The 254,244-nt window shown below is 46.8% G+C and overlaps 1 protein-coding gene and 1 long non-coding RNA gene across 2 annotated transcripts; one reads left to right on the forward strand and one right to left on the reverse strand.

Moving 5' to 3' along the window:
* Nucleotides 1–17,551: 17,551 nt before the first annotated feature.
* aacs (acetoacetyl-CoA synthetase) lies at nucleotides 17,552–207,272 on the reverse strand. The gene is made up of 18 exons (XM_038790294.1): nucleotides 206,843–207,272; nucleotides 204,752–204,855; nucleotides 194,049–194,169; nucleotides 191,635–191,748; nucleotides 151,121–151,218; nucleotides 137,592–137,706; nucleotides 124,942–125,023; nucleotides 120,974–121,124; nucleotides 102,072–102,152; nucleotides 95,719–95,843; nucleotides 72,241–72,305; nucleotides 65,717–65,839; nucleotides 36,645–36,758; nucleotides 31,730–31,855; nucleotides 28,387–28,456; nucleotides 24,291–24,349; nucleotides 21,852–22,054; nucleotides 17,552–18,853 (listed from the first exon to the last, which is right to left on the reverse strand). Exons 1-18 carry the CDS (start codon nucleotides 206,970–206,972, stop codon nucleotides 18,716–18,718), a joined length of 2,019 nt encoding a protein of 672 aa, XP_038646222.1. The 5' UTR covers nucleotides 206,973–207,272; the 3' UTR covers nucleotides 17,552–18,715.
* A 168-nt stretch (nucleotides 207,273–207,440) lies between these two features.
* On the forward strand, nucleotides 207,441–208,372 carry LOC119977324. The gene is made up of 2 exons (XR_005463169.1): nucleotides 207,441–207,519; nucleotides 208,311–208,372. It is a non-coding gene; the product is annotated as an uncharacterized LOC119977324 (long non-coding RNA).
* Nucleotides 208,373–254,244: the final 45,872 nt, after the last annotated feature.

A 254,244-nucleotide genomic window follows, 5' to 3' on the forward strand; every position in this document is an offset into this window, starting at 1 on the left:
TTAAGAGATGGGATACATTACACCTGACCCTAGCAGGGAGGGCGCAGGTGGTAAAGATAAACATGCTGCCAAGGTTCCTGTTTGTTTTCCAGGCCTTCCCGATCTTTCTCCCTAAGGCCTTCTTCTGGAAATTGGAGAGTGATTTTGGAGTTTATATGGACAGGGAGGGTGCCGAGTTTAAAGAGTGCAGAGGCAGAAAGGGCAGGTTGGCACTCGCAAACCTGCTGCACTATTACTGGGTGGTGAATGTGGAGAAGTGACATGATAGTGGTGGTGGTGGTGGTGGTGGTGGGAGGGGGGGGGGGGGAGTGGGTCAAGATGAAGGAGGAGTCCTGTAGGTATTCCAAACTGAGGGCTATGGTGACCACTGCGCTGCCACTAGCTCTGGGGAATTATATGGGGAGCCCAGTATACAGTAAACGGTCAGGGTGTGGTATCAACTGCGGAGACACTTTAAGTTGGAGGAAGTGTCAGTGTTGACACTGCTGTATGGGAACCATAGGTTTATACAGGGGGTGATGGGTGGGAAGTGGAGGGAGGCGGGGCTGGTGAGGGCGTGGGACTTGTACTTGGAAGGGAAGTTTGCAGGTCTGGATGAGTTGCGGGAGAAATTTGGGGTGCTGAGGAGGAGTGAATTTAGTTATATGCTGGTGTGCGAAAGGGCTGAAGGACGTTTCCCAGGTTGCCAAGTACATCTTATTAGGGCAACTGCTGTTCTCAAATGACTTGGGGGAGTGTAAGATTGGGGATTTTTTACAGGTCGTTGGGGGAGCATGGAAGGGCGCAGGTGGTGAGGGTCAAGACAAATGGGAGGAGGTGTTGGAGGGGCAATAGGCTTGGGACAGTAGTGTGAGGCAATGCGTAGGGTGAATTTAACCTCCTCCTGCGCGAGGATGAGCTTATTCAGTTCAATGTGGTGTACAGAGTAAATAATGCCCGGCTGAGGATGAGTGGATTCTTCCAAGGGGTGGCCGATGAGTGTGAGAAGTGTGGGCGAGGGCCGGCAAATCATGCTCACGTGTTCTGGGATTACAAGGAGAAGGAGAGATGCTGGGAAGCGGTGTTTGGGAGGTTATCTAAGATAGTGGGGGTACAGTACAGGCCGGAAGTGTCAGAGCTACTGGAGGGGAAGGGGGCCAATGTTATAGCCTTCGCCTCTCTAATTGCCTGGTGAAGGATCTTGCTAAATTAGAGGTTGAATACCCCGCCGGGGGTGGCGGCCTGGCTGGGGGACTTGCACGATTTTCTCCAATTAGAAAAGATTAAATTTGAGTTGTGAGGATCAGTGGAGGGCTTTGAGACAAGGTGGGTGTTTTTCATGACCATATTTGAAGAACTGTGCATCGCGGAGGGTGGGGGGATAAAAAGAGGCAAAATTGTACAAACTGAGTTTATGGAACGTGTTTTTGTATACGTTACTGTTTTTTTACACATGCTTGGAATAAAATACATTTTTTTAAAAGACAAACCTAAAACGTAACAAGCTGCACCGCTTGAAAACCTTACACCAGCCATCAATCATAGCCTTCTCTTCCTTGCCAAATGCTAATCAATGCACAGTATTCTATATAGTCACGCAGAAGGCGATGCCGAAGCATTAGTTAAAGTAGATGGGAAGAGATTAATGCAGAACATAACCACTAACATAAGTCTACATTATTGTTATTCCACAATCTTATTACATTTTTCCTGCATGTTGTCTGTTCCAAAAGGAAGTTTAAAATGATACCTGCAGAAATGTTGAATGTGACTAAATAAGATAACACATCAGCCGGCAGAATCTGCCAATAAACACAGATTGTATCAAGTGAACTGGAAGACTTGGCACCAGCCGATTTCCATGTGATGTCAACTCCTTTTTTTTTCTGATCCAAAAACAGCTTTGTTCAATTCTCTCAGGTCAACACATGCCCTGAAACTACCATTCTTTCTTCTTACAAAAGCCACAGAGTTAACCATCTGCTTTGACAATTGCATCAAGTTCCTCGGGGCTCAAGTGCTGTAGTTTCTATTTGTCCCACACAATGCGCTAGTGCCCAGCTGAGAGGGGGCAGGCAGATGACCTGTGAACTGCACTTTGGTCATACAGCTCATCGACTATTCGCTCAGAGGAACCCGAGAGCAGCCTGGTTTCATTCACTCTCCAATTTTCTCTCTCAGTGAGGAAATAGATCACCTTTGCTCAGCCTGCTCCAGTCAAACAAAATTGTCAAATGCCATTTGCCAGATCCATGAGGCGTACTTTTCTTCTGGAAAAGAAAAGATGCTTAAAATTGCACCTTATAGTCCGAAAATTACCCCATTGCTATGATCATCAGTGTTTCGGAGTTGCGCACAGTAATGATGGTACTGTTACAAGCAAACTCGTCAATTTAAAGTGCAAACTGGAACATAAAAATGTGAAAACCAATAAAATCACTTAAAGGTACTGTTGCAAGTTACACCCCTTTGTTTTTGAAAATATGATTTTTCAACTTGCAACTGACTGGAACGTCCGTAATGTGAACTGAGAGAAAGCTGCAAGGCCACATTCCACGGTGAAGGTGAGATATCAACAAGTCACCCACAGGGAAGTGTGAAGAGAGAGACATTTCCTATAATGCAGACACAACACTGGGTCAAAATCCTGGAACTCTCTTCCTAACATTACCTATGTCACATGGACTGCAGTGTTTCAAGAAAGTGGCTCATCACCGCCTTCGCAAGGGCAATTAGGGATGGGCATTAAATGCTGACTGAGACAGCAACGCCCGCATTCTCTGAACGAATACCAAAAAGAGGAGGCGGGGCAGAGCTGTGTGATGTTATGGAGCTGAAAATAGGCGCTCTCAGTGATGGCACTTAGTGATCATGAAAGAGGGGGGAGTTGGAGGATGAAGTAGATGGCATAATCAAAGGCTGTGGAGAGGAAGATAAGGAGCAATAATGCGCCATCGTCACACGGAATCTCATTTGTGACTTTGGTTAGAGCCACTTGAGCACTGTGACCAGGGCAGAGACTTGACCGGAGGGTTTCGAGTAGAGTGTTGCGGGTAAGTTGGACAGAGAAATGTGCGGTGACAAAACGTATAAAGGGAAGGGGATATGTATAAAGAGAGGAAAGAGAAAGAGAAGTGCAGTGGTCAGCAATTTAATGTAAATATAATCAAGAGGGAAAACGGTAAGACATGTGAATGAAATAAACTTGGAGTGAACAGAGAGGGAGATTGGAGAGAAACAAGAGAGATGGGTTCCAAGATAGGGCAGGAGAGAAGTAGAAGCAGCAGGCAATTGAAGAAATGGTTGCTATAACTATTTCATTGTTTTTAAATTTTGAATACCCAATTCGTATTTTTTCTAATTAAGGGGCAATTTCACGTGGCTCCTACCCTGTGGGTGACTTATTGGTTTCTCACCTTCACCTTGGAACGTGGCCTTCCATTTTTAACTCCTGACTATCCCCCGACCTCCGTCAAAAACTTACCTCCCCGATTACCCCCCCACCCCTCCTGATTACCCTACCAACTCCCTGACCATGCGCTCCCCCCCCCCCCCCACCCCCACTCCCCCAACCATCCTAATCCCTCAGCGACTTACCTCACAAACTTACTTCTCTCGTGTCAAAATGGCTGGGATATGTTAGTGTATCTGCTTTACGGCAGCGAGTTCTGTAAAAGGGGGCCTTAGCTTGGCTTCACCCAACCCTGCTGGCCAGCACAGATGGTGTCCGGAGCTGCTGCGCTGCTTGTTTCTAAGCAGGTCCAAGACATAAGATCGGGAGAGAACTGCGCAGCTCTCAACTTGAATGTCCAAAAATATGCAGGTTAGGTGGATTAGCCACGATAAATTGCCCCTTTGTGCCCAAAGATGTGTAGGTCGGGTGGGGGAATGGGCTTGGTAGGGTGGTCTTTCAGAGGGCCGGTGCAGACGTGATAAGCCGAATGGCCTCCTTCTGCACTGAAGGGATTCTATAATGTGTAAAACGTGTTTCCTCATCAATTTTGGTTCTTTTGCCAATCACCTCAAACTTGTGTCCTCCAGTTACCAATATCTTTTTGCTTTTGCAAACATTTTCTCGTTATTTATCAAACCTGTTCAAGATTATGAACAAATCTCCTCTTTAAGTTCTTGCCTCTGTTGATGGGACCTCAGCTTTTCCAGTCTTTCCCACATAACTGAAGTCCTTCCTCCCTGGTACCATTCCAGTAAATCCCGTCCCTACCCTCCCGGAGGTGTTGACATTTTTGCTAAGGTATAGTGCCCAGAATTGAACGCAACACTTCAGCTGCACTTGCCCTTGGTTTTATAATTTTTTAATTTCCACATAGGAAAACAATGTCCTTTCAAATGGTTTACATTTGTGGGGGGGAAACCTCATTAACGTTGGAAGAATCTTTAACAACCTTTTACACTAATATGCCAGAATTAAATGTTGTCAGATCTAATAAAACTTAGAAAATGCATTGCTCTCATTTCCATAAAGATCACATTAAACCTGAATGAGTAATTAATTAAAATGTTGGTTCTGAGGTTTCAGCTATGAATCAACAGATGTTAACACATCTCAAAGTTTCAGAGGCTGCAAACTACTTTGCAAAAGGAGATGTGTTGTAGGTTGTGTGAATGGGCCGATGCCTGATGCTGAACTGGCATGACGCCACTGTAGAGGTACATTTGATTCATTTATTCACAATAAACTTGACAATTAACTGAACAATGGAAGATGGGATGAAATACTTTAAGTGATGTTTGCCCAACAAAACAGTATCGAAAAATTAGCATGGAAGAGAAATTGAATAGAAGTTCACACTTTTAAACGGCAGGGAGGCAGAGAGCCAGTGTAATTTCAGCAAACATTTTGATTCAACATTTGGAGTTACGGAATTGTCTGTAATGAGTGCCAGCCAGGGCTTGTTTATAGCATTTTCACTGAAGTTACAAGTGCGCTGTGATGTCCTTTGATTTCTTAATGAGGATGGCTTTGAAGTGTAATCTCACGGAGAACATCAAGCTATGGTTTGAACAAAGCTAATTTATTTACACTACAAAATAAATGGATTTGTCTTGCTTGCTAAGGTTTGTAAAAGATTACAGATTGACAAAAACCATGATACAAACAACAGAGCTCCTGATAACACGACTACTCACTATCTCGCCTAACAACCTACTCCCGAATCAAAAGTATTGTGATCCACGTGTACGCGCTTGATTGCCATTGGATGTATTGTTGGATGTTGGATGTAGCTACAGTAAATTGTTAACCCTTCATTATTCTTACAATACACATATTGTCACATCCCCCTTCCTTTAAGGTTGTTTGGATTTGCATTCAAACATATTTACAGTACTTGATGCTTATTGAGTCTATACATGGTTTCACAATATTATTGTCCAGGGGCTGGTTTAGCACAGGGCTAAAGAGCTGGCTTTTAAAGAAGACCAAGGCAGGCCAGCAGCACGGTTCAATTCCCATACCAGCCTCCCCGAACAGGCACCGGAATGTGGTGACTCGGGGCTTTTCACAGTAACTTCATTTGAAGCCTACTTGTGACAATAAGCGAATTTAATTTCATCAGTTAACAAATTTGTTTTAATAAATTAAGTCTGTTTTTTTCCTGAGAAGTGTAGATCTTCTCAATGCAATCTTGTCCTGCTGTTGTGTTTGGTTATTCTCCATTATTTCTTCATGGTGGTGTTCCAATGCTGCTGTTGCAGCTGTGTTTGTTGCTGGAATGATGTCTTCCTGATATGCTGTTGGAGTTGCTTTGAGTAGCTCTGTATCTATTGTGATGTTTGGAAATGTGGATTGAGTTGTCTTTACCTTAAGAAGTGCTCGGCGCTTTCTCCTCTAGATAGAACCTTCTTCTGTTATTACTTCATAGGAATGTGAAGCTGCCTTCTTGTTGTTTGGACATGACATTCTGGTAATGGCTGCTATCTTTCCATTGTCTGACTGAATCCCTTAAGCTGATAGTTGATCACACAAGAAATTTAGTCTGGAGATGCCAAATTGGCACTTGGCTCTGTTCAGTTTGAGATCAAACTTTTCAATGCACTTCATGACAGAAGTTGTGCATTATATTCCTCTTCATTTGATGACCAAATGATTATGTCATCTACGTACACTCATACGCCTGTGATACCTTCAACCATCTGTTCCGTAGCCCGATGTAACATTTCAGAAGCCAAAATAATCCCAAAAGTCATTCTGTTGAAACTGTATCTCCCATATGGTGTGTTGTCGCAGCGATTACACATAATGGCGTTCGCGAATTCATTCATAAAATGGTTGCCGTCATTCTTCAAATGGCTACCATCTGGAGCACATTTCTTTTTTAGGTGCATCATTGCATTAATGGCGTCAGCCACATCGACTGTTTTCATGCCACTTTCTCCGACTATCATTCCTGAAAATTGTTTTCTTGCAAGTTCGTTTGCTCTACAAATTCTGATTGTGCCTTCCAAAGCCAAATCAGACTCTTGGAATAATGTTTCTCGCAAATTTGTCACTTTTTACTCCATAGACTATCTAATCTCGCAAAAGTGAGTCGAGGAGAATCGAACAATTACACATCGGCACTTTTAGTCTCAGATCCGTTATGAAGCAGTCAAGCGTTTCACCTGCTTTTTGCACTCTTTGCCTGAGCACATACCGTTCAAACATTTAATTTCTTTGCAACTGGCAGTGCTTGTCAAATTTCTCGATCACTTTGTCGTACTGTTTTTTATCTGCCTCATCCTCAAACTGGAACGAGCTAAAGATTTCAATGGCTCGCGAGCCAGCAACTTTTTAAAAGACTGCTACTTTGCATTGGTCACTGGTCGCTTCCAGGTCTAGGGCAGAGGCATACAATTCAAACTATTGGTTGAAATTGCACCAATTAACGTCTACTTTACCCGAAGAACAAAATCGCTGTGGAGATTGCAGACCTTCCATTTTCCTTGGGACTTGCTGCGCCGTTGTCATTGAAGTCAGACTCTGGTGAGAAGTTTTTCTAAGTTTTTCTCACGGAAGTTTCTTGCAAACTTCTCTTTTCTTTCTGTACCTTTCTACTTATCTTTGGCATGCACACCTGGTACCTTATGATGTCCACTCCTGGTATCATGTGATGTTCTTTGGTTTCTTAATGAGGATGGCTTTGAAGTGTAGTGTCTCACAAAGAATATCAAGCTATGTTTCAGATAAAGCTAATTTATTTGCACTACAAAATAAATGGATTTGTCTTGCTTGCTAAGATATAAAAGATTACAGGTTGACTAAAACTACGATACTAACTACAGAGTTTATGATAACACGACTACTCAATATCTCGCCCAACAACCTACTCCCCGAATCAAGAGTATCACATGATCCATGTGTATGCGCTTGATTGCCATCTAGTGGTTGGATGTAGTTGCAGTAAATTGTTAACCCTTCATTGTTCTCACAATACACATATTGTCACATGCGCAAGTCCCAATCCAGAAGATCATATACAAAATTCTATGGTGCGATTCACCCACAAAATGATTAAGTGTAATTTTATGTGGGTTTTGTGTCGGCTGTAATGGAACGGTCGAGATCGCCATTCACCCACACTTAGTGCCAAAATGAGCCTCCTGGTAAAATCCATCATGGCTGACTCCCCAGGCGCCTGATTCTCTCGACTTGGGGCTCAGCAGTTCGCAGATAACAAAGGGGGAGCATCAATTAAACTGCCCCCCCCCCCAATCACTCTCACCCAGTGAGGCCGGGAGGATGGCAGCGAGGAAACCTGCTGCTCAATTTGTGGATTTGTCAACCTGGCCAGGCTTCTGGATGCGGTGGAGGTGAGGCGGGGCATCCTGTACTCCCGAGGGGGTAGGAGAATCCACAGCTCTGTGACAAATGCTGCCTGGGAGGCAGCATCAGTGAGTGAAGGCTGGAGGACCGCCATCCATTGTCAGAAGAAGATGAACAACCTCCTAGGAGCTGCAAGGGTGAGTTATCACCTCTCTCGTGCCACCATTCAATTCCCCGACCCCCCCTCAATCCACTGACACCTCAAACCCTCGCAACATCAAACCTCCAAGCGTATTCCTCAGAACCCCTGGCAATCACCATCTTAATGTCTAAGCGTGGCGCCCACACATGCTATCTGCTATAGACCACCTGACCTATCAAGCATGTGCCTCACAATGTACTCTCTTTATCCCAGCGGAGAAGATATCCCATAATAGGAAGGAAAGGGGGAAGACGGGGCCTTCACTCCCTATTAGGAAAGGGCCTTGGAGATCACGGGCTGCCCGAAGAACGAGCAATGACTGACAGCAAGGTTGCCCTGCGCCAGAGACGTGAGGATCCACTGTACCTTCAACCAGATGACCTGTCTCAAGTGAGTCCCAGACAACTATCCTTCCTTTTCACTGAACCCATGCCCATTGCAGGATCATCATCTGGTGAGGCCGAGCCATCCGGAGTCGCTGCCCCCCCCCCCCCTCCCCCACCTGCCATCATTGAGACCACCTCGGAAGAGAGCACCGAGGAGAATATCGGCAATGCATCACAATTATCATCCAAACGTTCCACCATCGCAGAGCCACAAACCTCGGTGGGCAAGATTAGCTGACAGGCTTCTGGGTCACTATCTGGTGAGCGCCACAAAGCCACTGAAATGAAATGACATGAAATGAAATGAAAATCGCTGATTGTCACAAGTAGGCTTCAAATGAAGTTACTGTGAAAAGCCCCTAGTCGCCACATTCCGGCACCTGTTCGGGGAGGCTGGTACGGGAATTGAGGTGGAGGCAGGAACATCCAAGTCAGATGTGTGCTGGGTCCCAGGACTCAGCTGGGCCCCAGCCAGATGCCGAGCCTCTGGTCAAGGTTCTTCCTGAGCTGCTACAGGTGGTAAGCCGGAGCCGTGAGATTCAGCAGGGGGTGTCAGCGACATTCCTGTGAGTGCAAGGCCAATTGGAGGAGGCCCAAAGACTTGAGGTGCAGGAAATGGTGCCAGCATTGTGCGGCACCCAGGCTAACACTGCAAGGGTGGTGACCACTGTGGAAACCTGGAGCATGATGGTGGTGTCCAAAGCATGGCTCAGTCTGTAATGACCATGTCTGAGGGCCTCTACATCATGTTCTATTCGCTGAGGGACATGCCCCAGACACTTTGCTGCGGCATTCCAGAGCTGGGCCCAGTCACTGAGAACCATCGCTGAGGGTGTCGACACCATGGCACAAACAATGAAGAACCTCCATGACTGACAATGCCAAGTGACTCAGAGGCTTCCAGCTGATTCCAGCTGCCCATCTGACCCATGGAGTCACGCAGGGCCCTATGGGCACCTCAAGGAGGAGGAAGCGCTGGAGGCCACCCCGGGGACTTCCACCAAGGAGACTTCCACCAAGCAGTCTCCAGTCCTTCTGAATCCCCCTCTCCTGACACCAACACATCTCAAGGGCAGCAGGCAGAACAAGGTGGAACAGCCATGATGTGGAGATGCCGGCATTGGACTGGGGTGAGCACAGTAAGAAGTCTTAAAACACCAGGTTAAAGTCCAACAGGTTTATTTCAAACACGAGCTTTCTGAGCGCAGCTCCTTCCTCAGGAGAATGGAGAGGTGGAACAGCGGCACCTGTGGCACTGATAGGTGGCCGGGGACTTCAGGCTCCAGCCCCTCCAGAGGACATCAACCAGTGGCATCAAAGGCCACAGTATGCGGAAGGCAGCAGGCTGCCTCCACCCCTGCCGTGCATCCTGAGGACAGACACACCTAGAATTAGCACTAGACCATGGTATGTTGAGAAGTTTCACGAGCATTGACTGGACACCGGGTAGGTCAGGATTCATCGTTCGGAGGAATGGATAATCATCACCTTAAAACGTTCACCAGTAAAGCATTTCACACCTGAAACATGTAAAGCCTCAGGGATTTTAAACTTCACAATATGGTGGGCCTCTCTCCCCATCGCATCCTGCTACAGGCCCCCCATAAAACAGCACCAGTGAGAGCAGAGGAAACCCACAGTGATGGACATCCTGGACCCATCACTTATTGGATGTCACCCCACCACAGTGGTCCAAAATTAATAGCCTAATGCAGACTCCATCATGAGGACGTGTGTGAACGTGCTGTCAGCAGGAAAATAAGAGTCAGACTTAATCAGAACCTGAGGAGTTAACATCACTCTACTGCCTTGAATGGTGCCCCACTGACAGCGCCATCATCCCGGTGACCCACTGACAGCGCCATCATCCCGGTGACCCACTGACAGCGCCATCATCCCGGTGACCCACTGACAGCGCCATCATCCTGGTGCCCCACTGACAGCGCCATCATCCTGGTGCCCCACTGACAGCGCCATCATCCTGGTGTCCCACTGACAGCGCCATCATCCCGGTGACCCACTGACAGCGCCATCATCCTGGTGACCCACTGACAGCGCCATCATCCTAGTGACCCACTGACAGCGCCATCATCCTAGTGACCCACTGACAGCGCCATCATCCTGGTGTCCCACTGACAGCGCCATCATCCCGGTGACCCACTGACAGCGCCATCATCCTGGTGCCCCACTGACAGCGCCATCATCCTGGTGTCCCACTGACAGCGCCATCATCCCGGTGACCCACTGACAGCGCCATCATCCCGGTGACCCACTGACAGCGCCATCATCCTGGTGCCCCACTGACAGCGCCATCATCCTGGTGCCCCACTGACAGCGCCATCATCCCGGTGACCCACTGACAGCGCCATCATCCTAGTGACCCACTGACAGCGCCATCATCCTGGTGCCCCACTGACAGCGCCATCATCCTGGTGTCCCACTGACAGCGCCATCATCCCGGTGACCCACTGACAGCGCCATCATCCTGGTGCCCCACTGACAGCGCCATCATCCCGGTGACCCACTGACAGCGCCATCATCCTGGTGACCCACTGACAGCGCCATCATCCTGGTGACCCACTGACAGCGCCATCATCCTGGTGCCCCACTGACAGCGCCATCATCCTGGTGACCCACTGGAGCTCCATACCAGCAAATGGAGAGGGCTACTTACCTCCTCCCTCCCCCTCGGTACCCATGTCACCAGGTCCCTACTTTTTGAGAGGAATACTAAACAATGCCCATGTGACTTCTCACTGCAGGGAGGGGGTGGGAGGGGGGGGGGGGGGGGGGGGGTAACTCCCAGGGTGGGGGGAGACTCCCGGATGGCTACCACATTCAATTTTAATCTTGCTAATGAGATCAAAACAAATGCAAATTACGTGGGGTCAGATTCTTGCCCTTTCTGGGCACAGTCCTAATCAGTGCATACGAAGCAGGCTGGGAGAATGGCAAACTGTTTGGCGTCTGGTGTCAATTCCGTTTTTGGCAGGGCAGCATGGTGGCGCAGTGGGTTAGCCCTGCTGCCTCACGGCGCCGAGGTCCCAGGTTCGATCCCGGCTCTGGTTCACTGTCCGTGTGGAGTTTGCACATTCTCCCCGTGTCTGCGTGGGTTTCGCCCCCACAACACAAAGATGTGCACGGTAGGTCAATTGGCCACATTAAATTGCCCCTTAATTGGAGAAAATGAATTGGGTATTCTAAATTTTTTTTTTTTTTTAATTCCGTTTTTGGCCTCTCCCACTACTCACCCGACGTAGCGGGAACCAGGCAGAACGTGGCCATAAAATCATGGCCCTAGGTTGACACTTCAGGGGAGCATTGAGGGGATTTGACACTGTTGGAACATTGCCACATTCCGGCACCTGTTCGGGTCCACTGAGGGAGAATTCAGAATATCCAATTCACCTAACGAGCACATCTTTCGGGACTTGAGGGAGGAAACCGGAGCGCCCAGAGGAAGCCCACGCAGATACGGGGAGAACGCGCAGACACCGCACAGTGACCCAAGCCGGGAATCAAACCTGGGACCCTGGCGCTGTGAAGCAACAGTGCTAGCCACTGTGCTACCGTGCCGCCCATTAAAGTCCATCTGCTCTCCTGGGTGTAAAATAGCCCTTACCATTATTTGGGCCCTTAACAGTCCAAAGATATGTAGGTTAGGTAGATTGGCTATGCTAAACTGCCCCAATGTGCCCAAAGGTTAGGTAGGGTACAGGGATAGGGCGGGAGAGTGAGCGTAGATAGTGTGCTCTTGCAGAGGGTTGGTGCAGATTTAATGGGCCGAAAGGCCTCCTTCTGCAGAGTAGGAATTCTATGATTCTATGAAAATGAACTTAATTGGCACATAACCAGGAATTCCTGCAATTTCCTACTTGATAGCAATTGCTCAACTTGTATCTGGTGAACCACTGTACACCTGTATTAGGGGGTGTAAGGTAGGACCTGTATTACAGGTTCGCCGGTAGCCCCTACCGGCCCGGCTCCGCCCAGTAGGAGGAGTATAAATATGCGTGTCCTCCATTGATCTGCCATTTCGCCAGCTGCAGCAGGAGGACACGCATCTGACTGTAATAAAGCCACAGTTGTACCAATCTGAGTCTTTGTGCAATTGATAGTGCACCATTGGAAAATGACTCAAGCATTTCAGTCTCAAAGATAACTATTGTCTGTTCCAAAAGGATTTAAACACTAAATATGTTTAACCAGTATAATGATGATATTTTACTATTAATGAGATGCATGAATTTGAAGTCTGTCACTGTGAATTGCTTAAACTGATGGTTGAGATTCAACTGACTGTCTTACTTCAAGTTTCCTCACAGTAATTAAAATGTGGATTCCAAAATGGCATACTTTGGTCACATATTTAACAATATCAACACTCCTGTTTGAGTTCTCAATCATGAAGGTCATTTTAACTTAATCCATGCATCAGAAATCTGATGGAACTGGGTCTAATATCAATTTTATGCCCTGTTCACTGTTGCATTCAACTGAAATGGAGTGAAATCAGCCAGCTGGATGAGGCGGTTTCCCAGCGGATGAAGAAGGTAAAAATTGTCTCGACTGATTTTGTAATATTGTTGTGACACATGTTGATTCATGGAAATACAAAGAGATAGAGGGTGCTCCCTCTCATACTCTGGTGATACGACCCCCGTGGAGGAACCATAAACTAAAATAATCAAATTTACCGAATGACAACCCCCCCCCCCCCCCCCCCACACACACACACACACACACACAATGACTAAATAACCAACAAGAGTTCACTTTTTGTAGCTTGCACTTGAATCAGAATCAATCCGAATTATACATCAAATAACACTTTAAAAAGGTAAACTTTAAATAGTTGATACAAGGACCTTATGTAATCACATGCATTTGCATCACTCGCCATACAAATGTGGTACTACATAGCTACACAGTTCCATAATATGTAGTTTTTTATTCAAGCTGGGTAGATCAGGGTTCCTATCCAACAATTACTTTTATCTTTGAGTTTCATGGCTATGATTATCATCAGCAAGGTGCACTTCTACAAATGCACTCTCCCTCAGGTCACAACAGACTGATGGGGTAGTTTTCAGAGTCCACTTTCAGCCAACCAACTATTAATACCCCAGTTCATGATTTGGTCACTTCTGGGAAAGCACCCAGCTCTTTAGCTACACGCACAACTTTCCAGATGTTAGACTTTTCTAACCAGCTCACACAATACCTTCAAGTGTGCCTGTATCCTTTTCTACCAAACAGAAAAACTGACCTCTACCTGAGTTTTTTGCTTCTTCTCCTCACAAGAATTTTCTGTGTTCCTCAATCTATCTCTGTCTGCTTTCTCTTTGTGTCCGCATCTGTGCACTGATTGCCTTCACCCTCCAGCTCCCCTGCTTGCGACCCTCCTTTGTGTCTGCAGTTCTTTTTATGTCTGCCAGAAGCCTACTTTTTCTTTTTGACGAGGTTCACAATATCCCTCGTTATCCAAGGCTCCCTAAACTTTCCATACATATCCATACATGGGGCCTCACGGTAGCATGGTGGTTAGCATCAATGCTTCACAGCTCCAGGGTCCCATGTTCGATTCCCGGCTGGGTCACTGTCTGTGTGGAGTCTGCACATCCTCCCTGTGTGTGCGTGGGTTTCCTCCGGGTGCTCCGGTTTCCTCCCACAGTCCAAAGATGTGCGGGTTAGGTGGATTGGCCATGCTAAATTGCCCATAGTGTAAGGTTAATGGGGGGATTGTTGGGTTACGGGTATACGGGTTACGTGGGTTTAAAGTAGGGTGATCATTGCTCGGCACAACATCGAGGGCCGAAGGGCCTGTTCTGTGCTGTACTGTTCTATGTTCTTATCCTTCATTCTCTCAGGAACATGACTTTCCTGAACTCTAATCAACTGTCACTTGAAAGACTTCCACGTGTCTGATGTTAATTTACCCTCCAGGTAACCCTCCAAATTCTTCAATTCCTGTCTACTGTTATCATAATTTGCCTTTCCACAGTTTAGCACCTTAATGCGAGGGTTATCCTCATCCCTATCCAAAAGTACCTAAAACTTAAATTGTGGTCACTACTCCCAAAATGTTCCACTACTGAAACCTCAACCACCTGTCCAAGCTCATTCCCCAATACCAGGTCCAGTACTGCCACTTCCCTAGTTGGACTATCTACATATTGCATTAAGAAGGCTTCCTGGATACACCTTACAAACTCTGCCCCGTCCAAACCCCGATCACTAAGGGAGTCCCAGTCAATATAGGGGAAGTTAAAATCCCCTACCATAACAACCCTGTTACTTTTGCACCTATCCGAAATCTCTCTACCTATCTGCTCCTCTATCTCTCGCTGGCAGTTGGGGGGCCAGTAATAAACCCCCAACATTTTGATTGTCTTCTTCCTGTTCCTGAGCTCTAGCCAGATTGCCTCATTGTACACACCCTCAGAGGTTTCCTCCCACTGTATGGCTATAATATTCTCCTTATGGCCGGCACGGTAGTACAGTGGGTTGCTTCACAGCTCCAGGGTCCCAGGTTCGATTCCCAACTTGGGTCACTGTCTGTGTGGATTCTACACATTCTCCCGGTATCTGCGTGGGTTTTCTCCGCGTACTCCGGTTTCCTCCCACAAGTCCTGAAAGACGTGCTGTTAGGTGAATTGGACATTCTGAATTCTCCCTCTGTGTACCTGAACAGGCTCCGGAATGTGGCAACTAGGGGCTTTTCACAATAACGTCATTGCAGCGTTAATTAACCAGTATTGCTACTCCCCCACTTCCTTCACATCCCCCTCTATCTCTCCTGAACATCTATATCCTCTAACATTCAGCTGCCAATCCTGCCTTCCCTTTAACCACATTTCTGTGATGACCACAACATCATAGTTCCAAGTACTAATTAGTGCTCTAAGTTCATCTGCCTTGCCTAATAACTTAAGAGATCAGGGCACCCTTTCAAAATAGCGGCCCAATCTCAGAGTTCAGTTCTCCAGTGCTTAAAAAAATTCTAAACGTGTACTAAACCGGTGAGAAACTCCCCAGGGCCCAAAAAAGTGGCTAAATGTCATTGGATATAGATGGGGACCGGTAGATTGCACCCCCTATGTCATTTCAGCTTTTTCCAGTTTCCTGTCCCTAATTTCCTCCCTCTTCACAATGGACGTTAGTTCCCTCTCCACCAGGACAGTTTGAGGGCTATCTTCTTCTTCCATGAGCAGAGACCCAGACAAACCCCATCCACAATCATCCTCCTCTGCCCAGCTGAACATCTTTTCCCATTAAACAATGTGTCCTTTAACTGGTCTTACTTCCTGGAAAAAAAGACGTGGTCGTGGGTACTCGCTTGGCCCCTGTTTATGCCTATGTTTTTGTGGGGTATGTGGTACATTCCTTGTTCCAGTCCTACACGGGCCCCATTCCACAACTGTCAACACTGATGATTGTATCAGTGAAATTTTCTACTCTCGCCCACAACTGGAAAATTAATCAATTTTGTTTCAGATTTCCACCCTTCTCTCATCGCCTTGTGGTCTATCTCCAACACTTCCCTGTCCTTCTCAGAAGCAGCAATTTACTTGTACTTCTTGTAGTTTAGTCTATTGTTTTCGCATCTCACAATGTGATTTCCTCTGCACTATGGAAGCAAAACGCAGACAGTGATCGCTTGACGGAACATATCCATTCCGTCCACAAATAAGTGTGGTACAATACAAATAAGTACAATACAAATAAATACAAATAAGTACACAAAATCCATTTGTGACCCCAACTTTCCGCTCGCTTGCCGTTTTAATGCACCACCGTGCTCACATTTCTGCCCTCAGCCTGCTGCAATGTTCTAGTGGAGCCCATCACAAGCTTCAGAAACAGCACCTCAACTTCCAATAACAGCCTTCTGGAGTCAACCTTGAGTTCAACAACTTCAGACCATGAACTCGGTTCATCATTGTATAGGTTGCCCCCCAATGCCAGTCTGTATCTTGTTCTTATGTTTTGCCTTCAGACAGCACTGGCCCGTATTCTGATATTACATTTTTTTTCCGGACCAATGCTTTGTTTCTTGACTACCACCATTACTACTCCCTTTGCCTTTGTTCCATTACATCATTGTCATTTAATCCCCCCACCCCCCTGCGCCTCCTGACCTATCCGTGATGGTGAAGATGGACGTCATTGGGAATATGGTGGTATTCTTTAAAGAAGGCTGTCTATTTACTGTTTTGATTAAGCTGGGGGAGGTTAATAGAGACAGCTTGTCTGTGAGAAGGTGCTAGTGCATGCATTTGTAATGAGGTGCGATGGTGAAGTGGATTAACAAGTAAATAGGTCGGGTTATAAAACTTTGCATTAGGTGTTAGAGACTTGGTCCAGAGGTGGAATATTTTTCTATTTCGGAAAAGTGTAGAGTTCAAAGAGTTGCGGAGGACAATGAAATTCGAGATGTAAAGAAAAAAAATGATATTTAAGTAAAGATGTTGACCTGAGTGGTGGTGGGTCCCGAGACTAGCTCTGCAGAGAGGTCTGAGATGTCCGCCCAGCCAAACCAGAAAAGTCATTGTTTCAGAAAGCAATTTTGTTTGAATTTTCTTTGATTTCCACAGCAAAGTGGAAATGTTTGAGGAGTTGCATGGTATATCGTTGCTAAGTAATATTGGGTAATATTACTGGATTTTTAGTTAAAATCTAAGGGAGTTGTTGCCAGTTATTGTGACCAAATGGGTTATTGGGGATGTTTTGTAAGACTGTTTTAACAGTGTATCTTTAATCTTGTGTGCTTAAATTACTTTTCTTCTTGTTAATAAGTCTTTAATTTATTTTTTAAGCCTAAAAAAGGTGAATGGAATTCTATGCTTCTTGAAGGGAAGAGAAAATAAAACCCCACTGATTCTAGTTTTCAAAATAAAAAAGGTTATGATGAGTAAAACTAGTTTCCCTCTGGGATTTATCTTGCTCAAAAAAACACTACCTGCTGTGGTCATAATAATGACCTTCCGTTTGCCCCTCACACTTTTTTAATTGCATAAAACCCACCACATTTTTTCCTCTGTTCAGTTCCGAAGATAAGTCACACTGGACTCAAAATGTCATTGTTTCTCCACAGGTGCTGGCAAACCTCCTGAATTTTTCCAACACTTGTGTTTTGGTAATAACCATTACATTCTATAATAATTATTTCTCATGTCTAACAAGCTGTTACCCAAATAAGCTCGAATCGTTTGGAAAAGCTTCTGGGTTTGCAATAAGAAATTTTATTCTCAAAGGAACGTACAATTTACAGGGATTCATACTTAAAACATATACAGTCAAGATAAAATGCATTATCTTTTACACCAATTCCTGGAGTTGTAACCATGGAAGTGGACAGTTTTGTCAATATTACACCCCCACATGTACAACAACAACAACATTTGCCACCCATGGCATTTTGAAAGGCAAGCTCACTTTTAACAAGATAATTAATGGATCTATTAAGCCCTATATATAAAACAAGCAGAGCCATTGCTACTGTGCATTAGAAAAATGTTTACTGAGATGCAGACAAGACAACATTTTTCAAACAAATTCTGAGCTTCCAACTGAGAAATGGGGACAACGCAAGACAAAGGAAACTACTGCTATGCCTTATTGTTATACTGTTTCCATTTTTTAATCCATTTAACATTGTATAATAGTAATTTTAGTCTACACTGATTTTTGTTGAGGTTAATGTCCATCTCAGGTTTAAACAGTCACATTTATTCCCAGATAAACAGCGCCTTCCAAACTAAAAGCGGTCTTGCATAAGAGCATCGGATCCATCCTGTCCAATTAAACAAACTGTATACATGTAACTGTGTAGTGAAAGTCCACTGTGTTTTACAGTACAAAATTATTTCCATAAAATGTCATAACACTGGTGCAGATTCAAAAAAAAAAAAACACCTTTGTCCATAATAATGTGCCAAGGTCTCCAGTCTTAATGCTCAATAAAAAATTAATCCACTAAATTCGAATGAATTTAAAAATTCAAATACAAGTTACAATATTTCAGGAAGTTTGTGTTCAAAGTAAATGTTTGCATCGACTGGGCGACTGTTTAACCTAACTACCCAGTTAGTGTAAAGTTATACTCGAACCAACATTATATTCCATTGATTCCAATGGAGAGTAAAATCAGAGTTGCACCAGATTCTGTCAGTATTCCAAAAATTGGGTTCAAATAAAGTTGCCCATATTCTACCTGCACCTTTGCCAGTCTAGGTTTAACAGTATATTCTATGTTGAGGGAGCATAGAAAAACACAATCAAACGCAAAACTGCCCCAACTGTCTTCCCAGTGACAGTTACTCTGTTAAATAAAATTTATTTTGCATATATATATATATACACACACACGCACACACATAAAACTCAGAATTTCTGAAGTTCAGGAATATTCTTGTAAAGATCGAGAGATCCTGGATTTGAGAAAGCGCTCCGCTGCTTCACATCCTTACCAGCGATAACCTGTTTCACTGCCACTTCTACTTTCTTTCCACTAATAGTGTACTAGAAGAAAAAAAAAAGGTATGTGAATATCCTAAATATACGAGGTGTTGGCCCACCTAGTATCAGGTCATTCATTATCTGTGTAAAACAGGATGCAGTATAAAATGAGTACCCTCTTATACCAAAAGCACTGGTTTTACATGATACATGTGACATGGACAACAGTGTTCCACAGTCAATTCCACATGATACTGGTGAGAACAGTACAAGACTAATCTTGCCAGCAATATAAAAGCAGATAAGAGTTTCTAGGAAAATAGAGCAACTAAAGCTAATGCTGATCCTCCGGCGAGCGCGTTTGGTGAATTGCTAATGGAAAACAAGGAATAGGTAGAGGCCTTGAACAGGTGTTTTATGTTTGCCTTCATTATAGAATATTTAGAAAGCTTCCCATAGGTGCTTGAAAATCAAGAGCTGAATGAGAGGGAGGAATTTAAAACAATAACCATCATTAGGGAAAAGGTGCTAGTGAAACTATCAGACCTAAAGGCTGACAAGTCCCCAGGACCAGATAGTCTGCATCCTCAGGTCTTAAAAGAAGTGGCTGCAGAGATAATAAATGCATTGGTCATAACCTTCCAAAATTTAAGATTCTGGAAAAGTCCCAGTGGATTAGAAATAGCTAATGTTGCACCTTAGCAGCACGGTAGCACACATGGCTACCACTGTGGCTTCACAGCACCAAGGTCCCAGGTTCAATTTCCCGCTGGATCACTGTCTGTGCGGAGTCTGCACGTTCTAATCGTGTCTGTGTGGGTTTCCTCCAGGTGCTCCAGTTTCCTCCCACAGTCCAAATACGTGCAGGTTAGGTGGATTGGTCATGCTAAATTGCCCTTAGTGTCCAAAAAGGTTAGGAGGGGTTATTGGGTTATGGGGATAGGGTGAAAGTGAGGGTTTAAGTGAGTCGGTGCAGAAACGATGGGCCGAATGGCCTCCTTCTGCACTGTATGTTTTATGTTCTATGTTTTATTCAAGAAAGGAGAGAGAGCATGAGCACCAAACTACAGGTCATTTAGCCTGTCATTGGGAAATTGCTAGAATCCATTTTTAAGGAAGTTATAGCAGGATATTTAGAAATCATAATTTGATCACAGTCAACATGGGTCAGTGAAAGGGAAATCATGTTTAACTAATTTACCAGTTTTTTGAGAAAGTAACAAGCAAGGTGGATAAAGGGGGACCTGTAGATGTGGTGTACTTGAATTTCCAGAAGGCATTGATAAGGTGCCACCATTAAAGGTTACTACACCACATATTACACTGTGTTGGTGGTTACATATTAGCATGGATAAAGGATTGGTTCGATAACAGTAAGCAGAGAGTAATGATAAATGGGTCTTTTTCAGGTTGAAAGGCCACATGGATCAATGTTGGTGTCTCAACTATTTACAATCTATATTAATGATTTAGGTGAAGATACCGAATGGTGGTAGCTAAATTTGCCAATGACACAAAGGTAGGGAGGAAAGTAAGTTGTCAAGAGGAGGTAGGGAGTCTGTAATGGGATTATAGACCGGCTAATTGAGTGGGAAAAAATAAGGCAGATGGGGTATAACGTGGGAAAATGTGAATTTGCCCACTTTGGCCGGAAGAATAGCAAAACAGGATTCTATTAATGAAGCGAGATTGTGGGGGACAGAGGGCAAAGTGTCATTGTGAGCGCACCTAGATCAGCCAAGATGGTATTGAATGGTGGAGCCTGGCTCGAAAGGCTAAAGGAACCTAGGAGCAGGAGTAGACCAGTATTCTATTTTCACAGTAGCGAACTGCAAAGTTTGCCTACGCACACATGCCGAGGTGCTCATCAAATCCCAGTTTACAAAAATGCCCCATAATCATCTGACACAGAAATAATATCATGCTTCCATGGGTTGGGAACAAGAATGAATCTTTCCAGATCATTATCGTACTTTTGTGATATTTATTGTGTGACATAGGCATACTCGAGCCAAAAGAAAAATCAGGCTATATACTTTTATCTGAATCATTATTCCTGCTCCTGTCAAAAGCTCAAGTTTTATTTGAATTACAGTCAAATATTTGTTTTTACAGAGAGATCATTTCAAACTGTTAAATATGAAGTTTTACATTTCAAATAAATGTATAACAATATAGAATGCACAACGCAAGAGATTTCAATTATGAATCCAAGGACCTCATAAAGTCAATGAACTGAAATAATGCCATATAAATTGATTGGAGAGAATTTTTTTTAACTGCTTGGTCAATTATAAATAAATTACAATAAAGTTAAAAGCAGATCAAATTTATTGAACTTATTGCTCCAAGTTACCCAGATGACTAGCACACCGAACTGAACGAAACCTTTTGAAAAAGTATTGAAGGTTAATTCCACAGAGTTCATCTCTGGGGAATTTATTGCAATTGAGAATATTCTTTACATTAGCATGAATTTATGGTTTGAAAGCGATCTACAAACCAGTGACAAGGGTCCAAGGAAACGGCCTCAATCTAGACAGACTGTCAAGCTCATTGTAACCACCACTAAATAGGATTTCCACTCTTCTTATTCAAGGAACATGTCGGCTCATTCAAAGTAAAATCTAAGTAAATTGAGGAAAATAAATATTAGGCACAAGCCCATCAATTTAGAGTTCTGACTAAAGGCCATTGAAGTACAATGGAGTTTCTCTCTCCACAGAAGCTGCCTCTGTTCTGCCGATGGATTTTCTGTTCACCATTTCAGGTTTCCAGCTTCTGCATTCTTCTGTTTTAATATGTACGCTATGTTTTGTGAACAGCACATACAGCACTTGTGGCTTTAATAAAACTGCTAACTTAACAAAAGAAGAAAACATGTATAGACCTTTGGTGGAATTAGTTCTTCTTCAGTGATTCAACCAGAATAAGATGGAGAAAACAAATCTCTACCTCAAACCATCCCACAAAGCCACGTGACAGCTCACATCTATAATCATAAATGTGAAGATATTTGAAGGAGAATTTGAAAAGCTATTCCAAAGATGTATGGACTTACCGGAATGTCTTTTGTCTCCAGGATGAAGGCAGGCACATGTCTAGCTGATAAAGCCAATCGAATGGCGTATTTTATCCTCTTTACCAGGTCTGCTGTGAAAACCTGCCTGGAAGCCATTTTTAAGAAAAGAATGACTCTTTCCTCGCCATCCTTGTTGTACTGTGGGACACAGAGACTGTCCATAACTTCCTCAAAGGCTTCAACTACAGGACAAAATGGCATAGATTTCTCTCAGACAGGGAAAAAAACTAGTTTCTCAACTAACAGGTTTCTCAGCTACTGCACAACAGATTTTATTAATAGTCCAGAATCGATAAGATGTCGCTATTTTGCCAGATTTCAATTCATTCTGCCGAGAAACAGATAAATCATACTGTGAATACGTAATGATTTTGAACCCGGCCCCCCCAATTCCCAAGAAAGGGAGCTTTGCAAACATCTTTTTAAAGTTTGGAGAACAGGGAGTGTTGGAAAATCATCCACCACAGCTTCCATATGAGAGACTTAAAATTTATAACTGGACTGATGTTGGGTTTGTAAACAAGTAAAAACACATCTCTATCACAAATGCAGTTCCGTTCACAATTTAGTGAATGTTCCAATTACCAAGAGGCCACCAGTTCAGCATTGCCATTTCAGGTACCACATTGGGTAATATAAAAGTAGAGTTCTCCAACCGTATGCCTGAACCTCAATCTCAGGAGAACAGGTAGAATTTCTGCAAACTTTTCCCAATCGCTCTCTGTAATTTCAGTGAACAATTGTCAGAAAGCCCAGATCTACGGTGCACAAAAACAGGTCGTTCAGCCCAACTGATCCACGTTAGTATTCATATTCCATGTTAGCCTCCTCTCACTTTTAAGGACCTCTTCCCACCCTGCCCACGTATATGGGCCATACCAACTTGCTGCTTCAACAATTTATGCATCTGTGCTCAAGATCTCTTTGCTCTGGTGCTCCATTCCGTTTCATATCTTGTAAGAAATGAGAAGCCTCATTGTTCCCAGTAAAAATGGATGATCTCACATTTTGCTATATTATATCTTTTATCTGCCCAAACTGCTAGCCTGTTTGTGTATTCTTGTATTTTGCTCCATATTCACAATCACCCCAATTTGCAGAATTAGACAGATCCCTGTCGGACTTCCCTCTTATCTCCTGCCTTTTGGCTTTTTGTACTTTCAATTCATTCTGCACTCTGGACCCTGAATCCATACTCTTTTACCTTTGTCATAATCCCTTACATGGTACCTTTACAAAGGCCTTCTGATGACCCATGTATTCCATCCACTGCCATGCCCATGCTTACTCCTTGGTACTTGTTCAGAGAATTCAATAATGTTGGTTCAACACTACTTTCCTTACAGAAAGTCATGGGCTTTTAAAAAATGTGTTCACCATCTTTAGATGCTTTCGTCAATAATAAGAAAGCTAGGGCAGCACGGTGGCCTAGTGGTTAGCACAACCGCCTCACGGCGCTGAGGTCCCAGGTTCGATCCCGGCTCTGGGTCACTGTCCGTGTGGAGTTTGCACGTTCTCCCCGTGTCTGCGTGGGTTTCGCCCCCACAACCCAAAAATGTGCAGAGTAGGTGGATTGGCCACGCTAAATTGCCCCTTAATTGGAAAAAAAATTGGCTAATCTAAATTTTAAAAAAAAGAAAAAAAAAAAAAAATAATAAGAAAGCTTCTGCTATCTTTCCTAACACTGACATTAAGCTTTGAAATAAATAGAAATGAAAATTGGGCAGTTTATATAATGCGCGACCAATCTACAGGACCAGTTTTATACCTGGCAGAACATAGACTCCATCACCGTGCCAAGGATTTCAAACCATTTCCCCTCCTGGACTACCTGTCTTAGTCCATTGCAGGTGACAAGGATAACAGCACTTTTAAACTGAAGTAGAATTTTAATGCCAAAGGGAAAAAATAAATCTTTACTTTTCAATCCCATTATTTCTAATCGCATGTGCAAAATCATGTGGTGGCACGGTAGCACAGTGGTTAGCACTGTTCAATCACAGCACCAGGGTCCCAGGTTTAATTCCCAGCTTCGGTCACTGTGCAGAGTCTGCACGTTCTCCCTGTGTCTACGTGGGTTTCCCCCGGGTGCTTCGGTTCAAGTCCCAAAAGAAGTGCTTTTAGGTGAATTGGACATTCTGAATTCTCCCTCTGTGTACGCGAACAGGTGCCGGAATGTGGCGACTAGGGGCTTTTCACAGTAACTTCACTGCAGTGTTAACGTAAGCCTACTTGTGACAATAAAGATTATTAAATAAAAGCAGCAAGCCGGAACTGAATAATGATGAAACTAACATGACCATTAAAATCTGGATTGGCAAAACACCTCCGTTTGTAAAAGGGAGACGTTAAAAAAAAAATTGCACAACGATAATTATAGAAAAACATTCCATCAGATCATCACACTTTAAACATTACCAATGTGGTAGATTTCAGAGCTTCCAAATCTCACTCCATTTGGATTCAAAGTGCCATCACTATAAAAAGGAGGAAACGGATTAGAGCAGTTCACCTTGAAAGTAAAATTATACACCAGATAAAAGCCACAGCAGTGGGGTTTGTGGGATGGGCAGGAATTACAAAATGACATATAATCACTGCATTTCTCGGGTATGTCAGTAGAACCTTTTCAGGGTCAAGGATCCATCAAAGGCAAGTGATGGAATCAGGTAAAAAGAAATGGTTTACTTTAAAGTGGATCAGGGATTCGGAAAATTTCAATCTATTACATCCACCAAATCTATTACATTGCAATTCTATATCCAGCTTATACTCAAGAGTCCAACAAATTAGTTCATTATCAACCAAACAGAATATACACCCTTAAGGTATTTTGTACAGTGCCGCATTTCTCAGTTCATTCACGTATCAGCGAGACTGCACTAAACTTGCCCAAGTCAGACCCATTCTTCGTCATTAAATGTTACATTCATGTAAGATTATGAATGTGTTCCAGATCAAGTCAATTCCACTTGTTTTGGTTGCGGTTCAATCAATTTGTAATTTCTTCACTGCCTCTGGTTCAAAATCCTGGAACTCCCTCCCCAACAGTGCTGTGGGTGTAACTACACCACATGGACTGCAGCGGTTCAAGGCGGCAGCTCAACACCATCTTCTCAAAGGAAATTAGGGATGGACAATAAATGCTGGCCTAGCCAGCGACTCCCACATTCCACGAATTCATTTTTAAAAACTGACTGCCAAGTCCAGGTAAGAATATAGAAGGTAACACAAATGTATTTTTGTGAGCGTGTGTGTGTGTAGAAAGAGGGACGGATGGAATCTGTAACCAGGAAAATATTCGCATTTATACAACTTGATATAACCAGACCATCCGCCCTGGCACCCAGGAAAGGATAAATCAGCTTTTACCCTGATATGCTACTAGCCCCAGACAGCTTGTACTGAATGGGTTAAAGTAGATTGGCTTTCAAATTGAAAATATAGATATTCTTTCACAAATTTTATGGAATAAATAGGAACAAAATGTTATCCTGAATAGTGTATATCGCCGTCTTCAGTCTTTTAGAGCATCATTCATATATTTATTCTGGAGAATATTATCCATAAACTGCGCAATAAGGCAACATTTTTATAAAAATCAACTGCCTATAACTGTTAACAAGTCATACAACTCTCCATTCCTAGGCGTTGCTGCCAGTTGTGAATGACAGTAACTGCGTGCTGCTGTTTTGAGCGCTGGCGAGGAGCAATTCATGTCATGCAAATTGGCCAGCACACACGAGTCCCAGGCTTGCCGGCATCTGATTCACTGGGGTCAGGCTTCGCGTTCAGAGCCTGACGAGATGGAGCAGCTTTCAGCACTCCACTCAGCACAGACCGACATTCCAGCCAAGAAAATGGCTGCACAAAGATCAGCAGCAAGGTTCCTGGATGCTGACATTGACCGAATGCTGAACGCCATTGAGGAGAGGAGGTACACCATCTTCTCCAGAAGACTTGAGCCCGTGATCCTAAATGAGGCCTGGGATGAGGTTGCAGAGACTATAAGTGCTGCCAACCTCACCAAGAAGGCTGGCATGCAATGCTGTGAGAAGATGAATAACCTCCTTCAAGCAGCTCGGGTGAGTAACCACCTCTGTGCCCGACATCACTCACGTCCCTCACTTCTCACATCTGCCCCAATCCCCTGGAGGCCAACAACACCCCCAGCTGCCTGCATCTCCCTTAGAAACCACCTCCCACAAACCCTCAACACATGTTGGTCAGGAGCCTTGCCCACAAATGCCACCAGCTACAAAAGCCCCATAAAATGTATTTCGTAGCATCTCACTGTGTCCTTTCTGTGCCCCCAAGGATAAAGTGGGCCATAATCGTTGAGAGTGCCGGAAGAGAGGAGTAGGCATCCAAGATATTTGGGTCCATATCCCTTCTGAGGAAAGGGTCCTGCAACTCGCGGGCAAGGCAGAGGAGAGGGCAGTGGCAGGAATGGTGTTCAGTATGCGCCAAACAGGTGCGAGTCCAATGCAATGCAATTTCCATATAGCAAGTGAGTCAATTCTCTTCCACAGACAAGTCCTTCCCAACATCTCAAGGTCTTTTCTCTTGCAGGATCCCCATCAGATGAGGCCAAGCCATTTGGGGTCGCTGGACCCAACTCCAGATGTTCAGAGAAGACACTCCGACGTCTCAGCTATGCTTTCACCTGCGCCATCCACTGTCGCAGAGGCTATCACCTCGGTGGGTAATGTTAGCGATCAGGCTCCGGAATCACCCTCACCTGTGACACCCGAATGTCAGCCAGGCCCATCCAGGCCCAAGCCCCCCAGAGGACGAACGGCAAGTGCATGACAGGACGAGGGGCAAGATAAGCAGCAGGCCACCTCCACTCCTGATGTGATGCCTGGGGAAACACTTAGAAGCAGCAGGGCATTGGGCAGTACAGCGGCACAGTGGTTAGCACTGCTGCCTCACGCTTCAAGGGTCCCAGGTTCAATTCCGGCTCTGGGTCACTGTCTGTGTGGAGTTTGCATATTCTCCCCGTGTCTGCTTGGGCTTTGCCCTCACAACCCAAAAGAAGTGAAGGGTAGGTGGATTGGCTAAATTGCTCCTTAATTGAAAAAAATGAATTGGGTACTCTAAATCTATATTTTTTTTTTAAAAAGCAGGGCTCCCATGTCCCACATGGTTACACCCTCATCGAGAAGTGGCAGAGCATGTGAGCAGCATTGCGAGCCCACCTTGTATGAGCATCCCCAGTGAGTGAGCCCTAATCATTCACCATCTCCCAACCTCTTGCCCTCGGCCTTCCGCGCCCTCCCTCACCCTCGCTCGCCATCTCCCAGAATTCCTCGCACCCAAACATATTTTGGCCCATGAGAAGGATTCGTCAGCACACATGCAGGAATCACTGGGGCGGACAGTGGTATGTATCTTAAAGACATGTCAGACTTCATCAAAACGATGAGGAGCAACAGAGCACATCTCACAGCGAGTCATCATCATCCTCTGTCCAATGAACAAGATCGCTGATCCTGCCAACTCACGCTTAACACTGTGGTGATGCTGGTTTGACCAGAGGGACGGGTGGGTGGGAAGACGTGGTAGGCTAGGGGGAGGGAGGAATTGACAGGCTCAGGGAAGGTGGAATGTGTATGTGATGTGTGAGAGATGGCGAGGGTGAGAGCGACAGGGGGCGAGGGCGACAGGGGGCGAGGGCGACAGGGGGCGGGCGAGGGCCCAGGCGACAGACAGAGGGCACGGGCGACAGACAGAGGGCACGGGCGACAGACAGAGGGCACGGGCGACAGACAGAGGGCACGGGCGACAGACTCTTGCTTCCTCTGCTGTGGGAGCTGTGCTTCGAAGGAGTGTACAGAGTGCCAACACCTGGTGGGCTGGCAATTGAGCATGGCCACACCCATCACCCTAATGATATTGTTGGGATTATGAAGGTATCCAGTTGGGTGGTTTGCCACATGACCAGAAACCCTCAGAGCATTTGTATGATACTGTCAGCAGTCACAACAGCCAGAAGCCTGTAGGTTATTGCTGGGGGGTGGGTTTACAGCAGCAATGGGGGCGGGGGTCTAAGCCAGGGCACCCCGTTCTCGAGAGCGATGCCCAGAGTTCCGCCTGTTAATTAGATTTAAATACATGCAAATTGTGGTTTTACATGGATCCGCCTACACGGGGAGGGTTACTCCATGCCACCGCTGGCACAGGATTAGAGCATCGCAACAGGTTTGGCAATGGAGAAATGTCCCAGAAAATTATTAAAAGACTGGGTAGAAGGAATTATTTTGCATTTGGTGCACATTTTGAAAGAAAAATCAGTGAACGTTCAACAACATACACAATGGAAAGATAAAACTCCAATTCTTGACAAAGGAACACAAAAGCCAGCATTCACAGGCAAACTTTGCTCCCCATAATAATTGGATGGAAGCTTTTTCTGATGCAGCCACATCTTGATGCAATTACTTTAAATGTGTTATAATAACATCAGAGGTTAAGGAAATCCTAACAACTGATTTTAATTTCTCAAACTCACCTTCGGCCAAGCATCACAATTCCTCCGGTTTTGGGGTTTATCTTAGCGTAGTCACCGTGGGCCCAAACACCTAAGTATGGGGACATTAGTAATGGTTATTGTGGCCTCTGTAGTATTTTTCATATAATCATCAAACGGCTGTGGCAACAAATTATTGAAATGTATTATTATCCCAAGTCTGACGTTATGTCCTTTCCCGTTTTTCTGGTCCAAACCCATGAAAAGAAAACAAATGAACAGTCCACATCTGCTATATTCATCTTTAAGAAAATATATGATCACACCTCCACATAGTTTTGAATATTGTTATGAATTCAATTCATTACGCTGGAGTGCCCCTGCGGACATTGTTACATTTTAAGGTATAGCATGTCCCAGTGTTGGTACTGTGGTTGCTGCCCAGTGACAAGGATGGGTCCTGCTAAGAGAGTGTTGAGTGGTTCCCAGCTCAGTTTGTAGGTTAGTGACGATCAGTTGAGCAGTCAGTTAGCTTTAGTCCGAAGAGAAGCACAGGACAAGGGAAGGGGACAGGGAGAGATCCCGAAGAAAATAGTCTACGAAGAGATGCCAAGCAGCAAGGGTGCTGGCAGCTGGCTGTGCAACTGGGACACAGGAGATGACCCGTGGGGCAGCACGATAGCACAGCTGCTTCACAGCTCCAGGGTCCTAGGTTCGAATCCCAGCTTGGTCACTGTCTGTGCGGAGTCTGTACTTCTCCCCATGTCTGCGTAGGTTTCCTCCGGGTGCTCCGGTTTCCTCCCACAGTCCAAAGATGTGCAGGTTAGGTGGATTGTTCATGCTAAATTGCCCTTCGTCTCCAAAACGGTTAGGTGGGGTTACTGGATTATGGGGATAGGGTGGAGGTGTGGGCTTAAGTGGGGTGCTCTTTCCAAAGGCTGGTGCAGACTCGATGGGCCAAACGGCCTCCTTCTGCACTGTAAATTCTATGACCCAGGAGCTGTTTGGTGGTTCCATGTTGTGGAAAAAGTTAGGGCTAGAAGAAACTCTGGGAGCCGCTGTAACAGTTAATGTGTGCAGGCCAGAAAGTGGAGGCAGAAGGTCTGATCTTTCCAACAAAACATCTTACAAAAGAAAATCTTTCCAACCTTTTTGTCTAATGTAACGTAGTTCATTTTTCATGTTTACCAAATGTTTCATTCTTTTGCGAAAAGTTCATCAGCAAATTCCTGTTAATCTGTTCAGTAACTGCCCTGCTCTCCACAGATGAAAAAAATAAAATTATGCGGCTGGATTCTCTGTTCCTGAGACTACGTGTTGACGCCGGGGCAAGATTCGTGGAGTTCCACAACAGCAAAACTGGCGCCGCACCTGGACCAATTCAGTGACTATTAAGGGACCAGCACCGGCGCCACATGGAACACAATCTATTCCAATGATAAACAGTGCGGCATTCGCCAGGACAGTGATTGACACTCGGGAGTCTGACAAGCTGCAGCCTCATACCCACATTGCAATCCCCACACATACTCATCCCAGCCAACAAGATGGCACTGGTAATGCTGGAGCGCACCTTCTCCACTGATGGGTCAACTGGAACCAGAGGGCGCTTAGAGAGGTGGCCTGGGGGAACCACCCATACGACCTTTGGCTCGAAGGTCACAGTGAGCAGTCAGCAGCACGGGCTGCCTTGCAGGCCGCGGCAATGGTGTTCCATGCCCATCCACCCCAACCACACAGCTCACCTCCTGGCCACCCCCAATCTACTCCCCCCAGCCCTGGCAGGCCCGCTGGCCAGCAGCACGACTGACAGCAAACTATGGCGATATTGGACACTTTCCGTACCCCCTCTCTCTCCCTCAGCAATCACGCCGCCTTATTCACGATTTTTCAAAGCACCAGTGAACCTCACGGTCGGGAACTCGCCCCAGTGGAGGCAGAGAATCGCAGAGGCCCCAGAGAATACCATTTATAAAATGCTACGGATGTTTATTGTACGTGAAAACTGGAATGGATTGGCATCACTGTCGTGGCAAATTGCAATATGGCGTGAAACCAGTGCCCACCACGGTTTTAGCGTTAAAACCGATTCTACGCCGAATCGTGTTTCCCGATTCCGGCTTCAGCCGACGGACAATCTCGCCCATGGTCTATCAAACCAGACCCACTCTGTGGTCTGATTTCTCCAGTGCTAACATCAGCTAGGATGAAAGCAATACAAATCTCTAAATGGTGTTGCATTATGCCACCGATTAAACCTGCCTGTGCGACCAAGAGTTTAAATTTGGTGAAAGCATCAATGATTTTTTCTTAGAACCTATGTAGATTACTGGCTGTCAAGGGTGTTAAATCTCATTTTGGGAAACAGTCTGTGCTGCGAGTGAGCAAAATGCCACACTAAGCATTCACCATGGTCTCAGTTTGATATTGTAAATTGATGGTGTTTCAACGAAGAGAGATGCCACAACTGTACTTGTGTAAAACAGCACGTTCGTATACATGAAATAACACTCCGACAGCTAATAAGTGATTTGCTGACTGCAGAGAGCTGTACGTCTTAATTTACATGTTAATAAAAATTGAAGTTTGTAATAAGATCACTAACACATGAAAAGCATCACTGCACAATGTCTGATTATATTGGTCCCATTTGTACCAAGAAAAATAGCACAAAGTATGCATTCCAATCATTATAAATACATATATAAAAATTGAGTGTGGGAAGGTATTAAATTTATAATTATTCAACTGGCCTTTTACAATCAACAATGGGACTGAATTCATATTTAGCAGAATGTCATCAAGCATGCTCCATCAATCCTAAACACTTGCAATTCTAATGACCCTTCTAATTGATTGCACTATTATCGGCATGGCAATAAGTGGTTGTTTCAGTCTTGTAGAAATGGATCAAAAAAGATGGTTCTCATTTAGCAGATAAAGAATTATCTTGCACTTGCAGCAAAAGTGACTCAGCAACTTGGAGAGACTGCAATGAAGAATTCAATAGCTGTGGCCATTGGATTGGAGCAAGGATGCACAAGATAGATGGCATAACAAAGATTTTAGCCATTTTATGTACATTAGAATTGGCCCGAGTCAAATGGACGTGTGGCTGACCCAAGCTAATTTGGTTTCCCTTGCGTGACTTTATAATTTGGCTAAAATGTCAGCATTATAAAGCCTCCAATTCAAAATCCAAGTTCGACATTAACTTGATCTTGAGGCATCAAGCGTTGAAGTAAGGTGCTCTAAACCCTGAAGTTATGTGAACCCACCAAATATAATAGGAAACCTGACACTTGAAATTGTTTCACAGACCAGTTATGTACTTTGGAAGTGTTGTCACTGTTGCAGTGTAGAGAAGGTTATATTCTGCTCTTACCTGGGAATTTGGAGAAGTATGCCTTGTGGTATTTGTTGCCACTCTCATCATTCCAGAAATGTGTCGGCTGACATGGAATGGGTTTGGTGCACACCAGCTCTCCACTTTCCCCCCACAGACATTGCCCTATGAACAAAAGTAAAGACAATGTATTTTTTCTGTAAAGTTTATCATTCTAACTCTTTTGTGGAAACCTTGTTCAAATGTATTCCAAGACCATATGTAAATATTCATTATCCTTAACTATAAAAGCAAAGAAATTGGGCGAGGGGGGCGGATAAAGATAGATTCTTCCAAATTAAGGAATTCTCACTCATGGTAGCATCTAAGAACTAAAATGCCAAAATCAATTGCAACAAGCTGCAGAGGTTAGGTCCAATGCTTGGGGTCAAGAGGAGAGGAGTTGCTGAACAGAACCTGGTGAGTGGAAGAAGTGGAAAATGAGAATACTGTTCTAGAATTTAAAAAGAGGAACAAAACGGGCAGCATGGTGGCACACATGGCTAGCACTGTGGCTTCACAGCGCCAGGGTCCCAGGTTTGATTCCCTGCTGGGTCACTGTCTGTGTGGAGTCTTAACATTCTCCTCGTGTCTGCGTGGGTTTCCTCTGGGTGCTCCAGTTTGCTCCCACAGTCCAAAGACATGCAGGTTAGGTGGATTGGCCATGCTAAATTGCCCTTAGTGTCCAAAAAGGTTAGGAGGGGTATTGGGTTATGGGGATAGGGTGGAAGTGAGGGCTTAAGTGGGTCGGTGCAGACTTTTTTTTTTTTTTAAATTTAGAGTACCCAATTCATTTTTTTTCCCCAATTAAGGGGCAATTTAGCATGGCCAATCCACCTACCCTGCACATATTTTGGATTGTGGGGGCGAAACCCACGCAAACCCATGAAAACTCCACACGGACAGTGACCCAGAGCCGGGATTGAACCTCGGCGCCGTGAGGCAGCAGGGCTAACCCACGGCGCCACCTTGCTGCCCTGGGTCGGTGCCGACTCGATGGGCCGAATGGCCTCCTTCTGCACTGTATGTTCTATGTATGTAAAGGGAGTATGGCAGCATTGAACCTGCGTTTGGAGGGGGGGGGGGGGGGGGCGCAGAGAGAACCAGCTTGAACTGAGGGAAGGACATTATCAAAGTTGATTGGGTCAAGTTCGGTGTGAATTTATTATCTAAACTCAAGACTGAACAGAATAATTTGGGGGGGGGGGGGGGTGGAAATTGTACATCAGCAAAAATGGAGTGAAGGTTCTTTGTAAAGAAGGAAGAATAATTATTGAGAGAGCTTTTGGGAAAAGTACTGTCCCTGGCCATCTGCTGAAAATCCAGGTGTCCAAGAGGCAAAAGAAAGGAACATGTGTGAGCCTTTGTGGACAACTGTGAGAGACAAATATCAAAAGGCTTCAAAGTTGTGTTTGGGAAGAATTGTAAAGGTAAGCAGAAAGGTTGAGATGAAAGAAGGCCTGGAGAAGGAGTTCCAGAGGGTAGAGCTCAAGTGGCCGATTTCTCTACAACCAAAAATGAGCAGAATGAGAGAAGATACACTGCAGGCCTGACACAGAGAAACAAAGGGAGGAGTCTGGACTGGAGATGGTTGAAATGATACATGGAGGAATGGTAGTGGAGGAATTTGTAGACTGGGCAGAGGAATTTAATTCAATCTATTGCGAGATGGTGAACCACCGTAAATCAGCGAGGAGTGATGCGACACGACGACTAGGTTGGAACAGGCAGTGTTGCAGAACTTTTGACTATTTGGAAGTTGTAGGGACAGCATTGGATGTTGGAGATCCTGGATCTAAAGAGGAAGACTGCATGGATAAGCATAATGTCCGCAGTGGGGTAAAGTAAGGTGCAGATGAGGCAAAGGTGAAATTCAAGTCTTACTGGTGGATAGAATATTTGCAACTCGGTTTTGGGTTTAACAGACAAAATATCAAGATTGTGTGCAATATGGTTCAAGAAATCAGGGAAGCAGATGGTATAGATAGTAAGGGTAAAGAGTTAGGTCGTAAACAAAAATTAAGGCTTTGGTTTCCCTACTACTTAGTTGACCAGGTCATCATTCATGACCTTGTCAGATAGGTGGTGGAATAGCATAGAAGTATCATAGAAAGGATGGAGATAGACATTAACAGCGTGCGTGCAGAACAAATCCTTCAGCTGTGGATGATGTCACCAAAGGCAGTATGTAGATAAGAGAATGATTGATTGTGGGTGATTAATCCTGCGGGAAATCTGGAGATGACCAAATTACAGGATTGGGGCATATGGATGCATGGGCCCTTCTTGTTGATTCCCTTCTATTCCCCTTTGTTTTTGCTGTTATCATTTTGATATGTATCTTTAAGTCAAGCAAGGCAAATGAGGAACTTGAAAGTTACGAAAGAGAACACTCTGCTAACTTTGGACAGAAAAACTCAGGACCTTTCGGCACCCAAGAGATGGAGTGGGACTCGGTTCAATTGACCGATGAATTGGCCAAAAAGCCAAATTCTGCCCGGTAACAGGTGGTGATTGGGTCTTAATGGAGTGGAATGATTTTCAGAGATCCAAGGAGCAGTTTGAATTCTGGACAGTCTGAAGAAGGACCTGCTCTCTTCTCTCTCCAGAAAGGCTGTGAGTTGCTGTATTTCTAAAACTGCAGAGACCTGAACGAATCTACAGAGAAATCATTACAGGCTGCAACAGAGACCTAGACATGAAAATGTACTTTGAATGAAGGTCTGCTTAAAAACAACCACCTGAAACAAATAGTCTTTTTCCTGTCACTTATTATTTTCATTCCTTTCCTTCTCTCTGTATATGTCTGAACTGTATGTATGTATGTATGTATGTCTGAACTGTATGTATGTATTTATATATTTTATTGTGTTGTGACTCTGGGTCAAGGGGGCTGGAATTGGCCGCAACCTGGCCCAGGGTGTCGTAACATGGAACATATTGATACATATCTAAAGAAAACCCTGATATTAATTCTAGAGGTGCAAAGGTTATTGCAGATGCACTCCATTGTCAACATCATGTTGTCAGTTCAGAACATCTGCAGAAGGCATCAACAAATTTCACACAGCACCACTTGCTGTAGAACTTTAGTCAAAACGATTTAATTGTTGTCCGGAACTGCTTGAAAGAAAGATTGCATTTATATATCACTTTTCATGACTGCCAGATGTCTCAAAGCATTTTACAGCTACGTTTTGAAGTCTGGTCACTGTTGAAATGTAGCAGTCAATATATGCCAGCAAACTCCCGCTAACAGGATTATTCTGTGAGAATGAACAAATAATCAGTTTGAGTGATGTTGGTTGAATGATAAATATTGGCCAGGACACTAGGGATAACTGTGCTGTTCTTCTTTGAAATAGCGCCATATGGGACCTTTTAGATCCACCCGAGTAAGCAGACAGTATCCTCCGACCATGCAGCACTCCATTGGTACTGCACTGGAGTGTATAAATAAATGATTTGGAGGAAAAGTTAACTGGTCTAATTAGTATGTTTGCGGACGACACAAAAGGTTGGTGGAATTGCAGATAGCGATGAGGACTGTCAGAGGATACAGCAGGATATAGATCGGTTGGAGACTTGGGCGGAGAGATGGCAGATGGAGTTCAATCCGGACAAACGTCAGGTAATGCATTTTGTAAGGTCTAATACAGGTGGGAAATATACAGTAAATGGCAGAACCCCTTAAAAGCAGTGACAGCAGAGGGATCTGGGTGTACAGGTCCATAGGTCACTGAAAGTGGCAACGCAAATGGAGAAGGTAGTCAAGAAGGCATACGGCATGCTTGCCTTCACCGGCAGGGCATAGAGTATAAAAATTGATAAGTCATGCTAAAGCTGAACAGAACCTTAGTTAGGTCACAATTAGAAATAGTGTTCAATTCTCGTCGTCACATTACCAGTACGTGGAAGCTTTGGAGAGGGTACAGAACAGGTTTACCAGAATGCTGCCTCGTATGGAGGGCATTAGGTATGAGGAGAGGTTTGATAAACTCAGTGATCTTACTGGAACAATGGAGATTGAGGGACGACTTGTTAGAAGTCTACAAAATTATGACGGGCTTGGACAGAAGGGATGGTCAGAAGCTTTTACCCCAGGGTGGAAGAGTCAATTACCAGGGGACACAGCAAGGGGAAAAGTTTAGAGGAGATGCGCGAGGGAAGTTTTTTTCAACATGGAGGGTAGTGGGTGCCTGGAACTCGTTGCTGGAAGCGGTGGAAGCAGATACAAAAGTGAAGTTTTCAGGGGTGTCTTGACAAATACATGAATAGGATGGGAATAGAGGGATACAGACCCTGAAAGTGTAGAAGGTTTTAGGTTAGACGGGCAGCATGGTTGGCGCAGGCTCGGAGGGCCGAAGGGCCTATTCCGGTGCTGTACTTTTCTTTGTTCTTTCAAAGCTTTGATTTCTGTAGTGGCATCCTTGTGAGTCAGAGGCAAGCTTTCTACGCACTGACCCATGGCTGACACTGTGGTTTTATGTAGAATTCGGTGTTGAGCCAATGTTACTTAAGGATACATTTTGGTACAAGACATCTGAGACTTCACCCAGTTGTGCCCTAGTGCAAATTCTTCAAATCTTTCTACGGTCCCAGCAACCATTGTGTCGACGAGAACTGAACACTATATTCCAAGTGTGATCAGGATTCAGGAGGCACTCGTTCGAGTTACAGACACTTCTGACAGAATTTCTATCCCAGCTGATATATGTGCTAGGACCTTCCATTCCCGCCAAAGTGAATGGAAGTTTGAATGGCCCGCTGGATCTGCTGTGGCAGGACCTGCTGAGCATGGACCTTGTCTCAGCTGTTTCCCCATCTTAATTGATAACTGCGTGTGCGCGCAGGGTATTGACGTGAAAGAAACAGATGATGGGAACAAAAGGTGGATTAAGTCATTTGCACTAACTTTCTTCGTTCCAAATTTCCATAGCCATCCCTAGGTTTCTCGCTTGTATCTCTCCTCTGTAGACTGGGATGGTAAAGTTCTGGCCCATGAAACATGAAATGATGTCTGTACCACCTGCAGGAAACAAGAAGATAATGACTTTATTATTTTCAGCTTTGTCCCTCTGTTGTAATAACTCAAACCACTTTGCTGTTTGCTCAATTCCCATTTGAAGAGGAGTCCCTGAACAAAAGCAAGTAATTAGGAATGCAAATGGAATGTTGCTGTTTATTGCAAGGGAAATGGAAGATATAAAAGTAGGGATATTTTGCCACAGTTGTGCAGGGCATTGGTGAGGCCACATCAAGAGCACTGTATACTGTTTTGGTCTCCTTATTTAAGGAAGGATATGAATGCATTGGAAGTAGTTCAGTGAAGGTTCACTCGACTGATAGCTGGAATGGAAGTGGGGGGGGGGATTATCTTACCAGGAAAGGCTGTACTGGCTGGGCCCATATCCATTGGACTTTAGAAGAATGAGAGCTGATCTTATTGAAGCACAAGTTCCTGAGGGGATTTGACAGGGTGAATGCTGAATGATGCTTCACCTGGTGGGTGAGACTAGAACTAGGGGGCACAGTTTAAAAATAAGGGGCCTCCCATTAAAGACCAAGATGAGAATAATTTTTTTTTCTCCGAAGGTTATGAATCTTTGGAACTCTTTTCCCCAGAGGGCAGTGGAGGCAGGGTCATTGAATACATTTAAGGGAAAGGTAGATAGATACTTGGCCAACAGGGAAGTTGAAGGTTATGGGCAGGATTCTCTAACCTCGCGGAGAATCCCGCAGAAGACTGTGCACGCTGTCGTAAACACCGTTGCGTTTTACGACGGCATGAATGGGCCATTCCCACGTCTAATTCTGGCCCCTACAGGGGACCAGCACGACGTTGGAGCGGTTCGCACAGCTCCAGCTGCAGATCCCGACGTGAACTTGGCACCGCAGGATCCACACATGCGCAGCCCCAACGAGGACATGCCGCGCCGGCACCAATGCGCGCATGCGCAATGGCCTCCTTCAACGTGCCGGCCTCGACACAACATGGCGCAGGCCTACAGGGGCCGGCGCATAGGAAAGGAGGCCCCCAGCCACAGAGGCCGGCCCGCTGATTGGCGGGTCCCGATCGCGGGCCGGGCCACATCGGAGGCCCCCCTCCAGGGTCGGAGGCCCCCCTCCGGGGTCGGAGGCCCCCCTCCGGGGTCGAATCCCCCCCTCCCCCCCCACAGGCCGCCACCCGACTCTTACACACCCAGGTCCCGCTGGGCCAGTGCAGGTTAGAACGGCGCCGGCGCGAATCGGCTCTTTACCTACAGCCACGCGGCCCATCTGGGCCAGAGAAGCGGCAGGCCGGCCGCGTACAGCGGCCCGTGACCGGCGCCGTGCCAACAGCACTAATTCTCTGCACTGCGGAGAATCACGTGCCGGCGTCGGGGCGGCGTGGCCCGTTCGCGGGGCTGGGAGAATCCCGCCCTGTGTGTGTGTGTGGAGGGAAGAGGTTAGAGGAGTAGATCAGCCTAGTCCTATTTCATATCCTCATATATACTTCTAAATCCCATATTCACAAACAAAAAACTGGAAATACTCCAAATTGCTCATACTTGTAGAAAATGGCTGCAAAGTTTTTTTTTTAAATCTACAGTGCCAAACAACATAGTTCCCACATGCTGCATGTTTAAACTGCATTGAGAAAAGCTACTCCACGTTTAACTGTATGCATACAAATGCTTGATACAAATATTAACAAGGATTCCAAAGCTCTACATCACATCAAGTTACTGGGGCTGGTTTAGCTCACTCGGCTAAATCGCTGGCTTTTAAAGCAGACCAAGCAGGCCAGCAGCACGGTTCGATTCCCATACCAGCCTCCCCGGACAGGCGCCAGAATGTGGCGACTAGGGGCTTTTCACAGTAACTTCGTTGAAGCCTACTCGTGACAATAAGCGATTTTCATTTAATTTCATTCAAGTTACTGAATGCAAATTGTAACAAGGTTTCTAGCATTGCAATGATTTGGGTTTAAGTGCTCTTAAATTTTTTTCATAAATGATTTTTTTATTGGGTTTTCGAACAAAGTATATTTACCGTTATGAACACAAAATAGAATACACACATATTATATATATATAAATATATATATATATATATATGTGTATATATATTATATATATATATATATATATATATATATATATATATATATATAGAGAGAGAGAGAGAGAGAGAGAGAAGGGAACACGCACAAAAACCAAAACAAATAACAACAAAAAAAAGTCAGAATAATTATGTGCTAGCTCAACAGCAGCAGCTCTGTACAATTGGCAATATTGTTTTTAGCACATAAGTAGGCACCTGTTTGTGGGGCGGGGGGGGAACTGGGGGGTATATATACATTTGGGTGCTGTGGAAACAGTTACAGAACAATTACAGAGGGCAATACGCAAATGGATCTGGTGTTGTCGCTTGCTTCTCCCGGACAGTTTTCGCTGCCGTTGTCGTCTCGCGATCACCTCCACTTCAGCTGTTCGTCCCGTCTTTTGCCAGGACTTGTTCTCTGCTCCTGTAGATGCCAAGTTTGTTATCGTTTCCCGTGCCCTCCTTCTGGCTGTCATTCCCTTGCCTCCGCCCCACCTCACTGGTTCCCCTGTATTGTCCCATGTCTCCTCCCTCTCCCCCCCTCCCTTCTGCCCCCTTTCCCACCCCCTCCACTTCCCTTGTGATTCGCCTTTCTTTTCTCTTAGGTTCAGCTGCTATGCACCCCCCCCCCCACCCCCAGGTCTATCCCTCCCTCCCCCGCCTCGGCTACTTTCCCCTGATTCTTGGCTACCTGGCTATTCTTCTGCTTGTTCGTTGGCCACAAACAGGTCCTGGAACAATTGGGCGAATGGCTCCCACGTTCTGTGGAAGCCGTCGTCAGACCCTCGGATGGCGAACTTGATTTTCTCCATTTGGAGAGATTCTGAGAGGTTGGAGAGATTCTGAGAGGTCAGACAGCCAGTCTGAAGCTTTGGGTGGTGCTGCTGACCACCAGCCGAACAGGATTCTACGGCGGGCGATCAGGGACGCAAAGGGAAGGGCATCCGCCCTCCTCCCCAGGAATAGATCTGGCTGGTCTGAAACCCCGAAGACCACCACTTTCAGGCATGGCTCCACCCTCATCTCCACCACTTTGAACATTGCATCGAAGAAGGCTGTTAGTGTCCTTAAATTTAAGGTAAAATGAATGGGGTCATAATACCTGCTCAGAAGTCTGTCTGACAGTAAGCGCGATTGCTTGGATTGCTAAAGATCAAAAGCAGGCTTAAGTTGTTTTACTGAAAAAAGGTGCAAGGTACTTGCACACGGAACACAATAGCAAAGTGGAGATGGAGAGTCTCCAAAGTTTGAGAAATTGCTAAGAATGTCAGTTTGTAAACAACTGTGCTTTAAAATGTTCCACTTAGATCCAAGTGGAAAGAGTTGGGCTCTGATGGAGAGCTAATTAGCATTTCTATCTAAATATGAGGCCCGTGTGATTCACATCACCATGGGGAGGAAAGCCACGGAAGCCATTGTAAAGATCAGGTTACAGGCTTCCCTACAGCCTTTTGGGGTTCTGCCCGAATGTGGAGAATGAGGGAGCAGCTAGAGGCCGAAGTAAAGCCTCTATGGTTCACTGCACAAGAATGTGGATGGAAGCTCGTGCTCAATTTAAAAAGACCAAATTCATGGGGAGGTAAAGCAAGCCGGGTTTAGGCTCTAGGGAGAGTCTCCAAGAAAAGACGATCTTATTGTGAAAGCAATTCTAAGATTTTACATTACCATGCTGAAATAAAAAACAGGGATACATCCACAGACATTAAGAACCACTTTGGATTGATTCTAGAAAATTGGAATGATTACGTAAAGGAGTGGTATGATCCTTGGACAGTCCCTAGGTTGTGGAGGGAGATCCAGTTAGGGACCAACAACGTTTTGTTTAAAGTAGATAAAAGTTTGAGATTCAAGACGCTCACTGGGTGAATAAAGACACCAGGATTCCACAGGTTTTGAACACACAAAAATAAACTTTACTACACAGCGCAGAAAGATGAGACAATTTAAATGATCTATCTTAGAACATAGAACAAACATAGAACAGTACAGCACAGAACAGGCCCTTCGGCCCTCAATGTTGTGCCGAGCCATGATCACCCTACTCAAACCCACGTATCCACCCTATACCCGTAACCCAACAACCCCCCCCCCCCCCAACCCTACTTTTTTTTTTTTTATTAGGACACTACGGGCAATTTAGCATGGCCAATCCACCTAACCCGCACATCTTTGGACTGTGGGAGAAAACCGGAGCACCCGGAGGAAACCCACGCACACAGGGGGAGGACGTGCAGACTCCACACAGACAGTGACTCAGCCGGGACTAATATTAGTAGACTAATATTCAAGGGACTCCCGGTGCGGTGACACGAAGTAGCGGCCGCATCTCGAATGGCTCCCGTGCAGGCTCCAGCACCTCTGGCTTATCTGCACAAAGGGAAACATCTTCTATTTTCAAAAAACCCACAAAAATCAGCAGAAAAACTTGAGGAATACAACTGTTCCTCGGTGTGTGTAAAAGAAAAGCTTACTTCCGGGGCGACCATGTGCTGAGCGGTCGCATCCAAGGTGGTTCCCATTTGAAAAAGTTGAAACCAACCTTTTAACTCCATCGAATGGGGACAATTATCCATGACCTACCCCCCACTGACCACAATAAAAAAAATTCCGAAAAAGTAAAATGACCATCTGCCCACAAGGGAAGTCAGCAAAGATGAGGGGAGGGAAACCTCAACCTTGGAGCCGGCAGCCATGTGAGGTGGCACAGAAACAGGAAGGGCCGTCACCACAGAGTTCTCAACGTAGACCTAACCCAGGTGCTGATGAACAAATTCATGGGCTTTAACACCACTGAACTCCAGAGACACAGAGGAGCAAAAAAGAGACCTCCTGGCAGCCGTAGAGATGGCAGTGGAAACGGCAACGGTCCTCATGAGGGAGGGGATGGTCAAAATGAAGTGGCGGCTGGAGGCCCAAGAACCAAAGACAAGAGACCTGGAAATGGCCGCCACAAACTAAGGAGACCGAATCACAGCACTGGATACCGAGGTGGTGAGCCTGATCAAGACCCAAGGGAAAATCGATGACCAGGAGAACAGGTCTCACTGCCAGAATTAAGAATCGTGGGGCTGCCGGAAGGGATGCAGGGGAAGAACCCCACGGAATATGTCTCAGATGTTCATGCAACTGGTCGGCAAAGAGGGCTTCCCCAAGCCCCTGTAGGTGGACTGCACCCACAAGCCGCTTCGGCAGTGGCCCAGAGGCGAGGAACCACCACCCTGTACAAAAGCAAGGTGTGGTTTGGCATGGTCTACCCTGCCAGGTTATGGGTCACATACCAGGCAAAGGAGTACTACCTTTTTGATGCCACTGACCATCCAGGATATCAGTCTGGATAAATAGTAAGAGCGTACATGGGCAAGAAGACGGAGTGCATAAAGCCAAGTGAAAGAAAGACAGGAACGAATGTGGGCAGAGAGTGTAGTCTCACTCTATGCAGATGACCTGTTCCTCTACGCATCGAACCCCCTAGCCAGCAGAGAAAAGATAACCAGACTCCTCAGGAGGTTCGCTGCCTTCTCAGGTTACAAACTCAACCTGGGGAAAAAGCAATATCTTCCCGGTAAACCCCCAAGAGTAGTGGAGCTGGAGGAACTATGATCAAAGTTACCCAAACCAATTTCAGGTTCCTGGGGATCCAAGTGGCCCACACCTGGAAGAGGACCCACAAATGGAAACCTCTCCATCTTGGTGGAGGCGTTGAAGAGGGACCTGTAAAGATCAGACTCGCTCCCTTTTTCGTGAGCGGGAATGGTACAGAAGATCAAAATGAACATGTTCCCTAGGTTCCTCCTTGTATTCATCAGATCGTTCCCGATCTTCATCCCCAAATCCTTCTTCACCAAGGTCAACAAATTAATCATGGGGGTGGGGAAAGAGTTCCTGGAATAGGGAAATCCATTCTACAAGGGCGGCAGCACGTGGATGGCCTGGCCCTGCCAAATCTTCTCTTCTACCACGAGGCAGCCAACATGGAGAGGACAAGGGGGTGGCTAAGGGGGCCAGAGGTTGACTGGGTCTGAATGGAGGAGGCCTCCTGCAGAAGACCTTTCTCCGAGCATTGGCCACCGCGCCACTCCCGGCCCCCCCACACACACACACACTCCAGGAGCCCAGTGGTAATAGATACCTTAAAGACGTGGAACTAATTCAGGTGCCATTTTGAACTGGGCGAGATGTCCACAGGGGCCCCATCTGTAACAACCGCAGCTCTGCCCTGAAAGGGTATGGCGCTACCTTTGGGATGTGGGGAGAGAAGAGAGACAGAGGACACTGACAGTTGAGGACATGTATATGGATGACAGACTGGCGGCTCTGGGGGAACTCAGAGGAGCTCCGACTCCTGAAAGGTATCAAGCTCAGTATTTGCAGGTGGGTAACGGCCTCCACAAGGAGACAAAACTTTCTTGGACACAATGGTAGGAACGGAGTGAATAAGTGCAGCAACATATACAGGAGACTCATAGGAAAGGTCAGGACTCCACTGAACGAGACCAGACAAAGGGGGGAGGGGGGGGGGGGGGGGGGGGGGGGAGGAACTGGGCATGGAGATAGGGGGAGGACTCTGGAATGAGGCGCAGTACAGAGTTATCTCCACCTGCTCCTGCACCAGGATAAGTCTGATGCAGCTCAAGGTAGTGTATGGAGCACTGTTTTTTATTTGGGAGATAACTTTTATTTTGACAAACTCCAAACAGCTATTCCACCAATAATCTAAACGGTCTCCTTAAGTCCATCCTGGTTTTTAGTTAGCCTCATGTCAAATTTAGTTTTTAACCTCAATCTTGGAAGTTATAGGGAGTGGATCTGATTGGAAGTGTATATTTGCGTCCACAGTGTGAACTGCATCGGGCAGGCCACAGTAGCCTCCATGGTTAAAGTACTCAACAATACTTATTATCGAGATACATTAAGATTTTTTTTAAGCATGATCTCTCAGACCATCGTGGAAGTTCCCTTACCCTTACAATGATAGCCCAAACATAGTTTGACACTTTTGGGAAAGGATAAGCAACGGGAGATTAAAAATTTACCCAAAATATGCAAAGTAACTCAATGGGTAGAATCAGTTGCTGGACGGATGTGTGTCAATGTTCCTTCCTTCAAAATGTCTGAGACATTGAAGATATTAATTCTTAGATTTCATCTTTACAGTAAATGGTGAGGAAGCAAAAGTTTACCATGGTAATCCACACTGGTGAGCATTCCCAACACTGAAACTGAGCGAGCAAACCGAATACTATGTGCACAATAGCACCACACAGTGGTATCCAGCTGCAGCAGCTATGCACGAGTCACCATTCTTCCCCAGCCACAAATTTTACGAGGGAAGGTGATGGCCTCCATGGGAGGGTAAAAAAATTATTCCCCATCTCAAGGCTGTATGCGAGTCATTATAAATTTTGCAACAATATAGTTTACTGAAAACCGTGAAGCAGCGTAGTCATTACCCTCAACAGAAACATCTACAATGGGCATAATGATGTCCCCAACCTGAAAATTAGAGAGGAGAAACGGCTGTTGGAAATTAACTTCTTGTTTTGAGGAAATAAACTTATTAAAACATATTATAGGTAATAATCTACGGTGACCTCATAGACGAATTGTCTGTACATGCAGCGATCAGCTAGTCAAGTTTCCTGCATATTTATACCTTTTGGGAGTAAGCCTTCAAGCTGTTATTTATTATGACTCAAAATCATTTAATTCCAACTCTGTTCAACCAAAGTACAACAATATTTTCAGCATATTACAATTTAGGTTTTATGTGCATCGTGTCCTTGACACTTTTAAATCTTATTGTGGAATGGAGGAAGATCGAAGGATGCTGCAATCAAGAAAACTGTTGAACTATCCATCACAGCAAGAACAAATCAAACGCTCTGCTACACACCACAAGGTAAAGTTAAGCAAATAAATAACCAGCGATGGTCTGATTTGGCCTGGCGATTAGTTTCCACCGCGACACAACTACCGGTATTCAAATATTTGAATCGACAGATAAGGTAGAATTTATTTTGTGCTGGAAATGGGACTGACGAGTCTTCCATCAGCTTTGTGCTATGAAGGTCTCATTTGGATTGTACAGTGACGCCCGAGGTTGCTGCAGCAGCACGATGCATTGAAAGAACTGCTGCTATCGGCAGCACATCTATTGTTGCATCTCTGCTGAATTTACTTAATTAATCTTGCTAAGCCCCAAGTAGGTTTCGGAAATATTACGCAGCAATAACCAGCTGATTGTGAAAACCAGCATAATAGTAGATGGCAATTGTCAGGGAGATCAAAATGATCAAATCGTAGACAAAGTGGCTTCAGCCTTCAATATGCCTTCAGATGAATTACGTTTCGCACGCCACAAATGTAAAAGCTAAATTAATTTTCCCTATACATCTACCATATTCACTGCAATGCTTGAACACCCATTTCCTAAGAAGGAAAAGTCATGCAGTAATTTTGAATACCATCATCCCTGGGGGAACTATTATTTCTCAGAGGTAAGAAAATGATTGCAAACACGATTAGCACAAATTATAAAAACAAATGTAAGCATGCCAAAAAAACAACCATTTATCAGTGTATTGAAAATGCATTAATTACCCCACAAAGGAATTCACTCGCTCACACAAGCTGGAAAGGCCACGCTTCGGTACAGCAACTCAAAACAACGCATTCCAAAATAGTCTATATGATTAATTTAATTTGCCTCAGAAAATCACATAAAGCAATGTTCCAGTACTGTTAGCTGCTTTGCATTCATTTAATTATAGAACATTGTCAAGTGATATCATAAATCATTTAAGTTTGAAAAAAAACCATTGATTTAGAAGTGTAATTTACTACTTTGAATTTATAAGGACCAACCTATTACTAGGAGGTGGAGATCAGCCATGACAGAAGGTGATTAAAGCTAACAGCAGAAAACGAAATGAGTTTTTAGGAGATTTAGCCATGTACCAGTTGATTCATCTTGCAGCTTTGAGGGGCCTGGCTTGTTTGAGCTATGAAGTAAGCTCTCGTAACTGATATAATTTTTTTTTTAAATTAATTTATTTATTTTTATAAACTTGTTTCACTTAAATCTCTTACCCCCTACATTTTTCACATTCCTTACCACATCCCTATTTGCGACTGTAAGGATCAACAAGACCTGGATTATTCTGCAGATTTTCAGTTCAGGATTCAACCTCGTCATGCAGGAGGTGCCATTTTGTAGGAATAGTAATGTTCCTCCAGGCAGTAAAAACAGTCCATTTTGCAGCCTTGTTAAAATTTACAAAGCCCACCTGATACATCTTGGCAGATTGGATTGCCAGCCACAGAGGGACTGAACCTATGACCCACATTTCTGTGGCTCAGGAATCCTTTACTCTTTTTCATTGACAAAACACAGCAATGCTTACTCTCAGTGTTAAGTGAATACTCTGATCCTGCAAACTGGGGGGGGGAATTGGTCAACATTTTACACACAATCACTTTGGCTCAGGAATAGTAAATGTTAAGTTACAATAAAAGCAAAATACCACAAATGCTGGAAACTAGAAATCGGAAAACCTCAGCAGGTCTGGCAGCATTTGTGGAGACCGAAACAGTTAACCTTTCAAATCTATATGACTCACCTTCAGAGTTCAAGACAAGTAGAAGTAGGATGGATTTTACACTGTTTAAGAAGGGGTGGTTTAAAGTTAAAGGCAGGAATAGGTGGGAACTCAGGAGAGATTTGACATAGATGTCAGGGACACAAGACAAAGGGAGTGTTACTGGTAGCATTAAAGGCTAAATAAGATGCTAATAGTGGCATAAAGGTAAGATAACATAACATATTGTAAGGACCCTTCCTGTTGATTCCCGTTTCTTTATTTTTTGTTGTTATCATTTTGATCCATGGACGCTTAATGGACATGTATCTTTTTAAGTGGAGCAACAGAGAGAATGAGATATTCAAAAAGTTGCAACATAGCATATGGTGTTAGTTTTGGAGCAGCAGAACGAAGACTTTGTGGCACCCAAGAGATCAGTGGGACTCTGTTCGATTGGTTGGCTGGTGGCCAAGGAATTGGTCAAAAGGCCATATTCTGCACTGTAACAAAAGGTGATTGGGTCCTACCCGAGTGGAATGATATCCAGTGACCTAAGGAAAGCAGAGTTGGAGACCTGGATGCTGAGTGACAAAGACCTGCTCTATCTCTCATGCATTCTCTAGAAAAGCTATATTTCTGAAACTGAAGAGCCCTGAATGAATCCACAGTAAAAACCATTGTAGACTGGAAACAGAAAACCTCAAACCGAAAGCCCTGAAGGAAAATGTACTAGAAGCAACTATCTAAAATAAAGACTTTTATCTCTTTAACTTCTCATTCTATCCCCCTCTTCTCCCCTGTGTTTGTCTGTCATGTGTGTCTGTGCATGTATTATATAGATAGAGGTGGGGTGTGTTTAAGTCGGATGGGGGGGGGGGGGGGGTTTCAGAATTAGATAACATCAAATTCAGGTGTGAATTATACAGTAAATAACAGATGGAGGGATCTGGGCGTTCAGGTCCATAGCTCCATGAAAGTGTCAATGCAGGTGGATAAAGTGGTCAAAGCAGTATACGGCATGCTTGTCTTCATTGGCTGGGGCATTCAGTACAAGAGTTGGCAGGTAATGTTACAGCTGTTTAAAACTTTAGTTAGGCCACATTTGGAGTATTATGTGCAGTTCTGGTTGTCACACTACCAGAAGGACGTGGATGCTTTGGAGAGAGTGCCTGGTCTGGAGAGCATTAGCCATGAGGAGAGGTTGAATAAACATGGATTGTTTTTGTTAGAAAGATGGAGGCTGAGGGAAAACCTGATTGAGGTCTACAAAATTACGAGTGGCATAGACAGGGTGAATAGTCAGAAGCTGTTTTCCAGGATGGAAGACTCAATTAAAAGGGGGCACAGGTTCAATGCGAGAGGTGGAAAGTTTAGGGGAGATGTGTGGCGAAAGCTTTCCATGCAGAGGGTAGTGGGTGCCTGGAACGCGTTGCCAGTGGAGATAGTGGAGGCAGGCATGATCAACACATGAATGGGCTGGGAATAGAGGGCTACAGGTCATTTGGACAATAAGTAGTCGGTGTAAATAAGGAATCTGGATCAGCGCTGCTTGGTGAGCTGAAGGGCCTGTTCTGTAATGTTCTTTGTTCCAATAGTTAACTTGTTGTAAACCATATTTAATTATAATTATTGTTATTAATAAACTTAATTGTGTTGAAATTTACAAATCTGGTGACTGTAGTTTTCGGGCAGCTAAGGGCCAAAGACTTTGGCTGTTTTCAAAGATTTATTTATTCATTTCAATTGTGTTGCAACCCCAGATCAAGGGGGGCTGGAATTGACCATGCACTAGCTAAGGGGGTCGCAACAGTATCAGGAACAGAAAAAAGATCAGTGCTCTGTGAAGGCAAAACACCCAAACAAGTTACAGATGGCCCTGTGGAGGGGGTGGGGTTATAAAGTTAAAGTAGGCAGATAAAACATTGAACAGGAAATCTTTATGATCAATGCATAACGTGTCAGAAACAGCGTGAAAAGTAACAGAAATTGCTGGAAGCTGATCAGGCATCATCTGTGGAGAGCAAAACCAGACTCAACAATTCAGGTTTAATGACCTTGTTTTAAAATCAGAACTGGAAAATTCGAGATGTCATAAGTTTTTAATCAGAGTGGGTGGGCCAAGGACAAAAGCAAGGTCCGTAACAGGCTGAAAGAAGGAAATGGTAGAAGAGTCTTACCAATCCCACAGGGAACAGTGATGGACCAAGAGGAGAAACAAGGAAGCAAAAAGGTGTGCAGAGAGCAGCCATGCTGTTGTCCTCTGTCAAGTGCACTCGTCCAGTGAAGCTCAGTGTAAGCTCGAGGACAACAACTCACTTTCCATTAGGCTCTCTACAGCCTTCTGGACTCAACCTCGAATTTAACAACTTCAGACCACAATCCCTGCCCCATTTTTATTTCCCTTTCTTTGCATGATTCAATTTTGCTTTCAGACAGTGGCACACCTGCTTTATACACATTTTTTTGTTCCTTTTCTTCCTCCATCACCCTTTAGCCCTGTAAGACTACTGTCGGTCAATCCCTCCTGTCAGTAACCCAATCACAGATCTCCCTTCAGTCCTTGTCCCACCTACCTCTTGCTCAAAACATTTCTAACTTTTCCCAGTTCTGATGAAAGGTCACAGACCTGAAACACTAACTCGGTTTCTCTCGCCACAGCTACTGCCTGACGAGCATTTTCTGTTTTTATTTCAGATTCCAGAAACAGCAGTATTCGGATTTTCAATTCATAAATAACATGACTTGGCCTGAGACAGTGGACGAGGAGGACAATGGAGTTGCGGGTGAGGCTACAGAGGTTTACTGGGGTGGAAGGGTGTAGAGAGTCAACAATTTCCCATTACTTAGGGGGATGAAATTATGGACTATCCAAAACTAGATGTCATTGGTCCCACAAAATGTCATTTGTGATTGGCTCATATAAGAAACAGAAAGTGTCTTGACATCAGTCCTCCTTTCCTGAAATCCATTTCAGTTTTTGATCTTGTGCAAAGAAACACTTCCAGAAATCAGCTCACAAATTGTCAGTCACAATCTTGAATCTATGCCTCTTTCACTGCTGCCTGCCTGGGCATATCTGAAAGTATAATTTCTGGCTCAGTTTCACTTATCTTGAGATATCTTCACCGATCTTAGAGATAGATCTCTAAAAGGCACGATTATTCTTTTTGAGGTTGACAAGCTCAGCTTAAATTGTTCACGTGGCTGTTCATTTGTACATTTCCAATCACCTCCTTTGCCTTGAGGGTTTAGGTAGCCCTCTAACAATGTTATGAGAAATGGATGTCTTCAGCACTCTTGGTATAGCCAGCTCAAAGCACTAGCAGCATGATCACTAGGAACCGGAGTTCATTGGATTAGGCAATAAAACCCTGCACCCTGTTTGCTCTATTAGGGACGCGCATGGTTTGGCAACAATGAGAAGCATGCCCATCAACTGCATTGTCTCTGCTTCCTCCTTGGCAGGTTCAGTACTGACCATTAGAGAACAAACATGTCCTCAATCTCCCTTTGGTTGTTCAATATCAAATATCGGTACACACAAGACTGCTTTATATTTGCCCGTATTCAACTTCAGGGAGGTCAGTTAGCTCAGTTTGCTGAACGGCTGGTTCATGATCCAGAGCGACGCTAGCAGCGTGGGTTAAATTCCCGTATCAGTTGAGTTTACCATGAAGGCCCAGCCTTCCCGACCTTGTACCTCACTTGAGATGTGGTGACCTTCAAATTAAATTACCATCAGTCAGTTCTCTCTCTCTCTCTCTCTCTCTCTCTCACACACACAAAGGGGAGAGCAGCCTCCGGTCCTCTGGGACTATGGCGACTGTCATTGAACTTAATCTGATATTGACCCACTCAATTGCAAACCCGTTACAAAATTTTGGTGGTCTCCAATGCACAGCCACCCCCACACAACCACATCAAATGTCCTGTGATGTTTGAATTGACCAACTTGCAAGAAGATGCCAGTTCATTTAAATATGTCAAGACCAGAGTCATAGTCTACATTTAAACTGTTTTCCACCCTGGAAATTTCAACCCAACAGCTTGCTTTGCTTCGAGAGTTCCGAATGCACATTAATGGATTACTTCCATACATGCTAACCATATTTGCAAAGGAGTCATGTATTGATACTTTACAGAAGATCTTTGGAAGTCTAGATATACGTCATGTGGCTCTTCCTGGGATGCTGACTTCTAAATAAATTGCAAAGTTAAATCAGATTAATCTTCTTATGCAACTATGCTGACTGCCTTTTATTCTTTTTTACATAAGGAAGGATCTTGCATTAATATGCTGCCTTTCATAGTCCGGAAATGTTTCAAATTCCTAGGGGGTAACACATCTCCAAAAATATGGCCTGGTCCACCCACGTCGACGCTACGACCAAGAAAACACAACAGCGCCTATACTTCCTCAGGAAACAAAGGAAATTTGGCATATCCACATTAACTCTTACCAACTTTTTACAGATGCACCATAGAAAGCCTCCTATCTGGCTGCATCATAGCCTGGTATGGCAACTGCTCGGCCCAAGACCGCAAGAAACTTCAGAGAGTCGTGAACACAGCCCAGTCCATTATGCGAACCTGCCTCCCATCCATTGACTCCACCTACACCCCTCGCTGCCTGGGGAAAGCTGGCAGCATAATCAAAGACCCTTCCCACCCGGCTTACTCACTCTTCCAACTTCTTCCATCGGGAAGGAGATACAAAAGTCTGAGAACACGCACGAACAGACTCAAAAACGGCTTCTTCTCTGCTGTTACCAGACTCTTAAACGACCCTCTCATGGACTGATCTCATTAACACTACACCCCTGTATGCTTCACCCGATGCCGGTGTTGTGTAGTTACCTTGTGTTGCCCTATTATGTATTTTCTTTTATTTCCTTTTCTTTTCACGTACTTAATTATCTGTTGAGCTGCTCGCAGAAAAATACTTTCACTGTACCTTGGTACATGTGACAATAAACAAAATCCTAATCCAAATGTAGTCACTATTGTAATGTAGGAAACACTGGCAATGAATTTGTGCAGGGTGTAATTCCACAAACACAGTAATGAGATATTGGCAAGATAATCTGATGTTGGTTGAGGGACAAACTTCGGCCAGGACACCAGAAGAACTCCACTGCGCTTCTTCAAATAGTGCCACGGGATCTTTTACATTAACACAACATGATCTCAGTTTAACATCCCATGTGCAAAGTTACACCTCCCACAGTGCAGCTGTCCCTCAGCAATACTTGGACTATGTGCTCAGGTTTCTGGAATGCAACTTAAACCCACAGCCTCCCAACTTCAATATTAGAGTGTTACCAGAGAGTTAAGGCAGACAATTCTAGTAACTTATTTTTTTAAAAATTAGCTTTGGTTTAATTCATTTTCTGATTAAGGTGAGGCTAACCACAGTATAATGTGGGCAGCACGGTAGCAGTGTGGATAGCACAATTGCTTCACAGCTCCAGGGTCCCAGGTTTGATTCCCGGCTTGGGTCAGGTCTGCACATCCTCCCCGTGTGTGCGTGGGTTTCCTTCGGGTGCTCCGGTTTCCTCCCACAGTCCAATGATGTGCAGGTTAGGTGGATTGGCCATGATAAATTGCCCTTAGTGTCCAAAATTGCCCTTAGTGTTGGGTGGGGTTACTGGGTTATGGGGATAGGGTGGAGGTGTTGACCTTGGGTAGGGTGCTCTTTCCAAGAACCGGTGCAGACTCGATGGGCCGAGTGGCCTCCTTCTGCACTGTAAATTCTATGATAATTGCAAGGTAGGAACAGAATCATTTTCGTTTTGGTGCACTACATTTGTCTAGTTTCAGTCTACAAGAACCTTAGTCAAAGTGATGATCAGTGCTTTATAAAGCTCCTATGTATTTTTTATATATCCTACATGAATTTCGACAGATTTATTGGTTTTCAGCTCATCTAAAACCTGTATTCACCAATACAAAACAAAGACACGTGATGACTGTTTGTTGGTATATTGTTAGCAACCTCCCTATTTAAATAAAAAACTTCAGAGAAACTGTCATTTAGTCCAGTAACTGGACTAAATGTTTTGGTTGTGAGCCCTTCATCTGAAAGGTCCACAACCAAAACATCCTCATGTTGAATTCTATACAAGCCCTTTGGTATTTAACTTTCTCCAGCTATTGTATTGGAAACATTTTTTATGTTAGCAGTTAATGTATATTCTTCGCCTGTTTCCCGTCAGCTTCACCCGAGTGTTCTCTTGGCCTGCTTTTTATCATTTTTGCATAGCTCACTGGTCACTCTCTGCTTTCCCTACACTACAAGCTTTCCAAATCTTGTTTCCTTCATTTTCCTTTCAATTTTTCAGTCTTGCAGCATTCAGATGTGCAATTGTCCTGGGTGTGCAGCCCATTGCTTTTGCTAGATCTCAATTTGTCCTGAACATTTCAATATTTGCATCAACTAGTAACATATACAATTCTTGCACGCTATAAAGCTGTCAGTATCTGAAGAGAGAAGATGGGTAACTTTTCAGTTGTGGGCGTTTTGACTGATCAGATGGCAGGAAGTGAGCCCTTCATCTGAAGGGTCCACAACCAAAACATTTATTTGATTTTGCCCTGTGCTCCCCTGTCCCATTCTGTTGTTTGACGTTGACGTGTGAGCCACACTTCTTTGAACACCTTAGTTGGATATCTCCCCACCATCCCCCTGCCCCCATTCCCCCACCCCACCAAGTCTTCTTACCGTCCAAAACATTTAAATAGCTATATGTACACATCACTCAAATCCATAGGACACAGGACAGGCAGGCAGCATTTGAGGTAGCCGTAAGTTAAGCTCTGAAGACAGAACAAATTCACAATAAAGCATCTTCTCCAACTTTGAGACTACGAGCTTTATTAAGACACTAGGAACAACACAATACTGTTTGCTTGGAATTCCTTCTTCTAAGTGTTTAAAAAAATAATATAAAATTAAAGAACATTATAGGTCTTCAACCAAGGAAACAAAAGTTGAGAATTTAACAAAGGGACCTGAATAGTTCAGGTTTCTGGAATACTCCGATTTATCAAATACTGTAGGAAAGGATTCACTTTACCATCTCTTTCCAACTGCAGCCTCTTTCCTGTCAACTCATAAATTAGTAGGACATCGAAGGACAGAAAAGGCTAAAATTGATTATTCTCTACATGACTTAATTTTACATTTGAGGATAATGCCAAATCCAAGTGCTTTAAGATGATTATTTTCAACTTCAAAATTGATGATAAAAAAAACAGGACTTTTTTTTCAGCAAAGAAAGACTGATTGTCAGAAATCCCAAAAACACGTCAAATTAAATCTAAATTGCGACTTCCGGTGACGGCAGGCAGAAGGCAGTCGCACATTAGAGGGCTCCTGTTCGGAAACAGCATTTTCAGGGTTTAGCGTCCGGTCCCAGGGGCAACAGAGGCGGCAAAAGCAGGGAGAAGGCACAGTGAAGGGAAATATCGAAAACAAGTTTAAAAACGGCCGTGAAAGCAGCTGAAAGTCCGTCGGGAAGTGGAAAGGTCACCGCGGGGACGGCAAGAAAAGTGGAGGCTGGGACATCAGGGGAGGCCGCATTGCCCACGGCTGAAGCAAGGACTAAGGTGATGGCCGCGGAACTCGAAAGGCAGTTCACAAAGCACATGGAGGCGATGAGGAAGGAGATGGCGGCAGTAATGAAAGTGCTGGTGGAGGAGGCGGTTTCCCCGGTGAGGGCGGTGGTATTGAGCGCAGTGGCGGAGGTGCAGGGGTAAGGCGAGGTGCTGAAGGAAGTGGAAGAGGCATGATTGCAGCACAGTGATCAAATTACCTCGAAGGGGAAGGAGATGCGGAAGGTGATAGAGATCAACGAGGGTCTGCGAGCCAAAATGGACGACTTGGAAAACAGATCCAGGTGACAGAATCTGAGGATTGTGGGTCTTCCCGAAGGAGTGGAAGGTCCGAGGCCGACTGAGTATTTTGCCACGATGTTGGCAAAGCTATTGGGGGAGGGGGATGATCCCTCCCGATGTGAACTGGATCGGGCTCATCGGTCGTGGAGGCCTATACCAAAGAAGAGTCAGCCGCCAAGAGTAGTAACTTTGTGTTTTCGGAGGCACATTGTGAAGAAGGTCCTGTGCTGGGCAAAGCAGAAGCGGGTGGTGCAGTGGGCTGGAGCTGGTATACGCGTATACCAGGACTTTACAGTGGAGCTGGCGAGGAGGCGGGCTGCCTTCAGCCAGGTGAAGAAGGCGCTCTACATCAGTAAGGTGTAGTGCAGCATAGTATACCCAGCTCAGTTGAGGGTGACCTACAAAGCCAAAGACTTTTATTTCGGGACGGCAGAAGCAGCGGAGGAGTTTGCGAGGGCAAAAGGAGTGCGGCTGAACTGAGAAGTGGTTATGTACCGATGTAGCCTCATGTAACTGTATTTTGTTCACTGCGGCTGGTGTATGTGCCAAATGAGCTAACGTTGTATATACTTGGACAAGGGAAGAGATGGGACATTCGCTTGCAATGATGGTTCTTTGGGGCTTGGGTGTGTATGCGGGGTTTGTGTGCTAAAGGGGATTTCTTGGTTTTCTGGGACTGGGCAAGGGGGTAAGAGACCCGGGCGGCGGCCTCCATGCTGGCCGGTTTAAGCCGGCCAGTGAACGGGAGTGAGGTGGAGGGGAGGGGCTGCGGCCATTGGAGCCCGGCAAAACAGGTTCCGATGAGTCTAGCTGGGGTGGAAAGTTGGGGGGGGAAGGAACAGAGGTTGGGGGGAGTTTTGTAAGAGGAGGTGGAGGGGACGAGTCGGTGGGTGGGGGGGGGGGGGGTAGCAATGCGTGGGTGTCATTTACAGTACTCTTTCGGGGAGTGGATGGCATTGAATGTTAGGGGGAGTGGGGGTGACTCTATAGGTTAACGGTGACCATAGGCGATTCCCGATTCCTTTTTTTTTCTCCTTTGTCCCATCGTGGGGGGTTTGTTGTATTTGATGCTTATATTGTCAGGTGGGTCGTTGTTTGGGGTGGTGGGAGAATGGGATCGTTGTTGTTGATAAGGAAATTGGCTTTGTATTTGTTACCGTTTACTTCTTGTTGGTGGGCTGTAAAATTTGAAGAAAATGTGAAAATGGAGAATAAAAATATTTTAGAAAAAGAAAAATTAAATCGAAATTGCATAAATAATACACAAAGACGAACCATAATTGGATTGGGAATACAGACGCAGATATTAGGACAACATGGTGGGCTAATACCATTTGACCTACTGAACAGAAAATAGAAAATAGCAATTACCATCATTATGGATCTAGATCCAGCCTTCAGATGTAACTTTTCAAGCTTCAGTACACTTTGATGATCTGGCAAAGGTTTGGGATGGTTTGATTAAGTACCAGCAATCCTGATGTGAATAACAACTGAAGTATAATTTCTTTTGTGTGGTTTCATTAAAAATATCTCATAAGTCAACCGTTTCCAAACTCGTGTTTTGCAGATGCTCCCTCTTTACATTATCATGATGTGGAGATGCCGGCGTTGGACTGGGGTGAGCACAGTAAGAAGTCTTACAACACCAGGTTAAAGTCCAACATGTTTATTTCAAACACTAGCTTTCGGATCATGTACCACAGCAGCAGGCTAAATGTATAAACACACAAAAAACTTTAGTTTTACTTTGTTAGCTGAAGTATGGAAAGATCTGAAACCCAAGCCAAAACCAAGGACTGAGAAATTTACTGTTCGCATTTCTGTTTGTAGCTGAAATGCACACTCTCTCCCCACAGCAACATTCTACACTTAATTCCACAGAATTTGCAAGTTGACTTGAATCAAGGCTTGGGGCGCATTCAAAAGTGCACAACAGATAATGTTGGAAATCAACCAGATGAAAATTACATTGTTTCAGGTAACTTTCCCAACAATTGCCCAATTATGACCTAAGACACTGGCCCAAGGGAGTAGAGTGGAAAGAATCTTTGCTTCCTGTTCTGTGAATTTGTATGACTTGGACACTGGACTACCAACTCTGGCACAGACAGTTGGCTCAGTTTCAATCTTCCATCACCAGTCATGTCACCTTGGAGCCAACTCAACCTTGGAGAGACCCGACTTAGTTCATTTCTCTCCTCCCTCAAGGTGATAGACACCAGTTGGTGATTAGCTGGCAACTGAGGTTGCACATTCTCTGGACAGACAACATGGCCAGGAACTCTATCAAGTGACATGAATGAGCAAAACAGCACACTGAAAAGGTCAGTGCATGGTGGAAAAAACCTCCAGACCACATTCTGGACACACCACAGGCCCAATAAATGCAGATTCCTCCAGATTTACAACTGCATGAGCTCTGTAATCCAATCATGCAAGGTATAAATCCTGAATGCAACGGCCTGTGGTTTAATGCCCATCCTCCGGGTAACAGCTGTCAGACAACAAGTTCAGTTTCCTCTTCAGCAACATGGCAGATATCTGCCTTCAGTTTGGTGGAAGTACTTGCACAAGACAACTTACGATATGTTAACCACTTACACTCTATATTCAATGTCAATGTACAGTACCTACTCATGAGAGCCTTTGGTGCAAGGAGATGTGCCCATATCAGGCTGCTCACTCCTTTCAATGTGCTGAGCAGGAGATCAGGGTAACCTGGAGCCTGGTATCTCTGCAACAATCACCGTTTTTTGCCACAAATCCATCGGTCAGTTTGGTTTGCTCATTGTCTGGAGGACGTCCTTGCATTGTATGCCTGCAAGTTCGAAACTGTGGGGCAGATCTTGAATGTCACATGCATACCCTGTAATCAAACTCCACTGTCATTAAAGAATATTTAGGAAGATTCAAACATGCACAACAGTCGAAATGATCAGAATGCACAGTCATCGTCTGAGAAAGGCAAATGGGTTTAGGAGACCTGGATTCAGAATTATACAGTGCTAACACGTCTTTCTATGGTCTGACATGCATTGCCATCAGTACAGGGCCAGTGAGGTGGTCTGCACTCCTGGGATCCACCTGCCTTTCTTCCAAATTTCCAGGTCACGGGAACCTACATTTCTGCCAGATGTTTTACGTTTATTTCCCCCTTTGCTATCATGCTGTAAATATCTGTACCTCCTCTGGACCCATCTTTTTTGTGCGTATTTATCTAACTTTCATCCCCTTTTGACTTGCCCCATCACCGCTTTTGTAATTTATTCCTGCTTTTCAGCTTATCACAGCTTATCCCTTTTGTTCCTTTTCTGTCCTCCTACGCCCTGGTGTTTGACTCTCTTAAAAGCTATTCGTGGCCAACATCTTTTAGTTTGGAGGAAAGTCAAAAGCTTCCAAAGGATGGCATCTGCATTGAACTATTAATGTTCAGCCATTAACAGTGCCCTGCAGACACAGTAAATGGCTTACTTGTAATCATTGGAAAAACATGCCCAGTAATCGAATTTGGGAACAATCTTGAGCCTTTTCTAGAAACAAGTCTAGCTGACAAGTTTGCAGAGATGTGGGGCAAATTTGATGACCACAGATGGTTCATGGGCCAAGCCATTTGGTCTGGCAGCAAAAATTTCAGGAACCTACTGACCCAATAAAAGTAACTATGATAACCCTATACATGTGGTCTGGACTTGGTGGCCAACAAGTATTTTGTAAAGCATTAAGAGATTGCTGTTGGTTGATATATAACAAAAGACAGGAGCGAATTCAGTACAATTTAAACCAGCGAATTGAGCTGGTTTAGCTCAGTGGGCTAGGCAGCTGATTTGCGATGCAGAACAAGGCCAGCTGCGCGGGTTCAAATCCCGTACCAGCTTACCTGAACAGGCACCGGAATGTGGAGACTAGGGGCTTTTCACAGTAACTTAATACTTGTGACAATAAAAGGTTATTGTTACAAGGGCAGCACGGTAGCACAAGTGGATAGCACTGTGGCTTCACAGCGCCAGGGTCCCAGGTTCGATTCCCCGCTGGGTCACTGTCTGTGCGGAGTCTGCACGTTCTCCCAGTGCCTGCGTGGGTTTCCTTCGGGTGCTCCAGTTTCCTCCCACAGTCCAAAGACATGCAGGTTGGGTGGATTGGCCATGATAAATTGCCCTTGGTGACCAAAAAAGGTTAGGAGGATTATTGGGTTCCAGGAATAGGGTGGAAGTGAGGGCTTAAGTGGGTCGGTGCAGACTCAATGGGCCGAATGTCATCTTTCTGCACTGTATGTTCTATGTACAAAGATGTGCAGGTTAGGTGGATTGGTCATGCTAAATTTCCCCTTAATGTCCAATGATGTGTAGGTTAAGTTAAGAGGTTATTGGGATAGAGTGGGAGAGTGGGCTTGGAGGAATGCTGTTTCAGAGGGTCGGTGCAGACCAGAGTGGCCTTCTTCTGCACTGTAGGGATTCTATGATACAAAGTAGTGGCTTCAACCTTAATTATCAGGTTTCTTCACCAAAACTCTAGCATCAAAGTAGTTGAGAATTCACCCGAACATTGAACTCCCTGGGAAAACGGGTCTGACCTTAAAAGAAAAAAAAAACCATCCATCTTGATTGTCCCAATTTACCTTCCACTCTTTACCAATTTGACCAATTGCATGGTGATGCTTTAAGGTCAAGAAATCAGTACACAACCACATTCAAACAACCTGCAACTTAAATGAAACTACAATCTTGGTGCTTTCTCCGTAAATGGGGGCCTTTTCTCTAATGAGGCCAATCTGGACATATCTTAATTTCTCCCAGTGATGTAGGCAGCTGACATCTCTTATCAAAGTGGTGTGCTGAGCACAAGCTCTTTTTCTGCCTCCCTAATCGCAACAACACACTGGATACATTCCTGTACAACACTGGCATCTGATCGTCATCACCAGGCAGAGACAGGCAGGACGTGCTTGTAACAAAAGCCATAGATACATACATAGATACATAGAAGATAGGAGCAGGAGGAGGCCTTTTGGCCCTTCGAGCCTGCTCCGCCTTTTATCCCAATCATGGCTGATCATCCAACTCAATAGCCTAATCCTGCTTTCTCCCCCTTTGATCCCATTCTCCCCAAGTGCTATATCTAGCCGCCTATTGAATATATTCAATGTTTTAGCATCAATTACTTCCTGCGGTAATGAATTCCACAGGCTCACCACTATTTTGGTGAAGAAATGTCTCCTCATCTCTATCCAAAATGGTTTACCCTGAATCCTCAGACTGTGACCCCTGGTTCTGGACACACCCATCATTGGAAACATCGTCCCTGCATTAACCCTGTCTAGTCCTGTAAATTCTAAGTCTCTATGAGATTCCCCCCCTCATTCTTTCAACTCCAGTGGGAACAATCCTAACCTAGTCAATCTCTCCTCATACGACAATCCGGCCAACCCTGGAATCAGTCTGGTAAACCTTCGCTGGAACATCCTTCCTCAGAAAAGGAGACCAAAACTGCACACAATATTCTAGGCGTGGCCTCACCAGGGCCCTGTATAACTACAGCAATACATCCCTGCTTCTGTACTCGAAACTCTCACAATGAAGGCCAACATACCATCAGCCTTCTTTACCGCCTGATGCACTTGCATGCTTACCTTCAGCAACTGGTGCACAAGGACACCCAGGTCACGCTGCACACTCCACTCTCACACTTTTCAACCATTCAGATAGTAATCTGCCTTCCTGTTTTTGCTTCCTTAACCTCGCACTTATCCAAATTATACTGCATCTGCCATTGATTTGCCAACTCGCTCAGCCTGCCCAGATCATGCTGTAGGATCCCTGCATTCTCATCACAGTTCACCCTCCCACCCAACTTGGTATCATCTGCAAACTTTGAGATGTTACATTTTGTTTCCTCATCCAAACCATTCATATATATTGTGAATAGCTGGGGTCCCAGCACTAAACCCTGTGGTACCCCACTGGTTACTGCCCGCCAATTTGAAAATGACCCATTAATCCCTACTCTTTGTTTCCTCTCTATCCACCTCAATACACTTTCCCTAATCCCATGCGCTTTAATTTTGCACAATAATGTCTTATGCAGGACTTTGTCAAACGCCTTCTGAAATTCCAAATATACCACATCGACAGCTCCCCCTTGTCAACTGTACTGGTTAGATCTTGAAAGAATTCCAACAGATTTGTGAAGCATGATTTTCCCTTCATAAATCCATGCTGACTCTGACTGATCCTGCCACTGCTTTCTAAATGTTCTGCTATAAAGTCCTTGATAATGGATTCAAGAATTTTCCCCACTACCAATGTTAGGCTTCCTAGTCTATAATTCCCTGCTTTCTCTCTACCTCCCTTTCTGAATATTGGAGGGACATGAGCTACCCTCCAATCTGGAGGGACTGTTCCAGAGTCCATAGACTCCCGGAAGATGACCACCAATGCATCCACTATTTCCAGAGCCACCTCCTTAAGCACTCTGGGATGCAGATTCTCAGGCCCTGGGGATTTATCCACCTTCAATCCCATCAATTTCCACAGCACCACTTCTCTAATGTTGATCTCCTCAGTTCTTCCCTCTCGCTACACCTTTCATTCTCCAACATTTGGTATCTAATTTGTGTCCTCTTTTGTGAAGAGAGAACCAAAGTATGTATTCAATTGCTCGGCCATTTCTTTGTCCCTTATTATGCATTCCCCTGTTTCTGACTGTAGGGGGCCTACATTTCTCTTTACCATGTGTGGCAGTGACTGTTAGATTGACAACCGTCACATCATTGCAAAGCTAAACATCAAAATCTATCCCTAGGGCATCAAGGTGCAGAAGCGTCTCAATGTCTCGAGGCACAAACAGGCAGTCATGAAGAAATCTCGCTCAGAGAAACTCAAAGTAATTTGTGTACGACGAAAAAGGACACATTGCATTGAGGGTGACTAGGCAACCTTCAGGGATATAGTGTGTACCACTGCTTGAGAAAGCCTTTTCCCTACCTCCCATTAAACATCAAGGCTGGGAGGTAATGTCAAAGTAAATCTGGTGAGGCATTACAGCACAGCAGATTGTACAAACTGCAGCCAAATTGCACTGTTAAGAATGGATATTGCGCTGAATGGCAAGGGTACTGGTCAGACAAAGTGTCATGTTTCTTGTGTTGCTGTGGCAACATCCAACCCAGGTGAGTGATGCACAAGGTGAATGATGCACATTCCATCACACTCCGAGGGATGAATCTGGAGAAGCTTCAAAACAAAAGGATTACATAGCTAGAGGATTACATAGGATATACGGCACAACCAGGTCTTTTGGCCCAATTAGTCAATGCTGGCGTTTATGCTCCACTTGAATATCCTCCTAGCTTTCCTCATCGTAGGTCTAACATAGAGGGGAAATATACCGTAAGTGGCAAACTCTTAGGAATATAGAAAATCAGAAAGATCTGGTCGTGCAGGTCCACAGATCTTTGAAAAAGGCAACACAAGTACACACGGTAGTGAGTATAAAAACTGGCAAGTCATGCTACAGCTGTACAGAAGTTTGGCACGCCCATACTTGGAATATTGCGCCCAATTCTGGTTGCCACACTACCAGAAGGATGTGGAGGCTTTGAAGAGCGTGCAGAGGTTTACCAGGATGTTGCCTGGTCTGGAGAGTGTTAGCTATACAGAGGGACTGAATGAACTCAGACTGTTTTCATTAGAACGACGGAGGTTGAGGGGTAACCTGATAGAGGTCTACAAGATTATGAGGGGCATGGATAGAGTAGATGGGCAGGCACTCTTCGCCATGGTGGAGGGGTAGTCACCGGGGGGCATAGGTTAAGGTCCGTGGGGCAATATTTAAAGGAGATGAGCGAGGCAGGTTTTTTTTTTTTTTAAACACAGCAGGTGGTAAGTGCTTAGAATTCGTTGCCATGGGAGGTTGTGGAAGTAGATATATTAACGGTGTTCAAAAGGCATCTCAACAAATAAATGGATAGGATGGGGAGAGAGGGATATGGCACTCAGAAGTGTTGAGGGTTTTGGCCAAGAGGATCATGACCAGTACAGGCTTGGAAGGCTGAAGGGCCTGTTCCTGTGCTGTATTGTTCTTTGTTCTTTATTAAAATCTATCATAACGCTCTATTCCCATTTTCCTAGCTTTCCCTTAAATGCATCAACACAAGTGCTTCAAACCATTCCCTGTAATATTTTTCACATTCTCATCACTCTTTGAATACAGAAGTTTCTTCTGATCTCCCTCTCCCTAGTGGGTCTACTGGTGACTATTTTATGGAGCTATTTGCAATGACTAAAATGATTGTTGCCACTGCAATATCACGCATGCTCTTTCCAACTCTCAGGGGTGTCTCTGAACTAACAGTTGACGATGAACATTGGATCGCTATTCTACGTCTGACTGGTTCTGCATCAGGTTGAGGCATTGTTATTGCGGGGGGGAAAAACAATGTTAAAGAGCGAGCAAACGGCGTTGAAAGCCAAGGCTGAAGAGACTATTCATTTTCCTTCAAAATAGCAAACATCTGAGCACGTCCACTGGATTTGGAGCAGTAATTTTCTATCAGTACCAGAATGGAATTAAAAACGTGAGTGCTTGCTAGCTGCTCATTGTAGTAATTCACTTGTTTGTGATACAGACAATCATTGGTGGCAATACTGCTCACTAAACTACCAAGCCAAATATGACAGTCTCTTCAAATTCTCTAAATGAGTCTGTATAAAACTGATTGTAGACGTGACCGCATCATCAAGTGTTTAATGCTATTAATTTATATTATTCTCTCATTAGAATGCATTGTTTGGGTGGCTTCCAACTAAATATGACATAAAGCCATACATCCTGTAATTGAAAATATGGAAAGATGTGTCATTTGAAACATGGAAGTCTGGCAATATCTGGTCTGAGAGAAACAAGAGAGGATACAGGGAAAGATCCCACAAAGGGTTAATAGCAGCTGCAAAGAGCAGGATTATAAAACGCAGGTTCCTTCTCCCAAAACAAACAAAACAGGATTTTTGTATGAAGCTAAAAACAATTGCTCACACTTTCTTTGAAATTAACCATCTTAGTAAGCATCTGGAAAAGCATGGATGAGGGTTTCAGTTGAGCTAAGTGATAAATGTAAACCATTCAAGTTATAACCAAGTGGATTTTAGCATACAACTAAAAGCAATGTTTCACACCTTCATTTAAATTAACTATTTTAGTAAGCAGCTGGAAAGGAAAGGATGAGGTTCAGTTGAATTCTAGGTGTGAAATTCTGCTAACACCAAGTAAATTAAAGAAAACTGGAGACTATCAGTCTACGAGAAACATAATTTAGAGCTAAAATCAAAGTCAAAATTATGAGCCGAGGACACAATTGGAAAATAAAACTATAGAAATGACAAGAATTAAAAGTAACACCTCTTGAAACCAAAGCATTTTTGAATATCACAAAGGAACTTTGAACATCACAAAGGAAACAATGTAATCAGAGACCCGAGAGGTGAGGTCATGTCAAAATGAATACTTAGTTGTATTAGAATGTTTGGATCAAAGGTACTTTTTACAATCAAAGTGAAATAATAGTTACTTTACAATAAGGTCATAAAAACTTACTAACTGTTTGAAAGAGAATATAAACCCAGAGACCAGAGCAGGAACTACCAGAACCAAAACTCAGAGAGAAGCAGAGAAGGAACAAGAGAAGCAAGCAGATTCAGCTTACAGCCAGCTCGGTCATGAGAAAGACAAGACATAGCAGCCGAGCTAAAACAGCTAATACATCTAAGGAAGACTAGAATTTAAAGAGGAGGCAGAGTCAGCTCAGAGATAGCCAGCAGGGCAGCACGGTGGCACAGTGGTTAGCATTGCTGCCTACGGCGCTGAGGACCCGGGTTCGAATCCCGGCCCTGGGTCACTGTTTGTGTGGAGTTTGCACATTCTCCTCGTGTCTACGTGGGTTTCGCCCCCACAACCCAAACATGTGCAGGTTAGGTGAATTGCCCACGCTAAATTGCCCCTTAATTGGAAAAAATAATTGGGTGCTCTAAATTTTTTTTAAAAGAGATAGCCAGCAGAGTCAGATCTCACAGCTCGGTACATGGGGAAGATAAGACATAGAAACCGAGCTCACCAGCGAATACATCTAAAGAAGACCAGATTGTAAAAAGATTGATTGTCAAGTTGGCCCTTCAACCAACCAGAAGGATCCAGAGGCAAGATCTTTTTTACCTTTCTGTAAAGAAAGTGATTGCAGCTTTTAAAAGAAAAAAATATAATAATAAAATAACTTAATTTAACCTGAAATAGTGGTTATTCCTAAGTCTACTTTACTTACTTAGCAATGCGGGACCGAGGATCGATGCTACTAAGTGGTAAGTAGATGAAATCTTCGGTGAAGGTATGGGTTTTACCGGGAGATAACTTGAAAATATAGTTTGACCTGAATAGCACCCACCGAAGCCTGCATCGGAGTCAGGGAGTGAGAATCCCTGTTCACCAGTTTGATATAGGGGGAATTCTAAGAATAGTGGTAAGTTTTCAACAACAATCCAAACAGAATCAGAACATACAAACCGAATGTCATAATTACACCAATCAGTGAAGCGCTTGCAAGTGGTTAACGTCCTCCGACTCACCACGAGAAATTCCTTAAGGTTTAAAACATTTCCTTTCAAAAATAAATTTACCTTTGCACATTGCACACAGCCATCACCATCAAGTGAAGTCCAAGGGCAGAATTTTACGACCCAGTCACGGCAGGGAAATGTAGTGAACTGTCCAAATGTCAATCGACTTCAGCGGGACCAGGGAATCCTGCCAGCAAGGTGGTGGGGCGGGGGGGGGGGGTTAAAATTGCGCCCCAAAGATGATGCTGCGTGCAAGTTATGGAGAAGACGGGAAAATTGCGTTCCCATCCAAAAGCTCCGAACTGGGACCTAGCTACTCCATAAACATTGCTTTTAATCGATAGGAGGCAAAATATTATTTAATTAAAAAGAACACAAGCCAATGTTCTCCTTATAAAGTATTTCCTGAAAATCCAATCCAGTTGGCAACGTACACGTGTTTGCTTTTTTAGGTTGCCTTCCCCCATCTCGCAGCAAATGAAACATTTCATTCCAGTTGGCAGAGCAGACAGGCAATCTTGCACTAAGACATCCCTTGATTTTCACTCAGTGCCTCTCTTTGTGCAGCTCAGATTGTGAACTCATTGTGAGGGGAAACTAGGTCATCAACCTGCACTCTATCAATCACTTTGCGATATAGGACAGAACGCCACATGGTATTAGTATTTTACCGACTAAGTTCTTTACCAGTGTGCTTGACTTGATGAGGATGTTACTTCAAGGATGAAGCACATTTGAGTCATGAACTGCATCACATAATTGTGCAGGGTTCTAAATGCACTGTCTAATGGAAATATGCCACCAATTCCCAGAAATCTCACCTGTGATTGAGCCTAACAGGATATTGTTCTTGATGTGCTTGTAGACATAATCATAAGTTAGAGGTTTGAGAGGAGACCCAGTTGACAGAATGGTATGCAGCGTCTGTAGACTGTGAGTCTCACCTGAAAAAGGAAAACAGGACTTAAGGTTTCAATTTCCAAGAGAACAGTTCATATTCACACCAAAATAGAACCTTTGAAAGTTTTATACATTTATATAACTTGTGTTTACTCATTACAATCTTAACTCCAGAGCAATCGTGTTTTTCTAACTAATTTCTTCCACACTGGTTTGCTCGATGTTAACTAATTTGTCTTATTAGAATGGTACACTTAAATGACATTGTATTTTCAGAATTCAGCTATGCCATCTGAACAAAAGTTGGTTAAGTATTTTGGAATGTTTTGGGGTCAGGAATTGTGGTAATTGTTGAATACTAAGTTCTAATAATACGTTATAGGAAAGTGGCATGATACAAATAAATCCATTCAGGTTCATCGTTGATCATACGCAATTGATGAGGCCTTAATCCATAGGTTAGGCAAACAAATACTTATGACAGTATAATGCTGCTGAATAGAATGGCTAAATTAACCATGTTCATAGCTGGGCATGGTGATTTTGGCAGTTATTCAAATTGGCACAAATAAATCTGGGTCACTTCTGAAGCATCGATGTTGCATGATTAGCTGCGGAGATCCTTTATTATCAAGAGTTAATCAAAACGGTTTTGACTTATGAAAAAGAATAGCCTCATTTGAACTGAAAGGCCTTTTCTCGTTGAAAAGATTGCTGCTCTAAAGTAGGCTTTTCTGCCAATTCTCTGGAATCCATCATATCAAATCTAACCACTAATCTTTGAAAGCAAACAGTTTAAAAAGAAAATAAATCCTAAGTAGTTGCACAAATAAAGCACTCAAATATCATTTGATTTCAGCAGACACCTTCTCAAGAATCTGTAGTGAAGTATTAGCTAAGAGACCAGAATAGACTTAAATGTGTAAAATGTAGGTGGCCTGAATGATAGAATTGCAGTAATTTAACAGGGGAAATATTACAACCTTTACAACACAATTTCTATGCACAAGAATAATAATCCTTTGCAGGTACATTTTCCAAGGGTTCACATAGCTGCACATGATTGACAATGAATCCATGCAAAATTAAATTGTTAGGACGTCTCATGTCAAAAGGAACTAAGCAGATCTGGGATGCACTCCTTTAAAGGATTAATGGGAGCCAATTCAGTAGCAATTTTCAAACGAGGATTGGATAAATACTCAGAATTTTTTTTAAATGTCCAGGGCTGTGGGGGAAAAGAACAAGAAGTGGGTCTAATTGGCTGGCTCTTTCTTTCTAAGAGCCATCACAGACACAATCAGGGGGACCGGGGGGGGGGGGGGGGGGGGGGGGGGGGGGGTCAGCTGGCAACTTTGTGCCACAGCACACTGCCAGCTGCCCACGCAACTCTGCCTCCAGCTTTGAGGAGGATGGACACCTGCCCACTAGCGGTGGCAATTGAGAGATTGTTTAATTACAGTTAAGATTTTTACCAAAGGTGCACTCTGTCTCAGCACCTTGTCCAAGAAGATGAGGAAAGTTGAGCAGCGGAAACCCCTTTGACTGAAGCAGTAGCCATTTAAAATGATGCACAAAAGGAAGCTCTTGCACACCCACTAAGCTGCCATTCTTGAAGCAGAACTGAAATACCAGAGTGAGTATTGGAGAGGAAGACCTTGGGAAAACATCTAATTCAGAAAGGTGTGAAGGGCATTTGGCAGCTGAGGTCCTGGTGCCTAACACTGTCTCTGATAATCAGGGCCACTCTCTCCAGGCCGGAGCAGTGCGAAGGAGCAACAGCAGCACCAGCAACTACTACAGTTACCTAATGCCAGTGGATACAGAGATGCTGGTCAAAGGGCAGGAGAGGCTAAAAGACAATCCCCAGAGAAACAAGAAGATCAGTTTCCTGAGCTTGTTAGGCAGCAATACTGCTTCAGACAGCTTTGTTTGTTGGTACAGATGATGGCCGAGCTACGTGCACTCCAGGAGAAAGACACATGGCTTGGGGTCCTCTGCCAGTAACTGTCAAGCTGACAGTGGCTTTGAACTTTGTTGCCTCGGGCTCCTTGCAGGAGTCAACAGGTGAACCACAGCTGCATATTTCAGGCGATGGAACTATTTTTTGATGAGGGCATCGGTCTTTTAGTGTAGTTGTGACCAGTCAGCACAGAGAGTTGAGGTTTTGCCTCAAAGGCAGAATTCTCTTAGGCACATGGTGTGATCGACTACACATGTTCACACCACAGCTTCAGCATCCTCGTCCAAAGAAATAATCAACTGTAACACTTTCCACTCATTCAATGTACAGCTCTCAGGTTTGCGAAAGATTTCATGACACCTGTCATGATCTATTCAAGCAGGCACAGGTGCAGCCTCTGTTTATTCCACCCGGCCTCTGGGTGGTTGTTGGTGGATAAGGAGTACCTGGTAAAGAAATGGCTGCTGATCCCTGTGCAAAGCCCCACAGCTGAAACACAGGAGAACTTACAAGGACCAGAGTGAGCAGACCATCACTTGCCTAAAGATGTGGTTCTGCAGTAAGCTCCATCAAGGGGTTTCTGCATTATGGTGGTCAATATAAATTCAGATAAGCCTCTTTATGATATCAACACCACTTTTTTGCTCTATTGCAAGAGCTACTATGTGACAGGCTCCCTGGTTGAAACAGATTTGGAGGCAGGATGCTCAAGAGGGTGTTCTGGTGTGACTGAGATGTATGTGGCACCCTTCCTTGGGGACACTGAGCATATTGGCAGCTTTATTCATGCAAGGACAGATTTCTTTCATGAAGGCGGGGTTATAAAGGCCCAGATTCTCCTTTTGGGAGACTGTGGGTTGGATTCTCCGATCGGCGACACCGAAATAGTGTTAGGCAGGAAAATGCGTTATTACGCTGGAAACGGCAAAAAATGACATACTCGAGGAGTACGCCTCATGCCGTCGGGACGGCATCGGGGGGGGTTCCGCTGGCAGGGGCTGAGGGTTTTTGGCAGGCTGGGTCCGCATGCAGCTGGTGCCACGTTGCACAGCGCAGCCGCCACAGACTGCGCCATGCGCGGCCACGGACCTGGCCATTCTGCGGCCATATCCGCAGGTAAAGCCGGAGCTTTACACAGCGCAGCTGCTTGCACCCCCCCCCCCCCCCCCCCCCACCCACCCCCACCCCCACCGGGTGGGGGCAGTGCCGACGTTTTGGTAAGAACAGATGGATCCTGCGGACATAACCGCAGAATTGGAAAATCCAGTCCTATGTTCTCCAGCCAGAGTTGAGTTGCACTAGCTTTATCTAAGGAAATAAGGGAGAGTATCAAATTGAAGGAAAAAGCATATAAAGTGGCAAAGATTGCTGGGAGATTAGAGGACTGGGAAATCTTTAGGGGGCAACAGAAAGCTACTAAAAAAGCTATAAAGAAGAGTAAGATAGAGTATGAGAGTAAACTTGCTCAGAATATAAAAACAGACAGTAAAAGTTTTTACAAATATATAAGACAAAAAAAAGAGTGGCTAAGGTAAATATTGGTCCTTTAGAGGATGATAAGGGAGTTTTAATAATGGGAAATGAGGAAATGGCTGAGGAACTGAACAGGTTTTTTGGGTCGGTCTTCACAGTGGAAGACACAAATAACATGCCAGCGACTGATAGAAATGAGGCTATGACAGGTGAGGACCTTGAGAGGATTGTTATCACTAAGGAGGGAGTGATGGGCAAGCTAATGGGGCTAAAGGTAGACAAGTCTCCTGACCCTGATGGAATGCATCCCAGAGTGCTAAAAGAGATGGCTAGGGAAATTGCAGATGCACTAGTGATAATTTACCGAAATTCACTAGACTCTGGGGTGGTCCCGGTGGATTGGAAATTAGCAAACGTGACGCCACTGTTTAAAAAAGGAGGTAGGCAGAAAGCAGGAAATTATAGGCCAGTGAGTTTAACATCGGTAATAGGGAAGATGCTGGAATCTATCATCAAGGAAGAAATTGCGAGGCATCTGGATAGAAATTGTCCCATTGGGCAGACGCAGCATGGGTTCGTTAAAGGCAGGTCATGCCTAACTAATTTAGTGGAATTTTTTGAGGACATTACCAGTGCAGTAGATAACGGGGAGCCGATGGATTTGGTATATCTGGATTTCCAGAAAGCCTTTGACAAGGTGCCACACAAAAGGTTGCTGCATAAGATAAAGATGTATGGCATTAAGGGTAAAGTAGTAGCATGGATAGAGGATTGGTTAATTAATAGAAAGCAAAGAGTTGGGATAAATGGGTGTTTCTCTGGTTGGCAATCAGTAGCTAGTGGTGTCCCTCAGGGATCCGTGTTGGGCCCACAATTGTTCACAATTTACATTGATGATTTGGAGTTGGGGACCAAGGGCAATGTGTCCAAGTTTGCAGATGACACTAAGATGAGTGGTAAAGCGAAAAGTGCAGAGGATACTGGAAGTCTGCAGAGGGATATGGATAGGTTAAGTGAATGGGCTCGGGTCTGGCAGATGGAATACAATGTTGACAAATGTGAGGTTATCCATTTTGGTAGGAATAACAGCAAACGGGATTATTATTTAAACGATAAAATATTAAAGCATGCCGCTGTTCAGAGAGACTTGGGTGTGCTAGTGCATGAGTCACAGAAGGTTGGTTTACAAGTGCAACAGGTGATTAAGAAGGCAAATGGAATTTTGTCCTTCATTGCTAGAGGGATGGAGTTTAAGACTAGGGAGGTTATGTTGCAATTGTATACGGTGTTAGTGCGGCCACACCTGGAGTATTGTGTTCAGTTTTGGTCTCCTTACTTGAGAAAGGACGTACTGGCGCTGGAGGGTGTGCAGAGGAGATTCACTAGGTTAATCCCAGAGCTGAAGGGGTTGGATTATGAGGAGAAGTTGAGTAGACTGGGACTGTACTCGTTGGAATTTAGAAGGATGAGGGGGGATCTTATAGAAACATTTAAAATTATGAAGGGAATAGATAGGATAGATGCGGGCAGGTTGTTTCCACTGGCGGGTGACAGCAGAACTAGGGGGCATAGCCTCAAAATAAGGGGAAGTAGATTTAGGACTGAGTTTAGGAGGAACTTCTTCACCCAAAGGGTTGTGAATCTATGGAATTCCTTGCCCAGTGAAGCAGTTGAGGCTCCTTCATTACATGTTTTTAAGGTAAAGATAGATAGTTTTTTGAAGAATAAAGGGATTAAGGGGTATGGTGTTCGGGCCAGAAAGTGGAGCTGAGTCCACAAAAGATCAGCCATGATCTAATTGAATGGCGGAGCAGGCTCGAGGGGCCAGATGGCCTACTCCTTCTCCTAGTTCTTATGTTCTTATGTTCTTATGATCCCCTTGCAGTCATGTTGCAGGATGCAATTCAGTGTTCCACGCCATTAAATTTATGCATGGAATACAAGGGATTCCCACTATTAGGCTGCCATCTTGTCAATAAACCATCACCCAATTTCTGCCACACACCAAACTCATCAACCGCCTGCAATGTCAAGTGCCTCCTCCTCAATGCGCTCAATATTGCTAGGTTGGCCCCCTTAATGGCTCCGCTCACAGGTGACGTGCGCTCATAATTCTCGTAATGCGAGGGTGGAGAGGTCAGCTACACTTAAACTTCCCATTAGTCCATCCTGATCCAGTGTCAGAATATGTTGCTCCTGTCACTGCATTTAGCCAGGGCTTAATTACCATACGCAAAAGCTTGCATCACTCTGCTCACATCTCTCATTGAAGGATGGGCAATGGGCATTTATCTCCTCGGTCTACCTATTCACTGCCTGCCTTGGGGCCCACCTGCTCAGAAGTGTGCCATTCATGTAAGAAACCCATGGCTGACAGCCTGGCTTTGCTTCACACTTGCATTTCCAGAAGGCAGAAGGCTGTTGAAGTGCGTTCTCCGCTGGTCCCAAATCCGGATACCGAAGATATGGCTACTAGCCTTCCTGGTGACCTTCATCCATGCCTCCTTTTTCTTTTGCCAGACAGGCCACCTCCTGCTGCTTTCCAAATATGCTCCTCCTGGTTTAGACTACCTCGATCATAACCTTCAGGAAGACAGCAGTGAACTCTGGGGCCACCCAACCACAACACACTGCCATGCCAATGCTCAGATAAAGCTGCCCCCTGAAGGCTGGTTGCCATGCTGAAGCCAGTTTGCTGCCTTTAAAAGTGAGTCTACTATTCTTAGCTCCCAATGTCTGTTGTGGACAGGCACAGTGGAGTCAATCCACTCCCCACAAAATGCTGACATTTGGCACGCTCAGACCTGCAGTGGGTTCAGAACCTGAAAATGGACCCAATATTAGGGTGCTGAGAAAATCCAGCCCCAGCCACAACACAGGTCTCAAGAAAAGTATCAATTTTGTGCAATAAAGTTGCAATATTCATTGAAACGAAATAACCTTTAAGAATCCACAACAAATGCCATAAAACAGAATTAAACGCATTTCTTAGATAAAGCGAGTTATTACCTGGTTTCAGGTGTTTTTCTTCGAGAACGGCTAACCATTTTGCACCAGTTCCAAGTATAGTAATTCTGGGGAAGGACAGGAGAGAGGAGAGGCATTGAATGTTAACATCTAATTTTCTCCCTCTTGTTGCGAGCTACATACTGCAGTTTATACTTTGACATTATTCCTATGTTGAGTTTCAACATTTTGAATGCTAACCTCCACACTATGTGGGTTAGATGTAATTAAAGTTTATTTCCTTTCAGACAAGGGTTTTAACTCCAGTGCCCATACAACAGACATTGAGCCACCATTACATTTCCTTTGCCCAGAACAAACATTGTTCGGGTTTCAACTAACAGGCTTGGTTTTAAGAAGTATCTTAAAAGGAGAAAATAAAAGTAAAGAAGTAGGGAGGGAATTCCAGAGATCAGGGCTGAGGCAGCTAAAGGGTCGTCACAAATTTGGGGGTGCTGACGTGGTCAGAACTGGTGAGGCATCAAAAATGCTCAACCAGGAATGAATGCAAGTCAGGAAGCACCGGAATGACGGATGATGGTTTGAGTTAGGGCAACAGAATTTGGAAGACCTCATGTTTAAGGTGAAGCGAACATAGAAGGCCGGTCAGGAATGCACTGGATTGAGTCAAGTCTGGACGTAAAGGCCTGGATGAGGGCTTGGAGTGGTGTTAATAAGGTAGAAGCAGAATGTCTTTGTCATTCGCCGACACATGGTTGGAAGCTCATCTCAGGGTGACAAATGACAAAAAGGACACAGACTGCTTCAGCCTTCGACAGTTGCCATGGAGAACGGTGGAGTAAGAAAGTCACATGTGTCAAGAGTTCCCACTGTGCCATACAATTCTAACATTGTGGTACAACTGGGGAGAAAACGATCATCTCAGTGTTCATTGTCAATCCAAGAGACAAACCAGTAGCAAACATGAAAGCCAAACTGTTGAAGCCATGAGGATTATTCTGAAAACATAAGCAAGATCATTTTCATTAGTCGAAAGAGGACCAATGTTAATGTGTGGAAAATCAGTTCAAGTTATATTTGCTATCTCTTCAATCCTGCATAAAATTAATTTATTAGCTGAAGCAGCTATAAACATTTTACTGCATTCCATTAAAAGTGTGAGATCTAGAAGGCTCTACTTGCAGAAAAGATAATAAATTCTATCCCCTAATCAATAGGGCCTCATCCCACATTCTTAATCCAAAGTGGTAGTTAACATTTTCATAGATAAGTACTCTGCACTTCATGAGTTTAACTAAAGCATCAACTACCTTCCATAATTTCACATTTTCCTCCAAAGCTTTACCTAGATATGCATTTATAATCCTGGAAGTTGCATTTTGGTAGTTTTTTTTTAAAGAATCTCTTTGGTAGCATAACAGCGTGAATTAGATGTTTAGTCAAACTGTTCTTCCATATAGCTGAAAGCTGGTCATAACTGTTGTATATAACTAAAGAGTATATAGTCGCTAGTACAAATGCATCAGAAAAATGCAAATATGCTTGCAAAAAGACAGCAAAAATAACATGCAAAGTGATGTTGCTTCAGTTATTGTATATTTTTCAACACCATTTTGCGAGCCTTTGTTAAATTCTGATTAACATACCATTTGTGGCAGATGTTATGTAGGTCGCTCAATCACAGAAAGGCCAAAATAAATGCCTATAAAAACCAGTGACCTGATTAGTTTTGATACGCTGTGTACAGTTACAGATTTTATAACCTTAGCTCGAAGCATAGCAGGATAGAAAGAGCCAACAAATAAAACTGTGCACATCCAGGGTCTTCCTTACTATTTACAGACTACAAAACAGATGGATAACTTGTAACTGGGTTGACTGAGAATTTGCCCAAAGAACGTGGTACTTAAATCTAAAAGAATATGGCAAATGAAAAGGAAAAGATGTACTGCAAATTCTGGAAATATGAAATAAAAACAGAAAATGCTGGAAATGTTCAGCAGGTCTGGCAGCATCTGTGAAGGTTTAACTTTTTGTACAAAGATAGGAAATAGGAGCAGAAATAGGCCATTCGATTCCTCGGGTCTGCTCTCCGATTCAATAAGATCATGGCTGATCTGAAATGAAAATAAAATGCTGGATAAACTCAGCAGGTCTGGCAGCAACTGGGAAGAGAAACGGGGTGGGGGAAGAAAAGAAGGCGAGGGAAGGTTTCTAACAAAAGTTTGCATGGTGCAAAGCCAAAGGGGGTGATAGTGGAACTATAAAGTTCCAAATAATCTGTCCAGAGGAGGAGAATGGCAGGGTCCTAATAGCTGCTCCCTGTGGGCAGAGGAAATAAGAGGAAAACCAACATAAAAGTGTTGAACTCAATGTTGAGTCCAGAAGACTGTAAAGTGTCAGCACAAAAATGAAGTACCTGCTTCTCTACCTTGCACTGAACGTCATTATAACATTGCAGCCAGCCGAGGGGTAGAATTATCAGATTGGGAGCAAGGTGAAGAACTAAAAAACCAAGTCATGCATGCAGGTTGAACAAAGGTGCGCTGCAAGGCATTTGGTCTCTCCAATGTAGAGAAGACCAGTTAGAAAATAGGTATAGCTGGTACAAACATTGCAGTGGCAAGCAGAAGCAGAGTTAAAGGGCCAGATTTTCTCAGGGTTGGGCCAGCTCTTGGGACCTTTAAAAAAAATGGGAGGAGCAACCCAAATGGCGCCTGCCGCCATTCCTGGTAGATCCCATCTTGCTGGCAGGTAGAAGGAGGTGGGGTGTGAATCATACAGGTGGGACACTCAAACTCAGCAGGGCCATTTCAAATTAGTGCGGAGTTCAAATAGACCTTATTTTCACTCTTCCAAGGATCTTAACCTGCATTGTGTGAGTCACAAATTTATGGAGGAGATGTAAACATTCTTGAAGAATGAATAACGTATGTTAAGTATCGTGATTTTCTACACGTGCTGTAAATATTCATTGGTCAACTATGTACGTACTGTGTACGTTCCCTTGGCCGAAGAAAAATACTTTTCACAGTACTTCGGTAGATGACAATAAATATCAATCAATATTAAACGTAAAATGTTACTGTGTATAAATTGAAAATACCAATAAAATATATATATTTTTTAAAAAGTATCATGATTTGTAATTACTTCAATCTCCAGCCTTTCAAAATAATAAAAGCCAAGCTGCAGCTGACAGAGAAACAAACACTCTTTACAAGAGAGTATATTGATTGATAGGCCATCTGGTGTAGCTTTGGAAAAAGCCATTACCATCTGTTCCTGCAGTTTCAATATAATTCATTGTGGACATCTCCCATGGGCTGTTATGACAGCTAAGCCCATTATGAATGTTTGGCAGCCTAACAGCTTTTTATTTCCAGAACAAAACTGGAATAAAGTCCAACAAAATGGAGAAGGGCCTTCTATTCAGTCAGCTTTGGTAATCGCCCGCCCTCTGTGGCCACCTTCAATCTGTTTCCAAGGTTGGCAGGGCACTCAATCCCAACCTCACTCCTCAAGAGAGAAGATTGGATGTGACAGGACACTTAATATATCGAAGCGAGTCTCTGCCATGTCAGTATATTTCCCCGACCCGAAATGCCCAAATCGGTGCTGAAAATCCAGACCAAAGTCTCAAATTACCAACTTGCCTAGTTACTGTTCATAACCACAAACGCAGAATGTGTGGGCGAAGGGTTTTAAACAAATAATCTAGGTTGATACTTTAGTATAGTGGCCCACGAGGGCTGTTATACTTCACCCGATGCCGGTGTTATGTAGTTACATTGTGTACCTTGTGTTGCCCTATTATGTATTTTCTTTGATTTCCTTTCCTTTGCATGTACTTCATGATCTGTTGAGCTGCTTGCAGAAAAATACTTTTCAATGTACCTTGGTACATGTGAAATAAACAAAATCCTAATCCACTTTAGAGGCTGCAGTGGCTGGAGGTTGATATCTGGTATTTAGCAGCAATCGGAGAGCGAAAGGGATTTTAACTGCATTTGTGGCAGTCAGGTACCCGGTTGGGGCCCAGGCATTGGTCTCAAAATTGTCAAAGCAGTTTAGTAAGTGTGTGCAATTCGACAAATGATATTGGCAGCTCAGCAGTTTTGGATAGAAAGAGAAAAATCCACTTGAGATAATGAACCAAAAAGGTGCTTAAGGAAACAGAGTAAATGTGCGGGGGGTTGCATTTACTTGGTTGTTGGAGGAATCGCTGGACATGGAAGTTCTGCAGGACTAGAAATACATTACAAAGAAATGTAAGGAAGCAATTAGAAGGGGTAAATCGTGCCTGACATTAATTTATTTAGGATTTCAGGAGGTTTTGTTTTTTAAATGCTCCACACAAAATACTTCTAATTAAATTTAAACTGCAGGGTCAAACAAGAGCTGGAGTAGTTGTAAATGAGGAAAAAGAAAAAGTGTTAAGCAGAGTTTCACAGTGATTAGCACTTGGACCCTTGTGGTTTTGAATCTACATTTACGACCTGACGCCCAGAAACAATTGTACGCTAGTGCAATGTGCTAACGACACTAAAGTTACTGCATCCCATTATCCACACATAAGCAAAGCCATGCTCTAAGATAACAAGGTTACCGGAGTAACAGGTTAGAAGAAATCTCCTAATACTGACAAGAATGAAAAACATATAATTAATAGACTTTCACCTTTTCTAATTGCATCTGACCTACTGTTTCTAGAGCAAGCAACTCATTAGTCTATCAGTTAAAACTGGAAGAGTAGCATATCTGGAGGAAGGCTCATATGTTATAGGCGCAAAAAAAAAGCAGAACCGATAAGCAATTACTCACAGAACAGAACAGGCCCTTCGGCCCTCGATGTTGTGCCAAGCCATGATCACCCTACTCAAACCCACGTATCCACCCTATACCCGTAACCCAACAACCCCCCACCCCTTAACCTTACTTTTTAGGACACTACGGGCAATTTAGCATGGCCAATCCACCTAACCCGCACATCTTTGGACTGTGGGAGGAAACCGGAGCACCCGGAGGAAACCCACGCACACACGGGGAGGACGTGCAGACTCCACACAGACAGTGACCCAGCCGGGAATCGAACCTGGGACCCTGGAGCTGTGAAGCATTTATGCTAACCACCATGCTACCGTGCTGCCCAAACTCGTTATGCATGTTTGATTACTCAAAACATCAAAATTGTCCAGTACAACATGATCAATCAACATCTAAAACAAATAATCTAATCATTCATTTTGTTGCTCTTTGTGGGATCTTCTGCTGTGTAAACTGACTGACATCTGTCCGCAATCGGTCAGGATAGGCAACACACCTCCTCCACAATAGTCCTCAACACCAGGGCCCCACAAAGATGTGTGCTCACTCCTCTACTGTACTTCCTATACACATGACGGTGTGGAAAGATTTAACACCAATTCAATCTACAACTTTGCGGATGATACAACTGTGGTGGGCCGTACCTCAAACAACGAAGAATCAGACTACAGAAGGGAGATGAATCATTTGGTTGCATGGTTTATCGAAAACAACCTCTCTCCAAATGTCTGAAAGACCAAGGAACTGGTCGTCGACTTCAGGAAGCGTAACACGACACACACTCCAGTCTGCATCAATGGCTCCAAAGTGGAAATGGTCTATAGCTTTAAATTCCTGGGGGGTGTCATCACCAACAGTCTGCCCTGGTCCACTCGCATTGATGCAATAGTCAAGAAAGCCCAACAACGTCTCTGCTTCCTATGCAAGCTAAAGAAATTTGGCAAACTTCTACAGATGTGCCATAGAGAGGATCCTATCCGGCCGCATCGCAGCCTGGTATGGCAACTGCTCGGTCCAAGATTTCAAGAAACTGCAGAGTGGGGTGAATTCAGCCCAACGCATCACTTAAGCTTGCCACTCTTACATTGATTCTGTATACATCTCCTGCTGCCTCAGGACGGCAGACAGCATTATCCGAGACCCCTCCCACCCAGCCATTGCCTTCTTCCAGACCATTCCATCAGGCAGAAGGTACAGAAGTCTGAAGACCCGCACATCCAGACATAGGAACAGCTTCTTCCCCACAGCTACAAGACTCCTCAACGACTCCCCCTCAGACTGATCCGTTCCCTGTAAGAACACTATTAACGACGTCCTATGCTGCTCTTGCTGATGTATTTGCTTTGTTTAGCCCCTTGTTTTGCACTGTAACCAATCACTGTTTGGCGATGTAGCATTTGTCAATGTACTCTATTGATTACTCTTTTTGTCTACTTTGTACATACAGTACGTTCCCACAGCCGCAGAAAAATGCTTTTCACTGTACTTTGGTACATGTGACAATAAATCAAATTTTAAAAAAGATATGCTTCCTACGACAATGACTGCACATCAAAAGTACTTGATTGTGAAGCAGTTTGGGATGTTCCGAGGTCTCGCAAGTTCTTCAATTATATCCCAACCTCTTCCAAGCAGCAAACTTGGAATTACCCCCTACTCCGTTACGAGCTTTCAATGTTTGTTTCCCATCAGGGCCAGCTTCCATCTGGGTTAATTAGGAATGCAGTTCAAATCAGTGCCTCAGGTGAACTCCAATTTTCATTACCCGCATTCTTATCCAAGTGGTTGGGTGCACTTCATGCCATAATTTATAAACTTCTCCACCATAGTTTGACTGACAGACACAGCATTCTACATAAAACCATCTCAAGCTCCACATATTGCAAAAAGTGAGGCCAAGTTTTCCTGGAACAAAATGCATACTATGCCACTAACACATGAAATAAGAATATGTGTCAGTAGCAGCCTGCTTCCTGCCGTACACTTTGACACCATTTTGTCACATCAGCTAGTTCCAAGAATTCCACAAACATTTAAAATGTATGTGCAGTAGAAAACAGAAAAGATCAGCACGAGCCATGCAAACTTCATCCATCTCCTGATGAGCCCCAGCTTTTTGCAATGTTTCCGTAGCGTGGCAGATATAAAGATGTTATCTTCTCATGATTGGTGTATTTTATATGGGAGGGAGGAATAATTTTCAGATTTCTTCTGTGACGACCCACGTGCTTTGGCATGTACACATTTTGTGCATTTTCCCTCAAAGAGCAAAGTGGGTTGGGGAGTATTCTGGAAGAAGGTTCATTTTCTTTTGATTATGAAATCATTAGATTCCAAGAAATGCTCATATAACTTGAGGCTGCCATGGGGATGAACATCTAAGAAGCAAAGTTTAAACAGAAAGTTAATTGCAGCATGGTTAGGTCAGCAAGCGTTTTTAAGTTTAGCAGCTCAAAACACAGAATCCATGTAAATAAGCAAGGTTCTGTCGGAATGGAACTTTCTGTTCCGCAGACTTTGAATAGATGCTGATGTTGAAGCAGGTCTCCGAATAAAGCAGAGACGGTGTATTGTGTATGTTGAACAGTTGGAAACAGCAGAGAACGAAGACAGGAAGGGAAAGGGATTGTAGATTGGACAAGATCCACTGCTGTTGTCTCAGTTGCCAGAGCCAACGAGACCCATTTGACAGAATCAGAGAAGGGAGTCTCTGTGAGATTCTGTGCCAGGACTGTCATGTCCTGAATGAGCAAACGGTTTGTAGATGTGTGCCCCGTCAGTGGTAACTGTGACAAGGGACTTCAGATGGAATATGGCTGCAGGTGAATGCGACTCAAGCACCAAATGATTGGATGGAAAATGAGAGATCCTACAAAACGACGGCCAAATTGGAAACACTGCGATTGCAAATGGTCCTACTCCTGTGGGCCGGGGTTTAGAAAACTACAAAGTATATTATGGAGTTCACTTGACCTATAACTGTTTATTGATTTTGGTTACGATAAGCACTATAACCTGCCTTTCAGGTGTTATTCAACAGCGTTCTTAGGTGCTTTTAATCAAAAAACAAGCTTTATTCTATGAATTTAGTTAACATTTGTATAAACACACGCAGTAAGAATTTTATCAACTACAAACACAAAGACCCCACACAGCTACAATAATTTATGTCTAACCCTTAATGAATTCCCCCTTAACTGTTCCAATTTAATAACAAAATTCAAGTAAAACCAGAAACTCCTTTTCAAAGTTGTGGCCCAGCACATGGCACTCTTACTGGTATATGACTTGTTCATGATACTCTGTTCCCCTTCTCAAATAGCAGGTTTGAATTCCTTCCAGAAAGCTCCAGAAATAATTATTTATTTTACGTTAGCAAGCAGTCTGGAAACAGCTTTTAAAATGAAGATAGAGAAACCCTTCTTTCAACCTGTGCAGTTCAAAACCAGTCCAAACTCAAAGTGAAAGTATAACTCAGAGCCACGGCCTAGCTCCACCCACACAATGACATCACTGAAGCCATGTGATAAGACAAAAAACATTCCTTAAAGGGACACTCCCATGACAGTCCATTTGCATGGGAAATAATTTGCATTTGTTACTATGGGAGGTATATTTAAAATATACTTTAAAATTAAATTTATCTTTTTAAATTTGAAATATCGTTCACCCTGTTAATTAATGCTTGAATTATGTTGATTTTAGATGGTTTGTTACAGCAAAAGTTTTAAAATAGGAAATCTTTTCCGGCGGTTTTCTTTCTGTTTGCCTCATAGGGAGTCTTTGGTTATCCATCTTAAAAGTTTTTTTAAAAGCATCAAGATGGATGATTATAAAGGCAAAGATAGATCGTTTTTTGAACAGTAAAGGAATTAAGGGTTATGGTGAGCAGGTGGGTAAATGGGGCTGAGTCTACAAAAAGATCAGCCATGATTTTATTGAATTGCCGAACAGACTCGAGGGGCCAGATGGCCTACTCCTGCTCCTAGTTCTTATGTTATGTTCTTATGCTTGGAAAAAGCAGTCAATTCTTTCAGTACTCAAATATTCATCTGGAATTATATTGCACACTACTGATCAAATTTGATCTAACTTGAAAGTTAGAAGTAACTAAAAATTGATACAATGGGAATCAGGTCATCTACCCTGCCATCGGGGGTTGGTTTAGCACAGGGCTAAATCGCTGGCTTTGAAAGCAGACCAAGGCAGGCCAGCAGCACGGTTCAATTCCCGTACCAGCCTCCCTGAACAGGCACCGGAATGTGGCGACTAGGGGCTTTTCACAGTAACTTCATTTGAAGCCTACTTGTGACAATAAGCGATTTTCATTCATTTTCATCACTGACATTCTATTCAAAAATAGGGGACAGGTTTAACTCCGTAGGTTCGACAGCTGGTTCATGATGCAGAATGAGGCCAGCAGCGCGAGTTCAGTTCCCGTACGGCTGAGGTTATTCATGAAGGCCCCACCTTCTCAATTTTGCCCCTCACCAGAGGTGTGTTGCTCCTCAAATTAAATCACCACCATGGGAAGCAGCCGATAGTGATCTGGGATTATGGCAAACCTTACCTTTTACCTTTATTCAAAAATAGCTTTTGTTACTTTATTTTAACAAAACCTTCAGAGTAATGGGTGGAAACCCAATCATTCTCCCTTTCTACTTTTTATATCATTAGCAAACAAAATTCTATTGAGAATTCACTGCAAAAAGGACAAATACAGATTGAAAGGAATAAGAAACCAACCTCTTCCCACTCATAAACTGACAACAGTCGCACCAAAGTACCATGCACGAATCAGATCTGTAACTTTGAAACATTCAGTCCAAAAGTTCAATTGTACAGGCTAAAAATCGTTGTGCTTTAGAACCTAGTTGAGGTCACAGCTCCCCAGTGAGGTCTTGCAGGTGTGCACACTAAATGAGCCATTGGGTTCATTTAAATATGCCGATCTGGATCATGTCCAGTGATTTGGGGCTCTCGCACGATTCATTTTGCTCGTGTACAGTCACACTTATTAACAGATAAAATCTCGTAAAATAAAAGGCTCACGAATGGTAGAGGCATATTGGGTTCATACTTTTTTGGTGCCCATCTTATCTGGTTGTCCAAAGCTAGAGAAGTTTTACTTGACTTCATATTAATATCACTCAGGCAATAAATTATAATCACAACGATGCATTTCAATTTTCAGGCACTGCACACTTCCCCTGTGCTGCAATGGAAATCATTCTGCTTTCTTTTTTTTTTTAATTTGGCTGCCAATGGTGTTAACACAAGTGAAAGTGATCTAAATTTACAAAATATGAACAAACCCAAATTTATGATTGAATCAGAGGTATGAGGTACGAGACTAAAATAAAAATGATTTACTGTTAAAGCAAACTATTTACAAGTCACAATCCACCAGGTCCCTGTCAGGACCCCTCTGCCCAGGCTTCTTTCTGGGCCGATTTTTATGTCTGTACTCAATTACCTCATGGGACCTGCCCCTCAGCGAGGGATTCCGAGGCTTACCGGGAGGTTAATCCCTCCCCATAGATCTCTTGGGGATTATAACATCACCACCCCCCCCAGATTTGCCCGAGGAAGGTGGGGCAGGCGAAGGGGGCCTGGTCTTCTTCGCCTGCAGCTGCACTTCCAGCACCTTCGCGGCAGAGAACACCATTTTCCTGCCGACCGCCTGGGAAGGATATCATCACCTGTGGCTGATCCCTGGCCTGCTCCACATCAGAAAGACCCAATGTCTGGTTCTCCATATGAGAGTCGGAGTCATTGATGTCTCTCATCTCTGTGTTGGGCCTCCCGGAGGAGACACCCCAAAGCTTGCCTGATGTAGGGGTGAAAGGTTTAGAAGTTGGTTTCTCCGGATGGGCGTGGCACAATGCTGATCTCCTGCTCTAGGTGGTCCAGATGTTTCTTCATTGTCCATTCTCACATCCGCACCTGGTAGGAGACAGGCCCTATTCACTGTCCCAGGAACGCACCTGGTCTCAGCTGCCAGATCAATGTTCGCCTGTCTAGGCTGCATCCTGCCACTCCTGATTCCGCCGCACCTCCTGCCAAAATTGGGGAATGCAAGGCTGAGGCAGGTCCTGAGCAGTCAGCCCATTAAAAATTCTGCCGGTGCTACACCAGTCGCAGCTTGCTGTATGGTGTGATAGCAAAATAGAAATCTAGCCAGCCCCGTGTCCAAGGACCGCAAGGTCAGATTCTGTCGGCCACTTTTAAAAGTTTGCACCGCCTTTTCAGCCAGCCCATTTCAGGACTGGCGATATGGGTTGATGTGTCACAACGCTTTGGCCTTCCATGAAACCCCCGAACTCTTTGCTGATAAATGGGGTGCCATCATCACATCTCCGGAATGCCACATGTGCTCTCGATTTCTCGATTTTCTCGATTGCCGCTCTTGATGCAGTGACATCTGGTGGACCGCCAGCCGCTTCAACTATAAGAAGTAACGTGGATCCCTGGAAAAGCCTGGCCTGGCCTTTCCTACAGATGAAGTGACGTGGTGAGCAGAAGTTTCTGCTGCTCTTGGCAGACGTTGCACTGTTGAGTCAGCTGTTCCATTTCTTCATCCAGGCCTAGCCACCACACAAAGCTACATTTCACTTTTGAAACACCCGGGTGTCTGTTGTGTAGATCCCATTGTATGGGGTCTCAGACCTGGTGCGGACCCACAACGCGGGCCCCACCACAGAAGAATGCTGTCCTCAACACGGAGCTCCAACGTCTTGATCACCAAGGCCTACAAGTCATCGGGCAGCTTTCGGTGTTAATCTCCCACGTGGCAGGCTTTTGACAATACGGGTCTTTCTGTGTCCAATCGTGGACCTGGGCAGAGGTGACTGGCAAAGCATCCATGAAATTCAGGGTGGAGATAACTTTGTCCATTCTGGGAAGAGGCAGAAGGGATGCATCGGCAGCGGGAGCCTGCTCAACACACCAGTGTTTGCAATCTACACCCCTAGATGATGCTCAAACGTACATTCGTCCACATACATACTTGTGGAATGGCTTGTGGTTGTCATGATAGTGAAGTCCCTATACATATTGGAGGAAATTTATCACCGAATATTACTGCTAAACTCTCCTGTTCAATCTGAGTGTAATTACGTTCTGCCGCGGCCAGAGACCTGGGCTCAAATGCAATTGGCCGCTCTCTACCATCGCCCATACGGTGACACAACACGGCACGAATGCCGTACGGCGAGGCATCGCATGGGACCAACAGCGGTTTGCTGGAGTCGTAATGTGTCAACAGGCCGGACAACATCAAGTGTCCTTTTACCCAGGTTACAACTTCCTCCCGAGGTGCTCTCCATGTTCACCCCTGGTGTTTTTTCAGCAAAGCATGTAAGGGTGGGGGGGAAAGAGAGAGAGAGCGTATGGTCACAAGGCCAGGAATAAACTTTGCCAATTTTGTGGTCACAGAGGTGTCAGGTACAAGAGTAAAACAAAAATGATTTGTTAAAGCAAACTATTGATTACAGGTCACAATCCAGGTCCCAGCTGGGACCTCTGCCCAGGCTCCTTTGTGGGCCAGCTTTTCCATCCATAGTCAGTTACCCGCTGATGGGCTGTCGCCCTTCAGCAGGGGAGATTGCATTCCATGGGGCCGACGGGGAGGCTATTCGGTCCCTCTCTATAGGTCTCGTGAGAGGTATAACAATCAATCAAAATAAAATCATAGTAACTAAACAATAGAACACAACTTGTGGTTGTGGCAGCATGGGTATAAAGCAGATTTAGCTAAACTTCTAAGCATTCGTAGTTGTATCCCAGTGAAAAAATAAAATGAACAATAATTGGCCACCAAGCTATTTTCAAAATTAAGCACACTGAAATCAAGTTTCAATATCAATCAGTTCGCCCTGCCACACACCAGTCTGCCTGCAAGCTGCAACAATTTCATGTTTTCCACTTGGCAAGGGTCCTGCTGAAGGATAATACTCCAGAGTCAGTGAAATGAAATTTTATTAGTTTCGTCAAAAATAGTGAGGTCAAGTGTCACATGTAACCTGCTTCCCTCTATCCTGCCCCACTTCCCATCCCATCAGTAGCATCACAGTCCATCTCACAAAAAAATGATACAGTTCTTGCCAATGTTTGTTCTACTGCAGTGTTATTTCACAAAATGTTAAAAACAATTTCAAAATACATTGGTCGATTTATTTCTTATGTAGCATGTCATTTGAACATGCCCTGCTTTATCAATGCCAACTTATCTTTGGTTTGAGACAGTTTAATAGTTATTTACAACTTTTACACCATTGCCATAGACCTTAAGATATAGAATAGTTATTGTGACCATACAAGTTCCTTCATAATCCTGTCAGCTCAAACAGCAGTGGCACTGTGGCACAATGGTTAGCACTGCTGCTTCACATGGCCAGGGATCCAGGTTCAATTCCAGCAGTGGGTGACTGTGTGGACTTTCTCCCAGTATCTGTTTGGGTTTCCTCCAGGTGCTGCAGTTTGCTCCCACAGTCCAAAGACGTGCAGATTAGATGATTGGCCATGCTAAAGTTAGCCCTTAGTGTCAGAACATGTGGCTAGGTGGGATTATGGGGATGGGGTGCTCTTTTAAAGGGTCAGTGCAGACTCGATGGGCAGAATGGCCTCCTTCAGCACTGCAGGGATTCTAACTGTTAGATTGTTACCAAGAATAGTGTAACTAATTCATTTATAGCAGAGCAGTACATTATAAAATTTTAAGCAGCAAAAACAGAATAATATTTATATCAGTGAATATTTAAAATAAATTTACAAACTGAGTTTGACAGTAGGGCTATGTTGCGTTTTTTTTTTAATGAGTATTTGTAGTGTACAATATTCATCATGAGAAGCCAGCGTTTCCAAAATATATATTCGAGCCGACATCACACTCACTTTAATTTGAAAAGGCATGTGTAACAGTTAAAGCGCTCACCAAAAAGGTATTTTCAAACCATCGTCCACAGAATAAATGGAAGCAAAAATCAGCAAAACACACTCAGGGATTTTCCGGTGCTGCCAGCAGCAGGCATCATCCTGGGCAGGATGGGAGAAATCCGAGAGCGGCCTAATTTCATCATCAATCCATGACAATGCCGGCCGCTGGAGGGACACGTAAATCCCTCCCGTACTGTTTGCCTCTATCAAAAGAGGGAACATTGTGTATTAACTAGAACATTTCCATTTTTATTAAAACAGAACACAAAATTCCAGCAATCACCATTTACAAAAGGTCAGGAAATAAAATGTTTTAGAAAGTATTCATTGCCTTGCTGCCGCCACTCAGGGGAACTATGGTCCTGTAAGTGGGGGAAGAGTTAAAACCTCACCCAATGCTTCCTCTGTCTAAGCAAAGGTTCGACAAATATACCAGAGAGTGTTTTGTAGTGGTTTACGCAGGTTTGTCAGGCACAAAACATGAGGAACAAATTGTCTTAAAACAATGGTTTCACAATTACTTTGTACTTTTGCTTTCTCTGAAATACTCCTCCCGGCTTCTGCCTTGGGTTCAAACATTTACACCAACATCAATTACGGAGGATTAAGGATACCCATCTCAAGAACAGCTCTGTGAATCTGCTGGCAGCTGTCGACTTCCAAGGCCAGTTGGAGCACAAGAATTTGGTTCAGAATATGAAATGCACTTATCGCATCACAGACAAAAATCATTTGAAGCCACAAGAGAGACGACGATGTATTCAATTTTCTTGAAAATACAGAAGGGATTTGGCTGGCAACAATCCACGTATCGGCATTACAATTAACATGCAAATTAGAAATTGTCATTATATTTCTTTAGATATACTTGGATAGAGAATATCAAGGTTAGAAGTGTGAGCTGCAAAATAAGTACATTTCTCTCTAATATAGCTCAGATCAGATGTATGCATGAACCACATCGGCCATTTACAGTTACCCTAGATGTTGGTGAGTTTTTGCCTTGGTACAAAATGGTTTGAGATAATATTTCATGGCAGTTTGCTTTGTGGTAACTTGGGGAAGGGAAGAGACTCGCATGGCATAACATGCTTGTTATGTGCTTGTTTGTGCACAGTCCTAGTTATTCAAATAGATTTAGAGGATATGGCTTTTGGACCCCCTCAACCTGAAGATTCATTCTCAATTAAAGGCTACAATTCAAGGACAAGAAACTTCCTTCCTTGTTTAAAATATGTACATCAAACACAACCAAAAAAAGAACAAACAGGAATTAAAATAACAAATAAATATCTAACACTCCAACGTCCACCCTCCCTGCCGCTACCGCCCCCGCTGACTATCTTAACTATTTTCAAAGTACTCGATGAACGGCTTCCATTGCGGGCAAACCCTTCCACAGTCCCTCTCAAAGCGAACTTTTTTTTTTTTTATAAATGTTTTTATTCAGTTTTCATATTTTATATTGAACAAATTACAAATTGTTAGGAGAAAAAAAACAACAAACAAACACGCAAAAATTAACATACATATTTACAGGTAAGCATCTTCGTAGTAGTAACTGCGCCCGCCCCCCCCCCCCCCCCCCCCAACATGTTTATTTAGTTTGGTTTTGGGCCTTAGCTAGCCATCGAACCCCCGTACCGAACCTGTAGCCCCTCCCGCTACCTTCCCCCGACTATTCTTCCTCTTGTACATTGGCCACAAATAGGTCCCGGAACAGTTGCATGAATGGCTCCCACGTTCTGTGGAAGGCGTCGTCCGACCCTCGGATGGCAAATTTGATTTTCTCCATTTGGAGAGATTCCGAGAGGTCGGACAGCCAATCCGCAGCTCTGGGCGGTGCTGCTGACCGCCAGCCAAACAGGATTCTACGGCGGGCGATCAGGGAGGCAAAGGCAAGGGCGTCCGCCCTCCTCCCCAGGAATAGATCTGGCTGTTCTGAAACCCCGAAGACCGCCACTATCGGGCATGGCTCCACCCTCACTCCCACCACTTTGGACATAACCTCGAAGAAGGCTGTCCAGTACTCCACGAGTCTGGGGCAAGACCAGAACATGTGGGCGTGGTTGGCCGGGCCTCTTTGGCACCGTTCACATCTGTCTTCCACCTCCGGGAAGAACCTACTCATACGGGTTCTTGTTAAGTGGGCTCTATGTACCACTTTTAGTTGCGTCAGGCTGAGCCTTGCGCACGTGGAGGTGGAGTTGACCCTATGCAGTGCTTCGCTCCAGAGTCCCCACCCTATCTCCATCCCCAGGTCGTCCTCCCATTTCCTTCTTGTTGCGTCCAGTACGGTGTCGTCCCTATCTACCAGTCGGTCATACATGTCACTACAGTTCCCTTTCTCTAGGATACTTGCGTCCAGTAGGTCTTCCAGTAGTGTCTGTCGTGGCGGTTGTGGGTACGTCCTTGTCTCCTTTCGTAGGAAGTTTTTGAGCTGCAGGTACCGTAGCTCGTTCCCCCCAGCTAGCTGAAACTTCTCTGTCAGTTCGTCCAGTGTTGCGATCCTGTCGTCCGTGTATAGGTCCCTGACTGTCAGTGTCCCCCCGTCCTGCCTCCACCTTTTGAAGGTGGCGTCAGTCAGTGCTGGTGTGAACCTATGGTTGTTGCAGATGGGAGCCCTGTTCGACATTTTGGTCAGGCCAAGTTGTTGCCGCAGTTGGTTCCAGGATTGGAGGGTGGCTGTCACCACTGGGCTGGTGGAGTGTTTTTTGGGTGGGGATGGGAGTGCTGCCGTGGCGAGGGCCCGGAGGGAGGTTCCCATGCAGGAGGCCTCCTCCGCACGCACCCACTCAGCCTCTGGCTCCTGGATCCATCCCCTTACTCGCTCGGCTGTTGCTGCCCAGTGGTAGAATTGTAGATTCGGGAGGGCTAGCCCTCCCCTGGTTTTTGTTTTTTGTAAGACCTTCTTTGGGATCCTAGCATTTTTACCCCCCCATACGAACGCCATGATGAGTTTGTCCAGCGCTTTGAAAAAGGCCTTGGGGATGTAGATCGGAATGGATCTAAACAGGAAGAGGAACCTGGGCAGTACGTTCATTTTGATCGTCTGAACTCTCCCCGCGAGGGAGAGCGGGAGTGTGTTCCATCTTTGCAGGTCCTTTTTAACTTCCTCCGTCAGGCTGGTGAGGTTCCATTTGTGGATCCCTTTCCAGTCATGGGCTATTTGGATCCCCAGGTAGCGGAATTTATGTCGGGCTTGATTGAACGGCAGCCCCTTTAGTGCTGCCCCCCCCCCCCCTTGCGGGTGTACTGGGAAGATCTCACTTTTGCTCATGTTGAGTTTGTAGCCCGAGAAGGCTCCAAACTCTTTCAGGAGCGCGATGATTCCGTCCATGCTGCTTTGTGGGTCCGAGATATAGAGGAGCAGATCATCCGCATAGAGTGAGACTCTGTGCTCTCTACCTCCCCTTCGGATCCCCCTCCAATTTTTTGCTGCCCTGAGCGCGATTGCTAGCGGTTCAATTGCTAGTGCGAACAGCAGCGGGGACAGTGGGCATCCTTGTCTGGTGCCCCTGTGCAGCTGGAAGTATTGGGAGTTGGTATTGTTGGTCTGTACACTCGCCATGGGTGCGTTGTACAGGAGCTTTACCCAAGCGGTGAACCCTGTTCCAAGCCCGAACCGCTCCAGTACCTCTATGAGGTATTTCCACTCGACTCTGTCGAAGGCCTTTTCTGCGTCCAGGGAGACGATCACCTCTTGTGTTCTCTCCCCGGAGGGGGTCATTATCACGTTCAGCAGGCGCCTGATGTTCGCGGTAAGCTGTCTACCTTTGACAAAGCCCGTCTGGTCCTCTGTGACCACCTCAGGTACACAGTCTTCTAGCCTCTTGGCTAGGATTTTGGCCAGTATTTTGGCGTCTGCATTCAGCAGAGATATGGGTCTGTATGACCCACATTCCGTTGGGTCTTTGCCTTTCTTAGGTATCAGCGAGATTGAGGCCTGTGCTAACGTGGGTGGCAATGTGCCCCTAGCTAGCGAGTCTGTGAACATCTCCCGCAGGTGCGGGGCCAGCGCTGTCGCAAATTTTTTGTAGAAGTCCGCCGGGAATCCGTCCGGTCCCGGCGCCTTCCCCGCCTGCATGGAGCTAATGCTGTCCATGATCTCTCCCAGTGCTAGTGGTGCTTCCAGATCCCGTTTTCTGCCCTCTCCCACAACTGGTATGTCCAGTCCGTCAAGAACTCTCAAAGCGAACTTGATCTTTTCCAACCTGAGGAATTCCACGAGGTCACTCACCCAAACCCCCGGTTTCGGCGGCCCCAACTCCCTCCATTCCAACAAGATCCACTTCCAGGCTACCAGGGAGACACAGGCCAGCACATCGGCCTCCCTCACCCCCTGGACTCCCGGGTCTTCCAACACTCCAAAAACTGCCACCTCTGGACTCAGGACCGCTTTCACCCTCAATACCTCAGACATAACGTCAGCAAACCCCCGGCAGAATCCCTCCAGCTTCGGACAGGCCCAAAACATGTGGTTTGCGGGCCCATCGCGCACCACCCACACCCATCCTCTACCCCCTCAAAATACCTACTCTTTCTGGCCACCTTTGTATGTGCGCTGTGGACTATCTTGAACCGAATACGGCTAAGCCTCGCACATGAGGAGGATGCGTTCACTCTCCTCAGAGCCTCCCCCCACAGCACAGCCTCCCTTCCCAGCTCGTCCTCCCACTTGCGCTTGACTTCTCCTATTGGGGCACCCTCACAGTCCATTAGCTCTTTGTAGATCTCACGAGACTCTACCCTCACCCACCCTTGTTTTCGACACCACCTTGTCCTGCAACCCCAGGGCGGCAGGACAGGAAAGGATGGCACTTGCTTCCTCACAGTCCCTCACCTGCAAATATCGGAACCCATTCCCGCTGGGCAGCTTATATTGCTCTACCAGCCCCTCTAAGCTCGAAAAGCTGGCCCCCAACGAATAGGTCCCCAAACCACTCAATCTCCACCCACTGCCGCCTCCGGAACCCTGTGTCTAAACCACCCAGAGCAAACCTATGATACCCGCAGATCGGTGCCCAAACCAAGGCCCCCTCCATCCTCAGGTGCTGCCGCCACAGTCCCCACATCCTCAGAGCTGCCACCACCATCGGGTCTGTGGAGTACCTGGCTGAATAGAATGGCAGAGGCACTGTTAACAGTACCCCTAAGCTGGAGTCCTTACAAGAGGCTGCCTCCATCCGCTCCCATACCGACCCCTGCCCCACTACCCAGTTCCTTACCATGGCTATATTTGCTGCCCAGTAATAATTCATCAAATTTGGCAGAGCCAGGCCGCTCACCTTGCCTCGCCCACGTTCTAGCAGCACATTCTTTATTCGTGGGGCTTTACCCACCCACACAAACCCCGAAATCAGTGCATTAACCTGCCTAAAAAAAGCCTTTGGAATAAAGAGCAGGAGGTTCTGGAACATAAATAAAAACCTCGTGAGAACCATCCATTTCACAGACTGCACCGCCCCATCAACGACAGAGGGAGCACGTCCCACCTCTTAAAATCCCCCTTAATTTGCTCCACCACCTGTGCCAGATTCAACTTGTGTAACAGATCTCACCCCTCCGCTACCTGGATGCCCAGATTCCAGAAACTCGCCCCACTACCTTAAATGGCAGAATGCCAGCCTCCTCTCCTGCCAGGATCGGTAAGACCTCACTCTTCCCCATGTTTACTTTGTACACGGAGAACTGGCCAAATTCCTCCAATATGCCCACGATCCCCCAAAACCTTTCAGTGGGTTCGATATACAGAGCAATAAATCGTCCGCATACAGTGAAACCGTATGCTCCACTGCTGCTCCCCCCCCCCCCCCCCCCCCCCAACTCCTTGACGCTCTAAGTGCCATTGCCAATGGTTCTATCGCCAAGGCAAAAAACAGCAGGGAGAGTGGACTTCTTGCCTCGTCCCACGATGCAACCTAAAATAGCCCAAACTCACCTGGTTCGTCCGCACACTCGCTGCCGTCGCCCGGTACAACAGCCGGACCCAATCCACAAACCCCTACCCAAACAAAAACTGCCCCAGTACCCCCCACAAGTAACCCACTCCACCCGGTCAAAAGCCTTCTCTGTGTCCATAGCGACCGCTACCTTCATTTCGTCCCACTGGAGGCATTATGACAATGTTTAACAAAATGCCTTTGTTGGCGAACAGATGCCTCCCCTTTACGAACCCCATCTGGTCTTCCCCCATCATGCTCGGCGCACAGTCCGCAATCCGTGAGGCCAAGATCTTAGCCAGCAACTTGGCATCCACATTCAGCAATGAAATTGGGCGGTAGGACCCACACTGCACTGGGTCCTTATCCTTCTTTAAAATTAAGGAAATCGAGGCCTGCGACAAGGTGGGGTGGCTGGGGGGGGGGGGGGGGGGGGCAGCTCCTCCTCCTTTGCCTCATTTAATGCCCATACCAGCAGAGGCCCCAAGTCCACAGAAAAGCTTTTATAAAATTCCACCAGGAAGCCATCCAGACCCGGGGCCTTCTCCGCCCCCATACCCACCACCACCTCCAACAATCTAATGGCCGCTCCCAGCCCCTCCACCGGGTGCTCCTCCACCTTGGGGAACTCCAACCCATCTTTAAAAAAAAACCTCAAACCCTCCAAACCAGCCAGGGTTTCCGAATCATACAGCCTCTTGTAAAGTCCTTAAATACCCCATTGACCCCCATCGGTTCCAAGACCATATTTCCCCTCCTCTCCTTCACCTCAAACATCCAACTCGCCTTTTCCCCATATTCATAGACTGCACCCCCCCGGCCTTCCTCAGCTATCCTACCGCCTTACCCGTAGGTATCAGTCCAAATTCCATCTGACCCAATGAGACGCATGGCCCAAGATCACAATCTGAGGCTACTCCGAACCAACCACCCCCGCCAACAAACTCCTATCCATCACAAAGTAGTCAATCCGGGAGTACACCCTATGTACATGGGAGAAGAATGAAAATTCCTTCACCCTCGGTCTCCCAAATCTCCACGGGTCCACTCCTCCAATGCGCTCCATAAACCCTTTCTGGCCACCGGCGATACCCTCCCTGACTTCAGACTCGACCGATCTAATTTCGGCTCAGTAACTGTATTAAAATCCCCCCCGCCATTATCAGTCAGTGCGAGTCCAGATCCAGGATCTTCCCCAGCACCAGCCGTTTGAATTCAACATCGCCCCAATTTGGGGAATAAACGTTCACTGGGACCACCGGCATCCCCTCCAATTTCCCACTCACCATTATGAACCTTCCCCGAGACTGCTACTATATTCCCCACCTCAAATGCTATCTGCGTATTTATTAGGACCGCCAACCCACGCGTCTTCATATGTAATCCTCAGTCAAAGACCTGACCTACCCACCCTTTCCTTAGTCTGGTCTGATCCCCGATCTTCAGGTCTGTTTCCTGAAAGAATGCCACATCCGCCTTTAAATTCCTCAAATACGCATGCAGGATCTCTTGACCGGCCCATTTAGCCCTCTCACATTCCATGTGATCAGCCTGGTCAGGGGATACCCCTTCCTCCCTCCCACCGATCAGCCATAGCCCCTCTTGGGGCACTCCCCGGCCCGCGTCATGCAACCCTCCAGGCCCGCCCTCTGATGTCCACCGCCATCAACCCCCCCCCCCATATCGTACTTCAACAGCTCCATCCCTGTCAGCTGTCTCCCCCCCCCCCCCACCCAATCACCTGAGTAATCATCTGCTCACCCCCTACTGCGCTCCCATGAACTAGCCCGCCCAGCTAGCCCGGCAGCACCCTCCCATGGGGCCTAACATCCTACCCCCACTGATTCTGCCCCCCAACCCCCCCCCAAGTTCACACACTCCCCCAGTGCAAACAACAATAACAATAAGAAAGGAAGAGAAAAAAGGAGAACACCACATGGGAGGGGAAAGAAAAGGGTGTACTCACCCAACATGGCGCTCCAGCATCTCATCAAATAACCCCGAGTGGAAAAAAGGTTTTCTCCACCGACCAACCCCACCCAGAGAAACAGGAAAATAACAACAAATAACAGCCAAAAGAAAAAGAAGAAAACCCCAAACTCCCAGCAAGGGGCGCAGAGACAACCAACATCCCCAAACACCTCCTCCAGAGTTCAATGTCCTCCTTCTCCTGCCAGTCTATGGTCTCTAACAAACTCCTCCAGTGCTCCAAAGTAATACGCACGACCATTGTGGGTCACCCAGAGGCCGGCCGGGTACAAGATCCTGAACTTCACCTCCTTCTTAAAGGCGGCAGATTTTACTTGTTGAAACCCGCTCTCCTCTTGGCAAGGTCAGCACCCAGGTCCTGATATACCCGGAGCTCATTACCTTCCAGGTACATCTCCTCGTCTGCCTGGCCCACTTCAAGATTCTTTCCTTATCAAGGAATTGGTGCAACCTCACCACCATCACCCTCGACGGCTCGTTCACCTGCGGCTTCCTGATCAGCGCCCGATCCACCTCCAGGGACCGGTCGAAGGCCCCCTCCCTCAGCAGCTTCTCCATAAAAGCCAGCGCCCACTCCCTCAATGCCCTCTGGCAACCCCACAATCCTCAAACTGTCTCCGGGAGCGGTTCTCCAGATCCTCCATTTTCTCCTTGAGACGCTTCTGGGTATCCTACAACAACCTGATTTCGGCCACAAATGAAGTTAAGCTGCTCCCCATGCTCCCCCACCTTCTGCATCACCTGACTTTGGGTCTCCAACCTCAGCTGCACATGATCATTCTCCGCTTTCAGCAGAGGTCTTCTGTCTTTGCCAGGTCCTCCAGAGCTTCTCTTCTCTGCTGACTGAACTTCTCATTCAGGAAGTCCACCCGCAGCTCCATCGACCATTGAGATGGGGCCGACCACATGCTCTCCGCCATCTTTCCCTGTGCCACAGGAAACGTTTATTGCTCTGCCAGCTCCTTTCTTCTAAAACCACTTCTGCACCAGGAATCCATTTGGTGGAGTATAGTCTTCCTCCACCACGCCTTCACCACTTTCCTTTACACCATCCGTCTGTTAATTGAGGAAAAGGACCAACAAAACCTCATTGCAAGATTATCACAGTCAGACTGTACAGTCAGACTGTGTTTGTGGTTTGGAAAACAAAATTTTTCTTGGAACTCACGTTTGATGCAATGTTGCCTATCGTAAATGTGAACTCTCGATGCCACCAAATATAAAACATGCTTACAGAATGCATTTCAATTAGATTCACATTTCGAATCATAAAATCTTAGAATTTATAGTGCAGAAGGAGATCATTCGGCCCATCGAGTCCACACGAACCCTTGGAAGGAGCACCCTACCCAAGCCCAGACCTCCACTCTACCCAGTAAACCCACCTACCCTTTTGGACACTAAGGGGCAATTTAGCAAGGCCAATCCACCTACATCTTTGGATTGTGGGAGGAAACCGGAGCACCCGGAGGAAACTCACGCATACACGGAGAGGAAGTGCAAACTCAACACAGGCAGTCACCCGAGGCTGGAATTGAACCCGGGGCCCTGGAACCGTGAAGCAGCAGTGCTAACCACTGTGCCGCCCCATTTAATTCCACATAGAACTCATGGCACTGCACCCAAAGCCCATCAGAAAGTACCTCCATCGTTTCCAAGAACACGTTGATGGAAATTGGCTGGCTTTGGGTATTTTCCACAATGTGTCCGGTAAAGGATTTTATAAACAATTTTAACCTCCATATTTTACCGGAACACTGTTCTGATCTATTTCATGCCATCCCTTTATATCGTTGCAAGCTGTCACAGCAAAACAAAATCTTACCCAAGCTTGTCGACCAAGTCCCATAATACGTTTGGAGAGGGAACAAGAGGAGATCCATCATATAGAACAACAGAGGCTCCTGTAGCTAGTGCTGATATGAGCCAGTTCCACATCATCCAGCCAATCTGGAAAATAGAACATGGATTTTGACTCAAATATTAGGTGACATTACTAGAAGGTGCAATTGAAAACTGAAAATTCCACAATTTGATCCTACTGGTTTCTCGGATCTATAAAATATCAGGCAGAATTGCAGAGGATTGCGTGTCATAAGCACCAACCAGCTATCACTTTGAACGATTTTGATAAATCTGCTCATTTTTAGAATGCAATATTGATGGATCTTATTCCATAACCACAGTTGAAATTAAATGGTTCAGTTTGACTTTCGGTTAGACGGTTCACAATAGTTGGGCAACAGGAAAGTAGCTCCTTGTGAAGAAACATTGTTTTATTACCTAGCTCCTTTGAGCCTGGGGTTGCAGCAGCTGTATGCTGTCTTCATGGCTGTCATATTACTTTGTGTAATATATATATTACTCTTTTAAACCAGCCAAGTTGTTGAAATGAGCAGTAGTCTTCTTGCAAGGATAAACTAATTTATTGAGCAATATAAATAAATATTGGGAGTTCTTTTTACTTAATACTCAACTAGCAAAACAAAGAAACAATTGTAGAGATAACTAATTAAATTATATAATACAGTACTTTGATAACTGATAACTTCTCTGTCGACCTTTCCTTTGTCTGTTCTCTCTGCACTCCTGATACACACTCCTTCAGAAAGAGCAGGAAAGTTATTTATATAGTTCCTGATAGTGAGACATCTAGTGTTCGATTGCCTGTACTAGCATTACACATATTGATCATGTATATTGATGTACAGGGATCACTACAATAGCCACAAGACAATCAGGTTTTTTTAGTTGAAGGAATGGCTAAAATATTGTGAACTTCAGATGATAGCTTGTGTTTAAACAGATTATTTATTGCTTTAATTGGTCCATGCCAGAGGGGAAGCTTTATTCTCTATTATGATAGGACGTGGTCTTAACTGTTGTTTTTAATAGCTTTAGTGAGGGGCTTGGATCAAAATTTGTGGACAAGAGAATGTGACTTTATTTATAGCTTCCCTGTGCCTGGAAAGAAAAATTGATTTGTTTGGGATGGAACGTAAACTTCCGGAGTCTGAAGCAGTAAGAAATCAGAAACTGTGTCTCGGTTTACGACCCATTAAGCAGGTGTTGCAAATGTGGGGTATCACAAGGTGACTTTCATCTTATAGCCGATAGGAGGGGTGAATTTGGACCATCTCCGAAAAAGGGAAATGCTGAATAATTAGAGTCTGGGGGATAAATGTTGAGAAATCTTAATCCTCCTTGGCACAGTGATACCACGGCTTCTGGGATATGACTGTTCTGGACACAGTTCAACATCATTTCAAAGACAATGGAGAAGAGACACTGCGCTGACAACAGCAAGATCCTGGGATCTTGAGAGATGAGAAACATCTTTGTTATCTTCACTGCTTCTTGTTAAGCACAAATTTTGCTAAATAAGTTTTGCTTGATTCATAAACACTAATTATTTGTACTTTGTAGGTCAAGCACAACGGAGGACCGTGGAAATTTAAAAAGTTGACCTTACAGGTTTTTTTAAATTAGCAGTGTTTTTTACATCGAAACCCTACATCTTACAATTTAGCACATAACTTGCATTTAAACTGACATAATAACAACACCTGATAAATGGCTCATCTTCTGTCTCACCGGCAGTACAGACCCAGCAGAGGCGGCGGCACAGTGGTGGTTTAGCTCAGTGGGCTAGACAACTGGTTTGTGATGCAGAACAAGGCCAGCAGCGCGGGTTCAATTCCCGTACCAGCTTACCCAAACAGGCACCGGAATGTGGAGACTAGGGACATTTCACAGTGACTTCATAATTGTGACAATAAAAGTTTATTATTATTATTATTACAGTCAGGAGAGAGTTGCCATGGGAGTCCCCAACATAGACTCTGGACCCCATGAAGTCTCATGGCTTCAGGTTAAACATGGGCAAGGAAACCACATATCAGCCACCGTTAGCTGATGAATCAGTACTCCTCAATGTTGAACACCACTTGGAGGAGGCACCGAGGGTGCCAAGGGCACAGAATATGCTCTGGGTGGGAGACTTCAATGTCCATCACCAAGAGTGGCTCGGTAGTACCACCGCAGACAGAGGTCCAGGTCCTAAAGGACATAGCTGCTAGACTGGGGCTGCAGAAGGTGGTGAGCGAACCAAGAGGCAAAAACATACTTAACCTCACCCTCACCAACCTGCCTGCTGCAGATGCATCTGTCCATGACAGTATCAGTAGAAGTGACCACGACACAGTCCTTGTAGAGACCAAGTCCCATCTTCACATTGAGGATACCCTCCATCATGTTGTGTGGCACTACCACCGTGCTAAACTTTTGAACATATCTAGAAACTCAAGACTGGGCATCCATGAGGCGCATGGAGCCATCAGCAGCAGCAGAATTGTATTCAACCACAATCTGCAACCTCATGGCCCGGCATATCCCCCACTCTACCAGGGATCAACCCTGGTTCAATGAAGAGTGCAGGAGAGCATGCCAGGAGCAACATCAGGCATGTTGAAAAATGAGGTGCTGATTTGGTGAAGCTACAACACAGGACTACTTGTGTGCCAAACAGCATAAGCATCAAGTAATAGACAGTGCTAAGCAATTCCACAACAAACGTATCAGATCTAAGCTCTGTAGTCCTACCTCATCCAGCTGTGAACGGTGGTGGTCAATTAAACAACTCACTGGAGGAGGAGGCTCCACAAATATCCCCATCCTCAATGATGGAGGAGCCCAGTACAAATGTGCAGAAGACAAGGCCGAGGCATTTGCAACAATCTTCAGCCAGAAGTGCTGAGTGGATGATCCATCTCAGTCTCCTCGGGAGATCCCCAGCATCACAGATGTCAGTCTTCAGCCAATACGATACGCTCCACGTGATATCACGAAACAGTTGAAGGCACTGGTTACTGCAAAGGCTATGGGCTCTGACAATACCCCAGCAATAGTACTGAAGACCTGTGCTCCAGAACTTGCAGCACCCTTAGCTAATTTGTTTCAGTACAGCTGCAACACTGGCATCTACCCGGCAATATGGAAAATTGCCCACGTGTGTCCTGTACACAAGAAACAGGACAAATCCAACCCAGCCAATTACCACCCTATCAGCGTACTTTCCATCATCAGCAAAGTGATGGAAGGGGTCATTAACAGTGATATCAAGCTGCACTTACTCAGCAATAACCTGCTCACGGACACTCAGTTTGGGTTCCGCCAAGGTCACTCAGCTCCTGACCTTATTACAGCCTTGGTTCAAACTTAGACAAAAGAGCTGAATGCCAGAGGTGAGGTGAGAGTGATTGCCCTTGACATCAAGGCAGCATTTGACGGAGTATGATGTAGCCACCTGGGGTGGCCACTGCCCAACACAAAATGGAAGATTGCAAGGAATGCAGGGAAAATGGACATGTTGGAAAGCAAGCAGCTTGCAAGGCGATTGTGTATTGGGACGACTGCAGAAACCGGTTTTCACTGCTGCAGAGACCAGACAGCACTGTGAAAGAAAACCCGTTAACATACTAATGAGGCAATACCGGGCGAGTCCCAGATACAATGGACACAAGTTAAGCACAAATCGATACATTCTATGGAAGGCCAGACCCAGTGGCGCCAGAGAAGCCCAAAACAATAGGTCCCAAGAACCGCCCCAGCAACCAAGGAACTGCCCTATGATTGGAGGATCAAACATATCGATTGGGAAGAGACCCAATCGATTCCAAGCAGGTAAGGGAGCCCGCCCAAAGGGGCGCGGACCCCCTGGGACCTATAAAAGAAAGGTCCCACACATGGTTCAGTCTCCTGTCTCCGGGCTCCTGTCTTCTACTCCAGCCGTCGAGCAGCAGCCACGAACAAGTAAGTGCCTAACGATGACCGCTACCAGAAATAGGCACTCCTGACACCCTTTGCAATTGATAACAATCCGAAGTCTGCAGACCAGAGCAGAGCAAGAGGCCTTGTTCCCTGACCCAGCAGTTCCTCCAAGGTAAGTATTAGTTGTTTAGCGGTAGGAGTAAGTTTAATCCTTTAGCATGTGCAAGGGTAGTTATTGTAATTGGATTATAATAAACTCTAGTTGTTTGGAATTACTAATTGGTGTACGGTTTTATTGCTTTGAACTTCACCTTGAAGCTTGTGGCGGTGTCTTAACGGCACCTGGCAACTCTAGAGCTTAGAACAAGAAACAGAGCCAAGGTGAGTGTTAAGCACACTCACCCAGAACGAGCAACAATGACATCATGGAGCCCTAGCTAAACTGGAATCAATGGGAATGTTTGTGTGTGTGTGTGGAGGGGGGGGGGAGGGGGGGGGGGAAGAGACTCTCTGCTGGTTGGAGTCATATCTGGTACAAAGGAAGATGGTTGTGATGGTTGGAGGTCAATCCTCTCAGCTGCAGGACATCACTGCAGGAGTTCCTCAGGGTAGTATCTTAGGCCCAACCATCTTCAGCTGCTTCATCAATGATCTGATTCACTCCCTGACTTGGAAAGATATTGCCGCTCCTTCACGGTCGCTGGAGCAACATCCTGGAACTCCATCCCTAACAGCACTGTGGGTGTACCCACACCTCAAGGACTGCAGCAGTTCAAGATGGCAGTTCACCACAATTTCCTGAAGGGCAACTAGGGATGGGCAATAAATGCTGGCCTGACCAGCGACGCCCAAATCCTGTAAATGAATTTTAAAAAACAGCAGTAATGATGCAGAGAGAGAGAGAGAGAGAAAATAATAAAGATGTTTTTTTAAATATATTTACTGAGAGATGGAAATGCTGAGGTAATTACATCGTCAACTGTGTCACTGGAATGATTTAAGTACATAAACAGAAACGTCCAAGAGGTTTCACCACATAATCAAGCAGCCAGGGAGAGGGGGTTCCGCAAACAAGCCTTTAGTGAAGTAAATCAAAATGATTAATTAGGTTCACTTACTCTGTCATTTTTATATGCTGCACTTTGTGCAAGAACAAGGCCAAAGATCATTTATAATAGGTTTTTAAAATACAGCAGTTTGGTTGCTCTAAAAAGACTGGATGAATTTGCAGCAAAGCCCATGTGTCTACTAGATGGAGTCAAAGACACAACACATTGCTCCATCTGGTATATCAGCCCTTTACATCCCTGCGTGAAACGTTCAACAGAACAATATTTTTAGATCATCCATGTCCCCATCCCTGTGGGGATTCACGAGTTCGATGCTGAACACAGCCATAAAAATGGCACGGTCCACTCGAGACTTTTGAAAGTGTTTCCAGCTCCTTTCAGAACTGAGATAAAACAATGTTGAGGGTGCAATTTTCCTTTGAGAAATTTGAAACTTGCTTTTCACGTAGGATGAAACAGTGCCCTCGGCGGGAGCTGAGAGACAAGATCTCAGAAACAAAAAATGCAGCTCAGCTGGTGAGAAGACCAAAAGAAAAAGGAACGAGGTGAAGCACACAGCGAGAAGCACAGAAGCAAAGGAGTCACAGTACCCCCAATACTGTAAAAACGTCTGGTTTTCAGAGGAGGAACAGAGGTGGGCAAATCTTTATCGGGGCCGTCCAGTTCACACGATTTCCCAGTTCCCAAAAGGAATTGGGCAAGTCAGCGCCAGAGCTCTCCGTGCTCACGCGTGAATGGACAATCAGATGTCAAGGTTCCGCAAAGGACGGTTCTCAAAGTTAGGGAATAACAAAGAACTAGGGACTGAGGAAAGGAAAGAAGGATTTTTTTTTAATGCAAGACGGTAAAGATCAAAAGAACGAGAGTAATAAAATCTGCCCAGACTAAGGTGGAGAAAAAAAAAATACATGGAATTAAGCATCATTATATAACCTCAGATTTACATGTGAGTGCATGAGCAAGAACAAAGAGCAAGGTCTGACAATTGATTGCACAGCTCTGTATAGAGTTAATGCAGGAGGAGGAAATGACATGCATTAACATGTACTGTACAGGAAGCATGGTCAAGCTATAATAGCATCGGGCCAGCTCGGTTTCACCTGGATATCCCACCCTTTTCATTTCATGGTCAATTAAACACCCCTCCCTCCAATGAAATGAAAACATATTTAAGCGCAATCATTTGTGTTTTACCGAAAGGGCCTCGCTGCCCTTGGCTATGCAAATGAAATGACAAAGCTTTGACAACTGCAAAGATTTATTTGTGCTCAAAGAACCGGGAAGACGATGAATCTTCCCATTCTGTGCATTATTTATGCACACAACAATCTGTACTTACTGTAGAGTAGTAGATAATGACATCACTGCTGCTCATGTTGCCATGGAGAATGTGCTCCTTCAGATGCTGGATGAGTGTGCCCTGTGAAGAGATAATACTTCTTGAGCAGTCTATAACTATGACTTGAAGCTGTAATACCAAGTTCTTCTGGTGCTCGGTGCCGTTACACTCCAGTTAAAAGGAAGTGTTAAGTCATCTTATATTTCAACGGTTCAGATTATTCATGCATCCATACAAAGGCCTGAGCAAGAGAACTCACGAGGCACCATCTGGGATGAGGAATTCTCACGCCACTTGTTTGACACCATATGTTGATGCATGCAGTGTCAAACAGGAACCGACAGTGCCCGAAAGCTCCTTGGACATCCTGGACATGCTTACATTACATGCATCTAAATTTGAAAGGTTTAAACAATATTAAGCTGCCTCACATATTGCCTAAACAATTAAAATTTAAATCGCTGGGTGAGGGTCCCCAAGCTACAGGTGGGTAGGGGTCACCCCTGCCCCGAGATGTGCAAGGATTGCTCTCCACCACTTGCAAGTGAGTAACGATTTCTGTGAATACCACTACCACCCTCCTCCCCCCTACACCTGCCCGCTGCAGGACTCTCCCATCGCCATAAAGCAGACATACGAGGCACACTGCCCGCCCATAGTGGACAAAGGCCTTCCCCACTCTCCAAAGACAGACAGGGAGGGGGGGGGGGTCTCATGCAGGTGGGATCAAGAAGCACGCTCCCGGAATGAAAGGTAGCTGGAATGAAAAGTTCACAACCAAAGTTTAATTAATGGAGGTATCTGACAAAATTCTCGAAATACATGAAAAGTCAGGTAACGGGTAGCAGCCCTGCCTTCGAGCCAGAATGCTCCAGATTCACGTTCCACTCCCAAGACTTGACGGCTAGTGTGCTCATAATGTGGCCAACGGTTGAGTAGCAACTTCCAAATACACCAATGGCAGGTGGTAAGAGCAGGAGGGATTTCTGGTCTGTCACATGACGGAATTAGATTGGAGCCTCTACCATCACCACTCATAGATCCAGGTTACATGTATGAAAATGTAAATTGCCACTGCAACCCAGACTCTGTGGTGGGGGTGGGGGAAATAGGGAGAGAGCGAGAGAAGGAGAAAGACAGAGAGATTCAGGGCCTGCCCTGAATGGAGTTTGTGACGCCGTGGGTTAGACCTGCCTTTGAGCAGAAAATTCAAGAAGAAACCTTCCGAACAGTAAATACTTATCTACTAATGCAACTGATCAAATTGGAGGAAGCTTGCACTAAATGGCGAAATCCCTTCCATTCACCAATAGGAAATAAGATGGTAGAAGAGCCATAAACATTAGCTACACCGTACTTCATAAAAATCAGCTAATAAACTCACGGGCTGCATCTTAATGGTTCTCAGCCTGCAGGTGGTTCTAGCAAGGGCAGGTTTATTGCTCATCTCCTGTTGTTCTGAAGTGGTGGCACACCTGGCATGTTGGACTGGAGTCACGTGTAGGCCAGAATAAGAGTTGCGTGCACTCTTCTCCTCCCAAGAGGTCACGGGCACCCACAAATTCTCAAACTTACTGAATTCACTCACTAATTGTCACAATAGAACTTGAACTTAAATCTCTAGGCTGTAGTCCTTGACTATAAATATTACAATACCTTTACTGTATGAATCTGATCTAAATAATTAGATTTGGGAAACAACTTCCCCCAACGATTTTGTAATATTATAGGTTAAAAAACAAAGACATGAAACAAAATGTTACCTTTTGATTGGAAACTGCAGTCATTTGTTTTTAAAAGGCAAACATCACAATAGACACAATATGAACATTATGTTTACCTCTAATTAAATGTGTTCAAACATCTTAGCATTAGCATTGTTTGAACGAACTGGGGATATTTTCTCTGCGCATTACATACAGTAAAATCATAACTGCTTCCGTTATGAATACTGGCACAGAGGCCATCACCCTCTATTCTATTCACTTACAGTTGGACATGGCGTGAGGATGCAACAAGTCTGCCCCCTAGTGATGCACCGTTTCTCTGCAAGGCCCAGCACCCTTTAAAGCTCCCCTCAGTCTGGGAAGTGCACTGACTGGCAAGTAATGATCGACAGCTCACTGTTCAGCAAGGTTGCAGCTAATGACCAATTCTCAAATTGACCTAATCTCTCACCTAAACGTAATCAGTGAATCAACTGGCTGGGAACAACAATAACAACAGAGCCGTGCTGTCAAAACAAATGCAGACTAAAGAGAATAATCACAAACTGCTCTTTTAGTACTCCTGAAATCTATGGATTTCAGCAAAAGCGTGTTTTTGGAAGTACAGTCAGTCCTTCAATAAATTTTTAGAAAAAATCCAAGTGTCAGCATCTCCAGGTTGAGTGTTTAAACTCATTAAACTGTATTAAGTCACACATTTGGTTCTTCCATGTTCTAAAGCCATTCAGAGTCATTTCCTCTATGGCTGCAGAATATTAGGGAGAAGGTGGTCTCGTCACTGAAATGAAATGAAAATCGCTTATTGTCACGAGTAGGCTTCAATGAAGTTACTGTGAAAAGCCCCTAGTCGCCACATTCCGGCGCCTGTTCAGGGAGGCTGTTACGGGAATCAAACCGTGCTGCTGGCCTGCCTTGGTCTGCTTTCAAAGCCAGAGATTTAGCCCAGTGTGCTAAACAGCTAAACACTGGACGGGTAAACAGGAGACCCAGGGAGATGCTCTAGGGACCTGGGTTCAAATCCTGCCACTGTAAATGGTGAAATTTGAATTCAATAAAAATCTGGAGTTTAAAGTCTAATTAGGACCTAGAAACCATTGTGATTGTTGCAAAAACCTATCGGGCTGACTAATGTCCTTTAAGGAAGGAAAGACCTGGTCTGGTCTGCAGGTCACTCCAGATCCACAGCAATGTGGTTGACTCTTAATTGCCCGCTCAAGGGCAATTAGGGATGGGCAATAAATGCTGGCCCAGCCTGCAATGCCCACATCCCATAAACGAATAAAACAAAAAGTTTTGCATCAAAGACCTCGTACTTTCCATCACCGATTGATTTCAATCAGAGATATATGCATTCTTCCTGGCCCCTGCGGGTTTTTAGAAACAAGCAAACATAAGTGATGTGATGTGAAGATGCCGGCGTTGGACTGGGCTGGGCACAATAAGAAGGCTTACGACACCAGGTTAAAGTCCAACAAGTGATGCAAGAATAGCTTTCTGGGAAATATTTGGTAGCACAGAAATGCATCTCAGACATGATATTCTGAAGATTTACTTATGTACTGAAGAGTAGACACTTGGCACCTGATGGTCATACAAAATTTTAGTTCCAACGATTCCATTGGAAATTAATGTACAAGGAAAAGTGAGTTATTTTATCAATCTACCTCCCAGATTGACAACCTCACACTGCAATGAATAGAAATGAAGGAATAGAAATTGAGGAAAAGCTACAAATGTCCTTTCTAGACGAGATTTTTTTTTTGAAAGTGGAGAGCACAAATTGAACCAGTGCAATCAGCAACTACTATTAATCATTACCAAAATTTATCTGCGTGTTATCATTTGAATCCTCAAGTTACAGTTGTCCACTACACAGCAAATTCAGACAAATAACTCCTGTATCCACCATTCCCTTGTGGGACTTTGACAAACTTTGAACACTCACCACACAAAGAAATGCCTGTTAATGTAAACACATCAACCCAGAAAGGCCATAGTCCCATTCTTCCGCCCTATTAATGACGTGGCAGCACTTCCCATCTGTTTGCCAGTTACAGCCCCGAGCCCGCGGAGATTGGCACAGGGTCGATAGTGTCTCCACTAGATAGGCCGCCACTCACAGGGAGACAGCGAGAAACGACAGTCTCTGCAGCCAAAGTAATGGGCGCTTTTCCAAGAAAGTCACTTTAATGCTAGTGCTATGGAAATAAGCCTTCAACGAAGTTTGCTGGTGGGAGCAGCAAAAACAAGATGCCCACTTTAGTCAGCTTGAAACGACTATATATCTGTGCTGCCCCACCCACTTAGAATCATCCTTAAACCTCATGTATCTCAGGACCAGCCACCCACCGTCTCCCGATTCAAAGTTGCTTAATTTAAATTAACAATTAATTCAAATTAAAATGCAATTTAAAAAGCCTTCTGGATAATAAGAATCTTTCTACAAAATAAAGTGATCAAAAAAAAACTGCAAGGGACTTACTGAAAAATCATTTACATTCAGATGACTTAAAACACAGTACAACTCCATTATCACTCAATGAGTATCTGCCCACGGCCCCAATGCCAGAATCAATAAAAGGAACATTGTCACTTCAATGCTAAAATAAAGCCAAGAGGAGTCATGGTGGTCTCGAAACGTTAACTATTTCTCTTTCCACAGATGCTGCCAGACCTGCCGAGTTTTCTGTCCCAACAACAAAGTAGAAGGAGGGCACAGGGTTTTTTGGGGGGGGGGGGTTATGTCACAGGAGGAAGACTGCCGTTTCAGTGTGCTGCCACTAAATGGCAAGTGTAACCACCTCATAAGGTGGCAAGACCTCATAAGGGTTACACAGTAGCAGTGATTAGCACTGTTGTTTCACAGCTCCACAGTCCTAGGTTTAATTCCCGGCTTGGGTCACTGTCTGTGCAGAGTCTGCACTTTCTCCCCGTGTCTGTGTGATTTCCTCCGGGTACTCCAGTTTCCTCCCACAGTCGTTGGATTGGCAGTGCTAAATTGCCCCTTAGTGTCCAAATGGTTAGATGGGGTTACTGGGTTATGGAAAGAGGGTGGAGGTGTGGGCTTAAGTAGGGTGTTCTTTCCAAGGTCTGGTGCAGGCTCGATGGATCGAATGGCCTCCTTCTGTACTGTAAATTCTATGATTCTATGAAGGTGTAAACATAAGATCATCAGATGCTCGGGTCGCTCTCCTTGGAATCAAGAAAGTTACGGGGGTGTGTGGGGGGTGGATTTAATTAAAATGTTGAAAATTATGAAGTGTTTGATAACGTAGATAAGGAGCAACTGTCCCTTCTATTTCCTCTACAACAAAATCCCAAAATTGCTTCATTCTGAACAGGAATTTGGAGAGGATACACAAGAGGTTTAGCAGGATGTTGCCTGGTGTGAAGGGCATTAGCTATGAGGAGGGGTTGGATAAACCCGGATTGTTCTCACAGTAATGACGGAGGTTGACGGACAACCTGAAAGAAGTCTACAAGATTATGAGGGACATGAACAGAGTGGATAGTCAGAAGCTTTTTCCCAGGGTGGAAGAGTCAATTACTAGAGAACATGGGTTTAAGGCACAAGGGGCAAAGTTTAGAGATGTGCAAAGAAAGTTTGTTTTCACACAGAGAGTAGTGGGTGCCTGGAACTCCCAGCCGGAGGAGGTGGTTGAAGCAGGTACAAGAGCGACATTTCAGGGGCTTCTTGCCAAATACACGAATAGGATGGGAATAGAGGGATACGGACCCGGGAACTGTAGATGATTTTAGGTTAGATGGGCAGCATGATTGGCGCAGGCTTGGAGGGCCGAAGGGCCTGTTCCGAGTGCTATACTTTTCTTTGTTCTGCCTATGCCATGTCAAATTCTGGATACTCTTGACCATCCACTTAATTTCACTATGATACATAATTGAAGGTTCTAACTCTAACTAATGATTCAATGTGCTTCAAGTTTGAATCTAACCACAACCACCTCCACATGTAATGTGGACCTAAGACGCCTTTTACAAAAATGACCCACTTTGCATAGTTCAAGGAATTTCATGAAGTCAAATGTGAAAATGTTGTAATTTAAGCAAGATAGCAACATTTTCTGGCCATGATTAAATCTTAGGCTGATATTTTTTAATAAGGCCTGCAGCAGTGAAACAGAAACGAAAAAAAATGAAAATCGCTTATTATCACAAGCAGGCTTCAATGAAGTTACTGTGAAAAGCCCCTAGTCGCCACATTCCGGCGCCTGTCCGGGGAGGCTGGTACGGTAATTGAACCGTGCTGCTGGCCTGCATTGGTCTGCTTTAAAAGCCAGCGATTTAGGCCAGTGTGCTAAACCAGAAGGCCACAAAAAAGAACAGAAAGGAAGGCCACAAAAAAGAATTTACTAAAGTGGTCAAACACAAAATTATTTGCAGCGTAATTGAATCTAACACCACTAAACTAAAATCACTGAATTGAAATGGAGTCTTAAATTTGAAATCCTTTTGAATTGAGATTTTGAATTAATCTATCATGCAGGCGATTCTCCGGGCCTGTCAGCTCTAGCCAAGATTCACACCGGCCTGTTGAATCGGGCATGAGGCTCAAAACAGGATTTTCACCCTGCGCCAAACCCATCACGAGTCTCCACACCCACTCCCCTTAGACAGATCAAGTTCTCACCCAGATACGGCGAGAAGCTGTCAGGACTCCTTAGCACCCATTTCAATCTCATTAGCGAGATTTTGGTGGAATGCTGCTGCCTCCTGAGATGTTCCCACCACCGCCAGCGCTGACATACCCCCCCAGTCCCAACTGTCCTGTGGCGCCAATCAGTCCTGGTCCTTAAAAGCAGGGACCAGGCATTGTGGACTCCGAGCGGGAGCAAGTATCCTCTCTGTACTTGCCACAAGGATGCCGAGGGGGATTCTTCCTTAGATGGGGGTCAGTCTTCCCGATGTAGCCTTGCAAACTTTTAAACTCTCTCCCAGCATGTCCATTTCAATTATTTATCAAAGGAAGGTAGAAGTCTCCCCATCATCGCCTTCAAACCTTTGATGTCTAAACCAGCATGTCCCGTTCAAAGACCTGTCAGATAACGGATAAAGTCTTCCCTTTGTTTTGTTGGAAACCTTTGAAGTGCTTTTTCACATTCAATTTCATTCTCCTTTAACTTTATCAAGCTTCTGGGCTTGCCGAGAAGCCCAGAAGCTTTGAACTGCATTGTTTACATTCAATTTCACAGTCCATTACCTTTTACAAGCCTCTTTTTTTTTTTTTAATAATTTTTATTGAAATTTTTCGATACAAACATTTACCCCTACTACATTTTAAATTATAACACAACAAATCCCCCCTCGAATATCCTCCCCACGCCCTCCCCCGCGCGCACCCCCCACCCTCCCCCCCCCCCCCCCCCCCCCCCCCCCCCCGCGCTACCAGTCTAGCAACCAAACCGTTTTTTCCCTTTCTGCCGATGGCCTCGGGCAGTCATTGCCCGCGACCCCCCGCTGACGTGCTCCCTTCGTTGCTATCCCCCCCCCCCCCTCCCTTCCCCCCCCCCCCCCCCCCTTTCTCCCCGGGTTGCTGCTGTTTCGGCCTCCAGTTCCTATCTCTGATCCAGAAAGTCAAGGAAGGGCTGCCACCGCCGGAAGAACCCCTGTACCGACCCTCTCAGGGCGAATTTGATTCTTTCCAATTGGATGAAGCTTGCCATGTCGTTTAACCAGGTGTTAACACTTGGTGGCCTTGTGTCCCTCCACTGAATCAAGATCCTTCTCCGAGCTACCAAGGACGCAAAGGCCAATATTCCGGCCTCCCCTGCCTCCTGTACTCCTGGCTCCACCCCAACCCCAAAAATCGCTAGCCCCCACCCTGGTTTGACCCTGGTTCCCACCACTCTCGATACCGTCCCCGCCACCCCCTCCCAGAACTCTTCCAGTGCCGGGCACATCCAGAACATATGTACATGGTTCGCAGGGCTTCCCGAACACCTAACACACCTGTCCTCCCCCCCGAAGAACCGACTCATCCTAGTCCCCGTCATATGGGCTCTGTGCAGCACCTTAAATTGGATGAGGCCCAACCTTGCGCACGACGACGATGAATTGACCCTCTCTAGGGCATCCGCCCATGTCCCATCTTCTATCTGCTCTCCCAGCTCCGCTTCCCACTTGTCTTTCAGCTCCTCTATCGGTACCTCCTCCACCTCCTGCATTATTTTGTAGATGTCCGAGACCTTCCCTTCTCCGACCCAGGCCCCTGACAGCACCCTATCACTCGCCCCTCCATCGGGAAGCAAGGGGAATCCTTCCACCTGTCGTCTGGCAAATGCCTTCACCTGCAGGTATCTAAACGTGTTCCCCGGGGGGAGCTCAAATTTCTCCTCCAGCTCTCCCAGGCTCGCAAACCTCCCCTCTATGAACATGTCCCTCAGTTGCCTGATGCCCGCCCTGTGCCAGCTCTGGAATCCCCCGCCAGTGTTCCCCGGGACAAATCTGTGGTTCCCTCTCAGTGGCGCCGCCATCAGACCCCCCACTTCCCCCCTGTGTCGCCTCCACTGCCCCCAGATTTTAAGGGTGGCCGCCACTACCGGACTCGTGGTATACCTTGTGGGGGGGAGCGGCCATGGTGCCGTTACTAGCGCCCCCAGGCTTGTATTGCCGCAGGACGCCCTCTCCATACGTTTCCAAGCTGCCCCCTCCATCACCCACTTGCGCACCATCGATGCGTTCGCCGCCCAGTAGTATCCGGAAAGATTGGGTAGCGCTAATCCTCCACTGTCCCTACTCCGTTCCAAGAAAATCCTTCTCACTCTAGGGGTGCCATGTGCCCACACATAGCCCATAATGCTGCTAGTTACCTTCTTGAAGAAGGCCCTGGGGAGAAAGATGGGCAAGCACTGGAACAGAAACAAGAACCTCGGGAGGACCGTCATTTTGACTGACTGCACCCTCCCTGCTAGCGACAGCGGTACCATGTCCCACCTCTTGAACTCCTCCTCCATCTGCTCCACCAGCCTTGAAAAGTTCAGCTTGTGGAGGGTCCCCCAGTTCCTTGCCACCTGCACCCCTAAGTACCTGAAGCTCTTTACTGCTCTCTTAAAGGGGAGCCGCCCAATTCCCTCCCCCTGATCTCCCGGGTGTATCACAAAGACCTCACTTTTACCCACATTTAATTTATATCCCGAAAAGTCCCCAAACTCCGCTAGTATTTCCATTACCTCCGGCATTCCCCCTTCCGGGTCTGCCACATACAACAACAAATCATCCGCATAGAGTGATACCCGATGTTCCTCCCCTCCCCTTGTCAGTCCTCTCCACCCCCCTGAACCCCTCAGTGCCATCGCCAACGGTTCGATCGCTAATGCAAATAGTAAGGGGGATAGGGGGCATCCCTGCCTGGTACCTCGATGGAGCCCAAAATACTCTGACCTCCTCCCGTTTGTAACCACACTCGCCATCGGGGCCGAATACAGCAGCTTCACCCACTTGATAAATCCCTCCCCAAACCCAAACCGTTCCAGCGTCTCCCACAGGTATTCCCACTCCACCCTATCGAATGCCTTCTCCGCATCCAGTGCTACCACTATCTCAGCCTCCCCCTCCACTGCTGGCATCATAATCACATTCACCAGTCTCCGGACATTTGTGTTAAGTTGTCGTCCCTTTACGAACCCCGTCTGGTCCTCATGGATTACCCCTGGCACACAATCCTCTATTCTGGTTGCCAGGACCTTTGCCAACAGTTTGGCATCTACATTCAAGAGGGAGATAGGCCTGTAGGACCCGCACTGTACAGGGTCTTTGTCCCGCTTCAGGATCAAGGAGATCAGGGCCTGTGACATTGTCGGGGGCAGAACCCCCCCCTCTCGCGCCTCATTGAAGGCTCGCACCAGCACTGGACCCACCAAGTCCACATACTTCTTATAAAATTCCACCGGGAACCCATCCGGCCCCGGCGCCTTCCCCGCCTGCATCTGGCCTATCCCTTTAACTAGCTCCTGCAGCTCTATCGGCGCCCCCAGCCCCTCCACCCGTTCCTCCTGGACCTTTGGGAACCTCAATCTATCGAGGAAGTTCTCCATTCCCCCCCTCCTCCTGGGCGGCTCAGACCGGTACAAATCCCTGTAGAAATCCCTGAAGACCCCGTTCACCTCTTGCCCCTTCTGCACTACGTTCCCTCCCTTCTCTCTCACTCCCCCAATCTCTCTGGCTGCATCTCGCTTGCGCAGCTGGTGTGCCAGCATCCTGCTCGCCTTTTCCCCGTACTCATAGACCGCGCCCTGTGCCCTTCTCCATTGCGTCTCCGCCTTCCTAGTGGTCAGTAGGTCAAACTGGGCCTGTAAACTGCGCCGCTCCCTCAACAGCCCCTCCTCTGGTGTCTCCGCATATCTCCTGTCCACTTCTATAAGTTCCCCCACCAGTCTCTCCCTCTCCTTCCTTTCTCTGTGTGCCCTTATGGAGATCAGCTCTCCTCTGATCACTGCTTTCAGGGCCTCCCAGACTATCCCCACCTTCACCTCGCCCGTGTCGTTCGTGCCCAGATATCTCTCAATGCCCTTCCGGACCCTTCCGCACACCTCATCGTCCGCCAGCAGCCCCACATCCAGGCGCCACAACGGGCGCTGGTCCCGTGCTTCCCCCAGTTCTACCTCTACCCAGTGTGGTGCATGGTCCGAAATCGCAATGGCCGAGTACTCCGTGTCCTGCACTCTCGAAATCAGCCCCCTGCTCAGTACAAAAAAGTCTATTCTGGAGTACACCCTGTGGACGTGGGAGAAAAAAGAATACTTCCTCGCCCTTGGCCTGCCAAATCTCCAAGGGTCTACCCCCCCCATCTGCTCCATGAACCCCCTTAGCACCTCTGCCGCTGCCGGCCTCCTATTCGTCCTGGAACTCGATCTGTCCAGCCCAGGGTCGAGCACTGTATTGAAGTCCCCCCCCCATGATCAGGCCCCCTGCCTCCAGACCCGGAATGAGGCCCAACAGGCGCCTCATAAAACCCGCGTCATCCCAATTCGGGGCATACACATTCACCAGCACCACATTCTCTCCCTGCAGCCTACCCTTCACCATCACGTACCTACCCTCCTTATCTGCTACCACCTGCGCCGCCACGAACGACACCCTCTTTCCCACCAAAATCGCCACCCCCCGGTTCTTTGCATCCAAGCCTGAGTGGAACACCTGTCCCACCCACCCCCTTCTCAGGCGTACCTGGTCTACTACTCTCAAGTGAGTCTCCTGCAACATTGCCACATCCGCCTGCAGTCCCTTTAGGTGTGAAAAAACCCTTGATCTCTTGACCGGCCCATTCAGCCCCCTCACGTTCCAAGTAATCAACCGGGTCGCGGAGCGACCCGTCCCTTTCCCCTGTCTATTAGCCATGTCCTGTCCCCTGTTCGCCCCGGGTCGACCCTCCCCTTCTGACCCGTTCCCCATGGCGATGGCCCCTCCCCCTCTCTCCTCCCGTTCTTCCCTTCCCGTCCTCGGCCTTTCCAGCAGCAACCCGGTATCCCCCCCTAACCCCCCTTCCCCCCCCCCCCGGCTAGGACCCCTCCTAGCCGCGGTGTATCCACCATCGTACTCCCGAGAGTCAGCTGGTTTTCGCTGACCCGGCTGCCCCTGCCACACTCCGACTCCTCCCGATGTGGGGGGGGGAGGGGCCTCCCCCCCCCCTTGCCATCCCTCTCTGACCCCGCTTCAGCGCGGGAAAAGCCGCCATTGCTGGCCACACCCCACTCTTCTCTCCTCCCCCTTCCTCCGTCCCGCGCGCGGGAAACAGGGGAAAGCCCGCGCTTTCGCCCGGCCACACCCTACCCCGCCATCTTCAATTCCACCCCCGTCCCCATCCAAGCCCATAAAAAAGCCCCCTTAAAACGAGAGGAAGAAAAAGAGAAAAAGAAAACACGCATAACCAACTTGCACCCCCCCCGTCCCGCCTCCCCAACTTAACAATATAACAATATAAATAACAAATCTCAAATAAATACATAAATACATAACTATGCCTGCATAACTAAATAACTACCCAATAATAACGTATTTAACCATCACCCTCCATCGAACAGAACAGTAACCATAACCCTTAAAGAACAGATCAAAAAACAGTAAAAAAAAGCCCCCCCTACAACAACAATAATTAAGGGAAGTTGGCAACGGGAAGAGACACACAAAAAGGAACAAAGAAACCCCCCATAACACAAGTTTCAAAGAAACCAAACGATCCATCAACTTTAACCAAGTTCCGACCTGGCCTAAGAAAGACATGGGCCACTTGATCAGTCAAGGGTACTCGGGCGGCCTCGACCGCCGGCGTTCCCAAGTTCTAGTTCAGGTCCAGCTTTTCCTCCCGAACAAAAGTCCATGCCTCCTCTGGGGTCTCAAAGTAATGGTGCTGGTCCTTGTAGGTGACCCACAAACGCGCTGGCTGCAGCATTCCGAACTTGATCCTCTTTGCGTGCAGCACCGCCTTCGTCCGGTTAAACCGGGCCCGCCGCTTTGCCACCTCCGCACTCCAGTCCTGATATATCCGCACCGTCGAATTCTCCCATTTGCTGCTTTTCTCCCTCTTGGCCCACCTCAGCACTTTCTCCCGATCACAGAACCGCTGGAATCGCACCAGCACCGCCCTCGGGGGCTCGTTCGCCCTAGCCATGACCCGATATGCTTCTTCCAGCTCCAGGGGCGATGGACCGGCCCCCTCTCCCATCAGGGAGCTCAGCATCTCCGCTACATATTTCGGGAGATCAGGCCCCTCCAGGCCTTCTGCTAGGCCCAGGATCCTCAAGTTCTTCCGCCTCATTCGAGTGTCCAGCTCCTCAAAGCGGCTCTGCCATTTCAGGTGGAGTGCCTCGTGCACCTCCACCTTTCCCACGAGGACCGTGGCCTCCTCCTCCCTTGCAGTCATCTCCTGCTGCAGCTCTCTTATCGACGCCTCTTGGGTCGCCTGGGCCCCCATCAGCCTTGTGGTCGTCGCGTTCATAGACTCTAAGAGTTCCACTTTCAGCTCCGTAAAACACCGGAGGAGAGCGGCCTGCTGCTCCTCCGCCCATTTTCTCCAATCTTCTAGTGCGCCACCGGCCGCCATTTTGGTCCTCTTCCCCCGCTTTTTTCGGGGAGCTGCTGCCGCTTTTTTTGTCGCCCCACTCCGAGTACCGACCATAAAGTTGGTCTCACTCTCCTCAGGGAGCCTTCCCCCACCGGGATTCGTCTTTACAGTACCGTCGGGGCCCTCCAATCGGCCCTTAAACACCTTTGTCGCAGGAGCTGCCAAATGTGCGACTTAGCTGGTCATAGCCGCAACCGGAAGTCCCCTTTTACAAGCCTCTTGATTGACAGGTACCAGCTATTTCAAAAGAGGATTTAGCTTAGTTTTTATAGCTCTTCATGGTTCATTAACTCGGAAGTGCTTTTTTTTGTGCAAGTTTATTTTCTAACCACAGTTTTTTTTTTAAAAAGAGGCTTCTGCTTTGTTCTGAAGTCCTTCCTTGAGAGCCCAGGTTCCCAGTCTGAGTGCCAATGTGGCACTGAAGCACGGTACTGAGGGGAGGGCGGGTGACCTGATAGCAGGGTATCGCTCACTTGAGTGTTATCTGTGACTAGGATCCAACCTTTGCCACTTTCTTCAGGCCCCAAGGCACAAATCTCCCTTGTGGGCGAATTGCGATCTGGATCGTGCTGATCCACCTGGTGGGAACTGCACCTCTTTTCCCACCGGAGCTCACACTAGAATTTTGGGGGGAGAGTTCGGCCCTATAAATTAATAGTTTTATAGCTATATTTTTTATAATTAATACCCTGCATTCCAAATGAAAGTATTTAAGATCATGTCAAAATGCGGCAATCAAAATTAAATACCAATTGAAACATCTATTGGGTTTAGAAAGAACCTGTTGCAGCAAAAAGGGTAGTTTCATTAAAACATTTTCTAATTGCTTCCAATGTAATTAGAGTTTTATTTCTGCATTATAATTATGGCTGTGCATGCTTGCAACAGACTCCATTAGTACAGAACCTTTAAGTGAATAAGCTTATATTGCTTCAAACATAGTTAAGTTATTAATTAACAGCAGGCGTCCTGTGGCATCTTTCACACACAGCCTTGGTTCTGGCGTGCAGCTGTTACCTTCAGTTGCTATCAGAGGTTCGAAACTCACTCCTCTAATAGGCAATACAAAAGTCAACATATTGCAGGTGCTGGAAATCGGAAATGAAAACAGAAAATGCCAGGAATACTCGGTAGATCGGACAGCATCTGTAGATTGAGAAACAGGACGAATGAAAGATAACAGAGCTGAAGTGTTGAGTTGCATTTTTTGTGCCCCCTCCGGGCATGTTTCCGGTGGACGGCACATTGAATAGGGCAGGTGCTCAGATCTGCTAAGTATGTCCAACATTGTATGTTCAAATAACTCCAAATAGGCAATCCTGGTGGTTTAGCTAATCATAAACAAAGGAGGTCAGTCAGAGAGAATGGGGTGGGAGAAAAAGAAAGGACAATGGGCCATGAAAGAAGGCAGAATGGACACCATGAGAAAAACACCCAGAGTGAATGGGGAAACTGGATGGACAGAATGGGTGAAGAGAAGGTTGGCACACCAACAGACAAATGAGGGAAATAGAGAGTCACTGAATGGGAAAAACTGGAAGACATGTATGAATGGAGCGGGCAGAAGAGGGAATTTTGGATGGAGTAGAAGAAGTAACACAAGATGAATCATGCAGAAATCCTGGATTTAAGGAGACATGAGAGGGAGTGAGTGCAGAAGGAAGGGTGGAAGGTACGGAAAAAGAAAGGGAAGACAAGTATGGTAGAAATTCAGAGAAGGGCAGAATGTAGTCCAGGAGACAGGACGCTCATCCACTGGCTGAACAGCTGGCAGGAGCCCACATTGCCTTTGGAGATAGCTGGCCATATTGAGTGCCGGTGAGACACTTGTGTCCAACCGCAGACCATCATTGCGATCAAATATCCTGAGGAAAGAGAGATCCCACACCACATCCCGATCACTGCTGGCCAATCTTCCTTGCAGACAGCGCCACCAGGGAGCTGGTGAGGGCTGAAATCAGCAAGGGCCCGATGCCCACAGCTGACCGAGCGTGGAATGGGGGCTGTAGAATGGGGCATTGATGCACAGAGGTAGGATGCCAGACACAAGGGCAAGGGGGTGGTTCTCAGCATCCACTCCCGTTTCCCAAAGTCAGGTCCCTTGATCAGCAACTTGGGGGCAGTAATTGCCCACTTTCAGCCTTCAAACAGCAGCAGCCTGGGAAGGTCATCCAGGATCCTGCACACCCAACTTATTCAGAGCAGAGACGGGAAGGCACCAATTAAATGCCCCCCTCACCTCCAAACTCACATCTGAGGAGTATAATAAATTCCACCCATAGAATTGTATTCTATACAATCTTTTATGGGGTCGGTGTGTAGTTGGATAGACTAACATTTATTGCCTATCCCTAATCACCCTTGAAAAGGTGGTGGTGAGCAGCCTCCTTAAACCGCTGCAGTCCATGTGCTGTAGATACACCTACAGTGCTGTTAGAAAAAGGTGTTCCACACTTCCGGTGGCGGTCATGAGCTGAGCGGTCGCACAAAAGGTGGCTCTTGTGTAAGATCTTTGACTATGGCCTTTTAACCCCAGCAAGCGGGCACCTTGCTACAATCCCCCAGCTGAATCCCGTCGACCACAGTGCCAAGTAAGATGGGGGAAGGTCAGCCACCCAGCTGAAAATTGTAAATTCTGTGATTCTAAATTCTGCACTGTAAATTCTATAATTCTCCATGATTCTATGAAAAGCCAGCAAAGTCGAGGGGAGGGAAATCTCTGACTCGGAACCAGCAGCCACACGTGGTAGCATGGAACCGGAGAGGGCCAGCCCCGCAGAGCTCCCAGTGCAGCCCCAGGCGCTTATGGACAAGCTGACGGGCTTCATCACCTCCGAGCTCCAGAAACACAGGGAGGAGATGAGAAGAGACCTCTTCGCAGATGCCGAAAAGGCAGTAGAAGCTGCGACAGCCCCCATGAGAGAAGCGATGGGCAATATGGAGCAGAGGCTAGAGGCCCAGGAGACGCGACAAGAGACCTCAAAAAGGCCGTCATGGACCAAGGGGACCAGATCGCAGTGTTCAAGGCAGAGGTGGTGAGCTGATCAGAACCCAGAAGGGGCTGAAAGACAAAGTTGGTGATCAGGAGAACATAACGCGTCAATAGAATTTGAGAATCGTGGGGCTGCCAGAAGGAACGGAGGGGAGGATCCCCACGGAGTATGTAGTAGCGATGCTCGGGAAGCTGGTTGGCAAGGAGGGCTTCGCCAGGCCCCTGGAGGTAGCACCCACAAGTCGCTTCCGGCAATGGCCCAAAGCAGGGGAACCACTGCCGGCGATAATCGCAAGGCTCCACAGGTACCATGATAAAGAACGGATCCGGAGGTGGGTGAAAAGCACAAGAGGATGCAAATGGGAAGGACATTCCATCGCTTGTACCAAAACATTGTGGCAGGCCTGGCCAAGCGTAGGGCCAAATCCGCCCTGTACAAAAGTGGGGTGCAATTTGGAATGCTCTACCCTGCCAAACTATGGGTTACATACCAAGGTAAGGAACCTTACTTTGACACCCCGAAGGAAGCCAACATGTTTGTCCAGAAAAATGGACTGGGCAACCAACGATAGAGGGCAATAGCCAGAACACAGGCTGCAAAAAGACAAGAGGGGCAGGAGCGAACACAGGCAAAGGGGTAGAGCAGGCAGGGTTTGTGGCAAATATATATGCCCCAAACTGAGACGCTGCAGAATTCATCAAGGTAACAATGGCGGAAATGAGCAGCACGTTGGCACAGTGTGTTAGCCCTGCTGCCTCAAGGCTCCGAGGTCCCAGGTTCGATCCCAGCTGTGGGTCACTGTCCGTGTGGAGTTTGCACATTCTCCCCGTGTTTGCGTGGGTTTCACCCCCACAACGCAAAGATGTGCAGGCTAGGTGGATTGGCCACGCTAAATTTCCCTTAATTGGAAAAATTAATTAGGTTCTCTAAATTATTTTTTAAAAACAATAGCGTGAATAGTGGCCCTGGATATCCACTGACTTCTCAGGAGCGGGGGGGTGGGGGAATCTTTAATTGCAACCAGAACGGGACATCGCATTCTCCAGTTTCTGAGAGGCACCGAAGGCGGTGGACAGGGGTGAAATCAGAGCCTATAGGGCGCTGAAGAGACAGGAAAGAAAGACAGCCAAGCTGCAGCTGGTCGACTCAATACTGGAAGTGGATCAGCAATACTCCACACGGCCCCAACCATGGAGCTGCTAGCGGAAAGGAAAAATCTGCAGTTGGAATTTGGCCTGCGCTCCACACGGAATGCAGTCCACCAGCTCCACCAGACACTGTGGACATGGAGATAAACATGGAGACAAGGCCAGTCGCATGCTGGCACACCAGTTGAGAAAACAGGCAGGTGTGAAAGAGATAGCACAAGTCAGGGGCAGAAATGGTAAGATGGTAGCGGATCCAAACAAAGGTAACAAGGTCTTTACAAACTTTTATCACGGGTTAGACACCTCTGAACCTCCGGAGAGGGACTCGCGGATTGAACAGTTCCTCGACAAACTGGATGGTGGTAGGGAAGGGCTAGAAGCACTGCTGGGGCTGTTCAAAATCGTGGAATGCATCAATTTCATGCAGTCAGGGAAAGAGCCGGGTCCAGATGGGTTCCCGGTAGACTTGTACAAAATATTCTCAGCAGCGCAGGCCACGAACCTGCGGGAGATGTTCAACGGCTCAATGTCAAAGAGGGCCCTGCCGCCCACTGGCGCATGCCTCAATCTCACCGATCCCAAAAAAGGACAAAGACACAAGAGTGTGGATTATACAGACCTATCGCTCTCCTAAATACTGATGCAAAAATCCTAGCAAAGGCACTGGCGAGGCGCCTGGAGAACTGCCTGCCAGAAGAGATTGCAGAAGATCAGACCAGGTTTGTAAAGGGCAGACAACTAACAGCGAACATCAGACACCTGCTAAATATAATAATGACCCCATCCGGGGAGAGGACACCAGAGCTGATCCATCTCCCTAGACATTGAGAAGGCCTTCGATCGAGTAGAATGGAGGTACCTCATGTAGGTGCTTGAACAGTTTCAAAAACTATATAATACACACAAACACTATGTAAATATTGTAAGATAGAATTGGGACCTCGATCTCAGACGTGGTGACGGCTTGGGACTCATGTGTTGTCGTTACTATTGTGCTAACTATTACTATTGTTGTTCCTGTATCTTTTTTATCTGCAAAGTCCTGTTTTTAAATGCAAAATGCCAATAACAATATTTTTAAAAAAGGAAGTTCCAGGATCTTGACCCAGCAACAGTGAAGGAACGGCGATATTGTTCCATATTATCATGGTGTGCAGCTTGGAGGGAACTTGCAGGTGGTGGTGTACCCATGCATCTGTTGCCCCTGTCCTTCAAGGTGGCAGAGGTCACTGGTTTGGAAGGTGCTGTTGAAGGAGCCTTGGTGTGTTGCTGCAATGCATCTCATAGATGGCATACACTGGGGACCAGTTTGGCTCAGTTAGCTGGAAGGCTAGTTTGTGATCCGTACAGAGCAAGGGCCAACATCGCGGGTTAAATTCCCGGACTGACTGAGGTTATCATGAAGGCCTCGCCTTCTCAACTCATGCTCCTAGTCTGAGGTATGGTGATCCTCAGGTTAGATCACCACCAGCCAGTTCTCCCCCTCAAAGGGGAAAGCAGCCTATGGTCATCTGGGATTACGGCAACTTTACTCACTTTACATACACATTGCTGCCACTGTGCTTAGGTAGTGGAAGAAATGAATGATTAAGGTGGTGGGTGGGGTGCCAATCAAACGAGTTGCTTTGTCCTGCATAGTGTTGAGCTTTGAGCATTGTTGGGGTTGCATTCATCTGGGCAAGTGGAGTATGTTGCATAACGCTCCTGACCTGTGCCCTGTAGACGACAGACAGGCTTTGGGGAGTCAGGAGCCACAGAATTCCCAGAATCTGACCAGGGAAAGGACAAAAGCATAAACAACTCCCCCAAGTCCCCCAAAGTAAAATGCTGATATATTTTGCCTTTCGGTCTTCCATTGAATGCAATTTCAAATACAACATTCAAAACTGCAAATTAGCACAGCTAAATGGAAAAAAACAAGCCTGCATCCTTTCTTAAAGCCTCAGGGTTTACCTACCCCAGCTGAATGCACCATGCATTTCGGTGCCCCTGTTGTACCAGAGGAATACATGATGAAAAGTGGGTGGCTAAAGGGCAGCTGCTCAAACTCCAGCTGTGGACCATGATCTCCTTCCTTTCCAGTGGCAAGGAAATCATCTAGAAACATGCTGTAAGAAAAATCATGTGGTTATAACATAGCTGCAAGGGGGTTTGGTAGTTGAAATAATGCAACTTAATCTAAAATTATTATTAGGGGAATCATTGACTGAAGATTTTAATGACTCAAGGTCAGTGCATACATTTTGTATATAAATCATTTCATCGAATTTTTTTTTTTTAAAAACACAAAATACAACACAAAAAAAAACACAAAATGCACAGCAAATTGATGCTTAATTCACTGAAATAAGGAAAAACACATGCAGCCTAACAACTCCAGATGACCAATATCATAGAATGATATTGCGTAAGGACCCTCCGAAAAAGCACCCTACCTAGGCCCACTCCCCTGCCCTATCCCCACAACCCCACCTAACCTGTACATCTTTGGACTGTGGGAGGAGACCGGAGCACCCGGAGGAAATCCACGCAGACTCAGGGAGAACTTGCAAACTCCACACAGACAAGGCCGGGATTGAACCCAGGTCGCTGGCGCTGTGAGGCAGCAGTGTTAACCACTGTGCAACCCGCTCGGTGATATATCACTTCATAAACTATGGCTTAGCTATGCAGATATAGATGGCTGGAAAGAAAATATCCAGACCAATTTCCACAGGATGTGGTATTTCAGTTGGTACCCAAATTTGAACAGCATTAGAAAGAAGGAATTATTTATGATCCATTACAGTTATATAAAGAAGGACCTATCCAAAAGGGCATGAAAAATATTAATCCGGCATTCAAACATCAAAGGCAGGGAAGGGACTGAGAGGAGAGAGGAAGGTGAGATTGGAAAAATAAAGGTGTTTCCTCCACATAAAATCTGTATGAGAGTGAATATTAAAATTAGCATTTTGGTAGCACTGGTTGAGAAAAATGTTGGTGAGGACACTGGGATAACTAACTCCCTTGCTCTCTTCCAAACTGTGCCACGACATCCATCTGAAAACAGACATCTCACTTAATTCTGACCAGAAAGGCAATGCAGCACCAGCCCAGGGGTTACGTATTCATGGTCTGGAGGAAAATTGAAACCCGCAATCTTTTAACTTTTTTATAATAACTTTTATCGTCACAAGTAGGCTTACATTAATACTGCAATGAAGCTTCTGTGAAAAGCCCCGAGTCGCCACACTCCAGCGCCTGTTCGGGTACGCAGAGGGAGAATTCAGAATGTCCAATTCACCAAACAGCACGTCTTTCAGGACTTGTGGGAGGAAATTGGAGCACCCGGAGGAAACCCACACAGACACGGGGGGAGAACTTTCAGACTCCTCACAGCCAGTGACCCACACCGGGAATCGAACCTGGGACCCTGGGACCACTATGCTACCGTGCGACAAGAATAGGCATCAGCGACAACTCATTAGTTACACCCTTATCTGGTTCAGATAACCTGGCACAACCAAAATGCGTGGGTTGCACTGCCAGGTGCCAGTGCCAAGATGGCATTCCAAGACCCAGGGCCCAAGGGGATGGGGTGAAGGGTGGGTATGAAGGCACCTCCAAAAGGTTGGGACGGGTTGAAGGGTGGGGGTTCTGAAAAAGCGTGCATGTGGAGGTCTGAAAAGGGGGGCCCTTAGCAACCCCATAGCGGGATATCCTCATTTTGGGAGAGGGGGGGTCAATGCTCATGTCTGTAGGGGGTGACATTGGCCATCGGTCGGGGGGGGGGGGGGGTCTGTAGGACCATCAAGCTCGCTTAGAGATCAGGGCATCCTTTCAAAACGGTGGCCCGATCTCGGAGGAGCCAGTCTAGCTGGCTAGTTAAGCTCCCCAGTGGTGAAAAAATTTCCAAGTGTGGGCTAGAACAGGAAGAAACTCCAAGGCCCAAAAACACCTAGCAAATCTTCAATGCAGTAAAATGTGAGGTGACGCACTTTGGTAGAAAAAAACATGGGGAGGACAATGGTACAATTTTGTGGGGGAGTACAGGCTCAATGGTACAATTTTGTGGGGGAGTACAGCAGCAGAGGGACCTCAGGGTTCAAGTGCATAAATCTCTGAAGGTGGCCAGGCAAGTTGAAACAATTAAGAATGCTTATGGGATCCTCGAGTCCAAAGATGTGCAGGTTGGGTGGATTGGCCATGATAAATTGCCCTTAATGAGCAAAAAGGTTAAGAGGGCTTATTGAGTTACAGGGATAGGGTGGAAGTGAGGGCTTAAGTGGATCAGTGCAGACTCGATGGGCCGAATGGCCTCCTTCTGCACTGTATGTTCTATGTTATATGTTGGGTTTATAATAGAAGCATGGAGTATAAAAGCAAGGAGGTGATTCCAAACCTCTACAAATCATTGGTCAGACCACATTTGGAGAATTGTGTTCAGTTCTGGGCACCTTATTTAAGGAAGGATGTTAAAGCCCTGGAGAGAGTGCAGAGGAGATTTACTAGAATGATACCAGGAATGAGTAATTTTAGATACAAGGAAAGATTGGAGAAATTGGACTTGTTCTCCATGGAGCAGAGAAGATTTAGAGGTGACCTTATTGAGGTGTTCAAAATTCTGAACAATTTTGACAGGGTAAAGAAGAATATTCTGTTTCCACTAGTTGGAATGTCAGTATCTAAGGGGTCACAATTTCAAGATGGCGAGAGCTGAGAGTGAGAGGAGGAGAAACTTCTTTACTCAAGGGTTGCTGGGGTTTGGAATGCACTGCCTGGGAGAGTGGTGGAGGTAGATTCCATAAGATGTTTCAAAAGACAGCTGGATATATATTTGAAAGTGATTAATTTAGAGTGCTATGGAGATAAGACAGGGGAATGGGACTAGCTAAGTTGCTCTTTTGGGAGCTGGTGCTGACACGGTGGGCTGAATGGCCACCTTCTTTTCATTTCATTTTCATTTTCAGTGATGTAAATAACAATAACAAAAAACTTTTCTTTGGGATACCAACTAACCCATTGTATTCCCACCATTTTCTATGTTTAAGATTTAAATTAATTTGCCTTGTGAGGTAAAGTTGCCATCTTCCCAGATCTGGGGTGGGAGGAGAGAAAGAAGAGGAAGAGAAGGAGAAGAAGGAGAAGAAGGGAGAGGGAGAGAGGGAGAGAGGGAGAGAGGGAGAGAGGGAGAGAGGGAGAGAGGGAGAGAGGGAGAGAGGGAGAGAGGGAGAGAGGGAGAGAGGGAGAGAGGGAGAGAGGGAGAGAGGGAGAGAGGGAGAGAGGGAGAGAGGGAGAGGGAGGGAGGGAGGGAGGGAGGGAGGGAGGGAGGGAGGGAGGGAGGGAGGGAGGGAGGGAGAGAGGGAGAGAGGGAGAGAGGGAGAGAGGGAGAGAGGGAGAGAGAGAGAGAGAGAGAGCTGACTAGTGGTGATTTAACTTGAGGATCACCTCAGCCAGCTGACCTTGCTCTGTATCATGAGCCAGTTGTCTAGCCAAGTGAGCTAAACCAACCCCTATACAGGTTTTATAAAAATAGTTCTTAAGAGTCCGCAAACGAAAAGCATCTCAATTCTAATTCTTGTCTCGTATACAAGATCTGGTGACAAAACCTTCTGCCATTTGGGCCTTAATGTTTGGAAACTTAATTTAAATAGCTTGACTTTGCAATTCCCCCCACTTGCCCAACCTTCCCTTCATTTACCCCTCTCTCTTTCTCTCTACCTCTCGCCCCTCGCCAATAAAGTTTTCTCCTCAAACCTCATTTTTTCAACTATGCCATTAGTCTACTCTTCTACTGCTCAGTGCCTATTTCCTTCTTTGAACCACAATGGGACATTTACTATGCTCAAAATAGCTGGCAGCAGCTGTCATATTACAATGCATAAGAGACATCAGTTGACATTGCAACAAATACTCCATAAAATATTATTCCTGAGTTTTCACCTGTTGGGTATCCTGGACAGTTCTATGGTCGCTCTTGATCGTACGTATGGAATTACTACTACCCTCTTCAAATCAGGCAAACCTAAAAGAGCAAATAAAAAAAGCCATGTCAATCAACCTTAAATTGCACCAAGATAACACAGACTTGGAGTTATCAGAAATATAACCCTAGGTTTCAGGTACAAATTAAAATTTGCCGAGAAACCATCACCGCAGCCCCGCCCCCTCACATTGACCATGAAAACCGTCTGTTATGATTGTTCTAGATTGTGAGTGCGTCCAAGAATGAACGACTTCATTTGAATATAACTAATTTTATACAGCCACCTCTAATGTAAGCAATGTTTTCTGAATCACCTGCAACACGCCATCTATAGGAAGAAATACTGTGTTTTTAAAATAGGCATCCTCAATTGCACCTGTGTTACAATCTAGGACCACGAGCCACATTTCATAGTGAAATAGGTCTTCCTGCTCGCCAAATGTACAAGAACATATTTTCCATAGAATTCCAACAGTGCAGGAGGCCATTCGGCCCCATCAAGTCTTCACCGACCCTCTGAAAGAGCAGCCTACCTAGTCCCGCTCCCCTGCCCCGTCCCCGTAACCTCACCTAACCTGCACATCTTCGGGCTTTACCAAACATATGTACCAGTTTGAGTCAAAAGATTTGTCAGTCGATCACAAAGAATTGCTGGTTTGAGGTTTAAGAATTATTCATGGATTATAAGGTATGGCTTGTGCGTGGGCTGTAATGTGAGAACCTTGAATAAAATATGCAATGCGGTCTATCTACTCTTAGAAAGAAAGAGTTTAGCATATATAAAGAGAGTTAATATATAATGCACTTTGTTGCACAATAGATGCACAGGATTTATTTTCATTTATCGGTTCAAACTTTGAGATCATACACCTGGAGCAACCAGAATGTATTAAGTATTAATCCTATCCTTGGGTGTGAACTATGCCTCAGTAATAAACCCATCAACACCAAGACAGCAGGAGGACTACAGACTTACTTCCACTCTGGAAACTTGAGGCCTTGAAAGACTCGATACAAATGCATTTTTTTTTCTTTTAACGGTGCTATCAAAATTGCAAATAAATTAAGAACTGGTGTAACAATTCACCTAAGTTGTTGAAGGAAGCTTTCCCTTTTCTCAAGTACCACAGGAATGCAACTGTGATGCTCCAGAATGTTGTTCCTATTGATTTGATAGATTTATCAACTCTTCTCTTGAGCTGACGCATCAAGTTTCCTAATGTGCCGAAGAGTAGAATTCTAGTAAACTTTGCACGGGATTCACCGACCACCCTGCCACGTGGTTTTTGGTGGCAGAGGTGGCCCGCCAGCGGGATCTACCGACCCAGTCACAGTCAATGGGATTTCCCGGTGACAGCACCCTTCGCTGGGGGTAACCCGTGCGCTGGCGTGGGGCCAGAATCTCCGACACAATACTGCAGTCAGATTGTATTTTAACGCCTTCGGAAACGTTGCTGTTTTTTTGGCACATCTGATTTAATAGCAGCATCTTGTATTGATATGGTGTCTGTAACATTGTAAAACCTCCCCGGGAGGCCTTGTTCATCGTGGCTGGGGTCTTCAACAAGGCCAATCTCAAGCGTGTACTGCCAAAATTCCACCAACTCATCTCCTGCCCCACCAAGGGCGACAACACTCTTGACCACTGCTACTCAAAAATCAAGGGCAAGGGACGTCCGGTTGCGGTAATGAGGAGCTAAGTCGCACGTTCGGTAGCTCCCGCTATTTTCGGTCTTTTGGGCTCTTTTAAGGGCCCGTAGCGGTGCTGGTTGGACTTTTCCCCGTGTGGGAACACTTCCTCTACGACTCTCCGCCGGTGGATGGCCTGGACCAGGAGTGGAGCGGTCAAAAGATCGGCTTTGGAGCAGAGAAAGGTGCGAGGCAGGAGAAGCAAGATGGCGGCGGGTGGGCAATCAGCAGCGTGGCAGCAGTGGGCACGGGAGCAGGAGCTGCTTCAGCGCTCCTTAAGGGAGCTGAAGGCAGAGATCCTGGAACCGCTTAAGGCCTCCCTGGACAAGCTCATGGCGACCCAGACGGCTCAAGGTGCAGAGATCCGAGAGCTTCGGCAAAAGGCCTCGGAGAGTGAGGACAAAATCTTGGGCCTGGTAGTGAAGGTGGAGTCGCACGAGGCGCTCCACAAGAAGTGGTAAGCGAGGATGGAGGAGATGGAGAACCGCGCCAGTCGGAAGAACCTGCGGATTCTAGGCCTCCCAGAGGGGCTGGAAGGTTCGGATTTGGGGGCCTATGTGTCTATGATGCTGAACTCGCTAATGGGCGCGGGGTCGTTCCAGGGACCCTTGGAGCTGGAGGGTGCCCACCGGGTGCTGCTAAGGAAACCTAAGCCAAACGAGCCGCCTTGGGCGGTGCTGGTCCATTTTCACCGCTTCGTCGACCACGAGTGTGTGCTGAGGTGGGCGAAGGAGAGTAGTAAGTGGGAGAATACGGAGATTAGGATCTACCAAGACTGGAGTGCGGAGGTGGCAAAGAGAAGGGCTGGCTTTAATCGGGCGAAGGCAGTGCTCCACAAGAAGGGGGTCAAGTTTGGCCTGTTACAGACCGCCAGCTCTACTTTGACTCTCCGGATGAGGCCTGGGCTTTCGTCCAGGCAGAGAAGCTGGACTTGAACTGAGGACTGGAGGCTGGGGAATGGTGTATACAGCCCGGAGGCTCTGTCCTCCTTGGTATCCTTTCGCTTTTATCGGTTCTATTTGATAATGTTTTTGTTTTTGCTATTCTGCCTTTTTTGCTTTGTTTTTTTTTTGGGGCTGTTATCTGTTTACTTGGACACTTTGGCACGTCTATTTGGTTTTTTTTCTCTTCCACTAGTTGAGAGTTTGGGAGTGGTGCGCGGCCCTGTTGGGTCATGTGCCCGTCTTTTCCCGCATGTTGGGTCAGGGGGAGGGCCTCGGGATGGAAGCGCGGGCTTCTTTCCCGCGCTGGAGGAGCAGTGGGCGGGGCCGGCACTGGGGGAGGAGAGGGGGCGCGGTGGTTGTGTTGCATTGGGAAGGGTCAATGGGATGGTGGGAGCAGCCGGCGTCAGCAGGAGTCGGCTGACTTACGCAAGTACAATGGAAGGGGTTACGCAGCTAGGGGGGGGCCTAGGGTAGAGGGGGGGGGGGGGGTACCAGGTTGCTGCTGGAATGGCCATGAAGGAGCTGGAGTATGTAGAGGGGGTCGAGATGGGGGTTTGCCACTGTGGGGAACGGGCTGAGCGGGGGAGCGTGGGTACGTGGCGGAGGGAGGAAGGGTTATGGCTAGTCGGTGGGGGATGGGGGCAGGTAGCCCCCTATCCGGCTGATAACCTGGAATGTGAGGGGACTGAATGGGCCGGTTAAACAGGCCCGCGTGTTTGCGCACCTGAAGGCGGATGTGGCCATGATTCAGGAGACGCACCTGAAGGTGGCGGACCAGGTTAGATTGAGGAAGGGATGGGTAGGCCAAGTGTTTCATTCGGGGATGGATGCAAAAAATCGGGGGGTGGCGATCCTGGTGGAGAAGAGGGTGTCACTTGAGGCGTCGAATGTGGTGGCAGACAACGGCGGGAGGTATGTGGTTGTAAGCGGCAAGCTGCAGGGGGAGCGGGTGGTGCTGGTCAACGTATACGCCCCGAGCTGGGACGATGCGGGTTTTATGGGGCGCATGTTGGGCCGGATTCCAGATTTGGAGGCGGGGGGCCTGATAATGGGGGGGAGGGGAGATTTCAACACGGTGCTGGATCCGCCATTGGACCGATCCAATTCCAGGACGGGTTGGAGACCAGCGGCGGCTAAGGTGTTGAGGGGGTTTATGGACCAGATGGGAGGGGTGGATCCTTGGAGGTTTGCGAGGCCGAGGGCCAGGGAATTTTCATACTTCTCCCATGTGCATAAGGCCTACTCCCGGATTGATTTCTTCATTATGAGTAGGGCGCTGATTCCAAGGGTGGAGGATGCTGATTATTCGGCGATAGCCATTTCGGACCACGCCCCGCACTGGGTGGACCCCGAGCTGGGGAAGGAGAGAGACCAGCGCCCACTTTGGCACTTGGAGGTGGGGCTACTGGCGGACGAGGAGGTGGGCGGGCGGGTTCGAGGATGTATCGAGAGCTACCTGGAGGCCAATGATAATGGGGAGGTCCGAGTGGGGACAGTCTGGGAGGTGTTGAAGGCGGTGGTCAGGGGGGAGTTGATCTCCATTCGAGCCCATAGGGAGAGGAGAGAGCAGAGAGAGAGCGAGAGACTGGTGGGGGAGATGGTGAGGGTGGACAGGAGATACGCAGAGGCTCCGGAGGAGGGATTTCTGAGGGAGCGGCGTAGTCTCCAGGCCGAGTTCGACCTGCTGACCACCAGGAAGGCAAAAGCTCAGTGGAGGAAGGCACAGGGAGCGGTGTATGATAATGGGGAGAAGGCGAGCAGGATGCTGGCGCATCAACTCCATAAGCGGGGTGCGGCCAGGGAGATTGGTGGAGTTAAGGATAGGGGAGGAAATGTGGTGCGAAGGGGGGTAGGCATCAATGGGGTCTTCAGGGACTTTTATGAGGAACTGTATCGGTCCGAACCCCCAGCGGAGGAGGGGGGATGAAGCGCTTCTTGGACCGGCTGAGATTCCCAAGGGTGGAGGAGGGACAGGTGGAGGGACTGGGGGCGCCGGTTGAGCTGGAGGAGCTGGTCAAAGGGATAGGGAGCATGCAGTCGGGGAAGGCGCCGGGGCCGGAGGGTTCCCGGTCGAATTCTATAAGAAGTATGCAGACCTGTTGGGCTCCCTGTTGGTTAGGACCTTCAACGAGGCACGGGAAGGAGGGGCTCTGCCTCCGACGATGTCTCGGGCGCTGATTTCCTTGATCCTTAAGCGGGACAAGGATCCCCTGCAGTGTGGGTCATACAGGCCGATCTCACTTTTAAATGTAGACGCCAAGCTGCTGGCGAAGATCTTAGCCATGAGGATAGAGGACTGTGTGCCGCAGGTTATCCACGAGGATCAGACGGGGTTCGTGAAGGGGAGACAGCTGAACACGAACATACGGAGGCTCTTGAACGTTAAAATGATGCCGGCGGTAACAGGGGAGGCGGAGATAGTGCTGGCGTTGGACGCGGAGAAGGCCTTTGATAGGGTTGAGTGGGGGTACTTGTGGGAGGTGTTGGAAAGGTTCGGGTTTGGGGAGGGGTTTGTCAGGTGGGTGAGACTGTTATATGAGGCCACGATGGCAAGCGTGGCCACGAATAGGAGGTGGTCGGGGTACTTTCGGCTATACCGAGGGACGAGGCAGGGGTGTCCCCTGCTTTTTGCTTTGGAAATCAAACCCCTGGCCATAGCGCTGAGGGAGTCGAGGAACTGGAGGGGGCTGGTGCGGGGTGGGGAGGAACTGGAGGGGGCTGGTGCGGGGTGGGGAGGAACACCAAGTGTCGCTCTATGCGGATGACTTGTTGTTATATGTGGCGGTGGGGGGGAATGCCAGAGGTGATGAAGATTCTCAGGGAATTTGGGGATTTCTCAGGGTACAAGCGCAAATTGGGGAAGAGCGAGCTATTTGTTGTGCACCCGGAGGACCAGGAGGGGGGGATTGGTAGGCACCCACTAAAAAGGGCGGAGAGGAGCTTTAGATACTTGGGGGTCCAGGTGGCCAGGGGCTGGGGGGCCCTGCACAAGCTTAACCTTACTAGGCTGGTGGAGCAAATGGAGGAGGAGTTTAAGAGATGGGACATGTTGCCGCTGTCGCTGGCGGGTAGGGTGCAATCAGTTAAGATGACGGTGCTCCCGAGGTTTCTGTTCCTGTTCCTGTTCCAGTGCCTCCCCATCCTTCTCCCGAAGGCCTTCTTCAGGCGGGTTAACAGGAGCATTACGGGGTTTGTGTGGGCGCATGGGACCCCAAGGGTGAGAAGGGTGTTCTTGGAGCGGGGCAGGGTAGGGGGGGGCTGGCACTGCCCAACCTCTGTGGGTATTATTGGGCTGCCAACGCAGCAATGGTGCATAAGTGGGTAATGGAAGGGGAAGGGGTGGCATGGAAAAGGATGGAGATGGTGTCCTGTGTGGGCACGAGCCTGGAGGTGCTGGTAACAGACCGCTGCCGCTCCCTCCAACGAGGTATACCACGAGCCCGGTGGTGGCGGCTACCCTCAAAATTTGGGGGCAATGGAGACAGCACAGGGGGGAGATGGGGGCCTCGATGGGGTCCTTGATACGGGGGAACCACCGATTTTGTCCCGGGGAGAATTGACGGCAGGTTCTTGAGTTGGCACAGGGCAGGTGTCAGGAGGCTGGGGGACCTGTTCATAGACGGGAAGTTTGCGAGCCTGGGTGAACTGGAAGGGAAGTTCCGGCTCCCCCCCGGGAACACCTTTAGGTACATGCAGGTAAGGGCGTTTGTCAGGCGGCAGGTGGCGGAGTTCCCTCTGTTACCGCCACGTGGGGTCCAGGACAGGGTGCTCTCGGGGGTGTGGGTTGGAGAGGGGAGGATCTCGGAAACGTACCACGTGATGCAGGAGGTAGACGAGGCCTCGGTGGAGGAGCTGAAGGGTAAATGGGAAGAGGAGCTGGGTGAGGAGATCGAGGAGGGGACGTGGGCGGACGCTCTAGGAAGGGTGAACTCCTCCTCTTCTTGTGCGAGGCTTAGCCTCATACAGTTTAAGGTGCTGCATGGGGCTCACATGACCGGGACAAGGATGAGCCGGTTTTTTGGGAGCGAGGACAGGTGTATTAGGTGCTCAAGGAGCCCAGCAAACCATGTCCACATGTTCTGGGCATGCCCAGCGCTGGGGGAATTTTGGAAGGGTGTAGCAAGGACGGTGTCGAGGGTGGTAGGATCCAGGGTCAATCCGGGCTGGGGGCTCGCATTATTTGGGGTTGCAGAGGAGCCGGGAGTGCAGGAGGCGAAAGAGACCGGCATTCTGGCCTTTGCGTCCCTAGTAGCCTGGCGGAGGATTCTTCTTCAGTGGAAGGATGCGAGGCCCCCAAGCGTGGAGGCCTGGATCAACGATTGGCAGGGTTTAATAAATTGGAGAGGGTGAAATTTGCCCTAAGGGGATCAGTGCAGGGGTTTTTCAGGAGGTGGCAACCATTCCTAGATTTCCTGGCAGAACGGTAGGAAAAAGGCCAGCAGCAGCTTGAGGGGGAGGGGGGGTCGTCTCTGTGTTTTGGGTTGAAGGGACATGTAGATGTGTTTTTTGTTAATGATGGGCGTTAATTTATCTCTTCCTTCTTGTATATGGGGGGGGGGGGGGGGGGGGGGGGTTTGTTGTTGTTACTTTTGTTCTTACCATTTTCTGTTATTGATATTTTGTGAAAATTTTTAAATCAAGGGCGCCTACCGTTCCATCCTCCAACTGCACATCGGAAAATCAGACCATAAGACAGTGCTCCTTCTTCCAGCATACAAGCAGACACTCGAGCAGGAAAATCCAGCCAAGAAGGTCGTGCAGTTCTGGTCCGAAGAAATAGAAGAGTTCTACGAGGCTGTTTAGAGACAGTGGACTGGTCCATATTTAAGAACTCAGCGACTAACTTAAATGAGTATGCCACCACCGTCACAGACTTCATCAGCAAATGTGTGGACAACTGCGTGCCAAAGAAAGCACTACGTACGTTTCCCAACCGGAAACCATAGCTCAATCACGAAATTGAATCCCTACTTAAGGACAGGTCTGAGGCGTTCAAATCAGACGACCCTGGCCTATACAAGAAATCCAGGTACGGCCTCCGTAAAGTCATCCGAGATGCCAAGAGAGGATATCAAACCAAGCTGGAGTCAGAAACTAGAGTTTCAGACTCTCCGCGGTTGTGACAAGGCATAAAGAACATAACAGGCTACAAAGCGAAGCCGAGCAGTATCTCCAGCAGCAGTGCACCCCTCCCCGATGAACTCAATGCATTCTATGCTCGGGTCGAGCAGGAAACCAACGATCCGCTGTCGAGTGACCCAGCAGCCCATAACACACCCATACCCACCATCACAGCTTCCGAAGTTAGATTGGCCTTCCTGAAAGTGAACCCTCGGAAAGCAACGGGTCCGGACAGGATCCCTGGTCGTGCACTCAGAGCCTGTGCGGACCAGGTGGCAGGTGTGTTCGGGAACATCTTTAACCTGCCCCTACTCCACTCCGAGGTCCCTACCTGCTTCAAGAAGACCACCATGATACTGGTGCCAAAGAAGAACCAGGCAATGTGCCTCAATGACCACCGTCCAGTGCCCTGACTTCAGGCATAGTGAAGTGCTTCGAGAGGTTGGACATGAAGTGCGTCACCATCATGCTCCCAGAACGCCTTGATCCACTACAATTCGCACACCGCCACAACCGGTCCACAGCAGACGCCATTTCTCTGGCCCTACACTCATCCCTCGAGCATCTCGACAACAAGGACTCCTACATCATTATTGACTACAGCTCCGCCTTCAACACCATAATCCCAGCCAAGCTCATATCAAAGCTCCAAAACCTAGAACTTGGCTCCTCACTCTGCAACTGGATCCTCGACTTTCTGACCAACAGACCACAGATGACCAGAGACTCTCTGGGCATTAAAAGGACACGGGCAGCACTCAGCAGTGAGAGCAGCTAGGAGCCTGTAGGAGCAGCTAGGAGGAGTGCATTTAAAACATATAATGCAGCAATGGCAGCCTGAGCCAGGCCACCCCGATCCCGAGACCCCGAGTCGGCAGACCGAGCACCAGGTTGTTCCCTGCTACCACCCCCAGCCTAGGCAACCACCCCTGAGCAAGTCCAACAAGGTCTGAGGCCTTTTCAGAGTTTACTTTTAGCGTCCCACTCCTCCCTCTGGAGCCATGGTGCCCAGGCCCCACTTGTAAAACCTGCACGGCGCCAGCAAGGGGTTGAACATGGGGCGGGATTCTCCGAACCCCGGGGGGGGGGGGTCGGAAAATCGTCCGGGGCCGGCGTCAATCCCGCCCCCGCCATGTCCCGAATTCTCCGACGCCCGAGATTCAGCGGGAATCGCTTGGGGGGATATGACCCCAGGGGCCCACCGATCGGCAGGCGGGACTGTGCCGTGGGGGCACTCCTTTTTCTTCCGCCTCCGCCATGGCCTTCACCATGGTGGAGGCAGAAGAGACACCCTCCCTTGTGCATGCGCCGGTATGACATCAGCAGCCGCTGACACTCCGGCGCATGTGCAGACTTACGCCGGCCGGCGAAGTCCTTTCGGCCCCGGCTGCCGTGGCGCCAAAGACCGTTCACGCCAGCCAGCGGAGTGGGAACCACTCCGGCGCGGGCCTAGCCCCTCAATGTGAGGGCTTGGCCCCTAAAGGTGCGGAGAATTTTTTTCATTGTGTCTGATTCTCCATCCGATTGCAATTCCCGCTTCCGGTGTCGCAAAGTGGAGAATCTAGCCCCATGTCTCCAACCAGTTTTCATACCCTTTAAAGAAAAACGATTTTCCCACTATTAATAGTGCAGCCAACAGTTGTTTCATATTTTTGATGCCTTGTAAAATGTGTAGCCATACGACAAAGCCTTTTCAAAATGAATATTAAAGCAGGACTTCTAAATATTTAATTTGTTTTCATGAGTTAATCGGTTTTGTGAAAATGGATACAAGGCTCTACGTTCGACTCGTTTGCTACAGGCATGCGTCAGTCTCTGAGAAATGTCAGGATATTTTGGGTGTGGTAGCTGAGAGGGTTAGATACAGAAAACACCAAGGCTTTAATATGAAGCTTTTTCAGCATTAGCATATGAACTTAATGCGCTTGTTTAAAATTGTTTTATCTGGTGTTAATGGCAGTGCAACCAACCCATTTATATTAAATTGCACCTTCATTAAAAAAATCTAAAAGGTAATTTACTCCAGACGCCAATAGTCAGAGAGCCTAATCTAAAGGCGTTTCTTTAGTATTCGTCCAACTATTCCTTTAATTAAAGAATAAAAAGGTATCTACAGGGATATATAATATACCCATAGATTAAATGTCAGATATGAAAAGTCGTTGCTTAAATTGTGGTAGACATTTGGTGTGAAGGAGGTTCTAGCTATGATTAAAACTGCAGCTTTTCAAACCTGACATTTAATTCATGACATAAATCACTCCACTGGCCTACTCTTGTGGAAATGCACTCAATGCATTGTTTTTTGATCCTGCAAGTATGAAACACTTTGAACCTTTTAGTACGCTATCAAAAAGCAGACACTTAAAATGTGAAAAATTTGAAGGCTCAAACACTAATCAATTTTCCCATCATCAGCAAAGAATTCTTTGAAGTCGTCAAGGAAATAAATTCTCGCTGTATTACTACAGTAATATGTCATTGGAACTGCTCTTGGGTTGAAGTATTCGACTGGAAAACTTTTGAACGCAAAGCTGACCTAATTAAAATTACTGCATATGATCGGTTTTCTTTAAGGTATGAAGATTGTGGGGTTTTTTTAAGCACCCAATTCATTTTTTCCAATAAAGAGACAATTTAGCATGGCCAATCCACATACACTGCACATCTTTGTGTTGTGGGGGCGAATATGCACACTCCACACAGACAGTGAACCAGAGCCGGGATCGAACCTTGAACCTCAGCGCCATGTGAGGCAGCAGTGCTAACCACTGCGCCACAGTGCTGCCTGAAAGCATGAAGATTATTACAAGCAATTACATTCATAGCATTAACTGGCCCTTTAATTGCATTTGCATCTGAATTGCACAACATCAGTCACCACAAAGCTTGATAGGGGGCTGGATTCTGCGGCCTCCCAGGCACATGTTCCTTGGCAGTGGAGGGTAGCGCGCCAGTCGCTGGCAGCGGGATTCTCTGTTCCCGCCATTGTCAATGAGACCCACTTTACCAAGAAACCCACAGGCGGGGCTGCACTGCCGGCAGGACAAGAGAATCTGGTCGCTCTGGCCCAGCCTCCATTTCAAGGGATGCATTTCAATTCTCACACTCATCAGATCAGCTATCCTTTAAACCTTCAAGAGTCAGAATGTCAAGGGCAGCACAGTAGCGCAGTGGTTAACACTGCTATCTCACGACGCTGAGGTCCCAGGTTTGATCCCGGCTCTGGGTCACTATCCGTGTGGGGTTTTCACATTCTCCTCCTGTTTGTGTGGGTTTTTCTCCCACAACCCAAATATGTGTGGATTGGCCACGCTAAATTGCCCCTTAATTGGAAAAAAATTGGGTACTCTAAATTTTTTTTTAAAGTGAGAATGTCAAAATAGTGACAAATTGTGTGTAATTTTGAGCCGTCAGCCATGTGATCACATAGGGACGTGTGAGTGACTACCCAATCCCAACACATGATTAAAATCCACACATGCAGACTTTTATCCCTCAAGACAGGGCTGATATCAACAAGCCTCCAAGGGGGAAAGAGTTGGAATACAAGATTTAATAAACTAATCATTACAGAACTGCTTAAACAATCTCATTCCAATTCTCAATTGGCTAACCTTTTACAAACTAAACTTGGTTCATCCAGGCATGCAAAATGAATGCTCGGGAACAGAATCCCTCCGAAGTAATGCACCCAATGTCATTAAGCACCAAAAAGTCAGGTACAGGATAACACAGCTAGATAAAAAGCAAATCTCTCTACTGTGTTCAAGCCCAACCTGAAAAAAATAACTCCTAATCTATCATTTGTTTTCCATTTCTCCTGGCCCCTTCAGTGGATGCAGAGTCAGACCATCAATCAGGGCCAAATCAGTGAAAGATTTGCATTGTAACGTCCAGTCTATTTCCAAATACAGTCCTCATAAATCAGGAAAGAAAGTCATTCCGTGGGAAGGAGTTGGATTTACAATCACCCCTACATGTGAAATGATTGTGTCCAAACAACAGCCCCGAGCAACAAGATTTTTGAAAATCTCAACTGAACATTTCCTTTTGCATTCTTTTTTAAACATTTTGAGGGTCACGCATTAATTTCCGCCTAACTAATTCACTTTTGGCCAATTCACAAATAATTGAATGTCAAACAGGACACCAAACCGAGGTTAGTCCGAAAAGGTTTGAGTAAGCGCATTTGTTAATTTTCATCCTGCAAAAGAAAACAAACTGGGAAGTTATCTTTTGTTTCAAAATCCTATGTTTCTTTCCACCGTTACATAATTCAATGCTACCTTTAGTCTTAGGCATTTTCTGGTCCACGAAAAAGAACACCGAGGAGTGATCTATCTAATCATAGAGATCTATAAATCATGAGGAGGTTTGATAGGGTGGAAGTAGAGAGCATGCTGCCAATTGTATTTATGATCTAGTTTTGAACTCCTCTACAAGGCAGCCACCAATAAATCCAATAAGGAACTCAGGAAAACATCTTACCCAGAGAGTGGTTGAAATGTGAACACCCTATGTGACTAGCATTGAGGTGTTCAGATAAGTATGAGGGGAAAGGAATGAAGGATACGCCAATAGGGTTGGAATAGGCTGGATGGAAGGGTGTTCATGTGAAATATAAACAGTGGCACAGGCTCATTGGTCCTAATGATCTGCTTCTGTTTTGCAAGTTTTTTTACGTAAGTAAGTGTACACTGACTACATTGACTATATTAAAGTTCGGCTATCAGTTCTGCTATCCATACGGGCTCCATAAATAAATTAAGGAATTTAAGCTCCATGTTCACAATTCTTAACAAGACATGCATAGGATAATGAATAGGCAAGAGCAATGAATCACAATTTACCTTTCACCACATTCTGCAGCTTCTCCATGTGATCATGTTCTTTACCATTGTAAATGACTGCTTCAACTGAAAAAATAAGCTTTGGTTGGATCTGCGAGATCCTGTCCAGTACACCCTGCACAGAAATTAGCAAAGATTTTAGAAGCACATTACACAATAATGTGTAATGTTACACATGTAGCATGTAGTAACATTATATGTAGAATGATCTATATTCAGTACATTCTCTATAGGACCGGTAAGTGACATAGGCACACACCTCTCAGTATTATCATAGAATTTACAGTGCAGAAGGAGGCCATTCGGCCCATCGAGTCTGCACCGGCATCTGGAAAGAGCACCCTACCCAAGGTTAACACCTCCCCCTATCCCAATAACCCAGTAACCCCACCCAACACTAAGGGCAATTTTGGACACTAAGGGCAATTTATCATGGCCAATCAACCTAACTTGCACATCTTTGGACTGTGGGAGGAAACCGGAGCACCCGGAGGAAACCCACGCACACACGGGGAGGATGTACAGACTCCGCACAGACAGATTATACACAAGTATAAAATTCTGTCACCAGTAGAGGTACTTGAAACCCATTTTTTAAATTTATGATATCTCGCATATATAAATTAGGTGAACCTGGAATTGAATGTCAATTTCTTTCCATAGACCTACAGTCAAATCAAGTGTCTTGCATTGTCTAGGGTAATGTGACTACAGCAGTGAAAAAGTATCCAGTATATTTTACATAAAATTCAGGTTTGCTAATATCCTGCCCTCATCCCTACTCTAGCTTTAGGCACAGGGGAATAAGGTACAGGAGGGAAAGGGCAAGCAAAATTCTCCTGTAACAACAGAAGACATTAATTGTACAAAGTGATCTTGTTCAGAACTAACAGGCATTATGGTCATATTTAGGCGAGTTGCATGCTGAGGCACTAAACCAAGTTCCAGCAGATGTAAAACACTTCTAAATTTCTCCCTAAACAGCATCATAAAAAGCAGGTTACTTGGTCATTGATGTACTATTATTCGTGGACGCTCACTGTGCACAAACTGCCTCTGCAGTTGACTATGTAAAACAAAGACCGCATTTCAGAAGCAATCCACAAGCTGTAAAACACTTTTGGACATTTCCTGGACATTATAAAGGTGCTTTATAACTGCAAGCTCTTTCTTTCTTATTTACTTACCAAGAGGAGGCTGAGCACAGCTCCACTGAGGAGAAAGACAGTTGCGGAAAAGTCACTCCTAGCTTTAGAGCGCGAGTAAGTAAAAACCCAGAAAAACATTGTCCACCCAAATTCCAGGCACAAATAAGGCACGAGTCAACAAAAATCAAATGTCACTTTGAAATTTTGAATATCAACGTCAACACTGCAGGGTAGATATGTCACAAGAAGTATAACTAAGAAATTAAACTGCAAACAAATGCCTGCACTGCTTCACAGAAAAGCGAAAAGCAACCTCAAGAAAGGAGCTGTAATTCAAATTAAATAGACAGACAGTAGTTGTGGCAAACAATCACAGGAGGTGCTCTGGCTCCGGAAGATATAGACCATGAATAAAAAAAATCCAAACAATCAGCTGAAAGTATGTTTCAATAAAGGTGGTCACAAAAGCATTTTGGGCTCCAAACTAATAATGTGATAAAGGGGCAGCACGGTGACACAGTGGTTAGCATTGCTGCCCACAGCGCTGAGGACCCGGGTTCGAATCCCGGCTCTGGGTCACTGTCCGTTAGGAGTTTGCACATTCTCCCTGTGTCTGCGTGGGTTTCACCCCCACAACCCAAAGATGTGCAGGGTAGGTGGATTGGCCACGCTAAAATTGCCCCTTAATTGGAAAAAATAATTGGGTACTCTAAATTTTAAGAAAAAAAACAAAAAAAGAAAAATAATGTGTGATAAAGAAAGAATTAAAAATACAAGGGGGAGGAACTATTGTTTTGGTTGTAAATGAAGCAACAGGACAAAGATTATATGAAATGATAACCATGTGTTAATCGTTTGAAAGGGAGAACCTTGTTACTTTCAATTGTCTGTTCTGTAAATCTAATATTATTCCATCTACGTTATCAAGAGCCTGACTGAAGTTGGGTAATGATTTGTCCTACCTGGTCATTTATTTAAAAGTTCCCATAGGCAAGCTTCAAAAAGGAGGGCAATTTGTACCAATTTTTATTAGCCAATACAATACCCCTTATGAATCTTTGAACACCACGATCAGTTTCAAAGTATTATCATCTTACACTTTAGAAATTGCATGTGCCTTGTGAATTAATAAAAGGATTCACAAAAGACTAGAAATTATTGTGCAAATTTGGAGCTCCATCCTGATCTTTAATCTGGAGCGCACAACATTCCGCAAACTATCAAATGTTGAAACACAACTTACGATTTTTCAAGGTCACTGATAGATCATCTGAATTGAACAAAAATATTAATCATACAAATTAAAAATGCTCAGAAGCGTATCTGGGAAGGTTCTGACTTGAACTAAACTGAGAAACAGAATCCTGAAGTTAAAAAATACAGAAAATGTCACTTCTAATTCCTCTCTCATGTCTGCATACAAACATTTTTATATTTTTCAATTCCATTTTAATGATGTGTAAAGTAACCTCAATGTACATACATGGTGCCTCGTCATTTAAATTAATTGCTAGAATGTCACCTTTATTGACAATACAATTCCCTTTAGGATAACAGAGATTTTGATGCATTCAGTAAGCTTTTGAGAGTTCAAAGACTGGAGATTTTCCATCAACTTCAAAGATACCAATTAACTAAAGATCTTCCTTCAAAACAGCTTACCCAACTTTTGAAATAAAAGGTGGTCATTAAACCTACTGCTAGATTTTTAAGAAGCTACTCTGTCATTATTTATGGGCTTTTTATTTTAAAACTTTCATGGTTCCATCAAGGTACTCTGTACCAGGGGTGGAAATGCTGCACGAAATATAATTTTTTTAACATAAAGAATCCTTAACTGTTCTCGCAATGGCTCTGCTCATTAATCCAGAAAGACTCAGGCCAGAAACGTCCTAATTTTAACCCTCAGTCCAGGCTGACATCTCGGCTGACACAGGAAACTCAATGCCCTTATGGTGCGAAAGAGGGAGGGAAGGCAGGCTGGGCCCAACACTCCCCACTACTGAGCTCTACTCAACCCCTGTTGCACACCTGTGGGCAGCAGGCTCAGGCCTAGATTTTCACTACAATGGAGGCACTCTCTGTTGTGGTGAAAATACAGGAAATTCTTGACCCCCATCCCTGAACATGAAATTTCCTATTTTGGGGTGGAATGCAAAATACCTTTGAGAGGGGTATCACTGTCAAAGGCGACTCATTGAGCTGGCACAGCAGGTTGGGGGCAAAGGGTGGTGGATGAAGGGCATGATCTTGCACGAGTTGACACAGGAGCTATAAAAGGACCTTGCATTGAGTGAGGGCATGAGGTGGCATATGTTGGCATGGATGGGACACAGGAAAATAGTGTGGGAGGGTGCTGGAGGGCTGTTTTTTATTATCTTTTTTAAAAATAACTTGCAGTGCCAAAGCACAGAGGCAGGCCTTCAGCCAGCCTACCTCCGCACTTATTCCGGAGTTGGCAGGCCTGACTTCCGATCAACCTGGCTCTTCCAGGACAAAAATCCCAAATGTGGGCAACCATTTCTATAGTCAGGAATTCGCCCATCTCTGCGTACCCAACCTGGGAATGAAAATCTGTGCCTTGGTTGCAATGTCCTCTTCATAGTTCAATAATGTGATGATGCCCACCGTCAGAATAAAACAATACTATTCATTTATACAGCACCTTCAACATAATAAAATATCCCAAAGTGCTTCACAAGAGAAGAATCAGCCAAAAATTGACATTGGGCCAAAGTAGACAACGTTCAGGCAGGCAAACAAAAGCAAGGTCAAAGTAGAAGGTTTCAAGAAGCACTTTAAAAGAAGATAGGTAGAGATACAAAGAGGTTTGGGAAGGGAATTCTAGAGCTTAGCACCTACACATATGGTGAAGTGAAGAAAGTGAAGGATGTACAAGAGGCCAGAGTCATTGGGGTTTGGAATGCGCTGCCTGGGAGTGGTGGAGGTGGATTCCATAGAAGGTTTCAAAAGAGGGCTGGATATATATTTGAACGTGATTGATTTAAAGGGCTATGGAATGGGACTAGCTAGGTAGCTCTTTTGGGAGCTGGTTCAGCCACGATGGGATGAATGGCTTCCTTCTGTGCCGTAAATAACAAAAAAAAACATTGGAGGAACACAGCATATCCAGAGGGTTGCAAGATATCAGAGATGAAGCGGGACAACGCCATGCAGGGATGTGAAATTGAGGCCGATCATATCAAAACCTAATTATAAAGAATGGCCACGGTATAGAGGCGGCTTCGAGTAAGGGTACCAGTTTGGGGGCGTTGGTAACTGCACCTCTACCATTCCCGCCGGCACGGTACTCCACCAATCCAGTGGTGGTGGCAGCCCTAAGAGTTTGGGGCCAGTGGAGGCAGAATGTGGGAGCATTGGTCTGGGCCCCAATCTGTGATAACCGCCAGTTTGCCCCGGGGAGTATGGACGGGGGGTTCCGGTTATGGCGGAGAACGGGGATTGAGAGGATGGGGATATGTTCATAGAGGGGAGCTTTCCGAGTATGAGGGCACTGGAGGAAAAGTTTGGGTTGGCGAGGGGAAACAAATTCAGGTATCTGCAGGTGCGAGACTTCCTTCGTAAACAGATGTCAACCTTCCCGCTCCTACCACAAAGAGGGATTCAGGATAGGGTAGTTTCCAGAGGGTGGGTAAGAGAAGGGAGCGTCTCTGACATTTAAAAGGAGCTTATGGGGTCGGAGGAGACGCAGATCGAGGAGCTGAAGCGCAAGTGGGAGGAGGAGCGGGGAGGTGAAATAGAGGATGGTCTATGGGCAGGTGCATTGAGTAGAGTCAACACATCTGCAACATGTGCCAGGTTCAGCCTGATACAATTTAAGGTTGTTCCCCGGGCTCACATGACAGTGGCCCGGATGAGCAGATTCTTTGGGGTGGAGGGCAGGTGCACAAAATGTGCGGGACGACCGGCGAACCATGTCCACATGTTCTGGGCATGTCCAAAGCTTAGGGGATTTTGGCAGGGGTTTGCAGACGTCATGTCCACGGTGTTAAAAATAAGGGTGGCGCCGAGACCAGAAGTGGCGATTTTCTGGGTGTCAGAAGACCCGGGAATCCAGACAGAGAAAGAGGCAGACGTTCTGGCCCTTGCTTCCCTGGTAGCCCGGAGACGGATACTATTAGCTTGGAGAGACTCAAAGCCCCCAAAGTCGGAGACCTGGCTATCGGACATGGCTAGCTTTCTCTGTTTGGAGAAAATCAAGTTTGCCCTGAGAGGGTCACCATTAGGGATCACCCGGAGGTGGCAAACGTTCGCCGACTTCTTTGTGGGCAATTTGTTTATTTTGTTGTTGTTACTATACCAAAAGTACCTCAATAAAATGTTAATTAAAAAAAATAAGGGGATTAGGGGTTATGGGGAGATGGCAGGAGAATGGGGTGAGAAAATATCAGCCATGATTGAATGGTGGAGCAGACTCGATGGGCCAAGTGGCCTAATTCACAGTAACTTTATTGCAGTGTTAATGTGAGCCTACTTGTGACAATAAAAATTATTATTTAAAAAAAGAATGGGTACTGGAATGCAATTGGGATTCAACAAGGATGCTGTGCTTTCAAAGGAGGGGTCGACAAATGGTAGATTGTAAGATTGAAGACAAATGTAGGAAAAAGACTGAAAAGATACGCATTGGCAGAGATATCCAAATACTGTTAAGGTGATCCACAGCCTCACCCCACACAATGAGCATCAATAATAGGACAATATAGGACCAGTGATCAGTGGGCCATCCGAACCCCTGGGCTCACAGACAGGATACTTTGTGCTGCATTGAATCTGATGCACCCAGACTTCAAATCAAGATTACCAAAGCATGGCTAACAGTTCTTAAACACACGAGAATTTATCTCCCATCTCTCGCCTCGGACAGGGCTCAGGGGAACATCCCGCCCAGACTTCATATCCCGAAGCAGTCAGGATACCCGACACACCATGGAATTGGATTTTGACGAAACAAAGGCAGCCCATGACCAGGGACAGTGCTCGTGTGCAAGAGTCCTCTCATTAACAGCCAAGACAACATCTTCAAAGGCGGCCATCATCCGATGGACACCGCACTGCTAAAGAGAGAGCCCACTCAACAAATACTGCGTCACGCCCAGCTGGGCCCCACCTGCTACAAAAAAAAAACGATTTTAGAGTTTTATCCCGGCTTTTTCTCACAAAAAATACCAATCTGGAAATTCCTGGGACATGATGCAAGTCGTATTTCCCAAGAAAAAAAGTAATGTGCATCAGGATGAAATGACAGATTAATAGACAACCAGAGCGAGAGGCTCGCGAAATCGCAGTTGTTCCTGTGCTGACATCCCCCTCCCCCACCTTAACATTGTTAAATTATGTGAAGTATCAGGAGAATGTCGCTTTAAGAAATGGTTAGCTGCTCATGTTACTGCAGTGATGTCAGAGTGTGGGTGGAGCTGAGCTCTGGTTTTGCTTTTTAGTTTCACTTTGAGAAAAAGCTTGGGTATGTCTGGGTTTTCCAGTGAGCTGCAGCTGAAGGTAAACAAAGAGCTGTCCTGTCGATCTCTGCCATCCAAAGACTATCTCTGGATCATTTGGTGAATTCAGAATTATAAATGTTCTCAATAGTGAATGTGAACCTAATGTACTCCTGTTTAAAGGTTTGTCAAGTCTTTTGGATGTTAAAAGGACAGCTTAAAGGATTACGTAGTGTTGTATTCTTTGGGGGTTGTATTTGAATTAATGGTTGCTCAGATATTCACTGTTTGTTTTAAAAAGGTTAACTTGAGTTCACAGAATAAACACTTTTGTTTTTAAAAATACTGGTCCATTTCTGCTGTACCACACCTGTAGAGTGAGCCGTGAGCTCCCCATACCACAATCTATTAAAAGTTGTGCATCAGGTGAACTCCATGATACACTTTGGGATTCTCTAAACCCTAACCCATAACAGAAGACTCAAATGCTTGTTTGAATTTCGGTTCGATAAAACACAAATAAAGGCACTAGTGTAGGAGCCGGTGTGTAGAAAGTTCCTCCCTATTACTGATACTCAATTTTCCAACATAATGGATGACATGACTATTCAACAGGTTTCTACTCTTGTATTAGCTACAAAATGACTGATCCATCAATGGCATGGCAGTGATCCTGCCTGCATCTGACTTGTTATAACGACAAGGCTGATTAAGGTCGCGATGCAGATCACCTTTATGATTTCTCGGAACTTGGAATATTTAAGAGGCCACGGGAGTTGGTAGACAGGACAATTTAAAGAAAATTAATGACTATGATACCAGTTAAGTTTAAATGGGGTTTAAGCACAAGTTAGTCTAGTTTATGTTACAGCACGATGACCAAATTAATCTGTTAAACAATAAATCAAATTTAAATCGTCAAAACAAAAAGTTTTCAATAACCAGAACCAATCTTATATTTCAACATGAAGCAATAAAAATCAGCAATGAAAATAAACCTTCTGTCATTCTTCCAAAGACAAATAGGCCATTTCCCTAATTATACATTGCCACCTAGTGTAAAAGCGCAGGGAAATCAGACACATGCACTCCGACAAACAGATCGACACGCACACGTCAAAAAATAACACATCCAGTACATTAAGAAAAATTGGAGGGATGAGACAGTAAAATGCCATGCTCCATTCTTCACCAGATTGCATTTTATTTCTTGAATAAGGCTATTCTTGTACAAATCATATTTGTGCACTGGAGACACAATGGTTATTTTAGAAAGATAAGAAAATCTGTATTTGTTTTACAATAGTGGACCTGATTTTGCAGTAATAACGGTCAGTATTCATCATAATTTCTCCATTGAAACTGTCAGGAACATCTGGAATCCGTGCGCGCACAGAATAACACAAAATTCCAGATGTTGCAGTCAATGATTGCGCACTCCACCAGAAGGGGACACTATTGCGACATCCTAGAGCGCAATCCTAAGTAATCAGTAAATTGGTGGAAACTTTACACTGTTTATCTTGCTGTAAAAACCGTTGCAAAGGTTACATGTTATTGAGATGCAATTGGGCTTTTAGCAAGGCACTAACTTCCAAAATACCTCCAAACACACTCACTGGCCCTGAAAAGCTGATTTTATAGTCCCTACCTTCCTCAGAGCAGCAATCTCTGGAGGATTGCCACTCGCCAGACTTGCCCGCACTGGGATTCTAAAGCCCTCGTCTTCCGCAACCTTCCTCACTCAGTCTGGGTGAGACAGGAGCAGCGAAGCACACCCACTGCTGCATCGGAGTGGAGTAACTGGGGGCCGAGTGGTAAGAAACACCCCCTTTTTACAGCACTAGCTGCATAAGGGGAGTGTTTAAAGGGACAATTAAAAGGCAAGTGGTTCAGACAGGAAAGTGGGGGAGTTCCCATGCAAGGCTGGGTCTGGGATTTTTTTTTTTTTAAAACAGTTATTCTGGAGTTAGAAGGGATTTTGTTCCACTAACTCTTTCAGGGTAAAACTGACAGAAGCAACCGAAGTTGGCAATTTAAATCGCTTCTGTCGGATCGTTCGCAGTGCAGTGCCAATATCCAGAGAAAGTTAGCACTTCTGGGCAATTGCCGGGTAAACCCTTACGTGGGAACTTCCTAGAGGGATATAATAATATAATAATCGCTTATTGATTCCCAGCACATCATTGGGTTACCTCCTAAACGCGACACCGGGGAACCAGAAAGTTTGTGGAGTGTTAAATAGCTCTATGATGATAAAAACACCCCATTTTTTATTTTTAAGTTTATTTATAATATTCTGGTTTCTATCTTAGTCCAATTTCACTATCTGAATACTTAAATTAAACAGAATGATATTTAGTACTTTTTACTTCCTGATTTGCCAATTATAAAAATACCTCAATGTGATTGAGCTGCTTATTCTACTAATTGACAAGCTGACATTGCTGATGTTGATGTCCAGAGACTGTCAATTTTGCAACCGGGTGCCATGGCTTCACCACTGACCATGAAATCCAGCCCATAAATTATCCAAGTGTTATGTAGGAATGTTGAACATACTATCTTACACATCTATTGTTGCTCCGATTTTCACTGAGGTTGAGCTTCACAGCGCACGTGCATTCACTTTGCCCCATTCTAAAATGCACAGTGCTTCTGCTGAGTTAAGAGAAACGGAGCACCCAATGTTTGCAACCGACTTTGTCTGGACATGCACACTTAGTATTTCACAGTTGCACATTCCGCTGCCTGGGCTTGGATTTGTACAAGGAGGTATAATTATATTATTCAGCTGACATTGCTCTTTTCCTCAAGTTACTTAATAGGCAGCTCATTAATTCACAGCATAATTCAGCTGACTAATACTATGATTTTCACTCCAAACACACAACTGTAATGTTAGATATGGCATGAATGAGTCATAGAATCCCTACAGTGCAGGAGGCCATTCAGCCTATAGAGTCTGTGCCGACCCTCCGAAAGAGCACCCCACCTAGGCCCACGCCCCTGCCCTATCCTTGTAACCCCACCTAAGCTTTTGGACACTAAGAAGCAATTTTGCATAGACAATCCACCTAACCTGCACATCTTTGGACTTGGAATAACTAACTCTTCTTTACAATGCTCAGGCACAATTCACTATTTTGCACCAATATCATCTTGAACAGTTTGCATTTTCTACTGTTGAACGAATCAGCAATCCATCCTCATCAATGCCTTTGTTACCTCTTGACTTTTCCAATGATCACCTCGCCGGGTTCCAATTTTCCACCTTTCGTAAACTGGAGTTATTGCGAAACTCTACTGCCCATACTCCATAGGGTGGCATGGTAGCACAGTGGTTAGCACTGTTGCTTCACATCACTAGGGTCCCAGGTTTGATTCCCAGCTTGGGTCACTGTCTGTGCAGAGTCTGCTTGTTCTCCCCGTGTCTGCATGGGGTTTCCTCCGGGTGCTGCAGTTTCCTCCTACAAGTGTTAGGTGAATTGGACATTCTGAATTCTCCCTCAATATACCCAAAGAGACACCGGAGTGAGGTGACTAGGGGATTTTTACAGTAACTTAATTGAAGTGTTGAAGAAAGCCTACTTGTGACAATAATAAAGATTATCATTAACTCGCATCAAATCCCATTCACCCATAAGCCAACCTAAATTGTCTTATGGGTCCAGCGACTCTTCAATTTTAAAATTATGTCCAGATCCTTCCTAATTTTGCATGCCAGTATGAAATCTCCTCTTCTCCAAGGAAAACAGCCTTAGCTTCTCCAATCTATCTAGATAACTGAAGTTCCTCATTCCTGGAAATATTTTAGGGGCAGCACGGTGGCACAGTGGTTAGCACTGGGACTACGGCATTGAGGACCCGGGTTCGAATCCCAGCCCTGGGTCACTGTCCATGTGGAGTTTGCACATTCTCCCAGTGTCTGCATGGATTTCACCCCCACAACCCAAAAGATGTGCTGGTTAGGCGGATTGGCCACACTAAATTGCCCCTTAATTGGAACAAAAAATAATTGGGTACTCCGAATTTATTTTTTTTATTTTAAATAATAAAACTAAAAAAAAAATCCCTGGAAATATTTTGGCACTCTCTCCAATGCCTTCACATCCTTCCTAAAATGTGACATTCAGATCTAGACAAAATACTGCAGTTGATTCCAAATCAGCATTTTACACACAACTTATTTGCTTTTGTTCTCTATGTCCCTCTTTATAAAGCCCAGGATCCCATGTTTCATTATCCACTTGCTCACCCTTCCCCACCATGCGGTAGCACAGTGGATAGCACTGTTGCTTCACAGCGCCAGGGTCCCAGGTTCAATTCCCGACTTGGGTCACTGTCTGTGCGGAGTCTGCACATTCTCCCCATATCTGTGTGGGTTTCCTCCATGTGACCCAGTTTCTTTCCTCCCACAAGTCCCAAAAGACATGCTATTAGGTAATTTGGACATTCTGAATTCTCCCTCTGTGTACCCGAACAGGCGCAGGAACGTGGAGACTAGGGGCTTTTCACAGTAACTTCATTGCAGTGTTATTGTAAGCCTACTTGTGACAGTAAAGGTTATTATTGTTTGATTGCCGTGATAGTATTGTACTTAAGCACTCGCCTTACATTTATGCAAGGTGACTTTTACCTTCTGAGTTGTTTTGGGGCAATTTTCACATTAAAGGAACTAAATAAACAAGTTGCTGTGAAAGTTTGAAAATCTCAGATTGCGTGAAGGTGGGATCGGTTGAATTCATTGCATTTGCTTTTTTCTCACATTGTCATATTTTGCTTGTGTATTGGCACTGGTTTTGCTGAACTAGAGCTATACCCTATTAGAGTAGTGGATGGGAGAGAGTCTTACACTGTCTCATCCAATATTTCCTGCATTTTGGTTGCAAATGTGGAAGGTATGCACCACTGCCAGGTATTCTCGCCTTGGACCCTCTCTCCATGGCTTCTGGGTGTCCGATTGCGTGATTATCGTTTTTGTCCTACTGGCAGTTGCTGCATGAACTTAGACACCAAGTGACATTGGCATAATTAACAGTGTAGTCCCATTACAGCTGAGTTCACTTTGTCCTCATCTAATATTCACATTAATTCATTTTCAGCTTGGGTTATGAGCTAATCGTTCAAAGAAGACACCTTGACCTCATGATCCTGGACCATAATAGAAACATAAACCATTGTCACAATTTTCTTCAATTGTTCGGTTTGCTAAACTAACTCATTCAACAGTTACTTGGGCACGTGCAGGTTAGCTAAGGAAAGCCAACACAGATTTGTTGAGGACAGATTGTGTTTAATTGATTTGCTTGAGTATTCAGTTAAATGAAATGTTTGAGATTCTCCGGTTTTAGTTAGCAAACTCTGCTTAAGAATCAGTAAAAGCATAGTTGAGCTTAGTTTTAAATTTTTCAGAAACTAAGTAAGCTTTAACAGCAGGTGGCATGCACCTTACTTCATGTAAAAGTAGCAATCACTGGTCCTACCTGTGTGCAACAAGGCCCAATTGTATAACATAAAATACTGACCAGAAAATTCTTTCGTCTAAAATGACAGGATTGGTTTGCCTGTACAGTGCAGGGTGAGAGTATGAAGAGTTCTGAAGTAAAATGGCCCAATATGAATTAGATGAGATGTAATCAGTAATTAAAATCCAACGCTGAGTAATAGTTGACCGGCAATTTTGAAGTGGATGTGTGCACCATCGTCTAAATATTCAAAAAAGGTACTTCGACTGATAAGAGGTTCTCAATTCTTGGATTATATTGCAATTATGGACCAAAGCTGTCCCTCAGTGAGTAGCCATTATTCCTGGGAAGAGCCATGGTTTGATTGCTCAATTAGCTTACTGCAAACAGGTTGGCAATCAGGGCATTGCAACTGGCCTCATCATTCATGCATTTAGGTTAGAGTGGGGAAGAAAGTTGAGAAAAACAACCAGGTGCTCCCTCCCGATCACTGTTACACCATCTACCGCTGGCATGGGACTGCCTGGCAAGGTTGGATTACCTTCAATGACCTCCTTGCAGGCCAAAAGCCTGAGATACTCTAGCTCACACATGGCTCTCACTGATGCATACAAGGAGAACTTGTACACCACTACTCTAATAGATGTATAGCTCTGGTTCAGCAAAACCATTGTCATATTTTGCTTGTGTATTGGCAATGTGAGAAAAAAGCAAATGCAATGAATTCAATCGATCCAACCTTCACACAATCTTTTCAAACTTTCACAGTTTCTGTAGATCTGCACACCAGGATATGTCAACACACCTCAAGATGAATCCGGAAAGATAAGGGACAAAAAAATGAAATCAAAAACAGATGTCATCACTTGTGATCACGTGAATGCTGAGAGCGCAGATAAACATTCCAAGTAACTGATTTTACAAAAGAAAGTTACACAACACACTTTGCAAAATGTTATAAGGAAGAGTTCCATTCATAAAGCACCCTGCATGATGATGGGATGTCCTCAAAGCACTTTCCAGCCAATGAATTACTTTTGAAGCCCAATCACTGTTGTCATATAGGAAAAACAGCAGCCAATTTGTGCACAGTAAGTTCCTTCAAAGAGCAACGAGATAACGATTGGGCAGTCTGTTTTGGTGATGTCGAATGAGGGATAAATACTGGCAGAACGACTTGGGGATAACACCTCTACTCTTCTTCGAAATAGTGCCATGGGGTCTTTACCACCCATCCAAGGAGGGCAGAGGTGGCCTCAGTTGAACATCTCAATGTTCCCTCAATACTGTATTGGAGTGTCAGCCTCGATTTTTTTCTCTCAAATCCTAGCTGCTTGAACCCACAACGTTCTGACTCAAGCGAGAGAGGGCTACCAACTGAACCATGGCTGACAGAATGGCAGGTTCATTTGGAACCAAGGGATTTGAGCCAATCGCACATGAACATTACTTACATTTACACCAAAGTCTGGAGCGGTTGCACTCCAAATGGCACCAATGCTGGCTGTTGCTAACATGGCTTCAACTGCATGAACACCATTCGGCAGATAACCTGTAATGAAATGAAACAACATTTAGAGGGTGGAGGGATGGGGGAAAGTAATTAAAACTCATATTCGAACAGGAAAAAAAGCTAGTACATTTCTTTTGAAATGTCATGAGCAAACGTGGTCGTCAATTTGAGTAAAGAGCACAAACAATATTATAATAAAATGACCACATCATTGGTTTTTGCATGGTTAGTCAAGGCTTGGTCTGAACAGCACCATCTCTACCCGAGCAGCCAGGGGGTCTTTTTAACTCTTATTCAAAATCAGCACCTCCAGCAGTGCAGCATTGCCTCAGTATCGCACTAAAATAAGTGTCAGCCTCGGCCACTTGTCCAAATCCTGGGAGCAGAGCTTCAACATGTAACAATCTAATTCATAAATGAGCCGCTATCATTAGGCAAAGATGTAATCCCACTTTTAGGGGGCAGCATGTAGCGCAGTGATTAGCAGTGGGACTGCGGCGCTGAGGATCGGGTTCAAATCCCGGCCCTGGGTCACGGTTAGTGTGGAATTTGCACATTTCTCCTATGTCTGCGTGGGTTTCAACCCCACAACCCAAAGATGTGCCGGTTAGGTGGATTGGCCATGCTAAATTGCCCCTCAATTGGAAAAGAAAAATAATTGGCTACACGTTAAAAAAAAAATTTTTAAAGATGTAATCTCACTTTTTAAAAAAGGAGGGAGAGAGATAATGGGGAATTATAGACCAGTTATAGCCTGACAATTATTAAGGAAGAATGGGCAATCCAGCATGGACTTTCATTGAAAGGGCTTGACAAATCTTCTGGAATTTTTTGAGGAGTGGACAAGAGTGAACCAGTGCATATTGTGTATCTGGACTTTCAAAAGGCTTTTGACAAGTTCCTACACAAGATATTAGTGAGCAAAATTAAAGCTCATGGAATGGGGGCAATGTATTGACATGGATGGAGAACTAGTTGGCAGACTGGAAGCAGAGAGTGGGAATAAATGGGTCCTTTTCAGAGTGGCAGGCAGTGATGAATGGGGTACTACAGGGATCAGTGCTGGGATCCCAGCTGTTCACAATATACATTAATGATTTGGACGAAGGAATTGCATGCAATAGCTCCAAATTTGCAGTAAGCTGCGTGGCAGTGTGTGCTGTGAGGAGGATGCAAAGAGGCTGCAGGGTGACTTCGACAGACTGGTTGAATGGGCAAATATAATATAGTGTGGGTAAATGCGAGGTTATCCACTTTGTTGGCAGAATCAGGAAGGCAGATTATTATCTGAATGGTGGCAGTTTAGGAAAAGGGAAGTACAACGAGACCTAGGTATCACTGAACGGCAAGTTACCGCAGGCGGTGAGGAAAGCTAATGGCATGTTGGCCTTCGTAGCGAGAGGATTGGAGTAGGGATGCCTTGCTGCAGTTATACAGAGCCTTGGTGAGGCCACACCTCGAGTATTGTGTGCAGATTTGGTCTCCTAGGTTGAGGAAGGATATTCTTGCTACTGAAGGTGTCAAGCAAAGGTTCAGCAGACTAATTCTCGGGATGGCAGAACTACATATCAAGAAACACTGGATTGACTGGGCTTGCACTCACTGGCATTTAGAAGAATGAGAGGGTATCTCAGAAACATAATAGATTCTGTTGGGACTAGACAGGCTAGATCCCAGAAGAACATTCCCAATATCGGGGTCATCCAGAACTAGGGGCACAGCCTAAGAATAAGGGGTAAGCCTTTCAGGACTGAGATGAGGAAGAACTTCATCTCTCAGAGTTGTGAACTTGTGGAATTCTCTACCACAGAAAGCTGTTGGGGTTATTTTGTTGGATATATTAAAGAGGGAGCTGGACATTGTCCTTGCGGCTAAAGGGATCAAGGGGTATGGAGAGCAAGCGGGCGCGGGATAGTGAATTTGCAAGATCAGCCATGATCATATTGAATGGTAGTGCAGGCTCAAAGGGCCGAATGGCCTACTCTGGCACTATGTTTCTATGATGACAATTATAAACAATAATTACATTTAGTTTGGACAACTGTTTCCATGCAACAATTTAAGCATTGTGACAATTGAACAGAGTCTAGAGCACTGGATTGTATCACTACCTATAAAATCACTAATTTCAACTTTTTATGTCACCCACAGGCATCTACTCAATGCATTCAGTCCTGTGGCATATGCACAGTCGAGATAGATTTCTCAGCAAAGCCAATCCATGTCCAGGTTCAAACATTGCTCTGAAATTCAATGAATAGCAATGAACTTACACCAGCACAATTACAATTAAGTATAGAGGTCAAAACAGAAATAGGCACAACTGGTCAAACTGATGGTTCCCAGAAATCTCCTTGAGAAACAAAAATTGGCCCAGATATATTTTCTTGCACAACAGAAACGCTGTGGTGAAGACGACAAATATCAAATACATTTCATGCCCAAAACAAAATGTTTAGTTCCAAACATTGCAGAGAAAATGCAAATCAACTGAAAGCCAACTAGTACCTTGGGTAAAGTTGCCACAGTCCCAGATAACCATAGGCTGCTTTCCCCTTTTGAGAGGAGAGCTGACTGGCTGTGATTTAATCTGAGGATCACCACACCTCAGGCGAGGGGCAAGGTTGAGAAGGCAAAGCCTTCATGAACTCAATTCTTCAGTAAAAGACATTAACAACTGTATGCTAACTATGGTCAGCTCATTTAGCTACTAATATAGTTTTTTCATTTTCATTCTTATCCTTTCCAGGCAAGGGAATTCAATACTTTTCTAGAAATTGAATAAGATATTCTAACCATTGAATAAGACAATAATCTCACTGATTAAATGCATGGGTTTTTAAAACCAGGTCAAGAGTTAAAATCAGGCACATTACTTCCTCTTTGGAAAAGTAACCCATACAGTCCTTCGAAATAATTACGGTCTGCCCAGTTCAAACATATTTCTTACAAGCTTAGAAATTACTCAGTCCCTTCCTCCAAACAGAGTTAACCACATCACTGCCTCCACATGTTACATCCCCTGAAATTAATAGGATCAAGGGTACTTGAAGACTACATATTGAACATAGAACAGTACAGCACAGAACAGGCCCTTCGGTCCTCAATGCTGTGCCGAGCATTGTCCGAAACCAAGATCAAGCTATCCCACTCCCTGTCATTCTGGTGTGCTCCATGTGCCTATCCAATAACCGCTTGAAAGTTACTAAAGTGTTCGAGTATTGGTGCATGGCAAAGAATTCTCAAAGAATTTGAACCCAAAGTATCAAATTTCACAAGTTTTGCAATCCACGCTGCTCTCTGGTACTGTAAAATGATTGATTCAGTCAAGTTTGCATAACGTGAAGAAACTCGGAGATTGAACATCTACACTCTCTTCCATTCCTTGCCATAAAGAGATGCTATGATCAATTTCAAAAAACTAAATACCCCGGGCTGAATGCTTTGGACCCATCTCCCAAAATGTCATTGTGGTGCTCAGAAATCGCACTTTAGAGAGCTGCCGACCAATCTGATGGCAAGCAGCTCTGTAGTCGCAGAAATGTCAGATGAGAGCGGTGTCCACTGCTGGGACGAAAGCCACTACTGACAAAGAGGAGTGCAGACTCAGAGGCAAGTCCGATTATCACCGGTTCCAGGCTGGCAGGCCCCAGTGAGGAACCTCTGCGGTTAAAGCTGCTAGGTTTCCCACATGCCGCACATGAAATTCTGACGAGGGTGGGATGCGATCATTCATTGGCCACTTGAGGACCTCAATTGGCACAAGGATGGGTGGACCGGTTGATGCCTCCCTTGCACCACTCCATAGAATTTCAGACAGCTCGGAGTCAGGCAGCAGGAAGGTCAGTTGCTGGATTTTACACGCTCATCGTCCACCAGCAGGTTTGAAGGTGGTGGGAGTGTAATATGCTGCAGTTATGCATTATTAAGAAAACTCAATATAAGTTTCTCTGCATATGCAAGGTAACTGGATTATTAACTATTTTCTCGCACCCTGGGGTGCTCCCTTTGTAGATTACCATATTGCTGAAGGCAGTCAACATGATGCATTTATTGAAATATCCGACTCCCTGTAACAAATAGCTTCCATCAACGAGGGTGTATTTACTCGTCAGCCTGATGAACATAACTCCAAGTCAAGGCTAGGCTAACAGGACTGAAAAGAGAAGGACTGAGGCATGTTAGAGGAATTTTAAAATCCTGCATTCCGAGTTTATAATGCCAAAGACATTTGCTAATATGTTATATCAAGGCACATATAGAACTTCAAAGGATTTGAAAATGAAGCAATTGGCTTTAATAATAATGCTCCATCAAGGCTCAATTGGTTCAGTGGTTAATAACTGAAGACTGCTGTGAGGAATAGCATTAAATAAATTTCAAGTACATTGTAATTTCAGGCATTTTCAAATTTTAGTAAATGTTGCAAGTTAAAACTCAACCTATCACACCTCTTCCAAAAAAACTCGGGTTTTGTATCCCCTGCAAGTTACTGCACAAACTTGCCAACAACTGCTTCTTAGAAGCAATGCCTTTGAAAGCAGGTCAATTCAACCCGAAATCCCAGACAGAGCAGTTTGAGTATTTATTTGATGTAGAGTCTCTCCATTGAAGGTAACTGTATTTTCCCCTCACACGAACGACATGCTCAATAAAAAACAAGCAATGTGACCCTCGGTCTTGGAAACCAATAAAAGGTGTTGTCTGCATCTTTTCAGATGCTCAGTTAGCTGTTTTGAGTTCAACATTTGTAGCTTTTCACCAGCCAAACATCTGTAATGGTGAATAATGGTGTTAATGTAAGCCTACTTGTGACAATAAACAAAGAACAAAGAAAATTACAGCACAGGAACAGGCCCTTCGGCCCTCCCAGCCTGCGCCGATCCAGATCCTTTATCTAAACCCGTCGCCTATTTTCCAAGGATCTACTTCCCTCTGTTCCCCGCCCGTTCATATATCTGCCCAGATGCATCTCAAATGATGCTATCGTGCCCGCCTCTACCACCTCCGCTGGCAAAGCGTTCCAGGCACCCACCACCCTCTGTGTAAAAAACTTTCCACGCACATCGCCCTTAAACTTTCCTCCTCTCACCTTGAAATCGTGACCCCTTGTAATTGATACCCCCACTCTTGGAAAAAGCTTGTTGCTATCCACTCTGTCCATACCTCTCATAATTTTGTAGACCTCAATCAGGTCCCCCCTCAACCTCCGTCTTTCGAACGAAAACAATCCTAATCTACTCAACCTTTCTTCATAGCTAGCACCCTCCATACCAGACAACATCCTGGTGAACCTCCTCTGCACCCTCTCTAAAGCATCCACTTCCTTCTGGTAATGTGGCGACCAGAACTGCACGCAGTATTCCAAATGTGGCCTAACCAAAGTCCTATACAACTGTAACATGACCTGCCTACTCTTGTACTCAATACCCCGTCCGATGAAGGCAAGCATGCTGTATGCCTTCTTAACCACTCTATCGACCTGCGTTGCCACCTTCAGGGTACAATGGACCTGAACTCCCAGATCTCTCTGTACATCAATTTTCCCCAGGACTCTTCCATTGACCATCTCGTCCGCTCTTGAATTAGATCTTCCAAAATGCATCACCTCGCATTTGCCTGGATTGAACTCCATCTGCCATTTCTCTGCCCAACTCTCCAATCTATCTATATTTTGCTGTATTCTCGGACAGTCCTCCTTGCTATCTGCAACTCCACCAATCTTAGTATCATCTGCAAACTTGATCAGACCACCTATACCTTCGTCCAGATCATTTATGTATATCACAAACAACAGTGGTCCGAGCACGGATCCCTGTGGAACACCACTAGTCACCTTTCTCCATTTTGAGACACTCCCTTCCACCACTACTCTCTGTCTCCTGTTGCCCAGCCAGTTCTTTATCCATCTAGCTAGTACACCCTGAACCCCATACGACTTCACTTTTTCCATCAATCTGCCATGGGAAACTTTATCAAACGCCTTACTGAAGTCCATGTATATGACATCTACAGCCCTTCCCTCATCAATTAACTTTGTCACTTCCTCAAAGAATTCTATTAGGTTTGTAAGACATGACCTTCCCTGCACAAAACCATGCTGCCTATCACTGATAAGTCTATTTTCTTCCAAATGTGAATAGATCCTATCCCTCAGTATCTTCTCCAACAGTTTGCCTAACACGGACGTCAAGCTCACAGGTCTATAATTCCCTGGATTATCCCTGCTACCCTTCTTAAACAAAGGGACAACATTAGCAATTCTCCAGTCCTCCCCGACCTCACCCATGCTCAAGGATGCTGCAAAGATATCTGTTAAGGCCCCAGCTATTTCGTCCCTCGCTTCCCTCAGTAACCTGGGATAGATCCCATCCAGTCCTGGGGACTTGTTCACCCTAATGCCTTTTAGAATACGCAAAATCTCCCCCGTCCTTATGCCGACTTGACCTAGAGTATTTAAACATCCATCCCTAGCCTCAACATCTGTCATGTCCCTCTCCTTGGTGAATGCAAAGTACTCATTAAGAATCTCACCCATTTCCTCTGACTCCACGCATAAATTCCCTCTTTTGTCTTTGAGTGGGCCAATCCTTTCTCTAGTTACCCTCTTGCTCCTTATATACGAATAAAAGGCTTTGGGATTTTCCTTAACCCTGTTAGCCAAAGATATTTCATGACCTCTTTTAGCCCTCTTTATTGCACATTTGAGATTTGTCCTACTTTCCCGATATTCCTCCAAAGCTTCATCAGTTTTGAGTCGCCGAGATCTTATGTATGCTTCCTTTTTCATCTTAGCTAGTCTCACAATTCCACCTGTCATCCATGGTTCCCTAATCTTGCCATTTCTATCCCTCATTTTCACAGGGACATGCCTGTCCTGCACTCTAATCAACCTTTCCTTAAAAGACTCCCACATTTCAAATGTGGATTTACCCTTAAACAGCTGTTCCCAATCCACATTGCCTAGCTCCTGCCGAATTTTGTTATACTTGGCCTTTCCCCAGTTTAGCACTCTTTCTTTAGGACCACTCTCGTCTTTGTCCAAGAGTATTCTAAAACTTACGGAATTGTGATCGTTATTCCCAAAGTAATCACCGACTGAAACTTCAACCACCTGGCCGAGATCATTCCCCAATACCAAGTCCAGTATGGCCCCTTCCCTAGTTGGACTATTTACATACTGCTCTAAAAAACTCTCCTGGATGCTCCTTACAAATTCTGCTCCATCTACGCCTCCAACACTACATGAGTCCCATTCAATGTTGGGGAAGTTAAAATCTCCCATCACAACCACCCTATTGCTCCTACATTTTTCTAGAATCTGTCTACATATTTGTACCTCTACTTCACGCTCGCTTTTGGGAGGCCTGTATGTAGTAAAGTCCAAACAATGTTACTGCACCCTTCCTATTTCTTAGCTCTATCCATATTGCCTCAGTGCTCGAATCCTCCATTGTACCCTCCTTAATCACAGTTGTGATATCTCTGACTAATAATACAACTCCTCCAACCCTTTTACCTCCCTCTCTAACCCTCCTGAAGCATCTATACCCTGGGATATTTAGTTGCCAGTCTTGCCCTTCCCTCAACCAAGTCTCAGTAATACCAATAACATCATATTCCCAGGTACTAATCCAAGCCCTAAATTCATCTGCCTTACCTGCTACACTTCTCGCATTAAAACAAATGCACCTCAGACCACCTGTCCCTTTGCGTTCATCATCTCTTCCCTGTCTACTCTCCCCCTTAGTCACATTGAGTTTATTATCTAGTACCTTACTGGCTTTAGTTGCTGCCTCTTTACTGACCTCTAACTTCCTAATCTGGTTCCCATCCCCCTGCCACATTAGTTTAAAACCTCCCCAACAGTATTAGCAAAAGCACCCCCTAGGACATTGGTTCCAGTTCTGCCCAGGTGTAGACCATCCGATTTGTAATGGTCCCACCGCCCCCAGAACCGGTTCCAATGTCCCAAAAATCTGAACCCCTCCCTCCTGCACCATCTCTCAAGCCACGTATTCATTCTGACTATTCTTGAATTTCTACTCTGACTGTCTCGTGGCACTGGTAGCAATCCTGAGATTACTACCTTTGAGGTCCTACTTTTTAAACTTATCTCCTAACTCCCTAAATTCTGATTGTAGGACCCCATTCCGTTTCTTACCTATATCGTTGGTGCCTATATGCACCACGACAACTGGCTGTTCACCCTTCCCCTTCAGTATGTTCTGCAGCCGATCTGAGACATCCCTGACCCGTGCACCCGGGAGGCAACATACCATTTGGGAGTCTCGTTTTCGACCACAGAAACGCCTGTCTACTCCTCTTACGATTGAATCCCCTATGACTATAGCCCTGCCAGTCTTTTTCCCGCCCTTCTGTGCAGCAGAGCCAGCCACGATGCCATGAGCCTAGCTACCACTGCCTTCACCTGGTGAGTCATCTCCCCCAACAGTATCCAAAACGGTATACCTGTTTTGGAGGGAGATGACCGCAGGGAACACCTGCACTGCTTTCCTGCTCATTCTCTGCCTTTTGGTCACCCATTCCCGGTCTCCCTCACCAATCCTAATCTGCGGTGTGACCAACTCACTGAATGTGCTATCCACGACCTCCTCAGCATCGCGGATGCTCCAAAGTGAATCCATCCGCAGCTCCAAAGCGGTCATGCCGTCCTACAGGACACATCCCGCATATGAAGGAGTCAGGGGCATCGACCGCGTCCCTGAACTCCCACATTGAGCACGAGGATAAAGATTATTATTATTAAATCACTGACCTCTTCCATTTATTGCCTGGATTAAAATGTTATGAACTAAAATAGGACAGCACTATGACCAAATAAATGTATCAATGCAAAATGTCAATAAAACATTTGATTAGAAGATGTGTGTGAACATTGCAGGGGAGGGAGGGGGGGGATCACGTTCCTATGTTTTGGTCCTGTCCAAAGCTGGAGGATTACTGGAAGGAGGTTTTTAGGGTTATCTCGAAAGTGGTGCACGTGAAACTGGACCCGGGTCCTCGGGAGGCCATATTCGGGGTATCGGACCAGCCGGGGTTGGAAACGGGTGCAGGGGCAGATGTTGAAGCCTTCGCCTCGTTGATCGCCTGAAGGCGGATCCTGTTGGGATGGAGAGAAACCTCCCCACCGTGTGTCTAGGCGTGGCGGGGGCGGACCTGTTGGAATTCTTGACTCTTCAGATGGTTAAGTTTGAACGGAGTGGAAGGATGGAGGGTTTTGTACAATTCATGGGCGTTATTCATTATGCATTTTTAAGAATTAGATAACATCAAACATTGGCGGGCGGGGGGGGAAACTGTGTGTGTAAATGGTGACTATGGCCGATTCCCGATTCCTTTTTGTTATTTGTTTATGTTAACATGCGGGCAGTTGTTTGGGGGTTGATGGGAGAATGGGATTGTTGTTGATATGGGAATTTACATTATATTCGTTGCTGCTTATTGTGTGTTGTTGGTGGGTGTAAATTTGGGAGAAAATGTGAAAAAGGAGAACAAAAATACTTTTTAAAAAAACATTTGATCAATAGAGTTGCTAATATACAGTTCATGGTTCATGTGTTTTGAAATATAACTTCTAGTTTTTGGAATTAAAAGTTTTACCTGTAGAAAACACAGCTATCTGGTTGAAAAACTAGTAAAAGTAACCCTGACTTAAATGCAATTAAAACAAGCTTGGAATTTATTAATAATAATTACAATTAAAAGGTTGAGGCTGTTAACAGAGGTTAACAGAGGTTAACAGCTAAAAAGATATCATAAAAACAAGTGAGCTTACTCAACACTACAACAGGAAACCTGATTTCTGCAATTCTTACCGCAAGAGTAGTCCTGAGAGATGCTTCTGCTTTGGGGGTTAAAGCTAAATTGGTTTTAAAGCATTCAGTAAACCCTGAAGGATTGTAAAATCCATTTATTTCACTGGATCAAAGAAAGAATTTTAAATGAGGGATACAAACAAGGTCTGTTCGAGAATATCCCAGAATATGCTACACCTTCATGGAGATGGTTGGAATTTAGGGAGATTCTCTATTTTCAACTTATCTGGGTGTTTGCTGACATAGCGAGTTGCAGCTTGGACTTTTTGCATGCAGTTTGCAGCTCACAGAGAGAAGATAGCCAAATTAGAGTTAGTTGGCCTGCATCATCAATAAATAAAAAGTTAACCATCATTCACGGAATACAGGTAGATTTCATGAGGGCAAATGACCTGGAAGATTCCCTAGTGGAAAAATGTTTTTTTTTAAATAACAAAATCAGAGCCTTGTGGCAAAAGAAAATCCAGCAGGTTAGCTTGGAAGTATTGAGAAGACATCTGGAACAAGAGACTATGGCATCCTCAGCATTGAAAGTTTTATCTCCGAAAATAGTTGGAACGGAGGAGCATTTGTTTGTCCTGACAGAAGTAACGCTAAGGCTTCATAAAGTGTAAGAGAATTTTTTTGGGGCAGTAAGAAAGGCATAACAATCTAGTCTAAAATAACACGTTAAGTTAATAAGCCTAATTTTATTGAAGTCTTTTATACGCAATGAAGTATGGATGTGTTTTAAAACGGGAAATTGTGGCATAGTTCTATTGGTGAAAATAAGGTGTTCAGATTTGACTGTCCCAAACAGAATCATAATAACGCAAATGATGTATTACTTCCTATGGGAATTTGCAATTTCCCAGAAGAAACTGTTCAACTTATCCACATGCACAGCAATAATCCATGAAAAAAATTGTAATAGAATTACAAGTCCTGAGGGGGACGAGCTATTTTTATAACCACTTCATTAAAATTATATTTTGATACAAGTTGTTTTTTTTTTATTCGTTCATGGGATGTTGTTGTTACTAGCTGGGTCAGCATATTTTGCCCTTCCCCAAGTGCTCTTGCTAGGCCACCTCAGAGCGCAGTTAAGAGTCGATCACATTGCTGTGGATCTGGATTCATACTCAGGCCAGACCAGATAAGGATAGCAGATTTCCTTCCTTAAATTACATTAGTGAACCAGATGGGTTTTTACGACGATCGACAATGATTTCGTGGTCATTAGATTTTTTGTGAATTAAAATGTCACCATCTGCCATGGTGGGATCCAAACTCGGACCACTAGAGCAATATCCTGGATCTCTGGATTAGGTAGGTAAAGTTGCCGTAGACCCAGATGTCCATTGGCTGCTTTCCCCTTTGAGGGAGAGAGCTGACTGGTGGTGAGCTAACCTGAGGATCACCACACCTCATGCAAGGGGCAAGGTTGAGAAGGTGGGGCCTTTATGGCTAACCTTAGCCAGTACGGGAATTGAACCTGCACTGCTGTCCTCACTCTCATCACGAACCAGCTATCTAGCCAAGTGAGTTCTCTCTGGATTATTAGTCAAGTGGAAATATCACTATGCCTCTGCGTCCCCCCGTCAAAAGATGTGCATTATATGCATAAAATCAGAGGGTAAGACAACCAACAAGTAATATCAAAGGGTCATTTATCTGATTCGCAAACATTTATTAAAATATGAACAGTACAGTTCAACTGAACTATAGGAATATAAGGAGTGCACATTTTAAAAGCCGCAGTAACGTGTAGATCCCAAGAGGGTTAAGTATCAGCACTATTCAATCTAAAATCACATGGCTCTCCTGCAAAAGTCAACAGAAAGACTATGCAGCCTATACCAAATTTAATGGTGTAGAGAAAGAAAAATAATTTTGTTCTATCGTATTGCTTTGGGAATTTCACAATCTGAATTACATTTAAAGGCTGGTGTTTTTAAAAAAAACATATTTACGACCGAAAATTAGCAATTCACTGGCTTTTATTCAATAATTTTAAATTAGTCATTATTTTTCTTTTGCTGATGTACCTTGATCACTAGGATAGTCAGAACGGTTGTCGAGTTTAAGACTGTGGGAGAAATTAATCAGCAACACCACTGAAATGCATTACGAAAGCTCCCTGAATTATTGATCAACATCAGTGATATATTCAAACCCACTCTGAGCTGTCATTAGTAATTTCACCCAACAGGTTCTGCCAAAGAAATTGTGCTCAAAAACATTTAAACTCAGAACCAGGTTATATTTCATGGGGGGGGGGGCAAATTGCAACTTACTTTTATAACCATCAGTGGGACACCTGAAACAAATAGCTATTTCTACGAGGCTGAACCTTTGCAACAAGAGTCAACAGCTACATATTTCAGAAGCACGCATCTTAAAGCGAACGCAAAAGTCACAAGAGCCTCTGGCGATTAGAAGTGAAAGCATTAACTAAATCATTCAGATATCTCCTGAAAATTGGATTCAAGAGTAGAAACAGCTCCTTGGCAAGGATTGGATGCAACATAGTCGTAACGTATCTGATTTCAAATGACTATTGTATGCTCAAAACCCCCAGGTTTCCCCATCGCTCTTACAGATTCTCAGCATTTTTGCTGCAACCAACAAGACTTCATCAGTATCACTGTTGTAAAGATTTAAGTTTCAGCATCTTGGCCATTGTATTGAGTCAACCTTAAATCAAGTTTTCACGAGCCGCTCATCAAAGCCAAAACAAAAAGTCTGTCTTACACTATGATTTTAATGCACAACTGTCGATTTTAAACATTAGCGGTTGATACTCAAGTTCACTTCTAAATGCAAGTTTTTCTTCCCTTATCGGCTTTGTTGGTAGTTTAGGACAGCGGAGTACAAGTGTCCTCACACACGTGAAATGGCAACTAACTGGTGACAAACCTGAATCAATTGGAATAGGAAAAAATAAAACTGTTGGAATTCTCCCACATCGGTGCAGGAACTAAGCTGAAGCTAAAGTTCAGGGAATATAAGCCCCAGGTTTTCAGATGAATATTCAGTAGCACATCCTATCATTCGGTAATTGTTCTCATAGGATGTGCACATATAGTCAGTTGAGGGCTCGTTCGCTCTGCTGATTACAATGGAGTTCGAAAGTAGCGCACCCACCAGTTTGTGAAGTGTGCTAATGCGCTTCCTTCTCCTCACTTGGAAGAATGGAATGGAACAATTTTTAAAATGGTTTTAACTTGATCTTTCCTTACCTTCATTACTGAGCACAGAGTTAACAAAGACAAATTTCTATTCACATAGAATTGGTAGATATATGCAAAATCCTGAATGGTTCTGGAGTGTAAATAAGAGGAAATGGTTTCCATTGGCAGCAATATCAGTGGCGAGAAGACCCAGGTTTAAGGCGACTGGTCAAAGGAATAAAGGCAACTTTACAACTAAAAGGGAGTTGCTGTGGTCTCGAATGCACTGTTGAAAGGGTGGTGGAAACAGAATCAACAGTGGCATTCAGGAGAACTGGATAAATATTTGGGAGGGTAAACATAAATTACAGGGCTATGGGGAAAGAGGAGCGGAGTATGATTAACTGAATAGTTCTACAGGGGACTTCTGGTGGTGGTAGCTCCCGCCAGAGTCTTCATTTTTGGTCCTTTTAGCCCAGTTCCCAGGGGAAATTTGTGGATAGACCCAGCCCATCTAATAGTTCTCCACGAGAGGATGTCAAAGACCACAAAAAACAATGTTGGAAAGAAGAGCACGAGTGGTAGCCCTTCAGAAGAGACGGGGGGGAAAGTGCGAAGCCCATTGGGAGCAAATGTGGCAGAGGCAAGCTTGCCGGGTGGGACCGGGTCTATTACAGTGGATATGCTGACAGACGTAATGGTAGCCAAGTATGAGACACAATTTGGCAAGTATTTTGAAAGGCAAGGGTGGGAGATGATGGAGACCCCCAAAAGGTCTGTGGAATTCATGCTGGCCCCAATAAGGGAGACATTGGGAAATACCCCAGATGTTTCAGGAACATGGAGAGGTGCTGAAGGGGGTGGAGGAAACCTTGTCGTGACTGACCAGAAGACCTCACTGGAAGCTGCGCCACTGGTTGTGGAGGAGAGGAATAAGGAGCTGAGGATGAAGGTCAAGGAACTGGAGTTCAGGTCAAGGAGGCAGAATATCAGGACCGTGGGGTTGCCGGAGGAGGTGGAGGGCCTGATGCTGACTAAGTACTTTGCCGAGATGTTTGTAAAGTTGATGGGGCAGGAACAGATGTCCCCCCGTGAACTGGACAGGGCACACCGAATGCTACGGGCGATGCCATGGCCAAATGAGCCACCACGGGCAGTGATAACGTGCTTTCACAGCTACCGACGAAGGACAGGATCCTGAAATGGGCCAAACAAAATTGTGGGTGGCATGGGAAGGCAGCAGCATTCAGATCTGTCAGTGTGTTACAGCAATGTGGGCAAGAGGCGCGCAGCCTTTAACAAGGCAAAGTTGATGCTGTGTAAGGGCAGTTTGCGTTTTGGTGTGGTGTACCCGGCGAGGCTGAGGGCAAAACACAACTCCAAATATCACTTTTTTTGAGATGGCAGAGGAAGCAGAGGCTTTCTTTAAAGCACAGGTATCTGGACTGAACTGAGTGGGTTGGAATGGACCTTTTGGAATGTGGATGGGACAGGACTGTTTGAGAACATCTCAAACTGAAATTTAGGATTCTGTATTGGCGGGTATATGTTGTTGGGAGTCTTTTTTTGGGGGGGGGGGGGGGGTGAGGAAATTGTAGGCCCTGGCAGAATGGTACTTCAGTACCAGGCAGAGCTTAGCAAGTGAACATGAAGTGAGGTAGGGATAGAGCTGCAGGACATTTGACCTGTTCAGGCAGGTTTCGATGAGCCCAGAAGGGGTGAATGATTTTTCTTTCTCTCATCTCAAGGGTGGAGTTGGTGACCATCTTGCGTGGGCCCTGGCATTTGGAACACGGAGGGGATAATCTTTCGTGGTGGGGGATGGGCGTGATGAGGTACCCACGATCAGATTAGTCGTGTGGAATGTTAGGGGGCCCAGTGAAACAAGCAAGTGTTTTCTCTCATTTGAAGAACTAAAGGGCTGATGTGGTGCTTTAGCAGGAGACTCCGTCTGCAGGTGAGGGATCAGCCGAGCCTTCGGAAGGGCTGTGAGAGCCAAGTGTTCCACCAGGGCAAGGACAGAAGAGCCCGGGGGATGGCAATCGTAACTAATAAAAGAGTCCAGTTCCAGGCAGGTGGGGTTGTGGTAGATCATGGGAGGTAGGTGTTACAACCCCTCAGGGGTCAAGTAATGTGTTGTATCTGATTCCCCTCCGACATCATGGAATATGAACTCCCCCGGTAACTGAAGGGGCAGAGTCTCCCCGACTGGGAGGAACTTCACAGTATATAAACCCCAGCCTGTGTGCAGGTCGGGGAGGGTGTCACTTCGCAATGAGGAGTTGTCGTACTTGCGGTTATTGTGTACAGTGTAAATAAACCTCGTTCTTATCCTATCTACGATGCGTGCCACGAAGTATCTTCCTTTGGCCACTACTGTAGGTACGAAATAGTCACTGGACGCTGGAAGATAAGTCGGTATACGCTCCAAAGTGGGACAATGTAGCATTTATGAAGAGGCTGTTGGTCGTAATATCAGACTTGAACATGCACCAGTTGATCTTGTGGAGGAGAGGGATTTGAACTATATTCTGAATCCAAAATTAGATCGGTCTAAACCGGAGTCGATGACCCCATCGGAGGTAGCAAAGCTACTGATGGCATTTATGTAGGAGATGGGAGGGGTGGATCTGTGGAGGTTCATGCATCCTGGAGGTAGGGAATTCTCCTTCTCCCCAGTACAAAGTTTATTCACGGATTGACTTTTTCAAGATGGGAAGGTCTCCTTTGCCTGGGGTGATGAAAGCGGTACAGTCTGCAAAGTTTTTGATTTGATTTGATTTATTATTGTCACATGTATTAGTATACAGTGAAAAGTATTGTTTCTTGCATGCTGTACAAACAATGCATACCATACCTAGGGAAGGAAGGAGATACTGCAGAATATGTTACAGTTATAGCAAGGTGTAGAGAAAAGATCAACTTAATACGAGGTAGGTCCATTCAAAAATCTGATGGCAGTAGGGAAGAAGCTGTTCTTGAGTCGGTTGGTATGTGGCCTCACACTTTGGCATCTTCCTGACGGAAGAAGGTGGAAGAGAGTATGTCCGGGGTGCATGGAGTCCTTAATTATGCTGGCTGCCTTTCTGAGGCAGCAGGAATTATAGATGGGAGGCTGGTTTGCGTGATGGACTGGGCTACATTCACAACCTTTTGTAGTTTCCTGCGGTCTTGGGCAGAGCAGGATCCATACCAAGTTGTGATACAACCAGAAAGAATGCTTTATATGGTGCATCTGTAGACGTTTGTGAGGGTCGTAGCTGACATGCAAAATTTCCTTAGTCTTCTGAGAAAGTAGAGTCGTTGGTGGGCTTTCTTAACTATAGTGTCCATGATGTGGAGATGCCGGCGTTGGACTGGGGTGAGCACAGTAAGAAGTCTTACAACACCAGGTTAAAGTCCAACAGGTTTGTTTCAAACACGAGCTTTCGGAGCACGGCTCCTTCTTCAGGTGAAGAAGGAGCCGTGCTCCGAAAGCTCGTGTTTGAAACAAACCTGTTGGACTTTAACCTGGTGTTGTAAGACTTCTTACTATAGTGTCGGCATGGGGGGGGACCAGGACAAGCTGTTGGTGATCTGTACACCTAAAAACTTGAAGCTCTCGACCCTTTCTACTTCGTTCCCATTGATGTAGACATGGGCCTCGGATCAGGCTCAACATCTGGTTGAGTTGGCATTAGAGGAGGGCTCGGTTTGGCGTGGAGGCTGGATGTGGGGCTGTTAGAAAGGTATCAATTGCGATAGAGGAGTATGTGGGGTTTAATAAGAATTGGACGGTCTTGCCCTCGGTTCTGTGGGAGGCCCTGAAAGCAGTAGTGAGAGGGGAGATAATCTCGCATAAAGCACATACAGATGAGGAAAGGGGAGGAACGCCAAAGGTTGGTAGATGAAATCCAGGAGGCTGATGGTAGATACTAGAGTGACACAATATGGGTAGAAGGCCAGTCGTCTCTCAGCTTGTCAGTTGAGGCGGCAGGTGGCCTCCCGAGAGATTATACAGGTTCGGGATTCGGGTGGTGTCCCTGTTAGACAAAGTCAATGGGGCATTTAAAACGTTCCACAAGAACCTTTATAATACTGTGCCGCCCGGGGAGGAGCCAGGTATGTTGGAATACTTGAAGTGCTCAGAGTGTCCAAAGTGGAGGAAGAGGAGGGGTAAGGGTTGGAAGAGCCGTTGGGGCAGAGGAGGTCTTGAGGGGTTTTGTTAAAGGACGGAAATTGTCGCCTAATGTGGTGCTGTCCCCATCAGAGGTGCTGAAAGCAGGGGCAATTGTATCATTGGATGTTGAGAAAGCATTCAATAGGGTAGAATGGGGTATTTTTTTGCGGTATTAGAAAGGTTTGGGGGGGGGGGGGGGGGGGGGGGGCGTAGCCTTCAGGCCAGATTCGACCTATTGACTACCAGAAAGGCGGAAGCTCAGCGGAGGAAAGCACAGGGGGCGGTGTATGAATATGGGGAGAAGACGAGCAGGATGCTGGCACACCAGCTCCGAAAGCGGGATGCGGCCAGGGAGATTGGGGGGAGTGACGGATAAGGCTGGGAAGGTGGTACGGACGGGAGTAGATGTTAATGGGGTCTTCAGAGACTTCTATGGGGAACTGTACCGGTCGGAATCCCCGGTGGAGGGGGGTGGGATGGGGCGCTTCTTGGAAAAGCTGCGATTCCAGAGGGTAGAGGAGGAGCAGGTGGAGGGACGGGGGCACCGATCGAGCTGGAGGAGGTGGTCAAAGGGATAGGGAGAATGCAGTTGGGGAAGGCGCCGGGGCCGGACGGGTTTCCGGCGGAATTTTATAAAAAGGTATTTGGACCTGTTGGTCCCCCTGTTGGTCCGGACGTTTAACGAGGCAAGGGAGGGGGTGGCTTTGCCCCCAACTATGTCATGGGCGCTGATTTCCTTGATCCTGAAGCGGGACAAGGACCCTCTGCAGTGCGAGTCATATAGGCAGACTTCGCTGCTGAACGCCGACGCCAAGCTGCTGGCAAAGATCCTGGCCACTAGAATAGAGGATTGCGTGCCCGGGGTCATTCATGAGGACCAGACGGGGTTTGTGAAGGGAAGGCAGTTGAATACAAACATGCAAAGGCTCCTCAATGTCATTATGATGCCGGCCATGGAAGGGGAGGCGGAGATAGTGGTGGCATTGGATGCGGAGAAGGCCTTTGATAGGGTTGAGTGGGAGTATTTGTGGGAGGTGTTGGAGAGGTTTGGGTTTGAGGAGGGGTTTATCAGGTGGGTGAGGCTGCTCTACGAGGCCTCGATGGAGAGTGTAGCCACAAATAGGAGGAGGTCGGAGTACTTTCGGCTGTACCGGGGGACGAGACAGGGGTGCCCCCTGCTCTTCGCGTTGGCGATTGAGCCCCTGGCCATGGCATTGAGGGAGTCAGGGAACTGGAGGGGCCTGGTGCGGGGTGGGGAGGAGCATCGAGTGTCGCTGTATGCGGACGACCTGTTGCTGTATGTGGCGGACCCGGTGGGGGGGATGCCGGAGGTGATGAGGATTCTTAGTGAATTCGGGGGTTTCTCTGGGTATAAGTTGAACCTGGGCAAGAGTGAGTTGTTTGTGGTGCATCCGGGGGATCAGGAGGAGGGGATTGGTAGGCTCCCACTGAAGCAGGCAGAGAAGAGCTTCAGGTACCTAGGGGTCCAGGTGGTTGGGAGCTGGGGGGCCCTGCACAAGCTCAACCTCACAAGGTTGGTAGAGCAGGAGTTTAAGAGGTGGGATATGTTATCGCTGTCGCTGGCGGGGAGGGTGCAGTCCGTTAAGATGATGGTGCTCCCGAGGTTTTTGTTCCTGTTCCAGTGCCTCCCCATCCTTATCCCGAAGGCCTTTTTTAGGAGGGTCAACAGGAGTATCACGGGATTTGTGTGGGCGCATGGGACTCCGAGGGTTAGAAGGGTGTTCCTGGAACGAGGCAGGGATATGGGGGGGGGGGGGCTGGTGTTGCCCAACCTCTGTGGGTACTATTGGGCTGCCAACGCAGCGATGGTGCGTAAGTGGGTAATGGGCGAGGAAGGGGCAGTATGGAAGAGGATGGAGGCGGCGTCATGTGTGGGCACGAGCTTGGAGGCGCTGGTAACGGCGCCGTTGCCGCTCCCTCCAACGAGGTATACCACGAGCCCGGTGGTGGTGGCTACCCTCAAAATTTGGGGGCAATGGAGACAGCATAGGGGAGAAGTGGGGGGCTTGATGGAGGCCCCGATACGGGGGAACCATCGGTTTGTCCCAGGGAGCATTGATGGCGGATTCCTGGGTTGGCACAGGGCAGGGGTTAGGAGGTTGAGGGACCTGTTTGTGGAGGGGAGGTTCGCGAGCTTGGGGGAGTTAGAGGGGAAGTTTGGGCTCCCCCCGGGGAACATGTTTAGGTACATGCAGGTGAGGGCGTTTGCCAGGCAGCAGGTGGAGGGGTTCCCCTTGCTGCCCCCACGAGGGGTGCGGGATCGGTTGCTCCCGGGGGTGTGGGTTGGAGGAGGGAGGATTTTGGACATATACCAGGTGATGCAGGAGGTAGACGAGGCCTCGGTGGAGGAACTGAAGGGTAAATGGGAAGAGGAGCTGGGTGAGGAGATTGAGGAGGGGACATGGGCGGATGCCCTGGAGAGAGCGAATTCCTCCTCTTCCTGTGTGAGGCTTAGCCTCATACAGTTCAAGGTGCTGCATAGGGCCCACATGGCTGGGACGAGGATGAGTAGGTTTTTCGGGGGCGAGGACAGGTGTGCTAGGTGCATGGGGAGCTCAGCGAACCACGCCCATATGTTTTGGGCGTGCCCAGCGCTGGGGGAGTTTTGGAAGGGGGTAGCAAGGACAATGTCGAGGGTGGTGGGATCCAGGGTCAAGCCAGGCTGGGGACTCACAATTTTTGGGGTTGCAGTGGAGCCGGGAGTGCAGGAGGCAAAAGAGGCCAGTGTTCCGGCCTTTGCGTCCCTAGTAGCCCGGCGGAGGATTCTTCTTCAATGGAAGGATGTGAGGCCCCCAAGCGTGGAGGCCTGGATCAATGATATGGCGGGGTTCATTAAATTGGAGACGGTGAAATTTGCCCTGAGGGGATCAGTACAAGGGTTCTTTAGACGGTGGCAGCCTTTGCTGGACTCCTGGACTTCCTGGCGGAACGGTAGGGAAATAGGCCGGCAGCAGCAGCAACCGGGGGGGGAGCAAGAGGGGGGAGGAAGAGAGGGGAGGAAGAGGGCGGGAAGAGGGAGGGGGGGGGGGGGGAGAGGGGAAGGGGTGAGGGATGAGGTAATGAGGGGAGGGGGAGGGGGCAGATAATATGGGGAGGGGGCAGATAAACCTGAATGTGAGCGAGTGCTTCCCAGTTAATCCCCTGGGGAGGGGAGTCAATCTGGGGGGTGCTACCATTCTGGTTGGCTGGTTCCAACTTTAGGTATCTGGGGGTTCAGATGGCCTGCAATTGGGCCAGGTTCCACAAGCTGAACTATACAAGCTTTGTGGGTAGGGTCAGGACCGATTTGCAGAGGTGGGACAACCTCCCTCCATCAGGGATGATTTGGTTCTTTGCAGTGGTGGAGAACAAGTGTGAGCACTGTGCCAATCATGTGCACTTGTTCTGGTTTTGCCCCAAGCTTGTCGGTTTCTGGGTCTCCTTCTTTAGCACATGTTGCCGATTCTGAAAATTCAGCTGGAGCCCTGTCCCTTAGTGGCCATATTTGGGGTGTCGCCGGAATTGCAGACAGGCACGTGGTCCGGTGTCCTAGCCTTGGCCTCACTGATTGCCCGGCTGCAAGTGCTGATGGGGTGGAGGTCAGCTTCTCCACCCAGTGCCTCTGTGGCTGGGAGATCTGTTGGGAGTTCCTCCTCGAGAAAGTCAACTGAACTACGAGGGGACCAATTGATGGGTTTTACTAAATATGGCAGCCATTTGTGTATTTCAAAGACCTGGTCGCCATTAGTTGCTAATTGAGGGGGGGGTAAGGTGTTTTGGAAGGGGTGGGGCAGGTGGGAGTGGAGAGGAGGCTTCAAATCGGGTTGGTTGTGTGGCTTTATTTTTGTATTATGTATAAAATGAAAATAGTTGACTAAAAATATTTGAAAAAATTTGAATAATTCTACCAAAGGATTGGTACAGCCTTAAGGGTTGAGCATCCTCCTAGCATTCTATTATATCCACCTTCGAGCATTCATATCTCTTGCTAGTGCCATTATTAAATGGAGATAAGCAGTTTACTCAAGTAGGACATAGCCTTTTGCAAACATGTATTAATTGATAACAACATACTTACACAATGCAGTCCAATATTTAAACAGTAAACCAACAGCTTATGAATGGTCATGGAGGCATTTTAACAGCAGTCTAAGGTCATCAGTCGAAATTTAGAAAGAATACAAGTTTGTCAAGCTACAAACTAAAAATACTGCATGATGTAAGCACAAATTCCTGAAAAATTGGGACCTTAAATTCATTAAATCTGGTCATTTGTGAGCCAGTGTCAGAAAAACGCAAACTGCGAGCTCTTGAAAGAAAACAATTTGTTAACTAACAACTGTCAGGGAAGGGGATTGTGATATACATGTACGACGCTCAACTTCCTCTGAAGTTGTAAAAAAGATATTGGACGCGATTCTCCGCTGCCCACACCGGTTGGGAGAATAGCGGGAGGGCCTCCCAACATTTTGTGCGCCCACCCGCTATTCTTCTCCCCCCCCCCCCCCTCTCGCCCGACCCACGTCACGAATCGCCACTCGCCGTTTTTTACGGCGAGCGGCGATTCTCCGCGGCCGATGGGCCGAGCGGCCGGGCCTTTACGCCCGTTTTTTCACGGCAGCAAACACACCTGCTTGCTGCCGTCGTAAAAACGGGCGCTGGATGCCCGTTTGGGGCATCCAGAGGCCCGTTTGGGGCGGGAGCACCACCGTTGTGCTCGGGAGGGGACAGGCCCGCAATCGGTGCCCACCGATGGCCGGGCCTGCGTCCAAAAGGGACGCACTATTTCCCCCCCTCCACCGCCCGACAAGATCAAGCCGCCACATCGTGTCGGGCGGCAGAGAAATGCGGAACCGCGCATGCGCGGGTTCCGTCAATGGCGTGATGACGTCACCCGCGCATGCACGGGTTGGAGCCGGCTACAACATGCGCATGCGCGGCTGACGTCATACAGACGGCAGCCGCGCATCATCTTGGCGCGCAGCCTTAACGACGGTCGTTAAGGCCACGACGCCGTGATTCCCGGGGTCCCGCTCCTAGCCCCGATTGGGGGGGGGGGGGGGGGGGGGGGGGTTGAAATCGGGTCCCGGGAACGGGCGTGAAGGCTGCCGTGAAACACGGCCAGTTTCACGGCAGCCTTTCCGACTCTCCGCATTTGCGGAGAATCGCGCCCATTGTATTCATCTATTAGCATAGACTCAAGATTCTGTACAGGAATAAAAACAAAGTGCTGGAAAAACAGCAGGTCTGGCAGCCTATTTAGAGAGAGAAACAGTGTTAATGTTTCAAGTCCAATATGATTCTTCAGAACTAAAGAGAGGTAGAATCAGAATGGATTTTATGCAGTTGAAAAAGGGTGGGGCTAATTAAACATAAATCAAGGAGAGAGTAGAGGGCAAGGCAGATTAAATAACAAAGATGTCATGGAACACAAGACAAAGGGAGTGGTAATGATAGTAATGGTCCAAAGTATTAATAGAAGAATAAAGGTCAGGACTGTCTGAAAGCAAACTGGAAGAATGTTTTAATAGCAGGATAAAAGCCTGCTCCAACTTCCTTCCTAAAATCCAGAAACAGTACTATCCTAGTGGACCCACCATTTCAGGCTGTCTTTGCCCCAATGAACTTATTTCCTCTCTTGATTATGTTTTTCTCCCCATGTCCAATTCCACCTCCACCCCCACCACCTCCTCGCCTCGCCCCAAATCCCACATTTGTGATTATTCTACCGCCCTTTGTCATTTCAACTATTTCCAGTTTCCTGGCCCTTGGCACCTCTTCTTCTCTCAGGATGTCCAATCCCATTACATCTCCATCCACCAACAGGGTGGTGTTAAGGGTAAGATCCTGGCATGGATAGAGGATTGGCTGACTGGCAGAAGGCAGAGAGTGGGGATAAAGGGGTCTTTTTCAGGAAGGCAGCCGGTGACTAGTGGTGTGCCTCAGGGGTCTGTGCTGGGACCATAACTTTTCACAATATACATTAATGATCTGGAAGAAGGAACTGAAGGCACTGTTGCTAAATTTGCAGATGATACAAAGAACTGTAGAGGGACAAGTAGTATTGTGGAAGCAAGGGGCCTGCACAAGGATTTGGACAGGCTAGGAGAGTGGGCAAAGAAGATGCAGATGAAATTAAATGAAGTGAAAATCACTTATTGTCACGAATAGGCTTCAATGAAGTTACTGTGAAAAGCCCCCAGTCGCCACATTACGGCGCCTGTCCGATGGAATACACTTGTGGAAAAGTGTGAGGTTATGCACTTTGGGATGGACTATTTTCTAAATGGGGAAATGCTTAGGAAATCAGAAGCACAGAGGTACTTAGGAGTCCTAGTTCAAGATTCTCTTAAGGTTAACGTGCAGGTTCAGTCAGCAGTTAAGAAGGCAAATGGAATGTTAGCATTCATGTCGAGAGGGCTAGAATACGAGACCAGGGATGTACTTCTGAGGCTGTATAAGGCTCTGGTCAGACCCCATTTGAAGTATTGCGAGCAGTTTTGGGCCCCGTATCTAAGGAAGGATGCTGGCCTTGGAAAGGGTCCAGAGGAGGTTCATAAGAATGAAGAGCTCGTCGCATGAGGAATGGTTGAGGATTCTCGGTCTGTACTCATTGGAGCTTAGAAGGATGAGAGGGCATCTTATTGAAACTTACAGGATACTGCAAGGCTTGGATAAAGTGAACGTGGAGCAGATATTTCCACTTATAGGAAAAACTAGAACCAGAGGGCACCATCTCAGACAAAGGGACGATCCTTTAAAACAGAGATGAGGAGGAATTTCTTCAGCCAGAGGGTGGTGAATCTGTGGAACTCTTTGCCGCAGAAGGCTGTGGAGGCCAAATCACTGAGTGTCTTTAAGACAGAGATAGATAGGTTCTTGATTAATAAGGGGATCAGGGGATAAGGGGTTATGGAGAGAAGGCAGGAGAATAGGGATGAGAAAAATATCAGCCACGTTTGAATGGCGGAGCAGACTCGATGGGCCGAGTGGCCTAATTCTGCTCCTATGTCTTATGGTCTGAGGGCTCTCCAATTCTTCCTTGAACAGACGCCTAACATTCCGCATCCACCACCACCCTCCTCTGCCTGGCTGAACTTGTTCACCCACTGAACAACTTCTTGAATTTGTCTAATTTCCCCCCAAGCAACAAGCATGGCAATGGATAACCGTGTGGGTCCCAGTTATACAGTCTTTTAGTGGGGTATATGGAACATTACTTTCCAGTTCTACTCAGGCCCTATCCCACAACTCTTTATCTGGTACATAATGACCATATTGGTGCGGTTCATGCTCTCATCATCAATTTTGCTTCCAATTCCGCCACATTCCATCTTATATGGACACGGTCCTTGTGCAGTCAAATTCCCTTACTTACATCACTTGCCTCGGAAAGGCAACCAGCATAACTAAGGACCCCATGCACCCTGGACATGCTCCCTTCCATCTCTTCCATCAGGAAAAAGATACAAAAGTTTGAGGTCATGTACCAACCGACTCAAGAACAGCTTCTTCCCTGCTGCCATCAGACTTTTGAACGGACCTACCTCATATTAGGTTGATCTTTTCTTTACATCCTAGATATGACTGTAACATTACATTCAGTAGTACTAATACATGTGACAATAAAAAAATCAAATCAAGATCAGAAGGATAACTGTAGCGAAAGGACGTGAAAGGCACTGCATTAATGCAAGTTCTTCTATTAGGAGTGGAAGCATGTTATTGGAATGTTATTCATGAGTAAAGAATGTTGTTGAAGAAGTATTATGTGATTTTGTACATTTGTTGTCTATTGCACTATTTCAAGGCATGTAAAAATGGACAATATCAGCAAACCTCCACAGAGATAATATTCCATCAAAAGAAAGGGCATGAGAGAGCGGTCATGGGTAGCAGAGCTCCTGAGGGGGGAACACAGTCACAGTCCGTTCCCCGAGGAGAACTTGCGCCTCAGCGTGTAAACTGGTCCGACTGAGCCCCACCCGCCTCGCACAGCAAGAGAGCGTGGAAGAAGAGGAGCGGCGGCCCGGAGCAAAGTCGGGAAGGGGAGAGAGCGGCGAAATAGAGAGGCCCCCCCTTCCCCCTTCCGGTGGCAACCACGAGGCAAGCGGTGAATCAAAGGAGGACTCCCGACCCAATGAGAAGCCTCTCTCCCGACCCAGTGAGAGAGAGAGAAGGGGAAAAAGAAGGGGAAAGAAAAGGAAGGGAACAAACCACAAAACATAAACAAAACCGGACAGACAAATAATATAAAACCTAAATCCTGAAACCTGAGGCAGACCGAAGCCGGCGAGAGCAGAGGAGCGGAGGAAGGGAGAGCAACCTCAGGGTAAGGAACAGCAGCGTGAAGAGAGTGAAAGAGACAGATGGCTGGAGGAAAGAAAAATACCAAAGTGAAGGGACGGTGAGACGCACAGAGCAGCAGCAGCGAGGGGAAAGCGCAGGAGCAGCGGACGCACAGGCAGACGGCCCCACAAGACGAGAAGGAGGTACAGGCGAGCCTGAAGGAAAGAGGATGTCGTACCAAACAGCGGTGTGGGAGCAGGGCACAGCAACCAGCATCCCCTCCGCACAGGAGGAAGAGTGGAGAAACATGATAAAAAAAAGGAGCTAAGCGCCATAAAGGAGGCGCTCAGTTCGGAGCTCCACGCAATGATGAAGGAGGTGCTGGCGGAGACAACGGACAAAATGCAGCAGGCCATCGAAGGCCTGGGAAGGGAAGTGGAGGCACGAGAGGAAACGATTCTGGAGTTGGAGAGGGCCATCTCAGACCAGAGCGACATGATAGTAGCCCTGGGTGCCGAGGTGAAAAGGTTGGTAACGTCCCAGGGGAGCCTAAGAGGGAAAGTAGGTCCAGATGGCAAAACATTAGAATAGTGGAGCTGCCAGAGGGGATAGAGGGCAGAGACCCAACAGGCTACATCACCCAAATGCTGGGCAGGCTAGTGGGAAGGGAGGAATTTCCAAACCCCCAGAAAGCCCCAGGCCGCACAGGTTGCTCCGACCTAACCCAAAGCCGGGGAGCAGCCCCGAGCAATTATCGCGAAGCTGCACCGGTTCAAAGTCTGGGAGAAAATCCTAAAGTGGGCCCGGCAAACGAGATCGAGCACATGGGAAAGGAAGAACATAAGGGTGTATCAGAACATTGGGGCGGATCTGGCCAAAAGAAGGGCTGAATTCAACAAGGGAAAATCAGCTCTCTACAAAACAAGGTGAAATTTGGGATGTTATTCCCGGCCAAACTCTGGGTAACATTTAAGGGGAAAGAGCTGCACTTTAACACCCCAGCGGCAGCTGATGAGTTCATTAGGGGCTGGTTTAGCACAGTGCGCTAAATAATTGGGTTGTAGTGCAGAACAAGGCCAGCAGCACGGGTTCAATTCCCATCCCAGCCTCCCCGAACAGGCGGCGGAATGTGACGACTAGGGGCTTTTCACAGTAACTTCATTGAAGGCTACTTGTGACAATAAGTGATTATTATTATAGATCAAACAAACTGGGGGAGCAGCAGCCGCAACCACTATGAAAGCCATGGGGATGGAAAAGAAAGGGAAAATCAGAACAAAGAGCGGTGGACCGACCGCAAACAAGAACAATAAGATCATGAATTGTGCACACGTATTTAATATTTTGCGCAGGACTGTGCTACCTCGTTTCCAGGCTTGTCTCCTCTCTCAATGCGATGGGGTGGGGGGAGTGGAGTGAGGGAAATGAAGGTGAGAAAAGCGGACAGGAGGGCAAGACAAGGGCCAGTAGGAGGAAGGATAAACAAGGCCAGATCTGGGCGAATACTGGGAAGGAGGGCCACCGTACTAGCGAAGAGGGCCAGCAAGGGAGGGCAGGATGGAAGGAGGGCCACGGCGTGCCTCTCCGGGGAGAGGGAGCACCTGGCACAAGAAGGGAGGGGGCGGGGGGGGTAAACAGAGGAGTCGGGGGAGAGTGCAGAACAAAAGAGAAGCAAAGAGAAGGGGGAGGTAGAGAAGCAGTACAGACACAGGCCTTGGCGGCCATGGAGCAGGGCGAGGAACAAAGATGCCACCTCAAGCAGCCACTCGGGAGGGCATCAGGGCGAAGGGAGACACTGGAGGGCAGGGGCGCACCCACATGGCATACACATAGCTTTTCTTTTATACTTGGAATGTGAGGGGGCTGAATGGGCCGGTCAAGAGAACGAGAGTAATCTCGCATTTGAAGGGACTGAAGGCGGATGTAGCAATGCTACAAGAGACCCATTTGAAGGTGGCGGACCAGGTCCGCCTGAGAAGGGGGTGGGTGGGACAGGTGTTCCACTCAGGACTGGACGCAAAGAACCGGGGGGTGGCGATCCTGGTAGGGAAGAGGGTGTCGTTCGTGGCGGCGGAGGTGGTGGCGGATAAAGAGGGTAGATATGTCATGGTGAAGGGTAGGCTACAGGGGGAGAAAGTGGTGCTGGTTAATGTGTATGCCCCGAACTGGGACGACGCTGGCTTCATGAGGCGCCTACTGGGCCTCATTCCGGACCTGGAGGCAGGGGGCCTGATCATGGGGGGGGACTTCAACACAGTGCTGGACCCCGTGCTGGACAGATCGAGTTCAAGGACGAGTAGGAGGCCGGCAGCGGCAGAAGTGTTAAAGGGGTTTATGGAGCAGATGGGAGGGGTGGACCCCTGGAGGTTTGGGAGGCCGAGGGCGAGGGAGTATTCCTTTTTCTCCCATGTCCACAGAGTCTATTCTAGAATTGACTTTTTTGTATTGAGCAGGGGACTGATCCCGAAAGTACGGGAAGTGGAGTACTCGGCCATAACGGTCTCAGACCACGCGCCACACTGGGTAGATTTGGAAATGGGGGAGGCGCGAGACCAGCGTCCGCTGTGGCGCCTGGATGTGGGGTTGCTGGCGGATGAGGAGGTGTGTAAGAGGGTCCGGAAGAGCATTGAAAGATATCTGGACATTAATGACACGGGGGAGGGGCAGGTGGGGATGGTATGGGAGGCCCTGAAGGCGGTGATCCGGGGGGAGCTGATCTCCATACGGGCACATAGGGAAAGGAGGGAGAGACAGGAGAGGGAGAGGCTGGTGGGGGAGCTTCTGGACGTGGATAGGAAATATGCGGAGGCACCAGAGGAGGGGCTGTTGGGGGAACGGCGCAGTTTGCAGGCTAAGTTTGACCTGTTGACCACCAGAAAGGCGGAGACACAGTGGAGAAGGGCGCAGGGCGCGATTTATGAGTATGGGGAGAAGGCGAGTAGGATGTTGGCGCATCAGCTCCGCAAGCGGGATGCGGCTAGAGAAATTGGGGGAGTGAGGGAGAGGGGTGGGAACGTAGTGCAGAAGGGGCCAGAAGTAAATGGGGTTTTCAGAGACTTCTATAAGGAGCTGTATCGGTCAGAGCCGCCGACGAGGGGAGGGGGGATGGAGGGCTTCTTGAACAAATTGAGGTTCCCCAAGGTCCAAGAGGAGCTGGTAGAGGGGCTGGGGGCGCCGATAGGGTTAGAGGAGCTAGTCAAGGGGATTGGGCATATGCAGTCGGGGAAGGCGCCGGGGCCAGACGGGTTCCCGGTGGAATTTTACAAAAAATATGCGGATTTGGTGGGCCCTGTGCTGGTACGAGCCTTCAACGAGGCATGGGAGGGGGGGGCTCTGCCCCCGACAATGTCGCAGGCACTGATCTCTCTGATCTTGAAGCGGGACAAGGACCCCGTGCAGTGCGGGTCATATAGGCCTATCTCGCTCCTGAATGTGGACGCCAAGCTGCTGGCAAAGATCCTGGCTACCAGGATAGAGGATTGTGTGCCAGGGGTGATACACGAGGACCAGACGGGTTTTGTGAAAGGGCGGCAGCTTAATACGAACGTGCGGAGACTGCTGAACGTCATCATGATGCCGGCAGTGGAGGGGGAGGCGGAGATAGTGGTGGCATTGGACGCGGAGAAAGCATTTGATAGGGTGGAGTGGAAGTACCTGTGGGAGACGCTGGAACGGTTTGGATTTGGGGAGGGGTTTATTAAATGGGTGAAGCTGCTCTATTCGGCCCCGACGGCAAGTGTAGTGACGAATGGTAGGAGATCGGAGTATTTTGGGCTCCACCGGGGGACCAGACAGGGGTGCCCCTTGTCCCCCCTGCTCTTCGCACTGGCAATTGAACCGTTGGCGATGGCACTGAGGGGCTCAGGGGGGTGGAGAGGGCTGACAAGGGGCGGGGAGGAGCACCGGGTATCGCTATACGCGGACGACCTGTTGCTATACGTGGCAGACCCAGAAGGGGGAATGCCGGAGGTGATGGAACTGCTAGCAGAATTCGGGGACTTTTCGGGGTACAAGCTAAACTTGGGTAAGAGTGAGGTATTTGTGATACACCCAGGGGACCAGGAAGAGGGAATCGGGAGACTCCCGTTGAAGAGAGCAGGAAAGAGTTTTAGATATTTAGGGGTGCAGGTGGCAAGGAACTGGGGGACTCTCCACAAGTTGAACTTCTCCAGGCTGGTGGAACAGATGGAGGAGGAATTTAAAAGGTGGGACATGGTGCCGCTGTCGCTGGCGGGCAGAGTGCAGTCCGTTAAAATGACGGTCCTCCCGAGGTTTTTGTTTTTATTTCAGTGCTTGCCCATCTTCCTCCCTAGGGCCTTTTTTAAAAAGGTGACGAGCAGCATCATGAGCTACGTGTGGGCGCACGGCACCCCAAGGGTGAGGAGGGTCTTCTTGGAGCGGAGTAGGGATAGTGGAGGGCTGGCATTACCCAATCTTTCGGGGTATTACTGGGCGGCTAATGTATCGATGGTGCGCAAGTGGATGATGGAAGGGGAGGGGGCAGCTTGGAAACGAATGGAGAGGGCGTCCTGTGGCAACATAAGCCTGGGGGCCCTAGTAACGGTGCCATGGCCGCTCCCTCCCACGAGGTACACCACGAGCCCGGTGGTGGCGGCCACCCTCAAGATCTGGGGGCAGTGGAGGCGACACAGGGGGGAAGTGAGAGGTCTGATGGAGGCACCGTTAAGAGGGAACCACAGATTCATCCCGGGGAACATGGACGGGGGATTTCAGAGCTGGCACAGGGTGGGCATCAGGCAGCTGAAGGATCTGTTTGTAGACGGGAGGTTTGCGAGCCTGAGAGAGCTGGAGGAGAAATTCGGGCTCCCCCCGGGAAACATGTTTAGACATTTGCAGGTGAAGGCATTTGCTAGACGCCAGGTGGAAGGGTTTCCCTTGCTCCACAGTAGGGGGGCGAGCGATAGGGTGCTCTCGGGGGTCTGGGTCGGAGGGGGGAGGATATCGGACATCTACAAAGTAATGCAGGAGGCGGAGGAGGCATCAGTAGAGGAGCTGAAAGTCAAGTGGGAGGGGGAGCTGGGAGAACAGATAGAGGATGGGACATGGGCTGATGCCCTGGAGAGGGTTAATTCTTCCTCCTCGTGTGCGAGGCTTAGCCTCATTCAATTTAAGGTGCTACATAGAGCCCATATGACGGGGACAAGGATGAGTCGGTTCTTTGGGGGTGAGGACAGATGTGTCAGGTGTTCGGGAAGTCCAGCGAACCATGTCCATATGTTTTGGGCATGTCCGGCACTGGAGGAGTTCTGGAAGGGGGTGGCAAGGACGGTGTCAAGGGTGGTGGGATCCAGGGTCAAACCAGGATTGGGACTTGCGATCTTTGGGGTTGGGGTGGAGCCGGGGGTACAGGAGGCGAGAGAGGCCGGAGTACTGGCCTTTGCGTCCCTAGTTGCTCGAAGAAGGATATTAATACAGTGGAAGGACGCGAGGCCTCCAAGCGTGGAAACTTGGATTAATGACATGGCAAGCTTTATTCAGTTGGAAAGGGTCAAATTTGCGAGCAGGGTCAAATTTAGGGCAGCAGGGTAGTTAGCATAAATGCTTCACAGCTCCAGGGTCCCAGGTTCGATTCCCGGCTGGGTCACTGTCTGTGTGGAGTCTGCACGTCCTCCCCCTGTGTGCGTGGGTTTCCTCCGGGTGCTCCGGTTTCCTCCCACAGTCCAAAGATGTGCGGGTTAGGTGGATTGGCCATGCTAAATTGCCCGTAGTGTCCTAATAAAAAGTAAGGTTAAGGGGGGGTTGTTGGGTTACGGGTATAGGGTGGATACGTGGGTTTGAGTAGGGTGATCATGGCTCGGCACAACATTGAGGGCCGAAGGGCCTGTTCTGTGCTGTACTGTTCTATGTCTAAATTCGCCCTGAGAGGGTCGGTACAAGGGTTCTTCAGGCGGTGGCAGCCTTTCCTCGACTTTTTGGATCAGAGATAGGGTACAGAGGTCACAGCAGCAGCAACCCGGGGGGGAGGGGGAGGTGGCAACAACGGGTGTGGTGGGTTATTTACGGTTGTAAGGCGGGCAAATTTGTTCGCGGTTCATGTTTGATGTTGATTGTTGCTTTGTTTGTTTTTGGGGAGGGGGGAGGGGGGAGGGGGGGAGGGACAACGCGCGCGAGTTCGGGCGGGGGGGGGGATATTTGTTAAGAGGGAATATTTTGTAATATTCTATAGTTAGTTGGGGTAAATATTTTCATGTAAAAAAAATTTTCAATAAAAATTATTTTTAAAAAAATAGCTTTTCTTTTATAAATTTAGAGTACCCAATTAATTTTTTCCAATTAAGGGGCAATTTAGCACGGCCAATCCACCTACCCTGCACATCTTTGGGTTGTGGGGGCGAAACCCACACAAACACAGGGAGAATGTGCAAACTCCACACGGACAGTGACCCAGAGCCGGGATCGAACCTGGGATCTCGGCGCTGTGAGGCTACAGGGCTAACCCACTGCGCCTCCGTGCTGCTCGGCATACACATAGCTAGCAGTCATGTTGGGTGCACCCTGAACAAAGGGAAACCCCGGAGCAATGGGGCCCGGCCCCATGATGAAAGCGGTGACCCTAGCCATTTTGGACGGTCCCCTAACAAAGGGAAATCCCGAAGTGCAGGGGTGTGTCCACCACGTTAAGTATGGGTGATCCCACAGGACCGGGGGATCAGAAACCCTCCACCAGGATTGTTACCTGGAATGTAAGGGAACTCAACGGCCCAGTGAAAAGATCCAGCGTCTTTGCCCACCTAAGAAGCCTAAAAACAGAAATAATCTACCTACAAGAGTCGCACCTGAGGGAGAAGGATCGGCGGCTGGGAAGGAATGGATGAAAGGGACAGACGTACCATTCATGCTACGGGATGAGAACTGGAGGTAGCAATATTAATTAGCAAGAGGACGAGGTTTACGAAACCAAGACAGTTATGGACCCGGGTGTATCTGGTCTCTCCAGCGCAAAGTTTAGTGCGTGTGCCGTTTGTTTTTTAGTGTTATCAACTGTTTTAATAATGTATCCACCACCCCTCCCCATACGTTGGTACTGAGGGGAGGATATCCTGTTTCTCCAACACAAAATTAGTGTTTGTACCGTTTGGCCTTGTATATATCTTTTACTGTTTTCATAAAGATGTGGCCAATCCACCTAACCTGCACATCTTTTGGGTTGTGGGGGTGAAACCCATCAGCAGCAAACTTGGGAGACATCACATTCAGTTCCCTCATCACATTCGGTTCCCTCAAAGTCATTGATACAGATTGTATACGACCAAGGCCCAAACACTGATCCTTATAGTACCCCACTACTTAGTGCCTGCCAACCAGAAAATGACTTGTTTAATCCTACTGTCTGTTTTGTGCCCATCAACTAATCCGCAATCCATGTTAGTATATGGCCTCCAACCGATGAGCCGTAATTTTCATACTGAAGAGCTCCTGCCAATCCCTCAGTGTGTACTTGGCAGTGTTGTCCGTAGCTTGTCAAGTAATGGATACATTAACAAGCTTTTTATTGCCCTTTTGTGCCTCATTTTTGGCTTTTTAAATTTCATTTTTGGCACTTTGTCACGGTACGTTCTGGTCAGCGGTGTCCGAGAAGGGACACAGGCCGTACTGGTAAATGTGTACGCTCCCAATTAGGACACAGAATTCAAAAAGAATACCATGATGGAAATCCCCGACCTTGACACACACCGACTGATTATGGGGGGGCGACTTTAACTGTGTGCTGGGCCCACTGACCGACCAATCAAACCCCAGAACGGGGAACATTTCTGGCCTGGCTGGCGAGCTAGGAGCCTTCATGGAACAGATGGGGGTGGTGGACCCATGGAGGTTCCTGCACCGGGAAGAAAAGGAGTTCTCAGTCTTTTCGCAGGTGCACAAGGTATACACCCGCATCGACTACTTTGCAGTAGGGAAATTAGTGCTTCCAGGGATAACGGGAAGGGAGTACTCCGCGACGTTATCTCCGACTACGCTCCACACTATATGGATGAGAGGTTGGAGACAGGCCGGGCCCAGCGTCCCACGTGGAGGCTGGACACTGACCTCCTGGCTGACAAGGCCTTCTGCCAAAACAAATATCGCAGGCCATAGGCGACTACATAACAACCAAAACGGGAAGGTCTCACTCTCCACGTTTTGCGAGAGGCACTGAAGGCTGTGATTAGAGGAGAGATCATAGCCTAAAAGGTAAGCAGAGATAGGGAAGAGAGGGCGGCCAGCCAACAACTAGTGGACTCCATTCTGAAAATCAATAGAAAATACTCCGAGGCCCCGACCATAGGGCTGCTGGCAGAGAGGAAGAAAAAGCTACAAATGGACATTAACCTGCTGTCCACTAGGAAAGCAGTATACCAACCCCTCCAGACACGGGCAACCTTCTACGAACACTGAGACAATGCTGGCCACCTACTGTCTCGCCAGCTGAGAAAGCAGGCAGCCACGAGGGAAATAATGCAGGTTAAGGATAGCAAAGAAGAGACTGGTAACAGAGCCAAAGGAGGTCAATTGGGCATTTGCGACCTTCTGAACGCAGAAAAGGCCTTCGACAGAATCAAAAGGAACTACCTCCTCGAGGTACTGGAACGGTTTGGGCTAGGAGCAGGATACGCCGCCTAGGTGAGGCTCCTGTACAACGCTCCCAAAACGAGCGTCTGAACTAACGCCACCAGCTCTGAATACTTCCAGCTACAGAGAGGAACAAGACAGGGCTGCCCCCTGTCCCCACTCTTGTTCCCGCTAGCGATCGAACCTCTGCCGATAGCCCTGCGGGATGCGAAAAGCTGGAAGGGAATCCGGAGAGGAGACAGAGAGCACAGAGTCTCACTCCATGCAGATGACCTGCTCCTCTATGTCTCAAAGCCACAAGAGGGACTGAAGGCAATACTGCAAATACTGAAAGAATTTGGAACCTTATCGGGCTACAAACGTAACCTGGGGAGAAGAGAGGCATTCCCAGTGAACCCAAATGGGGAGGGACAGAGCTGGAGTGACTCGCGTTCAAAACGGCCCAGAACAGATTCCGGTACCTGGGGATCCAAATAGCCAGAGACTGGACAGAGATCCACAAGTGGAACCTGACCAGCCTGGTGGAGGAAGTAAGAAAAGACCTTCAACGGTGGGCTCACTCCCACTCTCCCTGGCGGGGAGAGTGCAGACGAGCAAGATGAACGTACTGCCAATGTTCCTCTTCCTGTTTAGATCCATACCGATCTTCATTCCCAAGGCCTTTTCCAAAACGTAGACAGTTTAATAATGGTGTTTGTGTGGGGGGTGTAAGAACCTGAGAATTCCCAAACCAACACTGCAAAGAAGAAAAATCAAAGGGGGCCTGGCTCTGCCGAACCTACAATACCACCACTGGGCAGCAACAGCAAAAAGAGTGAGAGGATGGGTACAAGAACCCGACGCAGATTGGGTACAAATGGAGGAGGCATCCTATAAAGGAACGACCCTCTGCGCCCTGGCCACAGCTGCACTCACATCCTCCTCAACAAGATACACAACGAGCCCAGTGGTAGCGGCCACGCTGAGAACGTGGACCCATTTGAGACAGCACTACGGGATAACTAAAATGTCCCCCATCTGCGGCCATCATAGATCCCCCCCCCCCTAGCCATGCTAGATACCACCTTCAAAAGATGGAGGTGGGGCGGGGGCACACTGACAGTCGGGGACTTCTACGTAGGGCGCAGACTGGCAACACTGAACGAACTGATGAAGAAGCAGAAACTAGCAAAAAGACAGGAATTGAGACACCTCCAAATAAAACACTCCCTCCGCAAAGAGACAGTAGGGTACCCCTGGGCCCCAGAAAGCACACTACTAGAGGACCTGATAGGCACAAGCAGCGGGAAGGGGGGGCTATGTGGGAAAATATATGGACAGCTGCTGGACAGAGCCCGAACACCACTGGACGGGACCAGACAAAACGGGAGGACAAACTGGGGACAGAGGTAGGGTGGGGACTCTGGAGTGAAGCACTGAGCAGGGTGAACTCCACCTCCTCCTGCGCAAGGCTAAGCCTCATGCAGCTCAAATGGTGCACAGAGCGCACCTGACCAGAACCCGAATGAGCAGGTTCTTCCCAGAGGTGGAGGACAAATGTGAACGGTGCCAGAGGGGCCCGGCCAACCATACCCACATGTTTTGGGCTTGTCCCAAGCTTGCTGGGTTCTGGACAGCCTTCTCCGAGGCAATGTCCATGGTTGTGGGGGTGAGGGTGAAGCCATGCCCAATAGTGGAAATCTTCAGGGTATCAGAGCAGCCAGAGCTACACATGGGGAAGGGGGCCAACGCTCTTGCTTTCGCTTCCCTAATCGCACGCCGGAGAATCCTGCTCGGCTGGCGATCGGCAGCACCGCCCAAAGCTGTAGACTGGCTCACTGACCTCTCGGAATTTCTCCACCTGGAGAAGATTAAGTACGCCATCCGAGGGTCAGAGACAGATTTCCTTGGGTGGGGGGGGTTGGGGGGGGGGGGGGGGGGGGGGGGGGGGGGGTACCGGGGGGGACCACAAGAGAAGAGGAAGGGTGATAAAGCCGGGGGGGGGGGGGGGGGGGGGGGAATTATAAATGGATCCAGAGGGCAACAAAATGTACACAGAGTTAGTTAAATGAAGGACAAAATAAACCTCTCTGTACAATAAAGTAAATTAACGCGGTAAAGAAAAAAGTTATGTATACACACAGCTGCTTATAAACAAGAGAAAAGCCAATAAAAAGATTTTCCAAAAAAAGGAAGCGCATGGGCAGCACGGTGGCGCAGTGGGTAGTACTGCAGTCCCACAGCGCCGAGGTCCCAGGTTCGATCCCGGCTCTGGGTCACTGTCCGTGTGGAGTTTGCACATTCTCCCCGTGTCTGCGTGGATTTCACCCCCACAACCCAAAAGATGTGCAGGGCAGGTGGATTGGCCATGCTAAATTGCCCCTTAATTGGGGGGGAAAATTGGATACTCTAAAATTATATTTTTTTTAAAAAGAAAGGGCTGCCCCCCCCCCCCCCCCCCCCCCCCCACCACCACCAAAAGAAAACTTCTTAATTATCGGCGAATTTTATTGCCACACAGGCACTGCTTACAGAAGACAACCAGTTGAGCTGAACAGAATGTGCATATCCTGTTCAAATTATCCTGTTTGGTACTGTGCCAACTTCTTCACAGATAGATTGCCTATACTTCCATGGCAGGCCTTGATGAACACAATAACTGCATTTCTTGATAAACTGCATGCATGTACCTGTTCAAAACCATATCATACGTAACCCATTATTTATTTTTTTTAATCTGTCATGCAAAGTTCTGAATGCTTACTTTATGGAGATGGAGCAACTCTGACCTATGGATTTAAAACAGGCTGCTAAGCAGCATTAAAAGAGATTACCCTCGGGTAATGCTTGCAAATCTGTTACACATTTAAATGCACACACCTTTCATTTCTGGTCATGACACAACTATGCCGGGCCAGGGGACATCAATCCAGTTAGGGCCACTAATTGAACCTAGCTTTTTTTTTATAAATTTAGAGTACCCAATTATTTGTTTTTCGCAAATAAGGGGCAATTTAGCACACATGCTCATGAGGCTCTCTGCAGTGGGGTGTGGGGCTCACTGGTGCCTGACACTGTGTCACCCCTCATCCCCTCTGGGGGACTCCTGGAATCTGGCACATCATAATTGAAGGTTCTTTTGTTTTTCTGCCTCCGTAGATAGTTCAGGCAGTGTCCAATTGGGCCCCCCTCCACCACCTTCCTTTCCCCTCTGTCCCTACCTCCCCCCTTCCTCTCCCTGCTGTTGGTACAGAGGCGAGGTTATCTGGACTCTCCAGCGCAAAGTTTAATGCGTGTACCGTTTGTTTTTTAGTGTTATCAACTGTTTTAATAATGTATCCACCACCCCTCCCCATACGTTGGTACTGAGGGGAGGATATCCTGTTTCTCCAACACAAAATTAGTGTTTGTACCGTTTGGCCTTGTATATATCTTTTACTGTTTTCATAAAGATGTGGCCAATCCACCTAACCTGCACATCTTTTGGGTTGTGGGGGTGAAACCCATCAGCAGCAAACTTGGGAGACATCACATTCAGTTCCCTCATCACATTCGGTTCCCTCAAAGTCATTGATACAGATTGTATACGACCAAGGCCCAAACACTGGTCCTTATAGGCCCCACTACTTAGTGCCTGCCAACCAGAAAATGGCGTGTTTAATCCTACTGTCTGTTTTGTGCCCATCAACTAATCCGCAATCCATGTTAGTATATGGCCTCCAACCAATGAGCCGTAATTTTCATACTGAAGAGCTCCTGCCAATCCCTCACTGTGTACTTGGCAGTGTTGTCCGTAGCTTGTCAAGTAATGGATATATTAACAAGCTTTTTATGCCTCATTTTTGGCTTTTTAAATTTCATTTTCGTCACTTTAATTTCTTTTATTTTGTCCTAGCTCTAATTATCTTTTAAGATCAATCATCTAATTTTATGGAATGGATCTTCCATTTGTAGAAGACCATCTGCAGCAAAATAAATCTCCATTACTAACATTTTCCATAAAAGCACGGTAGTGCAAGCAAGACAAGGCAAGCTTCCAAAAGGAGTGTTTGAGCTTTCATTTAAGTTGCACATGGAATGTTTGTGTAATAGACTGGTTGCAAAATCAAGTCTGGAGCAGCTGATTTGTACCTGAATGTAGAATGAATGTAGCAAGAGCCCTTATATAAACTAATATATGATGTATTGGCACAAACGTGACTAAATATCTGACTCCCCTCTGGCTGTATGTGCACTCTTGAAAAGCAGTCAGATTCTTGCAGAAGAACGATACAGTTGTTCAGAACATTCCCCTCAGCACTATGATGTCAAATAGACCAGCCTCTATGAACCAATCACAGTGCTGATTCAAGAGGGTGTGGACCTTGGGGATTTCTACTGAATTATTCAGCTTGAAGAACAATTAACCAGTATCTCAATTAATTTGGTTAAACAATACTGATGCTTCCTGTACCAGTTTCTAGACTTTAAAAAAAATTAAAATTGGCTTCATTGTTGCCAACTGCCTTGGACGACTGCCAAACATTCCCTCAGATGGGCCGGGTTTAAACTAAAAACAGGTCATCCTCGCCTTAAACCCAATCTACTAATAATTTGTTTCAACAATACACTCATTTGCTGTAACATGTCAAACCGGACGAGCTGAATCAGACAGACAGTGCTTGTTCCTTTACATTACAATGCTGCAAGTTATAACAGCGGCAGTTTTAACATCAGTGTGGTCAAGTAAATGAGGTGGGGGGGGTCACAGTTTTTTTTTGAGAGGGTAAGAAAAGAAATGGAACCCACCCTGTCCCGAGGGGGGCGGGGGCTCGGGGCACGGCCCGTCCTCTGGAACCAGCTTCTCGGCCATACCCCTCAGCCCGCTAGGCGGGCTTTCGAAGGGGAGGCTTCATTGCAGAGGGCAGGCAGGGCCGTGCCAAGGTCAACAGGGGCGCCAGCTCGACTGCTGAATGCTGCTTCCACCCCCATCCTGGTGGACCCTCACCCTGCCCCTCCCCCTGGCCTAAGCTGCTCAATGTGGAGCCTGGGGGTGGGGGGGAAAAAAAGGAATCAGGTTGGGCGAGAGGAAGTGGCGGAACGGGAGAAGGATTGGAAACGAAACGCACACTGGGAGGGGAATGAGGGCGGGGAGGTGGGGAGGGGGTGGGGTCAAACAACAAGGAGCTGTACAAAGACATGGAAAACCCTTCACCCAATTTCAAATTTATACATGTAAACAATCCAATAGATACCAACAAACACTAGCGGTTAAATCTGTTACCAAATGATTTCTGCGGTGACAACCCAGAGCACCAGATCCGGGGTGGAGGCAGGAAGTCCTCCCCACCCTTCCGGCGATATCCCCACACGCGTGGCTTCCCACAGCTCTCTTGGGGAGGAGGGGGCAGTGGATTCCTAGACTATCTTCCCAGGTGACAGACACAATGGGCGGGGAGGGGACACAGGATAAACATCGAGGACCCTGCGCAAAAACACAGAGTCTGGATACAGTCTCGTCTTCGGCAGACTGTCTCCACAGAGGGAGAACCCGGCAGCCGGGACCGAGCCAGCCCCCTATCTGCGGGTAGCGTTATCAGACACGCCTGTCCTGAGGAATCCCACCACCCCATCCCATGTCTCCACTCATTCCAACCCGACACACAAGAATCTTTCCCTCCACCAAAATAGGTGAAAATGCTTGCATGAACAACTTGAATCTATTGGGTCCACAATGCTCCCACCCAGCTGGGAGATAGGAGATACATTTTTCTGGTCTGACATATTACTGCATATTGTTAAGGGAAATTGAATACAGACACTGGGAGGTTACGCTTCAGTTATACAGGCCATTGGCGAGACCACATCTCAAGTAGTGTTCTCCTTATTAATGGAAGGATGATGTCACCACAGTCCCAGAGGACCATAGGCTGCTCTCCCCTTTGAGAGAGAACTGGTGGTGACTTAACCGGAGGGTCACCACACCTCAGATGAGGGGCAAGGTTGGGAAGCAGGGCCTTCATGAATAACCTCAGCCAGTACACAAATTGAACATATGTTGATGACGACGCTCCACATCACGAATCAGCATCCAGCCAACAGAGATAACCGATCCCCTGCATTGGAGGCAGTTCGCATAAGGTTTACCAGATTAATACCTGGAATAGAAGGGTTGCCTTATGAGGAAATGTTGATCAGACTAGGCTTGTACCCACTGGATTTGGAAAAGTAAGAGGTGACTTGATTGAAACATATAAAGATCCTGGAGGTCTCGACAAGATGGGTGTGGAAAGCATGCTTCCTCTTGTGGGAGAGTCTAGAATTCGGGGTTTCTGTTTAAAAACAGGGTCTCCCAGAAGACAGATGAGGAGGGTCATGAGTCTTTGAAATACTCTTACTCAAAAGGTGATGGAAGCAGGGTCTTTGAATATTTTCATTCATATGTTTATATGTTATACAGAAAATAAGTCAAATGGGTACCTACCAACAACTCTATCGCCCATCTTCACTCCCATCTTTCGGAGAGCTGCAGCGTACAAAGCTACAACTCGCTTTAGCTCCCCAAATGTCACTTTGACAATCTCCTCCTTGCCTTCCGCTGTTAAACAACAGAACACGGATTAAAACTGGAGAGCAGAAAAATAGCACAAAAGCAAAACTAGCAAATCAAACCCCATAACCTAGTCATATCATAACCTAATAATAATGGGCGGTATGGTAGCACAGTGGGTAGCACTGTTGCTTCACAGCTCCAGGGTCCCAGGTTCGATTCTTGGATGGGTCACTGTCTGTGTGGAGTCCGCACGTCCTCCTCGTGACTGCATGGGTTTCCTCTGGGTGGTCCGGTTTCCTCCCACAGTCCAAAGATGTGCAGGTTAAGTGGATTGGCTATGCTAAATTGCCCTTAGTGTCCAAAAACGTTTGGTGGGGTTACTGGGTTATGGCGATAGGGTGTGGGTTTAAGTAGGGTGCTCTTTCCAAGGGCCGGTGCAGACTCGATGGGCCAAATGGCCTCCTTCTGAACTGTAAATTCTATGAAATCTATATCTGGTGTGCATGATGTTTTGAAAAAAGCATATATACCTTAATTGTGCTTTTCAATGTTTTTTTTTAAATGTATTTTCTTGCAAACATGTATCAAAACAGGTCACAGCAAACAATACCCCTGGATGCATACTTCCCAATAATCAACTACACCGTCTGTACAGATTTTTCCTTTTTCACCCCCCCCCGCGACAAATTGCACCTCAAACATGATCGCAAACATATCCCATCTTTCCTCAAACCCCCCTGAAGAGCCCCTTAACTCATACTTTATCTTCTCTAATCGCAGGAAGTTGAACAGGTGACCCAACCAAGCCGCTAACCCCAATGGCAATGCCGACCGCCACTCCAGCAAAATTAGCCACCGTGCAATCAGAGAGGCGAAGGCCAAGACCTCAGCCTTCCTCCCCTCCATGAGCTCCGGCTTCTCCGAAACCCCAAATATCGCCACCAAGGGTCCGGGTCCACCTTCTCCTCCACCATCCTGGCGAAGATCGCGAACACTCCCGCAGAATTTTCCCAATTATGCGCAACACCAAAACATGTGCGCGTAATTCACTTGCCCCCGCCTACACCTCTCACACTCATCTGCTACCCCCTGAAAGAACCCTCTCATTCTCACCTGAGTCATATGCACCCTGTGCACCACCTTAAACTGTATCAGGCTCATCCTTGCACAAGAGGAGTCCCCGCTTACCCAACGCAGTGCCTCACTCCATTCTCCCCAATTGATCTCCCCTCCCAACTATGCTTCCCATTTCTATTTGATCTTCGCCACATGCTCACCTCCCTGCTCCACCAATTCTAATATATATCCCCAATTCTTCCCTCCCTTTCCACATCCGGAAGCAGTAGTCGCTCCAGCAGGGTGTATCCCGGCAACCTAGGGAACCCCCTCCAGACCTTTCACGCAAAGTCCCTAACCTGTAGATACCTGAACTCACTACCCCTCGGCAGCTCTACCCTCTCCCTTAGCTCCTCCAAACTGGTGAACCCTTCCTCCAAATACAGATCCCTCACCTTGACCAGCCCAACTTCCCTCCACCTCCTGTATACACTATCCATCCCCCCCGGCTCAAACCCATGATTCTCACACAGTGGCGTTAGCACCTTCCACCCTAAAATGCCTCAACTGATTCCATATCTTCACTGTGGACTGCAAGTTGAATACCCACTCGGAGCCATTGGCAACGCTGCCGTCACCATAGCCCTCAAACCAGACTCCTTACAAGACTCCTCCTCCATCCTAACCCACTCTACCCCTTAATATTAATTCCAAGAAAACAGTTATAAAATGACGGGATAAAAATGCATCGACTGATACCAGCACACGAACTATCGCTGCACCCAAGATATACGTAGGCATTTTGAACAGAAAAATCTAATGCATAATTTTGAAGACAAGATGTGGACACAGCGCAGAGTTCGATTTGTGTTAGAAATCGCTTAATATTACAATGAAAATCAAAACACCCACCTGAAATACGGAGGTTCAATCACAAAGCAATTTAAAGAAACTGACCACAGTAATAGGGTGACTTTAACACTTTGGCAAAACAACTGTAACTATCCACAAATTACTACAATTCAGCCAGGGATTTGGCCTTTCTCTTATACCAGAACAGGGTAAACCTGAACAGGGTAAATCCTGGATCGCAAGCAGACCTGGGGGCAGAGGGGGTGAGATAGGCAAGAATGTATTTTTCTCATTCCATGTGTTGTGTACTAAAAACAAAACTGAGGCAAGTTTGCCTTTGCTCTGGTAAAAACCCAGCACATTTCTGCACAAGATTCCATTCAAGGAGTCCTCTTCACCCCACTCATCCCCAAATCACAAAGTAATAAAACACTTACATGCTGCGTAAAGAGCCACTTTGTCATCATCTTTATGCTTGAGAAGATTTTCTGCATAGTTTAATCTACTTCCTCTGAACCATTCGGGAACATCTGCAATTCCTTTTGTCCTGTCAATCACCTGGAGGTAACAAACCATCAATAAGAGTTTGGTTTTTTTTTTTGCTCCCTCAGGACAGTGACCATTATATGATCCATTTTCAGTTAAGCCATGTCTGAGATTGTGGTTTTAACAGTATTTTTAACTGAAGAAAAGGGAAATAGAATAAAGATGAAAAGACACTAAAGGCAGACTGTTGGATTGACATATTATTCACAACCTACAACTGAAGACCATATTAACAATTTACAATTGATACACAAATTCCTTGTGTTTTACATAAGATCACAAATTTAAAATAACTTCATGACTGAGGTTTAGTCAAATGTAATTCAGAGTCCTCAAAAAAGATAATTAATACACTAGCATCTCACAACAATAATGTGTAAAGTAAAAGCTACAATCGCTATGATTGGAAACAATAACCCATCTCCAATTAATTTCAAGCATGAACTGAATTTCACAGTTCAGATGATTTGAAAGCTTTTGCTCTCAGTTTGGAGATGGCTTGAATCCACAATTTTGTGATGTTTTCTACCTCTCGCTGAAGTATCAATTCATGTAATCTGCAGATTCTTGATTCAAAGTACCCAATTTTCTTTCGAACTTTTGAGGCATTCCGAATTAGATCTATTAATAGACCGCTTTGGACCACGCGTGCTTTAGAAATAGGACATTTTGAAGAGTTGTGATGGTCGCGGATAGATTGTGGATATATCCAACTTTTAGGGCCAATTATATGGAGTGCAACAAAGATTCACAAAACTGATTCTTGCGATGAGTGGACTGTCGATTGATCTAACATCATGCATACTTTTCCCATCAAATTTTCCCATTATAAAATCCTATGTCCATATGTAAAATAGATTTGTATGTGCAACCTTGTCGCACCATAAGCAAACGCTCTCACCACTGCAATTCTAGTTCCTGCATTACAACACAAATTAAACTTCAAAGCATTTAACTGGTTGTAAAGCACCAAGGGACCTGGAGGTTGTGCAAAGTACTATATAAATGCAAGTCTTTTTGAAAATATTAATAAGAAAATAACTTTATTTTATAATTAGATTGAACCAAGTCTGCATATCCTGGTCTAACTAGTCTCCCGCCTCTAATGCCACTTCATTTGAACTTAATTTTCTACTTGCAATGCCACCAGCAATCAACTGGAATATCACGGACAATTTTACATAGCTTGCTCACTTCCAGTAGTTGCAACTGTTGGTCACATTTTTGCATTCTCTCTTTGCTGTGTCACTATATCTATTTCAACTTTGCTATATTGACTGTCACAATGTAATTACCACCAGTTGCCACAGTTTCGTCCAACATCTACAAGGCTCAAATCAGGAGCGTGATGGAGTACTCTCCAATTGCCTGGGTGAATAAAGTCCCAACAAAACTCAAGAAGATTGGCCTCATCCAGATTGATTACCACCCCATCCACCTCCTTAAAAATTCACTTCCTCCACCACTGATGCACAGCAGCAAATGTGCACAATGAACTGCAACAACTCACTAACCAAGGCTCCTTTGACAGCACCTTCCAAATCCATGGCCCCCTATCGCCTCAAAAGGACAAGGGCAGTCACTGCGTGGGAACGCCACCCTGCAAGTGCCACCCAGGTCACACAACATCCCATTTTGATTTGGAAATATATCCCCGTTCCTTCACTGTTGCTGCGTCAAAAGACTGGACCTCCCTTCCAAACAGCACTGTGGGTGTACCTACACCAGGTGGACTGCAGCTGTTCAAAAAGGCAGCTCACCACCACCACCTTCTCAAGGATGGGCAATGAATGCCAGTGACACCCACACCCAGTGAAAGAAATACCAAAAAAGTTGCAGGCTTTGATCACTGAGGTGGCACTGTGGATTAAAATTCTGCTAGCCTCCCCCAATGTCACTATTTTGTGTTTACAAAATTAATTAGCTGACCTTGAGCAATTTATTGCTAATGGTTATATCATAACATTAGGAAGCCATCATTTTCAACCTAGAGTGCACCAAATAATGTTTAAAAGTGCACCTTTTAAAAACTAAGATAATCCTTTGGAAATAACTATTCATAGCAAAGTTTTGGCAGGATCACATGATAATTAAAATTGTTTCTTGGAAATTTTGAAACATTTATTTTCCCTCGTTCAGGAGTCCAATTGGCTACTTCTCTTCACGTCCCTAAATTGTATCTCGATTTTAACAGAGCACTTGTTCTACAACATGGGAAATTTTCCTGGAACATCCTGGATCATGAATATGTAACTATTTAAATATTTTTTAAAAGGACTAGTCAATCATTCATGAACTGAATGAATTGCACAGCATTACATTTGAATTAGTCCCTGCCTATGGTAATAATCATAGTATTAGAAGCTGCAGTTTTTTTTTAAAAAGCAGCCTACATGCCATGGCTGGATTTTAAAACAATCATTAAAATCAAAATTAAATTATACCTCGTACTTTTTCCCTAACATCTCTTCACAAAAATATTCAATTCCACGACAGCATCCAAACTACTGCCAACTTTCTTGCAATTTTCTAATTGTAAAAGCTTTTGTTTTGAGATCAATAAAGTGCACAAGTGGAAATACCCAAATATGCTACATGCCTAGAAAGCCTCCATAATGCAACTTCAGGATAAACTGGACACTTGCCTTTTTATAGGTGTTGCAGAAGATGTGACAGAAATGGTCCATCGACAGCCACATTTTAATTAAAGGATACCCCATAAGGCTTACATCTACCTGCAATCTGACAGTGGGGCCCAAGAGGCTGGGAAAGAGCAGTAAGTAACATGCTTTAAGTTCTATTTTTTTTACGTTTCAATAGATCAGACAACAGTTTGAAATGCAAGCAAAAATAACTTAGAATCATAGAATTTACAGAAGTAACAGTACAGAAGGCGGCCATTTGGCCCATCAAGTCTGCATTGGCCCTTGGAAAGAGCACTCTACCTAAGCCCACACCTCCACCTTATCCCCGTAACCCAGTAACCCCACCCAACCTTTCTTTGGGACACTAAGGGCAATTTAGCATGGCCAATTCACCTAACCTGCACAACTTTGGACTGTGGGAGGAAACCGAAGCACCCGGAGGAAACCCACGCAGACATGGGGAGAACGTGCAGACTCCGTACAGTGACCCAAACTGGGAATCGAACCTTGGACTCTGGAGCTGTGACGCAACTGTGCTAACCACTGTGCTATCGTGTCGCCCAACATAAAGCAGGAATAGAAAATAAAGCACGGAAAGGAAACTGGGCATGCAGAAATGTTTTAATTTTAAGTAGTGTTTCAAATCACATGGTAATATGACCTCAAGATATCCCTAATGCCCTTTACGGCAAATAAAGTGTAATCACTGATGCAATATTGGAAATTTAGCAGCCAGTCTATGTACTGCGAGGCTACACAAAGAGGAATGAGGTCATCTGTTTTGGTCAGGGCAGCCCTGTGCTCTTTGAAGTAGCGACCTGGGATCATTGGCATTCACCTTTCTCATCAGTTTCACGATTAGAAAATCAGCCCACTCTAGGCACAACTCAACTAGGCATTCATGAACTGCTTCATTAATCTTTGCTGTCCAAGGCAGGAATGCAGTGACTGATGGTAAACACTGCTGCCCTTCATAAGCTCCAAGAAAACATAGCCCCACGGACTTCACCACTGACTTAATGCACAGAGCAATGCTTGTGCTTCTTCTTCAGTTGGCATCGGAGTGGTCATTTTTATATAGCACTTTGGCATTAACACTTTGCTGCAGAACACGATATTGAAAATGGCCATTCTCCCAAGTTACAGCATTCCACAAACAAACCCCATCCCAGGTTAGCTGCAAATATAAAATATAGACGTAGCTCATATTCAATCCCTTTGCTCAGCCAAAGTATAAATGATTAAGCTCTATAATGTTTTTTGTGTACTTCTTTCTGAAGCAACATAGCCTAACCAGGAAAACACAAGCATTCATAAACTGCAAAACAGCTACTGCAGAGAAATACAGGAAGGGTTACGAGTCACTACTGTTTGATGCAATAGAGGTTTGGCTTTGCAAAACGCAAAGAAAAGATTAACCACTCTATACAGCTCAACTGGTGGCATACAACAATTTACTCAAATAGAACACCTGCTCACTGCTGGAGATGCACTGAGCAGTACACTGAGCATTCCTCCCATTCCTGGGGAAATTTGACTTTCCTGCCCGACATAAAGCCTTCCATCTGAAATAAGGACTTAAAAATGGGTCTCTGGAACATTTTCATATCACATTTAGTGATGCATTAATTACTCTGTGGATCTGACAGTTTCCTCGTAAACAAAGGGCATTATCAAGAGTAAAATGGCCAATGATTGATCTAAAGAGCACACTGCCCATCCACTAAGATTCAAATTCATTTTATAGAATTTCCAAAAGAGGAAATTAAATTCCACACCATAATCCTTACTATTTTGTGAAAAAAACAAAAGTTCACCTTTGCTACACTAATTATACATAGAATCACAGCCTACAGCACAGAAACAGGCCAGATGACCCAAGTGGTCCATGCTGAAATATGCCCATGTGAACCTTCTCCCATCCCTCTTCAACTAACCCTATCAGAATATCATTCCTTTCTCCATCACATATTTATCTAACTATCCTTGAAAATGTCTATGCCTAAATTCTTGGAACATAGAATTCCTACAGCGCAGGAGGGCCTTCAGCCCATCGAGCCTGCACTGACCCTCTGAAAAAGCAACCTACCTAGGACCACTCCCCCGCCCTATCCCCATTACTCCACCTAACCTGCACATCTTTGGACTGTGGGATGAAACCGGACACCTGGAGGAAAACCACACAGACATGGGGAGAAAGTGCAAACTACCCAATCACTCAAGGCCGGAATTGAACCCAGGTCCCTGGTGCTGTGAGGCAACAGTGCTAACCACTGCATCATTGCACCGTCTCGCTATTCACCTCAACTTCTGCATGTGGTAGCAAGTTCCACAGTCTCACCATTCTTTGGGGTAAAATGGTTTCTCTTGCATTCTCAATTGGATTTATTGGTGGCCAGCTTATACTTAGAAATATTATCTAGAATCTGGCTAAAAGATATTCTAAATACCCTTCCTGTATGAATCAAATTCACCGCTAAAGAAAAATTAAATAACTCTCAGCAACCTGCAATTCGCATTTAGTAACATGACAATATTGTTAAAAGCAATGGGATTTCTCTTAAATTTATATTTCAAGGTCAGAAAATGACAGAAGTTACATTAATATCTGCAGCAGACATTGATATCCATGGCTAGAGCCTTTTAACAACAGTCACATCCTATATTTGCAACACTGCATTTATCCCACCAATGCCCAACCAAACAGCTTTTACAGAACTGTCACTGAAAGCCCGAGTCACATTTTGTTATTACCGAGTAATACAAATGCAAGCTCATTCATTCATCAAATATTTATAGGTTCTACATATCCTGACATACTCAGATCAGTTGTTCACCAGTATACAACAGAACGCTGCACTTAAACCTCAACAATTAATTTCTAAATTTACTCACCAATGTAGAATTCTACTTGCCTATGATTGTGTTCAAACCCTCTAATTTTGCAGCAATTCTTCCTTTCACCATCTCCACCTTAGTTTCCTCCTCAAAAGTATGCACTATTTCTTCAATGATAATGCTGGTCATTCAGCTGCTTCCATAAGACACAAGAGCAGAAGTAGGCCACTCGCCCATTAAGTCTGCTCCGCCATTCAATGAGATCATGATTGATCTGACATGATAATCCTCAACTCCACTTTCCCACCTTATTCCCACAACCCTCAATCCCCTTACTGATTAAAAATCTGTCTATCTCTGTCTTGAACATTTTTTTTTTCCTTTTTGTTAAATTTAAAGTACTCAATTGTTTTTTTTTCCCAATTAAGGGGCAATTTAGTGTGGCCAATCCACCAACTCTGCACATCTTTGGGTTCTGGGGGTGAAACCGACGCAGACAGAGGGAGAATGTGCAAATTCCACACAGACAGTGACCCGGGGTCGGGATCGATCACCATTCAATGGTCAAGCATGGCTAAAGACGAAAATCCAAAGGAAAGGAGAAAAGATTACGGAACTCAAAATAGCCCGATGGGGAGAAGCTTTTCTGATCATAGCCTGATGATGGGAAAAGGAACACAAATTATGCGCCTCTAGGAAACAAAATTTGGGGCAGAAAGCAAGAGACGTTGATAGTGGATAAAAACTTTACAAACATGGACAGGTTGAGGGAAAGAAATGGTATTGGAACAGTACCAAGGGAAGAAATGAATGGCAAGGTGCTGGGAATGGACAGAATCAAAATTAAGCTAGAAAGCGGGGACGAAATCGGGGACATAGTTAGTTGTTTACATCACAGAGCAGATGTGGACCAAAGGAAGAATAATCTTGGAATGGATGGACTGCAAGGTTCAAATATCAAGCGGTGATGGGCTAGATGGACATGGGGGGAGAAAGTGCAGGATAAGAGGTGGACTTGGTTTTGGAGAAGCAAACGATTTGGAGCCAAGATTCTGGCTCCAACACGCCACAGCAAAAAACCACACCGACCTCCTCAGAAGACAAACATGGGACACAACCGACAGAGTACCCTTCGTCGTCCAGTACTTCCCTGGAGCGGAGAAACTACAACATCTTCTTTGCAGCCTTCAACACGTCATCGATGAAGACGAACATCATGCCAAGGTCTTCGCCACTCCCCCACTACTTGCCTTCAAACAACTGGGCAACCTCAAACAAACCATCATTTGCAGCAAACTACCCAGCCTTCAGAACAGCGACCACGACACCACACAACCCTGCCGTGACAATCTCTGCAAGACGTGCCAGATCATGACATGCGTACCACCATTACACACGAGAACACCACCCACCAGGTACGCGGTACATACTCGTGCGACTCGGCCAACGTTGTCTACCTCATACGCTGCAGGAAAGGATGTCCTAAAGCGTGGTTCATTGGCGAGACCATGCAGACGCTACGACAACGGATGAACGGACATCATGCGAGAATCGCCAGGCAGGAATGCTCCCTTCGAGTCGGGGAACACTTCAGCAGTCAAGGGCATTCAGCCTCTGATCTCCGGGTAAGCATTTTTCAAAGCGGCCTTCAGGACGCGCGACAACGCAGAATCGTCGAGCAGAAACTTACAGCCAAGTTCCGCACACATGAGTACGGCCTCAACGGGGACCGTGGATTCATGTCGCACTACATTCACCCCCCCACCATCTGGCCTGGGCTTGCGAAATCCTACCAACTGTCCTGTCATGAGACAATTCACACCTCTTTAACCTGGGATTACCCCTCCCTCTGGACCTGTAAAGACTTGATTATTTTCAAATGCTCGCATTCAAAGTATTGTCTTGCATCTTTGACTTTTTCTCTATATAAGTTTCTAGAACCTACCTCTTCGTTCACCTGAGGAAGGAGCAGTGCTCCGAAAGCTAGTGATTTGAAACAAACCTGTTGGACTTTAACCTGGTGTTGTAAGACTTCTTACTGTGCTCACCCCAGTCCAATGCCGACATCTCTACATCATGGTAGAATGAAAACACAGTGCAGTAAAAGAGGGAACTGGAAACAGTCAGGGCTCAAAGAAGATTTTAAAAAATGTACGAAAAAGGAATGCAAAGAAAATGCTCAGAGTAAAAATCCTGATCATGGAAGAAGCATATGAAACTCTGGATACCAAAGAGGAAGAAAAAATGTATATTCAGAGTAGCTAGAGATAGCTTAACATAAAATGTGGGGCGCACATGTACGTAATTGAGGCTGCAGGTGGAGTAATCTTAGTGAAAGAGGGTTAAATCAAAAAGAGGTACGGCAGAGTACTTCCACTGGCCTATAAATGAAGAAAATCTGAGAAAAAAGACAGAAGTAGCTGCAAATCAAAGATGACAACTGGCATCAATCTGGATGAAATCAGAACAGCGCTGAAAAGAATTAAAAACAGCAGAACAGTAGGATCAGGTGAAATGTCAGTGGTAAGTATGGATCTGAATATCGGGTCCATGTCTTGAACAAGCTTGTACTATGGTAAGAGAAAAACTCTAAAGGGCATGGAGGCAAAACATTTTGGTGCCAATATTCAAAGGAAAGGCTGTTATTCAAGGTTGCAAAACCCGAGGAATTAAACTCCTATCATATACCTTCAAGATATGAGAGAGAATCATGGACAAGAGACTGATTTTAAAAAACTGGAAATCCATGAAAATCATTTCAGATTCATGTCCATACCACTGATGTCATTTTTGTTTTTAAGGCAAGTGAGATAGCCAATGCTACATGAAGGTTGTATTCGTCAATTTTGAAAAGGCTTATGACAAAGTGCCCAAGAAGGAAGCCTGGAGATGTGCTAGAATTCATGGAGTATAACTACTACAGGGCATATGCTATGAGTGCCAGACCAGAGTAAGAAGAGTATGGGGGAAAGAAAGAGTGAGAGTTTCAAAGCTAAAGTTGGATCGCACCAACGATCGGCATAGAGTCTCTTCCTCGTCCTGATTGCCATGGATGTTCCAACTGAGCAAGTGAGATAGGAATTGCCAATACCAATGATGGTGCAGTTGACATTGAGATATATAGTGAGGATGATGAGAATGTGACCAAGTGTGTGGAGAAAAGCACTGATAAACAGGGGCAGAATGATCAGTAGACCAATGACCAAATTTATGGACTGCCAATTTGACCTGAGGAAAAAAGACCAGTTAAATAGTGTAAAGTTTATGGGTGAAAACTGGAGAAAGTGAATAATTTTAAGCACCTGGGATCAGTGGCAGCAGAAGATGGAAGCATGGAAATGGAAATTATGCAATGGATTAGCTCTGGTCGGAGGACTGGATGAAGTGCAGTACACTGTTATGTGATAGAAAAATGTTGCAGAAACTGACAGGAAGAATCTACAAGACCGTTGCAAGACTAGCCTTGCTTTAGAGTGCATAAACTTACGCAGTGTCAAGAAGGCAAGAACAATGAGGAGATACTAATGAGATCCGGATGCTGAACAGGATGGGTGGCGTACTGGGCAAAGAGGAAATCAGGAACCAGCACATCAGGGCTGTCAGTGAAGACTGTCGGTGACATCTAAAAAAAAGGTAGTTGAGGGAAGGTTGAAATGGTATGGTCATCTGTGGTGGAGAGAAAGGGAAAACAATGCTGATGTGAATGATGGAGACAAAACTGCCAGTAAGAAGAGGAGGAAGCCTAAAACCAGATGGAAAGATGCAATGTTGAGATACTTAGAAGCAGTGGGATTGGGAGAGGAATGGATGACTGAGGAGGATATGGAGAAGGGTGATCAACCAACATTGTGGTGACCCCAAATGATAATGATGAAAGAGGAGGAAAAGGTGAAGATGACCAATTAATAGACAGTGCAAGATCAAAACAAGTGAACATGCATCCATGATCTTCAACTTTCTCTAATGAGCACCTTGCCCCAATCTACTGCTTCTACAGTGCACCCTGTGTAGGAGTAGAAATTTGAATTCACTTTGGCGGAACTAATTATCTAATTGCTGAATGCAGTGGCAAGACATGCAATATCGGAGTTAGTCTTGCAACTCTTTGGCTCAAGAGGAGTTAGAATCTAACTCCAGTTTAATTGCTAATCAAGTTTAAAAACAGGTTAAATGGTGCTGGACCTTGAGCAATAATCTATTACATTCGATTAATCTATTCAAGTGTGCTACTTCATGGGAAATTTAACACTCAAGGATTATGCAACTATGCAGAAATTGGGCATTAATGCAAAAGTGACACAGGTCTGCTGCTTTCCAAATGCATTTTCACCAATTACACCCCAAATAGAAACTCTCGGCCATAAATGCAAAAAACATTCTTCTGGTGTTATAAATGCTACTTCATAACCACAGTGTTGTATTTAACTGTTGCCAGTGATAACTCACACTCATGTGGAGCAAACAACTACTTAATTAGATTGCCAAATCCTATTGTTCCCAGGACCAGCAAGCTAACACAGTGGCTGCTGAGGGGCAGCAAGGTGGCACAGTGGTTAGCATTGCTGCCTACAGCGCTGAGGACCCGGGTTCGAATCCCAGCCCTGGGTCACTGTCCGTGTGGAGTTTTCACATTCTCCCCGTGTCTGCGTGGCTTTCACCCCCACAACCCAAAAGATGTGCAGGATAGGTGGATTGGCCACACTAAATTGCCCCTTAATTGAAAAAAAAAATTGGGTACTCTAAATTTAAAAAAAACAGTGGCTGCCTTGTATCAGGTACCTTGAAAATGAAAATCACTTATTGTCACAAGTAGGCTTCAAATGAAATTACTGTGAAAAGCCCCAAGTCGCCACATTCCGGCACCTGTTAGGGGAGGCTGGTACGGGCTACCTTAAACCCTTGCTTAATTTGCGTTCTTACCACTGTACCACATATGAAAAAATGTACTGTGCTTTTCTCTCACTGAGCAGTCTGCCTGGTCCTCTTCATGGCATATTTCTTTTAGCCTTTGGCACAGTTCCCTTAATGCACTTATAATGTATTTATAACAACAAATGGCATTAAAACCAAGCCCATTAACTTAAAGTAACCACAGAGGGGAAAAACCTTACCTCGCTGTAATGATGAGAGTAAATTATTCCACTAAATTTCCAAAATTCTGCCCAAAACTCTGGGTAGTTCTCCACCGACCATTGATACAATTCATTATAATTGGCTGTGAAAACAAGAAGCATTTAAACATGTCCTTATTTTTGAGTCTAATCACCTTGCCCTAACTGCTTGATAGAAATGACAAGGGGGTGGAGGAAAAAAAAGACGGCCCAGTCACCCTTTTAATGTCCAGATACTAAAAAGCACCAAAAACCAGTCAAATATATGAGGAACCCACACTGTTGCACATTAGCAACCTATTGTGACTTATGTAAATTTTAGCTAAACAATTATGGAAGACTTTTATATATTTTTAATTACTAAAGCAATGCAGCCTACAAAAAAACAATCCTTTGACTTTATTCTGAAGGCAGCGTTTGAAAAATATCTAATTGACTTTAAGATATCCCAGTGCCATACTGGGTGAAGTAGGCAGCTTTAGGTCTTCCATACTTTCCGATCATAGCAGATACCTTGTTATATATGTCTGTGTTTTTTTTTAAAACAGATTTTTAATATGCCCATGGCTGTTAGTTGTATGCAAACACTCAGCTTACCATGGATTTCGCTTTGCAGCTACAGGATACCAATTTTGAATGACAGGAGAAGGCTTGGTAACTCACAGGCCAAGAGTGGAGTGATTTAGACTTCACTCTAAGCAAAGCTCATAGGAAAATTTTCCCAGGGTTCATTTGCAAGCATTTGGTTTGCCATGCTTTTTAAAATCACAATTAAACCAGGATGTTCAATGTTAACAAAACAAATCAACTAAATCTAAAGTACATTATCAGCAGTAGCAATTTCAGATTAATTACCTAATAACCCTCCCAAACAGCAGTATGGGTGTACCTCCACCACATAGGCTGCAGTGGTTCAAGAAGGATGTTCACCGCCACCTTCAACAAAAACAGTTGTTCCGTGTACACAATTCCATTCGGAAAAATATTAGAGGGAAATTTTTTTTTTTCTTCATTTGCAGAATGGGCATTGCTGGTTAGACCAGCATTTATTGTCCATCCCTAGTTGCCCTTCAGAAGGTGGTGATGACTTGCCTTCTTGAATCACTGCAGTCCTTGAGTTGTAGATACACCCACTGTGCTGTTATGGAGGGAGTTCCAGGATGTTGCCAGAGCAACAATGAAGGAACTGCAACACATTTCCAAGTCAGGGTGGTGAGTGACTTGGAGGGGTACCTCCAGGTGGAGGAGTTCCCAGGTATCTGTTGCTCTTGTCCTTCTAGATGATGGTGGTCTTGGGTTTGGAAGGTGCTGTCAGAGGAACCTTGGTGAGTTACTGCAGTGCATCCAGGAGAGAGTACACACGGCTGCCACTGTTTATCAGTGGCGGAGGGTTTGAATGTTTGTGGAAAGGGAAGCAATCAAGCGGGCTGCTTTGTCCTGGATGGTGGCAAGCTTCTTGAATGTTGTTGGAGCTGCACTCATCCAGGCAAGTGGAGAGTATTCCAATACACTCCTGGCTTGTGCCTTGTGGATGGTGGACAGGCTTTGGGGAGTCAGGAAGGGAGTTGTTCACTGCAGGGTTAGGTTAGGTAATAATTTGTTTTTACAGTACCTTTAAAATGGGAAAGTGCCCAATTTCATAGACAAAGAAAGGAATGGCCACAGTCCAGGGTGGGGATGGACTGTTAATAGAACTTTGGTCAATATGTTGGTATCTAAAAACGTCCTGAGTACCAAAGGAAGGTGGATCTTAGGATCTTGCCCAAAGGCCACAATGTTTGAAAGTGGTGTCTCTGATTTTGCAACAGGGAATATAAAGTAGACCAGAGTCAGAGAAGCAACAGGGTCGCAGGAGATGGGTTGGGGCTGCTAGGTAGAGGAAACAATTCTGGATAAGGTGAAGGATTTTAAATTCGATGCATGAAGAGATTTAGTGCCCCCACGGGGCACGGGGCGTTTGGGGGGGGGGGGGGGGGCGATGCGGTCAATGAACCAGGCGCTGATCAGTAAAGAACAGATGGATTCCTGCGGTGGCCAAGGGGGCTTGGATCTACAATCACACATGAAGCACACCGCCCTCCCCGAACCTACCCAGCTGGGTACCAAACTTCACATTGATGAGGTTCCTGAATCGGTCCAGGCGTGTGTTCTTCTTGGAGTCGGGGTACCACATCACCTTGGACTCCACAATTTCCTCGCTGACGAGCTCTTCCTGAGACATCTTCGCCGCTACTTTTTGTATCGCCTCGGCTTACAATGTAACCCAGCTGCTGTTGTCTTTTTAACAGCTCAGCACTTCCGCGGTGAGAGATGGGCGCTGCTCGCAGTGAGCTGGGCAGGCACACACTCCCCTTTGCACGCCGCCGCCGCGCTGCGCTCCCAGGACGCTATCCGCTCCAGATTAGACAAGGAAGAAGGAGGAGGAGGAGACGGCGGCCGGACCTGAACATTACCCCCCACGCCCACCATCCACATGGTACGGCCGCTTGGCCCATCTGCAGGGCCCGCTCCGATTGGCTGCGCGCCGTCAAGTCACCATATCGGCTGAGAAGAGGAGCGGAGGTGTGACCAATCGGAACAGAGTAAACATTCAGCTCCTGCGAAGCAGCCGGCCAATGGGCCGGCAGGGATGGTGCTGAGGTTGGCCAATCAGTGCCCAGGAGCCCCCCCCCTCCCTAATCAGGCTCCCGCAAAACTGGCATCGGGACTGAAGCCTTGCAGCCAGAGGCAGGCTGCAGCAATCCCAATCCCACAGGAATGGGCGAATGGTGGGTGTGGGAACTCAGGGTCTCCAGCGAAATTTTCAACCAAACCTCCTTGTGAGCAAGCTCTCAGAATCCAAACAACGTGCTTAAATCGAATTATCTTTTTTCTTCGAATAATCGACAATAGTTCTGCCTATTTTGCCGCTGAAAATTATGCTTGCAGTGAGATTGAATTCACGTAATTGTGAATTCAATCTCGCTGCAAGCATAATTTTGTATTTTACATCAATTGATTTTCCTTGCTGCAGGGCGAACGGCTGTGCTGTGGTTATGTTACCGGACAAAGTGACCACTCATCTGATTTTAAACCAAATTGTCCAGTTTTCAGCCTTGTTCCGTATTTTAAATTTTTCATAATTAATGAAAATCTGCTAATAATTTAAAATTATTTTCAATAATAATCTTTATTTGTTTCACAAGTAGGCTTACATAACACTGCAATGAAGTTACTGTGAAAATCCCCTCGTCACCACACTCCGGTGCTTATTCGGGTACACAGAGGGAGAATTTAGAATTTTAGAATGTCCAATTCATCTAACAGCACGCCTTTCGGAACTGGGAGGAAACCGGAGAACCCAGGGGGGTTCACAAACACAGGGCGAACCTGTAGACTCCGCACAGACAGTGGCCCAATCCGGGAATCAAACCCAGAAGCCTAGTGCTCTGAAGCAACGGTGCTAACCACTGTGCTACCATGCCACCCTTATAGTGGCGGCATTATCGACCATTATATTGTAAGGGGTCAAGAATCAATTGCTGACGAGAGTGCTTTCAATTCCATCCCACAACATTAGGTTTGAGGTCAGCTCGGAACACCAACGGTGCTACGGAGGTGATGAAAACCATCATGCAACTGAAAAAAAAAGCAGCAGAAGGAAAGTCTGTAGATCTCAAATCGACCGTATTAGAAAACTTCACATTCATGGAAGACAATCATCCCCACTTGCAATGAATGGATAGCCAATAATCATAATAATATGCTACAGATCCGTACAGATGCTGAGAGACCTGCTGAGATTTTCCAGCATTTTCTCTTTGGTTTCATATTCCAACATCCGCAATAATTTGCTTTTATTTAATAATAATATGCTAATGGGACACAATAGACATAATCTGTTAAGAACCCCGCTGATGTTATCTGCCAGAGTGTCTTAAAACTCTGAAGAATAACTTGAAACACTGGTTCCTAGTGGTGTATATATTTGTTTGGAATGATGTGGGGGAACAGTCCAGTCATTGTGTAAACAATTAATAAAGAATATTTATTAAAGTAAAAGAAAAAAACACACGACTAAAAGCTAATATACGCTACAGCACTTGAGTATATTCATAACTAAACACATTTTTTCTGAAGTTACCTCTTGTTCCTAAAATATACCCACGTTCCGTGAACTCACTGAGACACCCCTTTTCCTGAGCAACATCCAATTTAGTAACTCTATAAGTTAAATCCAGCTGCTTAGATGAGCAGGCCTGGGAAAATATCTCTTCCTGATTCAGCGAAGGCACAAAACCACGCCTTATAGAGGAGAATATCTGCTGTGGCTCTGAATGTTGGATGCAACAGATCTCCGTGGCTCGGATCATAGATGGAACTGGTCTGCCTGACTGTTGGATGGAGAACTAGCCTCCTTTCCCAATGAGGATATTAGTAGTTATGCGATTCAGTCTCTTTGATATCCCATCCTGTGGATTTGACTGTCTACATCTCTGAAATTCTTTGCCTTTAGAAGTTATTATTTGTATCTCTGGTAAACAATGTTTCTTATATGGCCATTAACAGCTCAATAGCTCTAGATGCCTGCTAATCTTGTTACTGGGCAAATCACATCTCATTATTCTTCTAGACACCCACTAGTCTTGTTACTTGTCTGTTATTTTGTTTTCATCTCAAATTCACTGTTAACCTCGTTAATTTCCCAAATTCCTAACAAATTGCAGAAAGCGATACAATGTCTCATGGTCTCTCTTGTACAACCTCATAATAATTTCAATGCGGGTAACCTTCTCCTTACCTCAGCAGTCTCTATAAACATTCCATGTAAGCATGAGACAAAGCATATTATATGGTGATAGCAAGTGAAATAACAGGTATGGCAAAGTCTCTGCTATTACTGGAAAAATTCAAACAGGTGACAGATCTCAATCAAGCAGAAACATGACTGGACTAGCGCTGCCCTGAACTGATTTTAACCTTAACTACAATTCAACTGAACAGACAAGCTGAGGCCAGGAATCAAAATGGATCAGTGATTCGGGGTGACAGGAAGTACCATATCCAGAAACATCTGACTCATTTGAAAAGCGGAGAGGTAGCCATACAGAAGTAAGGATGACAGGAAGAGTATCTATAAACCCACCAGTTAACTCTAATCGGTGTGGCGGGGAAAAAACACAGGCACACGAATTGTCTGGCCAAAGAGACCAAATGCCATTTTTGCAGAAAGAAGTCACCTCAAGCTGTGTGCCACAGCAAGAAGCCTGAAGAGCACAAGCAAAAAGAGAAATCTTCAAAAGGTGAAAAGATTGACGAAATAGAATTTATCAATGATGTTGAGATACCTCTCCTTTGCAGCACAGTGGCACAGTGGTTAGCACCGCCGCCTCACAGCTCCAGGGACCCGGGTTCAATTCCAGCCTTGGCTGATTGTCTATAGAGTTTACACATTGTCTCCATGTCTGCATCAGTATCCTCCGGTTTCATCCCATGGTCCAAAGATGTGTAGGTTAGGTAGGGTTACAGGGTTTGTGGGGATAGGGTGAAAGAGTGGGCCAAGGTAGGGTGCTCTTTCAGAGGTCGGGGCAGACTCTATGATACTGTACAGATTCTACAGGATTCTATGAGAGATCCAGGAACCAAGCAGAGTGCTGATATTCCAGTAGAGGGAAACAAGACACGTTTTAAGTTAGATACAGGTGCAGCAGATTTGACTCTTTCTGATGTTGAATCGTGTTTGGAGCAAAGTTCTCTTCAGCCATTCTGCAAAAAAAAACCTACACAGGCCAGGAGATATAGAACTAAAGGGTCAAAGGACAACTGAACGCAACCCTTCAATATAGAGCAAGAAAAATCACTGAAACCTTTTTTGTAATCCTGAACCAAAGTTGTTCACTTTTAGGCAATTGTCCCAATTTCCGTCTGATTTGTAGAGTGGAGGAAAGCGAGAAGATCAGCCTAAAGATTTCACAGCTGATTTTCTACATAGGTTCACTGGACTAGGAAAGCTGAGTACAGCGTACCACATCACTCTGCAGCCTGAAACAAAGCCAGTGTGTCTGTGTACACCCAGAGACATTCCTATCCACTCTTGCTAAAGGTGAAGAAGGAAAGGTGAAGAAGAAAATTGATTCTATGCTGATGCAAGCAGTCATTTCACCAGCAACAGAAACAATAAACTGGTGCTCAGTGATGCTAAATCTCAACAGGTCGATCAGAATTTGCATAAATCTTACACAGCTCAACAAAGCAGTTGAACACAAAACTCATCCTCTGACACCAACGGCAGAATTCCCTGCACAGTGAAGCATTTGAAGCTACCACATTGAGTGTTTTAAGGCAAATACTGATAGATTTTTGAACAGTAAATGAATTAAGGGTTATGGTGAGTGGGCGGGTAAGTGGAGCTGAGTCCACAAAAATATCTTGTTGAATGGCAGAGCAGGCTCAAGGGGCCAAGTGGCCTACAGCTGCTCCTAGTTCTTATGTTCTAATGACATCTGTGGATGAGAGCTTAGCAAAATTGGGAAAGAATTCAATCTTCACAGTGCTGGGTGCAAATAGGGGTGTTCTTGAAAACTACCCCTCAATGTAGTGTCTAAGATGCTCACAACTTTTATTACACCATTTGGGCAGTTTTGTTTCAATAGACTACCCTTTGGCATCACATCAGGGCCAGAAATCTTCCAGAGGACAAGGGCATGTATCCTAGAAGGGCTGGATAGAGTCACTTGGGCATATTGTGGATGCATCCAGTGCCAGAGTAAATCCACGGAAGACAAAAGCAATCCAGAATTTTCCTGCTCCTCTCAACATAACTGAGCTCCAAAGATTCATGGGTATGGGTATCCAAGTTGGAAAGTTCTTGCCCAACCTAGCTGTCGTCAATGAGCCACTAAGCCAGCTGTTATGACAGGACATGGTGCTGTGAGGAACCACAACAAAGATCTTTTGAGAAAAATCAGAGATGCTGAAACCACCTGATATTTTTGCTCACTGTGATCCAGAGCTGCCCACTATTATTGCTGCAGATGCATCTTCTCCATAATTGGGAGCTATACTCTTTCAGTTACAGAAGGATCAAAAGCATAGACCAGTTGACAATGCATCACCTTCATTGACAGAGACTGAATGGATTTGGATGTATTTGGATCTGATTTAGATTTATTGTCACCTGTACCGAGGTACAGTGAAACGTATTGTTCTGCGTACAGTCCAGACAGATCATTCCATGCATGAAAAACATAGGACATATGATAAATACACAAAGTAAATACAGAGACGGAGACATCAGGTGAAGAATACAGAGTGCAGTGCTATTCGGTCGAGAAGATAGGTGGAGAGATCAGTTCAATCCATAAGAGGGTCATTTAGGAGTCTGGTAACAGCGGGGAAGACACTGTGTTTTAATCTGTTAGTGCGTGTTCTCAGACTTTTGTATCTCATGCCTGATGGAAGAGGTTGGAACAGAGAGTCACACAGGTGGGAGGGGGTCTTTGATTATGCTGCTCGCTTTCCCAAGGCAGCAGGAGATATAGACAGAGTCAATGAATGGGAGGCGAGTTCGCGTGATGGACTGGGCTATGTTCATGACTCTCTGTAGTTTCTTATGGTCTTGGGCTGGGAAGTTGCCATACCAAGCTGTGATGCAGACAGATAGGATGTTTTCTATGGTGCATCTGTAAAAATTGGTAAGAGTCAATGTGGACATGCTGAATTTCCTTAGTTTCCTGAGGCTGTATAGGCGCTTTCTTGGTCATAGTGTTGATGTGGGTGGGCCAGGATAGATTGTTGGTGATGTGCACACCTAGGTATTTGAAGCTGGCAACCATCTCCACCACGGCACCATTGATGGAGTCAGGGGTGTGTACGATACTTTGCTTCCTGAAGTCAATGACCAGCTCTTTAGTTTTGCTGATGTTGAGGGAGAGATTATTGTCATTGCACCATGCCACTAGGTTTTCTATCTCCCTCCTGTACTCTGACTCATCGTTGTTTGAGATCAAACCCACTACATTCATGTCATCAGCAAATTTGTAGATGGAGTTGGAGCCAAATTTTGCCACACAGTCATGTGTGTATAAGGAGTATAGTAGGGGCTAAGTACGCAGCCTTGTGGGGGGGTGGGCTGATATTGAGGATTATCATGGAGGAGGTGTTGCTGTTTATCCTTACTGATTGTGGTCTATGGATCAAGAAGTCGAGGATCCAGTTACAGAGTGGGAAGCTAAGTCCTAGGTTTTGGAGCTTTGATGTGAGCTTGTCTGGGATTATGGTGTTGAAGGTGGAGCTCTAGTCAATGAATAGGAGTCTGATATAGGAGTCCTTGTTGTCGAGATGATCCAGGGATGAGTATAGGGCCGGGGAGATAGCATCTGCTGTGGACCGGTTGTAGCGGTATGTGAATTACAGTGGATCAAGGCATTCTGGGAGCTATGCAATGATAGAGAAGCATTAGCTGTTATATGGGCTTGTGAAATGTTGGCAGATTATGTTCCTGATTTCCTGTTCAAGACAGAGACAGGCCACAAACCACAAACTAAGACAGACTTAGGTGTTGACAAAAATGCCTCCTTTAGAAAAATGATTCAGACTGAAGTTAATGAGATTTGACAGAAAGACGGAGTATGTTGCGGGAAAGCAGCAAACCACAGCAAATGCTTTGACTCATACCCCAGTGGCAAAGCCTGAACAAGGTGATGTAGCTCTTGTTAAAGAGCAGAAATCTTTGCAACAACAACAACTCCAACAGCTCTATCAGCACCAACTCAACTGTATAAAATTTGAGGTGCAAAGAAATATGATGAAGAATATTCTCAGGTCATAGAAGTCCTGCCTCGAAAGGATGGCCAGAATATATGCCACACAATCCCATTCTCAAGTAGTACTATGAAGAGAGAGGAGACGTCAGTGTACATAGAACATAGAACATTACAGCGCAGTACAGGCCCTTCAGCCCACGATGTTGCGCCGTCCTGTGAAACCCCTCTAAAGTCCCTCTACACTATTCCCTTATCGTCCATATGCCTATCCAATGACCATTTGAATGCGTTTAGTGTTGGCGAGTCCACTACTGTTGCAGGCAGGGTATTCCACGCCCTTACTACTCTCTGAGTAAAGAACCTACCTCTGACGTCTGTCCTATATCTATCTCCCCTCAATTTAAAGCTATGTCCCCTCGTACTGGACATCACCATCCGAGGAAAAAGGCTCTCACTGTCCACCCTATCTAATCCTCTGATCATCTTGTATGCCTCAATTAAGTCACCTCTTAACCTTCTTCTCTCTAACGAAAACAGCCTCAAGTCCTTCAGCCTTTCCTCATATGATCTTCCCTCCATACCAGGCAACATTCTTGTAAATCTCCTCTGTACACTTTCCAATGCTTCCACATCCTTCCTATAATGTGGCGACCAGAACTGCACACAATACTCCAAATGCGGCCGCACCAGAGTTTTGTACAACTGCAACATGACCTCATGGCTCCGAAACTCAATTCCTCTACCAATAAAAGCTAACACACCGTACGCCTTCTTAACAACCCTCTCAACCTGGGTGGCGACTTTCAGGGATCTATGGACATGGACACCGAGATCTCTCTGCTCGTCCACACTACAAAGAATCTTACCATTAGCCCAGTACCCTGTCTTCCTGTTATTCCTTCCAAAATGAATCACCTCACAATTTTCTGTATTAAACTCCATTTGCCACCTCTCAGCCCAGCTCTGCAGCTTATCTATGTCCCTCTGTAACTTGTAACATCCTTCCCCACTGTTCACAACTCCACCGACTTTAGTGTCATCTGCAAATTTACTCACCCATCCTTCTACGCTCTCCTCCAGGTCATTTATAAAAATGACAAACAGCAACGGCCCCAAAACAGATCCTTGTGGCACACCACTAGTAACTGGACACCAGTCAGAGCATTTCCCATCAACCACCACTCTTTGTCTTCTATCAGCTAGCCATGATGATTTACTCATCTATGACATGAGAGTAGTCATTCTGATAATCAAAGTATTGCAACAATTGCACCAAGGACCTTAGACCTTTGGGCATCACAGAATGTCAAGACAAAGCAAGATATTCTGCTTGTTGGCCAGCTCTCTCGAAATCATTGGAAGAGATTATATCAAGCTGTATTATTTTTGCTGTTCATTGTCAGGGGACAAGAGAACCATTAATGGCATCTTCCCTCTCGTCATGGCTATGGGAACATTTTAGGATGGACCTCTTTAAACACAGAATTAAGATGTTCTTGATCATAAACTATTACGCCAGATAGATAGAAGTCAAGCAACTGCAGACACACTTCTGTGGCAATAATTACATCATTGATGGAGATATATGCAACACAGGAATCACTGACAATGGACCGCAGGTTGTTCATTAATATTTTTAAAGGGTTCACAACATTATGTGGATTTGTCCATACTAGCACCTCACCAAGATATCGTCAAGCCAACGGTGAAACAGAAAAAGAAGTGTGTACAGTGAAAACATCGCTGAAGAAGAACAGCACCCTCAATCCAAAATGTTTTAACTCCATATGAATTCCTCATGAGAAGAAAACTAAAACTAAGAATACTAAGGGCAGCATGGTGGCACAGTGATTAGCATTGCTGCCTCACATGCCAGGAACCCGGGTTCAATTCCAGCTTTGGGGACTGTCTGTGTGGACTTTATACGTTCTCCCCGTGTCTGCATAGGTTTCCTCCGGGTGCTCCAGTTTCCTCTCACAGTCCAAAGGTGTGCAGGTTAGGAAAGTTGGCAGTGCTAAATTGCCCTTTAGTGTCCAAAGGTTAGGTGTGGTTACGGGATAGGGCGGGGAAGTGGGCATAGGTAGGGTACTGTTTCTGAGGGTCGGTGCAGATTCAATGGGCCAAATGACCTTCTTCTGCATTGTAGGGATTATATGATTCGCTGAACTCAACTCCCAACTCTCCCACACACTCATCTAGAGTGTACAAGCTGATGACTTGGACAACATGGGGGAGAAAGAGGACAATACTATTCCAGCCAGATGCGGAACTATGTCCAAATATCATAAAGCACAAAACATGCTGGACATCCAAACAAGAGAGCTAATTTGGTTCCAAGACCAATCTCGCTATGGCCCAGTGATTGAACAGACACCACATCCAATATCCTACCTCACCAAGTAGACAATGATGTAGTGATATGGAACAGACAAGTACTAGTTGCCACACAGAACAAACCTTCTGCACAATTGAAGCAGTCAACCCCCAAATTGAAAAGACCAGAGATGCAGCATTCATCAAGACATCTGGATGACAACCAGACTGGTGAACTTGAGTAATTTACAAATTCCCCTTCTGCCCAACAGAACCTGAGAGATCACATGTAGACTCAAATCCCCTCTCTCCTCCAAAGGAGCAGAGGACCCAGCCGTAAAGACTTATGAGACTGCAACAACACTTATTCCTGTAAAAAGAAATGGAAGCCATAGGCCTGGGAGGCAGGTATAGTATAATGGGTAAAATTCAAGACTTGGGGTGATATAGTATAGCGGGTTAACTCTAACTGTGTAATATACTAATGTGATATCACTACAGAAAGTGAAGCAATGTTTCATGATCTTGCTCTCTCTTGTACAACCTCATGGTAAGGTATAGCCTGCTGTAACAGATGTTCTATTAAAGTTAATGTCTTCCTGATCTCAGCACACTCTGTAAACATTCAGTAGCACAACAAACCCAAGAATAGTACAATGTCATGTGAGAGTACCTTTAAGAAGTGGGTGTTTATATAAATATCTGTAGTGAGAGTACCTTTAAGAAATACTACTGCAGTGATGTCAGAGAGTGGGTGGAGCTGGGCTGTCTGTCAGCTTTTTACTTTCATTTTTGAGCAGGGTGTGTTTTAGTTTCGTTTTCAATGTTGGAGCTGAAGCCAGACAGAGCAGGTGCACTGTTGATCTCTCTGCCATCAAAAGACTATCTCTTGATCATTTGGTGAATTCAGAATGATAAATGTTCTCGGTAGTGAATGTAAACCTAATGTGCTTCTGTTGGAAGGTATTTTAAGTCTTATGGATGTTAAAAGGAAAGCTTAAAGGATTACTTTGTGTTGTAGTCTTTGGGGGTTGTATTTGAATTAATGGTTGCTAAGATGTTCACTGTATGTTTTAAAAAGGTTAACTTGAGTTCATAGAATAAACATTGTTTTGCTTTAAAAAAATACTTTTCCATTTCTGCTGTTCCACTGCTGTAGAGTGGGCCGTGTGTTCGCAATCTATTAAAAGTTGTGGGTCAGGTGAACTCCATGATACACTTTGTGGTTCTCTAAACCCGGCCCATAACAAAAACCAGTACCATCTCGAATAATCCCCAAGTTTGAATTGATAAATGATGAAAAGAGAAATGGGACTGATTAAGTGCAGATTGTTTATTTATTGGGTGAGGGCAGGGCTGGAGCAGGAGGGTTAGGCACCCTAGGCGAGCCTTCAGTTTGGTTTGTTTCATATTTTGGGTGAAATTTTTGTTTGTAATTTCTTTTTCTTATATTAAAAAACAAATAACAAAACTAAAAAGGATTTAAAACATTTTTGTGAGGTTGCGCTCAGTTCTGTGATGTGGAGTTCATCAATGGTGTTAGCTGTGGAGCTTCAGCAGACAAATGTGTTCGGGGGCCATTAGCCTGGCATTGTCCTGGATCGTCTGCTCTTCAACTGGACTGGTGTCTGCATTCCTGAGCTCCGCCTTTGGCACCCTAAGTTGAGGAGAGAGATGCATTCAAACCCCACTGGAGCAGCTCAAAATTTAACTTTGATTATATATTTTTAAAATTCTGGAATGAAAAACTAGTATCAGTAGTGGTAGCCATGAAACACCAGACTGTCCTAAAAACCCATGTGGTTTGCAAGTGTTATTTAGAAAAGAAATATACTGTCCTTATCCAGTCTGTAAGTGACTCAAAGCTAACAGCAGTGTAGTTAATTTTTTTTTTTATTCATTCAAGGAATGTGGGCTTTGCAGGCTGGGCCAGCATTCATTGCCCATCTCTAATTATCCTTGAGAAGGTAGTGATGAGCTTCCTTCTTGAACCGCTGCAGCCCATGTGGTGTAGGAACTCCACAACGCTGTTAGGGAGGAAGATCCAGGATTTTGACCCAGCCAATGTGAAGGAACGGTGATATATATCTCCAAATCAGGATGGTGAGTGGCTCAGAGGGGAACTTCCAATGTGTCTGTTGCTCGTGTCCTTCTAGATAGTTAAGATTGTGGGCTTGGAAGGTGTTGTCTAAGGAGCATTGGTGATTTCTCGCAGTGCATCTTGGAGGTGGTACACACAGCTGCCACTGTACGACTGTGATGCAGGGCGTGAACGTTTGTGGAAGGGGTAGCAACTAAGCAGGCTGCTTTGTCCTGGATGATGTTGAGCTTCTTAAGTTTTGTTGGAGCTGCACTCATCCAGGCAAGTGGAGAGTATTCCATCACACTTGTGCCTTATAGATTGTGGACAGGCTTTGAGAAGTCGGGAGGTGAGTTACTTATCGCAGGATTTCTAGCCTCTGACCTGTTCTTGTAGCCACAGCATTTAAATGTCTAGTCCATTCAGTTTCTGCTCAATGCTAACCCTCAGGACGTTGATAGTTGGGGATTCAGTTGAATGCCAAGGGATGATGGTCAGATTCTCTTTTGTTGGTTATGGTTATTGCTTGGCACTTGTCTGGCATGAATGTTACTTGTCAGTTGTCAGCCCAAGCTTGGATCAGGGCCGGCTCAAGGTACCGGCAACTCGGGCAGTCGCCCAGGGCGCCATGTGCTAGGGGGCGCCATCAAGGAGTGCGTGACAAAGACAAGGAAATTTCCACAACCGTCAGCTTGTACACGTCACCTAAGGTGGGTCGCGGGCATAGTGATCGTCTTCGTCTATAAGACTTTGCATATCAACATGTGGTGTAGGTCAGATGAGAGTGGAAGGTGTGGGTGGAGTGGGGTCGCCTGGGTTGGGCATAAGCCACATCAGTTGTCTTTCTGTTTCTTGAGACTGTGGACCGTCTGATTACTTAAACTTGTCAGGACTCAAGACCAGGAGCTGCATAGGCTAGGCAGCACAACTGCTGAAATGTAAGTAAATTATTTCATAATTTTTATGAAGTATTTATCTGACTGTTTTTAATTTATTTTACAATGCAGTGTCTATTTTTACGTGACCGTAAATCATTTTCTGTTGGCTACTTTTACTTGAATTCCGGTCAAGTCAAGTGCGGGACCAGCGCCGGCCCTAGGGTTGCTGGCGCCCCGGGCAAGCTGAACTTCGGCGCCCTTCGGGGGGGTGGCGGGGCCGGGGGGGGGGGGGTGGCGGGGCCGGGGGGGGGGGGGGGGGTGGCGGGGGGGGCCGGGGGGGGGGGGGTGGCGGGGTAGGGGGGGGGGGGGGGCCGGGGGGGGCCGGGGGGGGGGGCCGGGAGTGGGGGTGCCGGGAGAGGGGGGCCGGGAGGGGGGGGGGCCGGAGTGACCACCGGCAAGCCTGGATCCATCCGCCATGTTTGTGCGGGGCGGCCTGAGGGAGGGCGGCCACCGCGCATGCGCTGGTTGGCACCGGCCCAACTGCGCATGCGCGGGACCCGCACTCCTTGATGGCGCCCCCTAGCACATGGCGCCCCGGGCGACTGCCCAAGTTGCCGGTACCTTGAGCCGGCCCTGTGCGGGACCCACGTAAAAATACAGCCCCTGGGCTAGGAAGCTATTTTTTACGTACCACAGACGATTTTACAAACAGATGTGATCTCGATGTGAATATAGCTATTAGGTACACTTCTACCATTAAGTCGATGTCAGTAAGAAATAATATTTCAGAAAAACCAAATGCTGGTGTAAACCGTGTAATATAGACGAAACTGGGAATATTTAGTTATTAGATTAAAAGAACATAAACGTGACATGCCTAACTGCAACACAAATAATGCTAACTTTGTTCATGCTTATGATAATGATTAATGACCATTAAACTTACCGGAACTCTAGTGAAATGATTGTCAAATGTAATGATTACAAAATACGAAGAATTTTAGAGTATGTATTCAAAGCTACAAAAATTATAATTTAACAGAAGGTATGTTTAAACTAGACCGTTTCTCGAGATCCTTGGTAATCAGGTCAATGTTTTCCAGCATCTGTTCATTTGTTCATACTTTTTATTAGGAGAAAATTCGTTACAGCTACAGTTTTTATCATCGTGAACTTACGGAATATAATATGCTTCTCAGTTTGTTCAGATTCTGTACAGATTTGAATGCCTCGATTTTGTAATATTGTAATAAACTCTTTATTCTACATTTTCAGTTTTTCTCCTTGTGAAAATTTTTAAAAATTATACTTGTAAGGGCTCCGAAGTTCAGCTTGCCCGGGGTGGCAGCAACCCTAGGGCCGGCCCTGGCTTGGATAGTGTTCCGGTCTTGTTTGGAAACAGATTGCTTTAGTGTCTGAGGAGTCGTGAATGGTGCTGAACATTGTGTGATCATTAGCAAATATTCCCACTTCTGACCTTACAATGGAAGGAAGGTCATTGATGAAACAGCTGAAGATGGTTGGGCCTCGGACACTCCCTTGAGTAACAACTGCAGTGATATCCTGAAGTTGAGATGAATGACCTCCAACAACTACAACTATCTTCCTTTGTGCCAGGTGAGACTCCAACCAGTGGAGAGTATTCCCCAGATTCCCATTGACTCCAGTTTTTCTAACAGTCACCCACTTACGTGTTGTAAATAATTTTGCCAGGTGTACAGAGTTGCTGCTGTTGAGCTGGTGCACAATACCCTACCAGTTAGTCTGTTTTATTTTTTATTGTATTAAAAAAAATTATTATTTACTATTTTCTTTTCTTCGGTATGTTTGGGTGTGCCCTTCTCTTCTATATATGTGTATATATATGTCTCTTATCCTGTGTACATAATGGTAAATATACTTTGTTCAAAAACTCAATAAAAAACATTTATAAAAACACTTACTCTCCACTTGCCTGGATGAGTGCAGCTCCAACAAAACTCAAGAAGCTCAACATCATCCAGGACAAAACAAAAACTAAAGGCCCCGAGCAGAACCCAAATTAAACATTAGTAAGCAGGTTATTGCTATGGATGTGGCAAGACTGCAGAGCTTAGATCTGATCCATTAGTTGTGGGATTGCTTAGCTGTGTCTATCCCTTGCTCCTTATGCTATTTGGCATTCAAGCAGTCCTGTATTGTAGCTTCACCATGCTGACCACCTCATTTTTAGGTACCCTGGTGCTGCACCTGGCATACCCTCCTGCACTCTTCGTTGAACCAGGGTTGGTTCCCTGGCTTGTTGGAATTGGTAAAGTGGGGAATATGCTGGGTCATGAAATTACAGATTGTGGTTGAGTTCAGCTTTGCTGCTGTTGATGGCCAACAGTGCCTCATGGATGCTAGATCTGTTCGGAGTCTGTCCCATTTAGCACGGTGGTAATGCCATACAACACAATGGAGGGTATCCTCAATATGAAAATGGGTCTTTGTCTCCACAAGGACTGTGCGGTAGGCACTCCTACCAATATTGTCATGGACACATGCATGTGTGGCAGGCAGATTTGTGAGGATGAGCTCAAGAATTTTTTACCCTCCTGTTGGTTCCCTCACCACCTGCCGCAGGCCCAGTCTCGCAGCTATGTCCTTTAGGACTCAACCAGCTCAGTCTGTGGTGGTGCTACCGAGCCATCTTGGTGATGAACATTGAAGTGAAGTCCCCACCAAGCCCCAGAGTTGCTTGAGCAAGTTTTATTGAAGAAGGTGAATACCCACCATGACCTCCTTCCAGGCAGTTAGAAGTAGGCAATAAATCGGGCAGCACGGTGGCGCAATGGGTTAGCCCTGCTCCCTCACGGCGCCAATGTCCCAGGTTTGATCCCGGCTCTGGGTCTCTGTCCATGTGGAGATTGCACATTCTCCCTGTGTTGACATGGGTTTCGCCCCACATCCCAAAGATGTGCAGCGTAGGTGGATTGGCCACACTAAATTGCCCCTTGATTGGAAAAAATGAATTGGCTACTCTAAATTTATATTTAAAAAAAGAAGTGGCCAATAAATGGTGGCCTTACTGGGATACCAACACCCCATGAGCAAATTTTTAAAAATGCAAGTTAACAATAGTTTTTTTCACTTTTCTCCTCTAGTGACTCATATTTCAAACATTAAAAATATATAGAACTACAGATCACAACCATTAGTTTTCCAGATGATGCAGTTTTTCATCCAATGCTATTTCAATTTTCAGTGTATTTCAAAGCAAGCAAATTTTCTCTCCTCTGGTCTGCTGATAGTTAGAAAAAATTAGGGGAGTCATCCACGGTGTCCCGGCTAATATTCAGCCCTCAATCAGCATCACTATAAGAACATAAGAACATAAGAACTAGGAGCAGGAGTAGGCCATCTGGCCCTTCGAACCTGCTCCACCATTCAATGAGATCATGGCTGATGTTTTGTGGATTCAGCTCCACTTTCCGCCTGAACACCATAACCCTTTATTTCTTTATTCTTCAAAAAACTATCCATCTTTATCTGGAAAACATTTAATGAAGGTGCCTCAACTACTTCACTGGGCAGGGAATTTCATAGATTCACAACCCTTTGGGTGAAGAAAGTTCCTCCTAACCTCCTAACCTGCTTCCCCTTATTTTGAGACTATGCCCCCTAGTTCTGCTTTCACCCGCCAGTGGAAACAACCTGCCCGCATCTATCCTATCTATTCCCTTCATAATTTTATATGTTTCTATAAGATTCCCCCTCATCCCTCTAAATTCCAACGAGTACAGTCCCAGTCTACTCAACCTCTCCTCATAATCCAACCCCTTCAGGTCTGGGATTAACCTAGTGAATCTCCTCTGCACACCCTCCAATGCCAGTATGTCCTTTCTCAGGTAAGGAGACCAAAACTGAACACAATACTCCAAGTGTGGCCTCACTAACACCTTATACAGTTGCAGCATAATCTTCCTAGTCTTAAACTCCATCCCTCTAGCAATGAAGGACAAAACTTCATTTACCTTCTTAATCACCAGTTGCACCTGTAAACCAACTTTTTTGTGACACATGCACTAGCACACCCAGGTCCCTCTGCACAGCAGCATGTTTTAAGATTTTATCATTTAAATACTAATCCCTTTTGCTGTAATTCCTACCAAAATGGATAACCTCACATTTGTGAACATTGTATTCCATCTGCCAGACCCTAGCCCATTCACTTAAACTATCCAAATCCCTCTGCAGACTTCCAGTATCCTCTGCACTTTTTGCTTTACCACTCATCTTAGTGTTGTCTGCAAACTTGGACACATTGCCCTTGGTCCCCAATTCCAAATCATCTATGTAAATTGTGAACAATTATGGACCCAACAATGATCCGCGAGGGACACCACTAGCTACTGATTGCCAACCAGAGAAACACCCATTAAACTCCACTCTTTGCTTTCTACTAATTAACCAATCCTCTATCCATGCTACTACTTTACCCTTCACGCCACGCATCTTTATCTTATGCAGCAACCTTTTGTGTGGCACCTTGTCAAAAGCTTTCTGGAAATCCAGGTATACCACATCCATTGACTCCCCGTTGTCTACCGCACTGGTAATGTCCTCAAAAAATTCCACTAAATTAGTTAGGCACGACCGGCCCTTTATGAACCCATGCTGTGCCTGTCCAATGGGTCAATTTCCATCCAGATGCCTCACTATTTCTTCCTTGATGATAGATTCCAGCATCTTCCCTACTATTGAAGTTAAGCTCACTGGCCTATAATTACCCGCTTTCTGCCTACCTCCTTTTTTAAACAGTGGTGCCACGTTTGCTCATTTCCAATCCGCTGGGACCACCCCAGAGTCTAGTGAATTTTGGTAAATTATCACTTTGCATTAGCAATTTCCCTCGCCATCTCTAAATAACGCAGATTATTTAGTCAGTTATCAATTTTTAAAACTTATTCTGTCATGGCATGCAGGCAATGCTGACGAGCCCAGCCTTTGTTGCCCACCCCTAATATCTCTTGAACTGATTCGCTTGCTAGGGCTTTAAAAAAAAATAATCTTTATTGTCACAAGTAGGCTTACATTAACACTGCAATAAAGTTACTGTGAAAAGCCCCTAGTCGCCATATTCCGGTGCCTGTTCAGGTACACAGTGAGAGAATTCAGAATGTCCAAATTACCTAACAGCACATCTTTTGGGACTTGTGGGAGGAAACCAGAGCACCCGGAGGAAACCCATGCAGGCAGGGGGAGAACATGCAGACACCACATAGACAGTGACCCAAGCCGGGAATTAAAATTGAGACCCTGGAGCTGTGAAGCAACAGTGCTAACCATTGGGCTACCGTGTTGTCCAATAATTGCCCAACAATTGCCCCATAATTGACTGATACCAGCAGCTGTGCTGACTTCCATAAAGTCTTGTGTCCTTTCTCTCGCAGCAACTGTTTCAGATTGAATTATATGAAATCTTAACTATTCTAAAGAATCAGTAGTTCGTTTTTCTCAGCTGCATTTAAAATGTTTATAGGGAAAAGAGAGTCCGTTGTTATATTACGTGGCAGTATGCTTTTAAAAATATAAATCACGGCTCTGAAACTGTCTGGCAGAGTACATGAGGGAGCTCCATTCAATCTACTTGCAAGGTTTCAAACACTGGTGCCCGCCTGTAGCTTCAAATCGCAGAATAAGCAAAGAATAAAGCAGCTACAAGGTGTATTTTTAAAAAATAAAGTGTATTTTAGTTTTATTAGTGTCAGGACCCAGGGATTAAGTTTGGAAAATGAAGCAACCAGCTGTTGCCGTATCAAAAGCAGAATCTACAAAGAGAAACTTTGATCAAAGTGAGTCCACATGAGAAATAACTGACAGCTACTGAAAGGACAAGAATTGGCACAAATCAGACATGAAGCCAAAGACTTGGCACAACGATGCTACAAAGTTGAAGCCTTGCTGCAAATAACCTGAAGTGGAAGGACACACAAAAGTTCACCAGACTTGGTGGGAGGGAAAGGAAGGGATAGGAGGGACAGAGAAAAAAGAGAACCATGTGTGCCAATCCACTGATTCCAAAGGAGGCCTTGGCACAAATGGAAAATCAGGACATTGTCTTATGCAATATCGCAACACTCACAATTGCTGACATCCTGCAGGTCAATGACCCAACCTATTTTAACCTGTAATTTCACTGCTCTTAATCACGCCACAGAAAAGCAGAGGTAAGAAACTTCTGGGGTAATCAGCTACTTCAAACAAGAAGCACTTATGAATTGCAAAACAAGCAGGTTTTGTAATATTTAAGTTCATATCTTTGCCAAAAAAACCCATTCTGCTGCAGTTGTAACCTACAGGAGACCCATGGAGCCGGGCTGATTAGAATCCCCATGAGTTTCGTGTAGTACGAGCTTCCCCGCTGTGGGACGGAGCCCCCATCAGCGGGAGAGAAAACCAGAATATAAAAACCCAGCCAGTCATGGGTAGTCCCTTCTGGGACCTACGTATATTGTATTTTCCGACCTCCATAAATAAACCTTTCATTCCCTACACTTCCCTGTGGCTTCTTCTGTGAACTCAACACCGGCGATGAGGAGTAAGTGGAGCTGCAGACGACGCCATTTTCATTGTAACCGGAAGCCTTTCCATAGACCTCTAGAGGTCAGTTCACCAACCCATAGCGATTACGCACTTTGGGAAGCTGGATGGATTTGATGTAGATGTTGAAGATTGGTCATAATACGTCAAGCGGATGCGCTATTTATTTGGGCCAACGCCATTATCGGTGATGAACATCAGACCTTGATCCTGTTGACTGCCTGTGATACCCACTTTTAATATATTAAGAGCATAACATACCCCGCCGCCCCAGATTCAAAGTCGCTCAAGTACCTGGTAGCATGAGTAGCAGATCATTTGAACCCCAAGTTATTGGTCATCGCCCAGCACTACTGCTTCAATACAGCCAAGAGGACCTCAGGGGAGTGCATAATGGAATTCTTGGCGCGTCTCAGGAAGCTTGCAGAATTCTGCGAATATGGCGCCACCCTCTCTGAGATATTGCGGGATAGATTGGTCTGCGGCATGCGTAATGCGGTGACCCAGTGGAGGTTTCTCACCAAGCCTCAACTGGACCTCAAATTCCCTGTCACGGGAAAATTCAGAGCAAGGTTGTGGCGAATTATACTGCATTGTAATTCACACTGTATTGCATTGCATTATATTATGTCCTTGTGGGCTCTGTATGTGAGCCGTTGCACGGCTCTGCCCATAGGGGGAGATGAGGAGCTTGTACAGGGCTCCACCCTTGGCTCCGCCCATGGCTCCGCCCATGGCTCCTCCCACTAACCAGAAGTATAAAGTGCTGCAGCCGTAAGCCTGCTCTCAGTTCCTCTGGTCGCAGGCTGGCTCAGTTGTAAGACTATTAAAACTACAGTTTACTGCCAATCATGTGTCTAGTGAATTGATGGTCACACCAATTTAATAGTCTTACAAAACTTGAAGAAAACTACTATGGAATCAGCCCTCAAACCTGATCGACTAGAACTCAACCCACAAGGTGCAGAGGTGAAGGAAATCTTCATACACAGGCTTCGATGTTTCAAGGCCTACCTGGCTGAATCAAGAACTTCTGAGATTACAGAGCAGCAGAAACTCAGCCTACTGCACGCAAGGGTGAGCCATCGTATCTCTACGCAACTTAATTGTACCACCTCATATACTGAGGCCCTGGCCATGCTCGACCGAATGTACGTGCGGCCCATCAACGAGGTCTACGCACGGCACATTTTCACGACCCGCCGCCAGCGCCCCGCAGAGTCGCTAGAAGACTTTCTGCGCGATTTAAAAGCCCTTGCTCGCGACTGCAATTTTCAGGCTGTAACAGCCACCCAGCATATAGAACTCGCTGTACGTCATGTATACATTGCAGGGCTCAGGTCTAAGTATGTGCGCCAGCGATTGCTTGATAAAGGGGCCCAGAACTTGGAGGACACTGTAGAGTTAGCTACAACTATGGAGGCCGCGTTCCGCAGTTTGAACTCATTCCCCGCGGACCAGGTGACCCCATCGTGGGCCCCCGACCAGCGACAGCCCCCGGCCTGCGCCGCGCGGCCACCCACCCACTATGCAGCGCCAGCATGCCATTTTTGTGGAAAGCCCCAACACCCACGGCAGCACTGCCTGGCCCGCAACGCAACCTGCAGCAGCTGCGGTCGCAAAGGACACTATGCCCGAGTATGCCTGGCAAAGTCGAAAACTCCAAACTCCCCTGCAGTCCAGAGCACTTGCCTCCCAAACTCACAGGCCCGCAGGCCCTGTAATGCTGCAGCGTGTCTGCCGACTCCGCCCCCACCCGACATGTGTGACTCATGAGGGCCGCCATCTTGGCAACCCTCCACCACGTGGCCGGCCACGTGCGACTCATGGGGGGCGCCATCTTGGACGCCATCTTCCTCGCCGCCTGCCACGTGCGATCCACGGGGGCGGACATCTTGGACGCCATCTTCTCCAGCCTCCGAACCTCATCTCGACGACTACGACCTCAGCGGACAGTCATCACGGGGCCACTCCAGCACAGCTGATCGAGCCGCCAACTACCCGCAACTCAACGCAGTCACGTTGGACCAGTCGCGTCCGAAACACCTCCAGAGCTCAATGATGTCCGTTAAAATCAATGGGTACAGGACACCATGCCTCTTCGACTCCGGGAGCACCGAGAGCTTCGTACATCCTGACCTGGTAAGACGCTGTTCGCTCCCTATCTTCCCTGCACGGCAGACTATCTCCCTCGCCTCGGGCTCACACTCAGTCCACATACAAGGGCGCACCGTCGCGACCCTAATGATTCAGGGCGCCAGCTACTCTAATTTCCAGCTGTACGTACTCCCCGAACTCTACGCCCCACTCTTACTTGGACTCGACTTCCAATGCAATCTCAAGAGCCTCACACTCAGCTTCGGCGGACCCCTATCGCCACTCACTATCTGCAGTCTAGCGACTCTAAAAATCAACCCCCCTCCACTCTTTGCTAACCTCACTCCGAACTGCAAACCCGTAGCCACTCGCAGCAGGTGGTATAGCCTGCAGGACAGGGTATTTATTAGAGCCGAGGTCCATAGGCTCCTATGTGAGGGGGTCATAGAGGCCAGTAACAGCCCCTGGAGAGCTCAGGTGGTGGTCGTCAAGACCGGGGAAAAGTTCCAAATGGTAGTGGATTATAGCCAAACCATTAACCGGTTCACGCTCCTCGATGCGTAACCCCACACCAGGATTGCAGACATGGTTAATCAGATCGCCCAGTACTGCATATTCTCCACGGTGGATCTGAAGTCTGCATACCACCAGTTCCCAATCCGCCCGGAGGACCGCCATTACACGGCATTCGAGGCCGATGGCCGCCTCTTCCATTTCCTCCGGGTCCCCTTTGGCGTCACGAATGGGGTCTCGGTGTTCCAACGGGCAATGGACCGAATGGTGGACCAGTACGGGCTGCGGGCCACGTTTCCGTACTTGGATAATGTCACCATCTGCGGCCATGATCAGCAGGACCACGACGCCAACCTCCACCGATTTTTCCAAACTGCCCAGAAACTTAATCTCACTTGTAATACGAAGAAATGCATTTTCCACTGGGCCCCAAACCCGGACCGTATGCGTCCCCTCTTACAACTCCCTCTCCCTCATTGTCCCAGGGCCCTCAGGAGGCGCCTGGGATTTTTCTCTTATTATGCCCAGTGGGTCCCCCAGTATGCGGACAAAACCTGCCCACTATTTAAGACCACACTCTTTCTACTGTCAGCTGAGGCCTGCCAGGCCTTCAACTGCATCAAGGAGGACATCGCCAAAGCCGCCATGCGGGTGGTGGATGAATCCGTCCCCTTCCAGGTGGAAAGCGACGCCTCAGCGGTCGCTCTCGCCGCCACTCTGAATCAGGCAGGGAGACCAGTCGCCTTCTTCTCCCGAACCCTCTCCGCTTCAGAACTTCGGCACTCCTCGGTCGAAAAGGAAGCTCAAGCCTTTGTGGAAGCCGTACGGCACTGGAGGCACTACCTCGCAGGTAGGAGGTTTACCCTCATCACCGACCAAAGATCAGTTGCCTTCATGTCTGACAACTCGTAAAGGGGCAAAATTAAAAATGATAAAATCCTGCGGTGGAGGATCGAACTCTCCACCTACAATTATGATATTATGTATCGACCGGGGAAGCTCAATGAGCCCCCAGATGCCCTGTCCCCGCGGCACGTGAGCCAGTGCGCAAGACGACAGCCTGAAGGCTATCCACAATGACCTCTGCCACCTGGGGGTCACCCGGCTCGCCCACTATGTCAAAGCCCGAAATCTGCCTTTCTCCACCGAGGAGGTCAAAGCCATCACCAGGGATTGCCCGATCTGCGCGGAGTGCAAACCGCACTTCTATAGACCAGACAAGGCCCACCTGGCAAAGGCCTCCCGGCCCTTTGAACGCTTGAGCATCGATTTCAAAGGGCCACTCCCCTCGACCAATCGAAATGTGAACTTTCTGAACGTCATCGACGAATTCTCCCGCTTCCCGTTTGCCATCCCGTGCCCCAATATCACCCCCCACACAGTCATCAGAGCCCTGCACAGTGTCTTCACCCTGTTCGGTTTCCCCAGCTACGTACACAGCGACAGGGGTTTGTCCTTTATGAGCGACGAGCTGCGTCAGTACCTGCTCGACAAGGGCATTGTCTCGAGCAGGACTACCAGCTACAATCCCAGGGGGAACGGGCAGGTGGAGAGGAAGAACGCGGCGGTCTGGAAGACCGTCCTACTGACCCTCTGGTCCAGGAATCTCCCAACCTCCCACTGGCAGGAGGTCATCCCCGACGCGCTCCATGCTATTAGGTCCCTCCTGTGCACCGCCACCAACCGGACCCCTCACGAACGACTATTTGTTTTCTCTAGGGGCACTACCACGGGGGTTTCGCTCCCATCCTGGTTGAGGACACCGGGCCCGGTTCTCCTCCGGAAGCACGTCCGGGCACACAAAACAGATCCGCTAGTAGAGAGAGTGCTACGACTTCATTCAAACCCCCAATACGCCTTCATTGAATACCCCGACGGCCGTCAGGACACCATCTCCCTCCGGGACCTGGTGCCTGCAGGATCCACCACCACCACCACTGCCGAGGTACCCCTCTCACTATACCCCACCCAACCCCCCACGCCCTGCGCCCCCACGCCTATAGGTTCCCTGCCCATGCTCGGCACCCCCGCCGTCACCCGTCGCACCGGTCGGGAATGAAACTCGGGCAGCTCTAGTGGTCTACGGACAGTATTCTGCTCGGCATTATCAATAATTCAGATCATCGACAATAATTCTCAAAGCTTAATCAAATTCAAGTTTCCACTTGTGTTCACTCTTGAAGTATAAATTCTAGCTAACTGGGAGACTAATCAAGTTTGGCAGCACAAAATAGATCATGGTTCAAAAGATGGTAATCTTGCTTCCTCCAGTGCTCTTCCAGTGTTCAAACATCAAAACTACAAACCAGACAAATACTTATACTTGTTTTAACCAGGCAACAGACAGCGGCAGCAAATACGAAAAGAATATAAAATTAAGAGATCTTTTTGAAAATGTATTTACTCATTTTAATTATATTGATGACCTACAGCTATTACCAAAGATTTGTTTTCGAAATATCAGTTGAACACCAGTGTGTGTTGTCACATGAGGTGATCCGATGGGTGAAGAGTATTATGTGTATACAGGGTCTGCTCTGCTCAGATAAGCCTTACGCAATTAAGGTACATTGCCATGTCTGAATTTTGAAATGCAAACTGTTTCCTCCCCTCTGTTTCCCACTCGATTCCCTTTTTAAAATAAATTTAGAGTATCCAATTATTTTTTTTCCAATTAAGGGGAAATTTAGCATGGCCAATCCACCTACCCTTTGGGTTGTGAGGACAAGACCCACGCAGACACAGGGATAATGTGCAAACTCCACACGGACAGTGACCCAGAGCCAGGATCGAACACCAGTCCTCGGCGCCATGAGACAGCATTTCTAACCATTGCGCCACCAAGCCGCCCTTCTCACTCGATTCCTGAGCGAGAAAATAAAAACAGATGAATACTCCAATGAAACTCTGAGCGAATGCTGCAATGCCAGAGGTACTGTCTTTCAGGTGAAATGTTAAACCAAGGCCCTGCGTACTCTCTCAGATGGATATAAAAGATCCAGTGGCACTATTTTCGAAGAACAGCTGACGAGTTATCCCTGGTCTCCTAGCCATCATTTATCCCTCAATCAATCTCACAAAAGAAATCTGTTTTGAGCTCTGTAGCTGGTAGCCACTGTGAGATCTATCTGTAGATGACAAGTAGTGATGTTTGATGATTGGCAACAAACTCTGGGTGGAACATCTCCAAACCCCGATTGTGTAAGTTATCTGAGTAGCTATGGTAATCGGGGCCAGGAATGACTTTGCATTCCTGTTCTGAACACTTTCTTTTTTTTAAATTTTTTATTTAACACAAATTTGTAACATTTACAGAGAGAAAAATGGCCCTGTGCAAAGAGCCTTAACATAATGAAAACGACAGTGGGAAAGAATAAACATGTTAATAAGGCACGTGTTCAACTAAACTAACGTGGCCCTAACCCCCCCCCCCCCCCCCCCCCCCCCCGGACCGCCTGTGTCTCGACCATTCGGTCCATCACCGCTCTCATCGGGTCCAGCGTGCCCCTCCTCAGCTCCGCGAAGCAGTTCTTGAAGAACTCCATCTGTTGCTCCCTTGGTCAGTGAGCCTCCGCTCCCCGGTCCCTGCCGTCCGCCATGCTTGGCCACCCGGTCTGGAGTCCCCGCTGCTCCCGCTTCGATCCTTGCCGCTCCACTCGACCACTTCTAGTCCAGCTGCCCATACCCCGGAAAGGAAGCCTCTTCCCTATCATCTCCTCCACCGATTCAGGCTGCCAGGTCCCAAAAAAGTCCGTTGAAAAAGGTCCGTTTGCCCATCGCGGGCGGGAGTGATCCGACCTGCGACCTGTCTCCTCGAGGGGGCCACCGGAAGTCTTCTGAACCCTTTCAACGCTGGGGGGAGGAAGGATGGCGCTGGGGCAGAGGGGGGGGGGGGGGGGGGGTGTGTGTGTGGAGACCCAGCTGGCGCCAGATCCCTGAGGGAGATTGTGTCTTGGCAGCCGTCAGGGTACGCCACGTAGGCGTACTGCGGGTTTGCGTGGAGTAGCTGTACCCTCTCGACTAATGGGTCCGCCTTGTGGAGCCACACATGCTTGCGGAGGAGAACGGGTCCTGGAGCTGCCAGCCACATTGGGAGCGAAACCCCGGAGGTGGACTTCCTGGGGAAGGCAATGAGACGTTCATGGGGGGTTTCATTAGTCGCAGTGCAAAGGAGCAACCGAATGGAGTGAAGGGCGTCAGGGAGGACCACTTGCCAGCTGGAGGCCAGGAGAGTCTTGGACCGTAGGGCCAGCTGGACGGCCTTCCAGACTGTCCCATTCTCCCGCTCCACTTGCCCATTTCCCCGGGGGTTGTAACTGGTCGTCCTGCTCGAGGCGATGCCCTTGCTGAGCAGGTACTGGCGCAGCTCATCGCTCATAAATGAGGATCCCCGGTAGCTGTGGACGTAGGCGGGGAAACCGAACAGAGCGAAGATGGTGTTGAGGGCTTTGATGACGGTGGCAGACGTCATATCGGGGCATGGGACGACGAAGGGGAATGTGGAGTATTCGTCGACCACGTTAAGAAAGTACGTGTTTCGGTCGATGGAGGGGACGGGCCCTTTGAAATCCACGCTGAGACGTTCAAAGGGGAGGGAGGCCTTCACTAGGTGGGCTCGGTCTGGCCGGTAATAGTGCAGTTTACACTCCGCGCAGACCTGGCAGTTTCTAGTGATAGCCCTGACCTCCTCGATGAAGTGGGGCAGATTGCAGGCCTTTATGAAGTGAAAAAACCGGGTGACCCCTGGGTGACAGAGATCGTCGTGCAGGGTCCGGAATTGGTCCACTTGTGCGCTGGCACATGGTACATAGGGATAGGGCATCGGCGGGCTCGTTGAGCTTACCGGGGCGATACAAAATATCGTAATTCTAGGTGTAGACTTGATCCTCCACCTCAAGATCTTATCATTTTTGATCATGCCCCGTTGTGTGTTGTTGAACATTAAGGCAACCGACTGTTGGTCAGTGAGGAGAGTGAATATGCTGCCGGCCAGGTAATGCCTCCAATGTCACACAGCTTCTATGATGGCTTGGGCCTCCTTCTCGATGGAGGAGTGCCGAATATCGGAGGCTTGGAGGGTGCATGAAAAGAATGCCACGGGCCTGCCTGCCTGGTTGAGGGTGGCGGCCAGAGCGACGGCTGATGCATCCCTCTCGACTTGGAAGGGGAGCGTCTCGTCCTCCACATGCATCGCGGCCTTGACGATGTCGGCCTTGATACGGTTGAAGGCCTGGTGACCCTCAGCCGTCGGTGGGAAAACGGTGGAGTGAATGAGTGGGCGGGCCTTGTCCGCATAGTTAGGGACCCACTGGGTGTAGTACGAGAAGAACCCCAGAAAACGTTTGAGGGCCTTGGGGCAGTGGGGAAGGGGGAGTTCCATGAGGGGGCGCATGCGATCCATTTTGAACCACATAGCCGAGGATGGCTAATCGGTTAGTGCTGAACACGCACTTCTCCTTGTTCTACGTTAGGTTGAGGAGTTTGGCGGTGTGGAGGAATTTGGAAAGGTTAGCGCGTGGTCCTGCTGGTCGTGGCCGCAGATGGCGACTGATGCACCATCAATTGGACACGAGACGAAGATCAAATCCAAACAAAAAGCTTTAATGCACAAGATGTGTGCCCAGCAGCAGACGTACAGAAGAATGGCCGACTGCCAGGAAGCACGGGTTCTTATATCCCGCCTTGTAGGAGGAGCTACCTACCTCTCTGCCAATCGGCTGAGAGGCACATGACTTACCCGGGCCAATGGGCAGCGAGTCCTCTGCACCAATAGCAGCTCACTTCTAGGGTACCGTAATACCCCTAGTCATACTACCACATTCACCCCTTGTTGAAAAAGAAGTGGGGGGGTGTGGGGGGAGAAAACACGGGCATGAGAGGGGGTGGTGTCCCGTGAGTATGTGAGACTGGTAGTATGACTAGAGATGTTTAGGTCGTACCGTTGCATCGATGGCTGCCCACCGACCCAAAACTTATGTGCAAAAGGAAAAACAACAACTATGTACAGTGTGCACAATTAGTTGGGGGGGGGGGGGGGGAATGGGTGAAACAGGTGAAGAACAAAAGAAAATCACAAGAGTCTATCCGCAGGCAGAAGTCCACCAGTAGGTCACATCGATTCAATCAGTGGAACGGGCGCCTTCGATGTCCTGCTTGACCTGCGCAGGGGTCCGGCGACGTCGGAGCGGTGGTCGTCCGTGACTCCGGGAGCGATGATCTTGTTTCTGTGTCCGTACCCCTGGTCAGAGCTAGCGGGGGCCAGGCCGGGGGAGGGGGTCCCTGTCCGCTGAGCTGTGGGTGCGTCGGTGCTGGGGGCAGTGGGGGTCAGGGGGGCTGGTGTTGGAAGGTGTGGCCGAGATCCGGCGGGTGCCAGGTCCCGGAGGGAGACCGTGTCCTGTCGGCCGTCAGGACACTCCACATACACGCATTGCGGATTCGCGTGGAGCAGCTGGACTCTTTCAGCCAACGGGTCCAACTTGTGCACCCGCATGTGTTTCCGGAGCAGAATGGGCCCGGGGGTAGCCAGCCAGGTCGGGAGCGTGGTCCCTGAGGAAGACTTCCTGGGAAAAACAAGAAGACGTTCGTGAGGCGTTTGGTTAGTGGCGGTACAGAGAAGTGACCGGATTGAGTGGAGGGCGTCTGGGAAGACCTCTTGCCAGCGGGAGACTGGGAGATTTCTGGACCGTAGGGCCAGCAGGACGGTCTTCCAGACCGTACCGTTCTCCCTCTTGACCTGTCCGTTATCCCGGGGGTTGTAACTGGTCGTCCTGCTGGAGGCGATGCCCCTGCTGAGCAGGAATTGACGCAGCTCGTCACTCATAAATGAGGACCCCCCCGATCGCTATGAGTGTATGTGGGGTAACCAAACAGGGAGAAGATGGTGTGCAGGGCTTTGATAATGGTGGTTGTGGTCACGTTGGGGCAGGGGATGGCGAAGGGGAAGCGGGAGTACTCGTCAATCATGTTGAGGAAGTACGTGTTGCGGTTGTGGGAGGGGAGGGGACCTTTGAAGTCCATGCTGAGACGTTCAAAGGGGCGGGAAACCTTTATCAGATGTGCTCGTTCAGGGCGGTAGAAGTGCGGCTTGCACTCAACGCAGATGTGGCAGTCCCTGGTCACTGTCCTGACCTCCTCGATGGAGTAGGGCAGGTTGCGGGTCTTTATGAAATGGAAAAAGTGGGTGACCCCCGGGTGGCAGAAGTCCACGTGGAGGGTTCGGAGGCGGTCCACTTGTGCGTTGGCACAGGTGCGGGACAGGGCATCGGGAGGCTCGTTTAGCTTCCCAAGACGATACAAGATGTCATAGTTGTACGTGGACAACTCAATCCTCCACCGCAAGATCTTATCGTTCTTTATCTTGCCCCTCTGTGCATTATCAAACATGAAAGCTACTGACCGTTGGTCTGTGAGGAGGGTAAACCTCCTGCAAGCCAGATAGTGCCTTCAATGTCGCACAGCTTCTACTATGGCCTGGGCTTCCTTCTCAACCGAGGAATGGCGGATTTCGGAAGCATGGAGGGTACGGGAGAAGAAGGCCACGGGTTTGCCCGCTTGATTGAGGGTGGCTGCCAGAGCTACATTCGACGCGTCGCTCTCGACTTGAAAGGGGAGGGACTCGTCGATAGCACGCATCATGGCCTTTGCAATGTCTGCTTTGATGCGGCTAAAGGCCTGGCGGGCCTCCATCGACAGGGGAAACGTGGTGGACTGGATGAGTGGGCGGGCTTTGTCGGCGTAATTGGGGACCCACTGGGCATAATATGAAAAGAAGCCCAAACAGCGTTTGAGGGCTTTGAGGGAGTGGGGGAGGGGGAGCTCCATCAGGGGGCGCATGCGTTCGGTGTCGGGGCCTATCACTCCGTTACGCATAACGTAGCCGAGGATGGCTAGACGGTCGGTGCTAAACACGCACTTATCCTTATTGTAGGTCAAGTTAAGGAGTTTTGCGGTACAGAGGAATTTGCGGAGGTTGGTGTCGTGGTCCTGCTGGTCGTGTCCGCAGATGGTGACATTGTCAAGATACGGGAAGGTTGCCCGTAAACCGTGTTGGTCAACCATTCGGTCCATCTCCCTTTGGAAGACCGAGACCCCATTCGTGACACCGAAAGGAACCCTTAAAAAGTGGTAGAGTTGCCCATCCGCTTCGAGCGCAGTGTACTTTCGGTCACTCGCGCGGATGGGGAGCTGATGGTAGGCAGACTTAAGGTCCACTGTGGAAAAAACCTTGTACTGCGCGATCCTGTTGACCAGGTCGGAGATACGTGGGAGAAGATACGCGTCCAGCTGCGTAAACCTGTTGATGGTCTGACTGTAGTCTATGACCATCCGATTTTTCTCCCCGGTCTTAACCACCAGCACTTGTGCTCGCCAGGGGCTGTTGCTATCCTCGATAACCCCTTCCTTCAGAAGCCTTTGGACTTCGGACCTGATGAAGGTCCGGTCCTGGGCACTGTACCGTCTGCTCCTGGTGGCGATGGGTTTGCAATCTGGGGTGAGGTTTGCAAACAAGAAAGGGGGATCGACCTTGAGGGACGAGAGGCTGCAGACAGTAAGGGGGGGGGCATAGTGCCGCCAAATTTGAATGTTAAGCTCTGGAGGTTGCAGGGAAATCTAACACCAGGAGTGCTGCCGCGCAGAGGTGGGGAAGGATGAAGAGCTTGTAGCTTTTAAACTTCTTCCCCTGGATCGTGAGGTCCGCTATGCAGCACCCTGTGATCTGGACCGAGTGCGAACCAGAGGCCAGAGCGATTCTTTGTTTTACCGGGTAAACGGGAAGTGCGCAGCGTCGTACCGTGGCGCGGTGGACGAAACTTTCCGTGCTCCCGGAGTCCAACAGGCAGCTCGTCTCGTGGCCGTTGAGAAGGATCTTCGTGGTCGCCGTGGAAAGCGTGCGGGACTGTGACTGATCCAGTGTTACTGAGGCGAGTCGTGGCAGGAACTCCGAGTCGTCACCCGGCAGCGAGTGGTCACTTGCGGGGTCCTCGGTGCCGATCCAAGATGGCGGCGCCCATCGGCCGCACGTGGTGGGGGGTGATCAAAATGGCGGCGCTCGGGGATCGCACATGGAGTCGGGGGGGGGGGCCAAAATGGCGGCGCCCGGTGATCACTTGTGGCGGTGGGGGTGGGGGCAACGAGGTCCGCAGGCCGCGTGGGGTGCGTAAGGAGCGCGGGGGGGGACCCCCGGTCGCTGCTCGGGACTGCAGTGACCGCCTTTGGCTGGCAAACGGCAGCAAAATGGCCCTTTTTGCCGCAGCTTTTACATGTTGCGGTGCGGGCCGGGCAGCGCCGGCGGGGGTGCTTGGCCTGGCCGCAAAAGTAGCAGCGGGGGCCCCGTGGGCCCCTGTAGTCAACGACCATTCTGTTTTTCTCCCCAGTTTTCACAACTACAACTTAGGCTCTCCAGGGGCTGTTGCTGGCCTCGATAATACCTTCCCGTAGCAGCTGCTGGACCTCAGACCTGATGAAGGTCCTGTCCTGGCACTGTACCGTCTGCTCCTGGTGGCGACGGGTTTGCAATCCGGTGTCAACCTTAAGGGTCGTGAGACCGCAGACAGTAAGGTGTGGTAGGGGCCGGCCAAATTTAAGGGTTAGATTCTGGAGGTTGCACTGAAAGTCCAGGCCGAGTAGCTCGTCAGCGCAGAGGTTGGGGAGGACGTAGAGCCGGAAGCCGCTGAACTCTACGCCCTGGATGGTGAGGGTGGTGGTGCAGTTCCCCCGAATTGCCACGGAGTGGGATCCGGAGGCCAGGGAGATTTTCTGGTTAATTGGGTGTACCGTGAGTCTGCAGTGCCTTATCGTATTGGGGTGGATGAAGCTCTCAGTGCTCCCGGAGTCCGGAAGGCATGACGTCTTGTGCCCATCGGCCATCACTGTTGTCGACACGGTCGCGAGGTTGTGCGGTCAGGACTGGACGATCGTGATGGAGGCAAGATACGGCTAGTGTTGGAAGGCCCCTGGCTGGTTGGCGGCGGTTGCAGGTGATGAGCGGCCCGATGAGGTGCCCGACGAGCAGGGGTCCTGAGGCGGGGAAGATGGCGGCGCCTACCGGGCGCACGTGGCGGACAGCGTTAAAGATGGCGGTGCCCACGGGCCGCACGTGTCCTGAGGCAAGCAAGATGGCGGCGCCCACGGGTCACACGTGGGGGGTGCGGGGAAAATGGGTCTGGTTACAGCGGCGATTGAGCGGGCCTGGCACACAGCAGCGAAATGTCCTTTCTTCCCGCAGGCCTTGCAGAGTGTGCTCCGTGCCGGGCAGCGCTGCCGGGGGTGCTTTGACTGTCCGCAGAAGTAGCATTTGGGTCCCCCAGGGTTGGTTGGCTGCCACACGGCGCAGGCTTGGGGTTGGCTAGGGGCGGTCGCTGGTGGAGTCCACGATGGGGTGTTTGCTGGTTGCTGGTGGACTCCATGATGTCCAGGAGGGGGGTGCCGTGCGGTCGGAGGCATGTGCCTGTACATTGCGGGAGGCGGCTGTGAGTGAGATCACTAGTTTCTTGGTCGCCGCAAGGTCGAGGGTCGCCCCTTCTAAGAGGGGCTGGCGGATGTATGCTGACCCTATGCCTGTAACAAAAGCATCCCAAATTAGGAGTTCAGAATGTTCAACGGCCGAAAAGGCCTGGCAATCGCAGTCCCTCGCCAGGGCGTGCAGGGCACGCTAGAAATCTTCCACAGACTCACCGGGGAGTTGATGCCACATGGACAGGAGGTGTCTGACGTAGATTTTGTTGGTCTGCTGAGTGTATTTCTCCTTCAGTAGCGTCATAGCCTCAGCGTAAGTAGGCTCGTCCCGGATGAGGGGAACGATATCGGAACTCAGCCGCGTATACAGGATCTGCAGCTTCTGTGCCTCTGAGGGTGGGTCAGTCGCAGATCCTATGTCTGCCTTGAAGCAAGCTAGCCAATGTGCGAAGGCCAACTTGGCATTGTCTGCTTGAGGATGCAGCTGCAAGCGATCAGGCTTGAAGCGGAGATCCATTGTTGTAAAATCTCTGCGTAATAAATTGATGCACTATCAATTATGACGAGACGAGAGTAGAGTGTAATCGAGGCTTTATTACGCAGAGATGTGTAGCCTCCTGCAGCTGCTGCCGAAATGGCTGCAGCTCAGAGAGCCCACACATTTATACTCCACCTACTGGGCGGAGCCAGCAGGCAGGGACCTACCCCCATACCTGTAGTACAGGAGCCTTACCCTAATTCACCTCATATGCGATATATATACAACAGTGGTGACTACCACAAGTTTAGAATTGGTTTGCAGTTGGCAGAGGCCCTGTGTGCTGTGAGCTGGATCCCGGCAGCTAGGGTTCAGAGACGGCTTGGGGGGCTGAGACAGTGGCAAACAGTCACTGGTAATTAGAACCAGGAGTGCAGCTTTGTGAATCCCGTGGAACACAGTCTTGGGAGAAGAGATTGAACCATCGGGTGGTGAGCAGTAGTTGAGGCAATCTGAGTCACAATCATTTTCGAGGGAAAATGGAGACTAGGGGCGCGATTGCACCCAGGGCCGATCCAGGTGCAACAGGAGAATCGAGCGTGAATCCCAAATCAGGCTCCGCGCCGGGCCCTAAACCTCAGGTGAGTCCAGCTCGCTCCGCCCGGCGCGATTTGCACCACACCCTCACTGGGCGAGATTCTGATCTGTGAATTAGCCTTATGGCTGATTTAAATACCCAGACTCCAGATTCACCTGGTGCCCTGGACTCGCCGGCTGTACCTGGGAGACCTCACTACGGCGCCATTCTGAACTGGTCCACACAAACATGGACCAGTCGTAACGGCACCTGGGGGGGGGGGGGGGGGGGGGGGGGGGGTTGGGGGCAGGGCATGATGGGCACGCTGGCACATTGGCATTGCCAGTCTGCCAGCCGGCAATACCACCTGGGCAACAGGGTTCCCAGGTGGCACTGCCGGGGTGCTAGGCTGGCTGTGCCAGGGTGCCCAGGTTGGCACTGTCAGGGGTCAGGCCCAGATGGGCCTTGTCAGGCAGGGGAGGGGGTGAGGGGGGTTCCCAGGGGGCTTCCCGTGGTTGGGAGGTGAGAGGGGCGTCAAAAACCCTGAAAGGAGAGGGTAAAGAAAGGAGAGGCTGCCAGACTTAATGGTGCCTCAGTCTGCAAGGAACCTTCTTGCCAGCAGGAAATCCCTCTGTGCTGTTGGATAGTGGGATGTTTCTCGGCACTGCATCTCCTGCTATACGGGTTGTGAGGGTGAGACCCATGCAGACACCGGGACAATGTGCAAAATCCGCACGGACAGTGAGTCGGTGTCGAACCCGAGTCCTCTAGGCTGTGCAGCAGCAGTGCTAACCACTGTGCCACCCGAAAGAACCAGAGGTGACATAGGATTTTTTTCCCAAGTGAACCTCAGGAGTCATGATGACCAAGAATACACTGCTCTAAATGAAGTGAAAGCTCCCTTCCCCGGGTCACCGTCCGTGTGGAGTTTGCCCATTCTCTCCGTGTCTGCATGGGTCTCACCCCCACAATCCCTCAAAAAATCTGTGCCGGCCTGGTGAATTGGCCAGGCTAAATTGCCCTTAATTGAAAAATAATTAATTGGGTACTCTAAATTTATTATTTTTTAAAATGAAGTGGAAGCAGAATCAATAGTAACTTGAAAAATGGGTTTTGAATAAAAACATGCAGGCGAAAATCTCACCTCCCAACCACGGGAAGCAGGACTATGGGAAAGGAGCAGGAGGGATAATTGGATATCTCTCTGACATGATAGGCTGACTGGCCTCCTCGCTGCAAAAATTCTATAACTAGCACCCCGGCAGTGCCACCTGGGAACCCTGTTGCCCAGGTGGTATTGCCGGCTGGCAGACTGGCAATGCCAATGTGCCAGCTTGCCCATCATGCCCTGCCCCCAACCCCCCCCCCCCCCCCCCCCCCAGGTGCCGTTACGACTGGTCCATGTTTGTGTGGACCAGTTCAGAATGGCGCCGTAGTGAGGTCTCCCAGGTACAGCCGGCGAGTCCAGGGCACCAGGTGAATCTGGAGTCTGGGTATTTAAATCAGCCATAAGGCTAATTCACAGATCAGAATCTCGCCCAGTGAGGGTGTGGTGCAAATCGCGCCGGGCGGAGCGAGCTGGACTCACCTGAGGTTTAGGGCCCGGCGCGGAGCCTGATTTGGGATTCACGCTCGATTCTCCTGTTGCACCTGGATCGGCCCTTGGTGCAATCCAGGACTGTACATTTGCTGTGAAATACAGAACCCACAAGAAGTGGAAATCAGTTGGGAAAAAGTAGCAGCAGAATAAAGTGCCAGTTAGGTTAAACCCTTACTGAAGGCCAAGTGCCACTTTTCTGTTGCCTTTCCCTATGATCTGGATCAGTGTTTTTCAAACTTTTTTTTCCCCGGGACCTACTTTTGCCAACCGGCCGACCTTCACGACACATGCCACATTCGCTTATATTTAATGTGAAAGGGGAGTCTGCTTAATCCTCATGATGTCATTCCTATCAGGTTCACAGAAGAGGAATGCACATATTTGGTGCAGAGTTCAAGTCAGTTCCTTTGTTCCGTCTTCATCTTTGTGAGAACGGAAAATCCAACCTCGTCCATGTAGGTTGTCGTGAAGGGCAATAGCAACAAAATATTTGTTTTACTCAGCACTGGATACTCCTGGGAAATGCTACTCCAGAATGCTGACAGCCTGTTTTTAATGCACTGTTATAGGTCAGGTACAACAACTTAGTCTTTTCATTTGGAGTCAGCTGTAAATTAATAACTGACTCTGGGGTCTCAAACCTCAAAAAGGATTTTTCACCCAGCACTTCACTGTCAAAATCTGAAACTTCTCCTCTCATTTGCCAGTACTTCCTGCATTTAACAGACATGGGATTTTTAATCCGTATTTGCATTGGTACAACTGGCAAAGCCAGACCTCAAGTAATCATCTTTATATTGCTTTGTTCCAGAGTTAAGTTTCTCCTTTGTGGGCTGTTCACCAGATGGCCCAGAGCTCTATACAGAGCTAACACTAGCACTGCTCTGCCTGCCCTGGTCTCTCATGAGTAACTCTCTGATGCACCATCAATTGGACACGAGACGAAGATGAGATCCAAACGATAGGCTTTAATGCACAAGATGTGTGCCCGGCAGCAGATGTACAGAAGAATGGCCGACTGCTGGGAAGCACGGGTTCTTATATCCCGCCTTGTAGGCGGAGCTACCTACCTCTCAGCCAATTGACTGAGAGGCACATGACTTACCCGGGCCAATGGGCAGCGAGTCCTCTGCACCAATAAGAGCTCACGTCCAAGGTACCGTAATACCTAGTCGTACTACCACACTCTCTTCAGGAGGTTCAGGTGAGACCCTGGCCAGTAGGTACACTACTTATTTGTGCCTCTGGCTGTCTTTTCCTTGTAACAAAATGATACAACTTCACAGTCCTCTTGTCTTGCTGACTAACAGCTAGACACTAGCAGCTAGAAAATGGAAGAAGTTCTCCTCCGTGATTTGGCGCCAAAAACACATACGTACAAGGCGCATGATGTCAAGTATACATACAGGGCACCTGACTTGCACACCGCTGCCATTTATGGTTGGAAGACTGTATTTAGAGTCACACAACGTGATCATGGGGAGAGACTTTAACACAGTCATTGACCCCGAGCTGGACCGGTCGAAGTCCAGGGCAGGGAAGCGACCGGCAGTGGCTAAGTGTGGTGAATGTGAAGGAATTGAAGGGTTTTATGGAGCAGATGGGGGCGTGGATCCCTGGAGGTTCGCCCGTCCGAGAGCGAAGGAGTTCTCTTTTTTCTCCCACGTTCATAAGATTTACTCCCGCATAGACTTCTTTGTCTTGAGCAGGGCGTTAATCCCAAAGGTGGCGGGGACGGAATACTCAGCAATCACAGTCTCGGACCATGCCCCGCACTGGGTGGACCTGTGGCTTAGTAAGGAGAGAGGGCAGCGCCCACCCTGGAGACTGGATGTGGGGCTGCTGGCGGACAAAGAGGTTTGCGGGCGGATTAGCTGGAACATCCAGGATTACCTGGAAACAAACGATACAGGTGAGGTAGCAGCGGCAACGGTCTGGGAGGCTCTGAAGGCAGTTGTCAGAGGGGAGCTCATCTCAATTCGATCCCATAGGGAAAAGAGAGAAAGAGTGGAGAGGGACAGACTGGTGGAGGAGATACTCCGAGTGGACAGGAGATACGCGGAGACCCTCGAGGCGGGCTACTGAGGGAGCGACGGAGTCTGCAGGTGGAGTTTGAACTGATCACAGGGAAAGCGGTAGCACAGCTGAAGAAGGCAAGGGGGCAGTCTATGAGTACGGGGAGAAAGCGAGTAGAATGCTGGCACACCAACTGCGAAAGAGGGAGGCGGCCAGGGAAATCGGGGGAGTAAAGAATAAGGAGGGTAACATGGTCTTGGTGTGTGAACGGAGTCTTAAAGGAATTCTATAGTAAACTATACGAGTCGGAGCCTCCGACGGGAGCGGAAGGGATGAGGCAATTTTTGGACCAGTTGAGGTTTCCAAAGGTTGAAGAGGAGCTGGTGGAGGGGCTGGGTGCCCCGATTGAATTGGAGGAGAATGTCAAGGGTATAGAGGGCATGCAATCGGGTAAAGCCCCAGGGCCAGATGGTTACCAGATAGAATTTTATAAGAAATTTTCAGAAATACTGAGCCCACTCATGATGAGGACCTACAATGAGGCTAGAGAGAAAGGAACCCACCCCCCCCTAACAATGTCACAGGCTTTGATCTCACTCATTCTTAAACGAGGGAAGGACCCGGAACAATGCGGGTCATACAGGCCGATTTCGCTCGTAAACGTGGATGCCAAATTGCCAGCTAAGATTCTGGCCACAAGAATTGAGGATTGCGTCCCGGGGTGATAGAGGAAGACCAGACTGGGTTTATTAAAGGCAGACAACTTAACCAACGTCCAGAGACTTTTGAATATTATTATGATGCCCTCAGAAGGAGGGGAGGCGGAGGTGGTAACAGCGATGGATGCAGAGAAAGCCTTTGACTCGGTGGAGTGGGAGTACCTGTGGGAAACGCTGGGGAGGTTCGGGTTTGGTGAGGGCTTTATTGACTGGGTGAAATTGCTATACCAGGCGCCTGTAGCAAGTGTATGTACAAACAGGCTGAGGTTGGGGTACTTTGAGCTTCATCAGGGAACGAGGCAGGGGTGTCCCCTCTCTCTGTTACTATTTGCCCCAGCTATAGAACCGCTAGCTATGGCGCTGAGAGCCTCGAGGAACTGGCCAGGACTGGTTCGGGGAGGGGGGTGGAACATCGGTTCTCGCTATACGTGGATGATTTGCTCCTGTACATTTCGGACCCTTTGGAGGGGATAGGAGAGGTTCTGCGGATCCTGAGGGATTTTGGTACTTTTTCAGGGTCCAAACTGAACATGGGAAAGAGCAAGTTGTTCGTGATCCAGGTCAAGGGGCAGGAGGAGAGACTGAAAGAGCTGCTGCTCAGGATGGTAGAGAAAAGTTTTCGATACCTGGGTATACAGGTGGCCAAGAAATGGGATGCCCTGCACAGGCTCAACCTGACCCGGTTGGTGGAGCAAATGGAAGGGGACTTTAAAAGGTGGGACATGCTCCTGCTGTCACTGCAGACCATGAAAATGACTGTCCTCCCCAGATTTCTGTTTGTCTTTCAGTGCCTCCCCATCTTCATTCCTAAGGCCTTTTTTAAGCGGGTGAGTTGGACCATTTTGGGCTCTGTGTGGGCGAATAAGACCCCGCGAGTAAGGAGATCACTGCTGGAGCGCAGTTTGGGGGGGGGGGGGGGGGGGGGGGGGTTGGCGCTGCCGAACTTTCGCAACGACTGCTGGGTGGTCAATATAACTATGTTTAGGAAGTGGGTGATTGGGGTGGGGGGTGGCGGGAGTGGGAGCAGCTGGAGGCGGCATCATGTAAAGGTACTAGTCTGGGAGCTTTGATAACGGCTTCTTTGCCGTCCTCGCCGACCCGTTACTCCACAAGTCCAGTGGTGGTGGCAACACTGAGGATCTCGCGACAGTGGAGGAGGTACAAGAAGGTGGAGGGAGCGTCGGTCTGGCCGCGATATGTAACAACCACAGGTTTGTCCCGGGTAGGATGGTTGGTAGGTTCCAGAGCTAGCAGAGGACAGGCACCAGAAGGATGGGAGATTGTTCATAGACGGAAGCTTTCCCAGTTTGAAGGCGCTAGAGGACAAATTTAATCTGCCACCAGGAAATGCCTTTAAATATCTGCAAGTACGAGCCTTCCTGAAAAAACAGGTAGTGGCCTTTCCAACGCTGCCGCCACTGAGGATACACGACAGGGTGGTCTCCAGCACCTGGGTGGGGGAGGGGAGGGTGTAGGATATCTACCAGGAACTACAGGAGGCGGAGGAAACCACAGTGGAGGAGCTCAAGGGCAAGTGGGAGGAGGAGCTAGGTGAGGAGTCGGAAGCGGGTCTGTGGGCAGAGGTCCTGGGCAGGGTTAATTCCTCCTCATCATGTGCCAGGTTCAGTCTAATTCAATTTAAGGTGGTCCACCGGGCACACATGACGGCAGCGAGAATGAGCACGTATTTTGGGGTAGAAGACAGTTGTATGAGTGCAAGGGCAGCCCTGCAAACCATGTCCACATGTTTTGGGCATGTCCGGAGCTTCGCGAGTCCTGGCAAGGGTTCGTGAGGGCTTAACACACAGGTGGTGCCGAGTCCAGAGATAGCGATCTTTGTAGTGTCAGAAGACCCGGGAGTTCAGGGGGCGAAAGAGGCCAACGTCTTGGCCTTTGCCTCCCTAGTAGCCCGGAGACAGATTTCATTAATGTGGAGGGACTCAAAGCCCCCGAGTATAGAGACTTGGGTTAACGACATGGCTGGGTTTCCCAGCCTTGAGAAAATAAAGTTTGCCTTAAGACGTTCTACACTAGGGTTCTCTCGGAGGTGGCAGCCTTTTGTCGACTTTCTCGGGGAAAATTTAAATGTCAACAGCAGCAGCAATCCGTAGCGGGGGTGGGGGGGGGGGGGGGGGGGGGGGGTGTGAATGCTTCATTGGGATGGTGTGGGATGACTGTGTCGGGTGGGGTAATGTCTATTTAATTGTTATCGTACTATGTTAATGTACACTCTATTTTGTTTTGTTATTATCGTTATTACTGTTTTATGAAAAATTCTGCAAAACCTTAATAAAAATATTTTTTAGAAAAAAGAAATTTACAGATGATACAAATATTGCTTGAGTGGTTTATAGTGAGAAAGAAAGATTGGGCCTGCAGGAAGCTATCAATTGACTGGTCAGGAAAGCTGTAATGAAATTCTATTTCTATTCTAATAATTCTATTTAGAAATTCTATTTAGAAACTTACTTTCCACAAGGTCAGACTCTCCCATCGTATCCCACAACCATCCATAAGCAGCTGCAAACCAAAGAAGCAAGAAAAACACGTCGGTCTGCAAGTGAGACTAAAACAACACGGATTTCCTCTCTCCAGCATTCTCCTGTCAATCATCCTGGGTGTGGTGAATGTAACTCCGTAATTCACACTGTATTGTATATACATGAGACCATGCATTGATAAGCGCAGTTGCGTTGCCCGACCACTAGGGGGAGTAGCGCTGGGAATGCTTAAGAGTTTGTACAGGGCTCCACCCTTGGCTCCGCCCACAACTCCTCCCCTTGGACTGCTGTATAAATACCAATGCTCAGAGCCAGTCGTTCAGTGCATCGAGAGTTCAACGTGGAACAGGCTGGCTCTGTTGTAAGTCGATTAAAACCACTGTTCATATCTTAAAGCACGTGTCTAGTGAATTGATGGTTCCATCAATTTAATCTACTTAAGAAACAGTCAGGATCAATCATGGAATCAGCCCTCAAGCCTGAGCGACTGGAACTCGACCCGCAGGATGCAGAAGCAAAAGAAATTTTTTCTCATAGGCTGCGGTGTTTTAAAGCCTACCTGGCGGAAGCAAGCACAGCCGAAACAACAGAGGAGTAGAAACTAAGCCTACTGCACGTGAGGGTGAGCCACAGAATCTCTACTCAACTAAATTGCGCCAGTTCGTATACTGAAGCCCTAGCGCTACTCGACAAAATGTATGTAAGGCCTGTAAATGTATGTAAGGCCTGTAAACTACTCACCGCCAGCGGCCTACGGAATCGCTCGCAGAATTCCTGAGAGAGTGTAAAACTTTATCTAGTGACTGTAATTACCAGGCGGTTCCTGCGGCAGAACATAGAGAACTTGCTGTACGCGATGCCTTTGTTGCGGGCCTTAGGTCAAATTATGTGCGCCAGCGACTGCTGGAAAAGGGGGCCCTAAATCTTGAAGCGACTGTTGAACTTGCTACCACTATGGAGGTCTCCTTCCGCAGCCTCACCTCGTTCCTCGTGGACCCCGTCATGGGCCCCCGACCAGCGACTCCCCCTGGCCTGCGCCACGTGGCCGCCCAGCCACAATGCTGCCCCAGCCTGCCACTTTTGCGGCCAGGATCAGCACTCGCAGCAGCACTGCCCGGCCCGCAACTCGACCTGCAGCAGCTGCGGGCGAAACGGACACCATGCCAGAGTGTGTCTGGCGAAGAAAGCCCCAGCCTCTAACCCTCCCACGGCTCAAAGCACTCGTTCCCAGAATTCACAGGCTCGCAGGCCCCAAAATGCTGCAGCCTGTATGCCGTCTCCACCCCCACCCGACATGTGCGACTCATGGGGGCGGCCATCTTGGCAATCATCCTCCATGCGGCCAGCCATGTGCGACTCATGGGGGCAGCCATCTTGGCAATCCTCCTCCATGTGGCCGGCCATGTGCGACTCATGGGGGCGGCCATCTTGGGATCCATCCTCTTCAAACTCTGAAACTCACCTCGATGACTACGAACTCAGAGGGCAGTCATCACGGGGCCACTCCAGCACAGCTGGTCGAGCCGCCGACGACCCGCAACTCAGTGCAGTCACTCTGGACCAATCGTGCCCGAAGCATCTGCGAAACTCGATGGCGACGGTCCAAATTAATGGGTACAGCACGCCGTGTCTTTTCGACTCCGGGAGGACTGAGAGCTTCATACACCCAGATCTGGTAAGACGCTGTTCGCTCCCCGTTTTCCCCGCGCGGCAAACTATCTCCCTCGCTTCGGGCTCCCATTCTGTCCAGATCCAAGGGTGCACCGCCGTGACGCTCACAATCCAAGGCGCTAGCTATGCCAAATTCCAGCTCTACGTCCTGCCCGAACTCTGCGCCCCACTCTTATTAGGCCTTGATTTCCAGTGTAATCTCAAGAGTCTCACCCTCAGTTTTGGCGGACCCCTACCCCCACTATCTGCAGCCTAGCCACGTTGCAAATCTCCCCCCCTCATCTCTTTGCCAACCTCACCCCGGAATGTAAACCCATAGCCACTCGCAGCAGTCGGTACAGCCTGCAGGATAGGATGTTCATCCGATCGGAGGTCCGAAGGCTTCTCAGTGAGGGGATCATAGAGGCCAGCAATAGTCCCTGGAGAGCTCAGGTAGTGGTCGTCAAGACCGGGGAAAAATTCAGTATGGTTGTCGACTATAGTCAGACCATAAATAGATTTACGCTCCTTGACGCGTATCCCCTCCCCAGGATTGCAGACATGGTAAACCATATCGCCCAGTATCGGCTCTTTTCCACGGTGGATCTGAAGTCTGCATACCACCAGCTCCCAATCCGCCCGGACGACCGCCACTATACGGCATTCGAGGCCGATGGCCGCCTCTTCCATTTCCTCCGGGTCCCCTTCGGCGTCACTAACGGGGTTTCGGTGCTCCAACGAGCAATGGACTGAATGGTGGACCAGTACGGGCTGCGGGCCACGTGTCCGTACTTGGACAATGTCACCATCTGCGGCTATGACCAGCAGGACCACGACGCCAACCTCTACCGTTTTCTCCAGACGGCTCAGAAATTAAACCTCACTTATAACCAGGAGAAATGCGTTTTTCGCACAACCAGACTAGCCATCCTCGGCTATGTTGTGGAAAACGGAGTCCTGGGCCCAGACCTAGGACAATATGCTCTTAGAACTCCCCCTCCCTCATTGTCCCAAGGCCCTCAAACGGTGCTCGGGTTTCTTTTCCTACTACGCCCAGTGGGTCCCTCAATATGCGGACGAAGCCCGCCCACTCTTTAAGGCCACACTATTTCCCCTGTCAGCTGAGGCGCGCCAGGTCTTCAACTGCATCAAGGAGGACATCGCCAAGGCGGCCATGCGAGTGGTGGATGAATCCACTCCATTTCAGGTTGAGAGCGACGCCTCAGAGGTAGCTCTCGCAGCCACCTTAAATCAGGCAGGAAGGCCAGTTGCATTTTTCTCCCGTACCCTCTCCGCTTCGGAACTCCGACACTCGGCAGTCGAAAAAGAAGTACAAGCCATTGTGGAGGCTATTCGTCACTGGAGGCACTACCTTGCAGGTAGGAGGTTCACCCTCATCACCGACCAACGATCGGTTGCCTTTATGTTTGACAACTCGCAAAGGGGCAAAATTAAAAACGATAAAATCCTGCGATGGAGGATCGAACTCTCCACCTATAGCTACGATATTAAGTATCGACCGGGGAAGCTCAACGAGCCCCCAGATGCCCTATCCCGCGGGACATGCGCCAGCGCACAGATCAACCGCCTGAAAGTCATCCACAACGACCTCTGCCACCCGGGGGGTCACCCGGCTCGCCAACTACATCAAAGCCTGAAATCTGCCTTTCTCCACTGAGGAGGTAAAAGCCGTCACCAGAGGCTGCCCGATCTGTGCTGAGTGCAAACCGAACTTCTATAGACCAGACAGGGCCCACCTGGTCAAGGCTTCTGGGCCCTTTGAACACCTCGCGATCGATTTCAAAGGGCCATTCTCCTCAACTAACAGGAACGTTTACTTCTTAAACATCATAGATGAGTTGTCCCACTTCCCATTTGCTATCCCGTGCCCCGATATGACCTCCCACACAGTCATTAGGGCCCTGCATAGTATCTTCACCTTGTTCGGTTTCCCCAGCTACGTGCACAGCGACCGGGGTCCGTCCTTCATGAGCGACGAGCTGCGTCAGTACCTGCTCGACAAGGGCATCGCCTCGAGCAGGACTACCAGCTACAACCCCAGGGGGAACGGGCAGGTGGAGAGGGAGACTGCGACGGTCTGGAAGACCGTCCTACTGACCCTCCGGTCCAGGAATCTCCAAGTCTCCCATTGGCAGGAAGTCCTCCCAGACACGCACCACGCTATCAGGTCCCTCTTATGCACAGTGACCAATCAGACCCCTCACGAGCGGCTCTTTTGTTTTTCCAGGGGCACTACCACAGGGGTCTCACTTCTGGCATGGATGAAGACACCAGGCCCTGTACTCCTCAGGAAGCACATCAGGGCGCACAAAACCGACCCCCTTGTAGAGAAGGTGCACCTGCTTCACTCCAACTCCCAATACGCCTTCGTCGAGTTCCCTGACGGCCGTCAGGACACCGTATCCCTCTGGGACCTTGCACCCGCCGGATCCAGCATCCCCTCTATCACTACAGATGCACCCCTCACTCTACACCCCACCCAGCCGCCCCCTCGGGCTCCCGAGCCCACTAGCTCGCTGCATTGGTTCCGCGCAACCCAGCCAACCCCTCGCGCTCCCGAGCCCACTCCGCCTGTTCCGCGCGCCCGCACCGGCTAACCCGCCCCCAGTCGAACCAGACGGGTATGGAGCTCGGACGAGATCTTCCCTGGAGTCCGCCATCGTACCCCAACCCACAACATCCGTCCAGCCACCGCAAGAGGCTGCAACGCAGATCCGCAGGGATGCTCCGCAGATCGCAGTGGACAGTTCGACCACCAGACACTCAATTTATGAACCACCACCCCCGCCAGACTTGATTTTTTTGTAGGGGGTGAATGTAACTCTGTAATTCACACTGTATTGTATATACATGAGACCATGCATTGATAAGCGCAGTTGCATTGCCCGACCACTAGGGGGAGTAGCGCTGGGAATGCTTAGGAGTTTGTACAGGGCTCCACCCTTGGCTCCGCCCATGACTCCTCCCCCTGGACTGCTGTATGAATACCAATGCTCAGAGCCAGTTGTTCACTGGATGGACCCCACGAGTCATCGGGCAAAGCAAAGGGTGGATGACTTTACCTCCTCATCAACTCCTCCTGTTGCTCGATGTGGCAACCTACTGCTCCCCAGACCTGAAATACCCGTCAGGTGCTCAGATGTGGCAGCCATGTCGTACTACTGCTCCCCAGGCCTGGAATACCTGACTGTGAAGTGTCACCCATACTATCTTCCACAGGCGTTCATTCTGTCATCATCACAGCAGACTACATCCCACCCCAGCGAAAATGAAGAAGGTGCTTGATGAATTGTACACTGCTATGAATAACAATGAAACAGAATACCCTGAAGCCTTGTTAATCATGGCCAGGGATTTCAATCAGGCCAACCTCGAGTGTACTGCCAAAATTCCACCAACTCATCCCCTATCCCACCAGGGGTACCAACTGCCTTGACCACTGCTACACAAACATCAAGGGCACCTACTGATCAATCCTCCGACTGCACTTCGGAAAATCGGACCACAAGACTGTGCTCCTTCTCCTAGCGTACAGGCAGAAACTTAAGCGGGAGAATCTGGTTACGGTCTTGCAATGCTGGTCCGAGGCAACGGAAGAGCTCCTCTGTGAATGCTTGGAGTCAGTGGACTGGTCCAAATTCAAGAACTCGGCAGCCAACCAGAACGCGTATGCCACCACCATCAGTTACAGACTTAATCAGTAACTGTGTAGAAGATTGCGTGCCAACCTTAGTACATGCATTCCCCAACCGGAAAGCATGGTTTAACCGAGATTCACTCCGTCCCAAAGGTCAGGTCTGAGGTGTGCAAGGCAGGCGACCCTGACCTATACAAAAAATCAAGGTACGACCTACACAAAGCCATCAATGATGCCAAGAGAGAATACCAGATTAAGCTAGAGTCACAGATCAATGACACAAACACTTGTCAGTTGTGGCAAAACTTAAATAACCTAACGGGCTACAAAGCAAAGCCGAGTAGAATCTCCAACAAGTGCACTTCTCCCCGATGATCATCTATGTTCATTTCGAGCAGAAAACCAACAAACCAGGGTCAACTGCCGTAGAAATTTCAGACACACCGATACCTACCATCACAGCTTCCGAAGCCAAATCGGCCTTCTTGAAAGTGAACCCTCGGAAAGCAACTCCTGATGGAATTCCTGGTCTCAAATCCTGCGGGTGTGCTCACAGACATCTTCAACCTACTCGGCCCGAGGTTCCAACCTGTTCAAGAAGACCACCATCAAACCGATGCCAAAGAACCGGGAAACGTGCCTCAACGACAACCATCCAGTGGCCTTGACATCGATCATTATGAAGTGCTTCTACAGTTTGGTCATGAGACTCATCAATACAGTACTCTGAGTGTGATCAACTCTGTACTCCCAAAGTTTGCACATTCTCCCCGTGTTTGCGTGGGTTTCACCCCACAACCAAAAGATGTGCAGGGTAGGTGGATTGGCCAAGCTAAATTGCCCCTCAATTGGAAAAAAATTAATTAGGTACTCTAAATTTATAAAAAAGAAAAAAAAAAAATCCGTACTCCCAGAGCGCCTTGATCCACTGCAATTCCCATACTGCCACAATCGGACCACAGCAGACATAATCTCTCTGGCCCTACACTCATCCCTGGAGCATCTCGATAACAAGGACTCCTCCGACAGACTCCTATTCATTAACTACAGCTCAGCCTTCAACATAATAATCCCAGCCAAGATCATATCAAAACTCCAAAACCTAGGACTTGGCTTCTCCTGCTGACACTGGATCCTCGACATCCTAACCCACAGACCACAAGGAGTAAGGATAAACAACTCCTCCACAATAGTCCTCAATACCGGGACCCCACAAGGCTGCGTATTTAGCCCCCTACTATACTCCCTAGATACACACACGACTGTGGGGAAAGATTTGGCGCAAATACCATCAACAAGTTTGCTGATGACACAACCATACTGGGTCAGATCTCAAACAATGATGAGAGAAAGGTGATAGAGACCCTCGTGGTGTGGTGTAACAAAAACAATCTCTCCCTCAATGTTAGCAAAACGGAAGAGCTGGTCATTGACTTCAGGATGCGAAGGGTCGTACACATCCCTGCCAGTATCAATGGTTCAAAGGTGGAGATGGTCGACAGCTTCAAATTCCTAGGTGTGTACATCACCAATAATCTGTCCTGGTCCACGTACATCAACACTATAGCCAAGAAAGTACAACAGCACCTTATACTTCCCCAGAAAATTTGGCATGTCCACGTTGATTCTTACCAGTTTTTACAGATGCACCATAGAAAGCCTATCTGGCTGCATCACAGCTTGGTATGGCAACTGCTCAGCCGAAGACCGTAAGAAACTACAGACCGAATGCAGCCCAGTCCATCCTGGGAACCCACCTCCCATCTATTGACTCTGTCTACACCTCCCGCTGCCTTGAGAAAACGGGCAGTATAGACTCCTCCCACCCAGGTTATTCTCTTCCTACGGGCAGGAGATAAAAAGTCCGAAAATATGCACTAACACAGGGGTGGGCAAACTACGGCACGCGGGCCGCATGCGGCCCGCCAAAGGTCTTTATGCGGCCCACCAAGTCATTAAAAATAAAAAATTTTTAAAAAAAATTTTTTAATTTTTTTTTTAATAAATTTTTTTTAAGGTTAATAGGGGGGGGCTGTTGGGTTACTTACTGATATAGGGTGGATACGTTGACTTGAGTAGGGTGATCATTGCTCGGCACAACATCGAGGGTCGAAGGGCCTGTTCTGTGCTGTACTGTTCTATGTTCTATATGAGGCGCCCAGAATCATAACCGGGTGAAGTAATTATTTTACTTAACATACTATGCGGCCCTTTAAAATTGTGAATTTCTGAATGTGGCCCTTGCACGGAAAAGTTTGCCCACCCCTGCACTAACAGATTCAAAAACAGCTTCTTCCCCGCTATTACCAGACTCCTAAATGATCTTCTTCTGGACTGAACTGATCTCTCCACGCATCCTCTCTACGGAGTAGTACTACACTCTGCATGCTTCACCCTATGCCTATGTATTTACTTTGTTTATTTATCATGTGTCCTGTTTTTTACGTATGGAACGATCTGCCTGGACTGTACCCAGAATACTTTTCACTTTACCTTGGTACATGTGACAATAAATCTAAATCAAATCAAGAGAAGATCACTAGAGAGGGGAGAGAGAGATCTATGATGATTTATCAGGAACAGAAATATTTTTTAAAAGGTAATTTGAAGGATTAAAAGAAGAGAATTTATTTTAATTCATTGGATGGCA

Source organism: Scyliorhinus canicula, chromosome 1 (genome assembly GCF_902713615.1).
Source record: "Scyliorhinus canicula chromosome 1, sScyCan1.1, whole genome shotgun sequence".
Taxonomy (NCBI): domain Eukaryota; kingdom Metazoa; phylum Chordata; class Chondrichthyes; order Carcharhiniformes; family Scyliorhinidae; genus Scyliorhinus; species Scyliorhinus canicula.

Bases quoted from the DNA above. Each gene is read 5' to 3' on its own strand.
- aacs (XM_038790294.1), bottom strand. From the start codon at position 206,972: ATGTCTCAGGAAGAGCTCGTCAGCGAGGAAATTGTGGAGTCCAAGGTG. The intron at 204,856-206,842 runs GTAGGTTCGGGG...TTGTTTTCACAG, and splicing joins GAAGTTTGGTACCCAGCTGG to CCAATTATAATGAATTGTAT. The intron at 24,350-28,386 runs GTGAGTTTGAGA...TCCTTTTTATAG, and splicing joins ATTGTGATGCTTGGCCGAAG to TGATGGCACTTTGAATCCAA.